General features: G+C 42.8%; 5 protein-coding genes and 2 long non-coding RNA genes across 24 annotated transcripts in view; 5 read left to right on the top strand and 2 right to left on the bottom strand.

The window, feature by feature from the left end:
• Positions 1 to 12,880: 12,880 nt before the first annotated feature.
• Positions 12,881 to 50,688, bottom strand: LOC308192269. The gene is made up of 4 exons (XR_013948684.1): positions 44,269 to 50,688; positions 27,948 to 28,086; positions 25,609 to 25,717; positions 12,881 to 14,719 (listed from the first exon to the last, which is right to left on the bottom strand). It is a non-coding gene; the product is annotated as an uncharacterized lncRNA (long non-coding RNA).
• Positions 50,689 to 50,779: 91 nt separating this feature from the next.
• Positions 50,780 to 101,212, bottom strand: LOC308193621 (uncharacterized protein). 4 transcript variants are annotated; one of them, XM_080588507.1, is made up of 5 exons: positions 85,920 to 101,212; positions 79,860 to 85,788; positions 60,638 to 60,809; positions 58,302 to 58,371; positions 50,780 to 56,213 (listed from the first exon to the last, which is right to left on the bottom strand). In XM_080588507.1, the coding sequence occupies exon 1, from the start codon at positions 100,949 to 100,951 to the stop codon at positions 99,692 to 99,694; it is 1,260 nt and encodes a 419-aa protein (XP_080444633.1). In that variant the 5' UTR covers positions 100,952 to 101,212; the 3' UTR covers positions 50,780 to 56,213; positions 58,302 to 58,371; positions 60,638 to 60,809; positions 79,860 to 85,788; positions 85,920 to 99,691. The 4 variants fall into 4 exon arrangements, with proteins under 4 accessions (XP_080444633.1, XP_080444634.1, XP_080444636.1 ...); XM_080588508.1 differs by having other exon boundaries at positions 50,780 to 54,270; XM_080588510.1 differs by lacking the exon at positions 79,860 to 85,788 and having other exon boundaries at positions 100,110 to 101,212.
• A 1,652-nt stretch (positions 101,213 to 102,864) lies between these two features.
• HEY2 (hes related family bHLH transcription factor with YRPW motif 2) lies at positions 102,865 to 113,459 on the top strand. The gene is made up of 5 exons (XM_080588511.1): positions 102,865 to 102,998; positions 103,876 to 103,954; positions 104,061 to 104,144; positions 106,647 to 106,728; positions 111,254 to 113,459. Exons 1-5 carry the CDS (start codon positions 102,916 to 102,918, stop codon positions 111,931 to 111,933), a joined length of 1,008 nt encoding a protein of 335 aa, XP_080444637.1. The 5' UTR covers positions 102,865 to 102,915; the 3' UTR covers positions 111,934 to 113,459.
• A 13,964-nt stretch (positions 113,460 to 127,423) lies between these two features.
• On the top strand, positions 127,424 to 221,914 carry NCOA7 (nuclear receptor coactivator 7). 9 transcript variants are annotated; one of them, XM_080586787.1, is made up of 16 exons: positions 127,424 to 127,603; positions 149,437 to 149,568; positions 169,717 to 169,970; positions 191,456 to 191,535; positions 192,410 to 192,517; positions 193,855 to 193,956; positions 195,006 to 195,131; positions 197,545 to 197,729; positions 199,168 to 200,234; positions 201,813 to 201,981; positions 212,165 to 212,312; positions 216,602 to 216,727; positions 217,177 to 217,329; positions 217,860 to 217,955; positions 218,614 to 218,687; positions 219,579 to 221,914. In XM_080586787.1, the coding sequence occupies exons 2-16, from the start codon at positions 149,519 to 149,521 to the stop codon at positions 219,712 to 219,714; spliced, it is 2,874 nt and encodes a 957-aa protein (XP_080442913.1). In that variant the 5' UTR covers positions 127,424 to 127,603; positions 149,437 to 149,518; the 3' UTR covers positions 219,715 to 221,914. The 9 variants fall into 9 exon arrangements, with proteins under 9 accessions (XP_080442913.1, XP_080442917.1, XP_080442911.1 ...); XM_080586791.1 differs by lacking the exon at positions 127,424 to 127,603 and adding an exon at positions 131,521 to 131,857 and having other exon boundaries at positions 199,201 to 200,234; XM_080586785.1 differs by lacking the exon at positions 127,424 to 127,603 and adding an exon at positions 131,523 to 131,857.
• Positions 221,915 to 222,163: 249 nt separating this feature from the next.
• HINT3 (histidine triad nucleotide binding protein 3) lies at positions 222,164 to 235,289 on the top strand. 4 transcript variants are annotated; one of them, XM_080586843.1, is made up of 6 exons: positions 222,411 to 222,749; positions 223,229 to 223,346; positions 224,578 to 224,647; positions 225,475 to 225,601; positions 227,611 to 227,676; positions 230,244 to 235,289. In XM_080586843.1, the coding sequence occupies exons 1-5, from the start codon at positions 222,426 to 222,428 to the stop codon at positions 227,656 to 227,658; spliced, it is 687 nt and encodes a 228-aa protein (XP_080442969.1). In that variant the 5' UTR covers positions 222,411 to 222,425; the 3' UTR covers positions 227,659 to 227,676; positions 230,244 to 235,289. The 4 variants fall into 4 exon arrangements, with proteins under 4 accessions (XP_080442971.1, XP_080442969.1, XP_080442970.1 ...); XM_080586844.1 differs by lacking the exon at positions 230,244 to 235,289 and adding an exon at positions 228,828 to 229,397; XM_080586845.1 differs by lacking the exons at positions 227,611 to 227,676; positions 230,244 to 235,289 and adding an exon at positions 226,102 to 227,604 and having other exon boundaries at positions 222,164 to 222,749.
• Positions 235,290 to 235,487: 198 nt separating this feature from the next.
• TRMT11 (tRNA methyltransferase 11 homolog) lies at positions 235,488 to 261,298 on the top strand. 4 transcript variants are annotated; one of them, XR_013949143.1, is made up of 13 exons: positions 235,488 to 235,811; positions 236,708 to 236,773; positions 237,503 to 237,576; positions 239,292 to 239,373; positions 239,463 to 239,555; positions 240,227 to 240,361; positions 242,045 to 242,201; positions 246,106 to 246,186; positions 246,820 to 246,984; positions 248,349 to 248,421; positions 249,114 to 249,265; positions 253,132 to 253,252; positions 260,733 to 261,298. XR_013949143.1 is itself a non-coding variant. In XM_080586827.1 (13 exons), exons 1-13 carry the CDS (start codon positions 235,734 to 235,736, stop codon positions 260,862 to 260,864), a joined length of 1,389 nt encoding a protein of 462 aa, XP_080442953.1. In that variant the 5' UTR covers positions 235,590 to 235,733; the 3' UTR covers positions 260,865 to 261,298. The 4 variants fall into 4 exon arrangements, 3 of the variants coding, with proteins under 3 accessions (XP_080442953.1, XP_080442955.1, XP_080442954.1); XM_080586827.1 differs by having other exon boundaries at positions 235,590 to 235,811; positions 249,114 to 249,245; XM_080586829.1 differs by having other exon boundaries at positions 235,716 to 235,811; positions 237,503 to 237,583; positions 249,114 to 249,245.
• A 21,715-nt stretch (positions 261,299 to 283,013) lies between these two features.
• Positions 283,014 to 287,363, top strand: part of LOC308192851 — a 43,394-nt gene continuing 39,044 nt past the window's right edge. Inside the window, exon 1 of the long non-coding RNA XR_013949161.1 lies at positions 283,014 to 284,910. This is a non-coding gene — a long non-coding RNA (uncharacterized lncRNA). The remainder of the gene's footprint in view (positions 284,911 to 287,363) is intronic.

The raw sequence follows: 287,363 nt of genomic DNA, 5'->3' as shown, positions 1-287,363 counted from the left end.
CTTTGGTGTTAAGGAGCCAGCCACTTTCCACCACTAGCTGGGTTTAGAAATAAGTCTTCTGCTGTGATCATAACATATAAACTGTAACTGCTCTTTAAAATCCTGGAATTTTTTAAAATATCTGCTGTTACTTTAGTCAGCGTTTTTGCTGAGATTTTTCCTATAAAATTTTATATAAAACATATATCGTATATAACTTAAATTTTTATACATTCTTGTATAACAGATACCTTTTTATTTACTGTGGGTGTAAATAAGAGAAATAAGGTTATTGTAAAATTATTGATATTGAGTTCAGTCTACATATTTTAGGAACAATCTTTTGAAAGTTCACTAGATTGGTCAGAGATGAAAGGAACTTTAAAAAATGACCAAAAAAAAAAAAAAAAGAAGAAGAAAGAAAGAAAACAGTGCTTTTTCTTCTCTTTCCCACAGCCTTGTATTTCTGAACTAAGTGCCTGAAGGGCTGAATCCAAAACTCTTTGAAGCTGTGGAGTGTTGTGATGTGGAGCTTTTGTCTGGGTCCTCTGGATGCACCCTGTGCTCCAGGTTTAGATGCCCACCATAGCCACCTACTGCAGAGAGGCTGTATTTGGTGTTTGCAAGAAGCTGATTTGGATCCTGATGGTCCTGTGTCTTTTATGTTAAATTTCTTACGTTGGGACAAAATAAGGTGTCTTTCCCTTGACTTCAATGAATGTGAGTAAAAAGAGTACTTTGGAATAGCCATAGTAACACTCAAGGAAGAAGCAAAATCTAATAATCCTCAGCAGTATTACAGAAAAAAAAATACACAAAGCAGATGAGAGAGACTTGAAGGAAAGCCTGGAATCCACAGTCAAAAAATAAAAGCACAATCCTTGATGCAGACAGAAACAATTATTTGCCTGCAGCTTTCCAACGGAAAGAACCACAAACTTGTGAACAAGGACAGAGCATGATCTATTTAGTTATTAGTGACCACACCCCAACAAGTAATGGGAGAGTTTTATTTATATTGAGCCAGATCCTAGCATCCTAATTCATTTTTAAGTCTGGCAAACTGTCATGAAATTGATCAAAGGTAGCAATTGAAGGACTTGGCCCATTGTAGCTTACAAACAGGCGTCCACCACATAATTCCCTGAGTAAATTTGGCCAAATGGGTTTGGGCAGATGCAAATTAGAATGGAGTTGTGATGGTTTGTTCTCCTTAATGAAAATCTCATTAAAAATCCCAGAGATAAAAATGATTTGCAGCAAACAACATAGTCAAGGCCCCCAGTGTCCACCTGACTCATTACTCACATTTGAGAAGACTTTCTTCCCCATCTAACCAAGCTTTCAGCAAACACTTCTGTACAGAGCAGAGTTTTCCTCTTGCTCCCAGGAGGTCAGTTAAGCTAGACATTGCCCTGAAGGGGTGCGACGTGTTTGTCTTGTGTACCCCAACAAGAAATATAATGGACCTCATCTAGCAGTGTTTGCTCCCACCTTCCAGCATTTTCACAGCTGGTTGCCCGTTCTCCAGCTCATGTACAATATCTTGCACACCACGTATATCACTGCTGGTTGACTAGAAGAGGAAGACAACTCCAAGTGTATTTGTGCACCCAGTCACCCTCCTTAGGGACCTTCTGGAGAGTTCACGGATTGAGGTGTGCTCCTAAAGAAGACTGGCAGGACCCAAAGTCCTTCGGCTACAGATAACACTGATGCTGAGCAGAGTATGATTGGCCTGCTTGCTACTTTTTCCTTGCTGTTTCTTCTGGAAAATATTTGCAGGTAGTTTGCCAGGCCTTGGGCTTCCTCCCATTGAAGGAGAACATGCAGGTGGATTCAACATTTCTGAAATGCACTGTGCAAACGCAGACATCTCCCCATGCAATGGTACGACTAACCTCTGAAAATGGGCATGAAGCAGCTGCCTTCACCTGCCCTCTCTTCCCTCACTGTGAGCCCTTGGGGTTGCTAAAAGATCCAAGACCACAATGCTTAGTTGGTTTCCCTCCTCAGCTGCCAGGGGACTTATCAAACACCCTCTGAAGTTTCTGACAGGCTCACGTTGGCCTCTGTGGGAGCTGGATTGGGCCCACAGGCACGGCTCCAAGTCTATTCCCAGAGAGGCAGTGTTTATGGCCTCTGGTAATTGGGAACTTGGAATCCCCTGCTCATTTCCAAACCTAAGGGCTCCAGCTAGGGCGTACAAAGTGCTTGAGCCATGCCAAGAAGCCAACTGGAATAATTTTCTTCGCGAGAGTTAATTATGTTAAATTGGGTGCCCTGCTCCAAGGGATTCAACCGCAGAGGCGAGTGAGAGAAAAGGAGTCCAGCCAGTTTTACATGAGCGATAGTGAAAACTGTGATTATGTTCGTCTGTGAGAAATGTGGGGCTGGCGAGCAACGCTCGCATGATGTAATCTTTGAGAAAAGGTTGCAAGGACCTGCTGCAACTCTCCCAGAAAGGCTTGGTCTTGTTGCTCCTGGATTTGGAGTGTGTGGCTGCCTGGGCACACAGTTCATTAGGGAGATATGTGTAAGGCAAACAAATCCCACTCCAAGAGCATGTTTATCTCATGGCACAGAATGCCATATGCCCACTGATCAAAGACTGTGGGAACAGATGCTGTTAGCGGAGCAGCAGCTGCACTCAAATCCTGTCCACACCCTTCCTGTTTGCAGTGGCCTACCCGGGGGCTATTATGTTCCCAACAGGGTGATGACTGCCCCGCTCCCACCCCTCCTTCCCCCCGCGGCTGCCGCTCTCCGGGGAGGGTGCACCGGCGCTCGCCTCGCCGTCTGCCTTCGGGTTCTCATTGTTTCATTCGGAGGTGCAGATAGTGGGCTAGACACTCCTTGGCTAGTGCTTTGATAAGGGTCTGGAAATTGTTCTCATGTGTTAGACAGAAGCCTGCCTGAAAGAAGGAACCATACCCAAAATAACAAAACTGACCTCGGAGGTCAGTATTTTCTTTTAAGGAAGGAGCTCGCACCCATCCAGATTGGAAAAGAAAAAGGTCACTGAGGCCAGACTCTGTTTTCTATTGCAGTGGAGTAAGGAGCCAGTAAATTTAGTGATGTTACTGCACATTCCTGTGCTGCAGGTGTTCTGGAGAGTGCATTCCAGCTCTGCACACAAGAAAACCTCTATTTCCTTGTTGTCCTGCAATTCCACTGCAAGTCTGGGTCATTTATGTCAAATTTGGCGTAACTAAATTATCCCTAAATTTAAAGAACAGTAGTGTAGTTTTTCTCGTAACAGTGTAGAAAAATGTGCACTCGTTGTAAAGGGAGATGCCTTGGAAAACAAATGTTGAATAAAAAGATCTGAGTGAGAAGGAAGCATGTTCCTTTTCAGCCTATCTCATAACCTTTGATCAGTCCATTAGTTTGGGTTGATTCAACCTGTAAAGCACAGCAGACATGACTCCAACTTCCACTCGTGAAAATCCAGAATAATTGCCATAGGCACCAATGGTGCTAATCAGTACAATTAAAGTTTTAAAATGCCTTCTGATTTACATCTGTAACAAAGAGAGAAGTCTTTGGTCTGGCATTGTCAAGTGGTAACATCGGCATTCCTACAGGTGAAGCATTTCCCACCCTGCTTTCTGTGTGAAGCCTAATTAGTTTGGAAGAGTCATCATCTTCAAAAGACCATTTTAAATTCAATGCTGGCAGGTAAAGTTTGTGGTTTACTTTTCCATTGTGCTCACAACAGCAGAACCAACACAACTGGATATAATCTAAGATCACATCCCTCACTCAGGACAAATATGAAGTTATATCAGAACTCAAGAAAAAAGTGAAGATCAGGAGGTTGTTCCAGATTTCCCGCTAGCTTAACTTCTCGACAAGTCTTTGGCTGCTGTATTATTTTCTCATACATGTGGGGAAAAAAAAAAAAAAAAAGCAGCAAACAGATTGATGGCAAAAAACAGTCAATTGCATTATATCATATCAAAGAGAATCATAGGATTCTTCAGGTGACCTAGATACGGTTGGCTGATAAATATAAAGCATGCCTTTAGTTTAGGATCTCATTAAGAGAAGAGATGATCTGAACTACTCTTTCAAAAACTGATTTGTTAATTAACTCATTCAGAATTACAGCAGAAAGTGGCAGACTCGCATGTACAACAGGGACTATGTTCTACCACAGGGCACCTATCCTATAATATGCTTGTCCATCTTCCCCCAAAAGATCTAGTCATTGATCACTCTTAGAGACAGGATATAGGATCATATAGAGAGGTTTTTCCATTTCTGATGTCCCCATCATCTTTGCATTACCCTTTTCAGCATTCATCTTCTGTCCTCACATCACACCACCAAGCCCCCTAGATGACTGCTTTTAATGGGAGTGCCAAACACACTGGCATCCATGGCAGTACCAAGAATAATAAGTAGTACTGGGATCTTTTTTTTTTTTTTTTTTTTTAAATCTTAAGGTCCCTGCTGTGGTTTAGCCAGGCAAATTAGTAATTATCCCAAGAAGCTCAGACATGGCCTGTTCCCAGTACGCAGCATACTCATGGCCACTGTAGTTTAGAGGTTAGGAAAGTTCAATAGTCACAGACATGGCCAGACTGCATCTCCACCTTCAGGGACAGAGAATGGACTTGGGCACTGTTTAGTTTACTGATATAGATGTAGCCAATGACTTTAAAAAAACAAACAAACAAAAAAACCCTCCATGTTTTCTTGATTAACCTTTCCTTGAAATACTGCAGAGGGAAGCTCCCTGCCTAAAAATCTTAGATTAGGCTCTTGCTTTCCTGGGTGTTTTCCCTCTATTCATTTGTTATTTTCCCTAAGAGTCTATTTGTTCTCCCAGTTATTCTAGCCTATCTGCCTATTTGTGCAAGTAAAATTGTCGTTTCCCATTTCCTCTGTCTCTGTTATTTCCTCTCCCATCATCTTCTTACGCTGTGACATTTGTGGAAGGTGCTTTCCTTTCTCATCTCAGCCATGCAGATGGGAATGAGGAGGAAGACAGGCTCTGCCCGGTGTTCAATGTTGGATGCTCTCCTGTGCAAGGACTGGCCCATGCTGTAGCCATGTGCTGGAGGTAAGCTATCACAAACAGGGTGGTAAATTGGCAAAGCGTTGAAAAGCAATTCTTTGTAGATATGGAGGGCTGGCAGGCCCATCTGGGTTATGCCGACTTTCTGCACAGCACTGGTCACAGGATTTTAGCCATATCTTGGAGATCAGTTCCAACTTAAAAATCTGAGTTGTTTCTGACAGTTTGAAAATATGTTAGACTTAAAAGGCAGTCAGCATTCAGCCAGGAGGGAACAGGGTTGGGTACTGATTTCTGCTGTTACGATTTGGGCTTTAGTTTTTTCACCCAAAGCCTCTGTAAGGCAAGAAGCCTCTGCCCTGGCCTGTGTGGTTTGCTTTCCTGCATCAGGACACAGCAAAGTATCCCCTAGGCACTAGCATCAGGATGGTGCAAAATATCTCCTAGGGCACCAAAGAGCATACTGTCAGGATGGGATGCCCAAATACAAATGCTTTGAATGCCTTCCCACTGAGGGACAAGGGTACAATCCCCAGGTCTCTTTTCACTGACTGGTAAGACTAAGAGGATCATCTAGGTAAGAAGGCCATTGGATGCAAGGTGACATCTGGTGCAACATACCCCTCTCATTTTGCTCAGAGGAGGAGTGCCACAGGACAGACTGATTCTCTCTGGAGGAAGACCGAAACTTCCCAGAATTAGTCTTGGCCCTGACAGCTGGAATTGGAATAGGATTTCAGATACACTTCCACGTTTTGTGTTTCCCATTAGCTGACCATAGATGGCTTTCTGATCAGAGCACTCAGCACGCATCGCTGAAGGTGTGGAGGAGTGTAACTCCGGCCTTTGGATCACATGCTGTGGGGCAAGAACCTGATTTGTAGGTGTGTGCATCTTTTTCTTGGATATAGCACCAAACAACTCTACTAACTGTGAAATACAATTCAGGGAGCTAAAAGCCACTGAAGTAAAGAAGCAACACAAATATGAATGAAATTGCTGTCCTGAGACTGCCATCCCCCTGCCTAGGCCAGGTCAAGAAAACAACAGGAACGAATATGAATATTTACAATACAACACAATCAAATAATAACACCAAGATATTCTGGAAGACAAGAAGACCATTGTGTGCATGTCTGCATGGGTATGCACATATGGCAAGTAGATGCACATACCCACACAACCCATTGCAGAAGGCATGAGGTGCTAGAATGCTGCAAAGTCTGGTGGCAGGGAGAAGTGACATTTTGGTGTGCTTTCTAGTTAATAAATCAAAAAGGTTTCTCAAACACCCAGCATAAGATAAGAGACATTATATATACACAGCTGTATGTTTCATCCACTGAAAAGCTGTTTCTGGCAGAAAGGCAGAGGACAGCATGGCGTACAAGAGCTCCAGATAGATTTTTTTCCATTTTGAATATTTTGTTGTTGTTTGATTGATTTTTCTTTCATTTTGTTTTATGTGGGGGATTTTTAAAAAATTATTATTTTTAACAGTGAATTAATTTTACTGAATAACATACAAAACTGGAGAAGTTAATAAGTTTCTTTTTGTCTTGATAGCTATTCTGGGACCAATCTCTCTAAAATATTAAGATTTCCTATGAAGTACTGCCAGTTATTGCATAGATTTCACTTAGGATTCACATCCAAAGAATGAAGAGTTTGATACAGAAAATGTCTGTTTGTGCCAGGAATTATAGTACTGTTGTCACAGGAGCTGGTGTTGAGAATCTCCAAGACTGAGCTGACATTTGAAGAAATCTCTGTGTTGATACAAAATGAAGTAGTGAGGATCACAAGCTACAATGCTCTCCCTGGAAGGAGAAAGTGGGACACTCCCAGAACTCGCCTTCTGCTTATCTGGAGCCTTGACCCCAGCCTGAACCATTTGATCTGCATGCCTGCAACCGCTGGAAATTTATCTGTTCCAGCAGGAATTTGCCTGTGCCTCATGCACCCATCTTATAGTCCACTTACAAACTGGATTACGGGACTAACACTTCAACACTCACAAGTGGAAAACCTGAGAGCAGGTCATGGTCTCCATCACAGGCGAGGTGTAACAGAGTCAAGTGGGAGGTCAAGCAGAACTAGCTAGATGAGGTACAGCATATTTCATGACTCTTCCCAGTCATAGAGAAGCTGAGTGTTGTTAGTGTAAAAGGATCACCAGAAGTGTGTTTAGTAGTTTAATAATCAATAATTTAATTAAATATGTCATTTTACCTTCCTTCTATTCTTCTCAAATTTGCTCTTTACAGTACAGTTTTAGACAAGCAAGGAAATACAATTTGATGTTAATTTATCTTGTAGTACCCTGATGGCTGGATAGTATAGGTATTTTTCTGGCACTGACAGCCAGTTGTTTTCTACCTAAGTTTAAAGAAGCAGTCACAGTGTTTCTTTGGCAGAGATGACATACACATACACTGTATGTATGTGTTGTACCAGAAATTACAGAAATGTCCTTTTGCAGAAGGTGAAAATGGAGTTCCGTTTTTGGGTTTGAAGCTTGTTAGTATTCTCTTAAGAAAAGTTGCTGTGTTTACAAGAACCTGTGGCTCCTTGGAGTATATTTCCTCTGTTATACGGGTTCAGATTTAGCATTACCATTTATAGGCTTCATTATCTAGATCCTTCATAACATCTGAACTACCAACTTTCTCATTATTTAATATACTTGCCCTTCCTTTTACATGTTCTCCAGTGAAACATTGCATAGGTTCACTTTAAGAAAGATGTTCCTCAATCTTGTAATTGCTTATCTGAATTGATTTGTTCAGATCATACATTAGAATCAAAAACAGAACAAAGGAGAAGAAATTAGGATAAAGATCAGTCTCCTAAACTGTGCAACAGGAAGCTCAAAATCTGATAACTTCCTTCACAAGGTAATCTGGAGGATCTCCCCTAGCCAAGTGCACCATAACTAGGGCATTAAATTTAATCTCATTTAATCTCATCACAGTTAGAGCACCTGTAGAAATTCTCTAGTATAAAACAGCTTGTTATTGATTGAACTTGAGCACAATGAAGAAGTGTTATCCTACCAAAGGAGACAGACACCCCAGATATTGCTGGGGCTAGGTTCACAAGAAGAATTTCAGCATTGAAACGCATGCAACTGTAGGCACACCATGCCGTGGTGGGTCCCCCAACATCCAGGCTGGGCACTGGGACATTGACAACAGCGTGGGAGAATCAGATAAATAACGAAGATGGGAAGGATGAGCACCATCCAGCCAGAGTGTGGGACTGCCCCTGCTAAGCAGAAGGACCTGCTTAAAACTTAGTAGGAATCTCAGCTGAACCTGCGAATAGTTGTCAACTCAAAGCATTTACATCCATAAACACCACTGAAATTATGAGCTAATCATAAATCCTTGTGTATCTGACCCGTAAGAACTAAGGTACTCACCACTGTGTGGATATCAATGGAGAAGCCAAGGACTTCTGAGGCCACCAGCTGCCCTCGCAATGTCCCAGGATATTTATACCCCCTCAGAGGAAATACACAGCAGCTGGCACTGCCTGAGCTGGCAGAGAGCACTGGGGAAGGAGCTGTCTCCATCCTCACAGAGGTCTGAAGACACGCTCAGTACCCAGTCAAGGTACTTATTCTGCCAGTGAGGGTGCAGGAAGACATCTGGGTCAGATGAGGATTAATAACCCAGAGGTCAGAAGACTCTTCAAAGTCATCACCCAAGCCCACCAGCATTCAGACCCCATGTTCAAATTCTTACAGCATACTGCAGCCTAAAAGACTGCTCAGGCTAGGGAGACTGGGTGGCACAAACTTCTCAAAAAGCAGTGGCAAGCTGCAGAAAAGAAAGAAAGGGACAAGCTATAAAATTATAATAGAGTTCTCTGAGAGGAGACTTGTCTTTCTTCTAAGAGGAAATATGAGCTGGATGACGTGTGTGTATGTGTGTGTGTGTGTCCAGTACATTATATTCTGGTTCACAATTATTTCCCCTCCCTCCTCTGCCATACTGGGATACTAGTAATTTTCCACGTCTACTGTATGTCAGTCGTAAGTCAGTGCTTAGAATACATTTATTTTTCAAAACTCCTGTTGCATCTGAATGTATTGATTCTTCCCACTGCATCACTACCAAGGATGCCATTATTCTAAGCCCAAACTGATGATTTTCTCTTGGTTATGATTCATAAGCTGCTAGGCTTTTTATAGAGCTCAGTGTTTCTTAAGGCTTGTGCCGGGGCATTTTTCTTCCTTTGAATTTACTCTTTTGGCTAGGTGGCAGCCAGCAAATGCCATTTTTTTCAAGAAGTCAGGAGGAGCTTTCGCGAACAACTTCTCTAACAACTTCTTGAGCAGTTATCTACTGTAGAGAAGAGAGGAGTGAAACAGCATTTGGTTTAGTCTGGTGACACATGGCTTTCTAAATGAGAGGGCTCTGAATAAAATACAAATATCAAAGCCATGTGTCTGCTTGTGGGTGCCACATTCTTTAGGATCACAGTGGCCGTCTTTATGCACGAATGTCGCAGAAACTGCTCGGTTTAATTCCGCGTGAATGATGTGGCAAAATTGTGAAATATGGGGTGGAAAAGCGCCCTCAAAACAGTCAAAGAAACCGCCAGAGTGCTGGAAAGCAGCTATAGGGAAGCCAGTGCTGTCACTTTAAAATGGCGATGGGCCCCGGCGCCTTTGAAATCATTTATCACAGAAGCCGTAACATCTGCCACCATCTTGGATTCATTCGAGAAGTGCGTCTCAGTAGCCATTTTAAAAATGTTTGTTTTCAATTCAAAATGCATAATTAAGAGCAGGCCAGGGTAGAATATATGCCTTCAGCTGCTTTCCTTCACCCTGGTTCAGAACAAGGCTTTTTCACAACTATGCGCTTTGAATTGAAAGCTTTCTTTTCTTTCTTTCCTTCTTCTTCTTTATTTTTTTTTTCCCACTGCAGGGCCTGCTCTTTCTCAAGACTAAACTGAAAGTAAGGCTGCCGATTTCAAGGAGCTTCTTTGATAGGAGCCTGGGTGTCCTGGGGCTGGAGTGGGCAGCCGAGCCTCTCCAGGCCATGGCGCCTGGGCTGCTCCGGCCCACAGGCCACAGCCGAAGAGCTGGGCTAGGCCCTGTGTGTGTTAACCCAGCATCCCGTTTCGTAAACAAGAGGCTTTCAGATGTTTTGTGGTTGTGGAATGAATTAACAGCCTTGTCACTAGTCCCTGGAGAGGCTACCAAAAAGGTAGTTGTGTCCCTAATACACTGTCCTTCATAAGCTATTTGCATCTTTTTTTCCAGTCTTTCTAGGAGGCGCTTTAGAGGGACAGCGTGAAGACAGCGCTTGTCTGTTTACATCGCCTTTGGTTCAGCCGCCTTTTATCACCATCACTGACACGTTGCAAACAAGCCTGGGGAAAAGACAAGCAAGCGCTCAGGAATGAACAGCTCCAGGCCGGCTGGGGATGGGCCGGACCCAGGGCTCTGGCGCTATCTCCTCAACAGACAGGAAGAAAAGCCAGCCGCTGATATGAGGACGATTTAGAAGCTAAGGTAGTGTATGTAGATCTTGGTCCACTCCCCTGAAGCACAGGGAAGCAAAAGAGGTTTTTGTTTGTTTGTTTGTTTGTTTGTTTGTTTGTTTTGTTGGGAGAAAGAGAAAATTGGCTACGGACCTTTGAATTCAGTTCCTCTTTGTGAATCTGAACCTGCATTTCCAGATGTCTCAAATTCTCCATCTGAATGTACAGGTCACAGCAGTTGCCTCACCAGCCAGGGTGCTCAGACACCTTTGTGGCTACATATGCACTAGCACACAGCGTGCATATGTACATTGTGTACATTATCACCTTCCCTGAGTTCAAGTGAGTAAGGGGGAGTAGGTGTGTACTCCAGGATGCTTAGCAGATACCTGCCCCACACACCTTGTGCACTGTGGTTCTTATGCTTGAGAAAATCAGGTAAACACATCAGCAAGGAGCTGCAGCATGTTTTAACCACTGATTTTCTGGCTGAGATGATTTCTGAGTGATGGGGGGACTGGGACTTTGTAATGTGTCATGGTGAGCAAGTATGTGCAGCTTACATTAATGAAAACCAGAAATAGATGATCTCAGATTTCAATGACTCTGTGCTTTTAAACATGACATCTCTATTTTAAAACACAATGTGTACAAGGCATTTTTTCTTTCCTGAAGGTGCCTGGCAAAATGTGAATTCAGAGCTAAGCAAAGAAAGGAGACCCCACATCCATCTACAGTGAAATGAAGAAGCAATGAGGTTTTGAAGAACTTATGCTACAAGTTTCTGCAAGAAAGACCTATTTATACACCAACAGATATGTTGGTCCACTAATGATGAAATATATTCACAATTCTGGCAGTGTTTTGATTAAACTGAAAGAAGGAAATAAATTAGAGTACTCTATTACTAATGACAGGGTCGCTGCAAAAGACACCTTTTGTCTGTGGTCACAGTACTGTACAGAGGAGATGGGATGCATCTGTGTTGAAAGTAGAAGTGTCTGCTTAGTGTGTGTGCTCTTGGCATGTGTTTGGGAACAGGCTGCAATTCTGATGTGGGGAAAATGAAAACAGAAAAAGAGGGATACCTGCTGCTACTTGAGCTAGTGCTTCCTAAACACAAAACCAAAGCATGTTTTTAATTTTTTTACTACACCCATCTTTTTGAAGTGTCTTGTAACTGTATGAGGGGGATGTTGCTCTAGATTTCAAGGGGGAGGGTATTTGCTTTCTTTTTCCTTACAAATCTGTTTTTTCACGGGCTTTCTTCTTTGGGCACGCATTCCAGTGTTACAGATGAACGCTGAAATTACAGGGGTGAGAAGGCAGCCAGGAATGAGTAACATGCAGCCATACACACAAAACAGAAAACATCCTCTTTGACTAGGTGATAATTAGAAAGACTGCTGTATTGCCATGTACACAAACAAAGCACATCCCCATTGGGAATGCATTTTGCTTCCTCTGATGTGAAAAGAGTAATTTATTTATTTATTTGTTTGTTTGTTTATTGTGGAGGACAGACTTTTTAACTGCTCACTGACCTATTTTTAAACAAAACTTCTGCCTGCACCAACAGCTGCTTCCAGCTAGAAGCATATGACCACTGTCCAAATGGGTCTTGCTGGGATGTTGGAGGGTTGAACTAGTGTCTGATTAGAAATGGTTGATAACTTATCAGTGCTCTGTGTTACTTGACTAAAGCCAATTAAAAGTTGCTTGGAAATGAGCTGCTATCTCCTCATCTTCAGCAGAAACAGACATACTGATAACCCCGTAGCCACAGCTGGTGACTGACAAACTAAGTCAACTTATAAACCACTGACTTTTTCTTCCATTAGAAGGATCTTCTTCCCCTAATACACTTCTGCTGTGTGAATCCAGAATGCAAGGTTTTGTCTCTGTATCTGACCAAATCTTTGCTTTTTCTTACCACAGACTGACCATAACTCCATCAGTGTAGAACGATCTACCTAGAAAAGACATATGTCACAGCAAAGACGGTAAAAGAATATTTTATGAGCAATTGTGGTTATACAGTTAACAGATATGAATATGAAACTTTCGTATTAAACACATGGCAGGCTGAAAGAGTTTGTGTTGGATGCCTTGCAATAACAAATATGACACATCCATGTATTTTTATATGGGAAAGGAAGGAATACACTCTCTCAGAAAAGCAAAAACGGAAGGAAGGAAGGATGGAAGGAAGGAAGGAAGGAAGGAAGGAAGGAAGGAAGGAAGGAAGGAAGGAAGGAAGGAAGGAAGGAAGGAAGGAAGGAAGGAAGGAAGGAAGGAAGGAAGGAAGGAAGGAAGGAAGGAAGTGCTGAGAAAGGGAAGGGAAGGGAAGGGAAGGGAAGGGAAGGGAAGGGAAGGGAAGGGAAGGGAAGGGAAGGGAAGGGAAGGGAAGGGAAGGGAAGGGAAGGGAAGGGAAGGGAAGGGAAGGGGAAAAGATATATTTGGTGTCTTTTCTGTGTGCCTTCACTGCCTGAAGAGCTATAATCACACTCAGAGCCAACTCCTCTTGCCAGGATGCTGCACAGTACGGCTGATGGAATTGCCCCTCTCCAGCTGACCCTGGTTACTGTTCCGGTATAAATGGTGGCAAAAATACCACAGCAACACTTAATGTGCCAGGGAAATTATATATAAATTAGGCTAAGAACCATGTTAAACAGTTGCCTTTCTTGCTGTTGGATAATTATTTCCAGTTCTGTGTGATGTCCAGGAGAAGGGAACTACGCGAGTTCAAAGTGTTGCTCACTAGGTGATACAAAGGTTAATTTGGTGGGGACAATATAAGGTCAACGCTGAACCTCAGTTTAAATTTTGTGTTTTTAGTTTTGCTTGCTAAACATTCTACCTTGCATTTTACAGAGAAAAGGACAGAGCCTCATAGAAGTCAACATATCTTTTTAAGGTTGCTGTTAACTTGCAGGGGGAAGAAGAGGCCAGATAACATTTGTTTGAAAACACATCAGTTTCAGTATTTGGATGTGATTTTGTATTCAACTAGAACAAAACAAAACAAAACATTATTTTATGAAAAGGTTCAACAGAATTTAAATGCAAATTTTATAAGAGCACAAAATGCTTTCTACCTCCTATATACAATGGTAGCAGTAAGCTAACATTGATTCATTTACGTGTATTCATAACATGTAATTTGCATTTTCCACCAAAAGTTCTATATTATATAAACACAACTCTCAAAAAGGGGCTTTTAAACTATTTATGTAAGATTCACAAAACATGCTTATGCACATGCACAGCTTAAGAACTAAAAATTCCTGCACACAAATTCCCAAATGACTAAAACAGTATTCTGTAAAGCTCTAAATGGCATTACATTTTAACTACATAGCATGTGAAAACACTCAGATAGGAATTCAGTTGGCCTCTTGCAAGGTTTAACAAGAAGAGACGCAATAGTGGTCAGTATAATACAGGTTCTGTATCTTTTAATGCAGATATATTCTGCAGAATTTAGAATTTCTGCAGTGGGCCACATCCAGCCATGATCAGGTCAAGATTCTTCAACAAAACTTTTAATAATCTACCTGAGTGTTATTATTTAGCAGAACTTGTCAGTGCAAGACAGCCTGCAGTGCTGCCAAACTCAGTTCCTACTCCAGTTCCAGGCTGTTTTCAGATTTGTACCATCCTTGGTTGGCATGCAGCTGTGCTGGAGAGGAAGGTGGGTTTTTCCATAAATCAACAGGAACAAAGGAAATAAAGCAGACGGCTTCGTCTTAATTACCCTACACAATATAATAATGATCTTTTTCATTTTCAAGGTGTGTAACAAATTCTTGGCTAAAACATTTGTGTGAAATAGAACTCCTCACAAAATAATGCACCACAGTAGCAATTTTAAGTCATAAAATTCCAAGGTCTTGCTGAAGTTTAAAAAAAAAATGTAGGGGCAAAGCGGTGTCAGTGGGCTGAAATTCCTTTGACAGATGTAAAGGTCTTGATGACAGTTATTTTCCAGGTCTGCAGCTCAGCAATCATGCCTCTGAACGGTTTCCCACGTGAAGTGTTTGAAGAAGCGGTCGACGTGTGACTGATCTCCAAGGCCCACCGCCTGGTCTTCTTTAAGGATGAGGCAGAGGCAGAAGGAAAGGTGATGCTGATAAGGGAATCTGAACCAAATGTTGTCACGTTCTAGAGATGATTAGATGCCCTTGCTGTGACTTATTACACAACCTGAGACTGGAAAGGGAAAACCTGGGATGAAATGTAGCCGCAAGGGGGGGAAGACGCTTTTTCAGCAAAGAGCAAAAGCCAAGAGAGAAACTGTTATTGATGCCTAAGATTGGGTTGGGTGTCAGAGCACTCTCTGTGCTGTGGGATGGATGGGATGCAGCAGTAAATCTCCCCCCTGACTCAGACCTACCATGATCTAAATTTATATCTGCACAAGCTGCTGATAATGTAAAAAAGCTTGGCTTTTATAGAGGACAGGACAATACATTTAAAAGGTAGGTATGGGTTGTTTCAGATTTTACTTTTTCCTTGTGTACATTAACAAATGAAGCTTTGAAGCCAAATATATATAATAGAATGAATAGACTTAAATTTGAAATCCTTTCTAAACTTCATGTAATTTTTTCTATATTTGCTTAAAGCAAAATTATTGCTTCATGTATTTCAGATGTGCAATACACACCTTAAAGAAAGTGCAGCCTTGCTCCTAAATCTGCATTTTCTTTCAAAAAGTCAGTTACCTGTAGCCATATGCCTAATCTTGGGATTAGATACAGTTTCTATATGCTTTGACATCTATAATGGAATATTTAGCTTAACAGAAAAGACAAAGGAGTCTGGGATTTTGGAGGAGCTCTTTGGTCAAAACACTTTAGTTCACTTGAGAGTATTTTCACATCTGTAAAACACCCTTCTCAAAGCTATCAGAAAGAAAAAAATCTGCTGTTGTGGAAAATACTGATTTGTCACATTAAGCACAGGCTCCAGAGTGCAGTTTTTATATGACGTGTTGTGCACAATCATTGCTGCATGGCTTAATTTTCAGTACAGATGCACACGTTACATTAAGTTACATTTCTCAAGACTCTTCCATCTAGTCTCTCATTTTTCTCACTGATTTCAGGAAGGGCAGCATCAACCCTTACATCCACCTCCCTGCAGATCGTAGGAGAGGACAGAGCAGAACCTCTTGTTGTGTTACTTACTCTGTAGCTTTGAATAAATATGAGTCAATTCTGTTTTGGAAAAGGAGTGTCATTCTTAATATTAGTCATGGCTTACACAATAATTAAAGTGTCCGCAAGTTTTTCAAAAAATGTTTTATGAAGTGTGAAGACCCTGAAGCAAAGATTTCAGAATTTAATGTGTTATAATTGTGTTTATTGAAGTATGTATAGTTTATAAATGTGCATTGTTGTATCATTGTTCTATCATTGTTGTATCTATAGGGTACTGAAAGAACTGGCGGAGGAGCTGGCCGAGCCGCTTTCCATCATTTATCGGCAGTCCTGGCTATCGGGGGAGGTCCCAGTTGACTGGCGGCTAGCCAATGTGACGCCCATCTATAAGAAGGGCCGCAGGGCAGACCCGGGGAACTATAGGCCTGTCAGTTTGACCTCAGTGCCAGGAAAGCTCATGGAGCAGATTATCTTGAGGGTCATCACGCGGCACTTGCAGGGCAAGCAGGCGATCAGGCCCAGTCAGCATGGGTTTATGAAAGGCAGGTCCTGCTTGACGAACCTGATCTCCTTCTATGACCAAGTGACGCGCTTGGTGGATGAGGGAAAGGCTGTGGATGTGGTTTACCTTGACCTCAGTAAGGCTTTTGACACAGTTCCCCACAACATTCTCCTCAAGAAACTGGCTGCTCGGGGCTTGGACTGGCGTACGCTTCGCTGGGTTAGAAACTGGCTGGATAGCCGGGCCCAGAGAGTTGTGGTGAATGGAGTCAAATCTGGTTGGAGGCCGGTCACTAGTGGAGTCCCCCAGGGCTCGGTACTGGGGCCGGTCCTCTTTAATATCTTTATCGATGACCTGGATGAGGGGATCGATTGCACCCTCAGTAAGTTTGCAGATGACACCAAGTTAGGTGCGTGTGTCGATCTGCTCGAGGGCAGGAAGGCTCTGCAGGAGGATCTGGATAGGCTGGAGCGATGGGCTGAGGCCAACTGTATGAAGTTCAACAAGGCCAAGTGCCGGGTCCTGCACCTGGGGCGCAACAACCCCAAGCAGAGCTACAGGCTGGGAGATGAGTGGCTGGAAAGCTGCCTGGCAGAGAGGGACCTGGGAGTATTGGTTGATAGTCGGCTGAATATGAGCCAGCAGTGTGCTCAGGTGGCCAAGAAGGCCAACAGCATCCTGGCCTGCATAAGAAGCAGTGTGGCCAGCAGGTCTAGGGAAGTGATTGTGCCCCTGTACTCGGCTCTGGTGAGGCCGCACCTCGCGTACTGTGTTCAGTTTTGGGCCCCTCGCTACAGGAAGGACATGGACGTGCTCGAGCGAGTCCAGAGAAGGGCGACCAAGCTGGTGAGGGGTCTGGAGAACAAGGCTTACGAGGAGCGGCTGAGGGAGCTGGGCTTGTTCAGCCTGGAGAAGAGGAGGCTCAGGGGCGACCTTATCGCTCTCTACAGTTACTTTAAAGGAGGCTGTAAAGAGGTGGGGGTTGGTCTGTTCTCCTACGTGCCTGGTGACAGGACGAGGGGGAATGGGCGAAAGTTGCGACAGGGGAGTTTTAGGTTGGATGTTAGGAAGTACTTCTTTACCGAAAGGGTTATTAAGCATTGGAACGGGCTGCCCAGGGAGGTGGTGGAGTCACCATCCCTGGAGGTCTTTAAAAGACGTTTAGATGTAGCCCTTAGCAATATGGTTTAGTGGAGTACTTAGTGTTAGGTCGGAGGTTGGACTCGATGATCTTGAGGTCTCTTCCAACCTAGAAATCTGTGATACTGTGATACTGTGATCTGTTGATACAGTGGCTCAGTGTGCAAGTGCAAGGGAAATTTGCACACAAAAAATGCAAGTTGTCCTAGTGCAAGGGAAAAGCTGTCAATCTTCTTCTTAACCAAGTACCACACTTCTCTCTAACCTCAGTGTCTACCACACACAGCCTAGATTTGTTCAGCTTCTGAATGCCCAAGGCCTAGAAACTGTTCTCCAGCTTAATATTTAATTGTTGAACTCCTGACTGGGGATGGTAGCTAAGATGCCATGCAGAATGACTGATCACTAATGCTAGCTGGTGGTGACACCCTAGCTGTCGAAGGGATCCTATCGAGCCTTTCAGAGTCTTAAAGGAGGATTTGGTTTAAACCTGATTTTATGTCAGATATCCACTGTGACCCTGGGCAAGTCACTCCACCTGCTTTAGTTCCTCGTGTTCAAGACAGGTCTGGTACTACACACATTTGCAAATATGCGGTGAGACATCTGGCTGCTGCTGAAGTTAGAGAGAAATCTGAGGAGCAGCCTCGGGCCAGGCAGACCTCACGGGTGACCCCAGCCCACCAGAGGCAGCCTTGGCATCTTTTTGCCCTTCTCTGAGGTGGCTGAATAGATAATTGAAAGTCTGGCTTTTTATCAGGCCTGTGATTGCCTGATAAATCCCAGAGTGGTTATAATGAACAGGAGAAGACCCATAGTCTGGGAAAAATCAAAGTGTGGGCTCTACCCGTTGCTTCATTTTTATAGCTGAAGAGGAACCTTGATGAGACTGAGGTTTTACCACAATGTATATTGTTGGTTTGGGTGTCCCAAGAATGCATGTCACAAGGCAGCCAGGTGGTTAACACTGCTTTGCAAACAGCTGAGGCAAGTGCTGTGTGGAGCTGAGATGATTGGGATCATCAGGAATTTGGGTCTGGAGCATGCCTGTGACAGAGAGGATCTATGGCTCAAAGTTTCCCAGCCCTCTGCCTCAGGATCATGACTCACTGTGTCAAGGAAGAGGTCGTAAGACAGAAAAGGGCAATAAACGGACAAAGAGGAAAAAAAAAATCCAAATCCTTTCCCCTTGGTTTCTATCTCTGTCAGTATTTTATCTCAGGACTCTGAAACAAGTATCTTTTTTAAGTTCTTCCTCAAACCTGAGGAATTTTATAAACTATCCACATGTTATCTCTGTACCTTCTTTTGCTCTCATATTGCCTTCCTTTCAAGGGTTTGCCCTCACCTTGCTCCAGGCGTGTTTGTAGCACAGGCACTGAAGACGAAGACAGATGCCTTCAGCACCCCCTTATTTCACCCCTACACTGCCGTTCACCAGGTCCTCAACCCTGCACGACCCTGTCCCTTTGCTGGCAGCCTTGCGGGAGTCTGAGCAGCTCATCCCTGACTTTGAGGCCAAAAGAAGTCAGTGGCACAGTGAGGGAAACCTTAGGGCACTGCCTTTTATTTTATTTCTGTCCCACAAATAAGCAGAAAGCTTTGCAACACAGTGAGGCACCACAGATACTTAGTTTGTAAACTCCTGCCCCATGTTGGTACAGTGCCTGCCCGTCAGGAGGTCCAGCCCATAATAATAACCATACCGAAACCCATATGAATGTTGTAAAACATGTTTGCGTGCAGAATGAGTATACTGGGGTTGTAGAAAATGTTACACTGCTTCAAGAGATGAGTTGGACAGCATGTGTAGCTCCTTGTATCATGAGCAGAGAGGAGCTCCTGCCCAGACATCAGGAAGGTCTGCCTGAAGCCTGAGTTCAGCCAGCAGCAGCCAAGAAGGACACAGCAACATATGACAGCAGGACACTGCAAAAGCATGCTTTAAAAATACACAAAACAAATACTTTTTTCCCTCTTCACTGCTGCCAGCTCTTCTTGGCATATTGTTTCATCCTGCGCTTTTAAATCAAGGCTTCGGCTTTTCTTTTGCAGGAAAGATGAGTTCAGCATTATTTTTTCCCAAACATGCTATCCAGCTGCCTTTTTGTTATCCTTACACAGTCTTATTTTCACAGTCACAGCATTTATACAATTATACAACACCCTGAGTTAGAAAGGACTCAAGAGGACCATCAACTCAAATTGGAGGTGATACCTTACTAAAGGAGGTATCACCCCCATTTTACAGGTGTGTATGTGAGGCACAGAGTACACTGAGACACAGTCATGCAAGGAGTTTTCTTCAGTTTCACCAGCTCTCTTCAATCTGCTGGAATGGTCTTCCTAAAAGGAATTAGGGATGTTAATCTTCAGAGGCAGTGGGCGTTGAGTTTGAGGGGAGAGGGAGGGAAAAGAAATAAGAGGAGAAGAAGGGAAATTGTGGCATAGACTGAATGCTGATTGCTTGTCAGCTTTGCTGAGTGTTAGCTTTTATTTAGAGGAAACTATTGAGGCTGTCAGCCCAGGCTGTCAGAAACTGAAGGAAAAACACAAATGCTTATATACAGGGGGACAAAAACAAACAAACAACAACAACAACAAAAAACACCTAACTCTCTAAATCACTGATGGAATCATCCCACTCTGCATCCTTTATTTTATACCATAAACTGATGCAACACTTATTTTCCCATGAATATCCCTTCAGCAGAGGCCATGGGCAGGGGAAGGGGGAACTTGCTCTCCTCTCTTTGCCTCCTGCAGCATTCCTCTCTTCCTTTCTTCCCCTCCCAGTTTGTGCAACAAGGTCCTGCTGTGTCCTTGCCTTGCTAAATAGTTAGACCCTGCTCTTCCCTTTTGGCTGCTGGTTCAGCCTTCACTTTTGGGGCACACGCTATGCTGCAGCCTGGTTATAAACAGCTAGTTGCAGACTTGTAGAGGAGAGTATTTTAGCTGCTGGGCATGCACGGTGAGACTGTCAGCAGCTCCTCCGACTGCTGCTGAAAGATGAATCTGAGCTGGTTGGCCCCGGTACATCAGATGCCAAGACTGCAGGGAGGAGCTGGGAGAGATGAAAGAAGATCAAAAAGTGGGAGGGAAGACTTGCTGTTTCTGTGGAAACCAGGACTTTAGTCAAACTCAGGTTTTTGCATCGCTGACCCCAAGGCGACCTGCTGACCTCTCCTCCCAGGCTGGCTCCAGCACAGCTGTTTCTCCTGAAGGAAAGGAGCCAGGCTCACCCCCTGCTCCCTGCCTGACAGCGTGTCCAGGCAGACTCCTTCCTGCCAGCGTAAAGACAATTAAAAGAGCATCACGGATTGGATTCAGGCCACCTAATACTGAAGAGGTCAATAGGATAGGTACCCCAGAAAGCCCCGGTGTGACAATGCCATCGCAACAAGTAAATAACTGCACATGTGCTGCTCTTTCAAGTTTGCTGACTGCATAGATAAGAATCTTTGGATGTTGCTTGTTTCCCACACACGTGTAAAAAAACTGTAAAGCAAAGATCTGAAGCAACCCATGAGGTTATGAAACCATATTCCAAAAGATGATCACTGATCATTTTCCTATTCAGAAGGACCCCAATTAAAAAAAAAAAAAAAAAAAAACAAGCTTTGACAGCATGTAGCATGAAGTTTAAACCAGCATGGAATAGCAAAGAAGCAGAAGCTTTATGGCTAGCTCCTGGCAGGAGGAATTTATTTGAGAGGAAGAAACAATATTTAAAAATCAGTAGAGAAATAATCCAGTGCACAGCCAGGACAAAGCAAGTACAATTATGTGTGCTCATATTAGGAAGAAGCAGTGGTTCCATTGCTAAACTCCTTCCTCAGGCAAGAGATCAAAGCAAATTACACCCATAAGAAGAATTTCTACAATGCCTCACTAATTAAATCGCAGTTGGTTCGTATAATATTGAAATCAAAAAACATGTAAACAAACCTTGAGACAAGATTGAATATTTTCCATGCAGACATGAGCCTGAACAAACTCTATCTTGTGCTGTGCCTGAATTTTGGAGAAGTTTGAATCCAGAGATGGGTCCAATTTTTGTGCTCCAGATACATCTCCACTTAATATTAACAAAAGTCAAGTCCTCAGCAAAGAAAGCACAGAAGCTGGAAGTAACACTCAAAACACAACCAATGACAGATGGAAAAAATGTAAAACAAGTCCAACCTCCCTGATTTTTCAAAACTAAAAAGGACTGGTGTCCCATATATAGAAGCAAGTAAGTGTAAGACATTCAGCAAATTTTATGTTCCTGTAGGTAAGGACAGGAATGAGAATTACAATAACAAAACTAATAGCAATATTTTCTGATATGACTGAGGCTAGTGGCAATGCGGCTGCACAGAACAGCAGCATCCTTCTTTCACCCTCCTTTCTGAGTGAATTCACCTCCCAAAAAGTGGATGAGTGCTGCAAGGTATGTGGTGCTGGGCTGGTCAGAAAGCAACAATAGAATAGCTAGTGCTTACCACAGCTTTTTACAGAAACACTGGTGAACGCCTGTGTGGCTGCTTGACTCTGAGGGAGCTGGATCACAAAAATGAGCCCTGAGTCTGTGACACCTACAAATCTCTTCTGTCTGACAGAGGCAGAGACTGTGGTTTGAATGGGTTATCCCTGCAGCTGCATGTGCTCACCCAAATCAGAAAATGATACCTAAAAACAGGCAGCTGGCTATAGCTTGGCTCTTTTCCATTGCAAATCTGCAGTGGGAACTTGCATCATCTCTGCTGTCCATTAACAGTTTCTTCTCATTGATTTAGGAATTGCCTGTAATGCCTCCATCCATCAAAGACACCTTTGGGAACACTGGGAGCGATTCCCCTCTTCTGTGTCAGAGATCTTACTTCTCTCAAACAATCTTCTGCTCTGTGTATGCCGGTGTTATTCTGGCTATGCCTGATGCAGTAAACACAGTGAGGCCAGGGAAGGGGCCTGAGTGCAGCCCCACATCTGCCTCTATCATCTGGCTGTCAGCAGGCTCCCGGGAGCAGCACCGGCGGCTGCCTCCCGGCCTGCTCCCGGGCATTGCTCAGGCACAGTTTGCAAGTGCCAAGAACCATTTTGTCACACCAGAGATAGCCCCCTCACCTCCCAGCCCTCCCACTCCCCGTACCAGAGGACCATCCCACCTCATCCCATCTGCCCCATTCCCCCAGCTCCCTGCCCGCTAACCCAGTTCTGCACACACACACACAGGCACACACACACACTGCATATTACCACATCCCGCTGCTATTCCTGTTTTTCTCTTTGAATCATAACCCTGGAGCCCTGCATCTCTAGAGAGCCAAGTTCCTCTCAGAAAGGAGATTTACAAAATTAAATTTTCTTTCTCAAGAGCTCATCTGCTTAGTCCCCACCTGCATTCCTAATCCCGCTGGTGACATCAGGGGTAATGGGCAGACATTCGGATTTTGAGTAAAAGGCAGAAGTGATTGATCTCATATTCACTTTCCACATCCACTCCCATCTGCTCCCAAAAGAGAAAAATAAAGCAGGTTTTTAGAAGAGACAATAAGCCAGAAAACTCGCACCCCGAGGAATATGATGGAATGGCAGTATTCCTGAAGTGAACACTTCTGAGCTTCCCGTAACGACAAACCATATCCACAGTTCAAGTACCCTTTGGAAGTATTAACAGTGAGCTGGAACAAGCAGCCAAATGTTCAGCGAGGATGTGGCCTCTTGCCAAGGGCAACGTGGGGGATTCACAAGGGCGATGCTTTCTCCTTCCCCAGGCAGAGCGCCAGGAGAGCACAGATCCCTCCCAGGGAGCCGGGGTGGCCGCAGAGCTGGCCCGGCTTCACAGGCAGCCCAAGAAAATACTCCTGTCCATTAGGTTTCCCCCAAAAAGACATTCCTTTCCCAGCTCACCTGTGCCAAGTGCTTCCCTCTCGGGGCAGCTCAAAACCCCGCTACCTACCACAGACATTTGCAGATGGCTCTTCTACAGACAGCCACTTCTAAGGGGCTTAACCTGTGCAGACTTCTGCTTTACTGCGAAAGGACATCACTCATAATTACACTTTTGGAAAGTCCTTGCACACACGCACACATAAATTGCTACATATGGGGAGGGAGGGGACCAGCTGCAGCCCGAGGACAGGTATATTCAGCACCAGCTTAATGCATATCTCTACTGCATCCCTATGTTTTATGAATAAATCTTTGCAGAAAAATGTCTTGGGAGGAGAAGCCACAGGGCTGTTATAACTTTAACAGACCCCGAGTACTTATCTCAAGCTGAGAGAGTGATTTCATGGCAATAATTTGTTTAAAGTGTTGCTGATTGCTTCCTATTTCTTCCTAGCAAATGACTTTTACACCTTTCTACTGTTGCTTTTATATGAGCTGCTATGGTAATTAGTCAGCAGGAGGCTGTGTAAACATCGTACAGACCCTTTTATCTGACTACTAAGGGCCTTAGAAGACACTCCAGAGACCTGATAAAAATGTTTTCATTCGTTTTTCTCCTTCCTTGGAAAAAAAATATTGTTAGTATGTTGCTTTCAGAGTTTTCTCTGTTCTTACAGAGCACATTCAAGTGTACTTCCAACAGAGCCTGTCTGATCCCTGTAAATATCCTGTTTGGAGGGAACTTCGAGAAAGTACTAAATGAAATTACTGAGAGCTTCTGCATGCAAGGAACTGCTAAACGAAGAATTTCAATGATAAAATTATTGCAAACCAAATTGAAATTTTCAGAAGAACCAGGGGTGATCACACAGTGATTAGGGCTATTCGGAGGGACCTATTTATTTCTGGTTCATCTTTTTATTCTCAAGGTATGAGAACTACCTATTCCTCCTGTTAGGAACAGGTTGAGGCAACGATGTTTGGAGTACAACCAAAGCACTTTTGGTGTTTGACTGAGTCTCCAGCCCAAAGATTTGAGTTCAACCCATGAAAGTTTTCTGCTTTAGCCCAGCTTCAAAGTGTCTGCATTCTCCCTTCTTGTGTCTCTCAGAGATCGGAGCCCTCTCAGATCACCCGTGAAGCCAAACATCATCACACATCATCTCTGTCAGATTAACCAGAGCACATACTGTGGAGTTTATGCTGGTTTTGTGCTTTTTTACCAGTCTTATTCTGGCTATAAGAGGACTTAAAATAGCAGAACCATCACAAACTTTGAGCAGCACAGGAAGATAATACAAGCTCTGGCATAAATCCTGCTGGTACAAAGTCGGGTTGTCAGTGTATTTTAGCACATTTAGGCTGATGATATGAGTTTGTTCTCGAGCAGTGTTTTGTGTCATGTGAACACAGTGGGGCTTTTGGTTTGGTTTTGTGTGTGGTTTGTTTTTGTTTTCGTTTTTTATGGAGGACTGTTAACTCTACTTGGTCAAATCATGTCGTTATTCAATGAAGAAAGACACTCTGAGAGCAGAAACAACAGAATAATAATTAAACCTTATAGAGTGATTAACTCAGTGATTAACTATTGTAGTTAGGTTTGTGATGCAGGTTCCATTTTAATCCTTGATTTTCAGGGGTTTGAGGAACTTGGTAGTTTAGCTATAACTTAAATAAAAAGAATGGTTAAACTTTTACATATTCACCAGCAGATTATCTTCCTTTCCAAGATTTAATGCAATATAGTCTAGTATAAGTAACATGACATTTAATTCCCCAGTATTCTGAATGAACAAGACATTTCAACTATCTTATGGATGAAAGCACCAAAATGCAAGAAGGGAATTTGTAAGACTTCTACCTGTAGGCAAAATGGGGAAAACATTCTTCAGTGATGCTATCATAGATTCTTTATCATAATTTTCCATTTTGTGTATAATTTGTATAATTATCCCATTTCATGATCTCTGAATTCATATTTACTTTGGGACAAGGTGAATTTGAAAGTAAGCACATCAGTTTACTTCTGAAAGATGCCGTGTCCAATAACCCTGTCCCAGGGGTAAAAGCAGATATACAATGTCGTGATACATCCAATTGTTTTCTTCTACTTTGATATGTTCACACAAAGTTTTCTGAGTTGAGGGTCGTGTTAGTCTTCTGGAACTTTTACTGCCATGCCAGCCCATCTGCTGCTTACCCACCCCTACTGAAACACCATTACTGATGCACAATGACAACCCTTTATAGGAAACCACCATGATATATTATGGGCATTTGGCTATGTTTTCTTTTTTTTTTTTTTTTTTTCCCTCCAATATTTAAAATGTGTTATCAGTATTAGCAGAGAAAAGGACTCCAGTAGGTACTGAATCAAACTCATACTCAATAAAGGCAATAAAGGATGTTAGGAGTACCTTGAATCACAGAGAGTTCTCTCCTCGTTTCCACTTGCACTTCTGGGCAGTGACGTAGCACCCTGGGTTTAAGAGCAGAGCAGGTACTCATCAATAAACTCTGCTGCATCTGTTGAAAGAAGTGCTGTGTGCAGCATGATGTCAAACAGAGTGAGCATGAGCTTGTTAAGAAGTTATGAAAGGAGCTTCCTTGTTCCTTGGGCTGAAAGCCCGTTTCTGGCTCCAGGTGGTAAAAACATTAAAGAAGAATGGTTGTGAATTATTCTCACTGCTTATTTTACACAAGCACAAACTGGTCTGGTACAAGAACTGTCTGTCAAGTAAGTGAAATGAGATAAGCAGGACTAACACAGCATTATGCACTTAGCATAACAGTTCGCTCCTGTAACTTTATCTAGATGGCTACATAAATTGCTCTTAAGTACTCCAAGTGTTGTTATGTGCATTTTCTTTACAAACAGGCTTGGTAACATTGTTCTTCCCAGCCTTTGCACACCCACATACATGCTCCTTCAGACCTTAGAAAGAGACAACTGTAACTGTAGGAAACAAAATCTGGAAAGATAATTCACAATAGCACTATCTAGCTGTAGTAGAAGTCTTCTGAGATCTATTTGCTTTATGTGCCTACAAAATAAGGTATGGATACATGAAAATGCAATGCAATACCGCCCTCTGCTAAAGGAACATTCATTTGCCCAACATAATCTGCGTAGTGGAAAATCCTGATTCAAGTCCCAGCATTTGTGTAAGAGTACTGCTTAGACCAAACAAAGAGGAAACTGTTGTACAGTATCTGATGTTCATCTGCAAGCCAACACAGAGCTAACAAACCCATCACCGTTCCTTAACATTATCAAACTGAATCCTAAAGCCTCACTTGGTGTGAGTGGTGGCACAATTCCACCACAAAAGCTTGTTTCAGATAATAAAACTGTCAGTGTCTAGTCAAAGCTACTCCCCAAATGCAATCCCCTTTGAACTATTTTAAATAATTAAGACTATTTCTGATTTGTTTAAGTGGAAAATTTCTCATATTCCCAGCTAGCTTTAGCAATTTAACTGTCATTTAGATGGGGTTTACCATTCCTAGAAAGAGACCTGACCTTATCCACAGAAGGTGCCCCTCAGCCTCCCCTTCCTATCAAGGGGCCTTAGAGAGAAGAAGATCCTCATGAGGATTTGCCTGCACACAGACATGGAGCCCTGCTAGAGCCCTACAGGATGCTGAAGACACAGAGGGAGGTTGGCAGGTGGGTCCAGCAGCCAGGTGGCTCTCTGGACCAGCAGGAGGAGCACCCTGGATGGAGCTGGATCCCGATTCCCACAAAGGTGGTCATGGCTCATGGGACCTCCCACCCCTGCACCTACCCTGCCTCAGCTGCTGTCCACCTTGCTGAAGCATGGCCTAAACCAGTGCTGGTTTCAGCCAAGGTTAACAGAGATGGCTGGGAGCAGCTGAAGAGAAGGCATTTCATCTGTTCTGCCATCCTCAAGGGAAGGGAAGTCCCTTCCAGCCTAAGAGTGGCCACAGGGAATTCTCATGGGACTTGGGTTCCTAAATCATCACCATGAAACTTTACCCCAAATCTGAAGCATCCTGTATAGCCACTCAGTGCAATGTCAAGAAACTTCATTTTCTTTATTATTGGTTCCTTGCTAAAACAAACATTTCAACAAATTTGTCTCTAGAAGCATTTGAATTTATTATCTTAGTAATGTTTGTTCCTAAAACGACCTGTTGCAAGAAACACTTAATATTCCACATTCCTTTTGTATCTGGTAACATATAAACTTAACGTCTATAATTCTATTATTTAAAGCAACTGCAAATCATTATATTTTCTTTCTCACTTTCATTTGTCCAGTACTGAGGAGATAGCAATGGCTGTAACCCACGATTTGAAAAAATATGTTGTGAAGTGTAGAAGGCAACCAGTAGAGCTTGCTCCGTGCATCCTTCTAGTCCATTCTCCTCTTCCATCTGAAAATAAGAAGCTGTTCTTTTGTTGATAGATTATTTTGTTAGGTCTGCTCACTTGATGCCGTGATTGCATATAGTCTATCTGCAAACATTTTCCACTGAAACTTCAGGGACTATCTGGTCTCTAAATCAGCCATTCCAGGAGATACTTGTCTTATTTTCCATTTCTACAGCAGAGATACAAACCTTAAAATATAAAAGGCAATAATAAAGAATTTTCTTGTTTCCTGTTATATTCAATGTGAGAAATTCCCCAATCTAAAAGCAGCTTCTTTTATATCACTTTCTACTAGGATCAAATTATTTACTAACTCCAATGTTAGGCATCATTTTCAGTTTAATAACAGAAACTTACCTTGCCATATTTCTATGTTTACTCACATTCTCTTGTCCCAGTTTTCTCAGGGATGTAAAAGCATCATCTCAATCTTCAACTATTAGTATCTGAAGTCATCACGTGCTTTTAAACTGGACCACAGGCAAATGAAAGGTACCTGTTGCACAGAATGACCAAGTTAGTGGCATTTCTTGTGATAATGATATTTCATTTTGCTTTCGGAAGAGAAAATACATCGGTGTTCAATCTATATATCAATTAAAATGACAGCACAATCCTTACCTGTATGTAAATGAAGAAACTCCCTAATTTTATATTCAGTGTTGTTCCTCTACAACTTGGCCGTATGTCTGGCAGCAGACAACATAATACCTATTGTTCTTAAACGTCTTCAAAATATGAATGAAATCCAGTAGAAAATTAGAAACCAGGCTGACTTCACCCATCATTGGTGGTTTCATGTAACCAAACAGTCAAAAGTATGAATCCCAGTCCTGGAAGAAAATACCGATTACAAGTACACTATCTTGAGGCAATTCCACTCCTAGTAAAATACAAAGCTGCCCTGATTGCAATGATTGGGAAGGTCACAGTGAGTGAAATTACAGAGAACAGGTGAAGAAACTGACTCTTAAGGAGATGAGGTGAGAATAAAGAAACAAAGAGCAAGTGAAGATTTCTCTGCTACAAGTAGAAACTATGCAGGTGTCTTACTTGGCTATTTCATTGGAAAGAAGAGGCAGAGGGTGAGCTAGGAGAGTTCAAAATTGTATGTTAACAGTCAGTGAGCTTTTGCCTAGACTGTAGAGAGTTGGCACACAATGAGCTTCATGTTACTGCTCCAGTCGGCTCAGATCAGCTCTTGGGCTGCTCTAAATTATATCAGAAGCTGTAGCCTGTAGTCTTAAGGAATGCTAAGTTTATGCAAAGCCTCCTAACCCCATGTTTACTCTTGACTTCATCAGCAATTCAGCTCAGTCTATATAAGCTTTTTTGTCTGCAGCTACAGTGCCTCTGACATGTTCAAGCAGGAGATGACAGCCATCAGAGCAGCTTGTACCATTTTGTGATGGGATACATGTTCACAGACCTTCGCAATTATATTATAGGCCCTCATCTGTTCAGCGTTTAATTTGTGAAGCATTGTTCAAATGCACAGACATATTACATGACTCGTACCACATGATACAGCAACTTTAGCATCCTGCAGTAAGAGATCCTCTGAGATGGTCCACAACATGTTGCCCAGAACATTTCCAAACCTGTCAATTCACCTGTAATTCACTGGTTCTGTATTCCACCCCTGTCCCAATTTCTTTTGCCACTTTTTCCTTCTGTTTCTTATCTTTTTGGTAACCTAGGCCAGTAACATATAACTGAACCTTATATTCAGAGGAACATTCAGTGACCTGTCCCTAAATCTGGACAGGCCCAGAACTGATTGGCAATACAGTGCCAGTCACCCTGCCCTGCTGTTGTATGACCAGGGAAGAACAGGAAAGTTAACTTCTAACAGGATAACTCTGAGCCTTCTTTGCTGCAGTTTACCAGAAATGTCAGCTTTTGAAGTGTACAGGTCAGCCTTTCAAAGAAATGGGTGCTTTCCAAATTATTTGTATGCTAGGACAGCGTTTTCAAGAGGGGTTAATGATAAGTTACTTCTTGCAGGACCTTCAACATCAGCTTTCCCTATGTTTCTGATCGCACAGCTCTGTTAATGAATTTTATGCAACTAATGTTCCTGATCTGCTACCCAAATGTGCCCTAGAGAGTTCATATGATCTGCTGTGAGTCTGATAGTATATTCCTTAAATTAGTTTGCCTTAGAGGGGAAAAGATTAGGGCCCTGTATACCCTTGAGTACCTACTTTTAGGTCTTTGCCAGAAGACATCCCTCTTTTATCTCTGTTGCAGAGCAAATTCCTCCCAGTTTGTGACACAGGAGGTAATACTTCAAAGCTCTCCACTGTAAAATGAACTACATAAATTTGAATAGTATTTAGTTAACAGCAGCCCTGTTAGTGGCTCCAGGGAGGAGAACAAATTCTGATAATATCATGGTGCAGCTTCTCTTTGCACTAAATTTGGGTCCACCTCAGAGGATGTACTGAATTAGTTATTTCCACTGTTACTACTTTTGGCATGATGTGCAGCAGGTTTTATTTCCCAGAATGCTTAGTGCTTTATCTCTGCAATGAATTTTAAGTTTGCATGGAGATGCAAAATATGAACGGTCACAGATATTTTCTATGGTCAATAAGTTGGAGAGAGCTAACCAGATAATGTGGTTCGTTCTGGAACTGATTGTCTCCTGCAGGATACCCCAAGCACTTAAAAAAAAAAACATTTCTCTAAAGTTACATTAGCAGAAGCAGAAGCAAAAGAGAAATGAACATTTGACTATTTTTGCATAACATTCCTCATTACCTGGTTTATTATCAGCTTAATAGGTAATTCTTCTGCAGAAAAGAAAATATTTGTAATTCAATTTATATATTTCTTTATTTTTTTTCAAGACTTTTTTCTAAAAATCTTTGCAGCTATCTTGTTCATGTAAGCCTCTATACAGGCACTTTGGAGAAAACAATGTCCCAAAAACAAAGCAAAACAAAAAACTCAGACCAAAACCAGTTTTCTCCGTCTGCATGACTTGAAAAGTAGAAGGATTTATTCCAAATATAAAGCAGTCAAAACCACATCTATAGACTTAATTAACTAGCTGTGTTGTGTTGTTTACAAATTAACCAACTGTAGAAGCCATAAATATCTGCTGTAGAAATAAATAAAATGCATTTAAAGCCATATTTATAACTGCCACAAAGTAAGGAAAGAAATTAATTTGTGAAGGTTGATAACAAGTCCTGCTGGGGACTGAAGTCCCGGCTTCTAAGCTCTCCACAAAGGTTGGTGTGAGAGATTTCAGGAGGACACTGAAACCTAAATACTTTTATTCAGTGCTGTTGCAGATTGTAAAATAATAATAATAATAATAATAATAATAATAATAAATGTTGCAATCTACACTAGAATATTTTACCTATTCATCCAATTTCTTCTCAGAGTAGCCAGGCATCGGAACCGGTTGCCCAGAGAATTGATGGACTCACCGTTCCTGGGGGTGTTAAAGGAAAGGCTGGACGTGGTGCTTAGGGACATGGTTCAGTGGGTGACATTGGTGGTAGGGGGATGGTTGGACCAGATGATCTGGGAGGTCTTTTCCAACCCTAATGCTTCTATGATTCTGTGATTTATGTTTATACATTCATTCAAAATGAAATATGTCTTCTAATGCCTATGTTTAGTATCAGGAATTTAACAAAAATCAATATGTTTAAGATTATATGAGATTTGATGAAGCAAAAGAATACTTCCAGGCTTAAAAGTTAAAAGTTATTTCTTCTCAGATAATACTTTGTTTCCATCACAGATTTGCTTTATAGGCATACAAGATGGCTTTACTCTTATGTCCTAAACTTCTGTGTTGGCATTTATTTATTTATTTATTTATTTATTTTATCCAGAATTATATGAAGATTTATGGTATGCAGTTGCAAGGTATGTATCCTCATAGATGCAGTTTTGTACATCTGGACCACAGAACACATGAAAATTAAAGCAGTATTCACAACACGGAGTTTCTCTTAGTCCCAGTCAATAACACATCATGTACTAATAAAATATAAATATAAATAAATACTTATAAAATAACCATTCCCTTTCAAAACCCCAAACAAAGCCATCAACTCAATACAAAGAAAGAATAAAATGAGATAAGAAAAGAAAAGAAAAGAAAAGAAAAGAAAAGAAAAGAAAAGAAAAGAAAAGAAAAGAAAAGAAAAGAAAAGAAAAGAAAAGAAAAGAAAAGAAAAGAAAAGAAAAGAAAAGAAAAGAAAAGAAAAGAAAAGAAAAGAAAAGAAAAGAAAAGAAAAGAAAAGAAAAGAAAAGAAAAGAAAAGAAAAGAAAAGAAAAGAAAAGAAAAGAAAAGAAAAAAGAGAAAGAAAGAGAAAGAGAAAGAGAAAGAGAAAGAGAAAGAGAAAGAGAAAGAGAAAGAGAAAGAGAAAGAGAAAGAGAAAGAAAAAGAAAAAGAAAAAGAAAAAGAAAAAGAAAAAGAAAAAGAAAAAGAAAAAGAAAAAGAAAAAGAAAAAGAAAAAGAAAAAAAGAAAAAGAAAAAGAAAAAGAAAAAGAAAAAGAAAAAGAAAAAGAAAAAGAAAAAGAAAAAGAAAAAGAAAAAGAAAAAGAAAAAGAAAAAGAAAAAGAAAAAGAAAAAGAAAAAGAAAAAGAAAAAGAAAAAGAAAAAGAAAAAGAAAAAGAAAAAGAAAAAGAAAAAGAAAAAGAAAAAGAAAAAGAAAAAGAAAAAGAAAAAGAAAAAGAAAAAGAAAAAGAAAAAGAAAAAGAAAAAGAAAGAAAAAATTACCTGTAACTTCACTTTTTATTCCTTGTCTCCATGGCAAGTCCTCTAACACTGTCAGACCTTGCTTGCATTTCCCCAGTGGAAAGGGCTTTATTGTCTACATCTATAACTACCCAAAATCCTCCATGTTGTCAACTTACACATTTGCTAATTTTTTGGCCCCTTAGTCACAAAAGCTCTTTTACTATGGGTCTTGTTAGACTGACCTCTTAGTTCCTTCAGAGTCAGGGCAACCATCAAATACTGGACATGGGGATGGGGTGGATTCTTCTCTCATCCTGTCCAATGCTGGATGACTTGCTGTTCTTCCTAACTTGGCTTAGTACCATGGCATGTTTGGAAACTCCAGACATTTGTCCTGACTGTTCAGTCCTAATGCTGGATCTGGCATCAAACATCCTATTTTTGGTAATCCAAATACTGAGTTTTCTAGTGTCAATATTGCTTTGAAGACTACGTCTTATGGAAATCTTCACTGATAATCTAACCACTTGCACACATGCTGTCTTGCTACTAACTTTCAGGCTCTTCCCTGATGCATTTAATGCACCTTCCAATAAAGGCCCTTAAGACTTTCCATGCTTCACCTTCATGTTTTCCTAAGGCTCTCTTCAAAAAGAAAAAGGTATAGGAACTTACTTCAGAATTTTAGATGAAAGCCATGTCTCCTCCAGTGTGCCTCAAGCTGGCTCTATTGAGAAGGCACCAGTAGGATATCCTTTCTAGTGCACTGGGAATGTGAAAAATATAATGCTGGAGCATGATGTTTTATTCTGTTGCATATAGGTTCTTATGCCACATTCATTACTTGTTACTGCCATATTTATACCTCAGAACAGTGGATTTAATGTCAGTCATTCTGGATTGTTTATTTTCTTATCTTCTGCCCAAAGAAACAAGAATCTACAAGGAAGTGTCATTTTCAATTAGTTTTGGGAATGTGGGAAAAACCTTTTTTTCCTTAACATACACACCGTGGTGTGTGTAAGAGAAGGCAGAACAGAAATGCATGAGGTAAAAAAAATGGTGCCACATATGATGGCCTATAAATTTGGGGGAAACTTAATACATGCCCTCTGATCTGACCCCAATTAAATTTATTTTTGTCTCACAAACATTATTTTTTTCTCTTTATGCAAACTGTTTTGTTGGGTCAGAGACTTTATCTTACAACATTAATATTTTCCTAGATCAATCTCACCTTAAAACACAAAAAAAATTAGCTCCAACACATCCATTGCTTTTGGAATACTATAGAAAACCAGCACAGAGAGAGGAGGATTCCCACAGGTGCAGTGGCTTCTGAGGACATTCAGCACTGGTTAAAAGATAACACTGGGGCTTCGGCCGTAGCTAAATTGCATTCAGATCACCAAGGACAAGCTCCTCGGAGCACCAGAATAGTCCAAGGCAGTGTGAGGAGAGCTGAGCAGAAGCGTGGCAGAAGGCCAGCATGGATGAGCATGGTGATCCTGACTGAGCTCAGACACAAAAAGCATGTGCACAGAGGCGGGAGCAGGAACAGGCTACTTGGGAGGATACAGAGACATTGCTTGTGTGTGTAAGGATGGAGTCAGGAAAGCCAAAACTCAGCTGGAGTTGAACCTAGCAAGGGAGGTGGAGGAAAACAAGGAAGGTTTCCTCTATGGACAAATTGGCACCAAGGGAAAAGCTAAAGTGTGGGGCCATTGCTTAGGGAGGTTGGGGACATAGTCGCAAGAACAGGTGTCCTCCATCTTTATACCTTTTTTGCCTGTTATCACTTGCCCCCAGCCCTCACGGGTCTCTGAGTCTGCTGGCAGAGTCTGTGGGAATGATCCATCAGGGATAAGTACTGGTACCAATGCAGTTTAATGTCTTCGTTAACAATTGGGATGATGGGACTACGTGCACTTGCAGTAAGGTTGGGTGAGGGAGTCAACATGCTGGAGGGCAGGGCTGCTATTTGAAGTGACATGAAGAGGCTGGAGAAATGGGCTGACAGGAACCTCATGAGGTTCAACCAAAGCAAGTGCAGAGTCTTGAATAGGGGATGGAATAACCACCCACACCAGTATGGGCTTGGGGCTGACTGGGAGGCAGCTCAGTGAAGGCTTAGATGTCAGGTCTCATGTTCAGCAAAGGACTCCAAGAGTTTTCTGAGCTGTAGGTGATGGATCAGTCAGGGTAGGAAAGCTGGTTTGAACATCTGAGATCCACCAGGAGAATCTTTTTGGGTAACGTTCATTATCAGGTATGTATTATTCAAGATTTAGGCTTTCACTGGCTTCCATGAACATAACAGGTACTTAGATTTCTGAGTATGAGGGGTCTACCTTGTGCTTCACAGGGAATATAAACCACAGCCCATCTCTTCTAATTTATATTGCTCTACAGTGTGTTAAAAAAGATAAGGAAATATTTGTTTGCAAATTCCCATTCCCAAGTTCTTTCAGTGATCTCTCCCAAACACGTCCCTTTGTTCCCTTCCAGTCAGCGTTGCTAGAACCAGAACAGGACTTTCCCCTACAGAAAAACATGAAAGCTCTATACTCTGGTCTTAAAGCTCTTCCCACTTACCCAAGCCTACCTAAAATGTTAACAATAATTCCAGAGTTTTCAAAAACAAAAAAAAGTAATTAAAAGGATGCATCTGGGACTGGCTCTGTGCTATGCATGTGTCCCTCCCTCTGCAGGACCAGAATGCATCCTCTGCCAGCTGGCCCTGGAGTTATGAGCACCAAGTCCATATTTCTAGCTAACCTACTCAGTTCCCCTTCTCAATACAAAACAGAGTGGAATGAGAAAAACTGTTTTCTCTACTTTTTCTCTCTTCATTAAAAGGCATGCTTAACAGCTGTAATTCTCTGCATTTGTTGGAGCGTTCCCATAACTTCACAGCTTTTGAGGTGTTTTTAAGGTTATTTTAAAGACTCCTGCTGAGCAGAGGGAAGCTCCTTCTCATTACTGTCCTCTGTGCAGTCTGCCACCTTCCTTTCCAGAAGCTGTGCTCTGGTGGGAGAAACAAGGGAGAGAGGGAGGGAAGTGAAATTGAAAAGAGGAAAAAGAGAAATAAAGAGTGAGAGGAAAAACATGGTGAGGAGAAGAGCCTTGCATAAACTTTAGACTTGTTACAGCCAAAGCATGTTTTTTTATGGTTGCAAGCTTACATGTCTTGCAGGGCCCTTCAGAAAATGCTCCCACAAGAAAGTGGTTTTAGCTGCTAAAAATAAATAAATAAATAAAATAAAATAAAATAAAATAATCTGTTTTTGTTATTGCTATTTATTGTTACATCTTGATTATTTCCAAGATTTCTGACAACATTCCACTTTCCAGGGAACCACAAAAATACATATAAGAAATTAATAAAACACTTGCTGTTATGCCATTTGTTTCCTTTGATAAAAGAACTCATTAGCATCTTTCAGCTAAACAGCTTCCACCCAGTTCCTGCATACGAGAGCACACAGCAGCAGCATGTCCATGCGAGACTGATGCATTCACCAAAACCCCAAGGCAGGCACGGTGCACCACGGGCTGATAGGGCAGACCTCCAACCTACTTAGTAAAAGTTATTTTTCACATCTTGAACAGTAAGCATGCATTACAATACTGTTTATCAGTTAACGGAAAAGACCTGATCCTATACCCGTTCTCTCCCCAGATTAAAAATGAGAGCTTTAAAATATATTTCTCCAGTGTTTGTGATCTGAAGAGCTGTAACCTCCAGAAAGCCACAGCATACACTGATACTTGCACAAGAAGTGGTTATAGTTCAACAATTCTGTGACAGTCTCTCAAAATCAAACTCTTTGCCTCTCCTTTTGTTCTGTCCTTCCTCTATGACATTAAATTATGTTAATTCATTAAATTATGTTAATTTTTGTAGGTAGAAAGAAAAGCTATACTATTTATTCTGTTTTCGCCCGGCACCCTTTTATTTCTTGCTCTAGCCATTTAAGCTTAAGAGTATGAAGCAGAAAGGATCCATAAGCCCTGGTGAGCAGAGATCACCTTATTTAGTCCATGTGTTTGAAGAAGAAAGCCACCACGAAGAAGCTGGAGCGCAAACACAGTATGGCTTGTTCTCCCTGCCTATCCTATAATATCCCAGATTTGCTAACGGCACAAAGACAAAGCATTACCGTATTATTTATAATGTCATTTCTCAAGAATGTAATGTCCCACCCTCTCCCATTCTTAGCTTTAAACTTGTTTGATGAACACCAGTTTTCCAGTAAAGACAACATGATATTTGGCCAGGGTGGTGGAATAAGAAACATGATTCTTTTCATGTTGGACACTTGCATAATATTTTCAACATCCAACATAAGCCAACATAAAGTTGGGTTTATGCAGGATTACAGCAATCCTTATATTATTTATGTAAAATGACAACATGTCATGTGATAATATTTAGGTTAGTCATCATGCAACCTACTACAGCCTATGTGGAGGGAAATATGAAATTTTAGTTAGCAAAGTGAAACCTTTAATTAATTTCATCTGTCCAACAGTTGCTTTTCTTTTTACCCAAGCAGTAAATATCTTCCAAGAGATGCACAGAGCAGAGATTTGTCTTTCAGTGACAGCTTAAAAAAATGCTTATTAATGCTCTGAGCCTGCCATGTATGTCTGACACAGCCAGGTTTGTCACGCTGTTGATCCCAGATCTGCGTGAGAAGAACAGATTGCACACAACCCTTCTTAGCTTCTCCAGGCCTGTGAAGGCTGCGTGGTCTATGCTGGAGAATGACATTCTTTCTTTGAAAATGGGAAAGGAGAAAACTCTCCGCCCATCCCCACCATCTCTTCATACGTTCTTGCTGTCTTCTCTTGGAGGGACATCCAAGGAGAAGGAGGAAACAGCAGGCAAAACCACACATGAGATCTGTTGAAATTAACATTTCCCAAAAGTCCCCAGCTGACCCTCTGGGTGCTAACAACAATGTGAGTTGTAGATGATCTTCTGAAGACAGCAACATGATTCATAGATGGTCCTTATTACAGTACATCCATAAATACTTAAATACAACATAATAAATAAGTCTGTCAAAAACACCTGGCATCAAGTTAGACCTACTAATCTGATCTGACTGCTGAAGTCAGCACACAGAGGCAAATCTCCATCTGTGAGCTTACTGCCCAAGGTGTTCAGGGGGCATGTTGTGCATGCCCATGTCAGCTAACCAGAACAAAGATGCTGATCAGAAGCCCCCAGAGGACAGAGGAATGTGAAAATCAGTATTTAATTGCTACCGCACATGCATATGTGCCATAAGTGTAGTTGAACTGCACGCTTTGTTTTTTACTTTTTTTTTTTTTTATTTTGAGATAGGATAAAATACTTTGGGGAAAGCTGGCTCTCCAGTAAAAGCTTTTTCTTGTACATACGTACACCACTTTGTACTTATGTGAAATTTATTAATAGAATGTCTCCGGTTGTGTAAAAATTTACTCAGAGCCAGGAAGTTAAAACTACAGCCTTAACTCAGAGCCCTGAGCATTTATAAAATGTGACTTTTCCCCTCCTTTCATTGTGCTAAAGAAAAAAAAAAAAAAAAAGGAAATAATCTGTAGCTGACCATAACACACAAAAATGCTTCACAAAAACCTGGCATTTTTAGAAGATGACTATTGGCCACACATTGGTGATGTTATTAGTGTTTTCCTATTAAGCCCAAACATTTAATCCAAGCATTATTAACACTTAAATTATTTGCCAAATTTTCTCCTTACTAAGCCTTTTTTAAGATGAGTATGGGTTTGTTGCCTTCTAAATTGTGTTCCAAGTGTGATTTTTAATGAAATTTCAATAAAAATCCTTCCTTAAAATGTCAGCTATGTCTTCTGAAAAATAGAAAATGGCTATGAACAGAGACCTTACAAACTCAAATCAGCCTCAATGTTTTCTAGGCTGTATTTTCTCATTTTTGGCTGACTCTGTATTTTTATTGAATCTAAAAAAAAAAAAAAAGTGGTTTAGGTGTGTATGCACACATATACACTTCTATAAAAACACATACTAATGCACACACACACATACATTGTCTGATCGTGGCCATTTTGGGAAAAAAAAAAAAAAGTTATGAATGTCTGGAGATGTGGAACTCTAATGGGAATAACTCTGTAGCTATAGTAGGCATCAGTGCTACCTGATTTTCCTCTCTCCATTCATTTGTGTTTAGTGTTCTGGAGGGTCCAGAGCAGTGGTAATCATAAAATGTTAAATTGAGGTGATGACTCCTTGACAGCCTATTTCTGCTGTAAGGGAAAATATTTGCCTTTTTACTATGCAGTTGGATGGATTTTAGAGAGGATCCTCTGTCCTGATACTAGTCCAGAGCTAAAGCAGCTGGCAAGCCTTTCAATGCTAAGATTTTTGTTGATGTTTACACACCCTTGTCTCCCTCTGTCTCTTCTGCATGAGGACAATGAAGAGAAGGGGTTATTATCCTCGCACGTACTGATACAAAATAAATATTTTGAACTTTATCTTGTAGATTAATGATCTGGTTTCCACCCCATTTTTTACATCCAATTTTGTGAAAAGCTGCTTTATTTAGCTATTTTTGGGCACGCTGCTTAAAAAAAAAAGATGTGTTTACCGTGCTGACTGTTTATGCCTGAGTGGCATTAAAGCAAGACCAAAAAAGCACGGAGCTCGGAAAGCCGTGAACCTCCCCACCACATCTTTGCGCTCGTGGTCTTGGCTTCAGGCCCGGCGGCTGTGGGGAGGCCTCCATCCTCGCCTGCCGGGCCGCGGCCAGCGGCCAGCCTCACGGGAGGGCGAGCGGCCTGCAGCAGCTTGGCGGGGACGCCCGGTCGCCACGCAGCGCTGCGCGGAGAATGGCAGGAAGGCCTCTGTTATTGCAGGCCACTCGCTCTGGAGCCCGTCTGCCCCGAGCTCGCTCCCCGGGATTTCCGAGTCACAGCCACAGCTCCTACTAACAGCCAAATATTTCACTCTCGAGACACGCCGCGCTTCCTGATATAGGATGCACTCGCATGTCTCCCGGTGACCTTAAACACTAATAAAGGAGTCATAATATGACCTAGACGGGCCTTGAAAGCCGGTGGCAGCATGAGTGATGGAAGGGGAGGCTGAGCGGGTGGGAGCACTTGTCTGCCCTTTGTTCAGCAGCTATCGCCCCGTGTTCCTTTTCTTGCGATTACGTAGAGGAAGAGAATTTAAAACACTCCTGTTGCCCTTTTGCCAGCAGCAGAAGTTAATCCATTATGCTGGAAGGGAAAACCCAAGTGCGCTCTCAGTCGGGCTGATCGCCTTGCTCTTGGCTTCCTCAGCTGCTCCCACTGAGGGAAACAGCCACCCCATGCAAGTGCACATCCTCCCAGACAGTCCCTAATTCCCACCACCTGCACAGACATGACATTGCTATGTACATATAGCACCAACCCTGTAAAGCCACTCTGCAGCTGTAAACCCAGAGATACCCAGCTCCTGACAAAACCACAGACTGAAGACACGGTTTGGTTCTTGGTGTTGTGGGACCGTATTCTCACCTGCTGACAGCTGACTTATCTGCTCTCAAAACAGCAGAGGACCTGGTCCCATTGGTGTAAGGAAGAACAGAGGCTATCTTCTGTTGCTTCCTGCCCCGTGTTATGTCCTGTGTGGACTTGGCCCTACAAGCAAAGCAAGAGTAAGCAAAAAGAAGCTAATCTGGGATCATGCTGGCAATCCAGCTATCCGCCGTGAAGTGTGCTCAGACTTGCTAAACAATGAGTGAAGGATGACTTTATTACCAGCAAAATGGCCAGCGTTACGGAGATCAAATGCAAGTGGAGGAGAAACAAGAGACCACCGGGAAAAGAGGCAGACTTTCTCATCAGCAGAGGACTGTTTTAACTGCTTTAATAGCTCTAAAAATACTTAATTTGACCACAAATCTATGTTATTTAGTTTTATTTATTTGTAAAAGGAAGGATAACAGTCTGTCTTCAACTCTGTATTACATAAGATCAGCTGACATTTGCTATGATATCACAGACCAACAAAATGAAATAACTTGCAGAGAAAATATTGACTTTCTTTTTCTGAATTGAAGCCAGCAGACTGAAGGAGATGAATAATATGAAATAAGAGAAAATATTCGAGTAGTCATGCCCAGACTAAATTTAGATACAAGTGAGGAACAACCTAATTCAGGAAAGCTCAAGAAAAAGATCTTGGATATTATTATCATTAATATAAAAGCTTCGAGTTGCAGAAATCAATTCTTAGCAAATGAAACCCTGGAACAATGCAGTGAGACAATTCTCACAAATGATGAAAACTAAAGTGCACCATGATCTCATCATCTGCAGATACTTCCACATAATTCCCACTGATTTTGACAGGAGCTATGCACACATTTCAGAGGGAGGCCTTTAGTCACAAGAGAGAAAAGGGGCAGAACCTGTAAGCATGGCAATTCTCAACATTTGTTGCTACTGCACACACCAGCAACTCAAAATGTCATAGATCTGCTCCCAGCTAAGACCCTAATCAAATAACCTTACACCCAACATCCCCTTGGAGTATCAGTTTGCCTTCAAGACTTGTTCCCAGGGTCTGAGTGACAAGGACAATTAATCAGGGCTGCACCCACTGTAGCCCACAATGTGACACCAATACAAAGTTGGTGGGAAGTCAGCATCAGACCTCTTTTTCTGCATCAACTTTATTCTTGACATGATGTTATTGCTCACTTACCACCTCATTTTTTAAAATAAATGTACGTTATTGAGAGTGTTGTTAGGATATGTTTCTCAGATTTATTCAACCCAGTAGACTTTAACAGCAATTTCTACAAAATCCTATTCATTCATTCTGCTTCTTAACAAAGAGAACATAGTAATTATAACTATGAACATTTCTCTCAGTCCCAGAGACGTCTCCAAACTTTCCTCTGTGCATTCAGAATAGCACTTCTAGGGTCTTATGTTCCCCCTTTGTTATACTAATTCAGCGTCATAACTATGGAAAATGGTTGTTCTGACATTTTCCCAAATTCTTAACTTTTAATCAAATATATCTAAATGACAACTCATTACCTCCCTCTGATACTAGAGCTAAAAGTGTTGAAATGCTCTCTCCCATGCAATCTAGGATTCTAGAGGTTTTGAATGTTAATCTTTCTTTAATATTTATAGAAAATGACGAGTTCCAGTTGGCTCTTTGTGGTACCTCTTATGCACACAGCTCACCGCAGCCAGGTCACCTAGAAGGTTGCTGTGGGATCCATGAAGAATTTGAGCAGGGCAAGATTCAGCTGGCCGAAGATGCCATACCAACACTTGGAGTATTTTTGTGCTTAGACATTTCATTTAAATGACTTTGGAGACCTTGCCACTTCTTAGAACACCTTGGATTTATGCATTCTTTCTCCGTTTTAATTTTATGGCATCTTATTAAGCAATATTTCTGTCTCCTGTTACCCCTTACCACACCTATGCAAGTATAATTGTCCAACATCCCACTCCAGCACTCCCAGCCTCTCAATCTCTTTCCTTCTCCCCAATGGCCTTTTGTGTGTTGTTTCTGCCATATATTTCTGCACAGCTGAGTGTACCACTCTTGAAGCCTCAGCTGATCTCAATTTGTATGTCATACAAGCAAAAAAAAAAAAAGTCTGAAATACCATTTGTTTTTTTTTACTGTCTAAGACGCACCATAAGTTCTCCTCACGTCATGTGCGTGCCTCCATACTTTACATCAAATTTTCCATGGAAACTCACACCAGTGTCGTATACAATGTTACCTCCCTGCTCCTAGGCTGTCTGTGCGTGAGACAAGAGGGGGATGGCTGGGAAGGTAAGTGTGACAGACAGACAAACGGCCTGCGGCTCTTCGGCACATGTGTTTCTCAAGCTTCAGCCATGAGCTGACATGTTTACATTTCAAACCACTTGCAGATTGCAGTGGGTGCAAACAGGCATCTTCAATTATTTGTGTGGCCTCCTCCCCATAAATAAAATATTAAGAGAGAAAGAAAGCTGCCTTCCAGCCTGTTTACTGTCAGAATTCATCCCGTGTTGTTGTGCTTGAGTAGAGCAGAGATGAGAAACTCCTCGGCTGCTGTGGAAAAGAAAAGTTACTGTGAATATGTCGGGTCACATCACTCCACTCGGGACCAAGGGAAGGAGCCCATGCAAAGCGATTGCTCTGCAGCAAGGGCAAAGGCAGGCCCTGGCTGACACTCAGGCATGCGTCAGTGCATTGCCATCGATCTGCTGTCACCCAAAAACACAGCCTTACACGCAGCAGGGTGCTGGGGCTGCTCAGCCCTGCCTGCCCTGGCGATGAGGTGAGAACCAGTGTCAAAAGGGGTCCAACACCCCTCAGCCTCCCTGGCTACTGTCGGCACTCCCACCAGGCTAGGCAGATTTACGGTGCTATCTTTTAAAGCGCTTGCTTGAATTATAAGCTAAATGCCATTCTTCAAAGTGACCTTAGGGCCTACCTCCCTTCAGCTCTCAGCCAGATTGATGGGATGTCTCAGCTGGCTACAGCATTTCACGTGAGGTGGGGTTTCAAACTTCTTGATTCATAGATGTCATCCCCCCAAATGGCGTTCCTTGCTGGCATGTGGCAACACAGGCACAAACACGCAGTCAGGGGCTCCAAGCAGGGCAAAACATGACTTTGCCCAGTGCACAAGTGAAAACGAGTTTTGGTTCATTGTAGGCATATTAGCAAAGAGTGCAGGTTTTGCCAGTTTCCTTTAAATGTTGAACTTTTATAAACTACTAAAGAAGAAATTGATAGGAAAATAAACTAATGAAAGCAGAGAAAAGCCATACATTCAGGAAGACCACAGACTCCTGCAATAATCTGTGAACAGAGTAGATCAATGATATTTGGGTAGGTGTGGGTGTTTTTGTGGATACTTGGATAGTTTTTCTTTTCATTCCCTAGGAGCTGTATTCATCCTGCCTCCAGGAACTGGTGCCCCTGTTTAATCAGACTTATAATAAGCCTAATATTTAAGTTCTCAAGAACAATTTGAGATTTCCTTCCACTGAACATTAGAAAATGATACTGTGATTAGCCATATCTCTCTCACTGGGATTGCTAAACAAAACAAGCAGTTGACACAATTATTTGACCAGGGACAAAAGAGAAGCAAGAGTAATGACAGCCAGTTTCCAGGGGTTTGTAAGAGGAAATGTTCTTGATATACAAGTCCCATCCTAGCTGATTTAACTTCACATACTAAATTTAAAAAAAAAAAAATGCTTTTGAAACATGGAGAAGTTCAGAAAAGATTATTAAAATTATTTTTATAGTTCTCTATTCACCTTTTTCTTTATGCGGCCCAAAACAGCTAAAGGAGTTATGCCATAAAAGACAACCAAAGGGCCAGTTCTGCCCAAAGACATAGTAGTCAGTTAAGAGGAGAATTTTGCCCGGCTTTATTTTTTGATCACGAGGACTTTGTTAACACAAAAAGAGACAACCCTATTTTTTCTGAGGGATGAGATGTCAGTAGTGCTCTTGAACAATAAATGAAACCTTTTCCTGCATTGTGCTACATGGCCTTAGAAAAGCAGAGAACTGACATTATTCTCACATTTTTATCACAACTGATGTACAAGGCAGAAAAAAAAAATGCTGAACAGATTTTGACATTTAAACTGAACTGGCAAAAGTTTGGAAAACTTGCAGATTTAACCATTATGACACTAAAACAAGCAACAGAAAAGAGCTATGCAAATTTAAATTTTTGTTTTCTGTGGTTAAGTTCAATCTCTCGAAAACAGAATAGATTTAGCATTGACTAAAGGTTTTTGTTTTTTTTTTTTTTTCTTTTGCTTCAAGACACAGAAATACAAATTTCAAAGTGCTTTTGACTCTGGTCTGAAAGTGGTTTAAAAGTAAACATCTGTCTTTCATCTGCTGGATGGCAATTAAAGAAAATCTATCATTAACCCCCCAAGTACCTCTGCAGATTCTGGGTCACTGGGAGCAAGCGATGTTTGGAAGTCTCTCGGGTCCTTAAGGTGGGGAGGAATCCAGTGTAGCTCTACCTCTCCCTGTGAAGAATGTGATAGGCATTGACTGCCCCTCTGCAGTGAAGTTGTGAGATAGGAAAAAAGGCAGAAGTGGGTCCTAAAACAAAACATCCCCTACAGCATATGACTGTTTCCACATGTGTTCCCAATAGTGTCCTGAAAACAGACATATATATTTGTTTAAATAGAGAGAGAGAGAGAGAGAGAGAGAAAGTGTAGCATCTACTGTAACTGAACAAAAAATGCACTGCAAAAATACATTCAGTCCTTGCCCTCATTCGCCTTGTTTGACACCCTGGGCTATCTACTATTATCTTCGGAAACAGCCTTACAAATCTACCTTCTAGCAAATACCTAAGCACATTCAAAGTACAGGTACCTGGCATTTCAGGACAGGATCCAATCTGTTAAGCAGGAAGAAAATGCATTTCCTCCTTTCTCTGCTGTGCTACCTAATTTATGGGGCATATGAAACACAGAGCAGAGGAGTCAATTTGAAATCTGATGTCTCACTCAGAGGCACATTTCCATGTGCTTGGGATGAGCAAGGACACTGAGTTTTATCCCACCCCAAACTGGTTACCCCAGGCCATGAAACATTTGGACTTGGCAGCCTCAGGAAATGTAGCCTATTACCTGCCGAATGACTGTGGAGACCGTAGGACAGGAGGGTGGTTCGAGTGTTGGTGTCCTTCATCCATTCTCATGCTTTTCAGCCAGGAGACCAAGATCTCTTTGACCAGGGATTAAGCCAAAAAGTTATGGTTGTTAGGATTGTGGAGACCCAGGTACTGCAACCCACTGCTAGGGCATTATGTGTGCTCTATCCTGTATTTAATGTCATGCATAGGCATTCACCATCCAGTGGAGAACTGTCGAAATATCTTTATTCTGTTTTGTTCTACTGGAATTATAGTGCCCTGCATATTTCTGCAGCATCTGAGTGGCTTATTTCTGGTGGTGCACAAAGCAACCTACATCTAGACCTACTTTTAAAAATAAGAATTTCAGTTCCAAGGTCAACTAGTTGCTTTTGAAAATGTTACTCCGTCAGACTAAGCCCTGAGGACTTCCCCAAGAGGAGCAGCTGGGATGCCTGGGACCTACCAGCACAGAAGCAGTTAATTTCTATGAAGACTCTGAGAAAGAAAAACAGTCTAAGAACAGCCTTGTGTTGGGAGGAGGGCTAGAAAACGAGGCTGTTGCTGTTGTTTTCATTGTGTGCACTCTAATCAGAGAGAGTAAGAACAATAATGCATGTAATGCTGATTTTGGACCGTTTCCATGCAGCTTTTCCCAGGCTAGGCAGCCTTGGGAACCACTGATAGTGTGGCACACCAGGGGCACAGCCTCAATCACCAAGCACAGGGCAGGGCAGCCTTTTCTGCGGATAAAATATGTGAGGGATGACAAGAATCTTCCCAGCATGGGAAGTGGCAATAACAAAAAAAAATATACAAGGGGCTGAAACCAAGTGTAACATCCACTGCAGAGTGTGCCTGCAGGCGACACTCAGATTTGAAAGGTAGACTGCTATTTTTCATTTCCTCCCCCATTTTGTGTTTGTTTGTTTGTTTGTTTGTTTGTTTTCCCTTCTTTCATTAGATGCCCCCTCCCCCTCTCAGCACCACTTTGAAGCTAAGATGAAAGAAATGCTGTGGCTGCTGGCACAGAGCACACACAGGGAGACTGACTGAAGTGTGCTTTAGTTTAAGATGCCATGGTGTAGGGTTTTTTTTAGCTTTTTTTTTTTGCTTTTTTTCCCCTTTTTTTTTTTTTTTTGCTATGTAGGGGAGGGACAGTGGGAGAGGAGAAGAGGAGAAGAAAATTATTCAGCTAAACACAATATATTACACTTCATTGAAAAGCATATTGTGCAGCTTGGATTGAAACATGGTCTTAATTTCTCAAAGCTTTCCCCTTCAAGGACAGAGGGTTTGGGGTAGCTAAGATGTGGCATCCTCCCAGACGGCAACTACCCATATTTTATTCATAAAACCTGTCACATCAGTATATGATGAGAATTGACACAAGAAGCTGTAGCTTCGTGACCTGTTTTGAATAAGTCGGTCAAATCAATGATGTTTGTCTCTTAGTAGCTGAAATTTATATAGCCACTGCAGAGTGGAAAAAAGTCACTCGCCACCATTTTTGTTCTGAAAACAAAGAGATGCTTTTGAATAGTGACAATAAAAGGATCAACTTGTTTTCTTTTCTCTAGACAATTGATTTCTTTTGACATCTACTTTTAAAAATATCTATATATGGCAAGGGAAAGGGTAGAATTCACACACCTTTGCCTTGACACTGTAAATACTGGAAGATGCAATTAGCTCTGAGTGGCTGAAGAATTCTGATATTTGGGGAAATCCTGGTGCCAGTGACATCAGAAAGGTGTGTGTCAGTGAGTTCACCAAATCAAGGAATTCCTGTCCCACCAAGTTCACTATGTGCCATCCATGCTTGCACTTCCACTAATCCAGACTTGTCCATGTGCTGGAAAAGTTGTGCAAACAAGCTGCAAAATCCAGGGAAAAGGGAAGGTCGCAATGGATGGTTGCAATACTTTCTCCTGCCTTCAGCTTCCAGCCCTTGCCCCTATAAAAATGTCATTCACCGCTAGAATTTCATGCTTATTTAATATCTGTTAGTCACTGTTAAACTGCCAACAGCTAGCTCAATTCACACTAATGTTCTTTTAAATATGCAGCAGTCCTACCATTTACAACCATTATGGAATTAAACTGTAGAATTAAACTCTCAGGTCAAATACCTTCACATATATCTAAAACAGCATTAATTAGCGTGTCCAAGGATTTTTGGAAGCCCTTGAAGAGAGCAATTACAGCAATTGGCGAACATCCTTTGAAGGGTGGATTGCATACAGCTTAGCAAGTTAGAACTTCTGACTATTAATTTATTTTGAACTAATTCTGACCCTGCTTCTGTCTGCTAACTGCACGCCAGTTTTCAAAGGCCAAGTATACTGGTGCATGAAGTTAGCCAAGTTTTCTGGAGAATAGAATGCAGTAAGCCAGCTCTCAAATGGATGGAGCTGCTTCAGTATCAGAGATGAGTGGAAAAACAAAAGAATCACAGAGTAGGTGTTATTGGGTCCTGTCACACAAGGAATAATTTTATAGCAGCGTGTTTTGTCTGTGGAATGACCCAGGGTCCATGTTAGGAAACAGCACAGACACTGTTAGAGTTTCTTGTCACACAAGTAACAGTGTTTGTTTCAGAATAAGCAGTTTCCAAGCAAGTAACAGGGAGGGGAACAGAACCAACACAGTTAAGGCATCACAGGAGGATCATGAGCAGGCCCTTAAATTATGGAAGGATAACAAGGTTTGAAGAGGTCTGACTTGACCTCAGGGAAGGCGTGGTAGTAACTAAGGTATTCCAAGTACATTTATAGAATCTCCTCTTTAAGATCCCAAAAAATGGAGATTCCTCAGTTCCCCAGGTAACATAGCTAAGCATATAGCTGTCTGTGCATTAAAAAATAATTGTCCTAAAATCTGTCTCAATCTCCTTTATTCCTGTTTGGCATGCATGTATCACATTCTTTAGAGGGCAAAACATGCTATATGTTAGCATTCTCATTTGGGCTGCCTTTGTCCATACTGTTCAGAGGGCTGGTAAGGCCCGATGTCCCTCCTTGTGGCTCTGGGATGGCACAAGGAGGGCTGTGGTGTGTTCCAGCACACAGTTCCCATGTGTTCCTCTGCTTGGTTTTGTCTAGCCAAATTCTAACTGTAAGTCTCCCTCTTGTGAGAACCATGACACATCCTGTCGCTGTTGTTTTAGAAATACAGGCCCTTCCAGAAGCTCAAGTAGGAGGGGATCAGAGGAGGAAAGATCCAACATTTAAATCAATTGCAGTAACTGGGTGCCAAGACATGGGGCAATGAACTTTACATATCAGATGGCCACATGGATCTCCCTCCAAGTCAACAGGTGAATACTATTCCAGAACTGACGTAATTTTAAGTGAAAGACAGAAACAAACAGAACAATCCTGCATAAGATTATTCTCCTGGCACTGCACAAAATCCTGTTACAAATCAAAAACAGCAGAGTAAGAAAAAGCTAGGATTGATAAAGAGTCATTTTTCAATGTGGAGAGATTAGCAAAGGGTTCTCCAAAACTCTCTCTTCTTAAATCAGTGGGCTTGATGGGTTTTTGGGGATAATTGTTAAGTAGTGACAGCGGTAAGGCATTGCAAGCTGTAAGTTTTAGATAACATCCAAGAAATGCTCCATTTATTGTAACCACCAGAAAGAAGCCTGGGGTACCTTCTGGAAGGTCTCAGTAAAGCAAAAAATCTGCTCAGACTACCTCCAAGGCAGAAAACTCAGCAAATCATTAGAGCTTCTGAGAGAGTTAACATTTGAAAAAGAAATTAGACAATTACATGAAGAATAAAGATATATGGAGTTAAAAGATATGGAGTATAAAAGATAATGCTGGGGAAAAAAAAAAAGAGAGAGAGAGAAAGAGAGAAGACACTAAAACCATTGTTTCAAGATCTAGATAACTCTACTTATTATTGGTAAGGAAGAGATGTCCTGGGGGGGAACAGAAATATGCCTGCCCGTGTAATACAACGTTTTCTCACCAACTGCCTTGAGCTGACTGGTTTTTAAGGTACATATTGAACTGTATGAACCACATACTGGTCCAATATGAGAACTACCACATTTCTTACAAAAGAGGTATTTTTAATTGTTATGGAATCAACCTCATGCTTTTTCCATTTTCACCAGCATGCCTGGCACAGAAACATTTATGAGCTCTGGTCAGGATTTGACCTCATTCACTAACAAATCCTTTCCATAGGCTGAGCTTGCTGTGTCAGCTGCACTCTAGTCCTGGCTTTAGGCTTTCAGTGACAGCACCCTACTGCCACACCAGCCGTGGGGGGGCTTTTCCTGACTCTTAGCCTGACCCCGTGAGCTCCTGTGCTCAGAACCCCATAGAGAAAAGCCTGCATCACCTTCAGCACAAGTCCTACAGATACTGCAACCACAATTTCTACGAATCCTTGAGCTTTGCCTAGCTGGTATGGCTTAATACACCAGATAACCAGATTCCATCGATTTCCCCTGTTAGCCCTGTAAGTGGATGCTGGGTTTCATCTGGTGCCCAACAAATGGTTTTGGGAAGCCAGCCCTTGTCTCTGCAACATAACAAGCAGTCTGAGGAGTTACACAGGGCCAGATGCAGTCCGCAAGCATGTTCAGCAGTCCCTTCTGGCTCTGTGAGGATCAGTCTTGCTAACGAATTCATGGTCAAGTGTCTAACAGGAGAGTATCAGAGATTTTTTTTGTATTGAATACTTCAATTCTTTGTTAAGTAACACAGAGATGCTAAAATACTAAGTTGACTTTTCATGCTTTATTGAATGCCTTTGACAGGCAGCAAGTTGTTTTGTCCACATGAGTCACTGATGGCCTGCAATGCAGGGCAGAAGGCTATTTGGAAAGGTTACAGAAGAATTCTACTATTGATTGGCAAATTTGTCCTCTCCTGTGTGTGACTGTTATGATTAAGGGGAGATATGTCATGGATTTCTTGTAAGGAGGGAAGGTGTGTTTCAGAGTACAAATAAATCCCCCCCTTTGCAGTCCCTAAGCAGATCACAGCAGGCAGATATGATGTTTGCCTATCAGCCACTCATGGGCTGCTCATAACAGGCTTGAAAACTTTCCCTTGTGACACTAGTCCAAAGCTAGGCACACTAGCCACAGCAAAAACAGCTGTGTTGCCATGACCCACATCTTTTAAGGGAACAAAACAATTAGTATAGTTGTTTACAACTACTTTTGAAGAATCTAAGTCATACAATGCAATTTTTCCTTTGTGTTCCTTATAAACAAAGTATCCCTTAAAATAATTGTGTTAAGAGTAAAGACAGATGAGATATATGACTGTAACAAATAATGCTGTCTTGAAAAAATATGGGAGTTTGGTGTTTTTTTACATTCCTAGTGTAATAAAGAAGATCATGCCTTTTTTTATGAGTGTAACAACATCTGAGCGGAGGACATGAATTGCCACTGACATTTGAAACTCTCAGTCAATTATGTGTAGGCATAATTCACGTTAACTGCTGCTCTGCCTCCACTGACCCTGCCAAGAGCAAAGAGAAGCTGGGGGAGCTGCAGACCCTAGCTCTGAAGCCAGGGCATGAGGGAAGGGTGGCAGGGGAGTGATGGGGAGCAGGGAGAAGGGTGGTGGTGCTGCTGTGCTCACGAGCTCAGATCCCTGCAGCCCTGCCCAGCTGCTCTCACTCAGTGAAACTTTTCTGCTCTGAGTAGGAGCTCGTGTTTTTCTGGTGTGGGTTAGTGAGACCCACTACACTGGTTGGAGAGCTTATCTAAATGAAGCTATTGTGCTTTCAGTCATGCTGCTCTCCTTTATCTGGAGCTCCCACCAAAATCACCGTGTTACTCTGGAGCAAGTAAGAGGTCTAATAAAGAGAATAAATATCTGAAGGCAACAGTATCATATCCGCATGGATGCTATCATGAAAGGACTGCAGGTTCAAAACTTAGATAAGAACTGTGCGAGCAGAGCTGTGACCCCGTCTCTTGCCCCGAGGGGTAGCACAGACATGGAAGTGTGGTGCAAGAGGCCGGGGCAAGCTCTTTTCCACCAGCACTTAGAGCGAGGAATTACTGAAGCTGGAAGCAGGGCACTGCTGGCATGTACCACAGTGTTCTGAGAAGTGAGCTGAGTAACACCACATCTCTGGCTTGGCGTCATTGAGGGAACAAGAGACTCCTGAGCAGGTACAAAGAGGCGGCTGGAGTACTTTCCACCTTGTCCCTCTAACAAAACCACAGATCTCACCTTGTCTGGAGATGAAGCTGCTCCTGTGGAAAAGCCCCAACCGTATTTGAAGCAAGGGGTTTTGATCACTTTTTCCTTTCTTGACTAGGCAACAGCTACAGATGTCATCATGGTGTGAGCCAGAGGTGCTTTTGTGGGTCCCAAAAGTTGGCAAATCCATCAGGCAAGGGAAAATGTGTAACATTCCTGCTGCTTGGAAGCCACCGAAGCAGAGATGTTCACTTTAAAAATCTGCCACAGATGTTACAGATTGCTAAACTGGGGACTTGGCTATGAAGTCCATTTTTCAGCTCATGGAAATAATTTAACTAAGTCTAGCACTACCCACCCCGCCTCTCCCCTCTTCCGGATAAGGGCATAAGAGGGAAGCAGACTTGAGCTTGAGGGCATCAGGGTTTAATTTTCAGCTCTGTCACAGTCTCCTGGTCTGACTTTGGGGGTACCATTTGAACATGTATCTGAATAGCAAGGTGTACTGCTCTGCTTGGACCGCATCCATGGTCCCTCCCATGCTCTCCTCCAGCCTCTCACGTGGAAGCAGTAGAGACAGCACCGACAGCAGCAGGTCCTGCTCAACTCACTGCTGTTCTGAGAGCAAGCAATGCTCATCTATTTCTGTTACACCCTTTGCCATAGTAGGCCTTGGACCAGAGATGTGGAGTAATTGCCGGAAACCGTGTTCATCTTTAAACTGTAAAGGCTTTGCATAAGGCAGCTCTGTTCTTGCCTTAGCCCTCAGAGTGGACAGTCTCAATTATAGGGGGCATCATCCCGTGCTGGCACGCTGGCGTGTGTTTAACTCCATCTCTTTGGCATTCATTTGGCTTTGCTGCAAGCAAGATGCAGCATAAAGAGAGACCGCGATTGAAAGAAGAGGTTTTCTGATTCGGTGTCTCTGCCTCTGCCTTTGTCCTTGGCTATCACACAAGGATTGAGTTACAGCAGTGCAAAGGGGGCTGTGGGAACGTCTCCGACCATTTGACACAGAAACAGAGAGGCCCTGGCCAGAGCTGCAGCAGTAAAATAGGGCAGTACAGGAGCCCAGATAGGCTCTGCAGCAGCTTTTCTACATGACACATCATTTACTTCCAGCATTCCTGCCTTCATGACTCTACTGCACACATCAAAGTTTCACCTTTTCCTCCAAAATCTGTCTTCCTGAATATTTATTCCATAGGTGGCATGGCTTAAAATGTCCCTCGGTTTGCTGTTGTCTGTGTTAAAACATACTAAAGCAGCCTGATTTTCAAGGAGAAGGTGCTTGAAACTCTCTTTAAATCAGCTTTTTCATTCATCCTTTCATCTTCATACAACAGAAACTAAAAGTCCCTAGCCAATACACGGATCTTCCTCAGAGACAGCCAGGTGTTCCCACAGTCCTTCTACAAAGCTTATAGATACTGTGCAAAAGCCAGTGATATTTTGAAGTTCAAAAGCATGTGCAGTCTTCAATGAAGAAAGAAAAGCAATTCTCATGAACTGTTCTTTAATTTTTCAGGTGTAACTGGCAAGCTACCTAGTGTGACTTTGATGCTACAAGCTAGTGCAGGTAGGGGCTACCACATGATTCATACAGAGCTTCCCAATACTGGGGTAATTAACTGGAGAAAATCTCATTACCTATGGTTCAGACACAACAAAAAGAAGTAGCCGAGTTCTATAATACTTATTTCAGTAAGCCTTGTTTTGCTGTGTTGACTTTCACCACTAACCAACATAAAGTCATGATTTTCAATTAATACTTTGAAAACAGCTGTATACGTGTCATATAATAAGAAAAGGAAGTTGGCTTCATATAGCTTTTCCCTGGTCAACGTTGCTGCAATATTTGAATACCTCAGTGCCTCAATAAATGTATCGTCACAACTAAAAGAAGAAATAGGTGTTCTATCATGTTAGCTGAATGTAGCTCCCTCAAGCCTTGCTTGGCATCCTAATAACCAAAATGATTTTTTTTCTGTAAACTACACGCACATATTCTGAACAAGTGTGCTGTAGGGATGATTATTTCAATGTCTGAGACACAGTATGTTTCAGCGACGAAAAAGCGGCACGCCTTTGTGACTCTGCATACATACATATGTGCGTGCATAGAAATCTGTGCGAAAACAGAAAACTCAGATACACTTTTTCTAATCTATCTCCAAATGATTTTACACTCCTTCCTCCCATCTGCTTTCTTTCTGATTTGCTGTAGCTCTTCAAGCTGGTGGGAACTTCTGACAGTTTCTGCGATCTTGATCCACAGCTGAGCCAGCAGGATGGAGAGGTGCCATAAAGACTTTCAAAGGGCTGGCTGATGAGAACAGATTGGTGACAGACAAAGACATGAAATTTGTGCAGCGGAAAGATCCCAAAGTTTTTCAAAGAGCTTTTACTAAGGGATCTGCAGACTAAATACAGGGATTGCTCTTCTAGTTTCAGTCGCTATGTCAAGAGTGAGTAAAATCAAGAGTGAATGCTAGCCTGGAAAAAGAATGTAGTGTAAACGTCTAGGAGCATTTCGGCAGAGTGTAACCAACCAGATCTTCAATATGGTCACAACACCAGATGCGCATCTTCTGGATCTGCAATGGGCAGGCAGCCAAAATAGAATTTCTGAGAGCAAGGAGTGGCACAATGTCCACCAATGCTGAAGGAAATGGAAATCCTTATATCTGACCCAACCTTGGTGCTTCCTCCTGCTTGGTAAACAGTGCTAGAGTGTTGTCAGTTTATACAGGGAGACAGCTGCAAGAATCCAAAAGACTTTATATCTGAAATTTCTAGGTCTAAAATACCATTCATTCACTTGTTTTATAAAAAAAAAAAAACTTATTGAAGAAAAATGCCAGTATAATAGAAACAAACAGATCTCAGAAACACTGTGATTTTATTAGTTTTCCTGTGATGTAATGTCTGTTGATCTGCACAATGACTGTCATAATTTGCTTCTTTGCAGCACTTATCAACTTCCCTTAAGTGCACCAAATACCTCTTAATTCTCCAATGCACTCTGCATCATCTTCCTCATGGTTTCTTCACCACCCATACCATGTCTGAGACCTAGTCTGAGATCTTCAACTGCAGAACTATGGCCGTACGAACCAGGGGAAAAAAAAAAAAAAAGAAATCTATTAGTTTAAAACTTCCCTTTCCATGCTGACTTCTACCATTACTCCCTTACGAATGGGAAGGGAAGGGAAGGGAAAGGAAGGGAAGGGAAGGGAAGGGAAGGGAAGGGAAGGGAAGGGAAGGGAAGGGAAGGGAAGGGAAGGGAAGGGAAGGGAAGGCAAGGCAAGGCAAGGCAAGGCAAGGCAAGGCAAGGCAAGGCAAGGCAAGGCAAGGCAAGAGCAAAAAGGGAGACAGTCCTTTAGGTACACCCCAGCAAACATTTTCTGGGATGTGCTTAACACTATCTGTATACATGTTATCAAAGGGAATTTCTCACAATGAACTTTGATGTACTAAAAAGAGAAAAAAAATACAATTAAAAAAAAAATGTGGCATAATCCCAATGGGAAGTCCATGTCCAAGAGTGACATTCTTGAGGCTAATCTTCCCATGTGTCCTCCCTAACAAGCACGGTAAGAAATAATTGCAACCATTCCTGCTCCAGTTGTATATGCTGGCAAAAATTATTTCACCAAAAGAGCATTCTTTTGTACAAGTCCCCGAGTGCCTGAGTGAGGCTGTGAGGCAGCACTTACTCGCTCTCCACATTCCTGCTCCTGAGAGCGTGGCATTCAAGTGCAGAGCGGGCTGCGCTTTCTGGTATAGCGAGTAAAGGTGACTCTCACTGTTACTGTAAATTAACCTGTCAACACTAGCCAGAGAGCTGAAGCCAATAAAAATAATGGGCCTGCTAGTGAAGAGCTGTTGACATAGCATTTCAAAAAGACAAGTTCAGCACTTGGGGCTGCAAGGGCACCAAACGTTTTTGTTTTGTTTTGTTTTTTGTCCAAGATTGCCTGGAAAATGCAGAAAAGCAGGGAACATGCAGCATCATTTCCAGGCTGCTAATGTAAGAGGGCATGGATAGCCTGAGGATTTTCAGCCCTGGAGGCCACCTGAGTTTGTGTACTTAGCTTACATATTTATATTGCACATGCAAACCAGAAACCAAGTGGTTATATGTGGTGCTAAATCACCATCATCCATTATGCTACTTAAAGTAGGCAGAGGTCTTTAGATCTGATTATGGAAAATTGAGCCCCCAGAGATCTCAGACACTGCAATGTTGTCGTGTAAATTCATTTGCTCTGCTTTGGGTGCAGAAGGCTCTCACATACTTCCATGTGGAGAGCACTGATATCTTCCTTTTCTCTTAAATGCTCCCCTTGCTTATTTCCTACCCCAAAGATTTCCTCCTGCAGGATCAGAAGTACAGGTGGATGGGGAAGTGAAGAAGCATAAGCACTTCTTCAGAGTGCTTCTTGACTAGCCACTGGTCTCCAAAGCTGTTTGTATTCCAGCCAGTAGCGTTACTGGCTGCTGTGAAGTGATTTTATAAGTATTGTTTCCAGTACTCAGGAACAATTCCCGCTGTGCTCCTCACCATCTCCAATTAAAGCAGTACATGCAGAGCTTGTTCCGCCGTCTGGATCAGGGCAGTCCCCTAACCAAGGGGAGCAAGTACAAAGGGGCCAGTAAGCAAGCTGTGTGGTAGGGTGTGGGAGGGAAAGGAGCAATCCTCTCTGCCCACTGGGTTGGGACAGAGGTTGCCTGTGGAGTGATTGGGATTCGATTCAGTCATTCTGGCTCTTCTGATGCTTCCCTGAGCCTTTCGGACACATGGCCGCATGGTGCATGATGTCCAAGAGTTTTAGGCTCAGTCGCTGCCTTGGCTAGACACTAACTGCAGCATCAGATGAGCCAAGAAGTCTTAATGTGAAGGAGGTGGCAGATCTTCTGTCCTCCGAGCCAGTATCTGCCTTGGCTGTGAGGCCTCAGGCCAGGACTGGCTCTCCCCCACTGTTTATGCAGTGCCTGCCACACCTGGGCACCAGCACCACCGAGATCCTGTGTGGTAGCCCTGAAAGATAAGCAGATAGATGGATGTCCACATACAAGTTCCACTTTTTATCTTGTAACAACAGCTGCTACCGAGCTCAGCTTTATCACTCTACACCACCACCCTCTCCAGATAACTTTGCTTAGTCTAAGATAGCGGTCTCCTGTCTCTTTTTCAGGCCTTCAGTTTCCTCCCCCAGGTTTTGGCAGACTCTCCTTTACAGGCAGAAGCACTGATTGGCCCATAGGCCAGAAAACTCTTTTATAACAAATTAAGAGTAAGATTTTACAACTGTGTGACTGCAAAGGAGTTGTCTAATATCCCTATAGAGCTGTGGATAAGTGAGGTGTCATCTGTCCCAGACAGAAATGCAATAAAGAACCTGCTATCTAAACAGATAATTCTTCCAACAGTACTAGTCCTGACCTATGCTAATTAGCAGTGCAGCTTCCAAAAAAAAATAAATTAAATTCAGTGTTTGACTCAGAATTATTTTTACTGATTTTTTTTTTTTCTGAACAGCAATTTAACTGTGAAGATCTTTAACAAAAAGAAAAATCAAAAATAAAGGCTAAAATTACCAGGTGCCTTTAAAAGCCTTGAGAAGGTGGTGTACCCTGATTCTACATCCTTAGCCAGGAAAGTTCATTTGTTGCAGCGTTTACCCAGAAGGCATAATTCGACCCTCTTTCCATGTTCTCTTCTGCAGAGAACATACTTGAGCTTGGGCCCTTTCCTTCTCAGGAGATTGTCTCAACACTCAGAAAAATTGCCCTGAAGTGGAGATCTCCCAGTATGTCAAACTGAAGCTCCAACCTAATTTATAGAAAGTAATTAAAGTAATTAATTACCCACTCAGACAAGTGCTGTAGCCGCTAAAATATAAGAATGGGATGCAGGGAAGGGACATACAGCCATCTCTTTCATCTCTGCATTGTGAAAGCCAGAGTCGCCTCATGAATCAAACCTTCTAAAATTTGATGTTTCCTCCTGAAAATGTTGAAATGAACCGGTTGGGCACGTCCAGAACTTTATTTATTTGTTAGCTTATGCATCAACCAAAATTAGTCGTCCTGCGTGACCTAGCGTCGCTCACAAACCTGAGCTTTGTTTGGGTGATTACTGGATTTACTGGGGGGAAAAGAGAGAGAGAGAACGATGGTGAAGTCCTGGTCTGTGCCCCGTTCCTGTAAGGCAGGTCCCACAGCTGGGGAGCAGAGCCCTTGCTCTGTCCTGCCTGGCATAAGGGGCAGCCTCTGACCGACAGCAGGAGGTTAGCTACTTGTGTGGCAGCATGTGGCGTTTCTTCTTAATAAAAGAAGAAATCACCAAAGCAGAACCAGATGATAGAGAGTAGCCGTTGCTGAGATACTACAAATAAGTAAACAATCCTTGGGCTTTGTGCTGTTGCTATTTTTCTTTAATGAGGACTGTGGGTGGGAGGCCTTGGCGCCTCTTCAGTGCACCCAGCCTAGAAAAAGAGCTCTTCCCTACCCTGATCAGCTTGACGAAATGACAAGAGTGGTACCTCCTGAGCAACCCAGTTCGCAGCTGGGGACTATTCCCCCGCTTTGAAGGTTTCTGCTGCTGACACCAGAATAAAATCTGAAAACCCTGCCTCTTCTCCTGGATCAAATTGTGCTGTGCAGCTCTGCTCCCACGAGAAGAAGCTGCTGTCAGGGACTTGGCAGGCTTCCCAAAGCTCAGTGGCTGAGTGACAAGGAGCAGGGAAGGGCACTATACCAGCGCTAGCAATGATTTTTAGCCCATTATTAGGTATTAAAACTATAGGGAAGATGTCCTCACAGGCACAAATCATCTCCGTTTTCAGCTGATGGTATAGTGCATAAAAACTCATTTTGAGGGTAGGCCAAAGTGTACCACATCAATCATTGGCTTTTTGGGTACTTTTGCGAAATATTTTCCTGCACTGTTCAAACCTCAAATTTGTCTGCTGTGAGACAGCAATGATTCTATGATAATGATACCAGTAAGAAGGAGGTAGAGAGGTGCCTGCTGAAACACCTTCAGGCTACAACTGCTGTGCACGAGTATTGTCCTACTTCCAGAAGCCTCATTCTGAGTTTTGCCAACTACAACTGCACTTACACATGGGTTTAACAGTTCTGCAGTCTCTGGACCGCCACGTCTACTTCTTTGCAGAAGGCTGTCCTCGTTTCTGGAAAGGAAAAACGAGATGGTTTTTTCAGATTCCAGCTGGACACCAAAAGGGTTGTTCTTCTCTGTGACACAAACCCACCCTCCTGGGAGCCCACAGAAAAGAGGTCAGCATTGCTTTTTCACTCCTGCTACACACAGGGTTACTGCTGCTGCTTGCCTGTCTTTCTGCACATACAATGCTGATCCCTTATGGATTTTTAAAAAACTGTCATTACTGCTGCTTAAGCTCCTGTGGTGGGGGGATGAAGTATTTTGTGCCAAGTTCAGGAGGGGAACTGCACTGGGTAAGGGCTGTTTTCCTTCCTAAAGATCAGTCAAAGCATGAAGCTCTTTAGCTGCTCCTTTGGGGTCCTGCATTGCTTGTGTAGATGACTTCCTGTTCCAGATACTTCTGTAAAACCTGCTATTGCTGCCACTATTCCTTTCCTTACAAGTAAATGTGCAAAAAGCACTAACTGCAAATGCAGAGCTTTAATGAATGTACCTCTATGTTCGAGGGAAAAGCAAGAACAATGCGGGCTGACCAGACCAGCCGGCGGCTCACTGCGAGCTGCTGCCAAACGAGGTGCAAGGGGGGAAAACCGAAGTGCCCGCCAAGTGCGTCACTCTGAGCGCCAGCTCACAGGGCACGTGGTTTCCCACAGACTCGTGTTTCAAAGCTGGTGTCCGGAGGGGAATAAAGTTTCTCCTTTGGAGAGCTCCGTCTCCAGTGGATTCTCAGGTGTCTACTAGGGTTGCGCTCCCTCCATAGTGTTTCTCTCAGCTGGGGTGATACAATAGGCCTGTGTGATTTCACGAACCTTGTGGGAATATCATTAATACCTCGGTGACCCCTACCAACTATAGCTGAAATTGGCTACGCCGTTCAAAAGATATTGAGAGATGTGAATATGAGCACACTCACGGATACCACACTGGGTGGCATGTGGGTGCCATTTTTTCAAGTAAGCCTAGCTACCAAATAAAAGAAAACCACAATTAATGCCATTGGTGGCAGTGTCAGCAGTGCCCTTGCCTGTCATGGCCCTAAGGGCACCCACAGGCCTTACTGTCCCCAACCAGCCTCCACCAGGGCCTAGCATGGCCCAGGAGCTAGCTCAGTACATACTACCTCCTAGAGGTGTAAAACCACATGAAGCCCATTTATACAATCTCTTAGTAGATAATCCAGGGCTTGCAGATGGGGACTAATGTAGCAAGCGTTTGGGGGAGGAGGAAGAGGGCAAAAATGAGCAATGGTGTCTCTGCTGGTTAAGGATTTTTACTTCCATGTGTACAAAAAATACAAATACTTGAGATGACCTTAGACAACAAGCAGATTTTCCTGGGGCATCTTCCTTAAGAAGGAATTACTAGAAAAAAAAATGATTTGTGGGGCAGGGAGGAGCCTTTAACACTAGGAATTATTTCTTATGAAAAAGGCTAAATGGTTCACATGCAAAGTCACAACTCTGTATTTATACAAGTCTTATCAAACTAATTCATGAACAATGGCTTTTTAGCAGAAAAGCTTTAAATAATAAGTAGAGCATTGTGGCATGTGTTAGCAAGGAAAATATAATATTAAATAACCCCTACAAGGCTTAAGGCCATGTAATAATCACTGGAAGCTGAATAAGCTTCTCTGGAATGGAGGCATAAAAAATATGTTCCTCCTGCTACAAACAAGATCACAAATACTGGAGTATTCCCAGGAGCTTGTTTATGGTTAACTATCTACATGTTGCTTTAGCTCGACTATCCAGAGCCATGGAGAAGTGGAAGAAGAGATGAGGTCTACAGCTAGGAGCAAAGAAAACGAGAAGTTAAAATCACAGAACCAGGCTCCAGGGAGCTGAGAATGGGAAGCAAAATGTGCTCAAGGGTAGCACAAGGAAGCATCAAATGCCAGTGGAGGGCTGTTTGTTATCTGAGCCCTGCTATGGGAGAACTCGCAAAGGGCACTCTGGCAGGGATGTGCCTGGAACTGAAGTAGATACTTAAGCTGAGGCTGTTACCACCCTGAGAAACTAGCACGAGGGCCTTCACGAGGATAATGCAGTACTCTTTGGATAACCAGAAGCCAAAATGCATTGGGATCCTGCAGTGCACTCGTACTGCAGCACTGAAAGTGAAGAGTTAGCGTTGGATTTTCTCAATCACTGTACAAACATTTGGCTTAACGTACTTCGTAGCATTCTTGGATGCTTTATAAGCAGATCCTTCAACAGACCCTAGTTTTTGTCCTCTGTGTCCAAATCCTGCATAAGACCTATCAAAGTTACCTGTGGGCCAAGCCCAGAGAATCATGTCTTCCCCTGACAGCTTCATTCCTCACGGCAATGGAGCTGTCGAGATCTGCAAGCCCAACCCTAGCACCTGGCCGGCAGGGGCTCCGCACGCCGTCTGCTGTAGCAAGTGCTCCTCAAAGGCAACGGGAGGATTCGGACCCAGGGCCTTTGAAAAGAAAATGTGGAAACACAGCGTATCATTAGTCTTCTGTTCTCTTAGAGATCAGAATTAAAAACACACAGGAAAATTTCTCTCAAAATAAAGCGATGAAGTAAGATGCAGAAATCTTCTGTGTTTTTTTGATTTTTTTTTCAGAAGTTGTTTATTCAAAAATGACATGATGAGCACAGTAAAAGAAGGCAGCAAATAACTGTCAGCTTATTTTCATAAAATCGCAGCCAGATACTGCTTTACTTTTTGAAAAAGAATTGTTACTCTCATTACCAATAGATTCTGAAGTATACCTGTTCATTTAACTGCAAACCTAGGAAGAAAGACAAAAGCAAGTTGCTTTTTACTTACCTGACATAATGCAGAAAATAATAAAAATTGATTATTTTTTATTATAAAGGCAGAAGGCATGCAGCTTGCATTTACAAACATCTGTATGTAACCAGACAGACACTGTGCAGTATAAGGCCTGATGGATCTAGTCTTTCATTCATTTTTTCTTTCAGTGATTTCAAGCTACAAAAACCCAAACATTTCCTCCATGGACCAGGACTATAACCCAGGGAACAGACAGCCAAAAGCAGTGCCTTACATGTAAACACACCGCTCTGATCCTTTCTAGTGCTGAGTGGGATGGGTTAGCCCAAAGCACCCATGTTTTACACGCTGCAAAACCTTGATTATCATTGTTCTACCCATATCAACCCTTTCTTGTACAATTTTTTCTCTTTTTCCAGCCAGAGCAAACTAGTAATGGCTTAAATCAGGCTCTCTATCTTCATTCTGAAGAGGACCAGAGCCTGGTGTATCCTTCCAAATCAGCCTGCAAGGAAGATTAAATTCATTTGTGTGACTGGAGCTGTGGGCCACCTTCACCTTTAGTGCTTCTTTAAGTTGGTCATGTGTGTGTTTGACCGTTTTCTGTGCAACATATAGATACAGGCACCATGCCTTCCAGCACTGCTTTAAGTGACCTGTAGCCTTGAGGTTGGGATCCTATAGGTACGACTGCAGTTCCCAGCTGAGGCTGGGAACAACACTGAGGAGGGAGGAAATCTGGTGATTGCTTTCAAACGTATGTACTGAGAGAAGCACCCAGAGTAGCCGAAAAAGAATGCTTCAGTTTCTGTGCTTTCGCAGGCTTTAAGACCTCTGATCAGGAAAGCATTTATGGATGTGTTTAATTAGAAGCACATGCTAAAAATATGGACTTCAATTATACTAACTTCAATGCAACTTAATTGAAAATGTGCTTAAATATTTCCTGTTTGAGGCCTAAAAGAACAAGAACATAATCCTTCAAAATATAGGATGTTTCATTGTGTGGAATCTTAAAGTACTTTATGTGCTGCATATGCTGCCATTATTTATCCCTTAAAAGCGGTTGCTTCTAAGGTGGAACATTTTGTGTGTTATGAGAACAAACAGCGACACTGCAACAGTTACAGACAATGAGTATATCATGCCCAAATAAAACCACTGTAGGAAAACAGACAACCAGAACATAATTTCTCAGCTTGAAATTTAGAGGAGAAGCTAACTGTTACAAAGAGCCTTACTGGAGCTTTAACAATGAGCACGGAGGTCTGGAGCCCTTAACTTCATGCCGGGACACTGATTCATTCCTTACTCCCAGGGAAAAATGACCGCGTCCTTAATGAACTTCCAGGACACCATTATTTCTTGTACAACATTTAGCTTTCCTGCAAGGTGTCCCATCCCAAAACCACGCTTAGCTTGCTAAAGCGTCACAGGCTGGTTGTCATGACTGTTGGGAAAAGGCTGCCTAGCAGTCTAGAAAATGTCACACGCAGTTTTTTTGTCATTGCCATTGTTGCCTTACATGTAGGACATTTAATCGTTTGCATTTATTTCTGAAAACCACTCGGTGCCGTCACTTCTTCAACAGCACTTAAAAACTGATAGGGCAATGTGCTCCACAGCTACGTGCTCTGCCTCACACGTAACATCTGTCCTCTCTCAGCAAGCACACAGCAGCTGCGCAGAGCGACAGGTTCACGGGAGCACGAGGGGCACGGAGAGTGCCAGGAGCACGCACTGCCCTTCCCGCACAGGAGCTGCAGTGCTTCAGCTGTTGCAGCACACTAAAGCCTCTAGCACCCAGGTACAGCTCCAGCAGCCAGAGACAGATTTTTGGCAGTACTGCTCTCTCCTGCGTGGCTAGGATATAACACCATCAGACACCTTTGTATAGTTAGTTTAGCTGTATTTATGGCAGATCCTGTACAAGGACATTCATGCTCTTTCTTTAAAATCACTTTGTTAACTACCACCATATTGCAGTCAAAAAAATTACGTGTCTTAAATCTTTGGCTCAAAACAACCCGCTTGCCTGATTACAGCAGAAATTTGTTCTGGAACATATATTCCAAACAGTGTCAATCTAGAAATATGAAAAAAAAAATATATATCAGTTAACACCATTTAAAGTGGAATCTCATTTCTTAGTTTTGCTCAGCTGCTGTTTTTCTTCTCTTAATACTTGATGCCCCCTTTGAGGAGTGATGCAAAAAGACTTTTTAAATGGACATTTGCAGCAGATTAGTCCATGATGTGAATTAATCCCTGTCTGTAATCCTAAAACATTCAGCATGTCAGAATTTAAAAGACAGCCATGCAGTAATCATTCAAGGTAGATTACTGTGTGGCTGAAATTGTAATTCTACAATATACACATTCATACCAATAGACTTAAAGGATAACAAAGAAGCATACTCTGATTACATTAATTATAAGAGGAGGACGAGAGAAGAGCTGGACTACCATGTAATGTAAGAGAAATGACACCACTTGATCGCACAGAGGAAGGCAAATATTAAAACTTTGCATCTGCCTTCACTACAAAGATCACCTGCAGTGAGACAAGAAGAACAGCTTGCCTCGGAACTCAGCTCTCAGGCTAAGAGTGAAATAGAGAACATTTAGAAAAGCTAGCTTCTGGGTTTTATTTTTTTCTGAATCAGCTTCCTGTATTGAGGCAGGAGTGTTTTGAGAACTACCTGACTTCATCTGACTCCCAGCTGAACCCATGGAGGTTTTCAGGACTCAGACAAGCAAACATGTCATGCCACCCAACGTGGATCACCAGAACATCAGGCATCTAGGCTAGTTTAATAACCCACCTTGCACGGTCATTGCAGGAAGACAAGCATCTTCCCCAGCAGATAATTCTCTCATCCTACGGTGGTTCCTAAAATGACTCTCTTGAGGTGCCATCTCTCATAATTACAGAAGGAGCCTTGATAACTCAAATTAGACATCCAGTGTTCACACACCTCATGTCATGTAACCTGAATAGCACTCATATCTTCAGAAAACAGAGAAGCTATGGAGTTGTAAGGCAGACATGTTACCTTTGATGGAGAACAAAGAATCTAATAAACTCTTTATGAGCTGCAACAAGATAGCAAGGAAAGGAATACAGTTAGCACAGGTTTCTCAAAGTCTCTGTATTTCCAGGCTTCCTGGACAGCACCGTGGCTATTGGGTATGGACTGTTGTGGGTTTTCTCAGCCCATCCTGGTCATAGAACCATAGAATCATAGAATATCCCGAGTTGGAAGGGACCCATAAGGATCATCAAGTCCAACTCCTGGCACCACACAGGTCTGCCCAAAGGTTTAGACCAAGTGACTAAGTGCACAGTCCAATCGCTTCTTAAATTCAGACAGGCTTGGTGCAGTGATTACTTCACTGGGGAGCCTGTTCCAGTGTGCAACCACCCTCTCAGTGAAGAACCTCTTCCTGATGTCCAGCCTAAACTGCCCCTGCCTCACGTTAACACCGTTCCAACGGGTCCTATCACTGGTGATTACATCACAGTCATTCATACTGCATAAAGTAAGAAGCTAAAAATTATTCTCCCCACACGCTGTAGCCAGGGAGCAGTTTGTGGAATGACTGCAATGGCAGTGGGGTGCACAGAGAGCTGTTTTGGCACCTGGGGGCTCCCAGGGCCTGGTGGCCGCCCGTGCAGCCTGCCCTGTCACCGCAGTGCCACGCACCAAAGGTGAGGGGCAGTGAAAGCATCGACCAGCTGGAGGCAGGATGGTGCCTGTCCTGCCAACGCTGCTGCAAAGCATCTCTTCTGGAGAGCAGGCGGCTCTCCTTCACTCCTGTCATGGGCTGTGGTCAGAGAAACAACTCGCTGCTCAGCTGCTGTGAGAAACAGCTCTGGCACTGCAGCGGACGGGGCAAGGCCACTGAGGGCTGCAGTGCATTGGGAGATGGAGGCGTCAGAGGGGGAGAGAAAAGAGTGGTGCTCCTGCCAGGGAAGGGTATGAGAGTAGTGTCAGATGGAAAACATTTTATACGGCAAGTACACTGTCTCTTGTTCAGGCCTTCCCTGAGCAAGAGCTCTCAGGGAATGCCCGTAATTTTTCTCTTTTTCTCAGTGCTTTGATGTGGTACCGATCAAAGCCACCTCTTCTCGAGCAGCTGTTCCTTGGGCCCGGCCCATCACCACGTCTTCCGGCAGGTCGGGTGCGTGAGGTTCGGCCCACTGGGTACATCTGCTGGGGAGGCACCACCGGGGCGGCCCGCGGCTGTCCTGGCCAGCAGGGCCACGCACAGCTGGCCGTGCCCAGGGGCTGGGCAGAGCTGCAGGCGTCCGGGGAATGCTGCTGGTGGGAATGCGGATTCCTGGGGAAGGCAGGGTTTTTTTTTGGACTTCAGCAGCCTCTGCATAGGAGTCCTGCGCACCTACGTTGCAAGCAGATGTCTTTACTTAGGTATACCACACACAATAAAAATGGGTAAGAGTACGAGTGTTTCAAAGCCAAGTATAAAATTACCTACAAGCAGATGTGGTTGAAACACAATATGTACCTACAAATACCTATGTTTTAACATACTGTCACACCGCTGCTCATCCCATTTAGCATAATGTATTGCTGAAAAAAATTTAGAGTCAGATCCTCGCCTGTTTGAGATCAGCTGGTTGCCTGATCCCTGATGCATTTTCAGTGCAATTACTGTAATTGACATTTTCTCAGGCTGCCTGACTTTGATTTCTGTGCCTTTGTGTCCCTGTGCCACAACCCTCACTGTGATGACTGAGGGGCATTTCTCAGTTCTGCAGCAGAGCACAGCACACAACACCCAGCACAAGAGTCCACCCAGCATGGTGTGCCCTCAAAACAGTAAGGCAGTCCCATGCAGTCTCCTCTGAATATGTTTGGAAGCAGTAATTTATATAATTACATGGTTACTGGAATTGTGAAAATAATTATTTTCAGATATGTCTTACGGGTACTGAATGACCATATGGGCACGGGTCTGCGCTCTGGGTCTTTGTAACTAAGTTGTTTCAGTCCTGGCACTGGCTCTGCAGACCCAGCCTGGGTGTTTCCATTCCCACAAAGTGGATGATCCCTTAGCCTCTGGCTTTAGAAGAGGTGTTGAGTAAAGAATTGAGAGCAGGAGAATATGCTGGCTAACATACGTGCAGCATTAACACAAATACTAACAGGTAAAGTAGGTGACATCTTAGACATGTCAGGTGGCTGATATGCAGCAGAAGACAATTCAGCTTATGAGAGAAAGCAGCATGTTTTGTGATGGGATGCTGGTCCACATGTGGCTCAGACGTACAAGCGCATTGAGAACACTGGATCAGTTATCTCGGATGGGGGACCATGCTGCCATTTACTGAAGCAAATGTTGTCATCCTCACTTACTCTACCCGTCTTCCAGAAAGGCAAAATGCAGCTGATCAGATACTCTTAGGTTAAGCAAGGGTTTCTAGCTCCACCCTCCCACATGTTCCTCTTCCAGCTCTCTCAGTAACAAACATGAAAGCAAAACCAAATCAGTAACAGCAATGACAACAGAATATGGAACTGTAATTTGTTTTTAACCAGCATCTCAAGAGTGTTGTGCTGGACATAGGACTTGCTCACAGACAAGGTGTGATAGACCAGGAAACCAGGGCTTATAGTGCACAGTCTGCAGAGAACACAAGCTTTCCTTCATAGCTCTCATATTGGGCAGAAAGCTAGAGCATCTCTCTACCTTTAGGTTAGGATTTGCCGAAGTAATAGTGAGGAGGAAACAGAAATTAATAGTTTTACAGAGATATCTAAATACAATATATGCTGAAGTACTGTGTTATATAAGATTCTTGGTGCTTTCCCAGGGGAGGTAAATAAAATGATAACTTACAAGCTCCTGGCCATATTAAAATTACACTGATAGATTAAATCAATGTCTGACTTTGCTTGAAGCTCTTATTTCCAGCACTAAGTTTGGACCTAAACTATCTCTTCATTTGTTTTGCATCTGCTTTCCAGTTTCTTGTATTTTCAGTCATAGGGTTATACTTTGGCCACTCATGCTGCTCTGCAGTTTGCAAAGTACCAGAAGAAAACTCTGAGTGCAGCAGAAGTGACCTGCTTCTGGGATGCTGTGTGGTTTCATTCCATGTTTTCAGTTTTTTTAGTTTTTCTGTAGATCAAGTAATTTTCCCACAAGGTGAAACAGATGTAACAAATTTTCAGCATTTGCCTTTGTGAAGGGATTTCTCTCTCATAAATTCAGTGTAGTGTCAGGTCAAACATTCCCTGGAGAAAACAGGGCATAGATTACAATTAAAGCCATGAACGGCACACGCCGACCTATGGCTATACCTCCAGCATTCATTTTAAATGTGTGACACATTGAACTTCAAAGGACAGATAATTGCAATGGATACAAGAATGAACAGGGGAGGGGGCAGTGAAATACAGCACTAACTTCTGCAGTTGTTAGGTACACAGCCAGCGGAGTTTTCCCACGTGATTAGAGAAACAAAGAAGTTTTTGTGAACTTAAAGGTGGCGGGGAAGCATAGTTGCATCTCATTATACACAGAAGAATGGGAAGGATAATTTTTTCCATTAGCGGTGGGTTTTTCATAGAAGAAACTGAGCTTTCCTTTCCTTTTCTTTCCCAGAATGTGGACAATCTAAAACAAATATAGATGTGTGTATGTATAATTTTATATATATATCTTATTCATAATTTAAGAGAAGCTATACTTTTGCACCTTGCCATCACTGGGAAGCAGTGTAGTTTTACATTCCTGACAAACCCTCCCAACATCCTTTCTTGTGCTTTGACAGAGAAATCCAGTGCTTATATAGGTGATGCACATTTGTATCTTGCTCACTGTGTTTCCTGTCCATCCAAACCTCTGGTGAAATCTGCAATTCTAAAATTATTAGGTCTTCAGAGTTCACTAATATCACCCCTTCCTGAAAGTACTGCAGAAACTCATGGGTATAAACAGAGATTAATAAAAGTCTTTAAATGTATTTTTCCAGCTGTTGCTCAGTCCTCGCAGAGAGGCAGTAGCTCAGCTGGCTCATTGGCAGAAGCCTTCAGAAAGACAATGCTGTAAAGGTAGCTGAAAAGTGACAAGTAAAACTGACATAATGTGACCAGCATCAGAGATACACGACATTGCACCAGCCAGACAAAAGGGTCTTTAGAAGTGTATTTTAAGCCTCTAGGGTTGATTTAGCAGAGACAAAGTTTACTGTGGTGTGGCAAACACTCTCATCCCATGCAGGCACCAGAAAGCAGTCAGCTGGTCCCCTCTCACATGAGCGGGGAGAGGAAAAAGCAGAATCGGTGTATTTTCCAAAATGCTATCTCTTTCCACTTCTGGTCTTAGATGATTTGTGAAGTTTTCCCCCTCCAGAAGACAATGATTCAGAAGGACAAAAGGCTGCCCTGAGGCTGGTGTTGCCAATGCCTGATAAGCTCTGGGAAGCTGTCCTGGACATGCACTGCAGTGACCAGACTGTGAAGGGAAAGGGCTGCCTGAGCATCCCCAAAATGCCCTACCACCAGTCAGGGGCTGGCCATCCTCTGCGTCCCTTTCCACTTTTAGAAGTTAGAATCTGTGTGTTTTGTTGTTGTTGTTGTTTGGTTGGTTTGTTTTTTATGATAAATACCAGAACAGGTTCAAGACTGATATCCTTCCCATTCTTGCTCAGCCTACCATGGCAGCATCACCCCCTTAATCATTGTCCCAGCCTCTGGGGGGGGGGGGAGGGGGGTGCTTCTGCCCTGTGTGCCACCTCCCACTGCAGGGCCACCCTCCCATCACCCACACTCAGTCCCTTGCAACAGAAACCCCAGAAATGGGGATTTCCGCAGCTACCTTGAGCAGAAAGTCTTGACCGCATGGAAAGACTTTTGCTACAAGACAACACTTCTACTGAACTCCCAAAGAGCAAGTGCCACTATGACAAACTAAATCCTGAATTTCTTCAGGGTAACTGCAGGTAAATGACTTTTGCAAATGAAGCTCTACACAATGGCACTTCAACCTTTTATCAATAGATAAAGCTTCTGGCCATGGCATGACAGGTACATTACTGACAAGAACACTACTGCAATCCCTAACACTGTAATCTAAGGAAAAGGGCTGAAGTCCCAGTAAAAACTGTAATCTTTATCTTATGCTGTGCACTGTGGCAATACTCTCATTCCTGACTTCTTGTGAGCCATAACGTTGCAGTGATCACAAAGATCACAAAGCCAGAACTAAAACCTTTATCTTTGTGGAGGGAACTCAGTGTTCATGGAAGCAGTCACATATGCTCAGCCCTTCATAAGCCCTTCATGGAGCATGGCCCAATTTCTCCATCGTGGCAGCAGTGATATTTAAAAGCACCTAGCAGCTACGATGGGAGCATGTAGAAAAAGAATCACTGCAACTTCCAGCAAATTCTTAAAAACAGAAAAAGAGAACTTAAGTCCTGCCTTTACCCATTAGAAATGTGTGCCATCCTGCATTTAGCCCTACTAAGATGAAGCACTGGAAAAGAAGAATGGGGAGAAGGTTGAACTACACATTGCAGTTGTAAAGCCACACTTACGGCAGCACTAGAAGACACTTGGGTAACTCTCACCATGAGTGATATGCAAAAACCTATGTTAAACCAATGAGTGGATCCTGAATCCAGGCATCCAGGGATGTGGGTCACCAGGAGCCTTTTTCACCAATATCCTAATTCAAAACCTTATACTGGTGAGATAGTTCCATAGTGTAGCTCCAGAAGACAGGTAGTCCACACATGGTTTCTAAATAAGTGGAATAAGAAAAATATTAGCTTCCTCAGTATTCACAGCTCTCACATTCTTTGTTTCTCAATCCCAGAAGTTTGAAGACAGAAACTCTGTGGGGCTATCCTCATTAAAAAACAGTACCAGCAGATCTCCCTGTGCAGCCAGAAGAGTGGAATTCAGAAGAGATTCCACCCTTAATTGCAGCTGAATTTTCTGCACACGCTTAGCTGTGAGACAGAGAAACACACCTGCACTTCTGCCAATGAAATGGGTGTTTCATTGCCTTACTGCTCACTTACACACACAACTATAATCTTATGCTTTTATCCTTCTTTTTATCTATGTATCTTCCTTAAATTTCTTAGCTCCGACAAGATAATATTTTGGTCACAATTTGTTGTCTGCATTGTGGCCAGATATCATTTGAAATATGAGAGACCTGAAACCCATCCAAACTTCTTCTGACATTGTTTTTCCAAGCGTGTCCCAAACTTTGCCATGACTCAATTGAAGTTTAAGGCATAGTGGCGCTGAACAAAAATAAAATATCATCCAACAGTTTGCATAATGTAATTATACATGATATCGAGATGAAATAAGATATTGCAGGGATGGGTAAGGAAGATACATCCGTAGCCAAAGCTCCAAACAACTGACAAAGACCATCAGGATTTTGCAACAGAGAATAGCCATGTGTTTTTCAGTGATGTCAAAGATGAAAAAGATTATTATAATTTTCATCTGTTACTAGTGGAAGCCATTTCACAAGCTCATTTCAGCCAAGGAAGGGACCCAAAAATGCACCAAACAAAGCTTTCCATGTCGCCTGTACATTTACACATGTCTATCAGAAGCACGACATCAGATTATCAGACAGACCTTAACTGCATTTGCCACAGGATAGCAGACTGTGCAAATATGCTGTGTGTTTGGCCCAGCTGGCCAAAGATAAGACTTTATTCTGAAGATTTTTCCATCACAGACAATAAGCAAGTCTGATGACCTACTGCTTGGAGATTGGAATGGGAGGGGTAACCTCACACCAAAAGAAAAGACTGACTTAAACTTCAAAGTAAAATCTTTCTTTAACTATAGCAGGGGAAAACACTGAAGTTACAACATGTTAGGTGAACTCCTTGCACACTAATATTGCTGATTCTTTTCAATACTCATTACTAATTTTGTTTTGTTTTGTTTTGTTTTGTCTTCATTACATATGTCCTTGTTTTCTCCCACAAAGTCTCAGTAGCACTATCATATCTTGGTGGCTATTATAAAGTTGTCTTTGTATTGATATTCCCAAGATGACTCCATCTTTGTAGCAAGCTTCTCTCTTGCTTACATTATCTGCTGTTAATAGCTATCCAAACAACTCCTAGACTTCAAATATTTCTGAAAAATTGGAAGAGCATCTATGGCTCCATTCTGCAGTGGGAAGAACCGCGGTACAGAGAGATAAAATCATCTGTCCTTGGCAGGAAGCCACTTACAGAATACTTGCTTTTTGTTTGTTTTTTTCTCCCGCCTTTATATTCCAGATACTTCTTAGATATTTTTTTCTTTCTCATTCTTGCTGGTGTTTGGTTTGATTTTTTTTTTCTCTTTGCCTTGTTTATTGAGGTGCCTGTATTTTTAATTACTCCTCCCTGCAGGCTATTTCATATGAGCAAACCTTCCCCTGCCTGCACAAAGCCCCTCAAGAAACATCCAGCAGGACCAGGATGAAGTGTACCTTGAGGTACTTTTGTTCCACTTTTCTGTGTCTTTTGGATATGTTTATGCCTAGCTCTACCCGTTTTGCGCTCAACTTCCAACCCTTCCCCCATTCCCTGCCGCCGCCTTTCTATTTTCTTTCTGTCTCTCTCTCCTCTTTTCCCACCAGCTGGACATAAAGGGACCAGGATTTGAAATACCAAACAATAGCTTTTCAGATCTTGGTATGTTTCCTAAGGACTTCACAGGACTGGAGTCTATGGGAGGGGGAGTAGCCTTTAAAAAAATAAGTAGATGTTCCTAATCATTGCCAGGAGATGCACTAAGGGGAGCCTAAAAGGACTCAGTCACAAGAAGGGAGTGGTGTTTTCCTTGCCATGAGCCCAGTATTGCACTAGCCAGCACTCTGAGTCACTGGGGGGAGCTTTGCTGCGAGAAGTCATTCCGGATGTTCAGTCCCAGAAATCAATTGCAGAAAAGTCACTACCCTGTTTCGCAGAGTATCAAGTATCAATCCAGAGCTTCAGGAAGGTTGTTCAAGGTAATTTTCTTGTTACAGGGAAAAAGTCTAACCTTTTTCTCAGTGGCACAGTCCTCTTTGACAGTTTCTCTCCAGTATCCCTTATTACCGGTTCTGAATTGACATGGTCACTGTGACGCAGGGTCATCTGCTGAGCAAACACTGGTGGCATATGTTCAAAATGTCCCTATGTTATTTTAAATAGTTCAGGAAATATTTCCCTGGTGTCTATGTATTTTGGAGGTACTAAATGAGAGCTTAAGCCAGTCTCTGTTTATATACTCCTTTCCCAGCTTCCTCCAGTTTTTCTTATTCACGACCCTTCCCATCATCATTGCTTATCAATTTTCACAAAAGATTACTTGAGAAAGATCAGTACAACTGAAACACCCAGAGATGTACCTCTGTGTCCCACAGCCTGTGACATACTTATTTTTTGGGATAAAATGTTATTCTCAAAATGACCCCTTCAATAAGGATCATTAGATACAAGAGAATAGAGATCAATAGATATACAGGAAGAAGAGGGCAGTACAGAAAATGTTAGGAGGGCTCTTAGCAAACTGGCATAGATTAAGAGAGAAATGAAAGATGCACTCTTGTCTCAGATGTCTATGTGGATTTCAAATCAAGCATTAACTGTGATGTATTTTAATTGGAACTGGTGTCTTACAGACATCTGAGACAGGTTCTTCACTGCAAGAAAAGCAGACAAATAAGAGGTAGCTTCCCAAAGACCACTTGGATTTATATTTGTCTATCTTGCGTGGAAAATGGAATGATTTGGTGCAGAGCCACCATTTGTCATTTTGTAATTTAAAGTGCAATGTGTAAAGAAACTCAGAGAAGACTGACAAAACTGTGACATAGACCAGCTTGTTACCCATTGCTTAACATACATGCCCTTCTTCACTCATATCACTGGAACGTCACATTAACTAATCTATGGGACATAACGAGAAGCAGCACTCTAATTCAGGGCGTTTCTTCTTATGTCTCTGTAGTCATGGTAGGCCTGAAATTCACAAGTGGGTTTTCATCTATGTCATACATAATATGTATATATGAAGACTGGAGAGACCGTATGCTTGGTCACATAAAGGGAAAAATATCCTAGTATCAAACATGATGTTGATGATTTTATTGTTTATCTGACTTTATTTCTGGATCTGGTAATAAGGTTTTCTAAACACTGCCACCAGACCTACCACAGCTTTGGGCAAAACAGGTGTTTTCTCTGATGTTGCTCCCTTAAAATGAACTTTGCAAGCCTAAACTACCACAAGATGAATTAACGCTGCTCACAGGTGAGAGCCTAGATAGTGCCGGGCTATGAGTATGCTGTGGGACCAGCTCCCAGGTCCAGGTCCGTGCCTCAGGCATGTCCAAACTCCTCACTCCACCAGTGGAGAAAGACAAAACAAGACCCAGACATGGAGCTGTGCCCCCTCCCGCCCTCCAGCCCAAGGGAAGGAAAGCCAGATGTGTTTGCCGGAGGCAGCCCCAGGGTTTTCCAACAGGTCCCAGGTCTGATGAACTAGCAGACTAGGACAGTGAGGGGAGGGACCTGACTCTGTAGTCAGGCTTCCCTCTCTTCAGCAGTAATGTAAAAGAAACCACAAAAACATCCCTACAGTAACATGCAAAAGAGGCTCTGCGAACCCATGCAATTTAAGCTTACTGGAAGCACTGCTTTCCAAGCAGCTAATACTCATCTTCCCAGGTGTGTTTTATACTACAAGCACGTGAGGTTAACACAGCTTTCTCAGAACTTTAATAGGAGGACCAGAAAACAATGAAGCTGATGTGACAAAATGTAGACTTAACAGATAGTATGGCCCTGGACAGAAAAGAGGAAGGAATTTGAAAACCTTGTGTGTAGAGAATGTTGTGTTCTTTTGAAATATCTCAAAGACAGCCTTGTGTAGGCTTTACAATTACTGAGGAAAAGGGAGGATTGTGAAAAAAAAAAAGAAATGACGGAAATGGAAGTAGAACACGAAGAGCATTTTAAGAGGTTGGAGGCAAAACCCCCACCACAGAGAGTGGGCAAAAAAAGGAGCTAAAAATAGGCAGCATGAGACAGGGCTATCCAAAAGAGAGTGGGAAGGACACTGTGTTCTGGAAACTGGTGCAACCAACAGCAGGCAAATGTGCCAAGGCTCTTGTACATTTTGTTGGCAGTTGCTCAAGGTTGGCACGTAATTTGTACCAGGAAAGGTATCACCAAGTAGGCAGTACCCTTTGTGGGGACTTGCATTGCCAGTACAAGCTCCTGAGGGCCAGAGGCAAGTGGCTCATCAGTCAGTGATAGAAAATGAGAAAATGAATATCTTCCTGGACTCTCCCTTACTGCTAGATGAATTGATGGAATCAAAGTTTTATGAACTGATCTAACGCCATCCAAAATGTTTTCTTCTACCTACTCGCAGTCAGTTTATAGCCATTTGTTCTCATGCTTACATTGGCATTTAGTTTCTTTCTAAATTAGCTTTAGTTAGCTTATCTTCTCTCCACATGTGTTTATAGAGAGTAATCATATCCCCCCCACTAAGCTAACCTGCCAGCCTCTGCTATTTTCCTATTGTAAACTGCATCTTTGATTCCCCAATCACTCTCCTTTCCCACCTCTGCACTACTCCGGTCCAAACTAGTTTCTCTTGAAGTGGGGAAAATGAAATTTCAAATGCAAGCTCACCAGCACCTGGCAAAATAGTACCCCTCTGCTCTGTCTAAGATGCCAGACCTGATAAAACATCTGAGGGTAAATAAGTCTTTTTCACTTCCAAATCATACCGTTTTTTCAAAGTCCCTATTGCCTCTTACAGAGCCCCAGTTTATAACAGATGTTCCAATCACCTCCTAAATGCAATTATTTGTACTATTACATCGCATCCCTTTTCAGTTGCGGTCATGTTCAAACTCATCAACTCTTTATGTGATTGTCTGATCTTCATCTGTATTGACATGTTTTTCTTTCTATTTATCGCTGGTCGTGGTTTTCATCAGCTTATTCCTGCTTTCTATGCCTAGCTCATGAAACAAACACACTAAGTGGCACCAGTGCCAAAACAGAGTCTCAAGGCATGACTCCTTCCAGCCTGAGAGGTTTCTTTTCACCACAGCCTGTTGTTCCTACCCGTTTGAGTGTAACTCATGTATCTGATATTAATCTCCAGTTTCTCCAGCCTGACTGTTTCTCAAGTGGCACAATATCAAATACTTCACTAGAAACCAGGAATATCAGACACACTATGCTTTCTTTAGCTAGCTTTAATTTTCTCAAAGAGATTTCACATCAGTCTGGAATACCTAATGCAACCATGGTAATGTTTTGTCCTATTTTCTATTCTCCCCCATTTCCTTAATTATTTTGTATCTCAGCATTAAGCTGAGTTAAAATGCTTGCTGCTTGAACTACACTTTTCTGACTGGCTTCGCAGAGATTGCCCTGTGGAGTGCATGGAGAGGGCACAGAAAGTACATGTTCCCCGCTGTCTCTTCCACCCTATGAAGCAGGAGACAAGTTAGAAGACAACAAAAGGAGGCGGTTCTTCAACCTAGCTGCAGACAACCTCTGGAATTTATTTTCCTGAGATGTTGTGGATGGTTGAAGTTAGAAACAGATTGGGGACATATGGATTAGTCAACAAAAGAGGAACCAACCAAAGCCTAATAATTACAACATTCTCCATTCTTACTCTGGTTCTTGAAATCCCCAGGCCACCAATTGCTGGAGGCTTGGAGAATACTCCTAACTGGGAAGCACGGTGAGATGAACTTTCAGTCTCACACAGTGAATAGACTTTCATGTATATATATGTTATCTACCATATCTTATTCAAGAAGCTTATCTGAGTCTTATTTCCACTTCACACATGATAATGTACCTACTATCATTTACTTTTCTTCTTTTTACCTCAGGGCCATCACTATGATTTTTATGATCATCACTAGTGAAAGCTGAGACGAAGTGTTTCGCTTTTACACGATACTCAGATTATCTTTAAACCCTGTAATATCATTATGGCACAGCAGATACACTTCTTTTTCTCTTCTCTTGCATTATTTACTTTACCTGCTGACATTTGATATAATCCCTTTTATTTTTAAGTTAAGATCTTGACTTCTGGAAATTCTCACTTTGTCCTTCCTTTTTCTGAGATCCAGGACACAGTCTATTTTTTGATAAACACTTTTTATATTCCTTATAGCCTACAACTTTGATTCATAAACTCTTGTTTGACATAACTATTAGGCTATGCCTGGACCCCTTCTTGCAAGTTCCTCCTTGCCAAAGATGGAATGTCAAGGTAGATATTGCACCTTTGGTTTGAAGAATTCTGTTGTTCTGCTGGCTCTCAGTTCTTGATGATCTCTAAGTAACAGAAGTGAGGTCGAGGGCTCTGAAGTGAATGGAAAGTAGATTTTGTCATCTGAAGCCCCTTCCAAGAGTCTAAGGTACCTACCTTCAACAATTACAGCCCTCTAGTGGGCAAATACCAGAAACAGTCACTAGTCAGCAAAAATGTAGTCTCTTGTTAACTTGCAATTGTTCACTTTCTGAGTGGATTGGTTATTTCATGGCCAAACCAAGCAATATGAAAAACACATTCACAAGATACCTGTACCATAGGCTTGTATTACAGTGCAGCTGCCCTGTTCACGGCCCAGGACCTTAGGAATGAGTACACCTTGCTACCACCAAACATCACGTCACTTGGGCATACAAATTTATTCTCTGCAGTTCCAATACCACAAAAAAAGTAGTGACTTTACTAATGCTGCCATGAATTCAGAGTGATAATAAACACATAACCAGAATAGCTCCTACAGTGGGCCACACAACTGACTCATTTGGATGCTTGACAAATGAGTGTGGAGTCAGATTTGCATACTTCAGGGATTTCACCTAAAACTGTGATTCCCAGCCTGTGTTACACCTAGCTTATTGATGCACTGACCACTCTATGAAGGATAACATCAGCAGCTGTGAATTACCCCTAGTGTAAATGCTTGTCACCATGGTAGGTGACTCCACATAGACAATTACTACTTTCATGCACTCAGTTAACTCAAACAGCCAGGTAATGGCAACACAACAGCAACTACTTGTTGGTGTATGGGAAGTATAGAAGGAAAATAGACCAGCTGATGTGCATTTGCTGGAGCAGAGGGTGCAAAGCCGTAGGAAAAGGAAGAAATGAACACAAATATCTCTTGGCCTGTCAAGAGCCAGTGATGGAACCGGAAATTGTTGGTATGGCTGCTATTGCTGCTGTCAGTGGCATTTACCTCTTTTAGCATCAGCTGTGGTGGTATCCAGACAATCTGTGGTTGCAAAATGCTTTGCTGAAGGTGTTTTTTTATTTGTTTGTTTTTGTTTTTAATGCAGATATATCAGTCATAATTTGTACATGATATAAACTAATGCACTTCCTTTAGAGCGACCTTCATTGTTTTCTTAAGTGGCCATGTTACCAAAGAGTGAACAGCTAGAATTCTCTTATGTCAAAAAAGCACACACTTGGCAGCTTCAGTGTGACAACCTGCTTCTTTCCCTGCCAAAAGTAATCTTTCAAAATGCTTCTACTTGAGTGCAAGGCATGACTTTTCCATTTTGTCAGCTAGGAACTCGCCACAATTTTGTTGCTATACTGCTGAAAAATGTTTCTAAAATAACTGAAGGAATGACTTGTTGGAAACATAGTCAGTTCAGTTTTGTTTTAAGTAATACCACAAAACTTACTTGAACTCTAGTGGTTATTGCAAAGATAAAAGACATACGCCCATAAAACAGTTTGCTAAAAAGTAAGCCCAAAGAAACTAACCAATTTACTAAGCAGATACAATGCAACAGCTTAGCTTTTTCACATTCTGCACCAGCATATTAGATATTACGGGCGCTTTCGGGTGTCTTATCATTGTCAGTGTATGCTTGTATATTTCTGGCCTTTTGTAATAAAACCTTTAAATAGCCATTTTCCAGTGATGTTCTTTCCTTGTGCTTCTGTGAGATCACTGTTATGAAGCCTGTCATGAAAAGAACAGACACGGTAGGAGAGAATCAGCTCGACATATATGAGAAAGAAGGTCAGAAACACTTATCCACTGCAGTTTCCCTTTCTATGCCCACCATGGTTTCCCTCTGTTTCTCTTCATTCAGATCCCATTTTCCCTCGTCCAAGTGCCTGAACTGATACACAGCATTTTGCCCATTTTCTGCTCTTCCATCTCCCATCAAAGTATCACAGCCAGGCACTCACAGGTGCATCTGCTTTTCCTGGAGCAGCAGGTATCTGTCTCCAGATCATGCAGCATGACTACTCACAGGGGTATCTCCAGTGTTTCATACTTCACGGGCAGGGCAGCTTTTATTAGTAAGCAGAAGAGGGTCACTTTAGCTGTGAGCATGCCGCAGCATCTGACAGTGCCCAAAAAAAAAACAGGAAATATGTGCCAGAGGAGACACCAAGCTCTATACAGTAGTCCACTGCATTCAGCACTGCTTCTGCAGCTCCTGGAACTTGTCACCATTTGGATATTAGTATAACTGCCAGGCTGATTCAACAGCAGAGTTAAATAACATGTTCGTAGCCAACAAGATAGAAAATAAAGTCCTTTTTTCCATTCATAAAATATTTTTAAGCAGTTCATTTCATCATTTTGATTCACTTGTAAGAAATTCACTGTAACTGTTTGTTGACCTATATGCTTTTCATGTTATACCTAACTCACATGACATTATTTCTATCGCCAGATCAGCTCACTGGAAAATTTATCAGTAAGCACTGGAAATAAAACTGTCACTTTTAGTTGGATCTTTGAGCAAAGACAGACAGACTTACATATCCACAAAAAGGGATCCAATGTTTGCTTGTGTACATGGCTTGGGTCAGCAGTTTTTAGTATTGAAACCCAGTGGTACACAAGAGACAGGAAAGCAGATGTGCTGTGAAGTTCCCAGCACCAGTAGGGAATCCTCATCTACATGTTCCAGTGATCAGCCCACCCCAAGGGGGCTGACATCAAACTGATATATTTATTTCACATTCCAGAATAGCATCAATAATCCTAAATTATGAAGGTCTATGCTGGACTTTAGTGCCTGACAGTCATCTGTCATCCACAGTCTCTCTCGAAACATACTCAGTCCCTGCAATATTTTCGTATATTGCCTTTTGGCAGGATTAGTGTACTGGACATCCCCTGAGAAAGCCATAGGAAACACATACTGGTCTTGTGGTTAATTTAACAAAGCTCTTGATGTCATTATTATTTAGTGGAAATGCAGTCAAACACTTACTGGGCAGCCAAAATTTAAATAAAATCCCATGTTCTTAAGTGGTCATTTTGAATGTTTGACATAAAATGCACATCTCTGTTTAAGACACATGGCATACACAGATGAACTTACACACCACTGTGGGTTTTAACATGCTGAAACAATTTGCAACCCTTCTTTAAAGTTGCTGGCTTCCAAAACCAATGGTGATAAGTAAAGTGAGATCTGGAACAAATTAATATATTTCCCAATAACCTGCGGGTTTTTTCGGGACTGCTCATAGTACTTAAAGAGCTTCCCATAACAATAACAAAGCGTAAAAGAAGAAAAAACCCTATGAATATTGATACGGTGCAAAGTCAGGCACTTAAAATTTAGGAAGTGTAAAAATCAGGTTCCCCACATGACGTTAATTTGAGACCCTCGTATACATTTGTTACGGCACAAACCTGATATTCAACTTTTTTTCAGCAGGATTCTCCCGTGGCCGGGCAGACGGGGCAGCAGGAGGCAGAAGCGGAGAGCTGCTCTCCAAGTAGGGCACAGCTGGCTGCCAGCAAATGCCACGGCAATGCCAGCCTCTCCGCCTAGGCGCTAGAGAGGAGCTGGAGGAGTTACCAGGGGCGAGACTGACCGAGGTGTTTGTGCGCAGACTCTGGATGTGCCAAAAAAAAAAAAAAAAAAAAATTTAATTTTATGTTTCCCAGCTTTCCCAGGGTGCCCGTAAGAGCATCTGTAATCCAGCTGGGCAGCCCTGGAGGGGCAGCCTGACCTGCTGCAGGGAGACAGGGGGCACGCAGGAACAGGAGCCTGCAGTTGTCCAGGGAGGGCGCAGGTTTCCTTGGCTGGTATTCTTCAGACCTGGGGGTCTGCGGGACGCACTCAGCTGCACACCTGGGATAGAGGAGCTCTACTTCTCCAGGCATAAGGCCACCTTGCCATTCCTTTCCTCTTCTCTGTTATTCTCTACATGGCTGTTATGTACTGGCCCCTTTTATTACAGCAATTTAAAATGAAAAGACTTTACAATTTGCACCCATTTTATTCTTTTTTTTTTTTCTCCTCAAAAAAAAATAAATACAATGACCAGCTCTGCCATTCAGCTTGTCCATTTTTGTGCCCAGGCACTACAATGGTTCGCATTAACAGCTGTAATATTTTTTATAGGAGGTAACTGGAAGTTCAGAGACACTGAGTGACCTCTCCAGGCAGGAAGGAACAAAAGTCTTTATTTCCAGCTTCCTCTTCTAATGGCAAAGCTTCTCTCCCTCCCACAGTTTACTGAAAATTGTTCCTTCTGTGTAAAATGTTTATTCCAAAACACCACAACTGTGTCTCAGGTTCCCGCAAAGCTCAGTGAGTGCAGTAACTGCAGTTACCTGAGGTGAAGCTCCACAGACCCCAAATCTGCCATTTGTTTCACCTCGTGACTTGTTATGGGAAGGCTTCACAACAGGGTAACTCCTGGCAGTCTGTTGCAGAGGCGGAGAGACACAACAGCTAGTCTCCTTTACACAGCCCTTTACCAGTTACCACTTAAAGCAGTAATTTCAGTGATGGCCCCAGGCAAGCTCAGTGGCTTCAGTGGGGACTGGCAATGTCCATGACATCTGCTGAGCACCTACCTGGAGCCCAAGCCCAAATTTCTGAAAGCCCTTCATGTATAACTGTGAGCGCATGGCATTACAGCTAGGAGGGACTCTTAGTGTGGAGGTGTGTGTAACCCCAAACCCAGGAACAACAGCAATGGGAATGCTGCAACATGCATGGTCTGGATATGTTGCACTCTTTCCCTTCCCCCCCAAAAGGCCTCTTAATCTGCCTGTCTGTGGACAAGGTGGCCAAGAGGGTTGTGTTTATGTGTGTTTAGCAAGCCTGGGCAGGTGGAAAGGCATATCTACTTTCCCCCTCTGAGTGTTTATACACAGGGACTGCCTATTTCAAAGACCGTTGGTTACTGGTAAGCAAGCTGCCTGTTTCCTTCTTTCCTTTCTCCATTCTGTATAGTGTTCAGATTAAAAATGTGCTAAGAGCTCTGGGTTGGTTTAGCCACCTCTTTCAGTGAATCTGCAGACGGTATTGTTTCAGCATGTCTTAATTTTCCATAACAGTTTAGGATGAAATGAGGAAACACTTCATGAAAACTGCAAACTCAACCAACTTTTCCTTGTTGTGGATGTCACTTGGCTGTCCATCATCCCTCTACAACACACCATCATGTGGGAAAGCAGGAAGGAACGTACTTTCAGATGTTGACCGCTAGTCCCCTCCTTGACACTGGGAGGGAGAACCTGATTTTCCCCAGGGGAATAACAAGCAAAGTTAGTCCATTTCCTTTGTTAAATGTGTGAGTGCTCCTGCTGCTGCACCAGGAAACTCAGGTTTCCAGGATCACCAGAAATTATTCGATGAATCATCAGATATGTATGGATCCACAGCTGCTTCTGAACAATAGTGCCCTTCATGTACGGTGTACATGGGGAACTTCTCCTTGAGAGCCTTGTGCAAGACTCCCAGTCATAGACTCTTAGAATCACAGAACAGTTTGGGTTGGAAGGGACCTTAAAGCCCATCCAGTTCCAACCCCCTGCCATGGGCGGGGACACCTCCCACCAGACCGGGTTGCCCAAAGCCCCATCCAGCCTGGCCTTGAACACCTCCAGGGATGGGGCACCCACAGCTTCCCTGGGCAATCTGTGTCACTGTCTCACCCCTCTCTGAGTGAAGAATTTCCTCCTAACCTCTAATCTAAATCTCACTTCTTTTAGTTTAAAGCCATTCCCCCTTGTCCTGTCATTGTCTGCCTTAGCAAAAAAATTCTCTCCATCTTTTTTATAAGCATCCTTCGGGTACTGAAAAGCTTCAATAAGACCCCAGAGCCTTTTCTTCTTCAGGCTGAACATCCCCAGCTCTCTCAGCCTTTCTTCATAGGAGAAGTACTCCAGCGCCTTGATCATCTTTGTGGCCCTCCTCTGGACCTGCTCTAACAGCTCCACATCCTTTTTGTGCTGGGGGCCCCAGACCTGCATGCAGTACTCCAAGTGGGACCACACAATGGCAGAGCAGAGAGGCACAATCCCCTCCCTCGACCTGCTGGCCACCCCTCTGTTGATGCAGCCCAGGATGTAGTTGGCCTTCTGGGCTGCGAGCACACACTGCTGGCTCGTGTCTGGCTCATCCACCAGAACCCACAGGTCCTTCTCTGCAGGGCTGCTCTCAATGAGTTTGTCTCCCAGTCTTTACTCATGTCTGGGACTGCCCCAACCCAGGTGCAGCACCTTGCACTTGGACTTGTTGAACCTCATTCCAACCTCAGTCCTTTGCTCCTGTTACAGTTTTCATGAAGTTAAAGATTAAGTTTTGCATAGCACTAATACAAGAAAATATTTATTATTCTGAGCTGAACTAATGTGCAACTGTGCCTACCCCTGTTCAACAACAAATTCGATCTGCTGCCTGCTTAAAGCAAGTCATAGGCTGAAGTAGCTTGCTGAATACAAGCCAAAGGGAAGAGACAATGAGAAAAGGTTTGGCACTTGTAAATAGTTGCCTATAGTTTTCAAACAAACTTTAAAATTATTTTCCCTTTAATTCTGATGCCTTACTGTTCCGTAATTGGTATTGCTTTCCCAGTGCAGCTTATTTCCTATTTAAATAGGAAAGATAACTGAGTAGTGGTTTGCAAGGCAAAATCATAGTTCCTCATTTAAGCGAGAACCAGTTTTTAATGGTTGCAGTGAGGTCCAATGACAGAGTTTCTCAGACAGACAGTTCTTTATCTGCAACTTTAGAAAGCTTTGAGCTGCTCTGCAAACATTTCATCTTATATTAATTAAATGAGAATCAATCATTTCAATATAATTCCAAATGATACACAGAGCACACGGGGGTCTTGTAAACACAGCAAAACATTACAACATCTGTTATTATTAACGCTCTTTACTTTCTGCCAAGTTTATCCATGGTCCTGTCAAGAAAGGAAATCCCTCCTTGCTGGAGCTAGACTCAGATGCTCAGAGCCCAGCTCACCAGGAGACACAGCGATTCTGATGCATTTCGGGGCAGTGTAAAGTACTTGTTCATACTCTTCTCACAGAGGATTGAAGGAGCTTTTGCCTCCAAATATGACTTGAAGGACTGAGTGCCATAAGTATCTCCTTTTTACCAATGCGTTGTGATCTCCAGGGCAGCCTAAATTTTGGTGGAATTAACAAGGTGCAGTGAAGATTCATAATTCACTTCCAATGACTTGTAAAGGGCGACACTCCATTACCCATGTTCTGTGTGTCCAACATGCCATGATATTTAGACCGGAGACAGCAGTGTTCAAGCACCTCAGTAGGTATGTTTCAGGCAAGAAAAGTATTTCTTAATGCCAAAAATTAATAAAGACTGACTAATATTAATAGTGCAAAATAATGTGGATGAGATGCGTTCAGCATGTTATTTACATGTCAATATACAGAAAGCTGAGCCATAGCATGCCATGCTTAAATCTGGAGAAATGAACTGCAAAGTGTGAGCCGCTTGCTTCTGAAGACTCAAAAATGTTTTCTGTGACATTGATACAGATTAGGGAAAAAAAAAATCTCCTCAACTGAAATCTCCAGGAAAAAATACATTCAATATAAAAAATGATTTCCCGCAATCTGAATTAGTTGAGATTTATCCCAGAGGGAGCTGTTCATCCTTTCTGCTTATTTCCACCCCATTTCTTTTATGCCATCTCTTTCTAATACAACTGGGGAAATTGATCAAACACATTCTATACATACCACCCAGCCCACAGTCTCAGCATCCCAGCTGTATTCCTAACCTCACGAATTCACAGTGAAACCATCTCCAAGGTTTCAAAAGCATAACAGCTTTCATGAAGGGGGGCAGTGGGAGCTCTCTTAATTAACCCAGCTTCTTTGTGCATTTCTAGACATGTCTCCCGCTTTGTTCACCTTCAAGAGTTCACCAGGGTAGAAAAAGATTTCTCTTCCATGAAGTAACATCAGAGTATACATTCTCTTAGGTCTTCATTTTTTCCTAGTAAAGTTTTAACCAGTCTGCAGGTTTATTGAACACTAACAGAGGAAAATTTGGAAGCCCAGCCAGTTAGGTGAGCATTTCATCACCAGAAAGTCCTTCACGTGTTGCCCTTGCAACTCTGGCAGGGGAAATTCAGCCACAAAAACATCATTAAAGTAACTCAACCCTTTCTGGAAGTACAACAAAATGAAATTCAATCTTGATAGCTTCAGTCTTTTAATTTTTCCTCTTGAGACATAACTTACTGACCTGATATCATTTTCTGGGAGAGGATGGATGCATGGAAGGCTGTAGGACTGTGGATTTTTTCACCAGTTCTTTAAAGAGCAGGTCTATACGGAGAAGAGTGTTGTGAATAAAATCATGGTAGGGTAGATTCCAGCTGTATTGTGTTCCTGATTTCATTATCAAAAACATGCAGTTTGCAACAGGGAAATCACATGATCCCCCAGCACGTTCAACCTGGCCTCAGAGGTCCCGAGACAACAAACCACTCAAGGATTTGCCTAATCTACACACAGCAAATTTTTCTAAGGAGATCCCATGCGGATCAAGTTAGAGAATAATTGAAAATGTCATTACAATTTCTCTCTGGCTACTAATAATAAGGCTTGTAAACTGAGATTCAGCATTAAAATGTGCACAATTTCCAAAATTGAAGTAGTATGTGCCTGGATAAGAGGCAACAGTCAACTTAAGTTTGTAGCTTTTGAGAGTCAGATTATCTTATAGGCTGCAATATTTCTATTACTGGAGAACTAAAATAAAAAGTTTACATCCTGGGTTTTTGTTTATTTTTAATATTATGCATTTCCATGATGGCTTAAAAGAAAGATGAAAACATGCAAGAAACGGAGAATTTTAAAGACCCACAAAAGCGGACTTTTTCCTGAAGGTAAGGCAGCTACGCACATCAATATCCCTAGATGTTTCTTTATCTCTATGAAGAGGCTGTCTTCCTTATTAAGTAAGCTATATTTAAAGAATTTCTTGCTAAGACTCTGCAATATAAAGGAATGTAAACCCATTGTGTTCTCTACCTCAGCTCTACCTCCCTTTGAACACCCCCCTGGACAGGTACTGGCAGAGTATTCTGTTCTACCTCATCTATGTCCTCACTTCATCAGTTTTCTCTTCAAAACCCTTGCACAACTCTCTTGATGACACACCTCTCCTGCAAGAAGTAAGGTAATGATCTAATTAAAGGTTATTTGCTTTTAAGTACTTGTACATATGTCTTACTGCACTTGTATTCCTGTGTATCCTGTCTCCTTTCTCAGAAAAGGCAAAGTTTAAGGCAGTGGGTGTTACCTAGAAATATATCAGCATTGCTTTACAAACCTATAGTAATATTAGGTAAAATATTTATATATATTATATTTATATTTACTATATATATATATATATAATATATACTATACTATATATATATATATTTACTATATTTATATAGTAAAATATAATTTACAAACCTATAGTAATGAACTAAATCAATGCGTGAAACAATTGTACAACTCCCATTGTAAGACTTGTGTCTTTTACTTTTCCTGTGTAAAATCAGGTCTCATTTTTACATAAAGAGATTGAACAAGACTTATACATGTATTAAATCTGGCATATTGTATACAGTCCTACTGGCTTGTAATGCACTGTTCAAAAAGTGACATTTTGGTCATTTGGGGTTTTAACATCAGTGAACCAGTACAACTACAGATATATATAGCTAATGTACAAAGTGAAACAGATATAGTATAGTCACATTCATGGAGCCCAAGGGGTGCAAATCAGCATCTTTACCCACATTTTAAGTTAACTGTAATTAATATATAGCCATTATGCTGTGTGCTTCAGGGAAGGGGATGAGAAAAAGTCCAAAGGAATATCTGAAGTCAAGATCTGACAACAAATCTTTTCTGTTTCTTCTGGACTCTGCTGTTCATGCTAAGTTAACATAGTCCCAAGCCTCATCTCTCAACCATTTTGTTGAGCTAATGTCATAGATTTTATGTTCACCATGGAAAGAAGAGGCTCAATTGACTATTTTGGCCAGCTATTCATACTCATTTCTTTTCAATGTAAAATCTAACATGTTGATGCTATTAATGAAAATTGAATTCATTAACACATTAGTCAATGTGATACAAATATTGTTCAATGATTAACTCCTCATTCTGTTTCCCAGGCATGAAGTGATCAAACTAAATCTCAGATGTATTTCTTCTTGTCACTTTACTGTCTCAGCTGTGGGATTTGTTGTTCTTGTTTTTAACTATTTTCTGTAGATCATTGTGCAAAAGGAGATATTTCTGCAATTATTGTGTTTTTGGAAGGTCTCTTTTACACATTCTTATAAGAGTGTTTTGTTTCTTTGAAGGGACCACGTCAGTCCCTTCTATTGAAGGGTAATGCTCTAAGAAAACAATGGAAAACATAATTCTACAAACATCATACACAGACTTCTCTTTATTTGTCTGAATAGGGTTTGGGCTGCAGGATCTTGGAGGATAACTTTTTGGCTTTTTGACATAGCCTCAGTGTCCTGCCTAAGCACAGAAGACTGTGCTTAACAGCTCAGTTACATCTGTGCGGACAAAGGCTTTACTCCTGCTTCTGATGTAGTCACTGAGAATTTTACCATGAACTCATATTACTGTAATTCAGATGTGCTACTGAAATAAATGTGATGTATATTTTCCATGATATGATTACTGGATTCAGTTCTGGTCAATTAGAGCAGCCTGCCCAGGGCTATCAACAGGGTAGTGATTAATGTCAATAAGCAACCCTTCCTGGCATCTGCTGGCTGCCTGTAAAAATAAAAATAAAAATGTAGCAGTCTCATCAGTTTGCTGTCTGCGGCCACATGTGGACTAAGAATGCACAACTGCATGGAGCTAAAGCTGTGTATTATGCCCAACAAGAAACTGAAAGAGTGAGCATGTGTTACTAGGAGCATGTGAGACCAGCCTTGAATGTGTTCAAGCTGGAGTTTGGCCGTAGCATTGTGCACATCACCTGTGGAAAACCATCCAGCAGCACTCTGCAAGTGCCTTACAAGACAACTGAATGAGACCCAAGCCCCACAGCACAGCTGGAAAAGGCACAAAACACAAGAGTGTTTGTATGTGTGAACATTTGAACTGTTATAACAAAAGCAGCCCATGTGCCAGGGCTTTGGTGTGCGATGGGCAGCCCATGTGCAAGCCCTGATGAAGGAAGCATGAGAGCAGCCTCCAAGCAGCCACCTGGGCCAGGGTCCTGCCATGGAGCAAGAACTTCAGAAGAGTAAAATTCCTCCTGACTAGTTTCTAGTGCACCCACAATGACCCTCAATGTTTCAGCAAGTGAGACATCTGGTTTTTCCCTCTAGCTGGACCTTCCAAGTCAAGCAAAGGGTTGCATCTTCCAAGCAAAGACACTTCCTTGCACTCCAGTGACCCTATTCTAGCTCATTCTCCCCAGGTTTTGATGCCACCCTAGAGAGACTGTGCTAAACTCATCTCTGCACCGTGGGGAGCAAAGATGGGCATCTCTCATTCTTCATTGTTTTGAAGCAGGAAATGGCTGCAGAAAAGAGTCTTCTCAAAGTGCCCAGGCTGATGACATGGGACTGGTGGGATCCCTTCTGGTCAGAACATAACCCTCACTGGAACAATCAGCAATTTGGACATCCGAAAATTATTTTATTAAACAGCAGTTGTTAATCAGTAGGAGGTCTTTTTCCACAGCCATTCTTTAAAGCCCAAACATTTCCATGTTTCCTGTAATACTTGTGCTTAGTCACACATTGACAAATACAAGGAAAAAAACTCAGATCTGTATGACAGATTTTTGGAACTACCAAAATAATTGCTTTGAATTTTGCAGTCACTCAACAGCAGGAGACCAGGAGGAGAGTGTTGAAAACAACAACATGTAGTTTTTCACTGGAGTTTTTACTCTATCTTTCTCCCAGAAAAGGATACCTATATTATTCTGCTACAAATACTTTATCAAGTAAGACCCCATTACAGTTTAAAAGTAGCCCAGCCCACTTTTGCTACCCAGCCTATAAGTCTGTCAAAGAGAAAGGATGATCCTTTGCAATTCAGCCAAAATTTAACATGCTTCAGGTATGGAGACCAAAGGCTTTGTCAGAGGACGTTGTGTGAAGAGCATCCTGCCATCTCGCAACCCACACACCTGTATGAGCAAAAAGTCTGCAGCTGTCTGGCCTCCCCTGCTGTAATACTTCACAGGAAAAGACATCCCTAGCTCAGAATACCCACATATTTAACTACTTGAGAAGTATTAAATATTGTAAATAAAAACTATTAGTGCCATTCTCTAAATACTTGGAGAAGGCTAGTTGTGCTGGTTAGGTACAAGGCTGTATGTCATTAATCCACAAACCTTTCCTCCTCTATGCCAGGCTGTCAGGAGGCTGGCAGCAGGTCTTGTTCAGGGTACTGTCCATGCAAAAAGCATAATGTTGAGAAACAGCAGGTCCACGCATTTGTTTCTTATGGCCATCCCAAAATGCCATGACTTCAACAGAAGCAGTCCATATCCATCACATCTTTGAGGTACAGAAGAAACAAGCACTGTATCTCTAGGTAGGTTTTGAGAGAAAGAGGTAAGTCTGACTGTTTTTCAAAGGTCTGGCTTAACACAGGGCTGGGACTGGGAACAGGCAGCCAAGGGGGCCACAGCCTGCTGAGGACTGCAGCCCTCTGGTCTATTCCGATGATGGCACAAGCCTGAGAAGCTGGGTTCGCTGCTTGGCCTTGCTTGACCATCTCCTCCTGGTGGGATCTTCCCTCCTTTCACCAGGCATGCACCCTCTAGCATGAGCAGCAGGCAGGGCTCTCCTCCAGCTCTCTGCCACAGATTTACCCTTTCCTTCTCCCCCTTCTCTTTTCAGTGCAACTCCAGTCTCTCCACCCTTCACCTCTGACCGGGCTTAGCCCATCCCATGCCCATCTGAATCATACAAATAATGTTCTTCATCAGATAAAATGTTTCCGCAGCTCAAATGAGTACAGTGAATATAAAACACATTTGAGTCCACAAAGTGCTTAAGGAATTAATTCTTTGTTTCTTTGGGGTCATTTCACTGTGATGGAGCTGTACATGCTGTAAGGAAACGAGTACTCCTGCTCACCCCCTTCACAGCATACTCTGATGTGGCCTTTGTGAATGAAATGAAAAATAAGACTCTCCAACAAATATGGATTGAGGATTGAGACTCTATAACATCACAAATATTCTCTCACAATAAAGACAGCAGTTATACTAGAAACTGTTTCTTAAATTCACTTAACCATATGAATACAGCAATGACCATTATGGGGTAAAGCCAGAGGGAGAAGTCTCCCAGAGAAGCAAACTTGGGCAGCTGGGTGTGCGTGATGGGGGTACCACCAAGCCTTCATAGACCTCAGCTGAAGAAGTAAGTAGACCCAGCATTTCCATGTAGCAGAGAACATTTTTTTTCACTTTGCAGCTTTCTTCTGAGGCTCCCAACAGAGCAATGCTTCTTTTTTCCAGACTCTTTCCAACTGCTGTAGAGCTTCCCCCTGTAACTCCTGCCTTATCAATACAAGAAAGGAAGAAAACATAAAGTATTCAGAGTGACTGGCTCAACTGTTTTTCTTCTTGACTAAAAACATGGGAAACCTGTGGTGGTAGGAGAGAGAGAGTTGAAAACACACCAGCACAGAGACGGGCCATGTCTTTGCAAGCCTTCTGCCTCTCTCTCCCCTTCTACAGACACAACCAGCCATGAACAAGGGTGCAACAGGAGCTGCTGTGGCAGACCCCCGGCTTGCTCCATTATGTCTTCTAGGTTTTAATCAGTGATACAGAGCAGATAACATGTGAGCTGATATGATAGCTCGTTGGGGGATGAGGCCTGTTTGGCTCCTGCCTGCCAGTGCCACATGCCATGTCTGTGGGGCTACTGAAGCTGCATAAGAGCAGCCATGCTGAGCTCTCATGATGCACAACACCCATGTACTGAATTTTCCCTCTTTGCCTCTAGCCATCCCTGTTCTGCTCTTTGCTAAGTCAATTAATATCTACCATACTAGCAGTAAAGGGCCCTTGGGAAAAAGGAAACCAGGGAGTAGGCTGGTTGTTCCCGATCTAGGCTCGTCCTGTGCCAATACAGCATATTTTCTAGAGTGTTTTTTACAATTCAGTTTAAATGACTCAACTGAGGGGTTTTGTATAACTTCTGACCACAGCCTAACAGTTCTCACAGGAGGTAATATTTCCTAGTGTTTGGCATGAGCTTTCCTCCTTTTCATCTTAGCACTTGTGCTCCTTCAGCAATCCTTACCCACTTTTTTCCTTTCTTCATGCTTGCAGCCTACAACTTTGTAAGTGGTTACTGGATCCCCTCAGCTTCCACTGAGTCTTTCACCACGCAGCACAATATATCACATTCATTACTGTTATGCAAGCACCTAGACAGACAGGCTTTATCTAGCTGTTTTAATCTTTCCCATAAACCAGTCCTTAAAGTCCAGCAGCGGTCTGAATTATTTTATGTGAATTGCCTCCAGTTTGTCAACATCAATCTGCTATACTCTGATCTTTGAATAACTGGATCATCACTGTACTGACAAGGTACAACTATTTTCTTTTCAGTAAGTAACCAACTCCTTATTTGTTGCATTTTACTAATTACACTTAATTCTACCTCTGTTTTTTTGCAGTTCTATTATACTCCCCGTGTTATACTTTGTGGTAAGCAGCACCAGACACAACTGGATTCCTTAGTCTATGAGCAACAAAGGTAATCACCATAAATATTTAAAACACAGCAAACTCTGATATATGAAATAACTAAAACCCTTTCAAAAGCATCCTTTCTCTACACCCTCTTCCTGGCAAACTGAATGCAAATGGCAGCAAAGCAATCAAATCAAAACATTGTCTTTCATTTCTACTGATATGAAATATTCCCCCCTCTCTGCTCTACGCTCTCGTTCCTCACAGAGTGAGTAGATGTTTGATTAGGTACAGGTTTAAACACAAAAAGATTTTCCAAGCCTCGGTTCCAAGTTCCAAGCAATTACCCATTTGCTGGGTGTAACTCACTGCAGGGTCACCCAACTGGAGAGCAGAACAGAGGAGGCCCTTTACAAAGGAAAAAATATTCCAAGTGTTTCACCTCACAAGGAATTCTTGAAAAATGTTCTTCCCCCCAGGAGACCTGGGGTTGTTTGTCTCGTTCAAGGGCTGTTTTCCTCTCGCTGGCAGACTGGCAAAGAAGTCGCAAGCTCATGCTGCTGGGTGAGTGAAGAGCTGCCCCGAGCTGACGCTGGATTTGCACAGGAACTCCTGAGGGCTCCTCTTGTGCCACCTATCAGTTCTATCTACCACCTACTGGGCCCTTGCATTTGACCTCAGATAGAGCAGGATATAGACATCCTTTCTGCCCTCCAGCAGTGCTGGCAGCAAAATAACTTTACAATCAGGGCAAAAAGTCTCAAGACTCATGCTTAGGTCTGCCCCAAAGCAGCCATTCTAAGAGAGATTACAGTTGTTAAGCTTGGTGGTCTTCCAATGTCTCTCCAGTGCTGCCTCCGAGGAGCTCACATCGAGAGAACAAGAGCTAATGGTCTCCAAGGTCTCAGTTAATCAAGATTAAATTTGATTTTCCTAGCACTAAAACCAAGTCTAGAACAAGAAGCTAGCTAACTAGCTCTGACTAGATGACACCAAGTGGTCATTGCAAAATTTACATTTATTATTACTGGATCAGTTTGCAAAAGTTTCACCCTTTGAACTGCAGTTTTGCAGCTCTGCCATTTGAACAAATTTATACTTTTTTATGTGGGAGCCACTAAGTCTGAGTATTTGAAGCCTAGGAAGTGTGCTCAAACTGTTAAAAAAAAATACAAGCAAAATATTTCAACATAAATTGCTGCCATACTCAAAAACTGACCTACTGTATATTAAAAAGATGCAGATTTTAAACACTAGATATTAATTTAATTAATTAATGGTTGATGAAGAGATTAATAACTAGGCTATGCAGGTGTACTTATATAGAAGTCAATGAAAAGAATCCTGTTACTAAAACACGGATAAGGCATTGCAGGGACTAATCCGACTTCCTGAAGTATAAAGTAGCATCAGAACAGTTATACCATTTTTTGAGAACAAATGTTTATCACTCCTTGTGCTCTTAGGGTTATAATGTCTCTCACAAGAGATATTTGAACATGTCTTTACTGGACAATATATTTAATGATTTAGGAGAAGAGATGTCAGTGGTGTGTTTTCCGTTATGATTTTGTGTACAATGTAAAGCAATATCCAGAAATATCAAAATGTATTTTTAAAAGTTAGTCATCTGCTGGAATGTGTTCTGTTAGGATGTTTTCTTTTCTCCCTTAGATGACTCTGTGAAATACTTCCCTGGTCATTTTGCCAGTAACCATGAAACCCCAGCAAAACAGAAGTTCAGCCAACCCAAAACTGCAAAACTGACTACACTAACAATTAACTCAACAGGTCCTTCCATTGGTTTTGAAGGGCTTAAATTCTCCACCCAAGAGTTTAAATTCTCCACCCACCAAACAGCCTGAATCTACATGAACACATGTGAAAGCAAATGCTCTCTATGCCCACAGGGAAGCGGAAGCCAAGAAGCAGTTAACAAAACTGTGTGTGGACATGTCCTTTTTGCACTGCCACTGCTCACAACAGTGAAACTCCACTCTCCACACAGAGTTACCCTCTCAAAGTGCTTCCCGTTTTGAATCTGATCCCTGAAACAAGGAATGTTTTGAATCAAAAAACTGTGACTTGAAGGAGGAGAGAACAACATGAAACACACAATAGAAGGCAATCTGCACTGTCCTCTTTCTTTTTGATGTGACAGTGAGTGGATGCACCACGAGGATTTATTCCTCTGGTATCTGCACAGGCCTGCCCCAAGGTGCACAGCCACTTGACCAACTGAGCTGCCTCAGCCACTTTATGTGTTTGCCACGTGAAAAATACTCCTTGGCCCTCTGATTGCCAGAATGTGCCTCCCACTTCTCATGTCTCACCTTTTACTCCGTCTGTTTCACCAAATACTGTTCTGTATTGTCTCACAGTTTAACCTGAGCTTTCCAGGTTCCTTTCTGTCATGTCCATGTCTTCACTGCTACTGCAAGGTCTTATAAATTATAAATAATCTTATATGCTCTCTTTAGCATCTCTACAGTAGTCTGCTTACTTGCCATTTAAGATCAATACAGGAGAAATCAATGGCCCAAACCCCAGTTCAGTCAGGCACTTCTCTTTAGACTGTAACACATTGCTAGCATTTCCTCTTTGCATCCACTCTGTTAGCTGTTTTTCTCTTTATAGCTGTGATTTTATCTGAGATCATTTAAACTAGCAGAAAGTGAAGATTCCTGGAGAGCCCTCATTTGGAAGAGTGGTGCTGAAAATCTAAACACACATTATTTTATGTTATTTTACGTTCTGCTGTATGGAACAATTGAAGTACTGGTCTGGTGATAACAAAAGGGCTTCAGGTGGGCTACTCTAGGTGAGCCCGCGGAGTCACAGAGCATGAGAGCTCTGGCATTTTTGAAACCACAGCAAAAGCAGCACAGTAGATGGACCTGAGTGCTGCTGGGGACCTGGCTTCGGAAGTGTGGCATCCAAGTGGTTTTGTGCCCATTGCATGGGTAATAATTAACTTCAGGTAGGCATGACACAGGCTGCAAGTGACAATCCCAACTCCATAATCTATACCAGCAAGATCTTCCTTTGTCCTCACTGCTGCCGGGCTGCCTCAGAGCAGGAAGGTCGCAGCCCAGTTCCTCAGCACAGAGTCTGTGTAGGAAACATCTTACCTCTGCTTGCCCTCCCCGTCCCCACCAGCGGCAGGGAAGTCTCTGGAGCTCATCCTTCTCACCTCTCTCCTCCCTGACAGATAGGGGGCTGCAGCTGGTTGTTGTAAGCCCCCGATCAGGAGAGAAGTCCCCAGTGATTGTGTCAACCCAAGTCACCCGCAGAGGTGGACGACTGATCGAGTCCAAGCGCTGCTGCTCTGAGGGGTCACCTCACAGGAAAACCACGTGTGATGAAGTATCTCGGTGTGGGGGTCCTGGCCACCAGGATCTCCAAGGCTGAGGGAAAATTTTGGCATCTTATGGACACAGACACCCTATTAGTCATGGGAGCACCCAGGTTTTGCAGCGGCTATGGCTAGGCCTGGAAACAATATGAAGGTAATACAGGAGATAAACTAATGGAGAGGTGGGGAGGGCAGATAGGTCTGGCTTCTGCTGACCAGAGGACTAAGCGAGGCCAGAGTGTGGTAAGGGAAAAGGCAGGGGTGAGGGAGGGCTGGGAAGGGCCGAGGTGGGGAAGGCAGGGTGTTTGGGGGGAGCGGCAGGAGTGATGTGGCTAGAGCTATTAACCAGAAGGGTGGAACTTCAGCTCTCTGACTGTCCAGAGGCAGATATGGGAGACGTGTTTTGGGAGCCAGGCAGAAGCCTCAACATAGTTTTGTCTATTTAGCAGAAAAGCCAGATTATTCTCTGCTCTCAAAGGAAGACCTGATAGCTGTATTTGGACACAGCCTTCCTGTCCAACCAAACACAAGGACAGAGAGGGCACCTGCATTATAAACCATTCTCACCAAGACTGGAAGAACTGATGCTGTCAGCCACGTCTGAGGAAGCTGAGGAGAAAAGAGCTTTAAGGAGGAAGAAAAACTCAACACTGTGTAAAGGCCAAAGATAGGAGAAGGAAAGGGAGAGAGAGGTAGAGAGTGGGAGGGAGAGGGAGAGGCTACCACGTAAAGATGCAATGCAGCATGGCTGGTGAGAAGTTATTACTAGAAAGCAATTTCTCAGGTGCTGTCCCCAGGATATCCTCAGGCCTGACCCAGAGATGGATGTGGGGAGAAGGAAGGGACCAAAGCTGCACGTAGGAGCATGCCCCATGAAGAGCGGTGGAATATTAAGGGACAATCAAAAGCAGAAAAACAAGCTAAGTAGCACGTCCTACAGACACTCAGCTTTCCACATCGGAGTGATGGCCTGAAAGAAGCAGACAGAAGAGAAAATTTCAGAGACCTGACATGTGTTTCAGAGAAGGCAGCTAAAATCTTCAGTAAAAATACATTCCATGGTGAAAAACAAAGCAACAGCAACTAAAGTGGGTGCTGAGTGGAAGAAACATGGAATATGAGCTTCTATTATACCCCCAACACCAGGAGAAAACCAGCTGTGGGCCTCATGGTGTGGTGGAAGTGCTTGTCTGCAGCAATTCCAGCACAGCCATGGGGCTGGGGAGGAGATGTGTCCTGCCACTGAGCCCCAAAACAGGACCAGTCTGGGTCCCAGCACGGAGCCTTGACACTTTTTGAAGGCAGCACCAGCACCCAGGTGAGCACCAAAACCAGCATGTTCTCTCACAGGAATTTTACATGTCCCTCAGTTAACATCTGCCACAAAAATAAAACACATGAGGAAATAACTTGCCAAGCAAAAGAAAGCATTTAGCATTTTGGAAAGCCTTCAGTCTGCACAGATTTTTTCATCTCTTGCACCACAAAGAACAGTGAACAGTTTTAAAGTCACCAACAATTAGTCTGATGTGTCCTCAGAGCTTCAGTGAGAGAGAGAGAGCTTTCCTCTCAGAGAGAAAGTTTTATCTCTTTTCCTTTAATATAAATGACATGTTTATTTTCAACCCTGAATATACAACAGTGGTACACGGAATAAAATTAATCAGAAAGATGTTAAACTAAAATACTACCAAAGCAACATAAGATTTTGAAGGAGACAAAAATGCTTGTCCCCATAAATCAAACATACCTTGACAGTATCCTTTTATTTTAGAAGTGAGAAGAAAATTGGAATTAGGCCCAGCACTTACAGAGGGCTCTTCAATTTCTTTATTCAAGCAAAAGACATATTCGGTCAACACAGGTTTTCCTGATTAAGCTCAGCAGGATCAAACGCAATATTAACTTCAGAATCACAGAAATTCTTGTTTCGGTGCAGGCAGTTGTAAGACACAAGGCTGAGCACAACCGAGGCAGCGGCAATTTCTCTCCCTTGGACAACGTGAGTGATTGACAAGAGGGAACTATCTGCAGCTTAAGATAGCTGTTCTCTTCACAGACACACATTCGTGCCAGCATTTAAAACTTTCAGTTTGTGGAAAAACGGGTTACCTTTTTGGCCTAAGATCCTGATCCAAATTCTTTGGTGGTAGAAGAGTCTGGTTCTTTAAAGGATTTATGCCTGCTTATTTGGGGGACAAATCTGACCAGCTGAGGATTTCTTTTGTCCCTCCACATTTTAGAGCAGAGATTTAGAAAATGTTTTCATTAATAATTTTGTTTTCTCAGACATCATAGCTTCTTCCACTGACAAGCAGAAGTTTAGTGTGTCCTTTTATTTGCCTAGCTTTACAGGGATCTGTATTTTCACAGTCACTTCCAGGTGCCAACAATGACTACTGTTACTGAGGAAGTGAAATAAAATACCGCAGATCTTGCCAGAATATCTAGGGTTGCTTATTTTTATTATATGCATAGTCTATATAAAGGAGTATTTTTAGGACATTAGGTGATGTGCTTTATTATTAACAGCTAGATTTAAAGCCTGAAAATGATATACAATTTTCTCTCCTGAAGAAAAGCTCAGCTAAAGCCACTGTTGTTTCCTTAGCACTTTCTGACAATTGGTTCCTTCCTAACTCTCTGGAAAACATCTTGGTTTTTATTTTAAAAGAACAACCAACAACGAAACTCAAGTAATGACAATTCTTCAGTTTCTGGCAACTGAAGAGCACAAAAGAAGTCCCTTTTGGAGTGAAAACATTCAAGAAAGAAAAGAAAATGGTGAAGAAAGCGGGGGGGGTGGCGGGGTGGAGAGGGGGGGGCGGGTGTTGAATTAAAGAATTTCTGTAGTCCAAAAGCCAACAAGCTTTGATTTAAAAAAATCTAGAAGTTCCCCATTTTTGCGCAGGATGTGTTCTTCTAGTCTTTCCATAGTTGCGTGTCATGGGCTAGTCAAACTATGCCACACCACTGTGAAAATGTATTTAGAGATGAGTTTCAGTAAGAATGCTATGCTTATGTGCTTGTGTTAACAATAAGTATTTTATGTCCATTATGAATATATAATCTTATCCTCGCTACAGCTGTATCAATTTTAGTAGAACGATCTCTAAAATAGAGTAAAGTTCATAATTCAGGTTGTGCAGAAAATAGTGAGACTAGGCTCTGTATATTTTTGTTAGGTAATTAAGTGACCTGATTTCCACTAATAAAGTGCCCCAGTTCCGATTTACACCACTAAGGCCGTTCATTAAGACGACAAAAGTTAGAGAGCTCTCAAATCTTGGCCCATAGTCTCTGAAGAAAACACAGAGCCGAAGCCAAGGAGATGTTCGGTGAGAGTTTAAAACGCACAGAAAGCCCTCACTCCGCACTGCTCTATGTCTTGTGTGGCCATGCACAGCTGTGTACAGAGCCCGTGATACACTGCCAGGCAAGAATTTTGCACATGTGTAGAAAATCAAGACCTGGCTTTTGAGGAACGTATACCCTGAGTATAAGTCAAAATGCAGCAGTTACCCAGAGTTTTTGACACAGCGAGTTTAAAAAGTTAGTACGCGATTACTATTTGCATTTACTGATAGGGGACTAAAATAGAAAGACAAAGCAAGCTAAACAAGATGGAAATGCCCAGGAAAATTAATAGAGTTAATTTTTAAAGTGGATTAGTTAAACCACAAACTATTCTATGTAGACATCCATTCAAAATTAAAACTGCTTTTATTCTATTCAATGTTATTTTATTCCGAAAGTGAATTAATTTAAATCAAATTGCAGCCACTTTTGTTGTGAATAAGACCATGCAAATTGAGGTTCAATGCAGTTCACAGACACTTTTAATTTACATCCTTCGCTAATGGAATTAATTGTTGTGAGTGCCTGAGCTCACATAGGAAGCGTGCAAAGGTGTGAGGAGTAAAGGGTGATGCTCTCATCTGCAGGCTTTGTCCCCGCGAGCAGCCCAGCTTCCTTGGGGTGCTGCTCCACCATCCTCATTACCACCAGATGGCACAGCCCTGGGTGCTCGGTTCTGCCTGAGCTGGAGGAGGTGTTCCTGTCTTTCCCTGTCACCTACGAAGTAGTGACAGCTCAAGCATTTCATGCATTTAACGGGAGGACCGCACAGACATGCAGCACATATCGACGAGGGGCCAGGAGGAAGCACTCGACCCAGGAGAGTGCATTCATTGACCTCTGTAGGCACCGACAGCAGGGAAGTGCACATCACGGGGCACACGGAGCTGTGTTTTCAGTGGACAGCGTAAAACCTGATAGTCTGCTTCACTGCTTCACCAAGATCAGATTGGTGGAGGTGTAACTGAATAATAACCATTGAAAGATGTCACTGCGAAGGAGCTATAAATAACGGCTGTATTTCCCTTCCTTGCTACTTCTTTTTTTTTTTTTTAATGCATAACCTGCTCAAAATCGTAGTTTCTTGTAGCAAATCTCCATGCAATTTTTATACCTCCCAGCACTGAAGTGAAATGAAGGGAAGTATGCGGGGTGGTGCAACAGTACCTGCAGCACCTCCCTAGTGCTCAGTCCCTTCCCTGACCCATCAGCTGGAGGCCTACAGCCTCCAAACACAACATCAAACCCCCTTCCCTGATGCCAAAACACCTGGAATGCTGCCTGTCAGGCACAGACACGTGCCTGATGGTCTCTTCGCCTTTTTTGAGCGTTATTTCCTTTGGATTTATAGCACAGGGTTTCTGCAGTTCTTTGCTCCTTCTTCTGTCGATACTGCCTTGGTATGAATTTGGCTAGAAATCATTTCAAGCTTTTAGTTACATTCAAACTGGGGAGGGGAGAGAAGAGAGCGAGAAATCTTTTTCTCGTTTTTCAGCTTTCCCTGGAAGTCAATGACGAGTCCGTCAAGAAGAAAATACGGCTTTGCTGTCGATAGCAATGCTGTTTGTCTTTCTTTACTACTCTTAAAGCTTCCTAATAAGAGAAAGCAAATTAAAAGCAGCATAGCAGTTACCCGTAAGGGGCTGCTTACTGGGGGAAGGAAATGGGGTGTAAGTCTTTGTTTAAAAGTGAGATGGTGAAGTATAAAAACAGCTCTAGGGCTAAGAGTTTATGTGCCGTCTGTGTCCAGAAAAGCAGCTGAGGAGAGCCTTGGGGCCCCTGGAAGAGAGCAGTCGGGTGAAAGCAGCCGCTCAGTCAGGAGCCCACGCTCATTTTTTGGATGTCCCTTAGAGCTGTTTGTCCTGGTTTCAGTGTCCTGAAACCAGGACACTGCTGCCTACGGCACCTCCAGCGCCCCGCTGCTTCCTGCAAGGGGCATCCCCGACACCTCGGGCGGATCCGACTGCGGGGCTCCGGGGGCCAGAAGAGCGGTCCCCGACGGGGGGGCGGCTCGGGGGAGGCAGGGCGAGGTGCCCCGATTTCCTCCTTTCCCAAACCCCCTCCAGCAGCGCCGCAGCGGCTCCCGGCGGGCAGGATGCGGCCCCGGCTCACCCGCGGCGGTGAGCCCGCAGCCGCCGCAGCACCGCGGTTCTCAAGAGGAAAAACAACATAAAATGGGGAGGGAAAAAAAAAAAAAAAAAGGCAAAGCAAAAACCGGCCGGTCGCAGGGCACCTTCCCCCCGGCGGCGGCGGGGCCGGGGGCCGCTGTCGGTCCTGTGGTCCTGTAGGGCTGCCTGGCCCGCCGGGGGAGATGCCCGGGGCTGGGGGCTGGGGCAGCCCGGCTGTCACCGTCGGGGGAAGAGCGCCGGGGAAGGCCGGGGGATGCTCTCCCCCGGATCTCAGAGCCGCGAGCTGCGGGCGCTGCGTGCTGCTGGCGGGGCGGGCGGCTGCCGGGCAGCAAGCTGCCCCAGGGCCCCGCTGCGGGGGAACCGCGCCGGGAAGGGCAGCGCGGCTCTCAGCCCGCACGGCAGCAGTCCCAGAGCCCCGCCACGGCGGCTCCCTGCGCGCCGAGATCCCGCAGCTCCCGCCCGGCACCGCCGCTGCTGCTGCTGCTGCTGGCCCCGGGGGGAGAGCGGAGCCCCCTTGGGTGCCACGCACCTGCCGCAGGGAGAGCCCCGGGCCGGGCAGGGGGCTGGCAGGGAGCCCGAGGGCCTGCCTTCCCCGCTGCCTCCCGGAAAAGCCCGGGAGTCCTCCCCCGGGGAGAGGGTAGGGAGAAAAAGCAAGAGAGGAAGAAGAAAAAAAGAGAGAGGGAGAAAAAGAAAGAGAAAGAAAAAGGAGAAAGAAAGAGAAGGAGAAAAAGAAATAAGGAGAAAGAGAGGGAAGAAGGGGAAAAGAAAAAAAAAAGAAAAAGAAGAAAAAGAAACAAAAAGAAAAAGAAAAGAAAAAGAAAAAGAAAAAGAAAAAGAAAAAGAAAAAGAAAAAGAAAAAAAGAGAAAAAAGGAGAAAAGGAGAAAAGGAGAAAATAAAAAGAAAGTTAATCTGGCTAAAATGGAAATAGTAGTTGCCTGTGAACATTAGGAGTTTCCCGGAGGAGGGATTTCAGCAAGGTTGTCGGGAGGATTTAGCGGCCGGATCCACGACAACCACCGCTGACATAAGCCCTGCCTGGGGTAGTAAACACAGGAGAGCTCAGGTTTCTGTAAGACACAGGCACGGGAGACTTGTGCCCCGGGGGGAAAGAAAAAAAATAAAAAATCCTTAGGCAGCAGGGAACTACTTCCAGAGTGAGCAGAAATTACAGATCTAGCGGCACGTTCAAGATTTCCGTGCAAAACCCCGGGAGCTCGGGGTGGCCGCACTATTTTGGGGGGATTCAAGATTGTCCCGTCCCCCCCGGCCGCAGCCCCTTTCCCCGGCCGCCGTCCCGGCCCTCGCAGGGCCCCCGAGCCGCTAGGAGCAGAGAGCGCAGGCAATTTTTGGTATTTACGTTTTTATTGATTTGTTTCGTCCTGGAGACCTGCCGGCGGCCGGTACACGCTGGGGCTGCTCCCGGGCTGTGCTGCAAGGCGGAGCCGCCCGCCGCAGGCTGCTCCTGGCGGAGCAGGACTTTGCCTGCCGAAAGGTCCCCATCCTCTGCTGCTTCGGTTTGCCGTTGGGTTTGGGGGTGGGTTATTTTGGCCGGAGACCATCAAAGGGGCCACTGCGGGGATGTGCCCTGAGTCGCCGGGAGCTGCCCCTGCCTGTCCGGCGGGCTGGGTGTAACAGCGGCGGGGCTCCCGGGGACTGCGAGCACGAACAGGATGTCCCGCAGGGCGGCGGGGCACGAAACCCCCAGCTCCTTACAGAGCAGCAACACCCGCACGAACCAGCAAAACACGCGGCGTGCCACCGAAACGCAGCCGCACGCACGGAGGGCAGGAGGGCACGACGGAGCCGGCGCTGCCTCCTCCTTCGGCGTCGCCCCTTGTCGCCCGCAAGCCACCCGAGCCACCCGTACCTCCAGCGGGAGGAGCCCGGCCGGGCAAACGGCCTCGCCGGCCCCAGCGGAGGCCAGGCACAAGCTGCCTGCCAGTTTCCGTCGCCCTCCGGCAGGTGCTCGCCCTCTCCGGGGCCGGGCAGCCTCAGCCTCAGCCTCAAGCCTCGAATCTCAGCCTCAGCCTCAGCCCCAGCCTCAGCCCCAGCCTCAGCCCGGCGCCGCCTCGCCCCCCGTCCCCCCGCTCCCCCCGGGGTCACCGCCGTCCCCCCCCGGTCCGGGACAAGGCTCCCGGGCAGGCGGCGAAGGGCCCCGGGGGGGCCGGGGGGGGCCGGGCGCGGAGGCGGCGGGGTTGAACGCCACCGGCGGCGTTTGTGCGGAGCACAGGGCGCCCCGAGCGGGCTCCGCCAGGGAGCCGGGATTAAGAAAACGGAACGCAAACGAACCGGGGGGGGGGTAAAGAAAATAAATCCCAAAGCGAAGCGGGAGAAAACCCGGCAGCTGCGGATCCTCCGGCGGGCCGAGCATCCTCCGGCCGGCTCCTAGCAGGATTATTCCCAGGCTCGGCTCCCCCCCTCCAGGTGCCCGCCGCCCCCTTCCCTCATTTTACACCCTGCACCCCGGGGGGAGCTTCGCAGGACGGGGCGGGCCGGATCCCCCAAATGCCGGTGGGAAAAAGCCCCCCCAACCCCGTCTCCCCCGCTCCCCATCCCCGCCTTACCTCTCCCCTCGCCCCCCGCCCTCCGGCGCCGGGGTCCGGTCCCCGCCGTGCCCTCGCCCCCCGTCCCCTTGCCCCCCCCGGTGGGCGGCCCCCTCCCTTCCTCCCCGTGCCCCCCGACGGGGCGGGCCTCGCCGGGGGCGGGCCGTCGGGCTTGAGGCTGTGCCGCGGCGTGGGAAAGCGCCTCACAGAGGGTTTGCTCTGCTGGCGGTGCGGAGCCGTGCCGAGCCGTGCCGAGCCGAGCCGGAGCCGTTCGTCCCCCCCCCCCCCCCCCCCCCCCGGCCCACACCTCCCGGATTTATTTATCTCTGCCCCCGCCCCGGCTCCGAGCTGCGTCCCCTGCCCGCCATGAAGCGACCTTGCGAGGAAACTACCTCAGACAGCGACATGGACGAGACTATAGACGTGGGGAGCGAGAACAACTACTCCGGGTGAGTGCCCCCCCGGGGGGCCGCTGCGGCCGGGGGCCAGGGGGCCGAGCCCCCCCGCTGGGCGCAACGCGGGGCCGCCCCGCCGGGGCCGTCCGTGCCCCTCTGCAGGTCGCCCCGCTGCCTGCTGCCCTGCAGCCGGGTGCCTGGGGTCCGAGGCTGGAAATAAGGCGAGCCCCGAGGTGGCCGGGGCCGGGGTGCTTGCTGCCATGGGGCCGGGGGGAGCTGTGCGGGGCTGGGGTTGCTGCGGCCACCTCGGAGGCGCCCCAGCGGTGCCCCCGGCTTGTCCGCATCGGGGCTGAATGACAGCCAGGCTGCCGCCGCGCTTGTTGCTCCCCCGTGGAGAAGGAAAAACCTTTCCACGCTCGTGGGCAGTGCGGTTTTAAAAGCGGGTTTTGCATCCTGCTCCTGGTGCTGGGCCAGCCACGGACGTGGGCAGGGAACCCGGCTTCTTACGCGGGCGCCCATGGACATTGAGGTGATGGACGGGAGCGACAAAACCTGGCTGGCCGGGCAGAGCTGTGACATTGCATGCACCTACTGCTGCCAGCACGGGCAGATAATCCCCGTGTTTTCCTTTGGACTCGGTCCTCCAGACTGTATTTTGTAGCATGGCCATATACAGTGAAGACGAACAGGGCTGAGCTGGACAGCGAGCTGTCTTCAGACAGGGACTTTATTTCCAGCAGAGGTTCTGGCAGTGGAGCCAGCAAAACTGCAATGTCGCTCTCTATAACAGCACCGTGCGGCTCAAAGCCTCTCCTCCCAGCGTTTAAAACAGCAGAGGGGGGACCGGGAATGCTTAATGCGATGACCAAAGGTATCTCCCAAGAGCGGTGGCAAGCCATGCGACACCTGACGTATTTTCGTTGTTTCACAGGCAAAGCAATAGTTCTGTGATCCGATCGAATTCCCCAACAACAACGTCTCAGATTATGGCCCGAAAGAAAAGAAGAGGGGTACGTTTTGCTTCATTCTTTTCCCGTGTGACAATTTGCATGCGTGCTGTGAGATTTTGCCCTTCAACGTATTTATAAACTTAATGTGTTTTGTTTTTGGGACTAGATTATAGAGAAAAGGCGCCGTGATCGTATAAATAACAGTTTATCTGAGCTGAGGCGGCTTGTGCCAACTGCTTTTGAAAAACAAGTAAGCCCTTTTTTTTTTTATATATTCTGTATCTCATCTGGCAATGTTAGTTCTCTTGTAAAGCTCATTAAAATAATATTGTATGTGTCCTGATCTGGCACAAAGCAGGCATTTCAATAAAATGCTTTGTTGTGGCGAAACTATTAGGAACATAATTCATCATAAAGCTGAAAAACATTTCCATTCTTTGGCTTGTTTTTCCCTTAAGGGTAACAGTGTTCGTGTTGCCTCTGTTCTTTCGATGAATTCCAGTAGTGGTTTTGTTAAAAAAGTGCTTTACTTCATAGTAAAAACAACAACAACAACAACAACAAGCAACCCCCCCAAACCTGTATGTTGATTAGCTTTCCTTATAAATCTTTAGTCTCTTTTGTCCCTTCGTTAAGGAACCTTTATTTTTAATCTGCAATTTCAGTGGCAAACTAATGGGTCCGGTTTCCTAAGAAGTGAACAGGCTGCTTGGATGAATCAGGTTTTTGAACGGCTGGTTAGAACCAGTGCCTTAGGACCCGGCCCAGGCCCGTGCAGGGTGAGCTGGGGAAGTCAGCAGTATTTGCAAAGACTTCTGGTGAGAAAGCGTTCAATGGGATGGCTGGAAGGATGCAGCTGACTTCGGTGGACTTGGGTTCAGCTCCTCGGTCGTGAAGTTGGAGGCCGAAAGCTTAGAATATAATCAGTGCTGCAGAAAGTGAACTTTGTTTCTACCATTCAAATTTAATTATTTAGTTACTTTTCCATATCTTGATTTTTTTTTTTTTATTCTGGGGGGGTCTTGGTTCAGTATTTAACATTGTTCCTGTTTTATGGATTTTATCAGATCTGTGGATCTGTGCAACTGACACTGAGCCTCAGCGAGAGGCACCAGCTGAGAATAACGAGGCTGACTTCCTCGTAACCGAAGATAAAAAAACAGAAAGTAAACTTTGAGACCAGGCCCGTGGGGCGCTGAATTTCTGGGGTAGCTAAGGGCGGCTAGCACCCCCCTGTACGAGGCCTGTTACATCTCTTCTTACAAGAACAAAAGCCAGCTAGAAAGAAATTTGAAGTATTGCAATCATAGTGAGAGCATCCCTTGTGTCACCTGCAATATGTTTTTAATAACTTGCGGTGGTAGCCGAGCCCTTCCATAGGCTCTGGCAAAATGGAGCGACAGCGGCATTTCCAGCTAGATAAACAGGGGCAAGAGACAACAGTTGTTTGTCCCGTTTTATTGTTTACTTCTTGAAAACCACAAACATTATAAAACAAGTCCTACAGAGCCTTTGGAAATTACCCAGCAACATGCAGTTTTTAGCTATTAGTCACTCTCACTGAGACGGCTTGTACTGTGTCTATGGAAAAGATGAAGTCTGAGAAAAGCACAGGATGTAGCCGCATGTAAAATGCAGAATTCTGGTCAAAAATTCACCCGTGCACCGAAATTTTTAGAAGGAAACGCTGAAAGCAGGAAGAGAATCTTAAAAAAAAAAAAATGGATGGGGGTAAAAATAAGTGTGTGACGCGTTCTGTTCAGAAACCCCCGCCATTCCTCTGCGATATGCCAAGGACAAAGTCATCGGTCCTTTTTCAGCTCCTTGACATTCAGCTCACTGAAGTGTCCGAGCGGAGGCTGCTTCGCTTCCGCCTGCCCTCTCTGCCTGCCTCCTGCCCGGCTCCGGGCCCGCTGCGAGCCCCGCGGCCGAGCTCCCTGCCCGCGCTGCGTGGCTGGGGAACAGGGCAATGCTCCAGATGTTCAAGGGAAATTTATTCATTTATTTATTTTTGGTAGATTAATGTATTAACACTACCTTTGGGTTTGCATCTTAGACTTTTCCAGCACCCATAGCAGTGTGAGCCGTCCCCAGTAACAGAAAAGTTTCACTGACAGAGGGGCCGAGCTCTTTCTTTTTCATGGCACTCAGCTTCATGTCCCTGCAAACGAGGCCTCTCAATAAGTTTAAAAGCCGTGGGCTGTGTGATTGTTTCTTTTTTTCAGTAGAGAATGAGAATAGAATATTCAGCAGCCAAATGACATGTCAAAAATTAATAGGCTATTAAGGAAGAGGGATACTTTTCGGTGTGTGTCCACAGGGACACCTACTGGTAAAAGCAGAAAAAAAAAATATGTTGCAGCAGGGTCCTCATCACTAACTCTGCAGACCTGTTCTGACGGGTTTCCATTCGGTTTTGGGGGTCGGTTGGTTAAAGAGAACATGCTGGAAGTAGTGTGCTGCTTTCATTTCATGAAGATGTCATCTCTGCTCCAACTTCAAGGCCAGAGTTACACTGAGCTGCAGCCTCAATAAAGCCAAGTTATGCTGCTGATGGTTGTATCGCTAGGCAGGAGACAGCATTAGTCCTCAGACAATGTCTGGGATGCAGATGCTCATGAAAGAATTAAGCTGAGAATGTCCTGATGATAGGGGAAATTGAAACCGTAAGGCTGAGCTCAGTGGAAAGTATATCAAATTCAAGTTTCTAGTACTCGTAAGCCTTTATTTACATGAGTCTCTTATCTCAAAGGGATCTGCCAAATTAGAAAAAGCGGAAATACTGCAAATGACAGTGGATCATCTGAAGATGCTTCAGGCGACCGGAGGTAAAGGTAAGGAGAGGACAGTTTCTTTTCTGATACTTGGGGAAATCTCAGCAAAAAGTGCTTTGACGAGCTGTGATAGGCGTTTCCAGATTAAAGGAGTGGAAATCAATGCTAATGGCAGGATTGAACTCGTGGGAAAGAACTACTGGGACAAAAGAAGCACTTGACCCTGGGCTTGTGTTTGCTTTCATAACACTGTGGGAGTAAAGGCTTCATTCACAGGCAGCCCAGTCAGAGATTTGTTTGGGGTTTCCAAAGAGCACTGAAATCTGCACAGGGAGACAAAACAAATACACAAACACCAAACATAAACAGGAGGTTTGTGGCAACAATTGTGTAGCGCAAAACCAACCTTAAAGCTCATTTACAGCAGCTATACCAAAGGAAGTGGATGGAGAGGAGCTTTCATTATTGGTGGTGCATTTTCTTTGTTCTGGAGAGACTAGTAAATGCAAGGTTAGACGGCCTCATCCCCCAGAACAAAATCCAGCCGCGTTATACGGGGCTCTAGGTATCAGACGAGGCCGGCGGGCAGACTGATAGCAGTGCTATCTGCACTCCTATTTACGTGCTCTATTTGTTTGTCAGAGGTCTGGGTAGTTCCTCCTTAGGCAGGGCAGGCGTGACGCAGGGGCCGCACTGGCTGACCCCTTCCATCAGCCGGCTGCCGTGAGCCGAGCGTGCCTCGCTTGTGCAAGCTGACAGTCCCGAGGCTGGAGGCCAAGCGATTTCAGCCACCCACGAGGTATTCTCCGTAGTCATGATTTTGGAACTTACTTGGAGCAGAAAACTTGCTCGCCTTCTGCAAGCACCGTCTCACGTGCCATTAGCTGTGATTATGGTTCAAACTGCTGTGATGCAAACTAGACGATTTTTCACTGACCCGTTGTGCCGTGTAGGTACCGGCTAGAAAAGAGGCTACTGCTGCTGCTTTCTCCCTTGGTTTTTTTGTTTTTTTTTTTTTTTTAAATTAAACTAAAAATTTTTTAGCATGTGAGTGAGTTACTGCACCTCTTCGTACCTTCTTGCAGTGATTACAGGAGTCAACCTAAAATCAGCACGTGCTTGACAACAAATGGTTTCCTATAGGAAAGCCTGTTGGAGGCTGGTGTTGTGTTGTTAAAAATTAACACCAAGCTGACATGTATGTTTTCTAGGTGTTAAAAGACTTTTGTTAGGAGTCCATCTAAGCCTAAAATTTAAGGGTAGCTCATTCTGTCAGAGGTGAGAGGGATTTTATTGCCCTTCATCTAACAGACACACCCCATGATACCCTAGGCAAATGTGCAAAATAAACCCTAACAAAAATGTTAATTTTATGTCACTGCATGCAGGAAAAAATGTCCTCTAAAGGCCACTATTTAGCTGGCAAAGCGACGCTCTTGAAAGTTACGAAACACCAGAATTTATCGTGCTTATGCAATTTGAATTCAGATCGTCTCGTGTGCCGACGTGGTGGTGCAGCCTTTAATTACATGATTGCACACTGCTGTTCCACGAGGTCTGTCTCGTTTGGTGCCCAGAGCGGGCAAGGCTCAGATGCCGAGGGCAGTGGCTGTTGCTTCCTTGCATCCTCCCCATGCAACGCGGAGCCCGGCTATCGCAGCCTGACCCATGCATCGTGCTGCACCATTCCTCATAAAAGCTGCAGCAGCTCCCACCCCTCCAGCGTCCGTACCGACAGCGGTAGGGCCAGGAGATGAACCCCATGGGATTTGACAGGAGCCCTCCTTCCCTGCCTCCCCACCCAAAACAAGCAGTGTGGGGGGTTGTTTTATAACCGGGCCAGATCAGGTGGCCTGGCTAATGGGGCAGGGGTGGAGGTGCTGGAGATGGGATCTGTCGGGCAGAGAGTGAGGGGTGTCAGGGTGCAGGGAGAGGTGATGCCCGCTTAAGCCCGCTGCCACCCGTGGGCAACCAAAGCTGCCTTTGAGGCTTGCTGGAGCCCTCCTTGCTGCTCCGGGGCCCGTGGTGGGTGGCATGTTGGTCTAACACTTAGCTGTTTCACAAATGCTGCGGCTTTATCTTCCCCTTCTGACCCAGAGATAAGAGTAATCTCACAGCGCAGATTAACAAACTTTAAGAAAAGAGGTCTGCAAGTCAGTACTGGGCAAAGTTTAAGCCTATGTTTCCTGCTCGCTTAATGTTTTACTTTGCAACCTAAGTAACAGCTTTAAATATAATTTCTTAGGGTGTTTTTAAGGCTGACATTTGTTTAACTTGCAAGTGTAGCCATTCCCACTTCATAACTCATCTTCTGAGCCAGAAACTTCCTTGGATCAGAAAAAAATATAAGTTCCATCATTTCATCTATGGACAAAAGCTGTTATCACGGGGAGGGGGGCGAGAGAAATGGGTGCCGGTACCCTTACGCTGCCCTGCGTTGAGAGCTGGGGACAGCCTGTTCTCCTCTTCCTGGCACACAAACTGAGGATGCCCGAGGCTGGGGAAGCCAGGGTGGCGCTGGCGGCTGCTCAGCATGCTAAATCCGAGGTGGGCACGGCAGCAGAAAGGCTGATGTGGCCTCGGCTTTTTGGAGCCGCCGCAGCAGGCAGGCAGGGAGGCGGGGAGGCAGGCAGGGTGCTGCCGCTCCTCCAGCCCTGTGTGGACTCCGTGTGTTTTGACGCAGGTGCAGGCGATGGTCTCGTGGTCGCGTTGTTGTTTGGCCCAGGGCCAGCGCTTTTTGCTGACAGCACAAGCAAGCAAAGGGGAAGAGCAATTAGCCAACAGCAAGTAGCTGGCTGGGACCTTGGTGTCGTTTTATTGCAGCTTCAGTGCAAATTGAGCTCAGGTGACTGACACCTGGGTCGGAGCCGTTGGCGGCCGTGCGGGACGGGTGCGCGGCTCTGCCCCGTCACTCGAGAGCCTGGAGCCCCGTCCCCTTGTGGGCTGGGGGCGCCGAGTCACTTGGCTGGTGTCCTCCCATTTCCATGTCTTAGCCACCTCGTAGGAGACTGACGGGGAGCTGGCACGGCCAGGGCTCGTCGCAGAGACAGCTCAGGCTCGGGGGGAGCTGAGGACAGCCGCGTCCCTCGTGTCTGCAGTCCAGAGGGAGGGAGGGAGGGAGGGAGGCCTTGGGGCCTGTGGTGCAGAGGCAGTCCCCAAGCTAAGCTGCTGGCCACCAGGCAGGCACCCAGCTAGCCCACCCACTGCCTGCCCGCCTGTCTTTTTTGCCAGAAGTTCACTGAAATCGCTGTGTTTTCACAGATTGTTCGGTTGTGACGGACGAGCCTGTGCTTCCTAACAGAAATCCCCAACCAGTTGTACTCACCAGTCTGTCAGCTGGTGAGGTCTCTGGGGTCTTGTTCAGCGTCAGGTGGACAAAGTGGCCTGAGTCAAAAGCACCACCAAAATTTGGTGGTATATAGTAGGCAGGGGATTTGGGCTGACATCTGTAAATGTGCCTGCGTTTGTTCTACAGTGCGGATGTGCAGCAACAGAAAGGCTTTTCTCTAGCCTGAAAGTTGGCAAAAGTGAAAGCAGCCATCTAAGTGGCTTGATTTTTTCAAAAATACATGGATTATTTCATAACAGAATGTGTGAGGCCTAGTGTAGGTATTGCTGCCAGAGTCCTCTGTAAAAAGGGCATTTGATCTTTCTATACTAGCACACATCATAGTCACACATACCTAAAAAGTTTCACCGAAAGCAAGAGGAAAAAACACCGTGGTAGCTTGAGTGTGGATAGGACTTTATTTTCCCAAGGAGAATAACTTTAAACTGAAGCGGAATTGTTTTTTGTAGTTGAAGGGGTGCAACTTAACCACTGGATTTGATACTAAACCCTTTCAGAAAGGGAGTATCTTCTCATGTGCATTTAATAAAACATTTTTTTTTCAAATGCTTTTTGTCCCAAGCTTGTGGAGCTCCAATTGCTGTTTGCTGAAATGCCTCATGGGCCATATGACCGTCAGTCTTCCATCTCCAAATTAGCAATGGCATTACATAAAACGTTTTCTCAGTAAAGCTTTTTGTTGTGTGTGTGCAGAGTCATGACAAGATGTTTTTAGTTTGTAGTTAAATGACACCGTATGCCACATTGTCCTAATGACTCTGTGAAGTAGATGGGACCCCAGCAGCAGATGCAAGTATCTCACAACATCGACAAACAGCTCAAGAGCATTACTGTGAATGTTGGTGTAGGGAAGAAAAGGCAACACAGTGCGCACGAGCTGTCTGATCGTCTGTGTGTGTAGAAATGTCTCCCTCACCCACACGCGGGGTCAGCACCCCACTGCAGAGGCTTCCTGAGGTATTTCAGGAGGGGCATCGTGTATCTTCTCAAGAGCCACGAGTACTTATGGCCTTAATTCTTTCCATTTATACAGCGTGCAAAAAAAAAACCCGTAGCCTATTGCATTACAGGAATGGTCACACAAATCATTTACAGACCAGAGAACACACTTTTCTCGTTGCAAATCTTAACCCGTTAAGTGGAAGACCCAGCGGCTGAGGGAGGTTAGGCGTGTCGCCCGACGTCGGCTGGGAGCTCGGCTTGACACTCAGCGCATCTTTTGCCCTCCCCTTGCAGGTTATTTCGATGCTCACTCCCTGGCCATGGATTTCATGAGCATCGGCTTCCGGGAGTGCTTGACCGAAGTCGCCAGGTACCTGACGTCCGTGGAAGGCCTCGACACCTCCGACCCGCTGCGCGTCAGACTGGTGTCCCACCTCAGCACCTGCGCCTCGCAGAGGGAAGCCGCCGCCATGACCTCCTCCATGGCCCACCACCACCACCCCCTGCACCCCCACCACTGGGCAGCCGCCTTCCACCACCTCCCGGCCGCCCTGCTGCAGCCCAACGGACTCCACGCCCCCGAGGCCGCCCCGTGCAGACTCTCCTCGGACGTGCCTCCCCACGGCTCCGCGCTGCTCACCGCCACCTTCGCCCACGCCGACGCCGCCCTCAGGGTCCCGTCCGCGGGCAGCGTGGCTCCCTGCGTCCCCCCGCTCTCTACCTCTCTCCTCTCCCTCTCAGCCACCGTTCACGCCGCCGCCGCCGCCGCCACCGCCGCCGCCCAGAGCTTCCCCCTCTCCTTCACCGGCGCCTTCCCCATGCTCCCCCCGAGCGCGGCCGCCGCCGCCGTGGCAGCAGCTACGGCCATCACCCCGCCCTTGGCCGTATCGGCCTCCGCCAGCCCCCAGCAGGCCGGCAGCGCGGGGAGCAGCAAGCCCTACCGGCCCTGGGGGACGGAGGTCGGAGCCTTTTAAGTGCCCCCTCTCCCTTCCCCAGCCTGCTCCCTCCTCTCCCTCCGCACACACACACATGCACACGCGTGCGTGCACACGTGCACACTCGCGAGGCTCCTGCGGACCGCCTGCGGCGGCCTGTCCTCGCTGAGGGCCGCGGGGACGCCTTCGCCCCGGGGCATGGCAGCCGGCCCGGGCGCAGCGGCGCTGCCCTCGCCGCAGGTGCCGGAGGGGACGCGGGGCGCCCTGCTCCTCCCGGCGGGTCTTGCCGAGGGCACCTCGAGGCAGCGGCTTTCGGAAACGTCGTGACCGCCTCAGCACGCGGACGTTTCCCAGGAGATGCGTAGGCACTAGGACTAAGAATAATCCTCCAGCTATGCATCCGTGTTTGGCGGAGAGGCGAGGGATCGTACCTATCAGGTCTCCTGGGGCTCGAAAACGAGTTCGACTTTCCTAAGTGCCTGACATTTAAACGATAATAAAAATAAAATTTTATATATATATATATGTGTGTTCTGCTAAAACAAATAACATTGCACAGGTATGGGAATGGTCTGGGAGAGAGGGGGAGTCCTGCGTGCAGCTTCAGGACGTTGATATCTTTCCAGGAAGGAGTGTGCTCTTTTAACGGACAGGTTCGTTTAGCCAAAAGACTGCCGAGAAAGAATGTTCAGTCTGACAGGCCCGGTTTTCGCTTACTTAGTCTCCTTCCTTTGTACAGACTTGCCAAATTGTGACATCTAGCATAGCGTCGGTAAAAGCGATTATCTTATCAGTGCTCGGATTAATGAACGTTTCAGCACTGCCTGTGAGCCTTGAGGCACCCTTTTTTATGGCTTAAATATGGTGCTAGCTCGTATCTGCACAAACAGCGAGTCTGTCATGCACCCAGAAGTAACCACCTACATACAGCGTGCACACTTCCATATGGCCGGCTCATGTCAATACAAGAGACTCGGTGTTGTGAGAGTCGAAATTAACTTATTTAGCTGCAATGGGACGTTTACTTTCAGCCGACTCTGTGCAAGATCTTTTCACTATCAACTTCTGGGATAACGATCGCTCTGGGTATGAATGAAGTTACGGTAGGGACAATTCTTAAATTGGCTATTAACATGCCAACATTGTAATGTGGGTTTGATTCCAAACCAAAATGAATGTATTAAAGGGGATGGCAGTAAATTATTTTGTCAATACCCAGACAACTAGTGCTGCATAAAATGTTTTGCTTTCATTTTTTATTACAGTGACTTAAAATAACCTAAGTATTTTAATACATCGAGTCAAAAAACTAGAGATTTTATGTAAAAAAAAAAAAAGTAAAAATAAAACACAGCATGTATTATTATGCACTTGATTTCTCTGCTGTGTGGAGAAAGCAGTAAGCATTGAGAATGTTAAACATTATGCAAAATATACTTTAAAATATTTGTTTTAAAAATACTGTACCTAGTCGGTCTTTTATGCATTACTTTGTTAACCTTTTTTCTATGCAAAAGTCTTTACATATCACTAATTAAACGAAGTCCTTTTTGACTGCGTTTTATGGATGATTTGTTGCAGATTTTGTTTGCTCTTGAGGAATACTCGCGAACTCTACTGCTCGAAACGTGTCTGTCAGCTGCTTTCCCCTCTCGTGCTCCTCTCTCATTCTGAAAGCCCATCTCTTACAGGATGTTTTGAAATAGGCAGCAAAAAAAAAAAAAAAGAAAAAAAAGGAAAAAAAAGCAGTCAGTAAAACAGCATTGATTTTTAGGCTTGTGAACTGGTTCTGCACTGGTGGGGCACTTAATGAAACGGACACATCTGTCCATCCTGGAGAGCTCCTCAAAGCATTGGGGTTTCTAGGTCCAGCTTTCATTCAAATCCTCACTAAAGGCCTGTGTTTAGAAGGGGAAAATTTTAACACAGTGACATTATTCATCATCTAGATGAGAGAGGGCAGTTTTTACCCCCAGTCCAGGTCTTCTAATTTACCAGTTCTCCCTGAGACAGGAATTTTTGTTTCATTTTAGGTCTGCAAAGAACATCAGTAGAAGGTGTGTAAAGCTCTGGCCATAAGGATAAGCACTGCTAAAAGATGTGTTACACCCACACAACAGGTGACAAGACTGAGGTGCACAAATGGGGTGACAACCCCACAGCCTGCCGGAGACAGCACCTGTTGCCGAAATGCAGCCTCAGCTCAGTGCCTTGCCCCCATCATCCCTGTCTCCCAAATGCTAAAAATGTGGCTGATCCCCGCCTGCATAAACTGGTCGCCAGTGCTTGGGCAAGGAGGAGCTTTGATTTGCCTGCCCCATGGAGAAAACAGACAAAAGATGGGGAGGAAGGGGTCTCTACCCCTGTGCCATAAATCATGCCTGATGAAAACTTACGTGAAGTTTTGTTGTTTCTGGGGGAATTTGACATTTTTTGTTTGGGGACATAAATGCTGTGTGGCTCTACTGGCATGTTGAGCAGCATCCAGTTGAGTTATTCTTTTTCTCTATGAGCAGCTTCAAAAAGAAAGATCACATTAATGAACTGGCAAGTAGATAAAAAGTGGGCTTTATTTACATGAAAAAGAGCAGATTGCAACCCTACTTGACTTTAAGCTGTTAACTATTAACCTGCTCTCTAAGAGCCTGGTAGGAGGTCTCCCCTGCTTCATACCATGGTAAAAACGGGCAGCCACTGACTCGGTTCCAGCTAAGGGCTTCAATCTATTTGGTGTGCCCCAGATCATTACAATTTGTTGCCCCAAATGCAACATCTTGCCTCGTTCTGAAGAAAGGTAGTTTGAAAAATATTTCTGAGGCTGATTAGTTGAAAGTGTGGTTGTTTCAGCATTTTGAAACAAGGAACCACAGGTGGATTTGTGCAGCCTTTGTATCTGGGGTTATCCTGTTCTCATTCCATTTATCCAGGCCAAGTTCATGTACACTGAGTTGCTGATGTCCCCTCTCTTTTCTTTTTCTGCCTTTTTTTTTTTTTTTCCTGAATCATCCAAAGGGACCAGCACTGGGCAAGACAGGAGCTCAGCCTTCACGCCCGTTTAGTTCTGAGCCTCTGTTGGGGATGTCAATCCTATAATGGCGGATGAAGATTTCCCAAGTGAGAAATCAGTGGAGAAGAAGCATATTATACATGTGCTCTTGGAAAGACATCAGAGGGTAATAGCTTCGGATGACTGGGGCTGTAGCTGTTCTAACTGGTCAGAGCTGAAGGACTCCAGGCAAGTGTTAAAACAGAGCAAGGGAAAGCCGGTCACTTGGCATAAGTGAGCTCCAAAAGGTACGACATGTGGCTGTGCACGCAGGCTTACTTCAGCCCTTTTCTATCTTTATTCTGTGTTCAGTTGAAGAATGGACCTGGAGGAGGAAGAAGAGAACTTGTAATTTGTATAATATAAGGTTAGGTCGCAGCACGTGGCACAAGAAAGCCAATCAGACTGCTTACTCACCAGGATATCTGGCTTTGACTAACTTTTCCATGTGTGGGTTTGCAACCTTAAATTTCGGTTATCAAGAGGATCAGAGGAGGTTATGCAATTTCATGGGATGCTTTTCTTAAGAGGAAAAAGCTAAAAAACTATTCTGTCACTCAGCATTAGGAGGCTTGAAACCTTAGCCCTCAGCACCACAAATAAACAGCACTTACGGTGCCGTAGCGGTGGGACTCGCTATGTCACACGGCACCAGCAGAAAATTATTACCCTGGAGGGGAGATGCTGCCTGCCATCCCTCTGCTCTAACTGCAAGTGGAGGAAAACCTGCATTAGGTATTGCCACAGAAGAAAAACTGGCTGCTGTGGCTGAGGGCTGAGCATCTGTCTTCAAAGCAGGATAATCGTATCCTGGCTGTGACTACATCTGCCCGAGCAGCAGCCAGGGGTCATGCTGCTGCCTCCTTGGTGTCACCCTTCAAAATGCTTGTTTGCAGCTGCTCTGAAGGATGGGCCCTCCTTCGGTCAGGCTGTCATGAGATAAGTAAAGGGCATTGACCAAAGCTCAGGACGTGGGTATTGGCGAATTCTCAGAGCTACTGTAAATGAGAAATTTCATCCTAATAACAGAAAAAGGTCACGGGCATCTTCTCATCAGGAGTTACTACATCAGAAATTACTACTGAAGTTTAAAGTGGAATGTTACCAGCCAGCTCTGTAGTCACCGGTGTCCTCAGTCATCCACTGCTGTAGGCACAGACAGCCTGACATTACACAAATGAGGATGTAAGTGATTTAATAGTTACAGGTACTTTGTCCAACTTCAAGAAAGGATGAAGGAATTGGTACTGTTTGTTTTGCAGGCTTCATGTGCACAGTCTCATTTGTGTGAGGCTGATGCCTGAAGCTGTGTCCTCTTACCCAAAGCTGAAATTTTACTTGTGCTCATTCCTTTGCTTCACCATTTCACACCAGCAAAGACTGGTGCTTTGCAAGCTGATGTGTGAGGGTCTCAAAAGCAGAGAGCGCTAGGCAGGTGCCTGAAACATTGGGATCTCAGCTTGATTGTAAACCCAACCTTTCCTGATTTACAAATGAAACAAACTTTTGACAGGTAATTGACTGAAAAGGGGTGGGATTTTTGTTTTTGCTTGTTTTCCTCTGGCAATTGCTACTATTGGAAGTGGTAAAGTGCCATTTCTGTGTAAATGCAATCACCTAGTCTGTATTCATTTGCCTGAGTATTTGTGGGGTCCTAAGCAGGGCTCCATCCTGCACGCTGGAAGCCACGGGTCTCCCTCGTGTCCCATCACCTCCGGCAGCCCCAGGCAGATGCCTGGGAAGCCCCCAGCTGCCTGAGCAGCACTAACTGCGTATGCCCAGGCAACCAAATTTCTCCTTTTGTATCTTGCATCATCTGTGAAGAGATGGGATTTGAATCTTTATATTTTCAAATGCAATCTAATTTTTTTTCTTTCCAAAGAACCAGCTGCCTCCTTGCCTGCTGAAGATACAACAGTTTATCAAAACCATTTGATGATAATGTGAGGTTGCTGATCTTGTAAAAGCAAGACCAGTCAACGCCTGCAATGAGCCCATTCAGCACTAACTTCTGAACTTCTCCTAGTGCTCTGGCTGCAGCAGTGGCGCTGGTTACAAGGTGATCTCAACACAACTTCTTTTAACAGGATTTTTTCCGCATTCGTGGTGGCAGTGCAAAGCTCGGCAACACAAGCTAGTATTGCACCCTAGAAGCTCAAAATTGGAAGGAAAAGGAAATGACTGTGGGAAATAAAAGGAAATGTGCCTGCTTAAATGAGTTTGAAGCTCTGGAGAGGCAGGCTCCTTTTTTTACAGCTACAGCTGCCGATACTGAATTTAAGCAAAGATAAATGCTTTAGACTGTGCCTATCTGAACAGTGCTGTTACCTATTCTAGATGAAAGTCCTTCTGGGCTGTTTCATTCTGCTTTCCACATAGTCCATATTCAGCATTTCTCTCTTCTACAAAGGAAAGTCTTCAGGACAAAAAAAAAAAATACCTTGATGCAACATTGAAATTGTGGTTGCGATCATCAGCAGTTTGGAAATTTCTAACCCTGCCCACGTCTTCATACAAGTTACGCTACAAGACCTCCTTCTATTAAATCAGCACCCTGCTCCAGGAAGCAGTAAGTCACTGGTAAATGTAAAGAAAAGTGTTTTACCTGCAAAGAATACCCATAAATAGTATTCTGTATTACTCTGTGGTATGTGAAAATCTAATAAATGACTACAAGGCAATCCATAAACCTCAGGAGGAGGGTTACAATTACTGAACGGCCTACACTTTTTTCTTTTTTCTCAGTTTTGATTTAACTCTGAATACTGTTTTCTTTTTCTCTCTCTCTCTCTTTTTTTTTTTTTTTTTTAATACTGGAGAGCCAAGTAATTTTATTTTGCTTTAGGAGAAGGACTCTCCCTCGGGGATTTTAAAACAAAGAGTTATGCATCTAAGGTACGCTTTTGCAACTGGCTTAACAAGATGACATCTATTGTGTGCGGATAGTTCAAATAGTTTTTAATGACACTTCCCAGCACAACACTTGGGTTTAATATACAAGCCTTAAAATAAAATAACATTGTTCCTCTCCCCACACCATCTCCCTCTTTTGGAGGTATTTTGGTGAGGGAGAAGGGAGTGTATTTTGTTTGGGTTTTCTTGGCTTTGTTGTTCTGCAGAGGCACCATGCAGAGCAGCAGCAGCCAGGCCAGCGGCTCATCGTCTGTGCTGGGAGCATCGCTTTGAGCTGGGCAAAGCAAAATCGTTTCCTCTCCTCCTCGGCCTCTCCTGACTCCTTTCTGGGCAGCTGTCCCACAGGACAGCCCCCCCCCCTTTCCCTCGCAACTAAAAGGAAAGGCAAATGGGGTGAAACAGCAATAAAATGGCCCTGCCAACCAGCCTTCTAACTAATAGCTGGAGGCAAGCACCAGCAGCACAGCGGCAGCTTCACCGGGCTGCCCCAGGTCTCTACCCACTTCTACTCCACTGACCTCAAAGGCTGGAGTGTGTGCTTTTTATTAAAACCTTGGATATTCAGCCGTGATCTGCCATCCTCAGTGCCTGCCTCCTTCCCTCCCCGTGTTACGATGAGTCTGACACCTGCTCAGCTGCAGTGACTTTTCCCCTTCAGCTCCCTGCCCCGTGCAGTTAGCCGATAAAACTGCTCGAAGCAGGACTCCGAAAATGCTCTAAACGGGAATCTGAATCGGAAATAAATACACACATTTCTGCTGAATGATACAGCTGAAGAATGACCTTTATGTGCTGCCCTGTCCTCCTCCAAGGCCCGCTAAACCCACAAGAAAGATTCCCATTAGTAAATCACTATTGGATCATTAAACCTTTTTAAGGCACTATGTGCTTTACCGAGAGAATGAGGATTACGACACAGCCGTGCCTGCTGCCCACTGACAATCATGGGAACCGACCTCAGTAATAAATCCATGAATTATCTGGCTCACTTTGACCGGTTCTCACGCCAGAGCAGCTCCTTTGATGTGACCGTCAAAATCCAAGATGCCCAATAGCGGTAGCCACCAACGAAACAATAGAGAAGTAATAATTCAATATAAATATGTAAAACCTGTTTCCCCATATGGCCAGCTTTTGCAGTGGGGTATTTCTGTGCCTGTGGTTGCAATTGGAGGGAAAAAAGAAAAAAAAAAAAAAAGCAGAGAGAAATAAATCCCCCCTCCCCTTTTTTCTGCATATAACCCTTTAAAAGAAGAAAAGCTGGGCGTTTCTCAGAGACAACTTCAGCTACCACAGATGTGCATGACTTTTTCAGCTGAGGGGGGCCCCTGTTGCTTTTCAAAAGCGGTCTGATATTCAGAACCAATACGCACTTAAGGACTGATCCTACAGAGGAAATTAGGACGTAAGTAGCCCCACTCAGAGGAACTATTCCACTTCAGTGGGACTATTCATATAAATAAAGTTAGTTGTGCTTTTAAGCCCTTGCAGGACCAAAACTTTAGAGGATGCATTTTCATTTGTCTAATTTGCAAAAATATTTAGGTTCCAAGCTCCTTTTGAATGTTTAAACATGTCAGAAATGCAACTGTTTGTCTGCTTCCTGGCTGCCCTGCGGTACAGTAGGGATAATGTTATTTAGTTTCTTGTCCTTGATCTTGTCAAATTAGATGTCAGACTCCAGGGAAGAGATTTCCTTCAAATCCCTGTTCATAGCGTCAGCACCCCTAACTGGAGTTTCTGGCCCTCACCGTAAGGCTCCAGTTAACTGAAGGCCGTAGCTGTCCTAGAGCCAAGCTGCTTGTGAGGGAGGCAAATTTCTGATGATACAAGGGATGACATGGAGGAAAAATCCCCTTGAAATCACACGGCCAGGAGAGAAGCAGAATTTATTAAAATTTTTTAACCATTGATTTATTATTTTTATTTTTCAGTCTTAAAGCAAGATCAGCAAACTGTGATAGGCTGTAGGTGCTAAAGATGTTAAAATACTTTGTTTTCAGAAGTGCAGACTACCCATACTTGCAAGCAGCCACCAAGAACACACCCAGCGTGCACAGCCGGAGCCACCAGCAGCTCCCTCCATGCTTTGCTCTTCCAAACACGACCTTGGGCAGGTCACGGTGGGATGCCTACACGTGAGCCCTTCCTTCCAAGCTGGGGTTTGCATGCATGCAGGCACTCTCTGCGACCTCGCAGCAGGCGGAGGACTGACGGTGGTAGGAGCTTGTTATCACCGCACGTGCTTCACACTCAGCCTCAGCCCGCTTTCTTACCAGGAGATGCACGCGGTATGGCTGGGGGGACGGAAACCACCTGGCGGGATGCAGCAGGATGCTCCACTTCCATTGACCCAAGACCCTCATCCAAACAAACCGGGAGCTGGGATTTTCTGCCCAGCTTGGGGCAGAGGACGAGCAAACTGACGACTACGTACTGCAAAACTTCGCCCTGCTCTAATTTGCCAGGCAGTCTCTTCTCTGAACAGAGGGAAACCCAACCCATTTCTTTCATTTATTTTGCTGGACCACTTGTGCAGAACCGCAGCTTACGCAGTACAGTTCACACGGTTTCTGCAACGTGGAGTTGTTGTTTGTGAAAAAAATCCCTTGCGCGGGACGCGGGGCCAGCCCGGGCGTTCGGCCTCTCGGCGGCGGAGCTGCAGAAGGCTCCCTGCCGTGGCCACGCTCCGCCAGCCCTGCCGGCCTCGCCTGGGTCACTGCTATCCCCTGTCCCACGCAGCAGGCAGCAGCACAAGGCAGAGCATGTGTTGCAATATCAATTTATAGCCTGTTATTATTTTCCAGCTTTCGGGGGAAGCTGGCACCTCCCAGCTCTTGTTTTCCTGCCAGCTAGACAAAGATTAGGCTCAGCACAATACATTGTCAATATAGTTTACTAAAATGTGATTAATCAAAAGACCACATGGGAAACAAAGCATGGAAAAGCAGAAGGTAATGATTGACTGTAGCCACAAGGCAGTCATAAAACAGATCTAGAAAGCAGATTTTCAGTGAGCAACTGAAAAAGTTCAGGCATTTAAAAGGGTCAGAGCTTTCATAATTTCATGATCAGAGCACTTCTTAATAGGACATGGCAATTGCTCCTGTGAAAACACTTCTTGGAAAATGGCCCTTGGATAGTATTATCTAGAGCTGCCTGCGGTAATTAAATCTGCATTGGACTTTCATTAACATCACCTTAAATAAGATGCCTTCTTTTGAATAAAACCATTTCTTTTAAATTATGATTCAGAGTAGGTTTTCCAACTGTAGTTCTGCAGTGACGATCATAGTAGTATTTAAAATGAGATTGCTATGCTTTTTTAGTTTATCTTACTGGCCAGGAAGTGTTACATATCAAATCTGTATTTAGGAGAAAGATTTACACTTGCAAGCCAGTAGTATATTACAGAAATGATGTTGGGAGGGAAAAAAAAAAAAAAAAGTCTGGAGAAGAGGTTTTGTGCTTGACAACATCTTTTGTGTTTTTCTTTTTTTCTCTTCCTTCCATCTCCAGCAGCTTATCTAATAAGCACTTTGCCTTGTTTGTGTCCGTTGACTGCCATGGTGACAACGGCACTCGTGTCACAGCACAGCCGGCTCCGTGGTCCCCTGGCCCGGTGGATCAGTGCAGAAGGAACCAAACCAGACCCAGACCCTTCTCGCCTCCCCAGGCAGCTGATCACGATGCCCACCTACCCAGGATGCAGAAATGGTGTTTCCCTCCTCTGCCTCGGCGCAGACTTTCTGCACTTCCTTCTGTTCCAAATCTCCAGGTAGAAAGACACGATGGAAAGAAGATGGAAGAGAAGGAAATATGTTGCTTAGGATTTCACTTAATGACAGCTTCATCTGTACATGAAGTTGCTTTATCAGCAAATACAAAGCCTTCATTACCTCACAGCTTATTACAATTGAATGGGTGTATTGTTAACTTATGAAATTGTTTGAAATCTGAACTGCAGCTGGGTTGGGAGGCTGGGTGCAAGACCGTGGAAGACATGCAACTAGGATGCCACCTCGTGGCATATTAAAAGGAGATTTTTATCAACAAGCAGAGGATCGTTTCCCTTAAGAGTGCAGCGTGACGTTTTACTTCATCATTTATTTCCACAAAAAAAAAAAAAAAAAAGATAAGTTGCCACCTGAATGTCATGGGAGCAGAATAAATCCAATAAATACACGACCATGTATGCTTCAAACAAAAGTGCAATATGAATATGAGGACAAGTAGAAAATATGCCTTTAGAAAAACACTGGGAGCTTTCATTTTCTAAATAGTCAGTTGTGCAAAGTTTTATGCTCAACACAGGCAAAATATTTAATGTAAGATTGGAAAAACTTAAGAAACTGAATTAATATAGTGCTATAACTTAAAATAGGTAGCCAAAAAGAAAAGTTAATGTCAGAGATAAAAGATCAAGTTTGGATCTGAAAGCTCCTATTTTCCAAATTTTCTAATAAGATATAAAAACTAAGAGGTAAGAGTCTTAACTAGATACTCAGCTGCTGGTTAAAATGATCTATACTTAAGGTATTGTTCTCTTTACCTTCCGTATTTCTACTGTCGTGTATTCCCACTGATCTTTGCTGTGAGACAGGAGGCAATTGATCAAGCTTTTGAGTAAGAACATAAGTGAAAGTAAAAATATTTGAGAGATCCAGTATCTCAGAATGTATCATAGTTGGGAGCAAATTCAGCTACACTTTGAGAATGTGACATTTCAAACAATAATTAAAAATAAATAAATAAATACATACATACATACATATATTGATCTTGTATTTTGAAACACCAATTTGTTAGCCTGTGCGGATATGAGCCAGATTGCTCCTGTAATGCGTCTTTCGTTGCACTGCCTGTCCTCTGCAAAACAGCCCACCTTGTCTGGGAATTCTGCATTCCAGTGTCATGAGTTACCTATTATTACAAAAAAAAAAAAAAAAAGAATGTAGGAGAGATTCTTCTTCCATCTCTTAAAACGAGTACCCTGCTCCTTCCCTCTACCATGTTAATCTGAAGAACATGAAACAGGGAGACAATCTTAAAACCCCCGTAACTGTGTCAAAGAATATCGGTAATCCAAGTGTGTAATAATGTAAGTGCAAATTAAGACAGATCAGACAGAAGCTTTATGAACTATGACCGTAGTGACAGCACATCCAGGCAGCATCTCCCCCCTCTGCTCCCCTGTTCTCTGCTCAGGGATTGCATAGATCTGATCTACATGCTACTTCGGGGGGGGGGGGGGGGGGGGGGGGGGGAAGAAAAAAAAAAGAAAGAAAAAAAAAAGATGAGGAAAAACAACTGTTCCAATGTTAACAAGGCCAAGCACCCATCCCTAGGAGTAGTTAAGAAGGGATGAAGCAGTGAAGACATGGTGGTGTGGCATATGGCAAGATGGCTCTTGGAGGAAGGAGTCTGTTGGAGTGGCAGAGCCGGTGCTAGCTCAGCTTAGAAGTGGGGCCTGGAAACAATCAGAGGCTTCCAGCCTTCAGCTGAAAGGAATAACCTCTTAGTTAGCGCAAACTTCTTGGCCAGGCCTCTCAAATCTTAAAAATTTATGATTTTACCACCACAACAGTTTGGCCCATGGTGAAGATGAACACTTATCCTGGAGTCTTTTCAGTTCAAACCCGAAGCATTAGTAAACCAGAAAGAGGGCTGTTTTCCACTTGTTGCAAGGTGGATGTTCATCCTCTGACGTTCAGTGGCAAGATTCAGGTCTGGCACTGGACTGAAAAGGCTTTGGAAAAGTTATGTTTCCGTTTATAGTAAAACACTGGAAACTGTACTCTTTCTTTGTCTGCAAGAGCTATTTTGGTGATTTTTTCCAAGTGTTTAAAATCTTGCATATGATTAACCTTTCTCAAATTACTTTAAAGCAGGGCTCATGCTGCTAAGAGCATGCAAACATACCACTACAAAAACTGAGTTAAAAGCAAAGGAAATTTTTTTTGTTATTACTCTGTAAAACCATACCTATACCTTTTCTGGAAGATAGTCATTACCTGAAATTCACTTTGCCTGCTTCTAAAGTGGCCGGTAATTTTCTGAAATAGAAAACAGCAACTTCTTCCACCAACTTCGTAACACATTTCACTGAGACCAAAGATAGAGGGAGAAGTCTAAGAGCTCTCACATGGATATCTCAGAGCAATTCAAGTAAACTGTTAATGATAGAGGAAGGTCCAAGATGAAAAAACAAACTCAGGCCTCAGGAGACCCACTGAGCCTGTGAAAGACCCTTGATGAGCTTCTCACAGAGCCTGCTTTTAACAGCCTCCAGTCACGGGGATGATATAATTCCTTAGCTTATATCCTTCGGTCCCAGTGCTTAACTATTGACAGAATCGCAGAATGGATGAGGTTGGAAGGGCCCTCTGGAGGCCATCTGGTCCAGCACCCTGCCAAGCAGGGACACCCAGAGCAGGGTGCCCAGGACCATGTCCAGGCAGCTTTTGAAGATCTCCAAAGAGGGAGGCTCCACAGCCTCTCTGGGCTACCTGTGCCAGTGCTACGTCACCCGCAAACAGTGCTCCATCACCCACACTATTATTAGACAGCTTTTCTTAATACCAAAAGGGTGAGGACAGCTCTTTTGACTGTTTGTTTTCTTCCTTAAAGCAAAGGAGAGCCCATCCCATTGCGCCCCCTTGGAACTCTTCTGTTGTTAAAAATAGAGTGGAAGAGCTCAAGGTTTCTCATGAGATGCTCCCGTCAGGACTGGAGGGTGGCCCAGCCTGCAGCACTCCTACAGCACACCTGGGCAAAGGCAGCCAAAGCCATTATTTCCAGGGGTGCCTTCACATGACAGCAAAGTCCTCCAGTGTACAGCACGGCCTGCCAACACGAAGGAGTCATCTGGGTGATGCGAGGCCTGAGGCATGCTCCTGGCAGTGGGGAGGATCCTGCCAGGCGTGCTAGCCTCTGCTCCACAGCCCAGGCTAACATTTCTCCTCTTACCTGCGACAGGCATTGCCCCAACACAAACAAAGAGATCCTGCCCCTCTCTTACCCTGCACACCACGGCCTGTTCTTCAGGTGTGGAGGCAGCAGGGAGAGGCACGGCCAACAGAGGGGCAGGGGACAAAGCTCCTCCAAGGCCACAAGCCCTGTGCATGGCGGGGGCAGCCATGGGGTCAGCACCCCGTTTCACCTGGGTCCCCACTGGCACAGCCCATGAGGGCACCAAGTGACCGCTCACCTGTGTGGGTGTGGGAGCACCCTTACCTGCCAGAGCAGGCAAAAAAAGGAAAATACTGTATTTCTACGTGCTGGCTAACAGCACCACCCATTGGGTACTAAAAACTCTGCATGTGGGAATATCGTATAGTATCGCAGAGACATTTTTGTGAAGGCAGGACTGGATGTTCCTTGAACTGTGAAAGCAAAACGGAAGGCACAGAGAGAAGTAATAAAGTGACGGAGAAAAATAACTTCTTCCCTGACCGGGAATCGAACCCGGGCCGCGGCGGTGAGAGCGCCGAATCCTAACCACTAGACCACCAGGGAACGCTGCGAGCAGGCTTCAACTCCTTCCCCAAGACCTTATCCGCAAGGCCACGCCCCTTCGTCCTACCTTCTTGCCGGGATCTCCCCTGCTCCCCCCCTTCCGGACCGTACCAAGGCCCGGCGGCAGCTGTGCGTAAGGCAGGGACGTTCCACTGCACCCCGCGGGAGGGGGTGCGGGGAGGGCAGCGGGGCACGGCGGGCGCCGGGCGGGGCGGGGCGGGATGGCGGCGGGCACGGCGCTCCCCGGGGAGGTGTGGGGGCGCGTCCCGGGGCCAAAGCGCCACCGGGCAGCGTCTGAGGGAGGAGGGAGCGGTGAGTCCTCCTCCTCCTCCTCCTCCTGTGCCTAGGGGAAAGTGTCAGAAGAGTATTTGTTAAAACTATGTTTAAAAATACAAATAAAAAGGCTTCAGCATACCTTGTGCAAAGTGCATCACTGTTTGTTTTCCCTTATTTCATGTTGCCTGTTCGTGCCCTTCCTAAAAAGAGAAGGCCTCGTCAGCAGAGTGCCCTGGGCCACAAATCTAGACCCGAGATGGGGGAGAAAGGAGACGTGCTGTCCTCTGTGCTATTTCAGGACACCCCGGTGTGACAGATAAGAATGGGTGACCCCTCTGGTTTTGCTAATATTTCTATGAGATGAGTGAAAACTCGGCCATAGATGCAGACTGCATCTGCTTCTCCCTCTGGCGTGGTGATTTCATAAGCAACGCAGAGCTGTAAGCTATGCTAACAGAAAGTAGTTTCCTCTGTGTAAGCCATGTCCATAATATGAGAGGGTTTGCTCTGTACGAGCAAATCGCCAGTTCTCAAACCCTCTGGCTCTGAAATTCATTATACAAGAAACCTTTCCCACATTAAGAAAGATAAGCTTCAGACTTTACGCTTGTGGATTCTGCAAATATGCCTTAGCTTATCTTTAACAGCCTTAGAGTCAGAAAGCAAACGTGGAGGACTCCCACGTCCTCGGGTGTGCTCAGGCGCTTGGGGTGTTGGTTTCAGCCTTACCAAGTCCCAGCAGAGTCAATGGTTCGTTTCAGCCCAAACCTCTCTGAGCAGGCTTGAACGCAGTGTGCACTTGGATTGAGGTGGAGCTTGCTGTTGTCCAAGCTGATTGATTTTAGTATGCAGTGATGTAAGTAACTTATAAAACTGTAACGTTAGGATTAGGCCCCCTTGGACAGAGTCTTGCACACTGCAAGAACTGCATTTCACATGCGCATGTTGATAGCAGCTTCTTCGGTAAGACCGAGGCATTTTCATCCGTGAGGGGACAAAGCTGAGGAGTGCTGGAGGCAGACAGCAGCTCAGATTGAGGTGCCACTGTGGCCAGAGACATATAGAAAGACAGGGACGTGGCCAGGTGAGAGAGTCCCTGGTCCCAGCAGGTCACCAGTGCCCCTCGTTGAAGAGAAAGACCACGTGGGACCTGGTTTCACGCCAATGTGAGCCAAGGGTAAATGTACCATTGTAAACACAGTGATTATTTTGGCCCCAGAGCAGGACAGGAACAACAGCTAAATATTAAGGTAGTTCTAAACCACAGGAACCGAGCTGGATTAAATACAGTTGCATGCTTAACCAGCTCCATGACGTCTGTTAGCAGCACAGGCTCCTCCACCCCAAGCACTTACCGTCACCCCAAGAGAGGCTTTTGGAGGGGTACAGAATTCAGAGCTACAGAGTGGCTATGATGCTAACAGCACTCAGGGCAGGTGCTTTAAAACTAGGGTAGGTCCACATGAATGTGCAATAATATGATGAAATTTCTTTTTATCGGTGAAAGAATCCCTGATTGCAGCTGTAAGGGTATTGAAAACTTGAATGTATGTATGTACAAGAGAAGCTTCACCGAAATAAGAAATCTTTTCCAGGGTGTGAACCCAGGCTGTAGTGGTGAGGGGACAGACCCCATGACCACCAGGAAAATAGCACGGAGAGTCACAGGGTATGTGGTAATTTTTAGAAAAGGCTTTCTTTTCCGTGCAGGTCATGTGCGCTGGCAAAAGATTGTGCCTCTTCTCTGGCTTCCTACATGCGATAGAGAAACCCATCAGTGAAGCTGTCAGCGATTCAGCCTCCTGCCCGCGCAGAAGCAGCCGCTGCCTGTGCCTGCGTCCCTGCGATGCCAGCTGGAGAAGAACGATCGTCCTGAGAGCCGCAGGGGAGGGATGTCAGAGAGCGATGCTCCTTGTCACCTAACACGACCGGATGGCAGTGTGTCAGTAACGCCAAGTGAGTAGCACTCAGTGTCAGAGGCTCTGTACCCCAGCCTTCAGAGTCGGGTATTTAAAGATGAAAAATCAGAGCCCTTACTTTAGCTGCCAGCTGTAAACAGCATGCGATTAATTTGTCTGTTCCATATGAATGTATTAGGTATTGTTATTACTCTAATTTGCCTTGTTAATTGATGTGTGACAGCAGGCTTACTAGGTAAAAATGAGTAAGAATGACATCAAAGTAATGTGTTAATTTACTGAAAGTCTTTTATTTGGATATGTTTCTTCTATACAATGGTAAGTACAAATTGTCTTTAGTAGCTGGGGTACCCACTTCAGTAGTAGGGAAAATCCTTGATGTGCACAGGCACTGTAAACATTATTCATAATTATGTGTAATGTGTGCATTTATCACTCTTCTCTTTCCCCAGCTGTTTATTTGATCTGGAAAGTCTTGGCATCAGTTTTTCTTCTTTAAGTTATCCAGGTTTCAAATGTGCATTATCCCAGTTTTGGGGAGATGGAGAGGAGAGTGAAGGAAAAATGCTGTACTGTCTTTTGCTATTTTATGCTTAATTCTATGTATGTTCAGAATGGTTACCTAACCGATAGTTTATACACATATTCTGGGAAAAAAAATGTAGTTTGGATTTCTTGTAGCTGTTTTCATCATAATATTGTTTTTATGAAATGAATTTTAAAGAGAATCTCAAAACAAGTTTTCCAAATTTTACAGCAATTCTGATATTCCTAGCTCAAAGACCATTTAATTTTAGAAGCTCTAAGGTGACTTGCTCTATCTTCTTGCAGTTTATTTTCAACAGAGGTAGGGGGCAGTATGTGAGAATTTGCAGTGTCATGTCTTAATACTGTGTGGACTAGTTATTTACTATTTACAAATAGAAAATATTTTAAAGACTCTCATGAAAAATAGAGGAGTAACTCACCAACAATATTTTTCTGAATATTTTTTCAAGTTCTACTACTGCCTCCCTTGATCTTCCATTCTTCTGACACTGTTCTTGATCCAGGGAGACCTGTGTCAGCTTTTCCTTCTATCCTGTATTATAATGTATGTTATCCCGGGGTCTGGGATCAGGTATGGCAGTGGGGTGCTTCATCAAGTGTTCTCACAGAGCTCAACAAAATACCTTAGCTGAAACAAATAAGACTTTTTATTATCTCCTCATGTATGTGAACAAATCCTTTTTCTTTCACAGTCTCTTCTAGAGAGCATTTTGGAATAATCTACTGTTTTGCTGTACTAGACAGTAGAAACTGGTAAACAATAACGTGGGGAGAACTTCTCACAGATTTTCAAGCTCTGGTCGTTTTCTGTTTCACTTTTGTGAAAGTCGTAGAAATTTTCAATACCCCTGTCTGTTAAATTGTTTTAAATCTAGGCAATTGATTCAAAACTACAGGGCTAGCTGGGGAGACTTGCAAAATTCCTCTTTGCATCAACTGAAACCAAGCTAAAAATAACAATTTGTTGTTACGGAAGTCGGCCCCCAGTGCATGGTAGTATCAAGCAGAACCTCAATTAGGCATAAAAGACTGCCTGTACGAAACCAATTTAGTGACTATTTCATAGTGAAAAATCATAAGAATTCTTGGGAAAGACCAGGATGACTGTTAATGGGAATAGAAAACATCCATCTACATTTATTTTTATACCTTTTCAAAACTGGGCTGTTAACGGTATTCAGGCTCATCAGCGTAATTCTTTACTGCAGGTTATCTTCCTCAAACAAATGAGCAATAAGCTAACAGATGCAGATGTTTAAAAAAAGAGGACATGAACCATGCATGAGCAATTGTTTCTTTTTTCTGATACTGGCTAAGCTGATCTGAGTGCAGGCCATAAACTTACTGTCAGTATCTGTGACAATTTTATTCTGTGCAATGTATGCAGTTCTATCGATATATGCTGCTGTGGGTATTCAGTGGGAGATCGAGACCCATTCAGATATTGTACTGAAATATCCCAAGTCTATTCTGTCTTCCACGTGTTATTATGCATGTGAGTTTGTGTAAGAAATCTTTTCCTGGGGTTAAAATTCTCAATTTGGAAGTGATTAAAAAGCAAACTTGCATTTTCATCGCCTCCAGAGTAGCACAATCAGCGATAAAACAAATTTGTCTGATCCTGAAATGAATGAGCAACCTGAATTTAAGATTTTCTTGGATAAGGATATTCTAAGTTTTAGTATCACAGAGACCATGAATTAAACAGCATTAGATCATTTTTATTCAAAATAATCGCCACAGGGATATATTACCATGGGAAAGAGCAAATCATTCAGACTGTCTTCTATTATCTGTGCTATACAGAGGTAAAAACTAAATTTTGTTTCAAAGGTGATGTGTATTTGTATCTCTACCTATACCTATATATCATGATCATCATTGTAACAGATAGTCAGACAGTACCGCTTACTTCCAGGCTCAGTTAAATGAAATAGTTTGTTAGATCCAGTCACGCAGGTTCTTCCAACGACACTCACTCTCTGCCTTGAACCCCAGGCAATATCCCACAGTGCTGTAACCAGAACTTGTGACATGCTTCTGTTCCAGCCTCAGCATGCTCATTCTGCTGCTGTGACAGGAGCTTGAATGATTTCTTCCGAATACCTGTAGCTGGAATATACATTTAAAATGCTTGGGGCAATGTAAATACTGAAAAGAAATGTGTAGTTACTTTGTCTGCTGTGTGGAATCTAAGCATCACCCTCACAGAGTTTCCTACACAAGACAATACAGCTGATGTGCTTGGAATGACGATGGGGAATGACAGGGACAGAGACAACTTTTCCTGGAGCTAAAATAAGGTGTTAGTCACTGTCATTGTCATTTAAGTTCAGCTAGGAGATTAAGTAGGTTTTCCACAACTTTGATGGATAGGGCTGTGTATCTTCTATAGCAATTCAGCAAACCCAAAAGAAGTCAGGTAAGTGGTACTATTTTAGGCCTGCAGTTTTCTGTCTCTTTCTCTCTCTTTTTTTTTTTTTTTTTCCCCCAAATTTTGTTATCTACACAGTACCTGAGGGGTACCTGGGAGCATAGCCCCATTCTTCTATGTTGTGTTAGAGAGCTCTTTGTGGTTTTAGCTGATGTAACTTTGGGATTGGCCATCTTTTGCCTGGGTAATAATGCAGGTATAAGATGTAGTAAATTCAGTATGCTATGAAAATGTATCCTCTAAGGTGGAGACTGTGTGTTAAAGAAAATCTGTATCTTGCCAAACGTTTCAGGGAAAGAAAGAAAACAAACAAACAAACAAACAAAAAAAAAACAGGTACAAACTTCAATTTTAGCTGAAAATACAGCAGCAAATTTAGTATTTTTGACCCAGTATTGACACTGAGCGGCAGAAAGCCTATGCTATGAGTAGGGTGGTGGTAGTGGGGGGAGATGGCTGCATATCCATATTAGAGTTGCATTCACACCTGGAATCAACATACATGATTTTGAGAGGGGTCTTTAAACAGCAGTTAGGTTAAAAAATATGCCTGTGACAAACACCTCTCTAATACATCCAACAAGTTCTAATATTAACACCATAACTATTAAGAACAATGATTTTTCAGATGCGCGCACAGCACTTGCTGTTTTATTTTTGCACGTCTTTTTATTGTCTGTATGCGTGTTTATACAATTAAATTTTTATGAATGCATGTATCTGCCTGTCTTGTACAACTTGGGATTTAACAGTGCTGTAATACCGAGGGCCCTTCCCTGGGCTTTGCAGTCTTTCAGACTGGTTACGGACTGAAGGAGGGGATGGATACGAAGCGAGATCTTGTTTAGGCCAGCTGTAAGGTCTGGAGGGGTTACCCTGAGTGATCTAAGGTAAGGGAACGGAGCTTCTGATAACTAGGGCGGGTTTTGTTTTGGGCTTTGGGTGTGTTTGCGAAGGAGCCTGCGCGCCAAGAGCGTGGAGACAAGAGATAAAGTTTGCGGGCATCCCCGTTTCCCAAGGGTCGAAAGGCTTCGGTTAACCCCGGTATCCCGAAGCGCTGTTTCCGCATCGTCCTTAAAACCCCTCCTACGGAGGCAAAGGCCGGAGCTCGGCCTTCCTCACGCGACGCCCGGTCCGGTGGCAGCCCCCCGTGCCCAGGCAGGGCCCCGCTCCCCTCCCGCGGCCTCGGCCGGGCCGCGCCCCCTGCTCTGCGCCCTGAGCTGCGGCGGGGCGGAGCCGCGGGCCGGGCCAGGCCGAGCCGAGCCGTGGCCGAGCGGGGAGCGGGGCCGCCATGCCGCCGCCCTGCAGGTGCGGCCGGCCGGGGGTGCCGGGGAGGCGGGGAGGCCGGGGGCGGCCGGAGGAGGAGGAGGAGACACGGGGCGGGCAGGGCCGGCCGCAGGCGTGCGGCGGAGCTGCGGAGCGGGAGCGGGAGGGGAGGTGAGGGGAGCCCCGGGCCGGGAGGGAGGCAGGCAGGGAGGGGCGGGCGTCTCCCCGAGGCGGGCCCGCGGCGGCGCCCCTGCCCGCCGGCACTGGGGCCGGGCTCCTCCGGCTCTCGGGCGCGAGCCCCGCCGGACCTCGCCGCGGATTGCTGGAACGTTCCAGGCTCGCCCTCGGTTCGTTCCCGGTCCCGCCTTGCCGGCGCTGCTCCGGGTGGGGCCGGCCGGGGGCTGGTGGGTGCCGCGCTACCCGGGGATGCGCGGCCGGGCGGCCCCCGGGCGGCGGAGCGAGGGGATGGAGGGGTGCCTGCGCCGGGGGACAGCCTGCCGGCCGGCGTTTGCTTCCCACGCCGCGATTACCGGGAGCCCGCTGGGTCGTCAGGCGTCTCTGGTGGTAGCGGTAACGGGTTAATTGGGTGCGCGTTAATTGGTCACGGCGTGCTGCGAGGGGCCGCCAGCCCGGCGGAGGGCCTGCGCTGGGGTGATGCTTAAAACGCTTGTTGGAGAACCCTTGCAGCCTGTCGTATAAGCAGGTGTTTACACAGGGTGGATGTTATGTTATGCACGTACTGCTTTTTGGATGCGTGTGTATGCATCTTTTTGTGTACCCACTCGGTCTTTGAGAAAGTGATGGAGAACGCAACAGAAAACACCAAGAAAATGCACGCGCTTTTATGGCTTCTGAATGAAAGCTACTTCATCAGGAGTAGATGTCTTTAAGTGTAAGTCATGGTTCAAAATATGTACGTTTAGTGGGCTGTAGGCTGTGCTCTCTTTCACCCTTTTACCTGGATGATGGCCATAAATATAAACAAACAGTTGTAAGGATCTAAACAAACGGTAGTAAGGATCTAAGCCCATAAGTAACTTGGGTCCTGTGAAGAGCTGTAATGAAGTTGATGGGACTGCTTGTAGACACAAAATGCTTTTTAATGGCTTTCCTTTCCTTTTTTTTTTTTTTAAGTGAAGCAAAATCTTGAGTTTGAAGGAAATTCTGTACTTCAATTAAATTCAGTACTGTTGTTGTTATTGTATATTATGATATAAAAAGGCACACTTCCAGAAAACCTAATTTATCTAAGTTGTAAAGTCAGGTCTGTGAGGCTCAGGCCTTGCCTTTGCCCAGTGGGCTGTTCTCTTGTGCTTTCACTGTATCAACGGCCACGTTCTGGTTTTGATTTGCCACATCTACTGCTGAAATGATAAATATTTCCCTTTGGAGCTGAAGTGACTCAGAGTTGATTGGAACGGTCCTTGTCCTGTTGGATAGGAGCACTGCTTTGTTGTTTTATGTATCCAGGATTTTGAAAGGGAAGACTCAGGTTGGCTAGGGATTGCTTCTGTAAATATTTGCCTAGCTTAGGATCCTGACTTCTCTTGAGTGGACAACTTGCAAATGTTTTACAGTATCAGGGAATAAGTCTCTGTCTGTTTAAATAAAGTTGAAATCATTGGAAAGTAATTTGTCTCGGAGAATAACATTTCTTTAAAAAGGTTATGAACAAAGCTGTGAACATCCTATAGATAGGTATGGCAGCTACAGCGGCTCCGTGCAGTCACCAATCCGGGTGAGCGTGCCAAAGGCAGAAATTACTGTAACCCTCTGGAGCATGATCTGATGCAAGAAATTGCTGCTCCAGGCAGCTGGAGGTTTTTACAGAAGACAGTTATGATCTAGATGGAGGATGAAGGGTCTCGTTTGACCTGTGCTTTCTAATAGGCAGTGCAGGAAAGTTAGAGTATAGCCACCACCAGCAACAGAAACGGTAAAACTCCTTATCTTGCACCTGACTTGTGCCCTTCGCATCGAGGGACTGTTCAGCAGTCGGTTGTGTTACCTCAGCTCTGCAGGCTGAGTGAATCTGGTGTGGCCGTCCAAGGAGTGACAGAGTGACAAATCTCTTCCTCCCCACGATCAATAAGCCAAACACGTCTGAGGCTTTACTGGCTCAGCTCTTATTTTGATGAAGCATCTGCCTGCTGGTACAGCGCGGAGGGTGAAGATGCCAGCCGACCTCTGAGCTCATCATTTCTTGCTCCCTGCTGTGTGAGAGCTCAGCCTCAGGGTCAGCTTTGTTGTGGAAGAGGAAAACGCACAAATGGTGCTGCTGCTTCAGGGACTCCATGTGGGTTAGTATCATTCTTCCTAAAAGAGGAAACAACTCCACAACTGAGGAGTGAAGTCAACACTGAGAGAACTCACTGAGGGGCTCCGTTGACAAGGAAGGAAATATGAGGGTAGGAGAAACAAGTTTTCAGATTTCTTTCTTTATTTGAGATCCGACTGGTTTACTTATCCCCAAGTCATTTCTCCCTAGCCTGATTCATGAAATAGTGAGGCAGTGACAAGGTTCACAGCAAACCAGAGGGATTATATTCCCGCTACAAACACATCGTTTCAGATTGACACATTAAACACACATATGGGGGTATTTTTCCCCCTTGTCTTTGCAAACTCTTCTGATTGTGGGTGGAAAGCCATACTTCTTTGTTCTTGATCAAAATATCAAGCAGGTGTAAGCAGCAGAGCTGCAGCCGAAAGATGCTGATGAGGAACTGCTTGTTCTGTTTTGAAGTCGGCAGCACTCTGCAGCGGTCCAGGGGCCCTTAGTTATGAATCTGCAATTTCTGTTGTTGACTGCAGAAGGACGGTGTGCAGGCAGGCTTTGTAGGGTGTGTCAGGGCCTCATGATGGGTCGCAATGCAGAAGCTAGTAAAAAGGTGCTGGGAAGGGTGAGTTACTCGCGGTGCAGTGCTCTGCTCTCACACCAGTGCTGCTCCCAGTCTCTGGCCAAACTTGCAGAGCTCATATCCGTGTTTCAGTTTGGCACCACATTGTGAGCCAGTGATGAGCCTATACTCACTGAAGACATAAGCTGTGATTTCATGACAAGTTCTTGTCTTCTAGGAAGAAGTTTGGCTTAAACTTGGAGCTTTTAATGGATATGGTATACATCATAATCTTAACAAACCTTTCTGATCATCACTTATCTTGCTTTTAAAATGTGTGCTGAGCTTTCAGTTGTATGCCTCGGACTCCATGTCTTGTGTGGTCCTGTGACCTTGTCAGCTGGATGAAGCTGTTCCCAGCTTTCAGTTGTTCTGTTTCCTGTAGCACGTGTTGTGATTGAGCATCAGGCCTCCCGTTTGATAAGCTAAATGTAGTTCCTTCTGAGAACCAGCCAAGTTCACAAGAACAGAAAGCATCAGAATCTCTCTCTATACAGGCAAGATTTGTGTTTACCTTCTTATTTGCAGTGTCAAATTCGGATTGTTTGATTCCCTTTCTATTTAGCAGGTTTTAAAAGCCTTTTATTAATAGGAATTATATATTTCTAGAATGCAAGTTTTCTTACAGTAGTTTCACCTATTAGTGACTGATTTGGGGAATCTCCCTTCAGTGTTTCTGTAGATACCTGAGAGCCATTTCACCAAAATCTAAGACTTAGGGCAGACAAGGAGCTGTCCCAGCGCACCAGTTAGAGGAAATCACAGCTTTGTTTTACAGAAATTCACAGTGACAGCTACTACTACCTTGAACTCACACTTGTCTTAAGAAAAGGTAATTTATTCCCTGAGTCATTTTTCAAGTAATTTAACCTTTCTAACAGTGCTCCTTCTCTGCAGCTACACTTGTCTGTTGTTTTTTTTTCTTTTTTTTTTTCTGCTTTCTGTCCCACATGCCATCTGTCTTATTTTCTGGTTTGTTTTCTTTGTAATGCCACAAATAGAAAAGAAGTATGCATGTTCATGAACCATCACTTCTGAGGGGAAGAGGTGTGGATGGCTTCTTGCCAGCTCAGGTGATTCTGTGATTTCAGAAACTAATTGGGATTGGCCTCGGTTGTGGCTTGTATGGGATGTTACATGGAATGATTCAGTATCAGCAGCTCAGCAGTGCTTGCATGTTGTGTCAGCTGTCAGTGTGCAAAATGTAAGTTAAAGAACATAGTAGGTAGTATTAGTGCATTGTAATTGACAGTCTCTTGGTCAAGTGGTGGCCCCCCAGTATGATGGCAGGGGCTTTATTTTACCATTAGCTTGAGAAGTGACATTTGTATAATGCTTTTCAATAGCTGTAGTGATTCCAAAGAAATCCTGAGTTATTCTGGTAAAGCTGAGTATGATACTGCATGCAGGTTTTGGTAGCTGTACCAAACACGGTAAAGCTTGGTAGGCTGGAGAATGGCTTGAGTTTCTCTTGATAGTTCCTCACAGAGGTTCAGCTAATTCAGAAGAATGATGAAGAGTATAATATTGTTTCACATATTAAGATGGTTTGTATGTCATTTAGAATATATATTATATATATATAACTTTTCCTGTAATCTACAAGCAATGGTTGACTTCTCATACTCCCTTTTTTTCCATCCTGGTTTCTTATCAAGCCTTCTGCGGTGAAGCTGCTGAAGACTGATGGCTAAAGGTAGCAGCTCTGATAACGCATGCCGTAAAATCCAGCCAGTTCCACCTGTCCCAGCTCCTAGGGCTTCCAGCCTGCAGGAGTTGTCCAGTAGGTGCGTGGTGTGAGTGGTGACATCCTGGTGACAATGGGTGGTAAACCAAGTGGACAAATCTTTGACTTCTACTTTGTTATGGAGCAGCGTGTCCTGTGTGCTGAAACATGTCCAGGTGTGTGGTGAGAGATTGACTTTGCCTGATGTAAACCAGTCACTCGGGCAGATATGGGTCAAATGTTTAACAGCTGGGCGACAGCTGATGGGCATGGGAGGCCCTCTTGCTGCCCAAGTATGAGGGGTCAAGTAGCACACAGTCTGAGTAGTCATCGAGCGGCTAAGAGATGAGTTGTGAAGTGCAAAGGAATTACAAGGTTGCCTTTCTCTGTTCTCCGCTTAGGGATCAGCTGAAGAAATTTTGTTTGATTTACTGGTAGGCTTTTTTTTTTTTTTTTTAGGATATGATGCTGAGCTCTGTTGGGTGGGCATGGCTTATTGCTAGGGGTGAATAGATGGTGAGAGGTAGCTGGCTGGCATCATTACATCACCGTACAGAGGCTAGGCAGGAGCCTGCAGTGTCATCTGTGTTTGTGTCCTGCTGCAGGACTGAAAGCGAAATCTCTCATGTGGAGCTAATGTCGATGTGGTTGTTTGCTGGGGCATATTTGTTTCCTTAAACATAAGAATTCTGTATTCCTTCAAATGGAGCCCTGCTGCTAACTGATCAGTCAGTGGATACATTTAAAAGTGGGTTATTTGGTTTAAAAATCGCAGTGTAACGTGTGGTTTCTGTTGGTACAAGTAGCACATTGTCATGAAAAGTGATTAAGGAGCCAGAGATTAGTTTTCTTTTGAGTTTCCCACTCAGATGACACTGTGTCAAGTGGCAAGTTTCAATGTTTTGTCAACTGGCTGTGTCCTTTCCTGAATATGGTTGTGGCAGCTCTCAGTCCCAGGCTGAACCTGGCAGATAACAGGCAGCTTTTACAACTTAGGAGCTCCCAGTGGGTGTTCTCTCCTGGAAATCTACTCGGATAATAAATACAAGAAATCCAGATACTTCTACGAAGGGTAAGAGTGGCAAGGAAACTACCAGACTGATGCAGTGATGGATGTTGGTGAACTGCTTTTAGGCAGTGAATAGTGAGTTATGGAGAAAATATGTTACCCGGGAGAATTGGTCTTAGTCCTTCTTGTCTGTGAAGCACATTTCAGACTATGAGAAAAGAAAGAAAGGTGCATTATGTTCCTTGTTCTCACTTCTGGGAAGGAAATGCCCAAGCTCTGTCGAGCAGGAGTGCTCTGCTCCTTGCAGAATCCAGTCCAGCCCTGCTCCATCAGGAGCGAGGCACAGCAGTGCTGTGGGCAACCTGTGTAAATGCTATCAGAAAGCCAACAAGGATTGCAGGCTGTCAGAGCTGAAGAGGCCACCTATAGCAATAAATGTGATTTTAAGGTGCTTCTGATGGAGTATTTCTCTGTGCTTGTTAGCTGTAACGTGGTCATCTTGTTATGTGGACCAGGATAGGATTTTTGGATGCTATTTTTCATTTTCTTTCTGTGAGGGTTTCAATTTAGAAAATATATTTCTTAGGCAAAATGATTGTCATCCCTTCGTAAATGGTAACTGGCCTTGAAAAGTGTCTCTTTTGCCTGTGAGCATCTTTCTGTCTCTATCCATCCAAATTTCCGTGGATGTCATTGAAATCTGGACTTTACCTTCAGTGCTGAGTACAGTTTTCAACCCTTAACTGCTTTGCAGTCAACATTATATTGCACTTAAAAGTTTTACATGGTACTGTTTTATAACTGATGTTTAAGTTTTGATTTTTTTCTTCATCCCACATGCTGTTTGTTTGGCATTTGGTGATGAAAGAGCTGCAGATGATTATCGTCTCACTGAAAGGCTTTAGGATGACAGCATACTGTGTTATAAATTGAAATTTACTTTATCTGGCCCTGAAATGTATCTTTCTTCCTGTTTCTCTTCACTTTTTATCTTTCTGCTTCACTGAGTTCAGCAAGCAGATAGCTCAGAAAAGCTATGTTGACCCATGGAAAGCTCATGCCACATACCACCTGCTCATTAGGTTAGCCCAGCAGTGCACTCTAGGCTTGAAGTGTACGTTTTAATCCTAAGCCTTGTAATGGTTATTGATAAGAACACAGATCTTGCTCGGGGATAATGGGCTTCCTACGGGTAATGTGTCAGTGCTTTTTAACTACAGATTACTCACGTACCCAGATGGGGTAGGTGTAAGCTGCATTTTCCTTTTTTTTTTTCTTCTTCTTTTTTTTTCTTAAAGGTGTATATTTCTACACAGTTTGGACAGATTTCCAGAGGGCCTGTGAAAATGTCCGCATTGCAGTCTGCCAAAGTTTTTGGTCTGCCAAATCTTAAGTTTTTGACATCAAAACTGGATGGATTATAGATCCTCAAAAAAAAAAAGTCTTTAACATGGACAAAAAAAAATAGTTAACTGTTCTGTCTGACTTCTACTTGAGCTAGGCCAAGCAATTACTTCAATGTAGCTGTAAACAAGTGAAGAAGCAAGTAGCTAATCAGAGAGGCTGTCTAATTAATTGGGTGGGTAAATGTGAGCGTGTTGTTAAATACCAAGGTGTATTTAGTTTCACATAGAAGTTCTTGTCCTGTATATAAGTGCAAGCTGGCTCTCAGTACAAGGCCAGAAGCTAGCTCTGTAGCGTTGTGTAGGAGCTGGAGAAAGGGAAAACGGAAAGATAATAAAGGTTTTGAGGATATTTCAGAAGAGCAAGAGAACTAAATCATTCTTTGTTATGGAATACCTAAAGGAATTCAGCAAGAAAGAAGGACATAATTAGAAACGCTGCTGCGTTTAACACGGGCCGTGTGGCGGTAGGGGTGCGAGTGGCTGTGGGAGCGCTGTGACAGGAATGCGGCCTGCGCGCCGTCCTGCCGGGCCGCGCTCACAGCCCCGTAACGCAGTAAATGCTGGGGGCTGAGCAGCCCAGAAATAACCAGTCAAGGTTTTCAGGGTTAATCCTTGTGTGTTACAAACACACAGGATTTTCTGTTACAATGAAATCCTTCAGTATGTTACTTAATATACAGCGTATGCAATGTGACAGAGTTGGGGTTGCTATGGAGACCTGGCTTTTTGGTTCTGTTAACCGTGTTTCAGATCGGAAAACATTTCCATTGCACTACTCTGAGACTCCCTTTTCCCTCCCGCTCCTCCTCTCAGCCCCTTCTGCTTCTTGGCTGGGAGGTAGGTGAGGGAGGAACGGCCGTGACCTAGGATTTGCATGGGTCCTTGGGGCAGGCTTGATTGGAAAAGGGATGCTGAGGGGGAGCTTGGAAACGAGCCTTTTCCTTTTGGGTACCTCTTCTATCTTGTTTTTTAAGTGTTTGAATATTTAAATGCTAATCTTTAATATTGTAGTGTCAGTAGGCTGTATTTTTTTTTCCTGAAAACTTGAAAATAATAAGGACTTTCTAAATAAAAGTTTATAGTAATTTTCAAAGCACAATTATTAATTTTGTGGGAAATGTACCTGGCTGATTGCAATACTTCCCATTAAACTGATAGATTTCTGCATGTTTTTATACTTCCTTGTTTCTTGACCTTGTTCTGTAGAGCACTGAGAATATGCTAACCAAGTCTCATCTAGTACAGCAGGGCTATTTGTAAATAGAAATTTGTAAATAGAAACCTAACATCATGCTTAAGCATTTTGGGATCTAAAGTAATTAGAAGGGGATTTACAGTACGTGTATTTGTGCCAAGCATTGAGCTGCATCTTTGTTTTTCTTGAAGTGACTCTTCAAAGTAAGAACATCGGTTGCTTTCAAACCTACCTCGACTTGATTTATCTTTGGTATAATCCTTTATTGGGTTGGTGGGGCAGGAACTGAGAAGAGAGAGTAAATTTGTGAAACTGTGAGCATGCATTTATCTTTTCTAGTCTATGCCTCTCACCTCGAGCTTGCTGGCTGTAGGCTTCATCAGCACTCCTCTTCCCAGGTGTCAAACAGTACGTTCACCGTGCTGGGTGACTGCACGAGGAGTTACATCTACAGACATCTGTCCTGGCTTTCTGCTGCAGTTCTGTCTTTTATGGCAGAGTTGGCAGAAAAAAAACACGTGCATGCAGTTTATCAGTGTGGTGCAAAGCCCGGCTCTGCTTTCAGGAGGTCAGCCCAGTGGAAGTGGGAGTGAGCTGGTATGGCAGGAGACAACTGAGCTGCAGATATAGTCTCTTCTGATGACTGTTACACACAGGTAATTTGTCTGGTAACTTTTGGTGGAAGAGTGATAAACAGTTGCAGTAGGTGAAAGGGAGAAAGGCGAAGGGCAGCAGTACTTCAAATCACAGCAACTGCTTGCTGCAGGGGCGTGTTTTAATGGCTTCAGAAAGCCCAGTTTCTTTGGCTCAGCACTTTTGCTGGCTGAGGTCCACTCGATTGGCAAAGGACGTTTGCTGTACCTCTCAGCAGTGGTGCTGCTGTGTCAGGAACTCTGCATTTTTTGCCAATGCAAATCCCACTTGAGTCCTACAGGAGCAGCTCTGAGGTGTGGCCAGGCCTGGGGTATGTGATGCTGCGATCCAATGTCCCTTAACAGCATCCTGCATATGTGATGGTTCTGATGGCTCAGCTGGCTCAGAGGTGGCACCAGGCAGTTGGCTGGTTTTCAGAGAATCACAGAATGGGTTGGGTTAGAAGGGACCTTAAAGATTATCTAGTCCAACCTCCCTCCCAAGCTAGGTTAGATTAGTTGTTCAAAGCCCCTTTGCTACCTCATGCTGTCTTGTAACACTGTGCTGTTTTAGGGGCTGTGAAGATGGAGTGACTTTCTGTTTGCTGCTTCTGTTGCTTTGCTTGGTTCAGCGCAGGGAATTGGGGGAGGACTTGGTCACGTCTGTTAAAAACAGCAGAGAACCTAATAAGTCATCTGCTCTGGGAGTGGCATTGATTTGTGTATGCGTGTGTCAAAACCTTGTCAAAACATACCTGTGCAGGCGTTCTTTGAAATGTTTATAAACAGGTCATAAAGCTAGCAGTTGTTACAAGCAAGGAACGTGCTGGTGTCAACTGTCAAATCAGCAAAGTAGTCCCAAGGGGGTTTTCTAAATGTGAGTTGATGTGTCTAGAGTGTTCATGAATTTTTATTTTTTAGAAAACTAGAAGCACTTAGTGTTTTAGGTGAATGCTGCTGAGTACATACGTATAAGTCCTTTGTGTATGTGCCCTGCATGCTCCAGGGGAAGGTAAGAAACAGGTACATCTGTCTTCTCGTCTCTGGATGTGGTAAACCGCATCCTCCTCTTGTTCAGAAGTGGTGGAACTGTGTTGCCATATGTCAGGCATTTAGGATCTGACTTGGAAATGCCATGTAAACAGAGGTTGAAGTACCTCAGTACGTGGCGTAAACACAGGCTTCATTTCATTCAAAAGGTGTCCTGGGAAAGAAAGGCACAATGGACAAACCATTTTGCTTACAGTTATAGGAGCTGTGGTTTTGTAGTAACTTTGCAGAATGACCACAACATCCTTCTGGATCTCAGCCTCTTGCCTGTGAATTGAAAGCAATGTTTTTGACAAAGAATGTTGAGAGACTTAGTTTATTTCATAAGGTTTCTAAAATTTATTGGAATCTTACAAATAACTGGAACCAGTACCCTGCAAATTCTTGGGTGCTTCAATTGTTTATATGTATGAGGTTGTCTGTACTTTGGTGGCTGTGGAGTTCGTTTTCCTTATCCAAATGCTAATGTTTTTTCTGCTGCCTTTTATATTTTGTTACAGTATTTGGTAGGAAGGCACCGGTGTTTTCTGTCAACAGTCCATAAAGCATGCAGGACTTGTCATGTCGTCTCAGCATACTGTGTGTGCCTGTACAATGTGAGTGTGAAAGGTGGCTGGGTTCAGAGGGCTTGGCCGTGATGTTTATTTGAACAGGGGTGAGTTAGCACAGGGGATACAAGAAAATGAAGGGGTTAATTCTTTTAAAACTCCAATGGGCAGCAAATTCTGTAGGAACTTTATTGGTGATTTTAAAAATGAAATTTTTTTTTGAAGTGGCTTTATTTCAAACAGTGCTGCGCTTTTACGTTCAGTATGGCATAGCAGTCTGCTTGTTACTGGCTTACACTGTGTTTTGTAACCAATTTCACAGCTAAAGTATGTAGCAGAATCCATTGATCCTTATGGAAAACGCATCTGGTGATGTTCAGCTGCCAGTCAGGGAAGATAACATCTGGATGCTCTTCTCTCTTGACTCTCTTCTCACTCATGGGCTGGGCTTCCTGGCAACTCTTTTGCTTCCCTTATTCTGTGTGAAATGTGATAGCCTGAGTTAGTGGTAAAATTCTCCTCCCAAGTAAGCGAGGAATGATTCAGCTGGAAAGTCCATTGGAACTGAATCAAGTCTTTGTTATTGTTCTGTTTCTGAATCAGACGTGTCTGTTGTGTTGACCCCTTGAGTTTATTTTATTTGAGCTCTTTATTTGGACGGGCTCTTGCAGATCCAGTTGGCGAGTTGGTGGTGATCTAAGCATAGCCTGCTTCTATTGCATTAGTACAGAATGAAAACGGTCAGATCATTGGCTTGTTGCACCTCTGCCATGGGGATAACCACCTCCTAAACCACTGCAGCCAGTTTCCTATGAGCAGGTGTGTTTTTCCTTTGTAGATCTCATCTCCAGATCTCATCTTTACTGTCCTGGGCTTCTGAAAATGTTGCTGTGAGTCCACAGGGTACAACGACCACATCAAATCACTGTCAGGCTATCCATTTGGAGAAATGGTGATGCTGGTCTGTGTTCAATCTGAACAGGGACTATAGAAATTGTTTCTGCATACAAATTCATTCTCAGTCTTTTAATTTTTGCATGTCAGGCTTTTAAGAGTGCAGCCTTGTTCCAACAAACATGACAGGCTTAACACTTTTAAAGGTCAGTGGAGTTGCATACATAAATAAGGGTTTTTCTCCTTAGCAAGAGTTGTATGATCAGCCCTAACTTTACTGAAGCGAGGAAGCTCTCCTAGTTTAGTTTAGTACCCTTCAATTAAATATAATGGACTGGTGGTACTTTATAAGGATAGAGTTTATTATTGTTTTAGAAGTAACATTATATTTTACATGGTAATTGTAGTAAAATTTGTATTTATCTTAAGATAGTTTTGAAATGAACTCTCATTTTTTTGTTTGCTCTACTGAATCTTAATTAACATAACTAGTCTCTGCTGTGTTTTGCTGGTGTGTGCTAGCACTTTCCTGAAAACTTCCAGTCTCATTTTAGCTAAGTCATTCTGCCTGAAGCAAAGACTAAAAAAAAAAATTGTGGCTACTTTCATCTTTGTTGGCTGTGCATTTCTGTTATTCTTTCATCTTAAGATGCTGTAGTGTTTATTCTGAAACCTTTATCTTTACGACAACACCAAATGAAATGCCTTAGCAGAATATAAAGGCAGTAAAACTCAACCTGGTTAGTTCAATCAGTGAGATGTTAATGAAATACTGCAAAGTTTAGCACGTCTCCTAAGGTGCTAATGTGCTTTCCCCTTCCTGTTTATAAAAATGTGATGTATGCTGAAATGAATTTTAGAGTTGATATTAGTGCTTTGCCTGGTGAACCTTAATCATGTGCATTATATATGACCTGGTAGCAAATGAGAATGTCGTCTGTCCTGTGATACACAGTTTCCACTGTCTTATACTTCAGTGTGTTGTGTGAGACCCTATGCTGCATCTGCGGAGTGCCCTGGTAGCTGCTTTGGGCTGACCAGAGGTACAGACAGCAACCCCAGGTGTTCAGTTTGAGAGCTAGCACACTGAAAATACTTCCCCTCTACCTGTGGTTTGTTGTACAATATTTTACTCTGTCTGCTTGATGGAGATTTTTAATATCGCACTGCACTTAAAGTACTACATACGTATCTTTCCTTTTTTTGGTCTTAAGACTGACCTGTTGGTGTGATCCTCATCGCCTCTCATGGTGCCCTTTTGTAGGGGTCAGAAGGGCCACCTGTACCCAGAAGTCATAAGAAGACGCTGTGCTGCGGAGCTGGGCAGAGTCATCGGTGATGGTTCATGCCCCAAACCGACGGGGGGCAACGCTGGGATGTTTGTATTGCAGCAGGCGATAGTAAGGAAACGTGTAGTTGCATGAGCAGCTGTGTGCTGTTTGCCTGTAGCCTCAGGGTCAGAGGTAAAATAAAAAAGCAGAAATAAAAAGCTGGTTCTGCGTGGGATGCGGCAGCAGAGAGCAGGTGTGGGCTGCGGTGCGTGCCTGTGGGACACGTGCTGCTCCTCTGCACGGCGGGCTCTCCTCGGTACGTCCTCAGCCTGCGCGTGTCTGCTTGGCTGCCTGACGGGAGCTTTCTCTCATGTCAGCTCGGCTTCTCTGCTGATGGAAATCGTGCGCTTAGGCCTCTCGCCGCCTCTGTCATCTTTTCACAGTGTGATTGCTGCCATCACTCTTGCCGTGTGGAGCCCCTGCTAAGGTACAGGATGCTACCTTTGATTTGGTTTTCATAAGCTTGGTTCAATGCTACCTGAAAGAGTTAAGAGAACCATTTGAACCTAGATCCACAGGGAAACTTAGGCTTTTTACTTCCTCCTGTGGACCTGAGCTTTAGTTACAACAGAGCTAAATAAAGCTGAGACTGTGCTGTGGGTTTCCGTGGTTTGTCAGTTTAAATTTTACAGTGAAAATAATAGCTGGTTCCTTGTCAGGTTAGTCTCCTCCTTTGTTCTCATTGCTGTTTGTTACTGGGGCTGCTCGGATTAGAGGTACTGGGAGGATACTTGTGCACATTGCTCTTCTGGTCTCATTGTGAGTGTGCAGAGGGTACTTCTTGTATCTCTGTTCTCCATTTGCAAAATAGAGAATTATTGCCTTTTGTTACCTGATAAAAGGTTGAGAGAGACTGACACAAGAGTGTCAGAGAGAGAGAAAGAGACTTGTGTGATCTTACATTATAGAATCACAGAATATCCTGAGTTGGAAGGGACCACAGGGATCATTGAGTCCAACTCCTGGGTCCTCACAGGACCACACAAAAATCAGACCCTGTGTCTGAGAGTGTCCAAACACTTGTGAACTCTGTCAGTCTCGGTGCCGTGACCACTGCCCTGGGGAGCCTGTCCCAGTGCCCGACCACCTCTGGGTGCAGAACCTTTCCCTAACCCCCAGCCTGACCCTCCCCTGTCCCAGCCCCATGCCGTTCCCTCGGGTCCTGTCGCTGTCCCCAGAGAGCAGAGCTCAGCGCCTGCCCCTCCGCTCCCCTCGTGAGGGAGCTGCAGGCCGCCATGAGGCCTCCCCTCGGCCTGCTCTGCTCTGGGCCGAACAAACCAAGGGGCCTCAGCTGCTCTTCATACGTCATGCTCTCTTGACCCTTCACCATCTTTGTAGCCCTCCTTTGGGCACTCTCTAATAGTTTTGTGCTTTCCTTTTTTTTCCTCTGTGTCGTTCCAGGACTTGCAGTGGACACAGATGGCCAGCAATGTGCTATCAGGTCCATTGAATGTTCTAAAAATAATCAGATACTTCATTGGCTTCTGCGTTGCTGGTGCTGTGGAATGTGCTGTTGTTCATGTGCGTGGTTTTGGAAAATAATGCTCACAATTGGAGGACTGGTGATTGCTGCTTCAGAGCCAGCAAACAGGAGTTCTGGGTTCTTACCCTTGAGCAGAGCAAGCAGCGTCCTCAGTAGTGCCCTAGCAGCATGCCTGAACAGGCAAAGGAGCAAGTATCCAAAACTATACTAATTTAAACGAAGAAGTCCAGAGCACTAGGACTAACGGCAAAGCATAGTGTATTTTTAAGTGTTTTGTTCTTTTCTTCCTATAATTATTAGGTGAGATGTTACCTGACTCTGCTGAATTTGGAGAGCAGTAGATTTTTAACAGGATGCCTACATAAATACATTGTGCATCAGGAATACCTTTCCTTTTGAATTAATCTAGTAAAAGAATTAGCACTGCTGTAGACACGTAAAATAAGATTGTCACTGTCTATTTCAGCTTCAGTGTAGAAAGGGTTAAAGGGAGCCTGAAATTTCCATGAAATCAGCTTTGTCATCATTTGGGCTTGGACTGTACTCATGATATATGAGTAACATGTCTGTCTCCCAGCATATAAACATTCCCCAAATATATACATTTTTAATAGTCTGCCCAATTCAATCTTCATCTCTAACAAAGAACAGCTACTAGGAAGCCAAGACTCATTTTAATCGTGTATCCGTATAACATTTTAAGCAGTTAATATTAGTGAAGAATACCCGGTATTTTTTTATTGGGAGGCTACGAAGGACAGGTAGGGGTGAAGCGTGGAATTGGTTTGCTTTTTCTGATTAACTTTAAAATACCACTGAAAACCTATAAAGTAGACACTGCTTTTGTCCTCCTACTTAACTAAAAATTGAAAAGGGCATTTCAAAAACACTGTTTTTAGTAGCAATCACTGCATGTTACTCTGTGGTCCTCCTCGCTTTCATTTTTTTTTCCCTTAAAGCTAACTAGTACATGAAAGATTACAAAGAACAAAAATAAACTCAGAGGTCATGAAGGCTGTACAAATCATTTTGCTTTTCCTGGTACTGAAGGAAAACATTTTTGAAGTATAATTTTCAACTTTAAATAGACCTTCCTAGAATAATCCTTTTGTTTCTTTTAAGAAGGTAAGCTAAATAAGTTTTAAGTCACCAGAGATGGACCTCATGTTAAGTTATTTTATTGTGAAAATTTCCAGTGATTGATTACAGGATACAAGATCCCTGTGTATTTTTATTTCCAAAGGAAATAAATAAGCCAAAAAATAAGCCAGTTTCCCCAGAATGCCTTTGTTCCCTCTGGTCTATGGACAACGCTCCTGTCTTCAGAGTGCCCATCTGTTCTGAGTTCAGCAAACCTCATGTTTGGCAGGTTGCTTTGTGCTGACACCTTCTGCAGCACCTGCAGCTCTAGGCAGAAGCCCTCCCACCAGAGTCTGCCCCTCTCCTCGCCTCCCTTTGCAGCAGGGGGTTGCTGCTCCAGCACTGGCAGGACAGGGCTGCGGGCAGGCAGGGTTTTCTCCTGGTTCCCTGGTCAGTGATGCTCCTTTCATCTGGAAGCAACGTGCTGGAGCAGATATTCTGCTGGGTGGGATGAGTAAGTCAGGGGAGATGAAGAGAATGGATGGAAGGAGTGTGCCTCCACCTCTTGCACAGGGTGAGGCCCCAAGGAGAGATCTTACTTCCCTTCATTCATCCCGTGCTTTCTAGCTGTCCTGTTTGAGGGACCCTTGACACTTCCCTGTTCTCATTCCCATGGGTCCCTCTATGCTCCTTCTGTTTGGGGGTTCAATATTGTCTCACTACTCTGGTTATTTGGTAGTTCTTGATATCAACGTGAGACTCGGACGTGACCGGTCAGTGCTCCTATGCACGCACCACAGCGTGTAGTAGAGGGATGGTAGGAGAAAGGGAAAAACTGGCTCTTCTTTCTTTGAGCTTCATGTAGTTCGCTATGGAGGTGGTGATTGTGTGCTTTTGAAAGATTTTTGTAGCTCTAAGTGCAGTGCTAACAGAAACACCATTTTTGATGCTCTGAAGGCCTAAGAGCCTACCTCTCACTCAACAGGGAAGGTGAGGATGTGCTGAAATTCTGGGGAGATGTGCGATGCCCTTATGTAGGCTGGACAGCAGAGCAGGCTGCTGTCATGTAGATGTCTGCATTCTGCTGGAGACCGCAGCATGCATCAACTTGCAGAGATAAAGTAGTCTTCTATTTATAAACCAAAGATGTCATAGGCAAACTTGCCATGTAAAGAGTGCCATCACATACTGACCATTAGAATAAGGCTCTGCCTGATGCATAGAGATCAGAGAAATTAGCTTCTTTATGATGTCCTCGCTGTGTTCAAAATTAATGAGTAAGGGATGTGCATTTTGAAGCAATGGACTTTAATTGCCGTGGTCTGAGGCTCCATAAATGTGGAGAAAATGTTATGGCAAGGATTTCTGAAAGAATGTAGCACAATATGCTCTTTGGCTTTTCAAATAGATTAATCTATTTTTACTACATTATCTCTGACATCTGGTAGCTTGTAGCTTATGGTCTTTTAATGCAGGAAAAAATAATAGGAACTGATTAGGTCTGGAGTAATTGTTCTTCTATGAATCATAAGTTACGTGATTTCCATTTCTTTGTTGTACAGTCCATTAGACTCAAAAGTTCAGTAGTAAATTCTGGTTTAAACTTTAATCTGGGGTACTGATTAAAAAAAAAAAACTTTGAAGTTAACTTAAGGTGTGCATGTGTAGATGCCATCAAGGTGGCCTGAATGTATATTGGAGAGGGGAAGAGGATGAACCTTGTTGGCAGGACTGTCTGAAAGCAGTTGCTGTGGCATATCATTAATTGCAGTCAGTGCCAAGCCGTTCTAAGATTCCCACCTCCTGGTTTACAAGTCTCGCAGCACTTCTGCAGTTTATCTGAGGAGCAGGAGGTCGATCCCATTTCTTCTCCCTGTATGCCTGTTTGAACTTGTGTATTGTTCCCAACAGTAAAACCTGTGTACAGAATGTCGGTTCCTCTTTTCTTTTCTCCTCTCCATTGTTCTTAAACTTTCTGATTTTTCACCGTTTTAAAGAATTATTACAGAGTCTGGTTTTACTGTTTCTATGGGATGTTTTTGACGAGTCTCAGTCTTCCTATCTGTAACACACAGGAAGATGTTTTGGTGTAAAGTTGCTAACGACTTGAATCCTTCCAGGGTTTTACAACTTGCTGCTGCTCTTTGGATTACCTGCTTTGTAGTATGCCTCTTCCTGTGCTGGAGAAACTGGCCTGCGTGCATTTATTGTATTTTGTCTTACCGTATACTAAATTGATACCACATGACAAGCATTGACTAGTTAAAGTTTTACTTTGCTTTGTCATTGTGTCAGTTGCATTTGGTTTTTGTAGGTGTTGTTGACATGGTGATTTATGAACTTCCTGTTTATAAATGTTATATACAGGGAACTCTACCTGGATATGAGGTACTGAGGGGAAGAAGAGCATCACGCCTGGCCGCTCACCTCGCCCATTTGAGTGCACATAATGGAGACCAAGGAAGAGAAGAAGGAACGAAGACAAGGCTATTTTGCTCGGTAAGGTTACGGGTTTTATTTCAGTGCAGATTAAAATATCGAACTCCCCACTCTACCTTTTTCACAAGGCTTTACAATTTTAAAATTATGCATAAAAATAAACCCCGAGCTGCGTTGTGTGTCCAAAGAGTGCTTTTCTTGGGCTGTCCCTAATGCTGGAGTGGTGATTTGTTCTCTTTGGGTAGAGAAGACAAACTTGAATTGTAATTGTTACTTATAACAGAAAACTGTCCCTGGGTACGCAGTTGCACAGTGCACAAAAATTGAGTTTCCAGCATTCCATTCTGGAGAGTGTTTGTAAAAATAAACACATCTAAAACAAAAACGTCTAAACCTAAAGCTTATCTGACTCAAATAAAGCACAGATTAAGTAGTATTATCTTGTAGGATAAGGTGAGCTAAGAAAAGGTAGCTATATGCTGATGGGTTAAGCTGCCTGGACTTTATCATCTATATGAATACAAGCTACATTTTTTCAGTCATTCATTTTTTATCATTTGGAATTAATGATTTTTTTTTAAAGAAATAAGTGACGTTGATTTCCTGATAACTTGTCTTTGATAGTTTAGTATGTCTGTAGTAATCTCTGAGCTCTGATGTACAAGAAGAACCAAAGCTCATTTACTTTTGTAGGGATAGGAGGGGAGGAAAAAATCAGTATAAAAAACAACTTTGATTCGGAAGAACTTCCTGCACCACTGAAATGGAAAAGCCTGCACTCTTTCTACTCTGTACTAAATAACTGTTACTGAAACTGTGCTAAAACACCAGCCTAAGCGCATTACAGACACCTAGAGACATGTCTGTCACACCACCTTGAAGAAGCAGTGTGGGGAAAAGTTGCAGCACTGGTTAAATTGCTCTTCATGTGGCATGTAACGATAACTAAAGACTTGAGAAGGTTTTGCGGTGAAGGATGTCTGTTAAGGTCAGGTAACTTGCTTTTCATTTGGAGAAATGCAATTATGTCGATGTTGTCAGAAAGGAATGTTGTGATTTATGATTCTGAGAAGTGGAAATAAACAGTGGCAGCTGTAGGCAGAAGATGTATCAAATAGGGGAAAACATATCTGAAGAGATTTCATAAAGGAAAAAGTAACTTGTTAAGGAAGACGTGATCTTCAAGAGGTGTCTGAGTAAGGTGTTGTAGCATTGAAGAGAATGTTCTGCGTCCTTTCTGAATGCTATCTGCTAAACAAATTGCAGCTGCCATGAGAAGCTTTCAGCAAAGTCCTCCTTGACATTTTATTTAATTTGTTTTGCAGCTTTTCTGTGTCACCTGTGGCTATTCTCTTCTAAATGTTCACGAGGGCAGCGTTTCCTAAATGGGCACAGGACATTAAGTAAGGGTCAAAAAGACCTGACATCAGTTGCGAGTTCTAGCACTTACCTGCTGTGTAGCACTGCGGAGGTCATCTATCTTTTTCCCTCCTGGCTTGCATCCTTTTCCTCTATGTGGGTCTTAGGCCCTTAAATGAAAGTTCCACTCTAAGCAAACCCATGTATGGTTTCTACACGAATGCTATCACAGACCCTCGAGTCATGTTTAATAGACACTGACATAGGTCAGAAGGTGTTGAGCCCAGCTTACATTCACATGCATCGTCTGGGTGAGCAGTCAGGGACAGAAGCAGAACAGAATTTACATGTCCACAGTTTTAGTCTAGCGTGTTTCCTCTAGCAAGCAGCTGTCACAACATCTTGTAGATAAATGCTTTACACGATGGCCCATAGAAGTGTCACAGGAGTACCTGAACAGTTAGCTGGTTTGTATTGCCCTTAGTGCAAAGGCAGTTCTAACAAGGCCAGTAACTGTTGTTTTGTTTGTTTGGTTGGTTTTGTTTGTTTGATTTTTAAAGCGCTAGTTTTGACTTAAGTTGGAAACTTTTGTCTACATTAGGTGCCCAATATTGGCACACCTAGATAATTTACTCAGGCGTGTACTTTGATGTTGCTGTCAATTTTGGTTTAGTATCATAGACTGCGGACACCTGCTCTGTCCTTGTATTTGAGCACCTAAGTTTAATAGTTTTGGCCCTAGGTTCAGACTGGTTTGTGTTCTGCTTGAAGTATCCTGTTTTTCCTGCTAACTTGAGCTCATGCTTATTAGGCCAAGAGCAACTTCAGCTGATACCCCAACACATGCATCCCTCTGCTTCTATTATTACTACTTCCATTACTGTTTTTTTTTTTCCCCTTGCCTCTTTTGTCTTGTGGGCCTAGGGTAATAATAGTATTTGCAGAAAGTAATATATGTACAGTAAACATTCTTATGGGGCAAGGACTGCCCTCCCCCCATTTATTGTAAACTTGTTATTTCTGCATGAGATCAAATATCCAAGGGAGAAGACTACTACTTGCCAAAGCAGAGAATGGAAAATGCGTTAGACCCTTTGCCATGGAAAAGAAAAACTGTGCTCCATCTCGGGAGGGTGGGGGAAAGGGCTCTGCTCTACCATGGGCTGAGGAGAAGGGTTCTGCTTAGAAAGGAAAAAACTTATATATGCAGTGCTGCTGAAATAAAATGTTTCACAGCAGGCTTGTGGGCTATATGCATGAAAATATATGGATTTAAACAGAAAACTCCCCTCGCTAATATGAGGGGAAAGGTTGTTACGGCATTAACGAGGACAAAAGCATTAGCTAAAAGGGGAAATGTTTGCATCTTATGGAATTTTACTTTAAACCAGTATCAGTCTTAAATGCCTGCTACCTGAAACCTGAATTCTGTGTTGGCAGCGTGTGGGCACGAGCAGCAGAACAAGCACTGGCCTCGCGGTCCTGCCAGCACCCCAAAGGGTCTGATTTCCCGTCAGGAGGCAGCTTCTCATCTACACACTGGTGTAGTCCTGGCCCCTCCTGGAAGGCTTTTGAACAGGGCAGTGCTCAGTATCTTGATGGGTTACACTAATGTTTGCTGGAAGTGTTCAGCTTGAGGACTCCGAAATCCTTGTGCCCAAATCCTTGGTCAGTGTGCTGGCAAACCAGCTCCTGCATTGCCAGGGGGGTGCGAGGTTAACAAGAACTGTCTGCATCTCTCTCTCCGCCAGATCAGTGTTCCAAGTAAGCTGGTTGCAACATAAATCCTTTAAAATATTTAAACTTCCTCTATTGAAGAGATGTACCCAGCCATTGTATCTTTGTTCTGCAGATCTTCATGCTCTTCAGTGCTTCAGGTTTTCCCTGCTGACAAACTGCACTTTTAAGAGGTTCCTAGCCCTTCTCATGGGAAGTGAAGCTAATACAGAGCTCTCCCCATCCATTTCTTCTGCTTACCAAGTGCTCCTTTTACCCAGCTTGTGTTGTGGTAAAGGACTTGGTTGTCAAGAGCTGTAACAAGTAACTTTTCAAGTGAAATAGAAATCGCGAGGAAACTTCTCAAAGATCAATTTGTATTCCTTATGCAGATAAGATGTTACAGCTCGTGGGAGTTTAACAGGCAAGAAGTAGAAGAGTAACATGCAAGCATAGATTTCTCTTAAGCAATAGGTCCTTATTTAACACTGCTACTCCTACTTAAAGACTACCCAGCATAGTTAAGTTTTCTTGCCTTTTTTTTTTAACCTCATTTCCAGGCTTTTCTGTTTACTTCTGTGCCGTTAGCTCCCAAACGGACCAATGTCACTCCAGCTCTTGAACAGAGCTCTGTCTCCTCTTGCCCTGAAGGCTCTCCTGGTATTCAGGCAGTCAGAAAATAAATGATACAGTATAATATAGATGTACAATGGTACATCTGTGTGTATTGGGTCTGTACTCTACTGTTGCTTGCCTGTGACATTTGGTTCTTTTTACTGTGGTTATGTGCTCTTGAGTCCTGATATAATGTGCAGTTTTCCTCTGTGCTGTGCTTCCCTTGCCTTTCCTCTGCTCTTGCAGAATGGAAAACCTCTCAGTTTTCCTCTGCCTGCTGCATATGATCAAGTTCAGAGTTATTTCACTCATCTATGGTATTTGCATGTGATACAAATGCATAAACTTCAGATAATCCAAATTTTGTTGTGCTGAGGTGCAGTCTGAAAGCGGGAAATCAACAAAGTAGCTGTTACAGTAACAGGACTATCCTCTCATGCCCTCTTGAAGGGATTATTTCTATTAGTATGAACAAAGAGCAGATACCCCCCACCCCGGCTAACTTGGTATCCCTTAGTATATTCATTATCATTGTTGCTTATAGAAACCTAGTTCCATTTCTGTCAGGAATAGTTTTTAAGACAATTATATAATGAATAGCTATTACAAATTTCACTAAATTACACAAAGAAATTATTGAAATGAATGACACGTGTCACATGAAGAGAATTGAGTATAAGTTGATAAACTGGAAGACTGAATGCACAGCTCGAAGCTGCTGGAGTTGCTTTGCTTGCAAACTTCTGTGTTACTGGATATATTTGGACAAGAAGTTCTAGGAGATGGCAAATCACAAGGGAAGAGTTTGAGCAGCGCTCTGAACAAGTGACAAAATAGGCTTTTTTCGTTTTAAGTTTTCTGTATTTCTTAGCTCTCTTTGCTGTGAGCTAGCATTTTCCATGCCTTGCATGATCTGTCATTGCTATGTGAAGAAGCTTTCAACTATTTCCTTAGCAGAGAACAACAAATACATCCTTTATTTGAAAACAAAACAAAACAAAAAGTTGGTTTTCAACAAGTAGAACAAGTTGCTTACATTAATCTTATTAATAGTTATGTCTCCAATCTGTAATGACCTTAATCTGAAGAATGCTTTATAGAGATGTACCTTAAGACTGATATTTACTTTGAATGATTTTCTTTTTATATAGTTTCCAAGGGACCTATGAATTTTATTTCCCAATTTCTTGGTCACTAATGAGAGTTTTCTGAAGTCAAAGACGAAGCACTTCTATTGGGGAAAATATTCTCATGGGGAATTGGGTGCCTTTGTGTTTATTGAGTTTACAGTTGTCTTGTTAGCATCATTCTTCTGAAAAAAACCCTCTGCAAATGTCTGGGCCATGCTCCAAAGCCCATCTGAGTAGGCAGAGGCTCCATTTAGCTCCAGATTGCTAATACTCAGTCAGAGTCTGAAGCCAGTTGTACAGCCTGATATTCACCTCATGTTGCCTTATGATGTGAATATTTAAGGAAAGAAATGAAATTCACAACTTGTTTTAATTTTATTTAGATTCTTGGCTTAGATAGCTGAATTTGCCTTCATGCAGATTGAGATTTGCACATTAAAACCAAGGCTTACAAGGATTATATATGTGAGTGTTGAGTACAGTTATTGTTTACTTGTTACTGGGTTCTAATTTGCAGCTTTTCTCTTAATTATTTTTAATAGCTAAAAGGAAATAATACTGGAACACTGTGTATGATTTACTGTAACGTTAGCTGTTTACAGCCTAACTTTAGCTTAACATATAAACATCTGCAGTTGGTTGCAGTAGGAATCAGCAGTACCTAGCTGCTGAGCTCTCAACAGCTGGAGTCTGTGAAGAGGAGTGGGCGAAGGAGCCGCCTGCAGCCGCCTTACTGCTGCACTCCTTCCCCGCCACTGACACGCGGCTGCTGCTGGAGGCAGGGTGCTGGCTCGCACGGACCCTGGCTCTGGGGCAGCACAGTCACTCCTTGGGTCAGTTTGCTGCGTGTTACAAACCAGTAAGGCTATAAGGGGACCCATGTGGAATCTTTCTGGGTTTATTCTCTTTTGCTGCCTTGTTCAGTACTTGTATACTTCACATTTTTCATTCCTGTGGCTATTAAGACATAGGAGAATGGTGAAGTGAGAAGAATGTGATGAGCACAGAGGGAATGTGTGGAATGAGAGGATATCAGTGGTGGTTAGGAAGGAGGGAAACCCAGATAAGTAATAAACACACAAACGTACTTTCCTGAGAGCATCTCCTATATGTGAGACTTGATCATAAATCTTTATTTCAGGTGCTTTTCTTGTTGGCCAGGCTCATTACATCCACACGGCAGTCTTCAGATGTTGAGTGCTCCTCAGATTACAGTTTTGCCAGCAGTCATCTCCTCGCAATTGTTCTTGCTTTGCTGAGCCAAAGTGTTGGTGTTTATTCAGGTTTCCTGTAGCACCCATGATTTATTTTTTGCTTTTAGAAGGAAAAGTTTCCACACATTGTTTTTAAAACAAACCATCGTGGAGGTTTATCTTGGGTGTGAAGAATATTCAAGCCAAGATCCTGGAGATGCATAATTTTTTTTTAAATGACTTGAGGAAATAATACTTCATTTCAGCTCATCTGTGTAATGGAAGTTTCTTAGCTCTCCTTCCAGACGTATAAACATTACCTCATAATGCTGTTATTGAAACTAAAAGTGGTATTGCAGTTTATTCCCATTGTTTTGACCAATAATATATATGCCTGAGGCATTTTATTTTCTAAGAAAAGGCTGAAGATATCAGTCTATCAGATTTATAGGTGCAAGCATATTATTTGCTCTGTTATTTAGGTGTGTATGCTCGGGATTGATTTGATATGTTGGCTGCTGAGAGAAGCCATAAAAATGACTTTCTGAAGCATGCAGTATTCCTATTTGGCTTCCACTTACTTAAAATGGAGGGGTTTCAATGTTTTTAGCAGACTTTCTGCCTGCTGCTGTGTAGGTTAGTATTTCAGCTGTCTTCTGCAACTGCTTAGTTTTCAGACATTAAAGATTATCTAGAATTTCACAGACAGCAGCATGGGAAGATTTTGAATAGGGCTTTTTTGGGAGGTTGGTGAGATCCTTCGACGCTGGAAAGACATTTGCTGTACGTTGCTCATATACTTACTGTTGTGTATATATAAAAATGAAAGCAATAGATGTAAAACCTGAAAAAGGAGGGCTGGGGGAAAATCGAACCTGCTTTTTCTGAAGTGTGTTGTAGATTTGATATTTGCAGAAGAATGTCAGATAGCTGCTTAGCTTGGGAACTGTTTCCTCATCTCACATTGCTGTTTTTTTTTTTTTTTTTATATTAGCAGTCTCGTAATCCTGTGATGCAAGATGAGAGCGGAAGAGCAGCCTGAATTATCACCCTCTACTTAGCCCGTGAATTATTCTCAATTTCAGTGCTCCCTCTGGGAAATACAAACAAGACAGCTGCTTGTGTAGTGCTGGTTCTGGGCAATGCTTTTGTCCTCAAGCGTAGTGGAGTCATCTATGGTCGAAGGAGAATGCTGTTACTGGGTAACAGTTCAGTGAAAGTATCGAATAGGGCCCCGAGACGGGGTTTTTTGAAATTTTCCAATACTAGAAATGCTATTTATGGAGATTCAGAGCTTGCATAAGACTGGTTACATGGTTAATCTCCTCACCCGTTCTTTTCTTTCCCTCTGCATGTGATTTGACTCGGTAACAGTGTGGGTTCTGTGTAAAGGGGTGTGGTAGTGTGTTTTTTTTGTTTGGTTCTTTTTTTTAAGAGAAGAAAGGGAGAGTTCTATTATGCTCTTGATTTCCTTGAGGGCCATATCACAGAATATGCAGAGAAAAGAGATCCAGTTTATTTAATCTTAAAGCATGCTGTCTTGTAGCAGCAATTTCAGAATCTTCACTAATTAACTTGCAAGATCGGTGCCCAGCTGGTTTGTTAGGCAGAAAGTGTACGGTGACCTTGTATTTGCTTTTCCCAAAGGGACCTTTGGGTGTCTCTTATCAGCTTTTAAAAAGAAACTGTAAGAAAAGAAACCGATTTAGCCTCCTCTTTTATAGAACATAAATAGTTACATGATAGACCTTTTGATGTAGGAGTCTGTGCGGTGTCGATAAGACTTGCTGTTCACGTAGTCAAATGTATTTTGTCTTCCTCTCCTCCTCTCCCCACGCTGCCTGCAGCCAGGTCTGCTTCAGGCGCAGCCTGCAACTTGCCTCTTTGCTCTCAGAGAGATTAAAAGACGTTGCATCTTAAAGGCTATAAAAACGTGGGAGCTTCAAAAGACGGCCTTCTGGATAGGTGAGATTTAGTTTTTTTACCATAGTCCGTAGGGAACTGACGCAGTTACCTTTATGGACGGTGCTGTGTTGCTGTAGTGCCCACGAGTCGGCCTCCCAGCAGTATTTTCTCTTCTGCTCTTAGGACCTACTGTGTACAGTTCTCCCTGTTCCCAGCGACTAAGCCTGCTTAAAGCTGGTGGAAATCTAGCCCTAATGCCTGGCAGATCTGTGCCTCATGCTGATGCTGAGCGCAAGCAGCTACCAGAAGAGGCGGTCCCACACAGGCTTCTCTTTTGCCAGGTCTCCTATGGGCAGCAGTGCTGCTGGCTGGGAACTGCTGGGAGCAGGGGCCCCTTCCAGGAGCAGCCACACTGGTGCCCACACCTAAGGAGATGCCTGGCAGGGCTGACTCCTGCGGTGGTGCTGTTGATCATCCCTTGTTTGTGCTCCAGGAAATCCTGGCTGCCCTACCACCTTGTGACAGCAGCCCCGCTGAGCTCTCACGTGCCTTGTGCCTCGTGGCTGGTGGGGCACAGAGTATTTTGAGAAGGAGCAGAGTCAGCGTCTGGAGGTATGTCACAATTTGCTTGGGAGAAACCCTGGTTTGATAAGGCACTAAACATCCACCTTCAGGAAAAGTTGCTGGCGCTTCTGGCCCACAGATGAAGTCTGCTCCTGTGACTGAGGGCTCCTGCCCTTTTGTTTCTGGTGTGTGCCATGTTACATCCAATTGCTGGCTTGGCGGGTGAGAGGGTCCGCTTCTGATAACGATGCTGCATGTCTGAAGTGAAAGATGGTGTACCGAGGGAATGATGCCTGCAGCAGTGTGCTTTTGGAGAGAGGCAGTTGGTTTTTTTTTCCTCTCTGTCCCGGAGTTTGGAAAGGATTATATAACCAGCTAGGGCAAGTCTGTAGGTAAGAGATGGGGACGTGGGATGGCTATATGCTTTCACTTTATTTGCAGAACTCAGTGCGCATCCTGCAGCTTCTGCCGCGTGCCTGTGGGCATCAGGCTCCCCACCCTTGTCTCCCCCAGGAAATTCACCTTTTTTTTTTGCTCTTTTATGGGGCTTTGGAGGAATTGGAGCAGCGTAGGAGCCTGTGCTGCAATTCTTCATGGCGTTAGGCTCTCTGTGGTGCAAGGCTGGTGTGTTCCCATGCCCTCAGCACTAACCCAGCCTCCAGACTGGGTTTGGGAGCAATTCCTCCAAGCCCTGTCTTGCTCCTGCCAATCTGGTTACAAGGAGTGGGTTCTAAGTGTGGGTTTGTGGTTTTTTTTTCTGTCTTACTCTGTAGTCTGGACAGGGACTGTTGCCTAGGATCAGCTGAAATTTGAGGACGTATGTTAACTGTGCTCTGAGTCTCCGATGCTCCACTGTTGAGGCCTGTGGGACTTTTCTTGTTGATTTGTGTGGGAGGAAATCCCAGGGAGAGCAGCAAAATTGGTTAGGAATTTGGGGGGTAGGAAGAGAATTGCCCTTCTGCTGGAAAACCTTTGTAATGCAAATGAGCCATAAATCAGGTAGCTGGCTCTGAGCCTCTTAATACACTGAGCATTTTCCTGTCAGGCAGCAGTCTCTTTGGCATGGAGAATGTGTCTTGTGTAGCACTTCATCTACTGGTAATAAATCCAGGCTTTTAACTCGTTTTTTTCTGGAGTGCCTGTTTTTAATTCAGTAGGCTTAGACTTAGCGTCTAGCCAATCGCATACACACTGAACTTAGCTTATATTTGATGTTTTTGACTTAACGTCGCATTTCTACGTTGTCAGCTGCTGGATGCTTTGCTTTTGGTAATGCTTCTATAAATACATGGCTTCGAGGCGTTCATCACATGTTTAAATCAGATGATCTCTCAAAATCAAATCTTCTGAAGCCGAGGGTTTGTGCGTGTGCCCCATGCCTGTGCTACAAGGACGGGGCTCCTCTTCCTGCCTGGAGCACAGCAGCTGCCCCTGCAGCAGCTCTGCTTGCCCCAGGCCGAGAACGGTCCTTGGTGTTGCAGAAGCCTCTCGTTGCCTTTTGGCGATCCCGAGTATTTCACGCTGCAGAAGACGACTCTGGTCCTGCCAACTGATGCCTTTGAGCCATGCTGTGCGTGTGGGGAGTTGTGCTGCTGGGTTTAACAGGACAGCGGGAGCCGCTTGTGGGAACAGAGCTGTGGCCAGGGCGGTGGATCATGTCCAGCCAGGGAGCTCCTGCTCCCAGCCTCTGAGAAGGGATGGGGCAAAGTGAGAGGGATATTAAGGAGCACCTGCCTTACCTGGTTCCTGCCAGCCCAGCCTGCTGGGAGCACGCTGTCCTTGAAGGCAGTGGGGGGTGAAGACAGCCGGCCTCTCGCTCCTGTGGGGGGGAGGCGGCCCGTGACGCTGTGTCTTACCCACCCTGTGGCCTTGCTGCGGTGTGGGTGTGCGGGGCTGCTGCCGGGAGCTGGCCTTCTGTGCCCACGCAGAGGAGCAGTCAAATTCAGGAGCACTTTAACCTTCCCTTTTCCCCAGGCTGTTACTCTGGTTCGGTGTCTGCCTCAAGTGTGGTGGGTGGCCCTTTGGACTCCTGGAGTCCGGAGAAGATGGAAGTGGAGCAGAACCTCTCGTGTCCCCCTGTCACCCCTCTTTCCTTCATGCTGACAGTGGTCAGGATCTGCTTTTTGCTGTTGTTTTCCCCCTGCGGTAAATCTAAACTATTTTTCATTTAAAAGTGAAAACAAATAATTTATTATTGTGATATAAGAACAGCAGAGAAATTGTAAATGCAATGGAGGACCTACCCCACTAGTATAATGCTTTGGCTACTGAATCGCAGCAGACCATGCCAAATACTCCCTTCAGAGTAAGGGATATCCATACGAAAAGCTGCATTGACACACGTGTGCTGTGTAACTGCCCTGTGTAGGCAAGCCCTACCCTCTCCTGTCATCCTCGTACTTAGGGTTAGCGACCTTTTGATCCAGGTGGTGCCATGCTGTTTGGTATAGAAGCATTGATGCAAACGCTTCCTGGGGGGGATTACTGTTCTCACGTATGAAATACCCATTGTATGAAACAGTATCACGCATTATCCAAACACAAAAGCTGCAGCTTCTTCTTTTTCCCCCACCCATTATCAGCATTGCTGGGTGCTTCTCTGAACTTTAAGCCAAATAACAGAATCTTCCATACACGTGCACGTTTCTTCTCCTGCGCTGAGTGTCACTTAATTGGGACTCCTTTCAGAAGCCAATTAAACTTCTCAACCTGCTAAATAGCTTGTAGGTTGTTTGGGAGCAATGAATGCAAACGTAGAACTGAGACACACAGTGAGCTGGGGAGATGAGATACGTAGTGAGACATGTTTTTAATAACCACTCTGAAATGCTTTAAATAGAAGCTTTTTCCACTTGTGTCACGGTGCTTTGTGCTGTAAATTTGTTCCTGAACAGATGAGTTTGCAACCTGCTTGTAAGCATGTGCACCATATCCCTTACAAGCCCCAGATGTGATTAACAATCCCAAAGAAATGCATGGTGACAGCTGGATAATTCCAATGCCACCTGGTGTCGTGGCGTTCTGGGGTCCTGGCGGTCATGCCATGCGCAGTGGTGCAACAATGCAGGTAGCCTTGACATTTGAACGGAAATTTTCAAAGTAACTTTTTAAATGAAAGCAAAAGCAAAGATAAGTGACTTCAATCTCAGTCCTCTCCCTCCTTAGGACGTCCCTTTTAAGGGTTGTTTAAATGAAGAAATAATGAAAACTTCTGACTACCCTTTGGTTTCTGACTTTTTAGCTGTGGTTACTTTCTAATTCCCCTTACCTTGGTGGCAAAGTCAGCCAGATGACTTCATTTATCAAGTTGAGTCGACTGACTCAACCATAGGATCTACTTTAAGAAGAAAACAGTGTTCTCTTCCCCACCGCTGTTGGGGAAGCAGTGTCACTGTTTCCCTGCTTTCTGCAGCAGGGAAACACTTCTCCCACTTCTCAACACTTCTCCTGGCTCTCACAACTCAAACCCTACTGAAACTTTCCCATCATCAAAGTGCCTTTTCTGGACAAGTGGGAAGAAGCTCCTGCAACTACTTCAGTGTTCCTGTCCAAAGGCTGGGTGGTCATTGCGTAGCCTGTGTGGTTTGGCTTTCTGGCGTCCTCTTTTTGCTGATCTCAGCCTGATACTGCAAAGAACAAGCAGGGCTGTAGTTTGACAGGCCCCGCAGTCTGGGCAGAGCACCTTTGAACTGGCATTGCTGCTTGAAGGAGCAGTCGCAATGAATGTTCATGGTTGCTTTTTGTATCTGTTTATATCTTTAGCAAACACAGCATGCCTAAGCTATTTATTTTTAGCTGCTTTTCACTATGGCAGTATTACATGAAACAATTTATCTTGATGACCCCAATACTCGTTGTAGCTAAAATACTGAAATGTCATTCCCTAGGTTTTTCTTTTGGAGGTGGGTCCCAGCTATGTTATTGCTGCACGACGAGTGTCGCATTAGGACTCTCTTTCCCCTGGATTTTGCTTTGACCATTGAATTTCATTTGCTATTTTATTGCTTCATTGTAAATGTTTATCGCTATTTTAGTCACTGAGCATTACATTTCCTTCTGACTTTTCAGTCAGTTTAATCAAAACTAAAACTAACTGTATTTTCAAGAAAATATGGCACTTATCTGAGAGAGTGGGTGAATAGTGATGACTGCATTGAGCAATACACATTCCTGTAGGTCTCCTAATATCCTGTAGGCTTCTCTCTCTTTTTTGGGAAGTTCTCAATTCTTGCACTTTATTTCCCTATTTAATCAATTAGTAATCTAAAAGATCCTTCCTTTTTGTCTCATGCAAGTTGAGTTTATTGAAGAGCCCCTAACCGAGGCAAAGAGAGAGGAGTTTATGAAACTTCTGGGGAGCAAATGTATTTCAGCGAGCCTGATTACCATGTGCTTGGTTTCTTCATCAAATAATCTTCGTAGTTCTGTACAGCGTGACTGTCCTGTGCAGAAGCCGTGCAGCCTCCCCGTACTGTCCTGCTCAGCCATGTGAGTACAGCGCTGGTTTCTGCGGCTCCAACACGTGGGTGTCAGCGGGAGCAGTGCTTCGGCAAGCGGGGAGTGGATGGAGCTGCGTGCACGAGCCGGAGGGGACCAGTCAAGGCCATCCCTCCCCGGCAAGAGGCTCCAGTGGAGAAAAAGTGTTTCACTGAGCCAGTCTGGGAAGAATTCGTTGCATGTGTAGGAGAGGGTTTGGGATCATTAATGAGCACCATGAGTACATGCAAGAAGTACCTGGCTTTGTTAGCAAAGGAGAAGAGGGGGAGCAGGATGGGATTGTGCTAAAAGTCAAGTTGGTATTTGCAACAAGATAGATTTGTGGCGTGGATTTAATCGAACAAGGCTGTTCAATGAATTTAGGGCAAAGTTAAAGGAGTGACTCTTAAGGGAGAGATTTCTTCATTTTACACTCTGTCTAAAGCTCTTCTTCAAGAGCATGCAGTAACTGAGGCTATAAAAGAAGGAATTAAATAGATGTCTAAATCAGACTAAAACAGCTTTCCAAAATCCTTTCCCTATGGAAAGGTTTTCATTAAATTGTTGTCATGGTAATGGAGTGCTGAATACTGCATAACCTCTTTCGCTAAGTAAACAGAAAAGATGGGGATACTTTATGCCTTGGAAAACAGAGTTTATTAAGCTGTGCGGGAGCACTCTATTCCTAAATTTAAGAAAACAGAACCTTTCGGAGAGCTCAAAACTCCCTTGAGTTTTACCCTGGGAAACTGTGAAAAACCCCTATCTAAAATTAACATGAGAGAGCTTAAGTAGATTATTTAAGATTCAGGAGAAGACTTGGGGAAAAAATAACGTTTTCTCATTTAATCTAAGAACAGTGTTTTATCAGAAGGTACAGCCTTTCTTGAATTCCAGAATAGCGTGGCTATGAATCTTTTCCTCCGCGTTACAGATGATGAAAGAAAGGTAAAGGGACTTGTTAATGTAAGTTAATGGCAATATCAGGAAGAAAATGGACATACCTGAACTGTCAGTACAGCATTTTACTCCTTGAAGCATAGTTCCTTTCTTGAGCCCTGCTGATGGCTGACCATGTGTAAAACCCAGAGCTGGTATTTGTTGTCAATTAGTAACAGGAGTTCCAATAAAGGTAGAATTTTCCAGCTTTGACCTGTGGTACCAATACCAGAGGTTTCTGTAGCTGCCGTGTGCATTGTCATTTGGAAGAACTGGCAGAGCATGACCAGAGCGTGGGCACTTCTCAGGTTATTGCAGCCGTGCATGTTGTCCTTGATAGCTTATTCAGAGTTACTTTTATCATAGGTTTTTCCCCTCCTGTTAATTATTGAAATTAATAAAAATATGTGCCTTCCTTTATTTTTACCCTACTAGTCTGTTTTAGTTGTAAACATGCAGCCTTGTGGCTTACTCATTTCCAAAACAGGATGCATACCAGCCTGAAACGGCGACTGTTTGCTGGAGCGTGCTTTCTTGCAGGGTGGCCGCTATTTACCGAGATTTCTCACTGAGGGTGAACACTTCTCCATGCTGTTGTGAAGTGAAAGTAGCTGCACTGAGGAAGTCGGGAGAAGGCGTTATGGTCTGGCAAGCAGGCTGACTTCCTTTGGCTCTGCAAACAGTAATGATTTGCTTTGCCTGAGATCACTTATTCATCAGGCTACATCAGATTGGATCAGAGCACAGTCATGCTACAAGGTTTCTGTACGTAATTTTTTAACACAATGAATTTGATTTATTCAGCTGTTCTGGATGGGTGGAGAAAGGCATCTGGCATACAAAGAAATTAGCACATATTGAGTGAAGAGTTGTAAAATGTAGATGAAAATGGTTAATTCTGAAGGAAATAATTGTGGTGTATATGATTTTGTACATAGGGCAAATTTACAGGAATCTTGATGGGAACAAAAGGGATTAAGATAGTTGAAGTGCTTCACAATTTCTGTTAACCTTATTGCACGTATGCATAAATAATGAATTAAAAGAAACTCGTTTGTGGAGCATGATCTGTTTGTGCTCTGCAGGATGTTATGCTGACGGTATGCCAGATATCAAGGCATATTTTAGAGGGTGTATATTGGAGAACATTTTCCAAAGGGAAAACTGTGTCAGCTTCAAAATATAATGAAGATTTCTTCTCCCTTCCTCCTCCTCTTTTTTTTTAATACTTCTTGGAGGGCCACTTTGTTAGATGCTTTTGTTTCTAAAAGGAGTTGCCTGTGCCCTGTGATTTTAATTAATCTAACACATCACAAAAAAAACAGCCTTGTCTTATTAACCTGGGAGGTTTTTAGAACAACCAGTGATGTGGACCTAGTGCTCTTTGTCTGTGATTACTTATTGAATATACACAAAATGAGTTCCAATTCAATTATTAGTTGGGCCTTTCAGTTGAATAAGTGTGAATTGAAACCAAATGCATTTTCTAGAAAAAAAAAGTTATTTTTAGATTTCTGTTTCTTTATTTTCTCAGTATCAGGGATGCATTGTTTTCTTGATTGCTTGTAGTCTCGTAGTGAAAGTTTTGCAGATCACATCACCTCTCCCACCTCTCCTTTGTCTGATCAGTTTGCTTTTTACACTAACGACCTATCTTGGTGATATGGGAAATTCCATACGTTTTATTCTAAAAATGCATATTTATTTGCTTTTTGTAGGCAATCAAATAGACTTTGATCTGGAAGATGAACTAGGTAATTTCTTAATGTTTCCTGGCTCTTTTCCCGTAAGTCAGTGCCCAGACTTTTTTTTTTTTAAATCAGTTGCAAATTAATTTAAGCAAGCACTGCTGACATTGTACTTTTACCTGCCTACTCTGAAATTATATGCCTTTCAGCTGGCTAGTCTTTATTAAATCATATGAGAATGGTCTTTGTGTTGCAAAATGCTTTTGTTCCATGTTCAGGCTAAAGAGTAGGTGCCAGAAATCTCTGCAGCCAGCTCCCAGTGTCCATTAAAAACTAGTTCCCCCTGATTTTCATGGGGTTTAGTAGTAAAGCTCCCATGCCATCCATTTTTCACGGTAATAGACTGAAAGCTTTTACTGGAAAACCGTATTTGGACAAATTTAGAAAATGGAGTATCAGTTGTTGCTCAGAAAATGCTTTGAGGAGCAGTAGAATGATGCCTCTGTGTAAATACAGAAGACGTGCTTTGCCTGTCAGAACCAATTAGCTTGAAAAACTCTATCTGTTGTCTAAATGAAATTGCAGATGTGTAAGACTCTTCATAAACAGGAGTGTTTTTGCAGATAAGCTGTCTCCAGCCCTCCCTTTTTCTCTCTCCCTCTTCCTTCCCCTAGCAACTTTCCTGGTGAAACACAGCATATTCCTCGACTGTGATACTGAAAAACAAACGTCATCTGCAGTAATACTTTGTCCGCTTACTGGAAAAGATGCACATAGTTTTATCTGAAAGGCTGTTTTAATTGCAAAGCCTGACATTGTTTTCTGAGGGGCTTTATTTATTTATTTATGTGGCCTTCAGCTCTGTTTTGGCTCTTGTAAGGTAGAAAATAGTTCGGTTGGAAGGGGCCTTCAGAGATCATCCACTCCGACTGCCCGACCTCTTCAGGGCTAGCCCAAAGGCAAAGCATGTTAATGAGGGCAGTATCCAAATCCCTCCTGAACACTGATGTCCAGCCTGACCCTCCCCTGGCACAGCTTTGTGCCGTTCCCTCATGCTCTCTCCATTTCACCACCTCAGGAGGTGCAGAAAGCAATGAGGTCGTCTCTGAGCCTCCGGTTCTCCAAACGAGACAAACCCAGTGTCTTCAGCCTCTCCTCATAAGACACTGAGTTCTGGCTGCATTCAAGGAAATCCCGTTTACAACTGAACCAAAACCACTAGAAATCTTCCAAAGCAGTCAAAAAAGGAAATAGTTTGAAAAATGATGTTCCTAAATAGATTTTCCTTGACGGTTCTTGTCAGGGAGGGTAGGAAACAACAGAGAGCTGGGAGAAGAGCAGGTGAGACCCTCAGCCTCCAATTTGCTCAGAAGAGGAGGAGTTTAAAATCTTAGCATTAGCAGGAGCAGGACAAGCAGCTCGTGTGCCTTGCTGCGATGTGGACCTGGTGCTCCTTGCCTGTGGTCAATTATTGTGCAATACACAGAGTTCCCATTTGATTGTCTGTTGGGTATTTCAGTTGAGTCAGTGTTAAGCAGCCTTGCCGGGGTGTGTGTTTGGTGTGGGAGATGTTGAAGGGGTGCCCAAGGGGACGGAGTTTTGTTCAATATGCAGTAGCTCTCCTGGCATGCTGCTTACAGCCCAATCTCTGCAGCATGCTGCCAGTGCATGTTAATAATGAATTGCCTTGTGCGCATACAGGACTTTGGTTTTGCTATACTAAGAGGGTGTACTTAAAGTCAAAAAATGCAGTGAATATGAGGCTGGTTTTATGGTTTTATTTTTGGTTCCTTGGGATATTATAGCTGAGGTCTTTGAAGAGTGAGTAAAGTGGGGGGTAATTTTGTCAGGCGTTAGAAACCTTTAAAAGCAGCATCTTGTCAGCACGGATCATAACCCCAGGAGAAGCTGCAGTGACTCCAGCTCCTGTGGTGAACATCAAGGATACTCAGTCCTCATCCAGTGTCTTTTCAAGGTCACCACTCTGGGAGTTGGGTGGTCATTGCCTTGAAACAGAGGAGTGGGCAGGAGGAGCAGGCTTGGCATTAGCTGAAAATCTGGTATACGTCTTGAAGACACGATAGGAGTTACGGGGCACCCCCTGCCCATCTGCAGCAGCAGTTGTGTGTGGGAGCTGCTGGAGGGTGCGTGGTATGTGCAGCATGGGGTCGGGCGAGGTGGGGAGCACTCGTCGGCGATGTTACACGGGTCAGTTCAGGCTCGCTTCTGCTTTCCTCTTTTCTGTCACTAATGGACCCGTTCTACTTCAGCTCTTTGTTCTTAAAGTTGCCCAGGGCAACTTTGAAAACTCTGGTTCGTGTAAGTATGTTTTAAGAAAAGTACTGATGGGAGCTGGTAGTATCATCAGGAGGACTATTGACCTCTAGGGAAGGTTTTGTGTCTCTCTTTTTTTTTTTTTTTTTTACTCCAGAAAAGAGTTATACCTTTCTATTGGCTGTTCTGTTTTGTTTGTGAGATACTACCTTCATACTACAAAGAACTCACCTAATGGGGTTTGTGATCAAAACAAATAAATTAGGAATCTGAAACGGAAGGCTCTGGTGCAGTGTAGATAGAAATGGAGCAGCCAGCGGGTGTTTACCAGTCCCAGCCTATTGAAGCAAATGGTTTGGATAGCCTGTGGTGCACGCGTGCAGGAAGGTCACTGTGTCACTGGAGTAAAAAGTCAGGGGCGGGTCTCATTTACAAGTCAGCAACCAAGTGCAGCCACAAGGTAAGGATATGTCATTTTAGTGGAGCAGGCTGCTCTGTAGAGACTTCTTCCAGGGCTAATTATAGACATTGTATATTCAATGTGACTGTAATGTTTTGCAGTTGTTAGAGCAGCCTTTGATCGGGTTTGTGCCTTATTAGTCAAAGATAAGCTTCCTTTGCATACCCAAATTTTGTCTAATCTAAACAAAACATTTCATCTGTTATATAGATGCATTCGCTTTTATCTTTTAGAAGTCTCTGTAGGCTGTTTTCATACGTAGTCAGGACCTGGTCTGTAAAATTTCACACATACACAACCTATTTTGCTGTGCAGAGTGTGAGCTTCTACTACTTGCCTCACAGATCTGTGGTCTGAGCAAATAGGGAACTGCTGCAGAAGTAGGACCCATCCCTGCTGAGTTGGCTGCAGGTTGTGGAAAGCATTTAAGAAATATATATACGGATGTGTGATATAGACACAGCTTTTGTGAGACTGTCTTTTGAAATGCTTCACTGGAAAATGTTGGTTACGTGTGGTCTGTCAAAATGACCCTTCTTAGAAGTCTCAAACTTGGGAACTGGATTTAATGTTTTTAAACAAACAAACAAACAAAAAAAACCACCAAGAAGCAAACAAAATGATGTGTAGCCTGAAATGTCTTCCTACAGTTCTCAAACTGTTCTGTGTATTTACTTTTATATTGTAGCCTGAAAAAAAAAAAAATATATCGTTAAAATATAAATGTAAGAGGTGGAAAGAACCACCTCTCAAATCCCTGCATATCCATTAAGTTTTTCCATACTTCCCTAAACTGCTGCTGGAGGTCATGTAACCTTCCCACATTTGTGGTGAATCCTTGGTTGTCTGTTTTCTGTCTGTATCTCTTACTGTGCATGTAGCTGATTTTTTAGCCTCAACAAGCTTAATATACTACTCCCTCCCTTAGGTACCTTGTAACTAAGAAGTGAATGTGCTAGAGAGAAGTATTAGCTTTTTGTTCCGTGTGGTATGCATCAGTGGTTCTTATACAAGTGGTAACTGAGGGTATTTTAGTGACCCTGACCCCCAGCCCAGAAAGTGAGCTTTGTTCTTGCTGAAAGTCAGTGGCAAAGATGATGAATTAGCAGAAAATGGTTTTAGGATTCCTGAAGCATCTTTCTCGCTTCAGCTTGTGTTTTAAGGCTTCTCCTAAAAAGAAAATATTCTTGTTGGTGGTAATTTGTCAGATTTATTGGCAGGCCATTAACATTTTTCTCAGAAGAGATAAAATGTCTGGAAAATGTTCCTGTGCAAGTAGTTTGTGGCTACGTTGGTCACGCTGCTGAATGAGCTGCTGGTGACACTTGGGACGCAAGGTGACGTGAGCTGTGCAAGAGCAGATGTCGGTTAGCGTGGGTGGCCACTGGTAGATAACCTTGGACAAAATGGAAATAAATAACAAGTTTATATCAAAACAAGCAGCTTTCTATAAAGCAGGAGCAGTTGACTGTGAAATTACTGTTAGCTGTTGTATTATTATACATTAAGATCTTAAGTTTTATTTTAAGTTTCATCTTGAAAACATGGTTCTGTTTTCTAAATGTAGATGTATGGTGGTTTAAAAACAAAACAACTTTTGGCTGTTTTTTGTTTCTTTTACTGGGGAAGAGGAACAGGGGAAACAACAGTAAAAACATTATCTTCCTTTTTTTTAAATTGTTCTTGAGAAGATAACCTAGAGGTGGTGATACGATGACTGAAGAGCATGCCCTAGAATAATACTAGATACTCATGCAAAGTCTGGCTTTTACATAGTCGTAAGGAATTTTGTTGTTCAATTCATTTTAAAAATCAAGCTAGCAAGTGCGTTTACTTGTTTGCAGAGGTTAGCTATGTCTTCATGTTGTTTTTTTTTTTTTAATGCACAGTTTGAAAAAGAAAAGGCAAGCCAAACAAAATGCTGAGACTGTCTCTGCCAGTTCACCTGGATCTCCTGTTTCCAAAACTCCTGCTGAGAAAGATGATGGAAGTAAAGTTATTTTGGATCAAATCAGTTCCTCTGAAGACAAGTGTAAATTTTCTAGGGAAAAAGAAACTGCTCCGGACAAAGAAAAGAAAAAGAAAAAATACAATCAACTGAAAGACATCAGGCGCACAGAACTTAAAAGATACTATAGTACTGGTGAGTTATGTTATCACTAGAGTACTTTTAAATGCACTTGCTTTGATAGCTTGTTAATGTATTTTTCTCCTATTTTATGGGCTTTCCTTGAAAAGTTAGTTGACTCTGGATATCTCTTCTGTAAAAGCAAACAAATTTATGTTCTACATATCCTCTATTTTTAACTTTACCCTTCCGGTTCTTAAAGAAAAAAAAAAAAGCATTTTTTGTTTCTCAGTTCTAAAATACAGTGTTACAAGCAACAGTTATGTTCATTATTACAATTGTTTTTCTAGACTTTTTCTTCAGTATTTTATGAAATTGGAGTTCAGGTTTTTTCGTTGGGTTATTGTTTCTTAAATGATGCACACTATTATAAGACTGCAGTCTTAATTCATCCCAGTTTGTCCGTTGAAGTGTGAACAAGTAAGGAAATTAACTACGTGTTTTTAAACAAAATGTCAAAAGCTTCATGTGCTGGAATACTCATCATGTTCTCTCCCTTCCCTCCCACTGTATCGTCAGTACCTCAGTCAGTCATAAATACCTTTTTTTACATTTATCCTTGCAATTAATTCAGACAAAATTAAATTTGTGCATAAATATATGTGAGATGAACCATTTACAGATGTTTGCAGTTCTGGATTGTAATTTGTTAAATACTTGAAGTATTTCATAAATTGTATCTAAAATTACTTATCGAGAGAGAATTTGAAAGGATAGTTTATAGGAATGAACTCTTAGTTCTTTTTTTAAAGAAGGAAGGCAACAAAATACTGCAGATATCGTGAAAACAGACTTCTTTCCTGCTCACGCAGTGTGCGCAGACAGCTGATTCCTGAGGAGGATTCCTCTCGAGGAGAAGGAAATGAATCAGCAGTAGAAGTGCTGTTGCACATTGACTGGCACATGCAGACTAGGCTGCATCTAAAGATTTTTTTTTTTATGAGGCAATATGGGCCTTCCCAAAAGTAAGGTAAATTGTGGAGTAATGTTTCCTAGCAAGCACAAGAGTTTGCAGTGATGCATTGATCAGACCATAGGTTTTGGCAGGTTTGAATCTAATAAGGTCAATAATGTGGAAACTAAAAGAAAAGTTGCTTCACTGTTGCCTTAAGAAGTTCTTACCGTGCTGTTCTTGAAAGAAAATAAGTAGAAGGAAAACTGAATAATTATTAAGGAATGAGTCTGTGCCCTGTTTCTGTTTTGTTAGTATGTTAGTTTTAAAAACAAAGCCTACAACACATACCCCAAAGCGTAAAGTCCTGTTGTATTGCTAACAAAGCGCTTGTCCTAAGGCATCAATTTATTGTTGGTTTGTACCTAAAGGAATTCAGGGCTGCGTGAGGTAGCTGGGGCTTGTTTCTCTAGTGTGCCAGGAGTTTTGTGAAAAGCTTTGCGACAATTGGTGCTTGCTGTAGGGAGATGGGGGATGGCGTGCCTCTGTCACGGGTCCTTCTGGCTGACACGGGAGAATAGAAAGCTCTCCAGGTCTTCCTTGGCTAATGATCCAGCAGTCAGTACAAAGTCAGGTTTTACTAATGTTTGATAAGCATGCTGGTGTTTTTTATGTGGACGGCTATCGTTGTGGGGGTGATTTGTCGCACTGCTAGCTGTCATGCAGATGTGCGACGTTCTGCAGTGCTTTCAGAAGTACGAGAACTTAATTCTGCCGTTGACCTGAGCACAGACCCTGCTGACAAAACCCATTGAGAAACCCCTTTGTTATATAAACTTACACTTTTGGTCATGAAAAATAAAGTTTTTTACCCAACTGGAGCATCAAAGTTGTAGGAGTGAAAGCTTAGAGAGAGGTGGAAAGTGGTTGATTGTGAAATAAATATAATAGCTCTGTGTTCCTTATGCAAGTCTCAAAATGCAGTAATTTCAGGTGAAACATTAGTTGCCGTGGTATTAGCCTGCCTGTGTTACACCTGCCTTCTTCCCCTGCAGCTGTACCTGTTAAAGCGGTTACTGTGCTCAGCCACTTGTCACCACAGCCCTCCTGAAAGCTGCCGCCTCTGCTGCCCTGCGGACTGAGTGGCTCCTGAGAGCTCTGCCTAAACCCAGAGCAGCCTGTAGGAGCTGGGCTCGTTTAGGAGTTAGCCTTCACCTTCATGTGCAAGACAGACAATTTTTGTCATGTCTCTGAGCTGAGCTCTGCAGAAGTGTAAATTCAGCAGGTCCCCAGTGGAAGACGTGTTAGCTGTATTGGTCAGAATACACTGCCAAATCTGTATCCACACCTCTAAAACACAGTCTTTTCCATGTGAAACTGGCTGAGACCATCAATGCACATGTACCTGTCTTTATTTAATGCTATGGGTACCTATACCTCATATTTTTTTTTCCACATAGTTTCTTGTGAGTTTTCCCTTCACTGATGTTTCTGAGATGCTCAGATTGAAGTGATCTCCCTCTCATTCCTATGGTTAACCATTTTTCTGGGTTTACTTGCCCCAAATTTTTTTTTTTTGGTGTTGTTTTCCAATTATCCAGCTTTAACTTAGTGCTTAGAACTTTAAGGAAATATAATATGCCAATTACTAATATTTTTTCCTAAATTCTTTCTGCATTTTACTAAAATCACTAATTTTGCTAGTCTAAAGAAAAACACATTAGATGCAGCAACAGTCTTGTACTTTGTCTCATCTGCGTGTTGATAGGATGATGCATGCATAATTTATTTTGTGGCTTAATGGAGGTCCTGTCATAAGCTGCTTTGAGCCCAGTGAGGTCGTGTCTCTCCATCTAAACAAATGAAGACCTCAGTCGTCTGAATAATTTCCTTTTCATATTTTGCAGGACCACAAATGCTTCTTTATTGTTGTTAGAAAACTGGGAAGGAACATTACATCTCACTATAATTTGTTCCTCACACACCATGTCCCTTCCTTAGAAACTTGTGAACATGTTTGCCTTTATAAATTTGTAAATGCTGGTGGTGGCAACTTTACTTTTTCCACTTTGAATTTGTTTTCCCTTTGACTGATTTATGCAAGAGCTGTTAATATGTGAGAAGGATTCTGTTGATTAGATAAATCCCTCTCCAGTAGGGTGACTGCAATGCAGCTTCTGAAGGCTGCAGAGAACTGGGGGTGACGGTGCTCCCTGCCACACTTTGTAGAATAGAGAGTGGTTAAAAGGCTTATTCTTTGAAGCAGGCGATGTGCAGCTATGGGGTGAGAAGCTCCTGGCCAAGCGCCGTGATGTGGTGTTGTCTGCAGCCGGTGGGTGGCACCGCAGAGCCGGGGAGAAAGAGTTCAGCATCCTGCAGGAAGGAGTCCTCCAGCGTCCGTCTCCCCAGCCAGGATTGTTCTGCACAGCATGTCTTTTGGCACCGTGGTGGCACCGTTACAAATAACCTAATGGTACTGCAGTATCGATAATTTCTCCTGAGACACTGCTAAATGGCTGAACAGATCCCACCACCAGAAGGTTTCTCCTGTGTAACCTCATACTTTCCTTCTCTATTAGCACTTGTGTTCTTCAGTGGCTTTATATTAGTTCTGCAATGTATTTGTACCATTCAGTCTCCAAATCTCACACTGTAAGACGTTGCTTTGTAGATATAGCCCTTGTTTTCTTGCCTTAAAATGACAGAGGCACCAGTACTACTTCTCTTTCTTTTCTGAGGACCAATAGAAACAACTTTCTCCTTATTTTTTACCTTGTCTCTTAGCTTATGTAGCAATTGGCTTCTTAACTTCATCTTATGTTTTCTGCTATTATTGCTCCAGTATCTTCTTTCAGACTTCTAAGGAAGTATTTGTTCAGCACAGTGCAGTTTCTGCTTCGGCACCCTAGCTGCTATACCAAGTGCCCAGGATGCTCTGCCCTTCTTGGGATAACCTAGGTGACCTGCTTCTGCAACTTGGCTGCTTAGTTCAGATACTTTCTGTGGGAAGCCTGTTTAGTTGGAAGATGTTGATTTCGCGAGCTTCAAGATACATGTGTAATATATATATGTATATATGTGTGTATGTATACATGTATATAAATTATTTTATCCTTTGTTTTGCTTTTTTTTGGTAAGTGTGTTTTGCTTTTTTTTGGTAAGTGTCACAGGCTCTAAAACATTCCCACAAATATGGGGGGTGAGTTGCAGGAACCCAGTGCTGGAGCTGTAACAGCCCGGAGGGACCAATTCACTGTCTCTAGGGCAGAGCCCACATCTCCGGGACAGACTGCACGGGTGGAATGCTGTGAGACTGGGAAACCAGCATTTCTGTCAGGAATTGCTAAAGCAGATGAAGGTGATGGTGCTTTGCCACTGAAGACTGTGAAAACAACAAATGTGACACTGAAAGCAGACAGTGTGACACTAGTGTAAATTAGGGTTGAGAGCAACCTTCTGAATTTCATTCATACCTTTAGTCCAAAACAATATAATGTGTCTGGCTACCAGATGTGCTGCGTATTCCTAGATTCTTCTGATCTTGCTTGAAATCATAATCTATCAGCATACGTGAGGAATTAGTCACCATTAAAGAAAGCATCATAACGAAAAGTTTGGTTAATTGCCCCACATCACATAGTTTTATCAGCAAAACAAAGTCTCGTTTTCTGGCTTATTATCCTGCCCTCTAATCATAAAGCCATCTTTTCTTTTCGTGCAGCCTCCTGTTCTCACTCAATGCACACCATTCAATTTCTGCAGCGAGTGGGAGGTCACACTAATAGATCTTCATCTTCTTGTCTGTCTGATTTCTGTCCAGCGCAAGCAGGAGTCCTCAATACCGTGACAGGAGTCCTGAGAAGGGAAAGTGGTCTGTGCCCACGTAATCAGACAAGATAGCACACATTCAGCAGGGGGTGCCAAAGCAAGTCCCCAGAGTCCAGAGGCGGACAGTGGATTCCTTTATGGTTTGTTCTCCCTGGCATGATTTGGGCAGTGGTGGTATGGGAACAGCACGGCATGCATGCAGTTACAGAACCTCTGAACCTTCTGGGTAGCTGGCCAAGAGCAGCTGTCGGTCAATAAAACGGAGAGGACGTAGCAATTTTGAGCACTTGCAATGTGGTGAGATTTTTCCCTGCTTGGTACCAAATCAGCAGAGGCAGCTCCCCTCATACAGCTAAACTCGCTGCCACTTCCAAAACTGAAGGTTGCTTGCAATGAAGTGACAATTATTGCAGAGTTTAAATTAATTAAAAGGTGGGACACTTACTGAACCCACTTTTCATGGTGATTTCTAATCAACAGGCCATTTATTAAACAGGCTCAAATAAAATTAAAGCAGCAGAGGAATAATTTATTTTTGTTTTGGTATAATTGCCTGGGTAGAATAACAAGGAGTTTGGGGTAATTTATGTGTGAACTGAATGCAGCTGGCAGTGGGCTGGATAGGAAGCTTCACACAGTTGGTATATTATGTTACTTGTTGAAACCATTTAGAAAGAATGAGGTGGACAAATGACTGAAAGACAGCAGGTTTCCAAGCACTTGTTTGGGAATAGAGAACAAATGATCTCGAATCCCAGTGGATTGGCATTAAGACTAACAGGTTATGTTCGAGCTGAGTTGTTAATTGGTGTTTACAAGAAACTGTCACACGCAGAAGGAATGCCTTGTCTGCAGGCAGCAGAATTTGGCTGGAGGAGTAGGTACCTGAAATAATGCTGCTAGCGCTTAATTTCTAAAAAATCAAATGGAAACATCTAAGGTTTCTTGAGTTCTCCATGTATGGAATCCTCTTTTAATCTTCACCTTGATGGGTAAGTTCCTGTTTGTTGTAAAGCTGAGTAAAAGATATACAAGGGAAACTTGGTGTTATGAATGTAATCCTTAGGTATTGCCTGTCAACATGCTACAAGCTGCCTAAAAAGCTGTAGTTCAGGCAGCAGGTTGATCTGTTTGAAAGTCTACTGTTACATGGATGCAAAGCTTTACGAATATATAAAACCGAAGTGTAAAATTGGCTATTGATAGTAATGAAACTATTGTAAATTTTAAGTGATAAGTGAGGGAGTTGAAATAGGAAAAAGGACAGAACATGAAAAATGTGTCCAGTAGCATAAAAATAGAGATTTCTTAACTGTATTAAGAGGAAAATAGAAACTTGTGGCTCATTCTGTGATGCTAGTGGTTGAATTGTCAATAATTTTCTGGTCTGCATCTGGGAAGCAGGGAGGAAAAAAGGGAGTGCAAGGAAAATTGATGTATTTGTATCCTTTGGTGTGATTCTCTCCACTCAGGCAGTTAGAAATGACAGTAAAATGTAACTTAAAGGATGTATTATTTTTTTTTTTAATTGGCAGGGCTCCACATAGGAGTCATAAGAGTCTATTGAAGAACCTTCTTGATCACTGATACCTTTTTTTTTTTTTCCAGTAAGTGTTTAAAAAGGCTCGATGCAACATTTTGATATTCCTTCCTTTAATTTTCAGTCAGTCAGTCAAGGCCAATTGTGTTTATAAGAGTTACGTTGCTGATGTTACATACCAGTGTTTTGTGAGGTCCTTGAGCTTAAATTCTGGAACATCACAAGTTTCCAACTTGGATGATATCTCACTTTGGTAGGAAGACTGAACACGTGAAGGTATCTGTTGCTTGCTGTGTGTGTTTTAACACTTTAATAGATGGAAAAAAATGCAACTGTCAAATTTGTCCAAGGCTGTTTGAGTTGCAAACAAAGCAAGTTACCAGTGCTGAGTTCTGTGAATTGATTTGTAACTTGATAACAAGCAAATTGTGTTTTAAGAGTAGGTTTAGAACAAAGATTCCCAGAAACAGGGGTCTGAAAAATTACTTGGGGCACTTGATGTGCATATGTGAGTGTAAGCTTGCAGAGTCTCACTTGGAAGAAATGAATAGTAACAGTACTTGGAAGTTTTATGCACAGGAGTAACGGGAATTATGGTGTGACTGCTGTTGAACCACAACATCCAAGCTTGGTGTCCGTCCTTCTAGGATGAAGGAGTGCTAGAGGTGAAGGGTGCTCTTTCTAAAATACCTCTCCTCCATCATTTTCTTTCTAGGCTGAAGAATTTGGGCAATCCTTACATGTGAAATCCTTCGTGGCTTTGCTCATCCTCATCATCCTTCTCTGAAGCTCCATGACCAGGATGCTGGGGCAGGGGCTGTTTTGGCTCATAACTCAGATTTGCTGACTTGATTTACTGGGTACTGTTCAGCCCAGCTGGGGGAGGAAGCAAACATTTGGGGGAAAGGAGGGGTTATAAGATAATCCTTAGGTTATAACCCTCCTTGGGGAGGAGGGAAGCAGAGCCGCAACCCAAATCTCCTTTGTATGTAACTGAAATGTCGTAGCAAAGAGCTTTGGCAAGCCAAGCAGGCTAGGAGATGGAGAGAGATGTGCAGATCAGAAATCTGGCATGCCCTTCAAACAGTGGCCGTCATTACTGAGAAAATTCTGAACGGTTACGGTGAAATTTCCATCACTAGGGGGGAAATACCAGGATTTGGTACTTTCTAAAGATTACATTCTCCTACAGCGGTTACTCAAAGCAAGATTTAGCACAGTGAAGTCTTGTGATGTGCTCTACAAAGGTCAGATCACAGTATGACTAGTGTTAAATCAACTAAACCTGGTCTCAGGGCTGAAGGAACCTGGCACGTTTCTAAGGGCTGCCTACTTACCCCGGGCCAGCGTTTTCAGGAGGAGTTAGCACTTGCATTCTGAAGTGCTTCTGCATTTAAAAGTAATTAACTTCGCTGAAAATCGGCCCCTGGAGGATGGGAGGAAAGCTGTGTGGCAACTGGGCACGCAGCGTGCAGTGGGGCTGCGGCAGCTGGACGTGTGCTGGAACGGGAAGCGTGCTGGGAGAACTGTTGAACGGGGCTGCCGTATTTCTGGCGGGGATAATGCAGGGAGAGACACCTGAACAGTTAGCGAGGCCTTTGCTGCTAGGGTGCACGAGGTAGTGGTGTGTGCACAGCCAGCGGGGTGCCTGTGGGGCAGCCGGAGCCCCAGGAGTGCTCCGGGTGCGTGCACCCTGTGCTGCTGCATGAGTGCCTGCTGGGCTGGGCGTCCTTTTTTGTCTTGTCCTGGGGGGAAGAACCGCACTTCCCCATTTTTTTTTTCCATCAGTCCTGGAACAGCAGACATTCCTGGAGGTGCTTTCAGTCTTCGTATTCTGCACGGGTGTTTCTTGCTGCCGGGGAGCCCCCGATGTGTGGTGCCTGGTGAGTGAGCTCCTTTGGGCTGTGCTGTGCCAGCCTCCACTTGCCTTGCAGGGCCATTCTGGGGGGGTGCTCGACCACACTGCAACCACACAGCAGATCTTGTAGCCTTCAGACAGGTGTGAGGGGTCATGCTTGGCAGCTCTACGTAATGTAAGCTTGGTATCCTCAAGGCAGGCTTCTGGTTTCTCCTCGTAAACAACTTCCCATCTTTTGCTTGAAACACACTGTAGGAAGTTAACAGAAGTGCTCCAGAAGTAGAACTCCTTTGACCTGCCTTTAATAACAATGCAGAGTTGAGCCAGATCCTCTTTATTTTGTAATGCTCTTGGTCCCAGTTTTCCATGCTGATGCTTCCTCATGTCCCGTTGGTCACAGCATGTCTGTGATACGGCTCCTCAGGGTGCACTGGGGTTCAGTATTGTATAGAAAAGTGCAGCCCAGTTCACATGGCCCCTGAAGGTCTGTGGAATGAAGTGACAGTGGTCAGCAACACATCGGATGCTGAAATCATCCTTGTACACAAAAATAGGACTTGTGTCCTGCGTCTTTACAGTCTTTGTGATTTTCATCTATATTTCTACCCTGTGGCCTCATTATCACCAACCAGTAAGCCAGGCAGCCCAGTATGTGTTCTGAGGAGATTTTGTCCTTGCACGCTTAAATGGCACAGCCTTCACAGATGGGCTCCTGTGTTCAAGAAGCAAAATGAATGAATGAACACAACGTGTAATCTGAAGTCTTCTAAAATGCACATCTTTTTTTTTGGGGGGGGGGGGGGGGGGGGGGGGATGCCTCTGCGTATGTTCCCTCAGCCCAGATCTGCTAGCAGACTAATTCTCCTCACGTATTTTCTTTAGGCCCCTGATACAACAGTTAGTCAGAAATTTTATGCACGCTTTTGACAACAGCTTCATCATCGATTGCTTTAAACTGCTTGTGGAGCTGTGCCTAAATCCAATAATGCTCCAAAGTGACTAATCTTAGGTCTCTTCTCAGGGAGCAGCTGCGCAGTCATGTGCGTTAAGCCTTTGTCATTGCCAAGGTAAATACATTAAAGAAATTAAAGTCAATTTATGTGAAAGGGTTTGTTCTTAATCATTGCTTAGTCTGAAAAGTGTATTAGGTATTAAAAAAACCCCACCTTATTGACTTGCAGTTTAAATTGTATGTTGGGATTATTTTTTTTAAAAGTAAGGTATGTACGTGGAGAGTGTTTCTTAATGAAAGTCTCTGCCTTTTCTTATCCCTAGCGTTTTGTTTCTTAACTTAACCTGAATGAACTCACCCAGCGGTGGCCAGACATGGCAGTATGAAATCTTTCCTTCCTGTACCAGGGTTTTCTTCAGTAACAGAAAACAGGATGTAGAATTTGCATAAGAATTGGGTTCCTAGCCATGTAGATACCAACTGTCTGTGGAGCTGCTCAGTCAAGTGAGAGAAAGTGAGAACGACCTTACCTGTTTGATCTAAGGATGTGCGTAGCTTTCTTCTTGCGTTCCCAGTAACACAGTGTATGTTTCTCTGTAGTGTGTTCAGAGATTGACACACTTTGTCTGTACCGTGCAGTTTGCTCTGGTTTATGAGTTGATACCACAGAGCTCTGCAGGAAATGTGCATCCGTAGGTGACCAGCTTAGCCAGAAAAGCTTTTTAATGTTCCAGGAATAATGGGGAAAAAAGGTACCTAAGGGTGCCTGCTATCCAGGGTAATGCTCACCGGACACTTTGTTACTGCCTTTATTAAACTGAAAATTTAGAGTTTTTACCCTGATTTTAAAGAAAGTTAGAAAGTGCATGCAGAAAAAGTGTTTTAATCAGGGGAAAGTAGTCTGTTCTTTTTTTTTTTTAATATGATTGACCTGGCTAGTTTTTGGCGTACAGACTTCTCTTTTAAGCCTGGAGTTACTGTTGCAGTACAGTAAGACAGCTAATACCCTTCTGTCTGCTAAATTGTGCAAAGCACAAAATTAAATTTGTCCTGCAGCTCTGCCCAGCTGTATGAGTGCATCCAAGACAGCCTTTTTTCCTACACAAATAGGAGAGCAGGGTGTTTTAAAGGTAGTGTCAAACACAGGGATCTTGTGTTGAATGGTCTTGAACTAGGAGCTGGAAGAAGTGATGGCAGAGGATGTGACCAGGTTGTAGTCTCGAGTCTGAGCATTCCTTTTACGTCGGTAAAGCTGAACTTTGGGTGGGGAGGAGGCTTCTGGATGCTGAGTCTGCGAACATCATGCAAGTCGATATTTCAGTGGAAGGTTGATTTAACGTTGTGTGTAGCATAATGCTGACGTTGCTAGTAGGGAACCTGACCATACTGTTGCCAAACAGTCCTGAGGATACAATAACCTGGTATTGGGGTTTCTGCCACATGCGTGCCCAGCATTGCCAGCAAGCCTGTAGCAGCCCATGCTGAAGTTTTTATTGCTGTATCTTTGCTTTGCTTGTTATTCACACCTCTTAGGCTGAAGATAACATGTGCCTGCACACCGTGTAGTTACTTCCCTGGTGGCTGTAGAGCTGCAGACAGTTGCTGTTTTATCTGCCCTTAGGTGGTGGACATCCACTGCTCACAGGCTGTCTTTTGTGTGGCTTTTATGTGGTTGATAAATGTTTGCTCTGAGCAGGGGATAAAGCGCTTAGCCGAAGATGTGGTGTTTGGCTGCTGCTTACAGTTAGTCTAAGGTAGCGCTGTTGATGTTAAGTTTGGTCGGTCTGGTGCATCGCTCAACGTCATGCTCACAAGTCCATCGTAGGTTGTTGGAGTTTGGTGAAGCAGCAGAGAGGAGAGAGACAGTTCCTACTGGTAAATGGGAAGTAGGTCAGGAAGAGTCCCCAGGTTTTAGTAACACCACAGAGTAGTTATCCTGAGTGCATGGGAACAAGCTCCTGTCACAGAACTTATGACCACATCCTGCTGTTACAGACAGGTCAGTATTTCACTGTGACCATCCAGGGCCAGATTATGTTTGTGGTTACAAGTACTTCCACAGTAAATGTAGTTGCATCATGTATGCAAAATGGGGGCAGGCATGAACAAACATTTTCCTATCTCAAATTTTCTGTGGATTTCCTTTTGAATGGTCACACTTAAAAGATGATCTTTTTACACCTATCTTTATTTCACCACTTCTTCCTCTGTATGCAGGCATGCACAGCAGGACATCTGGCTGTGGAATGGGAGGCTAAAAGTAGCGTGCTTTCATGTATCCAGACAGCATCATTTTGAACTAAAGACGAGCTTCAGGAAAAAAAAATACAATAATATATATCAGATATAGGAGTGATAATGAAGAAAGAAAACTATTAATTGTCATTTTCCAAAGGAAATAACAGGTAGGAACTGGCACTGTCATCCAATAGGAAAGCTGGGGAGGGACTCTTTATCAGGCAGTATAGTGATAATAAAAGGGGGAATGGCTTTAAACTGAAGGAGGGTAGGTATAGATTAGATATTAGGAAGAAATTCTTCCCGCAGAGGGTGGTGAGGCCCTGGCACAGGCTGCCCAGAGAAGCTGTGGATGCCCCATCCTTGGAGGTGTTCAAGGCCAGGCTGGATGGGGCTTTGGGCAGCCTGCTCTGGTGGGAGGTGTCCCTGCCCATGGCAGGGGGTTGGAACTGGGTGGGCTTTAAGGTCCCTTCCAACCCAAACCATTCTGTGGTTCTATGATCCAAGTGCTTCAGCTGTGATAGGGCTGGTGCATTTTCAAACACTCCTGTCTTCCCCATTCCCACGCCTTTGTTCTCTCCCCGCTCTTTCCCTCCGCCATCCTCAGTGGTGACACCACGCTTGTTTAAATGCCACCTTGCCCTGGAAGGATTAGACAGGTTGGGATGCAGTAAGAGCTAATAGGTTGGCGTAGGATGAGCAGAAACTAACACTAGGAAACTATTTACATTTTTAAAGCATAATCCAAAAAATTAAGCTCCCCAAGAGAGGAACTGAAAACTTGTTTTATACAATTGTATGGATATCTCAAATTTGTACAGTGTTGCATTTTGAAATAGTGTTCCTCATACTAAAATCTCACGTAAGAATGTGACTCATGGTTTAGAGCACTCCATAAAATATAAGAAAAGGTAATAAGAGCGAGATTGATTCTGCCATCTTATGTTGATGGATTGACTCTGCATCATATATTAGCAGGATATTAGCAGCATATATTAACTTGTGTTAGCAGTTTGTTCATGGTATTCGAGGAGCTGCTCGTTCTTTGCTATAGTAACTGTCATTTAGTTCCGCAGAGAGAGAAATTCTCATTAATTCCTTATAGACACTGAATGGCGCAAACACAATTTTAAAACTAGCGAGGGCTTCTTTCCCTCATAAAATCTGTTACTCCTTACTGCTCTCCTGTCAGCCGTCTATTTGCTGCTAAAACTTACTGATTTTATGCAATCCGATTCTTTCTGGCTGTTCCTCAGTCTTTAAGAGTAATAAACAAGTTTCATAGGTGCAAATTGGTTTTCTTTTTAAAATTTCTTTTAAAAGTGGTTCAGGATAGATTTAGACAACCTCCACATGCCTGGTGACTATAGTTTACATAGGCAATGGTTTCATAAGTACAGATAAGTGATATGAACAGCCTGATGTTCAGCAACATGAATTAACACCTTGCTGTGGCTGAAAGGGGAGGCCCTCTGCTTCCTGTCCCTGCTCCATCTGATCATAAGGTGAGTCAATTCACTTCACCAACAAAAAAATATTGAGTTAGTTTTTTGTTTTAATCAGTTGAATTGGCTCTTTTTGGGATCAGTTGAGAGCCAGAGTCCAAGGTAAAAGCATACAAGGAGAGAACAGCTCTCCCCTAAGAAGCTATTGTTTTGTCTTATGAGCAAATTCTTCTGGAGAAGAATTGAGCCTCACTGCTAAATAAAGTGAGGCTGAAGGAATCTAGAGCAGAAGTCATATACTTCTCTGTGGTTAAGCTTTATATAAATCCTCTGAAACTTCAGTCCTGTGTAGCTTTGTATAATTGTACTGCGTTGCACACTTTTCTGCCTCATGTTTAAGTAAGCTATTGCAGTAATCATCTAGGCCGCTGTACCCTTGCTGAGATCAGTTTGGTAGCTGTGTGGATTTTGCTTCTGTTGCATTCCCTTAATGCAATTCGAATAGTTCTTGATGTCTCAGTCTTTCCTTTTCTTTATGGTATTTGTCTGTAGGGGAGTGCATATTACAGTTCATCCTGTAAATACTTTTCTCTGTGTAAGCAGTGTTGACTTTGTCTTGGGCTCAGGGTGTTGTATAGTAACTTTTGAAGTTTACATGCTCTAAATGCCATATAATTTAAGAGCTGTTTATGGTGTGTTTTTTTTTTCTGTTCTCCACAGTATTCACCTTTTTTGTAGGAAAAAAATTACTTCACCCAGTTTTGTTTTTTAATCCCTCTACCATTTTTATTTCTGCCCTTCATATGTTTAGCTGCAATATATTATTCACAGATTTTTATTTGTTCATCTCCTCAACATTTAAAAATACTAACTTGATTTATACCGTGAAGACTACCTCTGCAGAGAACTTCTTTGTCCTGTTACCAACCTGCAGTCTTGGACGAGTCATAGAGGCCTACAGATGTACAGCTGGGGTTGAATTTTAGGCATCTGAGAGGTCCCTTTTGCTTCTGACACTGCTCTTTGCCTGTGTGTGGTGTTGTGGCAAACATTTTCCAGTATGATAGTGTGAACTACCACTTCCAAGAAATAGGAAGAAAAAGTTCAAGATGTCCCAGTATAAAATCTTCATGAGGGATGCAGTTACTTCAGAGCCCCAAATTGCTCTTGGAAAACTTAATCGAGACAATTAGGCAAATCCTACCCAAAATGAAGCAGCGACTGGTATCCCAGCATCAGTTACATCTCCAAGAGCAAAGCTGCATATGGCTTAATAGCACAGTTCACAACTGTTAGTTTTTGGCTCAGCCTCAGTATGTATTTCAGCCTTGTATAAGGAGGTACTCATTTACGTCTGCAAGAACTTGGCTAATGGAAGTGTTCCACTTGTGGCATTCGCACTTGGTTTAAAAAAATGGTATGAATTGCTACCCAAAATGTGATGGGCAGAAATGAGATTTTTCTCTTACCTGTCTTCCTTGCCAATCTTCAAACACTAATCACTCTCTCCTTTGGAGAGATGCTCAGGATAATTACATTTGTTTACATCACATTCCCACAAAAACAGTTGTTCAGAAGCAGCCACAGCTTTGCCTCAAACCGCGAAGGGAATGCAAGCTATGCTTTGATCCCCAGGCAGATGAAGTTATGGTTTGCTAGTGCACCCAGCCTCCCTCAGAGAGACTTAGGACACAGAAGGTCTGTAGTACACTAGGACAGTGTTACCTGGCACAACAAAAAAAGCACGTGTAACCAGTTTACTTGGGGGCAAAGAGACTGCTAGGATCCTTGCATCTGGAAGGCTGGGAAAACACTGCTCTCCAGCTGATATATATCTTAGCTCATTCTTGACGTGTACTTAGCAAGAAAGCTGCTTGTCAGACCTGAAAAGTGGGTTCGTAGTCCCAAAGACTCCTCTCACTTTTCATTTTACATTAATTGCTCTGTCAGAAACCCATTACCTTTCACAACAGCCTTCTTTTGCCTATTTTTGACCATTATGGCTACAACAAGAACCCCCCCCCCCTCCCTTTTCTCATGTTCTCTCCCTTCTTCCCTGTGACTCCAAATATTCCCATTGCAAACGGGCTGCTTTGCACCTGGAAGAAGGTGGGGAGCACTCCCTGGTAGTCACCCATCTGCCTTGCTCTTGGAGAAGTTTCACAGGAGCTGCGGGCAGAAGCTGCCCTGCCCACCAGCATCTGCCACGACCTATTTCTCAGTAGTGGTCTCTACCTGCAGAAGTTTTTGTTTTATCTGATACGACATTATCTGACCTGAACCCTTCCTGTATCTTCAGCCCGCACCCAGCACACCAGCAGCCCTCTGCCACCCCTGCCTTTGGTGAACATCCTCTGCACGTCCTTGCTGCTCGTGCCAATGCACATCCTCTCCTTTAAGCTTTCCTTCTGACTATAATGTTCAATATAAAGACTCTTCCAGTCAGCCCTCTGACATGTTTTTCAGGCTAAGGACATTTCAGCTACTGCCCTGCTGTTTTCTAGGTGAGGTTTAAAGCTGAAGCACCGGACTGCTGGCTGCATCTCGATGTTTCTTTACAGCAATGTGCTAAATAATTCTCTTGGCAGTTGCACTACATGAACTGCCTCCCTCTGAAATAGTCTTTTTGTTTTTTTCCCTCTACCTAAAATTCAGTGACCTTTTTAACTAGATCTTTGCTCCTCCTCTCACTTTTCTAACAGATGCTAGTAAAGGAAACTTTGAGTGCTGCAGTGCACATCTTGCCATCTTAACCATCAGAGCCGCGTAGTTGCTGGGTGCTTGGCATGCTGGGGGAGCCTCTTGTCCCCCTCGCTTTCTTTGTAGGGCTTGTGTCTCCTGCTGTGTCCCCATCCATCCTGCCTGATGTGCATGTGCCAGCAAAAGAGCAACAATGACGCTGCCCTGAGCCGTATCTCCTTTTGCTTTGCATTTTAGCACAGCGTGTTTGCCTTGTAATAACCTGTTGAAAATGTAACATGCAGCATTGCTTTGTGCCTCTGCAGATTAAACCAGAGCACCTAAAGACTCAGTTTGTGAAGGAAGGAGTCGATGACTGGATAGAAGAGGAGTTTAAGTTCCTTGAAAATATTTTCAGTTTTCCATGTAGAAGCTGCAGTATATGAATATTGCATGAGTCTCATGTCCAAATTCTTATTTAAATGGGCCTTAAAATACCACCTCCATGTATTGCAGAAGGAGTTACTACCTTTGTTATATCAGCTCTTGGAAGTGTTGTGACTTTGTTTTGGGGCCGTGTATTTTCAGGTGATCTCTTCATTCCTTTAAAAGACATGCCTGGAAAGTAGCTAGTGCACAACCACGATCAATTGTTAATGAAAGCAGAGAAAAATCGTTCAGGCTGTAGATATTTCAGAATTGATGTGGCAGGATTTGTTATTGGTCTGGGAGTTACTATTCCCCTATGGCAGAAGTTTCACTGACTGATAAGCACACATGAGCTCATGGAGGGTGACAGCTGACTTGTTGTTTCAGTGATTTCAGAAGAAAAGGAAGCTAAATGATGAAATGATTCAGTCGAGGAAAAATAGAAGTAAAGGTAAGGGCTTGGCAGGAGGGTGTTGGAGAAGTGGGAAGCAGAACTGAAGAACAGACACCAAAGATGGTGTGTGGGGGGTCATCGGTGTGTCGTCTTTTAAATTCTCCTCACGTAGCATGGTCGCAGTCCACTACCCAAATCCGAGCTGAGAATGTTTCCATCTACCTTGCTGCCTTTGCCTGCCACAAGCCAGAAAAAGTGCTTGTAGAGGCAAAACTAAATCATCTTCTACTCAACTGCTCTGTGTATACAGCATTTCTGAAAGTTATTAAAACGTCAGTCTAGAAAGCAGAGATGGAAAAAATTGTTCAGATAAACTGATTCATCTTTTTCCTTCTTCCTCGCTCAGCTCGAGGAGGGCTTTCGTATTCTCGAAGTCTATCTATAATGACTTAAGTGATACTTATTGTGCTACATCTCTGTCAAGATAGCTGGTATTGGGCCTCGTTCACTGATAAGGGAGCTACCCTCAGGAAGCCTTGTCTGCGTAATTTCTTATCAGCACTCTGATTAGGTTGCTCCAAGTGATAACTGTCCTCCTCTGAATGCATTGCCTTTTAGATTCTTGTGAGCTACCTTCAGATTTTCACTCCTTGATTCTGGTTCTTGGTTAGGCCGTAACTAATACAGTTTTATTTCTTCTAGCAAATCTGTCTTAGAGATGTCAGTCTGGAGTGTCCCGAAACAGCAGCAAAGTACTCAGTGATGTGGAAGAAATACGACTAGTATCTTACAGTTAGTTCTAAGGAAACCCTCATTGTGTTATTGTATCAATTAATAGCTCCTTTGCATCTTGAAAACAGCATGTGGTTTTCCTTGCTCTATCTCAAAAAGACCATATTAGAAAAAGAAGTAGTAAAGAGAAGTGCAGCCTGTGTGATGAGAGAAATAGGAAAGAGCTTGAAATGAGCTAGTATTAGTCGACCTGAAAAAAGATATGACTGAGGGAAGATGTAGAGAAATCTGTGACGACACACATGGTATGCAGAAGGTGAATAAGGATTATTTAGTTGTTTATCCTCAAGATGATATTAAATAGGATGCTCGGTGAACTTAACCAAGTTTTAAACTTTAAGTAGAAGAATGGAGGCACTGGTTTATGTAGTGCATAATGTTTTTGTGGGGTTTGCTGTCATAGGACTAGTGTGGGGGTCTTGGGAGTGCAAAGGGACTGGGCCACTGTCTAGTGGCTTCTGCTCTCTTCTACCTGGGGAAATCCATTATATCTAGGCACTCTGGGGGCTGATCAGGGAGAAGACTGTTCTGTTTGCATGCTGCCTACGTGTTTGTTAAGACACAGATTAATGAGTAAAATGGACTTTTGGTCTAACTATGCTATTGCCTCTGTTCTGTTAGGCTACTGAGTTTATTTACCTGGTGTGGGAAGCGATCAGTCCTTCAATCCCTTGTTTACTTCTGCATTCCTGACAGCATTACTGGTCATCAGCTGAACTGTCAGGCCAGTTCAGCTCTCATTGCTGGTACTAAAAAGCCTCATGCTGATTTCAGCCGGTAGCAGGTTAGTCTGTAACGGTGGTGGTGACGGTATCGTCTTGCACTGGCACGTCATACACCAGTGTGAGCAGCCCAGGATTCTGTTGATGCTGCTTGACCTATTCTATCTATTTGTACAGCTATTTACATAGTTGCAGAGGTGTAATTCTCCTATCATGTGTCAAGGTCTTCTGGATGGTAAACTGACCTCTTTGTCTTACCCCTTCAAGAGTTGCTTTCTGAATTATTGCTTTTTTGCAATGTTTCCCACAGAATTGCAAAATTAAGTATGAACAGTCTGCTAGGAAAACGAACTAGGTATAAATATATCAAGGGCAGAAAATTTCCATTTTAAACCTGTCAGTTTTAATAGTCCTGTATTTTCTTGCTTGTTCTCACTCAGCATTCCTTTTCCCATTGCTCATTAGTTTTACTATTTTTACACAGTTCCTATTTTACAAGTTTCCTGAAATGGCAGAGAGGTACAGTCCACCCACTCCACCCTTTTCCTTCAAGTGCAGTGTGATTCCATTTGCGTTAACACGCAGTCAGCGCTCACATTTGTACGATGCCGCGTTCAGTGTACGTGCAGTGCAGGAAAACTTGGGAGGCAGAACTGAGTCACTTCACCACTAAGCAAACTTCCAAGTTCAAAAAGTAGCCAGTGGCTTTTATTTTAATGCCTGTGAAGAGGTGCATCTCTTCCATCCAGTTCTGGCTGAAAGAAATGTGGTTACTGAGGATCAGCCTGACTAGCTTCTATCGTGCCTTCGTGTGCTGTGGATGCCTGTGGGACTATTGCCTTCAGATAATGTCAGAAAACATTTGGCTTCCTGAAGATGAAATGGGAGAGGATAAGAGCACTGGGAAAATATTGTATTGTTCTGCTTTGTTTGCCAGTCGTGTTCCCCCCTACCACCCTGTTATATTGTTATATAGATTCATTGCAGAGTATAGATTGTCACCTTGGCCCAGTTATGTGTATAATAAGTGGAGTGAGCAGTACCTGTCAGATTTAATGGATTCATTGGAATGATTTCTTCTGAAGGGCTGATACTTATTTATCGCTTCAAAGCTTTAGATGCAAAATCAAAACCACGGACTATTGAAGACTTTTCATTGTTGACAATTATATGATGTGTTTTGGAATCGGCAAAGTCTGTCAAGTGGTTAGGGCTAGTGTAAGAACGATATCTGGAATCCTTGTTGTAGGACATTTTTAAAATAAAAATATAAAATCTGAACAAGAAGTTTCAGATTTTGGTTTTGAAAGGCAGGTGGATACGCAGACTGATGGCTTCTTTTAGCCTGTGCAGGTAGAGTCTGTAGGGAGTATCATGAGAGACCAGCAGCTGCAGGCATCCTGCCTTCAGGCGTTTGAGGTACGTGAGGGATCTTTTCAGGGGAGGGGAAGGGTGGAAAGGAGCAGCTTTACTACTACTTTTGAGACAAAGCATGTCTCTCGGTAGCATGAACCTCGGCATGAAGCTGTAGAGTAGAAAGTTAAGTGTGTTGGCATAGTGTTTTGTGGTCCCCTTGTGCCACAGAGAGGTTGCTGACACAGTCAGTTCTCCGTCACCTCTCTCACCATCCAAAGACAAAGTCTTGGAACTAAAACTGGTTAGCTAATAGCATGTAGCACAAGCTCCACAGGGAAACTGCTGCTACTGTGTATTGTTGTTCTTCTCATTCACATACAAATTTAACTTCATATTCAACAGGTATAAATTCTCCCTCCCTTCCTACATCTATCTGGACTGCTTTATTTTTCCCCCTATGGTCTTACTGATGCATGTCCTGTTATTATGTCATAATTGTTCTTAATAAATGTGTGCTATTTCAAGCTAAGAAAGACTTCATGTATTTGAAAATTTGTCTACTTTTCCAGCTATACCAAATAACAGAAGATCTAGTTTACCTGTAAACCTTTCCTTGCCTGTACTGATAGGTCACAGGCAGCTTATATAGTTTGCCTTCACGTTTGTGTTATGTAATTTTAATTATCCTGAAGTAATTGAAGTGGTGTCTCCTGAGTAACAGAAAAGGGTGTGATCTAACTTACTGTTAGTTGGGGGAATTTCTTCAAACAAGATTGTGCCATATTGGCAGCTGTACTTAATGGCTATGGGAAATATCCACTGTTTGCCACTTCTGTCCATCATTGGCACTGTTTCTGATGGCTTAGTACTGTGCACTGCTAACTGCTGTCACTACCCTCTTTCTTCCATCCATCACCATTGACTTTGATCTGAGTAAGACTGGCAGCAATGAAAAATGCAAATGGACAGAAAAAGGCAGCGAGAGTGCTAATTCTGAAAGTTTCGCTGTGGGTCTCCAGTCTCGGAGATGAAATTGCTGAGATAACGGAGGGATGTTCTGCTCCAAAATGCTCTCTGCCCACGTGTGTCAACTGGGCACGCCGTGAGGTGCTTGAGTTGGCCTCTGGTGGCTGAGGGAGAGGGTCCCGGTGTGTGTGGATTCAGTCCTCGGGAAGCGCTGGGTCAGTCCCCAGCATTAGTGTCACTGTGGAAACCAGCGGGCAGAAGGGCCAGGTGTGACACACTTGTGGGCCCCTCCTTTCTTTTTGTGTACATTACAGTCGGTATACGAGTCCTCGCCCTCCTTTTTACTATCTGCCTCTCGCTCTGTGGAAATAGCAAAGGTTGCGGCGCAGCCTGAACACGAGCCAGGCGCCTCGCCGCTCCCCGGCCTCCCTTCCCTGGCAGCCCCCCCGGGGGGCAGCGTCTCCTCGGCCCCACCGCCGGGGGTGCTGGGCCCGGCCCTGCCTTCTCGCCTCTCCCACCCGTGCTCGGGCCCTGGGGCACAGGGCAGCCATGCACGGCCTCTCCGCATCCCGGCCCCGCTCCTGGAGCTGGGGCTGCCCGCCGCCCTCGCCCCCACCACCAGCAGGTAGGCGGGCATGGGCCTGGGTGCGGGGTGAGCCTGTGGGGCTGGGGGCGGCCGCAGGCAGCGGGATGGGTGAGCAGCGGGCGGCTTCCCTCATCCCCGGCTTTGCTGCCCCTCTGGCTTCCCTCATCCTTGGCTTTGCTGCCCCTCTGCCGGGGTAAGGGTGAAGAGGAGCTGCCCTGCTGGTGCTGCGTGGGCCTCTCTGGTGCTTGGGCAGGTGCAGCCCGTTTGTCATGCTGGTGGAAAATGTCTTCTGAACGAGCTTTGTGCTTATGCTGTTTTGTACTGCTGTGTGCACGCTTGTTGTGCAGGACTGTTGGTGTACTTCAAGCTTCAGAGTCTAAAATAGCATTTAAATATGAAGTACTAGTGATGAAATGGTGTTGAACCAGTATTTGCCATGGTCATAACAATGCAGTACCAGTGCATATATTCGGAGGCTGGTTTCTATCTCAGCCTTGATAGCAGCTTGTCACACAAAGTGCTTATATCCAGCAGCTGAGCTGTGTAGTAATCATGGAGAAAAGCATGGGAGCGGCTCCATATTGATACGGTATCATGTACATTATTCTTCCAGCGTTCCTGAGGGATTACTAAACCTGCTGTACTTGAAGTGGTGCCTGCCTTGCAATGCCTAGTAGTTAATAGCTATTTCGGTGTCTTGTTCCCATTGGTAGCTTCAGTTTACGCTTCTTTTGAGTCTATTCGGAAACACGTTGATAATGAAACATGTTGATAACAAATGATACACAAAAGCCAATGACAGTCTCTGCTTTTTCCTCTTTAGATGACAATCAAAACAAAACCAATGAAAAGAAAGAAAAGAAGATGGTTTCTCAGAAACCCCTTGGTACAGTGGAGTATACTGTAAGTATTACTGTGTGGTTTGTTCACTTCTGCTTTTTAAAAGTGGAGTTGTTGAGGTTGACAGTGAGCCAGTGACACAAAACAGAAAGCAGGGAATGAATGCTAACTGATAATGTTTGCGTGTATGTCAGGAGGATTTGTTCCAATTACTGTTGTGTGTGTGGGGAGAGCCGGGCTCACATCCAGAGCTGCTGTTCAGCCCAGGTGCTCTGCCTCTCCCTCACAGCTGCCAGTCCTGTTTTTTACTTCTGCAATATGACCCTTTAATAGAATAATCAGTTTTGTTATTCTGAAAAATACTTCCACAGTTTTTCTCAGGGATTGCAAGCCTCTGCTTGGTCTTGAGATGACTGTGTGACCTTTCTCTAATCTGGAGCACTGAGAAAACATACTGCTGCCACTACAGCTCAGAGGACTGGCTCTGTACAGAAGGTCCCTGTGTGTCATCCAGGGTCCCTGAACAGAAGTTGCGCCCAACCCTCCCACACCCAATGTGACTGTAGAAGGCCAGTATTCTAGCTGGGAACAGAACAAGTGTCTGACTTAATGGGACTGCTGAAGGGATAATGAATTTTCCAGTGTGTGTCCCTTTTCCCCACTTGCCATACCACATATGAATAAGGTGCTGCTGCTTTAAAGTTTGTGACAAAATGAGAGGGATATCTGTAACACATCTACCATTTTATCTACTGAATAGTGTGAGAGAATATTTTTTTTCTTTGTATTGACATTGGCTTATCGCATAAGCTGTTAAACAGGGGGTGTGTTGGATCATCAAATCTATTCCCTGCAAACAGTCTGCTAGATGGTTATAGTTCAGCTGTTATGCTGTATGTGATCACCACAATATTTTAAGCTTCGAATCTTTCTTCAGGCTGGAAATCAGGACACCATAAACAGCATAGCATTAAAATTTAACATCACCCCAAACAAGCTTGTGGAACTCAATAAGCTTTTCACGCAGACAATTGTTCCAGGCCAGGTAAATCTTTTGTATTCTATTCCTGAAACCTGATTATTTGCTATGTATTTAGAGGCTTTTTACTGCTTTCACATATCTTTTGGGTACGTGGATGCAAGGATAATGGATGGTAATTTAAAACCCCTCAAAGGTCAATTTAAGAGATCATTACATGGAGGTGCGTGGGGGGCAGTTTTGTAATTGCCGTGTCTGACTTCTGTTATTTATTTGCTGTCAATAAAGCTTGAGCTCTGAAGCTCAAGAGGGGAATGGAGCTGATGTAAGAGAGTAAAATTCTTGGAAAACCTACGTGAATTTTATCTATAATATATTAAAGAATTAGAGAGTTAGATACAGTAATTGAAATGGCTCTTTGCCATTATTTTGGAGATGAGTCAGTTTTGGAGAATGTTTTTGGGAGAGTCACATAATGGAGATGGAAATGCGAAGGCTGACACCTGGTTCATGAAGAGCAGATCTCTATTCCTGCTTTACAGACATGAAGAGACTGAAGTGTCCTGCTTTGCACGTAGGAAAACGGAGGCACAGAGATAGCATTACCAAGCAGACAAAAGCTGGGATAAGCTAAATTGCTTTACATTTCTCAGCATGCTTATTTTAAAACTAAACTTAAGGGTTTTTTTATTTTTTTTAGTTATTTCTAAAATATCTTCCTTTGCTCTGACACTTGCAACAAATGAATGTGTTTTTATTTGGGGTGGAGGACAAAAGCCGTACTGCAATTCTCAAACTGTGAGAGAATGTAGAAATTCAAAGGATTACATTTTTACATACACTTGTGCTAGTGTAAAGCTTTTTACCCCTTTTAAATGCAGTGCATGTTGCTAAAATGCTGGGTCATATAAAGGATATGTTCTTAAATTTGGAGGTACAAGTATGTTTTCTGAAACAGGCAACCTAGAGTGAAGTGTTATGAATTTCTAGCACTAAAAATCCCAAATCTTCCACAATAGCGCAAAGAGAAGGTCAGAGTTTGCCATTATAAGTTAATTGTTAATAGTCATTTCACAGTTACTAGTTTTGTAGCTGTGGTAGTTGCAAGAGAAATTGGTATTGCAACTTCGGGGTGGATGGGAGGATGTCTCTTTGTGTGGAAAATGTGTTATTTTCTTGCCTGTTCTGCAAAACAAAACGTAAGACTAGATCCTATAATTAGACCTGCACATACCCCACCATCACCATTAATGAAGAAGGATTCTAGAATAAGTAGTAGTTAAGGACTGCATTGCAATCATAAGCAATCAATATTGGTTTGTCTTCCTAGTAGAAAGTAGTATTTGTAGCAAATAACTTTTAAAAAACTTTTTCCTAATGTTTTTACGTGTTTTTCTATTTAGATTCTCTTTGTGCCAGAAACAAGTGCTGCCAGGCTGTCTTCTTTCAGTCCTGGTGCTCCTGTTTCTCCTTCATCATCGGATGCTGAATACGATAAACTCCCTGTAAGTCAAACATTGTTTCACTGATCTTGTGCTCACAAAACAATTTCTGATGCTGAAGCTGAGATTCAGGCCTGTGTAAATAGCTCGGTTTTGAAGTTACAATTCAAGCCTCATGTATAGTGTTGTTAATGTTGAGTAACATTACTTTTAATTTGCTGTACTACAAATTTTGCCACCACTTAAAATAATCCAAATTAAGGGTTCTGTCTGAGCAGAGAAACCCCATAAAAGATCAGTTGGACCCAGAGTATATCAGAGCAATTGGAAATAGTGTAGTGTATGGTTTCTAAAGAATAGAAAGTTAGAACTGAAGAAGTATTTACTGTTTCACCCTGGAGATTTCTATGCTTTTGTGCAGTCTTTCTCTGCTGCTCTGCAGCCTTGATCCTGTGTGGGGATTCCTTATGGGAATATTAGTTTGTCTGAGCAGCCAGTATTTTTCTAGCAAGTGTACTATGGTTGTACTCAGGACTGCTGGATTTAATCTTTGTGAAGCACAATGGCATAGTTCAACTTTCATTTTACTCAGAAGGGTGGTTGTAGGTAGCATTTTCAGGGAGTTTAGCTGTCCGTCTGCTGGTATCAAAGCAATTAGATGTTTCAAATCCATAACCAATTAAGAGAGAAAATGTAGGGAAGCCTGGAGTGAATTATTGGATTTAACCTTAGTCCTACCCCTCTGGGCCACCTGCATGGGAATCAACACCAGTGCCAGCGAGGCTGCACTGTGTGTGGATGGGACGGCAGGACTGGCCCTCTCTTAATGAGACTACCTCACTGAAATACTGTGAACTGTATTCAGAGCTTGAAGTTTCTGGATTTCTTGCCTGTTATTTGTATGGAGGGATTTTTTGTAATGTTACAAGGTGTTTCTTCCTTAGAGCATACTGCATTAAATGTACATACGTACCTACACATTCATGACCATCATTTTTCTTCCTTAACCAACTACCTTCTCTTTTGCTTAAACTTGCTTTTTTAGTTGCCCAAAATCTAGAAGTAGATTGTTCTGGTCCTGTTGCTTTGCACTGAGCTTTTTCTTTTTTAAGGATGCTGATTTGGCAAGAAAGGCCTTCAAACCAGTTGAGAGGGTCCTGTCTTCCACCTCAGAAGAGGATGAGCCTGTGGTTGTCAAATTTTTAAAAATGAATTGTCGTTACTTCACAGATGGTAAGGTAGGTGGAACTTGGGCTTTTTCGGCATTGTCTAAGATTCTTTAAACGCGAAATCTGTGCAGATAGTGTGAGAAATGAGCACTGTGGGAGCCAGACATACTCCATGTTTGTAAAGAACATAAATGTTGTGGCTTTATCTGTCACTGCTATGTTTATTGCTGCCACAGTGATATGCGGTATGATTTTGTTCTTTAGTATTTTTTTAATATTATAATAACTGCTTTATGGAGGAACAGCTCTTCTAACCGCCTTCATTCCCTTACCATGACTTAACCAGAGATATCTGCTTCAGAGTTTGTTTGACACAGAAAACTGCACTTCAGAGTTCAGACAATTCAGGATTAGTTGTCCAGTTACATCAAGTTGTGCAACAGCTTTATAAGATGAACACATGCCTATCTATTTCATTTATGACTTTAAGCTAAAATTTAACTCATTTAACTCTCCAGATTGTTTCCAAGTATGTTCGTATTAGTTCTGCGTTTGGTAATGAATGTCACACAAACTCTAATAAAAAGATAAATACTGCATGAGAAGACCTTTTCTTTCTTTTCCCTAGAAGCATTCTTGTGACATACATGTTCCCATTAGGAATGCAAACCTAAATTTTACAGCAGCAGTTTTAGAAGTGAAGGCACAACGCTTATGCAGTATCCTGACCCTATTCTCTTCTCAAGGTTGCAATACTTTGTTCTTGAACTGTCTGCTTTCATATATCTGCTCTTTAACACATCTCTTGTTGACTCTGTTCTTAGTTAGATGTCTGCATGTTTGGGCTTTTAAGTTCTCTGGAATTTATAATACTGGTCATACTAACCACTGTGGTTTAAAGATATTTTTTCCACCTTAATCCTGTGAATTCCGTAAGATGGATGTGTTTAGAGTTTTTTGGTTTATTTTTCCATGGAGTGGATGAGGACGGCATTGAACCGCTTTGCAATTTCCATAGACTCTTATTCTGTAGGAAGTAATGGAGGGCTACTTGATGTCTGCATGTAGATTAGGGCAATACTATTGCTTTGTTATATGCTGCTTGCTAGGTGTAGAGGATGCAGATTGCCTTTTTTTCCCTTTTTTTTTTTCTTTTTTGCTCCAGGGCTGAAAAAGTAATTTGTTTGCAGTCAAAGCAGTGGAATGTGGGACACCATCTTTGTCAGTGTAACTAGAATCCCTTGTTGCCTTGCTTCCTGAAGTGAGTGGGGGGAAGTACAGCCTACTGATGTGTTGCTCATCTGGATAGATAGAGTACATAGCTGGGGAAGAAGCTTCTGCACTTGATTTTGATTCTTTCATCCAAAGACAAATGTGTGTACTCTGTGTACTTGTCATACAGGAGAAGCATATGGGAGAGACTTACAGACCTTGCTTTACAAGGGAGCAGGCACACATGCACTCATTTGCCAGTGCCAAGCCATCAGCTTTGTCTCCCCAGTTAAAAACAAAACAAAACAAAAACAAAACACACACACACCAAACAAACAAACACAAATTGTGGTTCTTTACCTGCCTATTTGTTAGTCTTTCCTGGCCTGCTTTGCAGATGACCTTGAATAATTGATATTATCCACAGTGTTGGTCATTCCTGTTAAACTGTGGTTCCTGTTTGTCATATGTGATGATTTGTGCACAGCACAAAAAGAGTTGGTCTGGTGAAGTTTGCAGTTTGTCTGGAAGAGAGGGTGCAGGACCAAGACATTAGAAATCTCCTTTGTAAACCTTGAAATATGGTGAGATGTCACAGGTTGAATGGTGGCTGATGCAGTCTTTTATTGAATAAATGGCTAGATCATGTTTTTGTGAATTAAATGCATCTTCTACAGCTGTGCAAAATATGCTTGAATCAGAGGTACCAGGAAAGAAACTGCTTCATATTAGGTACTGTGTATAGAAGCTTTTTGCATGTACCACTTGGAATTCCAAATCAAGGGGATTTGGAATTTAGCTTAGCATGGTAACCTTGACATTTCCATGACGAAGACTACCTTCAGGTGTGCTAGTTGCCTATAAATTCGTATATTGTGTGAGGGTGGCTGTATCTAGGATAAATTTGCTTGTTTATTTTTTAAATCCACTACCCTGTTTTGTCTGAGGTTGATTATCAGTCTCTAGCTCTAGCTTGTAGCAGCTAACACTGAAAGTTGGGTAGTTCAGATGTTCCTCCTTAGTAGCCAGAAACTTAGATGTCACTAAGAAATCTTTTTTCTTTACTCTCCTTACAATGTCTGACTTGATGCAATTGGAAAAAATGTTTTGTTACCAAATATTGCATGACAGGGATATAAAAAGGCAGGAGAGAGTTTGGTGATTTTTTTTATTTATTATTTTTTTATTTTTAGTCTAGTAGCCTAAATGCTACTGAGTTATGATAAGTTAATTGCATGTGATATGTTAACTCTTCCTTCTTCTGTTGCAGGGTGTAGTTGGAGGAGTCATGATAGTAACTCCAAATAACATCATGTTTGACCCACATAAATCTGATCCTCTGGTAATTGAGAATGGCTGTGAAGAATATGGGCTAATCTGCCCCATGGAGGAGGTTGTCTCTATAGCTCTCTACAACGACATCTCTCACATGAAGATTAAAGATGCATTGCCATCGTAAGGAGTATTCTTTCCTGAACTTACGTTTACATATTTTCCCTAAGGGTCATGGGAATAGAGGGAGGTGGGGGGAAAGGGCTTTAATCACAGAATGCAGCAGAATATAAGAAACCAGGGGATGAAAATGCCAGCTAAGGAGTGATTCAAAGGAGTTATATTGTTCTTTTGCTTAATGCTTAGAGGAATTCAGTGGCAGAGAGAAATGGGTCATGAATATGGGAATTGCAGTGCAAAGGAGACCAGTAAAAAAATATACCAATGACAAGTATTGGATGGCATGCCTTGGTTGGGCTCTTGCACTATCTGTTCTCTAAGGTTATTTCAGTGGAAGTGAAGACCGTTTGTTCTGAACACATTTGTTGTTACGAGGACCGTTCTGAGAGTATTATTTAAAGCCTTTGAAGATAAGACCTTAACTGCTATCTTCAGGACTTACAAAAATACCATTTTGTAGAAATACTTCCAATTCAGAACCAGGGAAGCTTTGGTAGTTAGAATTTGTAATACATAATGGTCTTGGGGAGTGGGGGAGAACTTAGTTTCATTTAAGTGTAGTGTAACCATGTTTAAGTGTAGTGTAAGCTTAATTTGTTCTAAGCAAGATGGAAACTCATCTACTTCCCTCCATTTTCTTATTTCAAGAAAAAATTTCTAGATACTTGTGTTATGCTCGTCACTAGAGTGTCTAGTAACTTGTTAGTAACTCCTAAGTGATGAAAGTCTTGAATTCTTATTCACCTCAGACTTTTTAGCAGTAAGAAAGAGCTTACGCAGTTTGTGTGCTGTTAAGTTTTTAAGAATTTTCCTTTTAAGAGTGTTTTATGATTCTCTTGCATTAAAAATAAATCTTTGTGGAAGTCTGCATTAAGTAGTAGGTTTTAGTGTTGATAAAAGCAAAAGGAAAAAAGATGTGTTGGCAGTTACCACTTTGCAGTAAACATGTTTAAACAGGGTACAGCTTCTCTCTGATTTGCTTTCTTCTCAAAAACGCATTTTTACTGGCTAGGAAAGCATGAAAAACCATTGAACTAGCAATCAGTATAGCCTTGACACATTGTCAGGTGTGGGAAGTAACGATATTAATATGATATGAATTAAATTTCAGCGGCTAAATACATGTCCTGTGTTTTCTTTTGGTCACTGAACTTCTGATGACTTGCACATTCTTATGACATCTGTACCATTTCTTCACCTGTGTCTCATAGTCTGCAACGTGATTTACTCATTTTATTTTGGTATTATCCTTTCCACATTTTTCTCTGTTTTCTTTAAAGTCATTTATTTCCACTGATGTATGTTCATTTTGGAGAAAGTAATTTTGAGTTGAGTTTCAGACTTTAAGTTGATATATTATTCATTTTTCTTTTCCATTTTTTTTTTTCTGTTTCCATTTTGCTTTTAACATCCTATGTACATCCACCATTTCCCCTGGCAGTGACATACCAAAGGATCTTTGTCCTCTGTACAGGCCAGGAGAATGGGAAGACCTTTCCTCTGAGAAAGATATCAATCCTTTCAGCAAATTCAAATCCCTTAGCAAGGAAAAGAGGCAACAGAACGGGGATTCATCCACAGTGCCAGGTGCCAAACAGATAAAACCTTCAGATAAGGAAAAGTCTGCTGATTTTGAAGTTCTTCAGTCATCTGAGAGTACAGGTTCAATCAAATCAAAGTCACTGGAGTTTACCAACAATATCACTGCCACTGAGCATTTGGAAAAGTTTGCTGTGGATCCACGTACCAAGGAGCCTTCTGGAGAAAAAAACGTTTCAGACATCAGAACCAAAGACAACTCCCTTTTGGGAAGAGGAGGGGATGATTTCGTAGAACTGGAAAAGACATCATCTTGTGTGGATAGAGGGCTGGACAGGAAAATCTCAGTAATGGAAGGCTTGCTGGCTGACCCCAAGGAGTTGGGGAGAACTAAGCAGCAGGTAACCAAATCCGCTACAGAAGTCCAGGAGCACTTGACTGTTGATTCCTTGGAAAAAAAGGACAGTGTTGAACCTAAAGCTGACTTAGACTTAGAGCTGTGTGAAAAGCAAGATGTTATTCCAGAAGTAAACAAATGTGTCAGTTCCCCGACAGGTAAGGTGGAGACTGCATTGGACACTAAGAAAGAGCTAGAGAAAGATAAACTTATCGAATTTTACCTCAATAAAGATGGGAATGGGTCTCAGTCATCTGAAGACTTACACAAGGCTGAAATCCAGAAAGGTGAAAACAATAAAGCAATTGGCATAGACCTTACACTTAGCTGTTCAAAGTCCCAAGCTAATGAAGTCCATACAGTTAAAAGTATGGAGCTTGATTCCTGCTGCATTGAGAGGAAAGCACCTTCATTAGAAATCAGCTCAGCAGCAGCAGAGGAAAAGGATCTGAAAGAGTCTGTGGACTCTTCATTAGTACCAGCTGTAGACAAGACCTGTCAAGAAACACAGTTAGACAATCAATCAGAGATCAGACTGTGGCTGCTGCAGAAAATTCAAGTGCCAATTGAAGGTAGGTCTTTGGTTATCCTTGTTTCCTCTGAGACTTGGACAGCATTGTGACGGTAACGTTTGAATTGATATCCTTCTGCTCTGAATTTCCGCTTTCTATGTATAGTACTGGTCTTTTTCGTTGTTTTTAATCTTGTATATTTTAATTTAATATATATTTTTTTATATTTAGAAGAAAAAAACATAACTTTAAACTCCCTAAGCTTCTAGTTTAATAAGTAGCTTGCACGCTCTTTCCGTATTCGGTGATCACTGTTTATATAAACTTCACCTCATATAAACCTCACCGCTGGTTACTGGCTTTAAGAAGGACAATAAAATGTCATCCAGCTGGAATACTGACAGGGATGCATCATGGCATAGGAATTGTCACTCCATATTCATAACTTCTCGTTCTTCAGTGATGTTGGCCAGTGTATTTCTGATAGAATCCATCACAGTGTGTATAGCAGTGCTTTGCTGTAAAGTGGGTCCTTTAGTATTGTCGCTGTCTCTTTCGGGTGTCTTCGATGCTATGGAAATGCCTAAAGAAGTGATAAATAGGAGGATATGTAGAGTCTTTTATTGATACTTTTGTTTTGATTAGTCTTTTTTTTGTAAGTAAAATTCAGGAAGTTACTGGAAAGCATATAAGAAAAAGAAATCTCACTGTAGGTAGCACATTCGCATACTACTGTTTCTACTGTTACTCGGGACGTGTGAGCACTAGTCCATCCCAGAGCGTTAGCCTAGTGAGCTAAGGGGCATCCCCCCGATCCACGTCAAGTGGTGGAGGGCAATTAGAGTGGAAGTCTTCATTTTAAAAACATTTTTTCTTAACATAATTTTACCTTTCTTTTGGAAGGGTTTATGTCTTGCTAGTTGCATTTGATGATTGTTCTCATAGGAAAACAACAGCAAAACCAGAAAACGGCTGTATGTGTACTCCTACAACTTATGCAGCGATTTCAGTGCAATTGAGGTTACGGTTTAGTAAACATTTTTTTCTGTCAAACTGGCAATTTAAGAACTTACACCACTCTTATGTTTTACCCTGTCCCCCCTGTGCAGACAAAAGGTGTTGGTATGGCTGTTTGACCATCACAGTGGAGGAACTGATTGGGCTTGGTGTGCGTGCACGGTTGCTCTTTAGCTGGATCAGTTTCCTGGACCCACTCAAACACTGGAGTAGGAATGAGGGATCTAGCAGGAGGGGAGACAGCAGTGGCATTACCCTTTGCTGTGGTGCGGTGTGTTGAGCTGGCTGTGATGACCGAGGTAGTCAAGGTCTTCTCTTCTGCTGCCCCCTTCCTTGCCTGCTTCATGTTGCTGTTTGCACCCAGCATGATTGTCATACTGATGTGAGCTGCAGTGCTATTCTGTACGTTGCTGTACAACTGAGGGGGATACAGCCCTGATGAAATGGGAATAAATAGCCACAATATAGAATGAGCAAGGATTTGCTAAACCGGTTTCGCTATTTAATGACATTAGGTTTAATTCTGTGTATGATAATTCTGAGTCTTCTGTGCCGATATTTTATCAGTTGCCGTAGTTGTACTGTCCTGTAAACAGTCCATTTCTCCTGTCTCTTGTTCAGATATGCTTCCTTCAAAAGAGGAGAAGAGCAAAACTCCTCCAATGTTTCTGTGCATTAAAGTAGGCAAACCCATGAGAAAGTCCTTTGTGTCTCAGAGCACCACCATGTCTCAACAGTACAGTAAAAAGATAAAGCAACCAGAGTACTGGTTTGCTGTTCCTCGGGAAAGGTAAGCTACAGCACTTAATTTGTAAATGTGTAGTGCTTTCTAGAGTTGAATGTGACTTTCCCCTGTGTGGTCCATGGTGTCAAATGCAGCAAGGATGCTGAGATGAGGAGAGGGGTGCCCCCCTTTTATTGCGTGCCAGAGAGAGAAAGGAATGTTTGTTGCTGGTCCAGTTATACTTTCCAGAGGGAAGGAAGAAGGCAGTAAGTGTCACGTGGAAGATGAAAAGGGTGATACACGTGTTACTAGCTCATGATAAAAGCACTGGGGAATCATCTGGGTTTTGGGCATAGTGTAGGAGGTGAGGGAAAGGTGGAGCGGTTGCAAAAGTGCCAAGGAATCCACGAAGGTGCCAGTGTTAAAAATAGGTACCTCACATGAGCAAAGGACAAGAAGTGGAAAAGGGAGACACTTCTAACTGAATGGGTGTGGCTTTCTGACTTCGTGCCCATGAAAACAAACAAACAAAAAAAACCCCATGCATCCCTTTGTGATAAAATCCACTTAAAAGGTCTGTGCCCTTAGGTATATATGTATAAAGAGTAGTACTATAGAAAAAAAAAAGTAAGGCCTGTGGTTTTTCCACATAAATCACCCAGGAATTTTCCCTGGCTGTGAGGAATCACATCCTTGGTCTTTCTCTTGCTAGAAGGCAGCAAGAGCAACTCTCATGTCTGCTGATGAACCAAAATACGGAAATTAGTGATCACACTTCCTGTGAATAGATACTAGAAAGAAAGAATCTGAATCTGTGATAAATTTCAGTGGTGTGTCTTTAAGATGTAGTTCATTTTTATATTTAAAAAAAAATAATCAGACTATTTATTTTCAAATTTGTAGTATATGTGTTAAGTTAATGTTTATTTCATATATTTTAGAAATGAGTGTTTTAAGCAGACCAGTAGTGTGGAAGCTGCTGACACGGGAGGAGGGGGAGAGGTTTAATCCAGCTGGAATGTGGCCCTCGGGAGTGTAGCTGCAGGTAGCTTTTGGTTTGCTCGTTATCTGCTGAACCCGGTCCTTGGCTTCTCAGGGATTGCAAAAGTATGGGTTCAGAAAATTCTGGTTTGGTGTATGAGTAAAGACTTCAAGGGGTTAGAGTGATGCTGCAACACAACGCAAGGTCAGTTATTGCTTTGGAGATAGCGTGTCTGGTGTTGAATAAAGCTACCGGGATTGAGATTGTCTCTGACCATTGTTCTGTGTAACAGCTAAATCTGTTAAACAAAGTGGGAATGTAGCTTCTGTACTTTTTGTTGTAAAAGCAGAAAATTTATTCTTAGCGGGGGGATCTAACTAATACACAAACTTACGCATTGATAATTGGTTTATGCTTCAGTTTTTAGAACAGTAAAATTAATTTCTGAAGTGAGCTATTGCAGTGTTTGGTCACGCTGGCTGACAAGGCAAATCTTGGCTGTCACATCTGCTGTTTGGATCTTTATCAAAATAGCGGTGCATGTTGCAAGATTGGGTCATTCCGGTGATGTTCACACACGCCTGTTTAAACACCACGGGGGTGTGTAAAAGGTTGCACAGAACCTGGGGCAAAAATTAAACTTGAGACCCACTCCACCATTTTAATGCAAGATATGTATTTGCCTAACAAGTGGGTGTTTTCTTCGAAGTCTCAGACATATCTGAAAGCAAACTGTGTAGTTCCCTGCTCACTGATGGTATTGCTTGGTACTCGTATTACAAGGTATGTGATCACTGGTTTTGCATCTTGAGAGGGTCACGGACAATACGCTATTTGGGATAGCTCTGCAATGTATTTTTGATGCAACATCTCAAAATAAATATAACCTGCATTCAAAATATCTTTAAATTTAGTAAGTTATGTAGGAAAATATCAAAAATACCTCTCGTCTCATTGGCAATAAAGCAGCATAAAGAAAATACTTGCTGTCACTGTAGCTTGTGCAGCATCTTCATGTTTCCATCAATAAACAAAAAAAGTGAGATTGTGAAGAAATTAATGTGCACGTCTATAATCACTGTGTAAGTTAAATCACCAAATCACAGAATGGTTTGGGTTGGAAGGGACCTTAAAGCCCACCCAGTTCCAACCCCCTGCCATGGGCAGGGACGCCTCCCACCAGAGCAGGTTGCCCAAAGCCCCATCCAGCCTGGCCTTGAACACCTCGAGGGATGGGGCATCCACAGCTTCTCTGGGCAACCTGGGCCAGGGCCTCACTACCCTCATGGGCACAATCTAAATCTCCCCTCTTTTAGTTTAAAGCCATTGCTCCTTGTCCTATCCCTACTCTCCCTGACAAAGAGCCCCTCCCCAGCTTTCCTGTAGGCCTCCTTCAGGCACTGGAAGGCTGCTGTAAGGTCATTTAACTGTATTTTTCTGTGACTTATTACTGTTTGCTGTTGAACCAGCTTTGGTAACCAGTTGCCAAAATGACTCTGTTTTCACCCTGAGCCCTGTAATCTGCTGCTCCCAGCAGAGCTGCTGTTCCACGTGCAAACAGCCTGCTGCTTTTGTGCCCTTTGCAGGCTTCGGTAAAGCTGCATGTTGGGGAGTGAGTGGGGGATGAGGGACACCCTCCTTTTAAAAAGTTTTTTTTTTTTCCTCTACACAGGGAAAAGTGCTGGCTGATTTTCTTTATAAAGGGCATTAATAAGTTCTTCTAGTTCTTCTCTCGCTATACGTGACTTCACAGGGTGCTGTGGGTGGCCCAGTGACACTGATGACCCCGAGCAGCGCAGCTGAGTTAATCAGCGACTCTGGGGCTGCTCTGTGTAGCTTTGCTTAATCACAGAGGCATTCATCTTAGCACGTAATGGGGGAGATGGACATCGCTGTTGTCCTATATAAGGATCGCCCAGTCTCAGGCAGCTTCTCATCAGGGTAACTGTTCGTCTGAGCAGAGAGGCACTCAAGGTTTTGGACAGTAATGAAAAGATCGAATCTTTTGCTGAGAAGCCTTGCAATGGGTGTAGCTTACAGTATCAGAGGGTGAGTCTGTGTGCGCTCTGTGGTTTTGTGCTTAAGGATATTGAGAAGGAATGTAGACTTTTTCTAACTTTGTCGATTTTGAGTAGCAGTAGGTGAGTAATTATGTCACTCACAGACTTCCTCAAGCTGTTGCAGAGGAGGATGTCTTGTGCTGGGACAGAGATACTAATGCATAATTTTGCTTTACAAACGTGTATCCTAGCAAATAATTTCCTCATTTGAGTGTTGACAAGTTTCTCAGTCAAGAAGTAAATTTGTTGGTTATCTATAATATAAATTTAGCAGACATATTTGGTTAATCAATATATTTATTTTGTGTTGATTTAAAATGCATCGCATTAAAATCATGCTGCTGAGAGGGCATCCACTTTCTTGGAGGTTACTTTTTGTGAGAGCAGGTAGGATTCTCAAAGAGGAAAACAGCAGAGTTTGAGCCTTGCTTCCTTTTTTCAGTCTTAGCCTCGTCCCCATTGATTTTTGGTTTGGTTTTGGGGAGTCGGGTAAGGTTGTTTTTTGTTGGTGGTGTTTGTTTGTTTTGTGTTTGTTTTTTTAAGTTTGTTTCTTTTGGTAGAGCATGATTTTGCTTTGTTGTGACTCTTCTTCATATCTAGTGCATAAAACATTCAATTTAATGGGGTTGAAGTTGAGATCTTGAAGAACTTACAGCATAACTACCTACAGTCAATACTTGCATGCTTTCCATGCATTTACACAGCGATTTGCATAAAGAGGTGATGATTAAAAAGATCCCTATGGTGAAGTAACTCTTCTGTGCCCTTGTTAATGGAGAGGAATAGGTAACATAAAGCTTAGATTTAGACTCCTTTTGAATTATCCTTGTATGAGTATAGTAGTACTCTTAGATATCTTGTAGTCTACTACAAAGTAGTACTTTGATATCTTATTTATCAGGAGTCTAACAGATGGCCTCCAGGGGTCCCTTCCAACCTCAGCCATTCTGTGTTTTGAGGCCAGGAGCTGCAAGTGGACTTGGAGCCCTTGCACATGTATCATCAGGATACACAACCCTTCTCACCCGTTAATTACCTGAAATCATTCATTTATGGAAAACTTCTTTGCCTCTACCCCAGAGAAGTCAGATGTAGTCGTATTATGGTGGTGATGATGTCACTTTGGAAAGTCCTGAATTGAAGTACATCTTTTAGAAGAAAAACCATTTTCAGTTCCCTCTCAGGAATCAACAGTAGCTTGACAAGTTGATTAATACGTTTTATTGATAATTGCCTTCGCCATTTAAAAAATGTTCTTTTTCAGCGCTCTGCGTACCTACTTTTTCTGGCTTCTGGTTCCTGGATGTGGTTGTATCTATTACCAGGATTCAGTTCCTGTATTGCTCCTGTAAACTATGTAATTCTTTTTGCTGTTGGTTTTGCGGCTCTTTGTCTAGGCTAGGACACCTGCAGGACTCCTGAATCGAGTACTGTGAGCAGAGTATTCCAGCAGTTCTCACCCAAGTGTCGGATACCAAACCAACACAATCTCATTCTTTTCCACAGAACCTTGCTTTGTTTGTTCATTCAAGGACTGCACAAAGTATTGCCATCAGCGTGTTAATGCAGAGCTCCTGCTCCAAAATTCAGAACCATTATCCCAGGGTCATTCTGCCAAAGACAAAGCAGCCATCCTGCAAGCATGCCCTCCGCTTTTGGTTATTAAATATATCCTCCTGTGCTAGGCTGCACTGACATACATACCTGATTGTGCCCAGTTTACTAAACAGTGCAGTGGCATAAATATTCCACCAAGCTTTTGTCTTATACTGATTTTATCAGCAATAATTGTATTGTTTCTGCCAGACTTTTTTCAGGGAGAATATTTTTCTGATTGAAGAATATTGAGCTGTTTACACTTTCTTTTGGTAAGAAACAAATTGAATTTCGTTTTGTTTTGGACTGCAATTCCAGCAGCAGGAAAAACAATCTGTTCTGATGTGAAAAGTCTCTTTGAGTAGAAATTTTCTTGATTTATTTAGAATGGCTAAAATGCCATTTCTGAGCTACCTGTTATATGAAAATAATATAAAATCAGATTAATAAAAATGCTGGTCCTGATTTTTATTATTTTTTTTGGTCCTTCTAATAGTGAGGCTACTGAAGCACTGAAGTAGATCACATTAGGGGTCCCTCCCTGGGAGCTCCCCACGGCTCAAGCATGTTACACTGCTGGCTCTGGTGCTCTATGGCATTGCCTGATCAGCACAGGAGAGAAATAAAGCAGAGGAAGAGTTTGCTGAGTGTTACAAAGTTCTGGTAGAGGTGTGCCTCTTTGTCCCCAAGGGAAAAGCCCTTCCTATAACAGAGGTCGTCAGTCTCCACATCTGGAGATTTTTTAAAACAATTTAGGCACTGACCTATAATGATTTCAGATGTTCATCTGGGGATGAAGATGTGATCTTAACACACATCCACTGCTGGAAATCTTTGTCTGTCAGCAGCACTTGTGATTTACTTGAAGTCACTAACTTATATTTCCTGTGTTGTTCTACTTTTATGGATTAAATCATCATTTGATGTCATATCAGATATTTTATGGAAGCCTAAGCACATGGTATTGCTACATGTCAAATCTCTGTCAGCAAAACATTTAAACAAAAAAACTCATTTAAACAATTAGTTTTTGAATTAGTTTTGAGATTCCTGTTCTGTTTAATCAAGGGATATTTCAGCTGTTCCATTATAATTAGGACACTATGGTTGCAATAGTTCTCTCTTTCATTACTGTTGTTCTTGCACAGTGTTTACCCAACGCTAGTTTTCTCCCAAACTATTAGAGCTGCCCCAGTATTTGAAGTTTTATCAAAAATCAGCATCACCTACCCAGACTTGATTCCCATCTCTCTTAAAACTTAAACTTAAAACATAGACTGCATGCATAGGGAAAATTCTTCTTTTAAAAAAAAAAAAGCGATATCTTCTCTTTACTCTTTAATATAGTTCATAGCTACTATAGGAACATAAAGTATTTCATCATCACTGTTATTGAGAAATTTCACTTGGTGGTTGCTCAAATATAAAATCAAAATATGTATTGAGTAATTTGTCTCTTTCAGATGACTGTTGGTAACGTGCTCTTTCATTAATGAGCACGGCAAATACAATTTTTAGGATTCAGGTTGCTCACAAAGTGCTTAAAAATAATAACTCTGACATTACTGTCGTGGTTTTTAAGTTATGTTCTTTACAGGATGAGTTTTCTACTGAATTTATAACCTTCACTGTAAACTTGTTTTATGTTTTTGTTCCCCCTGTGCGTACATTACTATGGGTATATTTGTAAGCACCTTCACTTTGCTACTAAACTGTCTGCAGCAAGGGTGTTTTCCCCCCCCTTTTTTTTCTTTCTTTAAACAGTATTCCATCTTTCATTTTTGATTTGCATCTCCTAGGTATTTTTTTGAATGATTCTCATTATCATCTTTTGCTTTTGAATAATTTCTTTCTGGAGTGATTAACTTCAAGTTTCTGATCTTGGGCCTTTCCCAGCACTTTGTTTTATTGGTTTTTCTTGTTAGTACATGACACGCTCGTAAGCTTGTGATCACCAGAACAGCTACTGAGATCTAGGATACATTTCTTTGCAGGTCTCAGGTTGGCTGTAAGAGAGTTTCCCAAGCAGTGGCTTTTTTTTTCTTTTCCCCATTTGGTAGCTTGGGAATACCAGCCTAACATAATGTTACAGTTTTATTAACACAGAAGGGATGCTCTGCATCCCATTTCAGAACAACCTCCCTTCTCCAATTAGCTATTTCTCATTTCGTGTTGCTGCTTTTTAAATCTAGAGAGTCTGGATTTATTTAGCATCTGCCCATGGTAGAGGAAAACTGAGTTATAGACTACTTAGAGAAACTGAGCACGTACAGGTCCATGGGCCCTGACAGGAAATCTGCTGAGTGTACCGAGGCAGCTGGCTGATGTTATTACAGGGCTGCTTTCTGTCTTCCTCTGAAAGGTAATGATAATTGGGAGAGGACCTTAATAACTAGGAAGACAAATGCCGCAACCATCTTCTGAAAAATCAAGAACCTTTGGGAACACAGGCCAGTCATCTTTACCTCAGTCTCTGGGAAGATTATGGAGCAAGTCCTTGTGGAAGCCATTTCCAGGCACGTGGAGGGCAAGAGACAGCTGTTGTAGATTTACCAAAGGCAAATTGTGCTTTCCCAACCAGATAGCTTTTCTGTCATGAGATGGGGAGCTCTGTGAACAAGGAAAGAGCAAAAGGTGGTGTTAGTGAACTTAATCTCCTAGAGTATTCTCACAGTCAAGTTTGAAAAAATGTTGTCTGGACAGGTAAGTGACAAGGTAGATGAAAAACTGGACTGCGGGGCTCAAAGTCAATAGGTAGTCAAAGTGGACGCCAGGTGCAAGTGGTATTCCTCGGGGATTGATACTGTTCAATGTCTTCATCTAGGGTGTGGACAATGGGATAGAACACATCCTTGTCATTTGGGGGGGATGACACTAAATCTGGGATGTGTTCATACACTGGAGAGCAGGGCTGCCAGTCAGAGGGACCTCAACGAGGAGGCAGAACGTGCTGACAGAAGTGTCAGGAAATTCAGAGAAGGCAAATGCAAAGCTATACACCTGCGGTGGGGCAGCCCCTGCAGTGATGCAGTCTGGGGACGGGTGGCCTGGGAGCAGCTCTGCAGAAAAGGAGCTGGGGAAGTTGAGAGCAAGCTCAGCATAAGTCAGCGTGGCTCTTTGCATTAATGAAGGCTGGCTCATATAAGGAAGGGCACAGTAAGCAGCTTGGGGGAAGTGGCTATGCCCCTCTTCTTTTGGGTACCTGGTTTAAAATTTAAAATAAAAATGAAGAAGGCCTTTTGCAGGTGCTGCATGCATCAGGGGAAATTAGACGTAAAAGGAAAAAAAAACAACATGGCATTGGTTATGCATGGAGCAGGTTGCGTGGAGAGGCTGTGCAAACTCTGTTGGAGATTTTCAAAAATGCAGATGGACAAGACCGAGCAAGCTGCTCTAACTTGGAAATTGGCTCTACTTCAAACAGAAATTGGACTAGGTGCTCTCCAGAGGTGCCTTACTGTCTAAATTTGTTCTGTGATTCCGTGATGGGAGAATGAATGCTGCTCTCCTACGTCCCCCTGCATGAGCATGCTTTCCAGTCTTAGCAAGGCAACAGCAGCCACCAGTTTTATTGCTCTCCTGTTAGTGTTTGTAGGAATTAAGTAGCTAACTTTCCAGAGTAGGATTAGTGCATGTGAAATACACAGTGCTCAAGTTAAATGCCTTTTTCAGTTAAAACTCAAATTAGTTAGTGAGAAGATTGCCATCCTGCTCTTTCTGAAGCACCTGCGGAGAAAGCAAAGAGGAATGGGGCATGCTGTGTCAGCTATGGATGTGGGAAAACTGCAATTAGAGGAAAAGATCCTAACTAAAATTAGATCATACAGCTTTCAGAAATGTTCCATATTTCACTAGTGTTAGATCTATGCAAGTTAGTAAGCAGTCATACGGCTTCTTAGAAAGTGGGGGAACCCCTGACAGTGGGGAGCGAGACCCTCCTTTAGCCTCTTCCAGGCAGGTACCGGCCGGAGCGATCCAGAAGGCTGATTGCTTGTGCGTTGCTACCTTGAGCTCTCTCATTTGTGCGTGTTGTGCAGAGTTATGAACGACAGCTGAAATTTTGGCGTTGTATACCAGCGTTAGCCATGTTGCTTGTTCTTGGTGAAGGGAGGCTCTTGATGCCTGAGGAACTAGTACTAGGTGTTCACATACTGCAGCTGTGTGTGCTTGGGTGTCTTACAAATGTTTCGTGGGTACAGTTCTTATTTGATAACAAAAATTTAAATTCAGATAGGACATCTAGTAGCCAGGCACCACAGAAATGTTTCTGAATATTTAAAGGGGAAGGGAAAAAGTTGATGGCAATGCTGATTTGTTCCTTTTTTTTTTTTTGTGGTTAGGAGGACATGAGGCAGCAAAGTTGATCCTTTATTCTTTGAGGGCAGTGGAATTGGGCATAAAATCTCTTGAAGCCAAAGTGAGTCAAGCCCCCAGATATCACTTTTACAAGGAATTAATGTAGCCATTGTGAGCAGGCAACCATTTTAGGACTATCGGTTCTGCAGTTAGAACTGCTGTCAGACTCTAGCCCTTACTGGTAGGAGTGTAGAACAAAAAATATAGACTTAATTGTAAAAACACCTGAAATTATATTTGTAAACAGCATCCAACAGTTTTGAAATGGTGTGTTAAGATTACTCATATTGTTTGTGCATATCCTATAAATCCAAGTAACATGAAATGTGATAGGAAAGTGTCTGGGATTCTCTAAGATTTTACTTGTTCTGTTATTGACCAGGGAATTGCCAGGAGAATCTTTCTGGTGAATAAGTGAAGAAAAATCCAGTGTCAAAAGTACTTGCTGTCTTTATGTCTGCCCTCTTTAATTAGCATTTGATTTTGCTGCATTCAACTTCTTGTACAGTGGATCCACTAACATATTCCCGTTTGGACTTGCTTATGTTCATTTTAATTTTGATCTTCAGTACTATTTGTTGGAATAAAGGAATATGATAAATAAATGGTTTCTTTATAATTTGTTCACTATTCATTATGGATGTTGTCAGAGAACATCTCTTTGAAGAAAGTAACTGAGACCTGACTACATTTATGAAAACGCATACCCTGCTGGCATTATATCATTAACCAAGCTGTCAGTAACGGCTCGTTTTCCTTATGGTAACAGAATGATTAATTGTGGTGCAGTTAGCGTCTGTAAGTTTTAGAGGACAGCTAGAAATGTGGTGTAGACTTTATTGATGATACTTTATGGCTTGTTTTATGTGGAAGGTCAAACTATTGAAGTGATTTTTTTTTCTGGATTTAACTTTTGTGAGCATGATCTAGTACTAAACCAGCGGACTTCTTAATATGAGTTGTAGGGGACTGACTTAGTCTTAGCTACTTAGTCTTTCAATGATGCTTTGGTTGTGTTTATAGGAAAGGAAAGAAAAATATATTGCAGGGAGAGAAAGCAGAGAAACCTTGAAGTGCTTCAGGCTGTTAGGTAGAAGGAGCTATTGCTTTGTGTGGTTTGCGAGGGTGGAAGTATGTGGGTATCCTGTGTGTCTGGCTGTCCCCTTTTGTCCTTGGGCGACATCTCTGTACTATGTGACAGTACATGGTTCATGGATCACTGAAAAGTGGTTGTTTTCTCCTTTTCTGTTTACAGGGTGGATCACCTGTACACATTTTTTGTTCAGTGGTCACCAGAAATATATGGGAAGGATGCCAAAGAGCAAGGTTTTGTTGTGGTAGAAAAGGAAGAGCTTGATATGATAGACAACTTCTTCAGTGAGCCAACTACTAAAAGCTGGGAGGTGAGTGCTTTCCGTGAAGCATGTTTGTATCAAGTGTGCATCCTGTTACAAATCTCAGCACTTGCTCTCTTAATGATTTTATGATGTTTCTTTATAACGTTTGTTGCTTCTGGTAGAAGCCTTCTCAAGGCAGCTGTCTCACAAATGTACTCATATTCCTTCAGTACTCCTTTCTTCTCTCCCCAGAAATGGCAGGCAAACAGCTAACAGTTTTCTGGCTTGCAACTAGTAGAAGTTATGTAAATATTTTGGTTATGTTATGTTAGCCATTTGCAAAGCTATACAGGCACATGTTGTATGTGTTGCTAAATTCATACTGTATTTATATGCTACTAATAAATTGTCCAAAAAGCATACATGCATGTGAACACCAGCACAGTTTGAACACCAACTTGGTGCTCCTTGAAATGGATTGGTGTGTGATGTTGTTGTTATACCAGACCCTTGCTTCTTAGGTGCACACGGTAGTTTAAATGTTAGTTGTAAGATGGATAGGTTTTATACTCAGACTTTGGCTTTTTCATCTGGGAGCTTTTGCTGTCGGTTTTAACTACTTGGTGTGCATGTGTTTGCTACCTGTCTGTTTCTCATGCATATAAAATCTAGTTTCTAGGGAAAATAAGCTTGTGTATGTTTTTCTAATGATATTTATGAACCCTGAAGCACTTGCTGTGCTACAGATGTGTGATAAGTTTAAAAAAAAACAAACAAAAAAAACCATAATTTCCTAAATGGGAAGTAGCTTGATGGTGATTTTTAAAGTGATCTGATTATTTGTCTTAAACTTGTTCAAAAAATTCTACTGCCCTGTTTTTTAAGCATTTCTGTTTTCAAAGTATGCTAAAAAAACAGAACTCAGGAATGGAGCTTGTCATTCGAAATGTAGCAGCAGCATCTCTGATCCTAAATAGCTTTTATTTTTACAGTTTTGTGGTTTCTTGATGGTGCTTTGTGAACTGCAGGATGGAAAAAAAAAAGTCTTCAGTCCTTGTTTTGTTCAGAGCTGAGTGCAGTCATATATTACATTTGATTTCACTCATCGGTTGCTATTTGTATGTCCTTTAAATTCAAAATGAAGGGGAAGGACTAATGATCCAAAGAACAAATGTGGGAGGGATCCAGCTGCACCGGGAGCCTGTCTCTCATTGTTTTATTTAAATATGTATTGGGGGAAGAATTGGCTGGAAATCGTTTTAAGGTGTGTCTCTTTTGTTTGTAACATATTCAGGCTTTACAAAATCATCGTAGGACTGCCAGGAAATCCCTGGTGAAAGCCCAAATTTGGGCATGATTACTGTGATACTTTCACTCTCCCTTTTGGGGAAACAGAAAGTGTGATTGTAGAGAAGCATATAAGCAATTTTATCAAAGTGTGTCATGGGCAGTGGCTGTCTGTCATACTCGTGGGCAGGAGCTCTTGCCGCTGGAGCACAGAAGTACAGTAGATACTGCAAAATAAACTGGTAGATGATGAAAAGGCAACAAATGTCATTGAATATTCAAATTCTTTACTGTGCTAGACCTGACCAGGAGGAACCTTCAGTGAAGGTATGTTGAACTATGTCCCTATTTAAACAGCATGGATCTGCTCCAGCACTTCTATCTTAGTAAAAAAACGTACGCTGTTCTCAGATGAACTTTACACAGACTATTTCTGCCTCAGGTAGCTTGCTTTCTCCTTCCCATAAAATCTTTACAAGATGCTGTCGATCCAGTTCCTGTAGTTGTTGATTCTTTTCATTTGCTTTTGCGTGGTCTGTAAATATCTGATTTTGCATCTCACTCTTTTTGCAATTCTTGAGTGTGAAGTTGCTGCAAATGTGTGCTTCAGTTACAGCGAAAAGAGCTGCATTTAGAGACTAAACAGGCATCTGCAGGGAAGAGGGAGCTTTGTGTGTGTTTGGAGTTGGATTGCAGTTTACAACTGAGTTAATAGTTCTGTGGTTGCCAGTATCTGTAAGTTTGGTTGCGTTTTCCCACAGGTACCTGTTGCTGTTGATTTACTGTGATGCTCCACCCCCCAGCCACCAGGAAGCCTAGAGAACAGTCTTTGTAAGAGGAGTTTAGGTACTTCTGATTTAAAATGAAAAAAATATATATATATTCAATTTAAAACTAGTAATGGCCCAGGAGATTAGGAGGGAAGAAGAAACATTCATGAGGTGGAGAAAGAACAGGGCTACAAGCAGAAAGACCCATTTTCCTTTAATAGTTTGAGGAGGGGGGGTTGTTTTGTGGTGGTTTGTTTCTGTGCTTGTTTGTTTTAAGTTGGCCTAATTTTGCAGTGCAAGCCTTCGGTGAAATTGGCCATGTGAGAAATGCTCTAACAGAGGGTTCCCTCCCATCTCTGAAGGGCCCAGGACTGGCTGAGCCTGGGCTGGAGGGTCAGGATGCGGCTGCACGGCTCTTCCAGCACCACGGGCAGAAATACCAGCGCTGCCTGGCTTCACGGGGGCACCTAACTTTAATCGTGCAGGCTGGGTTTTGTCCTCTTTTCCGAACCCCTGACGTGGATGTTGAGGCACCGGTGGATGAACGTGGGCTGGACGGAGCGAGCTCAGCGGAGGTGTCGCTCTTGTCCCCCTGGAGCTGCTCGGCATGGCTGGCAAACCAGGGCTTCATCCTCCTCACAGCAAGCTCCTCACAAGTCCTGGTCCTACTGGAAAGCCCCCTCTGTGCTTTGTGGTGTGGCTAAACCTGCGCCTGGGGTTTGTCCGCTACATTTCCTTCTCCCCCCCCCCCACGGGGCAGGTGTGCGTAGGGCCTCCGGGCGTTTTTGGCAGTTGGCAGCTCCTGCAAGTTCCAGCAGCGGTGGCGAAGGCGTGGGGGGGGTTGTGCAAGTTTAATCCTTGGGTGCAGTGAAAGATGTTTAGAAGCAGCGTTAGTAGGAAGGTATGTGGAAGCCCCACAGAGTGCTCCTCAGCCACATTTTGAGGTTCCTATTCCAAGATAACTGCTGTGGTAACAAGATCGTGGAAGGAAGGTGATTTAAGGGTTCCCGGTTGTTTTCTAGCTAAGGCTCCTTCCTTCCTCTTTTTTTCTCGTCAGCCCCATCTCTGAGCCCTTGCTGCTGCTTCCTGTTTGCCATGGTGGCACCGGGCCCTAAACCCAGCCAAAACCCCACGGCTGTGTGCAGCGTGCCTCGTCTCACCTCGCCTGCAGCCCCGTGAGGTGCACTGGAGGATCAGCAGCTTTCCCTCTTGCCCAGGCCCCGTTTTGGCACCTGTGGCCTGCCCAGGCTGCACGTGGCTCAGAGCGTGTCCCCGTCTCTCTAAGCACGTTGTAGGCTGCTGTGTACTTCTACAAACCGGGGGGTTAAACGTATGGACTTGCCTTCTCGTTTTGTTTTCAGCTTTACAGGAAAAGGTCACGTGTGGCCTACCTCTAGTTGTGGGAGAGAAGCCTGTGCTTCTGTTTCACAAGTATTCGGATTCACACCTGAGAAGTGTAAATATTGACTGACCTTTTAAAATATTATCATGTGTTCTCCACACGATTTCTTAAGAAAATGGGTAAATAAAAGTTTTCTAAGAGTTGTTTGATTATTTTCAACAAAGAATGTTATAAAGACCTTGACTATTCCGAAAATGAGTATTTTAAAAAACTTGGAAAAACTGGATGCTCAGATTTTTACTCAGTACATTTCTGGCATGATATAACCGCAAAATATCTGTTAAAGTTGATTTATGTTTGTAGCTCTTTGCAATATTGCATCTGTTTGAGCTTGTATATACAAATGGAGAAGAAAAAAAAAAAAAAACAACCACAGGAAAAAGCTGGTGGTTTGGAAAAAAAGGGAAGTGAAATTTTAAACTTTTTCATATTCTCATGCATTAGCACCTGAGAAAATAATATTTTCAAGTAGCTGCATGAGAGAAAACAAAGAAGTTTGCGTCCTCATTTAGATTCCCACAAGGAGAAGATGTGTGCAGCGTGCCTTGGAAGTCGGTGCGCTTTAGCCTTCAAACTTGGGACAAAGTATATCTGAGACTGACCACGTGCTGTCACCTGCTCACCTCCGTGTTTATTAATCCCAAAGGACCCCACAGTAGTGGGTGGTCCCTGGGGTGTGCAGACGTTCTGACCGTGCTAGCCATGCTGTCTCGTACCTTGCCATTTGAGAATTTCCTTACTAAGGTTGCCTGTGCTGGATGTAACCATTCTATACAGTGGTTTTGTTTCATGCAGTATGACAGAAAATGAGTATGTTGCTTAATTAATTTGCTTCAGTGAAGGACTGACAGAATAAGAGCTGTTTTTCAGTTTGGACCCTTGTTCTCTCGCCTCAGATCATTACTGTAGAAGAAGCAAAACGGCGCAAGAGTGTTTGCAGTTACTATGAAGAAGAAGAAGATGATACTTTACCTGTCTTAAAGCATCACAGCGCACTCCTGGAGAATATGCACATAGAGCAGGTATGGCTGGAAGAAATGCAAGTTACCTTATTAGGTCTGGTGCTGTCTTTGCTGAGTGTGGGTCATTCTACTTTCTGGAGGTGATATTGATGCTTTTTAAGAGTTTGGAAGATTCGTGCAATGTCCTGCTTGCTGCAGCACTGGCTCACCTAAAAAAAACTTATGTGGAGTTTGAGTTGTGATACTGAGGACTGGTAGCTTTTTCAGTGCTTGGAGAGGGGGGTGCCAGTTTTGAAAACTCTTTTACAAGTGATGTGAGTGCAGTCAGCTGAGCTTGGAGTACAAGGCCATGTGCATGTGGTTGAGGTGTTAACCTGATGGCATCAGCTGCTACCTCAGCAGCATTTTTTTGGATTCAGAAGCCACAGCAGAGAGGGAATTGTCTGTAAGACACTACCCCTGATCTAACCTGTTGAATATGTAACTGTTTCTCCTTGTTCACTGCCCAGCTTGCCCAGCGCTTGCCTGCAAGAGTGCAGGGATATCCCTGGCGGCTTGCATATAGCACACTGGAGCACGGGACTAGCCTGAAGACTCTGTACCGTAAATCAGCATCTCTTGACAGTCCGGTTCTCCTTGTCATCAAGGATATGGACAACCAGGTAAGGAGTGCTTGTGGTGCAGGGGTTGGACTGAAAGGGCAACATTGTTTAAAACAAAACATGATGAAGTGCTAACCATGCTGTGTTACTGAAGTAACATCACACTGCAAGAAGGCCTTGGTGTTTTATTTATTCTATTTATATTTTCTACTGCTTATACTAAGCTTACAGGCAGGAAACTTACATCAGCACTAATAGAAACAAAACCCCATAGTTCCATAAATACAAGTGCTCCTTTTAATAGTGCCCATGGAAGTATCTTCCGTAGGTAACTCAGTTAACGAGCTCTCACAAATAATGGAGGTCTAGTATTTCACTAGCTCCTAGAGTCGTCATTCCTGTTGCCATGTGTCTTTTAAATTGAAGGATACAGAAGATTTGCAGGACTACTTGCTCAATTGGTATATTGCACTAGTTGCTTCTTTCAACATGAAACACCAGCTCAGAATGAAATACCAGAAAGTATTTTGAATTTATTTTTCTTGAATTTTGCAGTTCTCGAAAACAGATTAATCCTTTTATTCTGACAGATTTTTGGAGCATATGCTACACATCCCTTCAGGTTTAGTGACCACTACTATGGCACTGGTGAAACATTCCTCTACACATTCAGTCCAAATTTCAAGGTAAGTGCTGTTCGATTTCTCAGATTATTTTGTTGGATACCACATCTGAAATATTTATGAGAAAATTTTACGAAGGCAGCATATTTGAGTTTAGAAGATGTGCCAGCTGTTGATGAACGCAGTTAATCATTCATTGTCTCAGTGCAATCCTTTAAACAAAAATGGCTGTAATTTTCTGAAGTGCTGAGAGGACAGTCTCTGAGGGTAAGCAGAGGGCTTCAAGTTGATTGAGGGGCTGAAGTAGGGAGAAGTAAGGAGTCAAAGACTCACCTTGGAAGGCAGTGATATCAGGAGTAGCATATAATTTCATGCATGCTTAGGATCACAGTGATGACAAGCTAGAGATGAGAGTGCCACTGAAATACCCCTTCATGTCCATAGCTTGTATTTTTCAGTATTGAATACATTGGCCATTTTTAACAGAATGCCTGTTGATTTAAAGATGCAAGTAGAATTTTAAAAATTACTAGGGTGTCTTGTTCCTAGTTTAAATACCTGTTGTTCCTTTTCTTCCTACCTCTTCTTTCTCCCCCTTCAAAAAGAAAATAAAAATTAAAAATGACCGCACCAAAAATACCTTCTAGGAAGTCAGTCCCCAGTAGTCTTAGAGTGCCAGTATCCTCACAATCCAAGTGTATTTGTTTCCTCCCGCCCCCAGGTATTCAAATGGAGCGGGGAGAATACCTACTTCATCAATGGAGACATGACCTCCCTGGAACTTGGAGGTGGAGGGTGAGCAAATGTTTGGTTTTCAAATTGCATGGCTAGCTTTATTTTATCTTTTAATGAGAATAGAGGCAATGGTAGTTGCAGGAAAAAACTAATCAGCAAAATGGCTGAACTTAATTCTAGTAAACTGTTTAGGACAGATACCTCAGCAATCTGATTTCTGTTACAGACATACAGCAATCTCCATTGCTTAGAGAGCAACTGATGTTGGGCAAGTAATCTTTTTTGGGGGGAGGGAGGTTGACAAAACCAGATGTTTTGGATAGATACGCTGCTCATTGCTGAAGAGGTTTGCCGCTGGAAGATAACCTGTAATGGCAGTTTTGCCATAAACTTCCAGGGTTTCTCACATGGTCCTTGTTAAATGGTTGTTATTCTGTTGCTCCGTAGAACAAGGATGCAGACAGTGCTTAATCAGATCCTGAATTTCAGAAGTCAGTGGGTATGAAATCAAGGACTAAGCCCATGCAACTAACTGAAGCTGACAGCAGGCTGCACCATGTGACATCTGGCCATGGTTTGCATTGGGGGTGCATAAACACCTCTCCTCCTAAACTAGGAAGGAGCCACATCCACAGCCAAAGTGCTGGGGAGGTGTTCCTGATGCCTGTGCCCTGGGGCAGTTGGGCCTCGGCCATGCCCGAGAGGCTGCTCGCCAGCAGCAGCCAGAGCCGGTGGCGCTGAAGGTGTGCGCTCAAGGCTCTGTTCTGCTGCGATAGCTGGTATGAACAAAGCCAAGCTTACTTGGAAGTGCTTTGCCAGGGTTAAGCCCTTCATGCTCAGTCCCAGCGGTTTTCAGAATTGCCTTGGTTCTTCCGTATCGCTCCTCTGTAGCTTCCAGTTTTATGTAACTGTGACGTATGACCTGAAACCTGATGTGTGTTTCCTTTATAGTGGCCGGTTTGGCTTATGGTTAGATGCAGATTTGTATCACGGGCGAAGCAACTCCTGCAGCACCTTCAATAATGACATCTTATCTAAGAAAGAAGATTTCATAATACAGGATGTAGAAGTATGGACATTTGAATGAAGTGCTTACTGACTGCCTTAAGGACTGGATCCATTAGGCACTTAAAAAATAGAAGGTGCGGGCTGCCTCACGTTACACGCTTTTTTCTCAAGTTGTACCAGAGCATGACTACGCAAAAAATAACCAAGGAAAAACAGAGCTGGTTCTGAGAGGCAGTAGGAGACAGAACAATAAAAGACCAGAGGCGTTTTTTACTCCCTCCTCCAACATTCCTCCATCAGCGATATGATGCTTATGATAACGTTCATGGTGTATAAATTGAAAACTTCTGTAACTGTGAAAAAGATACTGTGGGGAAACTATAATTGTCTAGTACATTCCATGTGTATTTATGTTCAGTGTACAAATGCTAACCAAAAATAAAAGGTTACTTCACCAAAATCTACAGCATACTGTTTGCCATGGAAAAGAATCAGAAGTAGGTGTACACAGCACTTAAGGGAACATGTTTTTAAAGTCTTTTTATTTATTGTTCTTGTATAGTAGATTTTTTTTGTGAATGTATTAGGTATGATTTTTTCTTTTTTTTTTTTTAATGTTTCAGACCTCAATTTGATAAATAATTTCTATTCAGGTAGGTTTCTTAGGCATTGGCATTTATTCTGAATCAATTTCTTTGATTTCTGGAGTTAATTTTTATATTTTTATTTTGTACATGAGATTTGGTTTTCATTTTACCCTAATAAGAGGGTTTGTTTTCTGGCAGAAACACTTGAGTGCATAATTCTGGTTTTCTCGGAGATGAGGGAGAAGGTGGTTAGTGCTTCTCATTAACTCTGCTGCCACGTTCCTGTTAACAGATTACTGTTTTGGCAGCATATGGAGACACCGGGCAAACTGCCACCTAGTATAGACTGTATCAGCTCTGGTGCAGTCAACAGAATTGGGACAGCATGCTCTGAGCATCTGTCCTAGTGCTATGTAACTGTTTATGAAGGACGTTTCTAAGAGAGGATTGTTTTTCTGTATCACCACCAAATGATTCAAAATAAACCACCCACTGTGCTTTTTTTTGAGCATTTCTTTACAAATTGAATAACTGCTTTGTTAAGGAGAAAATGCAATCTTAAGGTTTAGAGAAGAATGGTATTTCCCTAACAGGCCAGGTCATGTTAGTGTAACAGTTGTTTTCTTAGTAATTAATATATGACTTCCTTCCTGAAAAAGATTTGAAGCAACGGGTTGGCTTAGGATTTGACATGCAAAGAAATTGTCGTCTTTGTTTTCATGAAATAATTGGATAATTTTCTTCTTTCCCCCCTCAACACCAACAAGAGTCAGTGTTACAAAATTAGGCTAAACTCTAAAAAGGTCAGTACTACTAAAATTTTGGCAAGTAGGGAAAGGGTGACAGAGGACTGGCAATCTTCACTGGTTTCTAAAGAATTCTGCTTTCCAGTTAAGCTATGCTTTTATTTACACAATCCAAAGCTGACCGAAACAGACTTTGTGGCTACACTAGAACACTCTCCTGCCGTTAGTCTCGAATGCGGGGTTGTCCTGAGAAAGGCAGGTTTTAGAAATGGTAGTGTGCTTCCATGCATTAAACAGTACAACCTAATTCTAGAATATCATTAATGAAGTAATACAAGTCAATTTAGTTACTGCTCTTCCCTTTTTTTTTAATGTATTTAAAGAAAAAGAAGACAGTGGTTTTCTTTCAAGAGCATTAACAAATCTTAATTCTGCACAGAAATTTCACAGCCTACAACCCATGCTAGATACAGCAAGTCTGTACCATGCTGCACGTAAGCTTTTCACGTTCCCGTCCACGTGGTCTACTACAGCCGTAAATGAATTTACTGGTGATGCTGTAAAATATTTTCCCAGTTGCTAGTAGCGTAATGCTTTGAAGATACCAGAAATATCTACTAGTTTGCTCTTTTTATGGTGGCAGACCACTTACTAGTTTAAAAAAAAACAAAAACAAAAACAAACAGAAAACAAAACAAAACAGAAAAAACAAATAAAACCCCAACAACCCCATGCCCAAGTTCAGCATTTTCCATACATTTCACTGTTGCTTCTCCAACGTACTCCATTATATTATACTTGTCAGAGCATATCTAAATGCTGTGTTCTATATTCAAAGCAGTGTTGTTCAATCGGAATTCTGTGACCCTTGAAGCTATGAATATTGAATATATGTAATGCAGTGCTATCACAATATTTTCAATAAAGGAATTTATGCATTCAGAAACGTGTGGCAGATCCTTTCCTTTATTGATCCTTTCCTTTATTCACAGCCCTGAGTACGTTTTTAAAGATGAAAGGATCTAGCTTAAGTAACAGGTTATGCTGACGAATATCGAAGCCTCTCCCCTTGAGAAGAGCATTCCAGCAATATCGTATTTCAGAAACGTGGTAAGAAGCTTTTGTTTTGTTTTGTTTTGTTTTTTTGTTGGGTGGCATCTCCTCAGATGGGGCCCTGTCGTGCGTTCGTTCCCTCAGGGGCAGGCTGTAGGGAGAGGTGCGGGTGCCCAGCGGTTCTGGTGGCTCTCAGCTGGGGCGATTGACGCCTTTCCTGTTCCTCCTGACCACCCTGTGAGCAGATAACAGAGGTCTGCACACATTTTTGTACATTTCTGTACACACCATTGTTGTATGTGCCCTTTTTATGCTGCCCAAGTGTTTGTGTATTTTTCCTTCCAAGCCAGACAAAGGCATAAAGCTACCTAAGGGCACCGTGTTCCTGGCTTTATTAGCGATTTATGGCGTGGGGAGAGGCGGCGTTAAGGAACCGCACACGTGAAGCCGACATTTGGGGGCCGGCGGTGGCTGAGGGGAGGCCGGGCGGGGCCGGCTGCGGCCGCCAGGGGGAGGCCGCGGGCCCGGCGGGGAGGCCCCGCCCCGGCCCTTGGGAGGCGCCCGGCGGAGGCCGAGGAGCCATGGCCGGGGAGGAGGCCGCGGCCGGGGCCGGGCAGCTCGGGGCCGAGGGGAAGGAGCCCGGCAGCGGCGGCCCCGAGGGGCAGCAGTGCGTCTTCTGCAGGATCGCCCGCCGGGAGGAGCCGGGCACCGCGCTGCTGCCCTGCCAGGTGGGCCGACGGGGGGACGGGGGGGGCTGCCCCTTGGGTCCGTGCCCGCCGAGGGCCCGGCACGGAGCGCTGGGGAGAGCGGGCGTGTGAGGGGAGGGTCTCGCTTGGGCACGGGGGGCTGGGGTTCTCTGTGCTGCCGTGCGGGCAGCCGTGAAACGCGCGTCAAAGGAGCGAGCCCGTCGTTTGTACGCGGTGGCGGCATAGGTAGTCACCGGGCAGCACCTTTCGCTGCCAGGTATTGGGAAATCCTGACCGCAGAAAGTCAACCGAGAGCGCAAAGCGTGCTTGTGAGCCTCCTGGGAGGAAGGCTCCCAAGGTACTTTGATGTAGCTGTGGAAAAAATAAATAAATGTATCCTTCAGATTTCTGCCAGGTGTTTCAAACATAATGCTGAGTATCACAGCGACACCGGGGAAGATCACCGTTGTTGCCCAGTGTCCTCATCCCGATCGGCCTAACCTGTGTGTATGCTTTTTCAGTACGAAGACCTTGTCTGCTTCAGAGACATCAGGCCCGGTGCCCCCCACCACTACCTGGTGGTGCAGGTGGAGCACATGGGGAACTGCAAAACGCTCAAGTCCGAGCACATACCCATCGGTAAGGCTGCTGCGTTTAACTTGGAGGAGCATCATTTTCCACAGTCTTAGGCAGTGTGCTGTCGGGTAAATCACAGCCTTGAGCACTGGCTGTGGCTGTGAAACACCAAAAAAACAGGTGGTGTGAGTGAGTGTGGGTAAGGACATGCCCTTGCTGGCACCTGGTCTGACGCTGGTGCTGTTCCAGAGTAACGCCGCGCCAGTGCACGAAGCCTCTTCTGCGTGCATGGAGAGCAGGTGTCTCTGCGCTTTGTGGGAAAGGCCACTCTGTTTTTTACATTATTAACGTGCTGCTCCGTTGCACTTTCCTAGGTATATATGTGGTTTTAAATTATATGGAGAAAAAATGAGATTTCTGTGAAATATGTATTTTATAATGCGCTACGTCATTTTTCAGGAAAAGGGGTAGGGAAGAAAGAAACGGTGTTACAATAAACTTAAATCACTTTTTAAAAGACAAGATTCTAAAATATTCAAACTTTGTGTTGAGAGGCTTTTTTTTTTTTTAAATGAAAACATTTTATTACAGGTGATGCAAAAAAATCATTATAGTTGCATGCTGCACGTTTTGAATCATTGTATTTGTCTTCTGAATGTAGGCTAGTTTTCTCCAGAAACAGCTTCTGTATGTGTTTGGCTTCAAGGAAATTCTTTAGACTTTTGCCTTTGAAGTTTCTGTATTAGGATTTTTTTTTATTTTTTTTTTCCAGCGATAAAAGTTTTGTCCCAGTAATAAGTAGGACTGAGTGTTTTATATTTAATTCTTGTTTTATCTCTGAAAGTTTTGCTGTGTAGAGACATAACATGGGAATTAGTCTGCATCATTCTAACAAGTCAGTGTTTGGTGGTAGTGGTTTGCTTTTGGTGGTGGTGGTTTCTTTTTTTTTTATAATAAGGATATGGTGATACCATGGCTTTGGCCAAAGCTGTTAGAATAGTTCCACACTTAAAATTGTCGTTAGTTTGGAAATCAGTACAGTAGTGATTTTTCATACCAAACTTTGCACAACACTGTCTTTGACAATCTTTGTTTGCGTATGAGTTGAGTTCTAGTATTTATTCTTTGGGAGAAAAATAAACAAACAAACAAAAATGAGTTTGTGATCTGTGTAATCATTGTTGAAGTTAGTTTTTGTTCGTGAAAAATACCTGCTTCAAATTACTTGACTCAAAGACATATAATGTGTAAAATATTACTTAAACGTTAAATGAAATGTATTTGTATTTCATAGTGAAGAGAATGATGGAAGTTGGAAAATCTGTCCTCCAGAGAAATAATTTTAATGACTTAAATGATATAAGGTATGTAATGGAAGCCTTCTGTGTTTGTTGAATATGTTCTTGACTCTTCAAAATGCTGGTTTTGAGATAGTGTTAATGACTGTAGTATAATTTATTGAAGAAATTGGGGTTGCACTGACTTACCACATGACTTGTCAAATCACATGTGCTGGCACTGAATATCGACTTTTTTCTGATCAATGTCTAGCGCAGACTGCATTCCAACTCCAATTCTCTCTTCCTTGTGGGATAGGGAAGCCACTTTATACCGCTTATCTAAAGGTCTGCTCCTCCATTACGTGCTGAACATATTCTCTAATTTCAGCTTCCAGGAGAGGTAAACTTTGTCCTTTTAATCGGGGCACTGCAGCACTGTGTTTCAATCATAACCTGCGTTCACTTAATTTCAGTGCTGCTACCTTTACTATAAGCCATTGTGTTTGGTTGCCAAACTGAAGTGAAATGTAACATAGTTTAAATAGTGTGGAGTAGAGGGAGATGGGTCTTCCTGTTTAAAATGGGTAGAAACTACATTAATCTAGTGGCAGTTGACTTTCCAGCTGAAAACTAGATTTGACATATCTAAGGAATATCCTGTTTTCTACTCCTCTTTTTAACACAGTGCATCTTAAATAGAGAGATGTGAAAGAAGAGGTTAATGGTCTTCTGAAAAAAATTATTGAGAGCATAATGAAAGGAAAGGATGTATTTTTTGTTCATGCTTTTATGTAAAAGGAACACATTTTGAGTTAATTTCTTAATTCAGTTGATCTTGTTAAAAACCTTAATATGTTCCACTTTCTGACTTAACATCACCAATGTTTTTAACCTGTTTTCCTTTTCTGAAGAATGGGTTTTCACTGGCCTCCGTTCTGCTCAATATCCCACTTGCATCTGCATGTCCTGGCCCCAGCCAGTCAGCTAGGATTCTTATCCAGACTGATTTACAGAATCAACTCCTACTGGTTTATCACGGTAAGTGTAATGCATGTGAACTTTCCGTCAGGTTTTCAATTGCAAGCTGAAAATGTCATGTCTTTCCAACACTTTAACTGTGTCTAAAAATAACACTTTAACTATGTCCAAAAATTCTTGGAGTAATAGTTGTAGTAATGACAGAAATAACTGATTAACTTTTGCATTCATTTTTTGAGAGAATACAGTAGTAAAATTTAATATTAATGTTTACGATTAATAGGGGAAATAGAGCGACAATAACATTAACAGCAAATCATACAGTAGTTCTGGATTTAATGCATCGCTTAGGGTGATGTGATGTGCTTCTGACTACACTTTGTAAGTATTTATTCTTTTATGTGAAAGGGTTATATTAGAGTGTGAGGGGCTGTGTATCGTACACGCCTTGGTTTATCCAGCGTAGGTGCAAAACATGGCCACCTAATGGCTGCTTTTGTCAGTTCATATGTTTTTCTTATCTTGCCATCCTTAGACTGAAACAAGTGTCTGCTTTACAGAACTAGTCTTTGTACTGATCTCTGTCGGTAGAGATCAGGAATGAGGTGGAACTGGTGCTGACTAAATCACTGCTTGAAAATCTCTCTGGAGGACTAATACGAACTCTCTCAGCTTTGACTCGTCAGGAACCTGTGCTTGCAGCGTAGCTCCAGCATCCTGGTATCATTGGACAACCCCAAAACAAAGTTGCTGAAAAAAAGTCTCTCTTCTAAAGAAGAATATAAAAAGCCTCTTAAAGAGGAAAAACTCGGCTAGGAGGGGGTACCTTGCTGGGGCTCTCAGCTATCTCAAAACAAGCAGATTGCTCTGCTGTGTAGCAGAGCATCACAGAGAGATTTGGGCCTCCAGAAAACTGTAGCTGTGTAGTTATACTGCTTACTGGTTTGGATTAACGCAGAGGGATCCATACCAAATTTGGCTATCCAATATGGATGCAATTCAGAAGGTATTTTGCCCTGTTGTCAGGTTGGAAAATGTTCTTGGTTTTTGTTTGTTTTTTTTTTTTTTAGTTATAAGGACTTGAACGTGATACATATTTAAGAATGTAAAACAAGATTCAGATAACTTCATTTTCAGTCGCTCTGTGCTTATCTAGCTTTATTTGCAAAGGAAAACGTAGTAGCTACTTAACACCTATTAAGTCATTGCCATCTGAAGTAGCTGATTGCATATTTATTGTGTGTATTAAAACATACTGGCTTTTCACCTTTTAACTTGGTTCCTTTGGAGATCTTAGTAGGACCTCAAGCACACGTTCAAATTAAAAGATTAATCCAGTGGAGACTGGTGTTTAAATAAATAAAAAACACCAACAAAAAAAACTGACAGTAATGTAAACTGATTTCAGAAGTGCCCAGGTGAGTCTCCATATCCTTAATTTGGCCTGCTAGAACAACGGTGGCAGACCTCCTTCTACCCCATTCCTTTCTGAGGGTGGGTGCTGTCACACACAGAAAATATCACTGTCCCAGCTGTGTGGTAGATGCGTAAATATGGCCATATGGAGAGAAAAGTATGTGTGAGCACAGTGACCTAACCAAAGAATGAATACTTGCCTGATGACATGAGCAGCATGTGAGTGCTCTCCATCTCTCAGTCGTGTACAACTGGTGTGCGGTTTGTTGGTGGTGAGAGGCCACAAGATGCTGCTCTGGAGTGTCTCCCAGAGAATTCCCTTCCTCAGAGCCTGGTTGTTCTGAGCACGGCTGTCTTCCAAGGTCCTTAAAACATGCTGCTTTCAATACTGTTTCTTTGCTCAAGCATCCTCTGACTGGCAGAGTTTCTTTTTCCTTTTCTGATCACTTAATGGGTGATGCAAATGGGGAAAAGTCTGCTGTTAAAACAATCCTTGTATTTTACTTCTGCTGTTGTATGCTGTATCTGTAGAAGTGAAAAGTATATGCTCTGTTCCTCAGCATCACGCTGTTACTGTTTTTAAAATGTGTTTTGTTTTTCAGTAAACTGAAGGTTCACTGCATAGTTAATACATGGCTTTCTCTCTTTCATAGGCTGAACAACTGATTGAACGACTGCAAACTGAAAACGCTGCCAGTTGAAAGCACTCCTAGCCTTGGGTGACTAGCCAGTTTGTTCCTTGGTTTTGAACTCTGATTTAAGGTTGCGCAGTTTGTTGCCAATTTGTTACCGGGGTAAAAAGGCTTAGTTCCTTACGAGGAAATACAGAATTTATAGCTGTCAACCTAATCCTCGCACTTGGGTACTCCAGAAGTCTGTGTACTTCTCTGCCAATAAGGCAGTGTATTTTAATGCTTATTTTAGGTATGTGTATGCATATATAATGGACACGTGTTATACATAGACACATACACATATGCAAACAACTTCTCCCAGTAAAATGCAGGGTATAGCAGCAGAATGTATCCTAACTACATCCTGTCCTAAGGAAATAAGTTAGTAGTAACAGCATGCACATGGTACCAAAGGTAATATTTGTTGTGGAATCTAGCTTTTGTTTTAAAGATCCATTGTTCTGCAATTGCAAGGAACATCCAAAATATTTCAGTTTCCATCTGTACGTGTATGATACGTTACCTATGCCTAGTTAGTAGTAGGTACCTTGCAGAAAGTACACTACTAACTTCTGGTGCTAAACCACTAATATATTACCTGTCTTACTTGCATGACAGTGACATTGTAAATGTTAAATACAGTATGTGCCCAAGACGTGATAATGCTATAAAACATAGAATATAGTTTAATTGTATGTGTAAGTGATTGTATGTTGGACTGGAAGATTGTTTCCTTCTTATGTGCACAATATTTTTAATTAGTTACTGTATGTTTACCAAAACGTGAAGAGTTCAGAAGAATTGACTTAGTACACTGCTGTTCTGCATCATGGTAGAAAAGACATTTTGAGATTATTCTGATACTGTTCTCACATGAAGTCATTTAGAGATTACTAATGCCTTGGCTAAATTTGATTTCTAAATGAGGTCACGAGAGAAATGGGTCTTTAGTGCAATATGTGGCAGGCTTGCATAACAACAGCCTGATTTGGATTTGGAAGAGCAGGGACTCAGCCCAAAATTGGAACATGCAGGGAGTGCGTTCGGAATTGGTTATGGACCCTGCTGAACGCTTGCCTTCACTGTAGGACTCTAATCAGTAATCTTAGAGCTCTGTTTTTCAATACCATGTTAAGGCAGACTGTTTGGAAAGTTCACACTCCCGAAAACACGGAGTGGATTTTCTTTGTTCCCAGACTTGGTGCTCAACTAATCAAGTGTCCTTGGCTGATGCACCCGGATGCAGCTGAGGTGGTGATGGTCTGTCGCGCCTGCAAGATTCCCCGAGCATAATCTTCTCAGTGTTTTCCACTGATCCAGCACCTCTTGCCTTAGCGGGACAATGCGTTGTAATATTCTTACAGCAGGCTATACATCGTACTTGAGAAGATTCACACCCTTCTAAACAAGTGTTTTCTACCCAGAAGAGGTAACATCAGTCTCTTCTGTAAGAGCTTGTTCCTAATGTCATGTTATTCTTACTACTGGGCTCTCACGTACTTCGCGGTTCTAATTTGTAGTGTTAGCTAGGAGGAGTATGAATTAAAGGCACTGAACTTCGATTAATTCTGTGCAATAGATTAGGAGGCTTGAGTTGTTTCCTAACCATATGAAATATTTGAATGTTAAGATTTTTCAAGAGCTAATACTCTGCGTGTTCTGATTTGTAATTAATCTATGTAACTACATTTAACTGTGATATGTAATATTTAAAGTACCAACATATGAACTGTTGTCAAAAGGGATTAATAAATGGAACAAATGCTCGTCTCGGAGTGATCTAATCGTGCAGCCAAGGAGGTGTGCTGACCACGGTCAGTAGCTGGGTGCTCGCTCCTCACCCTTGCTCCAGCAGGATGGGGCAGAGAATGGGTCAAGATAAACACATTTTAGTACGTGAAGGAAAGAGGAGGAAAAACCAAGACAAGTAATGTAAAGACAATCACTCACCACCTCCCACAAGCAGCCTAGTTGCAATGGCTGCCCCAGCCCCCAGAAGTCCTCCCTGTGGTTCTTACTGCTGAGCACGATGTCAGGCAGGGAATAGCCCTGCAGGTCAGTTTGTGTCAGGTCTGCCTGCTGTGTCCCCGCAGCTGCTTGGTTTTGTGCACTGGCCAGAAGAACGGTGTGTTAACAGTGCTGCTTTAGTCACAGATCCCAGACAGCACCGTATGAGCTACTGTGAAGAAAATTAACGCCATCCCAGCAAGACCCAATGCACCGTCAAATGTATGCAGCAGGAAACATGAAGCTCTGCTTTTACATGTTACACTTGAGGAGGGTCACAGTGATGGCAATTCCTCAAACAAGCTCCAACATGAAGGTGTATAAATGGAGCCCCATTTGTTACCGAGAGGAACGCTCAGTATCCCCGTAGTGTTTTTCAGCACGGACCTGTGGTCCATTTTCCTTCTCTATTGACGAGCGTTGTTCTCAGACTTGGCAGATGTTTTTTAATCAGGTTGAGAAATATTTTCTTAAGAAGTGTGTCCCAGCCCACAGCAGGGGAGCTGGACTTAGATGGTCTGTCTTTACCGTCCCTCCAACCCAAACCATTCTGTGATTCTGCGATTTTCTGAAAGGTCTGTTTTAATGCTTTGGCTGTGTTTCAGGAGCGCTGGCTACCCTCTGGAAAGACAGCAGGCAGGCCCCGTTCGTTGTGTCACCCTCTTCAGCAGCAGCATTGTAACACCATTTTCCAGCTTACCCAGTCGTCTGACTCCAGTGAGCAAAGACAGCTACAAAGCTCTTGGAGAGAGAACTTGGCAGCTTTTACTCTGCAGTGTACAAGACCCAAAGGAAAGTTGTTTACCTGCTGCCCCTGGCTCTGTTGTTCTTTGATCCAGTATTAGCAGTCCTGAGAAAAGCTGCTTTTTGACTACTTGTTTAGGAATGAGAAAGCTTTATTTGTACTTTTTTGCTCAATTGATTTACATAAACTCCCAACCTAATGCGAGCCCAGAGAATAATACTTCTATGCTGAAGTACTAATTGCCCCCTTCAGAAGGGATGAAACATGCACATACAATGCTGTTCAACGTGGAATAAGGAGAAAAAAAAAAAAGGTTTCAAGTGTTTTGACTAAGGACAGCATTTTCAATGTGATTAAACTGGTAACAGCTCCTCAAGGTATGCTGAGGTCTTCTTAAGCATGAGTTGTAATTAAATATATAAAAATGGGAGCAAGTTGGTAAAAATCATACCTGAAATTTGACAAACTTGGAAACAGTAAAAAATCTACACAAAAACTCGCTGTCATTTCAACTGTTGTGCAATATTTATTGAAGTGCTGAAAGTGCTTTCTGTGTTTGACAAGAGAAAATACAGATATTTCCTGCAGAATGAACACTCTCGAACAGGTGCAGAATCCACATGCTTCAACCGGAAGAAAAGAAAGGACTACAGAGGGAGCTGAGAGGCTTGCTACAACAAATGTGAAGTTCTAGGAGAGATTAGAAGAGCTGAAATTTGCTTGGCAGGACAAGAGCACCTTTTAGTAGGTCGGAGTGTACTTAAGTACTACAAATAACTTGCAATACTTGAAACTCACATCCTACATTTTTTGTGACAATAATACTAAATTCTGTTCCATTTACACTAATGGGAGCCTGCTGCATAGAAAAAAGGTTTTAAAAACTTTATTCTGCAGAATCAAATTGAAACTCTACGTTGCAGATGAGGAAACAAAATTTTATAACGTGTAAACTAGTAGCTACATTCAGTCATGTCCATGAGATAGCGTGCATTCCTGTCTGTACAGAGTTCAGGGCTAATTTTTTATTCTTGAGTGTATCAGTGGACATACTGACCAACTGTATTGTCTCTTAGACTTCTTTTGAAATACTGGCTATTGCTGAAAACAGGAAATTAGTTTTGACAACCTGTGTGCTGGCCCAGTTTGGCAGCTTTTTGGTGTTGGTAACCATTGCATGGGCACGTAAAACAGAAATATTTGTCACTCTTGAATGTTCATCTAAACATGGCAGACAGGAAATTTGGCCCTATAAATGGTTAATTAAAAAAAATCCATCCCTCTATAAGTTACGTTTTAAATAACAATCCTTGATGTTCAAACTATGCCAGGGCAAGTTTTCGTAGTCACTTACAAAGTTGGGAGGCCCATTTCATTAGGGCTTACTCCGCTTCTGTCTGACTTGGTCAGAAGTACGCTTAAAGCTTTTGCAGATGTACTCCAGTGACATTTAAACCAGCCAGCAGCAGCAGGAGTGCAGCTGAGGCCGTGTTACTATCTGACACTAACTACATACATGGCAGTGGAAGCCTCTGTTCTCGTTTAACTACCTGCCCCGGTCTTAATTAAGAGTCTGTGAGTCTCCATGAGCTGGACTTGCACCGTAGGGTGCTCAGGTTACTCACTGCCTCAGCTCTGTGTCTTTGGAGAGTACTGTGTTATTTTTCCTGATACCCCATTAGTCAGCTGGCGATACCTGAACTGCCTGGTCCTGCTGCCTACAAGTTATGAACTATTGCTACCGCTGAATCAATTGGATACACAAATTGTTGGAATTAAGCAGACCACATGCCATGGCTGTATTACAAGAAGTCTGATTCATTTTGAAATCAAAATGTATCCCCAGGCTTTACCTAATGGCAGCTGAATCCTTAATGTGTACTCATGTCAAGGAATGCTTTTCCAAAAAGCAAAGCATTTTAAGCGTGTTATAACGACAAGTTATGTGTCTCGTTTTAAAGTGCAAGCTGTAAATAATTTTACAGAGGAGTGGTTTTGAGAGCTATGTGAACACCAACCAGCAGTGTGTGGCGCAGCACATATTCCCCAGCTTCCAACATGGTAAAATTAAGTGGTGATTAAAACTCATCCTTTGTTTTCCCTTCCATGCTGCACCTGCATCTGGCTGTCCCGTTCTCCAAATATACTTATTTCACCACATTCATTTCATCCTTTTCTCTCCTATTTTCATTGTCTTTTCACTAGGAGGTTAATGAAAAGTGCATTTTTGTATGCTCAGTCCGAAGAGTTATTTTGTTACAAATCCCCATTAGATTAAAGTGTCAAACAAAAATCATTATTTTCTTATGCCCTCTGAAAAAAACAAAACAAAAAACTTTTATAAATAGCATAAAGTAATTATCATTTAAATCAAGTTAATAATTTATAATATGCCTCAATTTCCTTTTGAGACGAGAATATTCTTATATTAAAGACTCATCAAGTAATGTAGTTAACAGCACATAAAAGCTTTTATATGCCCTGGTAAAAAAAAAAAAAAAGAATTTTGTGTTCCCAATGTATTGTTTTCTTGGTGGGAACTATCGTAAGCACAGTTATAACAACTATTGTATATAACCAACTCAGCACTGAAAAAGTTCCTCCAGAAGAACCATGAAGAAAATTCTTACCACTCATCTCTCAGTCCCTAGTTTTAACTAGCAGATCATTTTTGCTCCCAGTTTGGAGAACTCACAACCGTGCTCTGAAAGCACAGCTCAGTGAGGCACGTGACTGCACCACTACACTTGTACTTAAGCATTTGGCACTGCAGGATCTCTACTCTCCTGTTGTAAACAGCATTGCTACACTCTGCTGAAAGAAGTAAAAGAGACTTTTTTTTTCTTCTTTTCATATGTGCACAGTGCCTCAGCGTACAGTTCCTGCTGTCTTTCACGTCTTCGTGCTGTAGCACCATGCTCGCTATGAAGGGGTATGGCTAAGTTCACCAAAAAGGCTGCAGAACTTTGTGATGTGGAGTACGACATAGCATCAGAAGAAAGAACAGGTAAAAATGGTGTGAGATACAGAGAGGAAAAGGACAAGACACAGAGATGGTTTGGAGAATAGACTTAAACACCAGGACTAGTGCAGCTCTCCAAAATACATGCAACGTGCAACGTATTTAGGAATCATGAAACATCCTTGCTGTATGTACCGTAGACCATTAAGCAAGTGGTATTTCTGTATACTTGGGAATTTGCTTATGCTTCATGGAAGTCAGCATAACTTCCATCTATTTAGTGTGAAAATAACCTAAACTTTTGCTACATATCAAGCTCCCGTTTGAAGAAGTATATGAATTCCCCAAAGAGTTTTCAATTCCATATTTTGTACACCAAAATCCGCCCATGGTGAGTCTTTTATAACCTGTAAGAATCACTGTTGTATAGCAGCAAGTTAGCAATTTGCTTTCAGCAGCCTAAAGCCCTAAGTCAGCAGGGATGCTCGGAGAGCCACAGTACATCGTAGTGGATGATGACAATGAAAGGACAATCCAATGGCAACGTGATGGATTAGCTGATTATTTGTGATTTCTGTCCAGAACAGCTATTGTTTTTATGAAAGCTTTGTTTTTTTTTATCCTTCTCACCTGTTTTCTCTCCTGCGAGCGTCCCGTTAACTTGCCGAGTTGAAGTTCCACAACAAAAACCTCTTCCAAGGCGGTGTCCAGGCGCTTTTCCACGCGGAAGCGAGCAGCACAGCCCGTCGGACGGCCGGGTCTCATTCCAGCAGCGTGATGACCACGTCGTCGTCTTTTCCTTGCCAGAGCATCTCGCCTTCGAAGCGGACCAGGCCGTGCTTCCTGGCCCTCAGCAGGATGCCCACCACCTTGTTGGAGATGGTCACGTAGGTCTCGAAGAGCTGCCCGAAGGTCACGCTCACGCGCCCGTCGTCCCCGGTGCGCCCCGTGTTCCTGATGACCAGGCACAGCTCCTCCACCTCCCGCCCCACGTGCGAGTGGGCGTCCTTCCCCCGCTGCTCCGTCCGGGAGCCCTCAGGGGGCCTCCCGTAGGCGGGATCCCCTCTGGGAGCCAGCGCAGGCTTGCAGGGCAGCCCGCCCTCGCTGCTGAAGGGGTTCCTCCTCTGGTACTCGCTGCGGCCCTCCGCCCAGCTCTGCCAGCTCCTCCGCAGGTCGCCCACCGCCCCGGCGCTCTCCTCGCCCTGCCCCTCGCACCCACCGCGCTCCATGCCCCAGCGCGGGCCAGGCGCACGGCCCGGCCGCGGCGTGCCCCGCCAGCCCTGCGGGCCTCGGGCACGCGGCTTCTGCCGGGGGCCGGGGGCGAGGCTGCCGAGGACGAGCCGCTGAAGCACCCCGGGGAACGCAGCGCCGGGACGCGGCCCAGCCCCGCGGCCCCTCACCGAGCGGCGCCGCCCCCGCAGCGCCCGCCCCCCCCAGCGGTTCCTCCCACCCGCTGCGGCGCTGAGCCTGGGCTGGCCCTGGGTCCTCCCCGGGCTCTGGGAAACCAGCAGGCGCCCGGCCCAACGCCTGGAGCAATTCTCCCCAGGGGCTGCCCAGCGAAGCGCTCCTTCAGGCGCCCGGCTGCATCAGGATCCTCTTCTCGTCTTCACGCCGACTCCAGTCTGAGTGCTGCGGGATGAGAAGCTCTCCTCAGCAGGAGGCTACGCAGACACCGCAAGACCGCAGCCCGTGCCTGTAAGCAGCAGGTCACGAGCAAAGCCTGACCCGTGCTGAGAACCACAAATCCCCAAATCCGCACGGCACATGCAGGGGGTCCGGGACACGGGGCGGCTGCTGGGCAGGGCTGCTCCCGTGAGAGGCTTACTGAAGGCTGGGTAAGCCGGGCCTTCCAGCTCAGCGTAACGGGGTCAGGGAGCACGGGACTGAGTTTTGATATATCCTAACATCAAGTTTGGATATTAAAATATAATAAAAGGATAACTGGCAACACAAAAATCATTGTTCCTCTCTCCGGGTAGCTGTATCTCTGCCCCTTTCCTGGCAGTCTGTTAGGAACGCTCCGCTTCTACGCCCATGTCACAGCCGCCACCCTGCTTCACACACACACACACACACACACACAAAAAAAAAAAAACAAGCACGCAATTAGACGTACGTTTAATTAGTCACAAATTACACACGCGTACCGACACACACGGAAACCGCAGAAGGCTGAGGCGAAGCCGAGACAAACGCCGCTCACCCGTCACCTAGCGGGGCAGCTCCGGCGGGTGGGGGCCGGGCACAGCCACCGCTGCCTCAGGCCCCCTGCGGGGTGCCGAGGGGCAGCTCCTTTCCCTTCTCTTCCCGTGCCGAGCCGAGCCGAGCCGTGCCGGCCAGGCCCGCCCGGCGGCGCATGCGGGGCGGGGAGGCGGGAGCCGTCCCGAGATGGCGGCGCGGCCGCCGGTGCCGCTGGGTCGGTTCCTGCTGCTGCTGGCGCAGGAGCACCTGGAGTTCCGCCTGCCGGTGAGCGCCCCGCGGGCGGGCGGGGGGGGCGCTGCCCTCGGGGGCATCCCCCCGGCTGCAGCCGGGGACGGCCCGGGGGCGGGCGGCGTGCCCAGGACGCGGCCGCCTTCCTCGGGGCCGCCGCTTGGGGCCGGGGCGCGGGGCCGGGCGCAGCCTGGAGTGGGAGGCTGGGACGCTGCGTGGGGGGGGAAGCTGTGGAGGCAAACCCCTTCCAGCACCTCGCTGTCTTTCCTCTCGCAGGGATCTTCCCAGTGCCTGACCCAGGCTGCTGCTCGTCGTCCCCGTAGTAAACAAACCCAGTCATTGCCTTCCTTCAGCACGGCAAGCTTTAGCACGCGGAGAGATCCTTATCGCCCCGCTCTCCGTCTCTCTAAGTCTTTCCTCGCAGGCCCTGTTTTCTGCGCTTCTGCTTCTTGTCGCTTTCCTTTAGGCAGTATTAACAGCAGCGAAAGATGAATGCGGGAATGGAAAACACTGGGATTTCCATACTGAAATCTTGCGTTTGATCTTGCTGTACGTTGTACAGCTTTGCATAACCTGTCAGTAACTTGTTCATTTGCAGCTGAGTTCTGAGAAATACAATCAGCTATTTTTACAGCAGAAGAGTCTATTTTTTTTCATCTCATAAGTACTACATACGAGCTGAATTTAATTGTAAACCTCTGCCCTAGCCACACAATTACGCTAAGATTTTTTCATTGTTGGTTTTCACAATAAATCCGTAGTAAATGCCATTCTTTCTTCTATTGCTAAGTTTTTGTTTATAATCCCTGCAGAGGTCACGTCTGCATTAAAACTTATAATATGCTGTTCTTTCTCTGATACGTACTTATATATATAAAGTTTAAAATGTTGGTGAATACTCCTAAAGCCTGACCTTTTTATTTTCACTTTAGGAAATAACATCTTTGCTCTCGCTCTATGGTGGACAATTTAGCGATCAGCAGGAAATTTGTGTAAATGTAAGTGGGGACCAAATATTTTACTTGAGTGCATGTATGATATGCAAATATGCCCTTTATGATATTTTTATTTAAAGTGTGTAACTGAATATATTTTGAAGTTTCTTAGGAAAATAAGCTGTCTTCCAAAAATGAGCAATTCTGAATTTCAGCTCAGATTTTGAGTTTAGGAAAAGATGCACAAAAAGCACATCGGGATGTCTTCACTTAGCTATATAGAAAGAAATTGTGCCATCTACTGGGAGGCTCGTTTCTTTTCAGAATAGCTGAACCATGAACGCATTTTAGTAGGCCGTGTGAATTTAGTGTTTACCTCTAATTTGATGAGACAGTATATCCAAAAAAGTGAAGCTGGCAAGCTATATGATTCTGGTCTCAATGCTTAGTCAGAAAACATTACTAGCTTTTTGTTGTTAGTTTTGTTTAAGTAGGTGTTATGATTCCTTAGAGGATGAATAATCGAGAAAATTGTAAACAAACATAATATTTTTACCAAATCTAAGATATGCTGGGGAAATTGAATTTGTAATAAAGGTTCTTGGCTATTCAACCAAGATTTAATTTTACCTTAAATTAAATGTTTTATCCTCACATTCCTTGTACTGTTAACGTGGTTTTTTTTCTTCAGCATGTATGTTCTGTTTTGATACAACAGAATTGTGTAATTGTGTAATACATGTAACATCCTCCAGGTAGGCATTTGCATCCCTCATCTTCTTTTTATTTCAGTCTCCGTTTTGGATTCTCAATATTCCTTCAGAAGAGATGGCAAGGAGAATAATGAAACGGACAGTATGTGCAAAGTAAGAGGTGAAAAATCTTGAAAATGATAAAGTAGGCTGTAAAAAACTTTCGCTATATGAGGGAAAATATTAATTTTGTATGGAGTCTTAAGACTTACGGGGTCCTAAGTCTTAAGTCACTGCTTACCTCTAGAAATAAGGAAGTATTGTCGGACCCTATAGGACCGATTACATAGTATGCCTGTCCTTTTTACTTAATTTACAGTCAGCACCAGGTCTTGAAGCACTGTTTTTCACTGCAGAGCCAGTACTCGTCTTGTAGTGTCAGTGACTTCCCAGTTGACTTGAGTACTGTTTAGTTAGTGGCTCATTTTAAAACACATATGGAATTAAAAGATAAGAACAGTGATAGGTAAAAACTGAAAATCAAGTTTAGAAGGGAATGGTATGAGAAGATATATATTCCTTGTCATATGTGCCTGAGGAATTAAAGCACCACAGAACAGCTTACAGGCGTTCTATATGGCATGCTCTTTCAAACAATACATACAACTGTCGTATGCTTATTTTATGTAGAAAGCACGACTTGCCCACTATTTTTTTCTGCCCTTTTACCTCCTATGGGGAGTTACGTTAGCATAAGATTGCTGGAGCATCTCAATTGCACTGCTAATGAAAATTAAAAGCTCTGAAGCATATACTTATCTAAATAAACTCTCAGCAGCATGTTGTGGGCTTTTATTTTTTTATTTTTTAGATAATTAAGTGTAAAGGTAAGAAGTGAGCCTGAATTGCTTCTCCAACAGCAAAATAAAACTCAAAGATGAATATGTGGTTGTCCCTAGTATAGCCTATGTTGTTAGCTTTTCCATAGCTCCATCTATAAATATAGTTTAAATTCTTAAAGTAAATAGAAACAGATGCTTTAAGAAGAAGTTACACACTGTTAAAATTTACTCTCTTTTCAGGGTAAATGCAGGTTAGAAATGTAGCCCTAAATATTTGTCAGGAAATGAATACTGTAACTAAATGGCCTACCACTGACCCTTGTCACTTAGTAAAGTGTAGTTCTCTTTTACATTTCTGTGAGTGAGCTAAACCTTTGAATGTTGGGAAGTTTTTCCCTTAGGGAGTCAACCACCATCCTTGTAAAAGTACTGCATGCCACCGCTGATCCTTAAAGGTTGTCTTTGTGTATGGTGTGTGTTACAAATACACATAGGAATGTCTAACAATATGCAGTGCCACGAGGGTTCCGGTTGTAGGATTTTTTTCTTTGATATGGATAGGGCACTTGGGATATCTGAATGCTGGAGGGAAGGTCTGTGATGTGGTGTGTGGTGGTGTGCCTTCACTGCAGTAGCATCAGTTCTATCATCTTCCAAGGCAATGCTTTCAATGAAGCCAGCAATATGGAAACAACAACAAAAGTGTAAGAAACATCATAGTGCTAAAAAATCTTAAAATGTCAAACATCTTAGCCAAATCTTCAAATGGGATAGAACCACTGATTATAACTCTGGCTACATAAGACAGACCAAACAAAAAAGCATCTTTGATGCATCAGCTTAGGATAAAAGAAAAAGTATTTCCCTGTTCAGAACAAAACTTAAATGTGTGCTAAGACATAAATAACATCCTCCTTTACCCCCATGAAGCCTAAGCATGTTGACCAAGAAGGATTGGTGAGAAGGAGTGTCTGTAAGGCATTTCCCTCTTCCCTTCCCCTTCGCCACTTCTGTCTTACTGCACTCTAAAAATATTGGTATTTTCAGGTCTATATTTGAACTGTGGGGTCATGGCAGGTCTGCAGGGGAGCTGTATGCATCTTTGAAGAACTACCCAATGGACAAGATGGTATGCATGTGAAGAATTTAAAACTGTTTTCTTCTTCACAGTAGTTAACACTGCAACTGTATTAATGAGAATCTTTGCCATTTTTTCAGCTTCCATATCTACAGCCCGACTCTACATACAAAATACGTATTCATACTTTTAACAAAACACTGACCCAAGCACAGAAAATAAAGAAGATAGATGTAAGTAGATGTTTAAGGTACCATCAACATTTATTTTTATCTATTTATGTTGTTCTTATTCAATGCTATCAGTATTCTCTAAGATGTATTGAATTTGGGGTTTCCTGAATATCTTAAAGCAGTTTGCAGCTTATGTCTTGTCACCTGTAAATGAGATCTTTCTGTCTGACTTAACATGTCCGTGAATTCCTGCCTTTGTGTTTGGTTTTTTTTTCCTAGGCAGATCACATAAGGCATATATAAAGACAAACAACTGTCACATTGCTGATTTATAGATGCAGAAATTTAGGCTTATGGCCTAGAACTATAAGTTTCATAGAGAGTTAGATGCCAGTTTTAAGAAAATCTCTTATCTCCGTATTAGACATTAATTGTTGGATTATGTGGAACAGCCGGTCCGCTGACTTTAGTTGCAAGCTGTGGATTGTTTGCCAATTTTCTGTTCTGTCCTTATGTTTCTGTCTGTACTTGTGTTCTCCTCCTAATTACATTGCTATTTTAATTAGGATTTTTTTCTAAGTTACTGTTTTTGCTTTTCCACACTCTGTTTTTAGTCACTGTTGATTCTGTAGAATTTTAGGGGGGTTAGGTTTTCTTTTTTGGGGGGACACGTATTTTAAAAACTTGACCTAGAATGTGTAGACTTTTTTTTTTTTTTTTTTTTTGCATAGGCTCTTGAATTTCTGCCATTCAACGGAAAAGTAAATTTAAAGAATCCAGAACACGTCTTCTGGATTTTGGAAGATTATGGAATGGACCCTAATAATGTTCCAGAAGAGCCCTTTGATCTGTATTTTGGTAGATGGGTGCGTAAGTACAGTTGCTTCAGTTTTTGAGCTTGTGTATTCAGAAGAGTGTTCTTCAATTTAAAATGTAAAAGTTGCCTTGAGCTTTAATGGAAGCATAAAGTATAACTATGACTGAATATATCACTGCATAAAACAGTGATACAAGTCTTGAAAATCCTTACTGTGACTAACCAAAAGCAGTTTCATTTAGCAATGTAAAAACACGTGGAAAAAATGGTTGTAAACAGCACCAATGTCTCCACACAGCTATGGTATTGTAAATCCAGGTGAAGCTAAAAGCACCAGCAACCTGTTTCAAAATGTGAAGAAATGTTAACAGGAACAGTAGATGGTTTGCCACCATGCTGACTTGCATCAGCCCTGCTGGAGCATTCTGCAAGTGCTTCAGGTGGTCCTGATGAGTGCCTCAAGAGAAAGGTATGGACTGAGCTTTTGGACTCAGCAGTTACCATGTAGTTGTGAGTTATCACGGGCTGAGACTTTGGACCACAGTGGGTCCAGCCCACAAGTCAGTGCACGTGTGAGAGGACACTGACAGTGCTGTGCTGCTCACACACAGTAAGGGTCATTTTCAAAAGCTGTCTAGAGTTTGTCATCTGAGGTACTTACTGCAAATGTTCTCGTCTGTTGGCTGGTAAACGCTCCAAACCTTCTGTATAATTAGGATATTCTGAGGAAATCGAATCTGGTCTTTTATATCTTGTGAGGGAAATGTGGGTCCCCAGAGGACGTCTTACAGAATGACACCAGTGACTGATTGAAAACTGTGTTCTGGAATGCCCTGGGTCAAGAGCAGTTAGAAGGGAGGAGAATCTCTGCTGAGGATGCACAGCTGTGGTCGGGGGTTGTATAACGATAGCTGCGTGAGAAGTTAGAAGCCTGCATTACCTGTTAGTGCCTCTGAAAACTCTCCATGCCTGTGATTAACTTGATAACACCCTGTGTTGTGGCAATACTGCAAAATGGTGCAGCTGTTGTCCCACCTGTGCTGGATTCCTGAAATGTTCAAAGACAGGTAAACCAACCTGGAAAACTTAGACAAATGTGTTTTATTTACCCAGTAAAACTGATGGTGGCCTGAGTCAGAGAATTGTGTTGGCAGAGCTTTTGAACGTGTTCAGTTCCGGACTGTTTTGGTCATTGTCAATGTATTTTGGAAGTCTTATGGAAAAAATGCTAGCATTTGAGCCTTCTCTGTTTTTCCAGTAAATCCCGATCTGTCAATGCTATCTTAAATTTCCTAAATTTAGATTTTGAGCATGACAGAAAAGGTGGTGAAGATCAAACTTCTGTGTGACCTTAACCTGTGTGCATGCACTTGTTTACATGTACTTTATTTGTTAACATTTTGAAGTTCTTTTAACTCTGAATTGCCAGGAATTGTTATTCTGATACTAGGATAATAGCAAAGTTGCTCTAATACTTATTTATTTAGAATAATTTTCACTACAAATTGTTTGCATGTTTTTGATCTCTATCTTGAAGTATTTATCTAGATACTGCATCAAGATACCTGTTGCTTGGAAAGAAGTCTGTCATACTTGCAGAAGGCATAAAGCAAAATGATGTATTATGAAATGACGAGTTTGCTGTTTGTTGGATAGTGTCATTTAAGCAAGTCTGTCAGTCTGCTTATCTCTTGTATCTAAGACGTGATGGTGATTTCAAATCTTTCAACAGATTGCAGATGGCCAAAGAGAACTCATTGAGTCCTACAGTGTAAAAAAGAGACACTTTATTGGAAATACTAGCATGGATGCCTGCCTGTCTTTCATTATGGCAAATCATGGAAGAGTGAAACCCAACGACATTGTATATGACCCCTTTGTTGGAACAGGTATATTCTTTTCTACTGGAGGGAAAATCTGGGAGATTGTGTTACTGTGGTGTTACAACACCCTCCTACCTGATGCAGCAGCTTCAGACGCTCAACTGACATTAGAGATTGTACCAAAATCAAAATGGGGGTCATAAAGTGAATCTTGAAAGAGATTTTAGGGGAAGGAGACCAATTTCAGATGCAAACAGACTTCTCAGATATGTGAAATAATCTTAACTTTTTTAATGTAACATGGTTTAAACACCAGTTCATGTGTATTGTGGACCACTTAGAAGTGGTGTGACTAAGGTCTAAGTGACTAAGAACTGAAATTTGGCTCCAACATTCCCTGCAGCAACTTTCAGAACGTTGTGTGGAGTAGCATCTCTGGAGGTGGCTCTTCTGAGAAGTGCTGAGGGCACTTCTGAGCCTGCAACACAATGTAGCAGTTGTTAGGTCATAGCATTCAACAGTGATGGGCTCCTTGTGCTGTTGCATCTTTCCTTTAGGACAATGCTGTTCACAACATTTATTCACTCCAGTTGAGATTTTTCCTAGTTAAACCAGGAGGGGGAGCTTTTATTCCACATATTAGTCCGCATGCCATAGACGTACCTTTTACCTAAGGGAAACTCAACTTTTTTGTAGTTGAAAAAGATCCATGGTGTCAGATTGTGGCATTTAATCACACAAGAGAATATCATGTTAAGCTATCTTGAGTAGTTTATTGAAAAGAAAAACAAAGGCTGTGTTGCTGACCTGGATTTTGCTAAAGTTTGACCATTAAGACCACGTGAGCCACATACAATTAAAAATCCTTAGTAGGAGGATGAAGAAAATTCACTGCAGAAATTATTACAAAGGTGCTAGGGAGAGCGAAGGCAACACTACAGCATCACTAGCAGGACGAATTTTTATTAGCATGTGGATTCTTTGTAACACAGAAAACACAATAGGAATATTGTGTTTTCAGAAACACAGGACTTCAGTAAACTGTATGTGTTTGTCTTCAATATTTGTATTCATATACAACCTGATTTTTTGCATGCATAATAATTTCTTACGACATTTACTCATCCTCCTTGTTCTTGGGTTTGGGTAGTACTCTTTGAAAGGGTGACAAAATTCCTCTAGTTCATCTGTAAGCAGTTTGTTTCACTTTGGTGTTAGTAGTTTTGCTTTATCTGCTAAACCTACAGCACAAAAAGTTCTCTGAAAGAAATTATTTTCTTGGGAGTGAAAATGAAGAAAAAAATGAAGGGGTAAAGATAGAAAAATTGCATAGAAATGGTGAAGCTATAGAAATTAATGTTGAATGTTAAGACTCAAGTGATTCAGTTCAAAAGTACAGCATACACAAAATTCTCCCCAAACTGCCCAGTGATTTGAATTAAAAATTTTGTAGTTTTACTGCAGTAAACATCTGCAATGTACAGATTTGAGATTAACAGTACACAGGGACACTAGAGATGCTGGGTAAGGCAGTCAGAAAACTGCATTTATAATTAAACAGTCTCTCTTCTTTTGCACCTGCTCTTGGTGAATAGGATCCAGGAATTTCAATAGTTTAATGAGGTCCTTTATAGGATTTTCAAGGTTGTCAGGTGCAGTAATGAGCTATCACAGGAATTTTGGAAGGTAGTTTAGAGTTGAGAATAAAGCAGTGAATTTGAGCTTATGAGTTTGGAAGGAATGTACCTTTGGTACTTGAGGAGTACTTTGAAGAAACTGTAGTTCAAATTTCTTCACTGATGCAGCTTGAATACCTGGATGGATTTCTTCACTTTTTTTTTTTTTTAATGCTCTAAAAATAAATATTACTAGGTTAGAACAGCCTTGCAAAATGGTGCTTGCTTGTTGGAAGCAAACTGGTTTTGCTACATGAGACAAACAAGTCGTCTAGATTAGTGTAATAATGGACAAGTGGAATTTGTCCTTGGAATGAAAAGTGCGTTTGACTAGGCTGATTTAAGAGACTTAATTCCCCCCTGGAGGTTTCTGGAGGAAGAAATCAAGTCTTTTATCTGAATATTTTGTATTGTCCTGTTTGACAATTTGTTCTTGTTACCCCAGTAAGCCTATTGCTCGTACCTCGGGAAGATGTTTGTCCCTAATTTCCCTTTGCCAATTCATGATGCTGTATAATTGCAAATAACACAATTTTATTCTTCGACATCGTGGAGGAAAGTGATGTGACCAGACCCTCATCTATGCTCAAGAGATAGGAAAAACAGACACTATCCAATAGAAAGGCATGAAGTTCTGTGCCATTGTCATTAGGTTAATAGCCCTCAGTGGACGCAATGGTCATCTGATTAACCCTTAACATACTCTGTTTAATATAGGATAGGTCAAAGCGCTGGCCCAGTTAGAATATTTAAGTTTCTATGTAAGTTTCTGTGGACAAAATTGAACTAGTATCAGCTGAGATATAAAAGCTATAAGTTCATGCTTTCCTATCTCATTTTTTTATGTGATTAAAAATATTCTTAGATGGGCAAAGTACTTTCTTCTTACTTTTTTTATAGGACTGGGTGGTATGCCATACTTGTTGGGGTCAGGGATAGCTAAATTTGTCTTGACCCTCTGGAGGTACTGCCCATCTGTTCTGAGGGATTACAGCCGAGAAGGGAAATGGGTGACTCCTATGGGGTGAGTAACCTTGCTTTTCCCTGATCCATTTCACAAGAAAACCAGATTTTTTTTTCTCCCTCACCTTCAGTTTTGGTAGTTTATTAGCATACAATGCAGGAATTTTCTAGTGCCCCATGTAGGACCTTTAGCCTGTACATGCAGAATGTGTTGTAGACTTGCTGGTGCGGAGTGGTTGGTGTGGGGCAATGCAGCTGCCTGAGACGCTCATTTTCAGGCCGCCAGTGAACGCAAGAATTCGTGTCATCCATGCAGGCAGCTTGCGTGCTCCTAGTGCTGGTGAGCTCTCTTCTTGCAGCAATTGTGCCCCTCGTTTTAGTGGGACTGCTTCTACCCATAAACATATGGCATCAGTAATGTGGGGTTCACAGCCAAGTTCTTGGTTACAGTACAGTTGTAAACTGTTCTGTTAGCTGTGTACTTTCTGATTAACAGCACAATTCTTTGATAATCTTCTGCCATCCATCCTTTTTTTTTGTTTGGAAGTTGTTAAAGACTTAGTGGAGGTGCTCTTTTCTGGGGGCTATTCCGCAGTTGCCCAGTTTCAAGGGGAAACCACACGTGCTTTTAGCAGTTTTTTTAATTAGAAATGCAGATCACAGTAGTAAATAACAAAAATAGTAAACAAACTTAGTTTTATTGCTAGATTAGTAAACTAATAAATGTGTTGACAAAATAGCAGCATACACAAAAAAAAAGGCATCTCTATATAGCTCTCAACTAGCAAAACAAGGAAACTTTTTTGATACTGACATTTACAGTGGGGATATTTATATTTTTGAGGTTCTTTACCATTGCTTCCTAATAAGGGACTGACTGCCCACGTACAAAACAAGCTTAATTTTTGACATAATTAAGGAGACTAACTTTGAGAATAGGTGCTGTAATATTGCCTTTTTTGGCGGTAATTTCTCAGATTGTTTGCTAGAAGTGCTTATAAAATAGAATTAACAGTTTTGATTCTTGTAATGCTCAGAAGGTCTAATTGCTTTAAATACAGAAAGCTACAAACAAACTCCTCAGAAAGTCTCCAGAGATGAGTGGCATAGGAAGATCATGTATAACAGAGAAGGGATTTAGTATTAGCATCTCTGATTTTAATTGTGTAGAGATTTTCACTGTTTTATAGTTGTATTTTTTTTTTCTTGGGCTTAGCTTTGAGTCTAGTGCTCTACTTCTGTAAACTCCTGACGCTCCTGAGGAAAAAATCCTAACACAGATGACATTCATAACAACAATTTACACCTTTCCCCTTTTTTGCCCTTTATAGGTGGCCTCCTTATCTCCTCGGCACACTTTGGAGCATATGTATGTGGTACTGATATAGATTACAACACAATCCATGGATTAGGTATGTTACACATTTCTAAGCCATTGAGATCTTACTCTTTGGAATTTAAGAATTCTGATGATAGCAGGTAGTGCATTTTAAAGCAACGTTAATTTTCCCAGGATTAATTTGTTCATGTGTAATTTTATTGATCAATTTACGTGTGTCTTAGCTGAGCTATTCTGTTAATTTTTAAGCACTAAATATTTGAGAAAAGGAATAATGAAAACCAAAACAAAATTCAAAATAGTAATGACAATAGCTATGTGCTTTCTTATTCTGTGAAGTAGGAACACTTTTACATAACCAAACCCAGCAAGCCTAGTCCCATTCTTACTTCTCTGAAAAACTGTTGTGCAAATTAGAATGATTTCCTGCATAGGATTATGACTGATGGATAGTGCTTCTCCAAAGTTGACATTTAATAAACCAACATTTTAAAAAATGTGTTCTTTGACACCCTATACAGATGGTACAGTGGAATTATTTTTCATCTGTTTTCATTATGTCTTGTTTTTGTGTACAAAGTTTATTTTATCACAAATACTTGTGTTGGTGAGTAGAATAAGGCAGGAGATAAACGCTTGTTTTGTGTGACATTTATATGAAAGGTTTTGTTGTTGAGGATGATTTTTTTTTTCCTTTCTCTCTCAGGCAAGGCAAGCAGAAAGAACCAGAAATGGAGAGGGCCAGATGAAAATATCAGAGCTAATCTCCGACAGTACGGTTTAGAGAAGTATTACCTTGATGCCCTAGTTTCTGATTCTTCACGACCAGTATGGCGAAAAGGGATGCTGTTTGATGCAATCATTACAGATCGTAAGTTTGTTAATGCTTTTTGTTGCCTAATTACAATGACTCAAATATTATTGCCTAGGTATATGCATATGTGTATTGATTTAATGTCTCGATGAGTGCTCAGATCTGCAGTTTCCATATTACAAAAATGACCTTTGAATTCAGCACTGTGGAAACTGGATCTGCATTTTGACATCTCTGCATTTATTTTAAGGATAGTTATAAATGTGTAACAAAGCTGGAGATAATGCTGTCTTCCATGGAGACAATATTATGACTGACAGTGAAAATCGATATGGCTGAAAATCATCCTTTGAATGTGTCTCATTCAGTAAAGGCATAACGTTACTGATGCGTGGAGCCTTCTTACCAGAATGGTCTGTGTTGCTTTTAGGACTTGATCTGCAGCACACTGGAGTCTGATGGACTCTGAAGACTTATCTTAAGTACTTATTGGAGTGCTTCCAAAGAGAGAGTTTAATGCATTTACGATACACTTAACAGCTGGAAGCACTAGGAGTTTGAAAGGATCCTCTGCTCTTCTAGAAACCTGTGTGCTTAACACCATTTGTCTTGCCTGAGAGGAGTAGAAGCTAAGGGAATAAATGGAAGACTTTGATAGAGTAATTTCTGATGTCTAGTACTGGCTCATACTATGATAAATTCATATTAGTTAGGAATAGGGAGGGTGACTTTTCTCTGTGGGTTGCTCCTTGATTTGTATTTGGCCTGTTTGAAAATAAGACAATGCAGAATATTAACGTTACTTAGAACTGAATTTGTGAATTGTGTCGAAACTTCTGTATTTACAACATGGTGACATTAGTGCTTCCATGCTGAAATACTGAAATGAGTCTTACAAAAACAAATGTGTTGAACGTGAAATAAGCATGTTATGCTATCAGAAATTTGCAGAAACATGTAAGAAAAGCCACCTCTGGCTGCTCTTATCTGTATGAGAATTGCCATTTGCTGAATGTGCTGGCAAGAAATTCCAATTATACAATGTCGTTTTGAAAAAGATCAGCCAAGTGCTATAGCAGAGATGTTTGCTTATGTCGAACAAGAGGATGGGATTATTTGTCACATGTTGAAAACGTAAGGATTATTTTTAATGAACAAAACTGTTAACAGAAAAGCATTTTCTGTATTGTAGCTAACATCTAGTATGCTAGAAGCCTCTTACAGCTGAAAGGCTTTCTTTGAAACAGTGTTTAAGCAATTCTTTGGATCTTACCCTTACCAACTTTCTTTGTAATTTTTTTTTTTCCTAAACGTATAAGCCATAGATTATGCGTTGTTTTATATGTATAGCATAATTGTATAATGTTATTTGGGCAAAGACAGAACTTCTCATCTCTGCACTATGCTTTCACTTTGTATAGCACCATATGGTATCAGAGAAGCTACTCGCAGAACAGGTTCACAGAAGGAATCGGTTAAGTCAGCTGAAAGAAGGTAAGTAAGTTACTCAGTCTGACGTACAATATAAATGTCTTAATGGTAAGCCAGTCACAGTTTTAGAATCTTTATTTTTTTTCTTGGTTGACTGTCAGACCTTTAAAAATGTTAATAATTAAAGAAGAAAGGCCCCTTTTGTTCTGTTTGCAAAACCAATGTGTCACTTCCTGAAATCCTTTTGGTTTTGTTTTACCTGCTTATAACTTGTATGTGTCCGGATTTCAAATCCTGCATCTCACCTCTGTGAACCAGCAATACCTTGTTTCCTATTCTCAGTGTTCTCTTCAAGCCCTGCAAGTTGCAGAATCAGTTTAAAATGGAGTACCTCTATTTCAGCTTAACCTTCCCTCTTGGTTTTCCACTGCTCCTTTCTCTTCACAGGTAACACATGGCTTCTCCACTTACATGGCTTTTCTTGTCTTCTTTTACTCTAAATTGCCCTTAGGGAAGATGCTATGCAAAATAACTATTTCCAACGTGCTTGTGTTTCAGTGACTTTCAGAAGTACTGAAAATGAGAGTAAATAGCCAGTAGGGGAATTTGGGAAGTCTTATTCCTCAAAGTAGAAGTTACACGTTTCAATTTACCCAGGTCGTTTTGCTAATCTCAGGTAGTGCTACTCTTTTATAATTTAAAAATGCAGGATTTACATGTGCTTTTATGTTTACACTTGTGATTTTTTTGTTTAGCACAGAAAATCACATCTTCATTTCATCGAACTATCATCTGAGCGATATCTTTTTTGACCTATTGAAGTTTGCGGCAGAATATCTGGTGATGGGAGGAAGATTAGTTTACTGGCTGCCGATATACAGGCCTGAGTATGTATCCTTGATTTCTGGTATGTAGCATGTCAGAATGGATGCTAAATTCTAACTGTGATTATTTGGGCATAATACAGCTGGAACTTCCATAGTGCTACACTGAAAAGTAATGCTCAGGCATCGTATTGTTAGAACTTTATATGAGGGGAAGTAGATTTTGAAATAAGGTCTTTGAATGGCGATAATTCCTGTTTACCAAAAAGAAAAAGCTGTCACATCTCCTTTTAAATGCATGTCCAATGGCTTGAGATTTAAGCTTAGAAAATTAGGCTTCTAAGGTGCAGATGGATTCCTAAGGTAGTTGTAGAAAGGCTCTTACTAATACGTGTTTGTATTAGAGTAGTTAGTAGGTGTGCATGACAAGGTCTTGTAAGAGAACATTCCTGGCTGTTTGGGGTTTGGCACCACTAATTTTAGCTTTCTTCTGAGAAATCGAAAGTCAAGTGACCGAGAGATGGCAGTGAGAGGCAAGAAGTACACTTCTCGCAGTACAGGGAAGCAGCCCTGTTAAGGACGAGAGAGGCCAGCAGAGACTGCAGGATGCAGTCTGCTCAGGAGTGCAGCTTTGGATTGAGTTTAAGAGAAGAGACATCTGTTTGCATACCTGAGTTTAGCATCTTTTAGATAAGTTTTGGGTTTTTTCTTGCTGTTATTGTTTTTCCTGAAAAACGTTTTATAGTAAAGTGGGGAGATGATGTACAGTAACTGTTTCTGAGTATCTCCCAGATGTAGGTGTGTACTGAGTGTAGCTTCTACACTGTCTTGTGTTCCTATGTATGGCCAAGCTATACTGATAAACGAAGTGGGTGTTGTCCCTAACTTCACCGTGCAAAAAAGTCTTGTGACAGTCTTCTGTATAATTATCACATGCTGTTTTGAAAATTTGGAAAATGAAAGAAGCCAATTCTATTACATCAAATTTCTGTGTGCTCTTCAGTAACAGAAGAGTGTGCTTAATAGCTTGTGGTTTTTGTTTGTTTGTTTTTTAATGCTATAATTGATATTTTAGGCTTTTTTATATAATACTGTTCACAGGCAAAGCAGAGAGTGCCATTAACAGTGTTACGCACATTGTTCAAAATGTCTTTCTATACATACTTTTAACCCTGATAGGATTTACAAGTACACAGGGTCTTAGATTTCCATGTCAATGAACTCTATTTGTAGTTATGTTTCTTCTGTTTGTCTAGATAACAGAGCTTTTTATCTAGTCTTTGAACATTGGTAAGAGCATGCATCCTCTGTACAGCAGAATACAGCGTTTATCTTTAGATAACTATGAGCTACCCATTCTCGTTCTACTTTAGCTTCTGTTTTGGGACATCAGCTCTCTCAAACTCTAGTTGAATTGCCTCTTAAACAGTACATTTGTACACGTAAGTATGAATTGACTTTATGCAATGAAGTTTGTAATATGGAAGTCACTGTATCAGCGCAGTATCATCGTTTTATCGTAATTTCAGTTGTAAAGATGAACACGAGAAGCTGTTAAAACAAGAGTGTAGAGGAAAGATAAGCCGCTGGCTACTAATTTATTGTGCTCTCAAATACGCTTAGGCAACACCTGCCATCAGGTTCATGTGGTATTTGAGATCCTGGTGTATTACCTTAAATTAAAAACAGAGCTAAATTAAAATGGGTTTCTGTTAAAAGCACTGCTACTGTATTACTCTTTTGATAATGTTCTGAGTTTCAGCTGGGAGTGCAGAAAGATATATATGCATTAATGCTAACAGACAAGGTTTTTTAACAAGCCGATAATGATCTCTCACTCTGCAAGATAGCATCTCACTCCAAAGTTTACTCTTTCAATCTGACATTGAAATCATTATTGTCTGAATTCTTTTAATTCCTCTGCAGCCAGGCTTTATTACGGTTATGAAGAGAAACTTTTAGGATACTGTGGTGGAGTGCCTACCTTTGTAAGAGTGACAGGCAGTTTGGTGGTAGTGGGTGCATCAAAAGTTTTGTGTAGTAGAAAGAAGAATTGAGAATTCATTTGATTCTCCCTTGTCAAAAGCATGTTCTGACTTGACCTAGCAGAAGTTATGCCTTGATTTTGGACACAAGAAGGGACTGAAAGCTTGTTTGGTTATCTGGAAATTTTGGAATGATGCAGAGATGCAGTACTTTTAGTTTTTTATTTATGTACAAGTCCGTATTTGGATTGTTTTATTAATTTAACAGCTCACTATTGTCTTTAAATTAAGAAATGTCAAGATTTCCCTCAGCTCCTCGAGGGATCCTTTTATCGACTTGTGCTTTGTGAATTTGCAAGGCTGCTAAAGCTTCAGAACTAACGTTTTTATTCTCTTAAGTGAAAAGTTTGTGGCAGGATTTTGTGAAGAATGACTTTTTTTTCTTCTTTTCTACAAATACTTTGTCAACAACTGAGCATATGAAATTATTGTTAAATAATTGTAATACTGGAGCTTGCATGAAACTTATTTTACCAAATCCTGGGTTAGCATGGTTGTCCAATGAGTTCTTCGTTTTCCACCAGCTACTGTTAGCAAACTTAAAACTATGGTCCAGAGAAGTTCATATCACGGCCCTGTCTTGTCAGTAGGGCTAGATAAGTGGAATTTGATTTTTGTACTGCTTTTTTGGTTCTTTGGCATGGTCTTTTCAATGCATCTCTGGTTTGTGTGTCTAAATAGTCTTGCAGGTCTGCCGATTTGTGGCTTGCCTGCTGTGATGCACAAGCCTATGCCATACATACAGGACAATCCATTTTCAGTTATGTTGGATTTTACTTCTCTTTCACCTGTAACAACACATCTGCTTGTTAAAGTGCAGAAAATCCACTTCTTTACAAGAAAAAAGGCAAACTCCTCTGTTGTATCTTTTAAGTTCCAGTGACTGGTTCCAAAATTTAGTTCTGATTTTTTAATGTCTTACTTCTGTTGACCCCCCAACCACGGGGGAATCATGTGAGCAAGCATTTTATATAAAATCCTAGTCACTGACAATACCCCATATACCATTTTCTGTATCATGTTACAGTAACTATTATAGGAGAGCTTATTAGAAAAATGAGGACTACATGGCTGACTTATACTCCAGTATATCATGTCACATCTCATTTTATATTATTAAGCTAGGTTAATAATCCAGTCTCATGCAAAGCTCTTAAATTTTAGATTACTCCTTTCAGCATTTGGAGAAATAGAAGGAGGGAAATTCCCTTTTTCCACAGGGAAATAGTATGAGATGGAAGTCATTTAAAACACTGTAACTGCTTGGCTCTATAGACGAGGCTTAAATGCAAGCCATGTTGCTACCATCTGATGGTAAAAGCTAATTGATTTTTCTCCATTTAGAAAAAGTCTTCCATCATTTGACAAGACAATTACAATGTGATATATTTGCAGCATCATCTTCTGAACTCCAGGAATGTCATTGCTATAGGAGCTGGTTTAGTATCATTTGGAATTCAAGTGTAATGTTCTCCTTTTAGGGAGGTGGAGTTAAGTCTCTTGTTGCTGCATTTTTATTTATGTTGACCGTGGAATCCTTTTTTTGTTTTAATCACAGCTCCTGATTGGATGGGTTATTATTTCTGATTGGGCGAGATGTTTTCCCCTCGAAATGATACAGGCATGCATACATTAACATAATGTAAATACGTGTATAAAATATGGGTGGGGGACTCTTTACAGTAACATTTCCATTTCTTCTACACATTTAATGTCACAAGATGATTGGAATGTATGATTGGAAGAACTCTGAGCACCAATACCTGAGCTTCTGGTAACTTAATTTAAAATGCACAGCAACTTTCTAGTGTAAGCCATTTTGTGAAAATCTGTGTGAATTTTGTTTCAGATGCAAGTGTTGCAGTTCATGAGCTTACAACTCTCTGAATGTTTATTTCTTCCAGATATACAGAAGAGATCATTCCCCGCCACCCATGCCTGAAACTTATTAGCAACTGCGAGCAGATGCTTTCCAGCCATACGTCAAGGCGCCTGATAACCATGGAAAAGGTGAAAGAATACAAGGTAAGCTTGAATTCTTGATTATATTATGTAAAGTGGTAGCTGTTGCATTCATGAAACATTTGTGCTATTCAGCATTTGATCTTCATTTCTCTCACACTTGAGTTTTTTATGACAGCTTTTGTAAAATTGTCACACATTTCTTCAAAGTAAATTGAGTAGTGATTTAAGGGACTCTACTGGTTTTGTTGTTTTCCTTTTTCTCCTCAGCTTCTGATAAACTTTTCGTCCTGAGCAAGCCCCTTAATAGCATGAAACTATGCTTGCTTATGGAAATTGCATACTCTTTTCTTGGAAAACTGAACTCTGTGAATCAGATCTATAGAGAAGTTTAGATGCCTAAATTCCCATTGATTCCAAAGTGTGATTTGGTGCCCAAGTAAGTACTAAATGCCAGATACTTTGTGGATCTGCCAGTACTGGTAAACCATATTCAAATGTTACTTCATTTTTAGAGTGATCTTTAAATCCACAAGGGACTAAACAATATAGCTTTTGGAAATAATATTGTATCTGTGACATAATTACAATGAAGCAAGGATTTTTTTGTTTAAATTTGTCCTTGAGAGGGGACGCGCTAAGCTCTTTTCTGGAGTCCCTGAGTGTGGCAAATACTGCATTTAGGTCTCCTTTCTGCTCTTGCTGCTTCTCTTACCTGCTAAGACTGTTTAAAAAGATGCTAAACCAGTGTGAAGCAAAATCTTAATGAAAACACAAGCAAGAGGTGAGCAAATGTCTTAGGTATATTCCTTTTCAGTTGGAAGAGCTATTTGAAATGACAGGAGATGCTGTCAGACTGCTGTGTCTGCATGGTGCTTGCAGAAATAACAAAGCAGGATTTCAGCACTACATTCATAATGCTAATGATGACTGAAATTGTCAAGCAACACCTGAATTTTTGTAAAACACTGTATGTGGAGTTCAGAGCCAGAGCTGCCAACTTTGTCAGTAGCAAACCACAAGGGTAAATTTTGACGCTTTTTGGCATGCATGTCTCAGGGTGTCCATGGAGGTTTTCTGCCGGGATTTTTTTATATGCCAGCTGGTATGCGGCTGCCGGTGCTGTAGGATAGGATGTCCTAATTTTAAAAATATGTTCACCCTTCTGCGAATAGACTTTCATCATTTGTTATTCTTGTTTTGTGCATCACGTATTCTTCAGGACGTGCTTTGACAGGTTTGCGTCTGGAAGCACTTAGCTTTGAGCACCTGATGCTACTTGGCAGGCTTACTGCCTAGATAAAACTGTGCAGGTGCTTCTGCTGTGGACTCCAGATGTCTTTTTAGATAACTTAAAGATGCTAATCACTGTGTATCGTTTCTAATAGCACAAAACTTGTACAAATAACAGTATACAGATTGACGCCTTAACTACTGCCTGCTTGGTTTGGGGTCTTGTTGTTTGGCATCTAACTACTTGAAGATCTTCCCACCCCAGCTTCCCTTACCTGACATGCTTCATATTCTCTTGGTTCTCTAGGACATATTTTTTCCTGTCTTAACGTCTCAAAAATCCTTTTGAGTTGGATGCTTATGACTCATGAGATATGATCATAAAATTAAGTATTTGGAGCTTTGGCAGTTTTTACTATGAAAGAGTGGGTTATTCTGAATATACAGACATTTGTATCTCAGACAGTTCCCATTTTCTTTAATAAACTGGTTTGTAACGAGAACTTACATATTTCTTTTAGTTCAGCTTAGTGGAGTATTCACAAGTGACTAAGAAATTTTACAAATTATGTAATGCCATTATGCAGTCCTTCGGTTTCCCACTGTTTGCCACCAATAGTGAATTGCAAATTTCACAGCAAATTCAGTTCCCTTATTAACACTAACTTCTTAACTGAAGACAAATTTGATAAGTTACAGAAGGTGAGATTGGTGGTGTAATTTGATTGTGCTTGTGATATAAAGGAATCCAAAGTGCCTGTAAAAAGTGAATACAAGTCTAGTTGAAATATTGATCTGTAATTAATCATAAGCATGAAGATCATAAATATTAGATTAAAACCATCACAGAAGTAGGTAATATGAAGTTGGTATACAGCTGAGTGACTTGTAAGCATCCAGTGTGTTCTCTTGAAGTTTATAATGCAATCATGCTGACTGGAAAATATTTCTTACTGAACACAACGTTGATATGAATAGATTTTTCCATGTGTACACAAGATGAGCAGAAGAGTTGCTTTTTCTTTTAACACTTTTGGACACCAGTGGTGATCATTAGTAACTCCCCCTCACACTCCATTCTTAAATTATAGCAATGATGATAATAAAGTACGTGAAGGCAATTGTTGTAGAGGGCAGCTAGCAGTAGGCAGATGGTGACTTCTATTCTTCTAAAACTCAGAAGAGCTAGAGAAACAAAGAACGAGTGGAATGGGAGAGGAGCAAAATGGAAATGGTATGAGATAAGAAGTCACTAGCCTGATGTGTTACTTCTTGTATAGGTATCAGTGGCCTTTCTGCTGGTATTAAATGGACGTGGATCTCCTAAATATCTTTCTAAACCTGAAACAAAGCTTTCTAATTTATATTACAGTGGGCAGGACTGTGTGAGTCTAGCCTCATTGAACTATGGAGAGAGGTTTTTCGGAGCAGTAAAAACACAAGTTCCACTCTCCAGAGACTAAACCATTCACATATAAGAACTGAAATACAGTGGTAGTGGAAGAATGAGGAGCTGTTGTGTTGGCTGAGTAGATTTGTGTTGTAATGTCTGTCGCCTGTAATCTTCTAGGAGTCCAGTCTTCTGCTTTAGGTCAGAGGGTGTTTGAACTAATTCTTCCACACTGAGTCAAGTGAAAATATATCTTCCACTGTCCTGGTTTATTTTTCAAAAGCCTTTAAAAATATATGCATATAAGACTGAAAGATCTTCATCTCTACTATCTATATTCGAATTGTTACTTTTTAAAAAAAAATTAAATGTCAAATAACTGGTAAATAGTTAATCAGCAGGAAAATTGGAGTATAACAACTTACAACTTAACAAGCGTTATTATCACAAGGGTTCTTGGGAGTCCGTATCTGGTGATCAACCAACTGTCTCAGAAGGGATGGACTTACTAACGGTGTTTAACTGTAGGGTGACTTGGTGTTCCCTTTCTTTACTACAGTGTGTCTAGCTTTTTGTCTTCAGAGGCTGTGGATTTCCTCATAATGTTTGTTTCAGCCATTGTAGAATTGCTTGTGTTTGTTTTGTTCCTTGGCTGGCTGTCTTAAAGAAATAGACCACATCTATTTGGCTAGTAAATGCTACCTAGTTTTAATGTTTCTCATTAGTACTTAAAAAAAAAAAAATTTATTTATATATAAAAGGAGAGGTCTGTAGTTGACAAGGGTTAAGAGAGACACCTAGAAATTACAGGGAGAGATGAAACACAAAATTTGACTGAAAAATGAAGTCTGTATGACTGCCCATGAAAAGGCCCTGGAGCGTTGGGCATGCAAATCCACAACACTGGATGTGTCCAGCATTTCCATGTCATGGGGTCGCTCCAGAGTCTTTACTAGCGTAGAAATTTTCCTACTGAATTTAAGTGTCTGTTCCTGGATGTGACCCTGCATCTGTGATTTGGGAACTGCTCGGTGCTGTTTATAGCTGTATAACATTAGTACAAGTGGTTTCTGTAGCTACTGTTCAGCACCAGATGTAGAGTGGTAGGAAGCTGTGATAAGGCTAGGAAGATCTTTTAAACAAAAAATGAATGCGGGTTATTGCCCAAAGGCTGAAACAAGGTGTGCCAGATTCATAAAAATCTGTAAACTTGCACATAGTATCTGCAAAAACTTAAAGTTTTCTTGTTATCTTCAAGCCCCCTTCTCTTTCTTCCACCTCTCGTTATTTATCAGGGACACGATACCTTTATTTTTTTTAGTGTTGTCTTTAGAACAACTCAGTGTTAAGTTGAAAACACAAATTAACAAAAGCAGTTTGGTAACATCTAGTTTGCAAGAGCTTTGTTGGTTTTCAGTTGTCACAGAAGTCATCGTAAAACATTTCAGAGCAGAAGTTTTATGTGATAACTGCTGTTTGCAATTAGTCTGCTGTTTTGAGAACTTGAATAATTCAAAGTGAGAACCAAGGATGATTTAAAAGGAATGACCAGTGGCTAATCAACATCTTCGGTCCTACAAATAAAGGAGGAAGGCTTTGTCTTGGTGGTAGGACCAGTAGGCTGGGGAAGGAGCTGGCTTACTGCCAAGTAGGCTGATCATTGCTGATCAATCTTGGCACGTGGCCTAAGGAAATGCTTTCTTGGGAGGTCTCAGTATGTTGTGCCAAATAACCAATTACAAACTTTATGCCTTGAAAACTATGCATACTTTTTTTTTTTCCAAAACAAATGTGGCAAAAGCTAGTCATCCCTAGATGCAGTGTTGTATCACAAGTAGTACTCCTGATTCTTCCAGTGTATCATGTTAAGAGGAGGAAAGGGGCTACATGTGTTAAAACAGAATTGTTCAACTCCATTCCCCAAATTTAAACTTTAACACAAAAGGGGGGAGTGGAGAAGGGGCAAGTGAAAGGAGAAACAAGTATGCTAACTGGGCTGGACTGTTAATGCACTCCAGGGAGTTGACCATGGTATGATCAATGGCTGAAACCATTCCCAGGATTTGGTCCAATGCTTTGTTCATTACTGTGTCCCGTCCACCCTCTGTAAGAGATCTTCTCTAACTACAAAGCATTCCTGCCAGAAATTCAGAGTGCATGTTCTACCAGTTCATACCACTCAAATTAGAGCTCACGTGAGGATGTTTGTCTGGTTTCCTTGCTGAAATGAACTGGTGCTCGATGCCTAGGCAAATTCCAATCCAAATAGTCAGAGTGCTTTTCTGAAGATGATTTTGATGTGTTTTTATCTTTGTGGAGCTGAATGCAGACTTTCCCTATTGCTTAGATTATACCTGTTTGGCTCCCTGTGTAGATAGAAAATACCCTAACTTAGAATTTATTCAGAAATCATTAATCTTTGAAATCCAAGACTTCCTTTTACTTTGTTCAGTTCTCATATTCCCTGTAAAACTGTTTTGATTAGTAAATGTCAACAGTGAGTGGCATCTGCAGATAATTTAGGGTTTCTTATTTTCTTTTCCTATTTAAGAAGTCATTCCCAATCCGTTCTTTTTCTTTAAAGCCATTAACATCTTTATTGGGCAGTCATGTCTGTGTAAGGAAGAGATAGGGAATGGAAGCTCTTAAGCTGGGATTATGATGTGGGCCAGGAGCTTTCTTTGTAAACTATTCCAAGAAACCAGTGCCTGACTGCAGATCTCCTCTCATCTAGCAAGCAAAGATTTGCATAGCTTTTGATGAAGCCTGGATTTACAAAACTGATTGTGCTGTGGTGTGAAGCACCAAGCGTGTTTCCATCTGATGAATGCAGATGCTCCTCTTGAAGTTTCTTCTCTTACATATATCCTCTCTTTGTCCTCACCAGCTTGGGGGTAGAGGGAGTTAGTTCATTTCTTCCTTCTTCCCTTCACCCTGAATCAGCAGTTTGTTACTTAAGAAATCAAGATGAATGGAGTACAGATGTGTGACCTCTTAGAGGTTATAAGGATTAACTTTTATGTTAAAAGTACTGTTGACCTGTATATCGTTACCTTTCAGGGTCAAATATCCCATCCATTTCTTAAAATAATTTCTTAAAATAACTGAATTAAGTAAAATCATCATGAAAACACTTCCCAGAGGTATGAAAATCCATCACACACTTTGGTCAAAGAGGGTTTACTGGCCTGTAAATTCAGGTGAAAAACAAGTGCTCTTTTCCTCAGCGTGGTACTGTATAGGAGACCTGGACAAGTGGCTACAGGCTGACTGTAAGAGGAAAGTGTCTTAAGTCCTCCTTGTTTCCTGTCTCCCAGTAGTAATTTTTTTTTTCATGGACATGTTAAAAGGCATTGATTATGACTCTGAGAATGGTCTTAGAGATGCCTGTCTCTCACAGGTGACCAGAAGACAATAGTACAGTGTCTGGAGTGGCTTTTCTGAGGTCATTTTCTCCTGCTATTTTTCAACATCACAATATTTAAAAAGAACTAACTGGATGCTGATGGTAGATGTGCTTTACATGTTAGATATGCACATGGCACTTAACATTTAAGAAGTTCATTTAAACCAGTGGCATTCCACTGGTATCTGAGCTAGGATAGCAGATGGGAACTGCTTCATAAGAGTAGCTCATTGTGTCCAGAAGAGGGCACTTGTACATGCACACAAATGTCTTGTAGTGTTGAAAAATCTTTGTCTCACAGCTTTAGGATGCATTTTAAAATACCCAAAGCAAGACGTGGTGTTGATCCTGCTAGGTGAAAGCCCGGAAGGGCTGCAAAAAAAATAGCTGAAGAGGGGAATGTCCACTAGAATTTAGTTCATTTAGTGTTGGTAGCATTTGGTAATGTATGAAAATACTGACTTAAATCTACTTCCATGTTACTGCTGCTACTTGTGCTAAGGCATTCTAGAGTAACTTCTTTTTTTTTAATATGAATGAATAACCCTGAACTGCATACTGAAGTAATGAACCAATCTGCATGCTGAAGCATTGCTTAAAAAATTTACAGTAAACCATGAGGATGCATTAAGAAGAAACATTTAGTAGAAAAGAAGTTTAGTTCTGTTGTGTGCTTGTTTTTTTCTCTTTGCACACTTCAGTTGTGCTTGTGAGGCTGTTTATCTCTGTTTTATCTTGGCATTGTGATAAACTGCCATCAACCATAAGTGTTAAACTGTTTCAAAAGTTGCCGTCAGTTTTTAGCGCTCAGAAAAAAAGTTGGTGTATTGTTTATTTTAGAGTATTGATAAACATCAGTTGACAAGTATCTTAATTGTGTAAAGCCACAGTACGTGATGAACTAAACATTTATATGTAGTGGCCCATACAATGGGCCAATTTTCTAAACTGTTTTCTTGGCTAACATCAAGTGTAGGGATTTACTATGTCAATTTTAATTTTCAGAACTACGTGCATTCTGTACAAGAAAAAATTCTCTGATAGCACTTCAGTTTCTGTATGAACTCTCTTTAATCATTCGTATTCCCCTTCCGTTTCTATCTGCTTTCCACAAAATGAGTGATTGAATTCTCCAGGTGGTATTTTTTCTGGAAACTAATCTTTATATTTCTGTTTATAAAAGTTTGTGTGGCATAGTACTCTGCTTTCATTCATTCATGCAAGGGTTGAGTGTTTTTTTTTTTTGCTTTGTTTGCTTACAGCTTGTTTTTGATCAATGCCAAAGTTAAATGTTAAGAGTTTTCCGTAGGATGTATGTGTTCTTGTTAATCTGAATGAAAAGTTCAGCGTTGTATTTTTTGCATTGTTGAATGATTTAAATGTTTGCCATTACATTTTAAATAATACTTTACTTTTGCTTGTAATCATCTGAAAAAGTCTGAAGGAAAAACAATGGCAATGCACGCTGAACACACTGCCATAAAAACTAACACTTGCATTTTGATGCCATGCAGGATCAAGATCAGAATTCTTACTTGCTGGATGATCAATACATGCCGTACAGGGGACACAATTCTTTTCGTGAGAAGTATTTCAGTGGTGTGACAAAGAGAATTGCCAAGGAAGAAAAAGACAACCAGAAGTAAAATACAATATAAACAGATTAAAAAATGAGGAAAGAATGAAGATTGTGTTTCTTTGTAAGGACATCTGGATATGAACATTCATTTGGATGCTTCAGAAAAATAAATACTGCTTTTAATTTTAAAGCAAGATGAAGCCCACAACACAGGTTGAGAGCAGTTCTTTTTAATTAGCTTTGTTTATAGCAGATTTTATTGTACAAGTTTTTTTGAGTCTTATTTAATTTATATTTGTACTTTCAAGTTATAATGATGATTGACTAAAACCATTATTATTGTTCTTTCACCATTAACGTTTACAAAAAGTAGTAGTATTATTTGGCTTCTTAAACTGTGAACATCTGGCTGTTTTAGAAACACGTGGTGGTGATCAAGGATTGCTTATTGTGAAGATCATTTTCTTTTTTTTTCTAAATGATATACAGTAAAACAGAAAAGTTTGTGAGTTTTTATTTTTAATTGTTGTATGCAGTAACTGTTCATATGTATTCTGATTTGCTCTGGCTGAGTCCAGCAGTGTTTTAAAAAAAAAAACAACAAAAAAAAAACACAACAAAAAACACAAAGAAACAGATGTGTGTGCACACACGTGTGCACACAGGCACACACGCCTCTGTGACCTGACAAACTCTGGAGAGCCTATTAAACCCTATGAAGCCTGTCCACATCTGAAGCTCATCTGTACCTTGGATTTGCTCTTGCATTCCTAAACCTTGACTCTTGGTCAAGCCAACTGTCTGCAATTTTTGGTTCAGAAACTGATAGTTAAAGCAGTAACAACAGCATAAAATCAGTAATGGTTCCCTAATGGTATTAAGCCTAATCAAATCTTTGAAATTGAAGATGTAGTTGTTAAAGGGAAAACTTTGCTGAATCTGTACCATGTCCATCATGAAAATACCTCATTTGAAAACCACTAAGCCCATTAATTCAGGATGTTAATGGTTCTTCTCGTTTTGGTGGTCAAATATGGCCAAATACTCTTCAGCAGGGCCTTGGTGAATGTATCTGCTAGCTCCAGCCAGGGAAAGCCTCACTTCTTAATTTGCTGTAAGCTACTGACTGTGGCCACGTTATGATCTTTGTAGATTATGATCTTTAAGAGTCTCTCCAAAAACCCGGTCATATCAAAGAAGTATGAGTCGTCGTGTATCTGGTTGAGTTCATTAATTCAATTTGCTCTTCTCTGTGTTGTGGTCCTCAGCTGCAACAGGGAGAGCTCAAATATTCGATGACAACTTTGTCTGACCTTCTGGATCTAATCTGTGGTGTCTTAGGTAGTTCTGAAATAGTGATTTATTTTCTCTGTTTCCATTATAAATCACTTTGTTTTGAGACTCTTAACGTCAGTCATCTAAGAGTTGTTCTGGGCTAAACTTGGAGCAAGATCAAAGCTCAGAAAATTTTTCAAACGCAGAATTTGAATTGATCACTTTCAAATATTACATCAAAAAATAACTGCTTCTGAAAACCTGTCTTCATGTAACTTCTGACTTCAATTTTAGCATTACAATTTGGCATTCAGTCTTTATTACTTTACAAATTAAAATTACTTTCTGTTTTTCAGAGGCAAGGAATTTTTGTAGATGGATTTATTATGCATTTATAACTTCACTTTTGTAAAAGTTACTCTACATAGACATGATCTAAATGGTTATACAAGATGTAAGGTAGTGGCAAATCTGGCCCTGTCTATTAAAAGAGAATGATTTAGTTTATTTCTCCTCTTCTTGGTCCAATTTTTAGACCATTCAGCAGTGGTGGTGCGGCCTCTGTTTAGCAGTTCATACATAACGGCTCTATCGTTACTGAAGAATACCTTTTTGAACAGAAGCTGGGAGTGTGTTTGGGGTACTACATAAACACCCACTAATCAAAAAGAGCTTAGAATTGAAATCAGATGTTCAAGCTCTGCTGATCCCCAACATTAAAGCCATCACTTGGAAATATTTCTGATCCCTAAACTTCTCCTCATTTAATGTGCGTGCTCCAGACAATTGTGTGCGCAGGCTTGCCGAGCAGAGGCGTTTTGTAGCTGCAGAGCCGTGACACAGCCCTCGCGCTGCCTCTAGCAGAGGATTGACAAGCGGGTGAGTTATCCTTTCGACAGGACTTGGCCACCGGTGGCCGCGGTTCCTGGCGTGTTCCCTCGATCCGGTTCCATTCAGTCTCTTTCCGTGAAGTTCCAGCTTCCCGTCCCTGGCAGGGAGGGTCAGTTCGGGAGCCCGCGCTGAACTCATTCCGTTGTCATTCTCTCCTTTGGGGTGGTTTGGTGCCATTTTCCAGTTTTGAAAAATAAACGTTATTTTTGGAGCGCCTTGTTGTGCTGCAGCAAATTGAAGGGAGGGAGGAGCTGAAAGCGGCTGCAAGGTCATGCGGGGAGAGGCCCTCTCTTCCTGTAGGGAGCGTTTCATTGAGTCAACAAAGGGAAAGGGTCCCTGTCTCTTCGCAGAATCCCATTGCTTGGAGGTGGTGTTTCTGGCTGCAAAGCCTCCCATATATCTAGGGAAAAGTAGCGGAAAACCAGTGGAAGTAGATTTCTTCGTTAATTGTGTGCCCTGCCTGCTTATCTCTTGCTAATATTTTTTTTGTCAATTACTAGCCAATTTGAACAGGTTTGACAGAAGATCAAGGTTTAATGGGGTCTTGCAGATAATAAGAATCTTTTTTTTTTTTTTTAATGAGCAGAAGTGTTGAAGAAAAAGACCTAGTTAATTATCTCTTCCAAGAAGAAAGGCTGAAATAAGAGTTCAGCTCTTGTTCAACATGAGAGAACTTGCATGGTAACAAGACCTTGAGACAAGAATGCCAACAACCATTTTTGTTCCTGCTGCCACGAACAGTGCTGGTCCTGCTGCTACTTGAACGTCTCTTTAAAACTAAAAGACCCAAATAAAAGCATGCAAAGAACTTTTTTTGGAGGAACGTGAAGGCCTACTCGCGCTATGACATGACACCACCTCGCAAAGGCTGAGACTCGGTGGTTTCCTATCATCGCTCTGATGGAAGGAGTCAAGCAGATGTACCAGCTTGCTGAACATCTCAGGGAAAGAGCAGTCCTCCCTTTAAACCAGCCTAAGAAACCCGTGTCTGTTGTTGGGACATCTAGAGCTCGGTCTCCGCTAGCAGAGCAAGCCTCTTGTTTCCACAGGACGTGTGCTGGACGTTGTGCTGGTACCACGCACTACAGCAACTTCCACTCGCTGGGTAGGGGCACTTGAGCTCTTGAAGGCAGCTTTTGGTGGAGCCTTCCTTCCTCTTCACTTTTTCAACAGGGCAGGTAGGCTGTGGTGGAAGTCCTTAATTGTTTGGCCTCTCTTCTCCTTTTTCCACTAGCCTTATGTGCAGTATTTTAGCTCAGAGCTGTGACTTACAAGAGGGTCATTTGTACCCGTACACGTGGAAGTTGGCAGAAGGCAGCCAAATTTTTCTGAGTTCTCAGTCAAGACTCACCTGTCCAAAAATACTGAAAAACACTGCTAAGAAGATAGGCTTTCTCTTAGGCTGTTCTGATACACCAGTTACCTGCAGAGCTGTTAACAGGCTGAAGCACCTTAATCATTCTGAATCTTCTCTTCCATCAGTACTTTTTAAGGTCTCTTTGTTAATGGTTACTTCCACCATCCCCAGAAGAGCTTCACAACCTCTGGGCCACCATCCAGAGAAGGTGACCCTGTGACTTTGCACTGTCCTCTGGCCACCAGTCTTCCAGAGACGAAGATGTCCTCTGGGAGAGGGCAAGACTGGAGCAGATGGCCCGCAGGGGTTACCAGTTTCCCTGTCAGAGCGCAAGCAGCTCTGGGGTTAGCTGCCGGGAGACTGATAAAGGCTCCAAAAAGCAAAGGCTGGCTCAGCTCCCGTCACCACCACGTTTCTCTTTTCTGATTCTTCTTTCCACCCCTTCACCGAAGCTGAGAAGAAAATTTAAAAACATTCTTTCTTTGCTGTTTAGTTTGGTCTGCAGTCTAAACTGAGGTCCAGAGCTGAACAAGGCTGTCTTTTCAGTTTGGAAATTCCTTCCTCGCTCCTAAAAAGAACAGAGTTTTGGGTAATCAGGAGAAGGAAGGGGCCAGTATCCCTTTCTCTTTTGTCTGCTATTTGGAAAAAATATTTTTTTAACCGCGTTTGCATATGCTGCTGATTTTGGTCATCGCATCATTTAAAACAACTCAATGTATATCACCTGCCTGTATGCTGCCCTTTTAAATATATTTCTCTGGTGTTCTTTTATTGGCTTCTTGGATTGTAAAAATCTCTGTTTATATATGTATGCTCACAACCGTTTTCATTATGGGTTTCTATCATTGCTGCTGCTATTCTGTACAGTGTCTCTAATCAGTTACAGCTTTCCTGAGCCTACGGATGTGGAGGATACCTCTCAAAAGAGACGTCAGCTCTCTTTCAGCTAAAAAGTCTAATCAAACTCAAGGTCCTGGAGAAATGACAAGCTGCCTGGCTAGACTAAAGGTATTGGACCTCAAGACAAGTTTGCCAAGTTAGATCTTTTTAAATGCTTGTATGTCAATTAAAATGAGGTAAGCAGCCAAAAACTAAGATCTATTGATGGTAGATCTTATTGTCTTCATTGCCACTGTTGTGATTTTAGGTATGTCTCAGTAAGATGCCTGGGAGATACATTACAGATTTCTGACAAACCGCAGCAGACCTAGGCACAGGAGGCTTCCTGCATGTCAGGTTTGACAAGGAGTATTTTCAGTACAAACGGTTAGGAACAGGACATTTTGTTTTATTTAAAATTCCACAAAAGTTGTTTTTTTAATTCAGTTTTGGGGTACGGGATGAAGAGATTATTTTGTACAAGGAAACAATGATTGCCAATAATCATCTAGGAATCTAACTGAAAATGTCTGTTGCATTAAATAAAATGGTTAAAATAAACAATCTTGCCTTCTAATGATATCAAAGCAGTGTTATATTTTTAATTCTTTCTTTTCTGGTTTAATTCTTTCCAAAACTTTTATTTAAAATATTTTTTCAAGCTTTTATTTCAATGCAAATGTCATTTACTGTATAAAATTTGAATTTAAAATTTGTTGTTCATGGATTCATTCTAATAAATTTTACACTAATACAGTGCAAAATAACCGGTCATGTTACTGTATGTTATGGGATTATTAATAAATTCTAAATAAACACATAACTCTTAACAATCTCATTTGCACAAGGAGATACCATTTGCAAAATTGTTATATAGCAATTAATCATAATGCGTCCTTCTATAAAGAGTCTGCCCCAAAAGATGTGATGTCTCTGAGTGATGACTGAGGATGGATATTTAATGCCAGGACTGGACATCTGACAAGTCTGCTTCCTTTATCCTGGGACTGATAACAGAGATTTCCACCATAGACTGGGAGTTATGCTGATGACTGCATTTTGGAGCAAGACTAATCCTTGGTCTTTTTTCTGTTGTGTGCAGCACAAGGAGAAACACAAGGGCATAACTTCAGTACAGGATAAATTTAGGTGTGAAAGTTCTTAACAACTGATAGGGAAGGTTCATTTAAATAATGTGTTTTGGTTTTTTTTCAGCTAGAGGTGAAACATAGCTTTTGTTTATGTGGACAAAATCTGGTGAGCAGTTGGATCTATTCAATTGGAAAGACAGCTCCTTCTGCCCAGGCAGTCTTCTCCACAGAGCTGTGGTCCTGCTCTCTGGGCGGCTGTGTGTGATGGGGCAGGCTGATGCCTCTTTGGCTGCAGTTTGTGCTTTATAAATTGCTCTTGCAGAGGTGTATGTGCACCTGTGGGCTGGTGGTGGTTGCTGGAAAGCAGCTTATTCAGCAACAAGATGAATGTCCTCAGCCCCGTAACCTCAAGGGGCTGGTGCAGACAGTGTTTGGTGCCTGGGTTTTGCTTGCCTGAATGATGGCACCGTACAGCAGTGGGCAAATATCCACAAGCTCCCAAATACTGCATACATTTGCTCTGCCTTGTATTTCTGGTGCTCTCTGGGGCAATGTGACCAGCTGCAGCTTGAACTTGATAAACTAGTGCTGTTTGCTGCAGGGACTGACCTGCCAAAAACCCGCAGAGGCTCCGTGCCCACGGGGCGAGGGAGGTGGGACCTCCCGGCTGACCTTCCTCCTTGTAAAACAAGGCAAATGTCCACCTCTGAAAAATAAATTATATAATAATAACAGAATAGCATTTCTAGCCTTATGTAAAGATGGCAAAGACAACAAAGGTATGGCATTTTTTTTAATTAAATATGGATTTCCTTTTTTTTTCAATGTTTTTACTCTAAAGGCAAACCAAAGCATGTTTGTGCCAAGAACTGTTACACCCCTCCCCCCTTTTTCTCTCTCTCTCTCTCTTTTTTTTTTTTTAATTGTATTTTTATATGCTTGGCAGAATTAATGATGAAAATCTTTCCAGCTGTGACTTTGCCAGAATCCTTTTCTGAAGCTCCTACTAATTTGGATTAAAACTGGATGGATGAAAGCCTCAAACAGCAAATCCTGGCAGTAGATCTGCTGAGGCCCCACAGCATAGACTTCTCCAACTGTTCTTATCTTCTGAGGCAAAAAAAAAAAAAAAAGGGAAAAACAAGCAAACATAATTTTGCAATTACACAGTTGTTAGCGCTCCCTGCGCCTTCCCCCTTCGGGGGCCGCAGTGTACTCGCACGGGGCTCTGCGGTGAGGCCCTCCGCAAGGCCGGGCTCTGAGGTTGTGAGGGCAGGGTAGCGGTGGAGGCTATCGGGTGGAGGTGGAGGCCATCAAGGCTCTCCTGTGCCAGCTGCACCAGGACGCAATGCCGGGCCTGCGTTTCAGGAGGCTCGCCGCGCTGAGGGCTGCCTGTCTGACATGGCGAAGGCACCAAGTGCCCCACTGGAGCTGGCATCGTTTTTTTGCTCCGTCCAGGCCTTCTGCCCGTGCAGGCAGCAGCTGCAAGCTCTCCTCCTGCAACGAACGATTAAATTAATTTCTTCAAATTGGACAGATCAATCTCTGGCACACGGCCCGTGCTCTTTCCCCTCCTGCCTCTCTCCAGGAGAGCTTTCTGGAACCTTGTGCGCTTACCAAGACCTTGCTCGCTGTGTTTCTCTCTCCACAGCCACGCAAGAGACAAGGCAGTGCCCTAAATCCAGTGACAATGGCAGCCTGTTCTGGTGGCCTTGTAAGAGGGTGCCCACTCCACCTTTCTGCTGTTATGAGCAGAGAACGTAATTCAGGATAACTTCTCCTCCTAACAAAATCTGTAGGAAGCTGCTACCTTCAGACCGTGTCCCTGAAAACTTCTGCCACAGTTCCCATTTATAGTCTTAGTGCATAAACAGGGCATGAATTTGGGCACCCTTCATTTTAAAGATACTTTATTTAATCATCTTCTAATTATCAACAATCAGCAGGTGTGGAATCCCAGTTTTGAAATAAAAATGCGTATTTTAACAAGTTGCTTTGTTTTTCCATTGGATTCTAACTCTTAGGCTGGTGCATTAGAATCTAAGCGCACACAACGTAAGCTACAAGGAGCACACATTTTTGTGTGAACAGTTCTTACCGTATTCAGTGGTAATAATGCTTACCTATCAGAGAAGAGACTTTAGGTAAAAGATAGTATAGAAGTTCCTTGGTGACATTAAGGTCTATGTGAACCTTACAGTGAGAATAGATTGAAATGAAATACCTGAAAAACCTTTGAACAAAATAACCTAAAAATTTAAGAATTTTATACAACTCTAGTTGAATTTGATTAAAGTTTTTAATTCATTCAACCCTTCAAGAACAACAAGAGATGGAAGATTTTTGAATCCTACCTCTGAATTTTCATCTCACTAAATCATTTGGATTGATTAGGCATGATTTGGATCACACCTTAGGAATGTATACCTAATTAAAAGAGCAAGCCATTTAATTCACTACCAATGAACTGGACAAAATGATTCACTGTTTCCCGTGATACTTCATTCTATCTTGATTTATGGAAACCATGTTTTGGGAATGAAACTTCCAAAATTTTCATTGTTTAAACCAACCATAGAGTGCTGTGATTTTTTAGAATTTCCAATAGCAGGCTTTCAGGAATTGCTATGTGCCAAAAAAAGCAACTAGCAAGCTTCTCGGAAGTGCAAACGTTAATCACAAAAGACTTAACTAGATTTAGGGTCCTAGCTCTCGAAAGACATTTGGAAAATCTTATTAGGAACTTCTCTATGCCTTCAAGTAACTGCTAATAGTTTTCTCAAAAATTTAAACATGGTTTTTGCATCTAGTTTCAGCAGGACAATTTGTTATCTAAGGCGTTAATCTGTAGATGTTAGATATGGAGTGGACTTCTGTGTTTGTCTGGTTTGCCCTTGTACACGGTACTTGCCACAGGATTTCCCTGCTTTAATTCCTGCTTTAAGTCCAACAACTCTGGCTGTGCTAAGGAGGTTGTTTTTGTATTTCTACCACCGGCACTTGCTGTCTCCAGTGGAATGCTTCTTTTCTGGTTGTGTGAACCATGTGCTGCTCGGTAAAAGGTCGAGTAGCAGAGGAACAAGAGCTGATGCCTGTGGCATTACATACATAGAAGCATACCACTGGTGATTTCTTATTCATGATTGTGCTTTATGCCTTCTCTTTAAGGCTTTTTTTTTTTTTTTGCTTGTTTTTCCATTGCTCTTAATATGGATTATGCAATATCTCACGTCAAGTGCTTTCCTGAGAAATCTTTTATCACCAGTATGGAATTGCAGTGCTAGTTTGTTAAAGCTTGCTTTCCAGATACTGATTTTGACTGGTGTTAATTGTTTTAATATTCTTGTTTTCTTGTCGTTAATTGGGTCTTATGCCAAGGTTGGTACCACCAGGTTGGCACGCCAATATTTTGTCTTTTACTAAATGAACTCAACATGAGCTTTATTCCAAACATCTCAAGTTTCGGCATCTGACTGACAATCAGTGTTTAGACTGAGCTTTGACTCAAGTCCACAGATGCTGAGTCAGCGTCTATATCTAAAACAGTTTTGTTAGCCTCCTTCTAGTCAATGGAGAGGAATAAGTCCAGAGCACTTGTCAGTCTGCTCTTCTAGAGCTCTTGGATATGCATGACTTCTTTAAGAACATCTCTAGTCGGTAATGTCAATCTTTTACTGAGACTCTTTCTTTATAGTGAGGCCAGTTAATTCACCTTCATTCTGTAGATTCATATCAGCTGCTTCTTCTATAACGATGGATAAGAATATTTATGAAATAGTTCTGCCTCTTCATTTTCACCTACTTGTCCATCCAAAAGTGAACCAGTGTTTTTCCTGATATACAGCAAGAAAACAAGAATTCAGCCAACCAACCAGCTAACCAAACAACCAAAGAAAGAAAGGAAGAAAGAAAAAAAACAACAAACCACCAGAGAACAAACACCCAAACATCAAAATCTCTCCTTTCTTAGTCACATCACAGAATTTATTTTCCTTTATCCATTTATCTGCCTTATCAGTTTTCTGGATTATCATTTCTAGGAGTTGTTACATACTTTTCCTTTTTTCACGAGTAATCTAAATATTTATTTCTAACAGCAGATTTTACTTCCCCTTCACTAGCCTGTTACTTAATACATACGATGCTTTTGGGAGATGGTGGGTGAGATATGAATTCTGCTTGGGAGTACCAGATTACATTTCATGAAGGGTTCTGCAGATGAGTTATTACTCCATAACAAGTCCTCAGCCTGCGGTTACACAAGCAGGGGAGCTAATGTGACAGTTCAGTGTTGCTGAAAGGATTTTTGTGCCTTTCCCCTGTTCCCCATTCCTGGCTTTTCTCACACTGTGCTCAGGAGAGTTGCCCACTTGTGCACCAGCTGTTTTTTATTGGACAGAGTCTTGGGTCATTTTGACTTACAAAGCCAGCAGAAAACTGCTTTTGCTGAAAAAAGATGATGACCAGGAAGCGACTTTTCTTCCATCAGAGGTAAGCTGTTGGATCAGCAGGCTGTGATCATGAAGCTGTGGTCTCTGCCACATCACTCTTACTTAGGCCAGAGGCTGACTGCAGAGACTGTGCAGCTCCTTGCTCAATCATTCAAAGACGTCCTGCCAGGAAAAGGAAAGCAACTGATGAGTTTTGGTGTCACAGCTGGCTTTGTTGAAATGTAAAATAATAGAAAGTAGAAAAAGTCATTAGCGGCCTTTCTAAACATAGATTGACCATGTCTTTGAGGAAAGGAAAGAGAAGGAGAATCCTTTGAGAAGGATTGCATCTGGTGGTTATTTACTCACTTGTGACTTACGCTTTATTGTGTTTTTCTTCTCAATGAAGAGCTATGTTGTGGCTGTGGACAGCTTTATTTTCTGTTGTGGTCTGGGGACAGGGTGTGCTGAAGTTAACCAAGAGGAACCATGAGCATGAGCAGTGGAGCCATAGCCGAGTTTTTGGTCCATGCGATTTAGCACCTCGGAGGGGCGTGAAGAGATCTGCAGCACAGGGACACTGGCAGCCTCTCTTCAGATTCTGGAGGCTTTTAAGGTGTAGAAAAGTGTAGCCATAGTGTGTGTCACAGCAGCAAATTCTTCCTTTTTTGAGGGTGACTTTGGCTCCAGTGCTCTCTTTTTGAATACTTCATAACTATTACTTCTCTTTTCTTTTCAAAAAATACCTCTCCAAGCTGATTTGGCTCAAAATTGTTTCCAACCCTATCAAATGGGCCCTTTTGGAACATAATGTGTTTGTGATTTGGTCTGTGTCCTCTTTGGATTCATATCTCAGTGGCTACTTATTTTTACTGACAAATCAGTTCTTTCCTCTTGGTCTATCAAATGTGCTGTGGCCCGGCATTCCTTTAACTTGTTTGCAGCAAATTTTTGAGCCATGTGTTTCAAAGAGCATGCCCAGGTAGCTGGTGTGGTACATGGGTGCATTGTTGTGATGGATGTGCTAGGTTTTTGTTCTCTGCGAGTTCTCTGGTGGGACAGTCCTGGTCTGTGCTGGTCTGAGGAGCAGAATATAAAGCAGACTTGGTGTAGGAAAGCATTGACTCGTTAATCCCACCATGAAAAGTACAGGGGAACAGCAGTGTTGTGTAGTTTGTTAAGTCAGTTACCAGGCAAACAGCAGTGCCCAGAAGAGTTTTGGGTGCCGTTTGGAATGAGACATTATGTGAGTACTTTTGGGGACGTTTGTACCCCACACGCTGAGATGATGAAGTGGAGGAAGAGTAACAGAGCAGCAGTTGTGACGGCAGTGTGTACCCCAGATTTTATATCCTGCCTGAAGCCTGAAGGGATTTTCTCTGTGAAATGCAAGTGGACGCTCATTGCTGAGGCTGAGAACATCTTTCCCCGTGGAACATCTGCCTTCGGGAATTCAGGCTGAAGACTCTACCCAGCACTGAAACATTCCCTCTACAAATGTATGGGAACCTAGGACTCCTTGCACTGCAAAGCTTCCAGCCACGGATCTTGCACAATTATTCTATGTATATATATGTAAACCATACAACTATAATGTTTGACCGTCTCTCATTCTTGAATGCATTTGTCTGCACAAGATCCTTACGAAAGAGGTATTATTCCCATCTTTTCCCAAGGTCACATATGACGCCTGTGGTAGAGCAGGAAAACGAAGATCTTCCAAGTCTCAGGCTAGCTCCCAAACCACTCCACCATCTTTTCTGCTAAGGATGACCACAACCAGCTCACAATGCGGTACGTTGATTGAGTTATTTTTCCATGCTGGGAGATAGAGGAAGCAAAACGTTCTGGATCTGTAGATCTAAATCTGGATCCAGCTGTGAAGCTAGTCATTTTGTAGGGTTCTGTTGTAGCATTTAATATTTTAATGCTTGTGGGCAATGTTGACATTCATTTTCTTTTTAACTGGAGGGAACCAACGATCCTTAAGGGTGTACTGAAAATACATAAATGTTTTTTAAATTAGAGGGGAAATTCATGATGAATTATAAAATAATTACTCACAATGTACTGCACATTCTGTTCAACAAAATATGTTGGACAGGTTATGGAAACTGTTTGGTACCATGAACAACAAGGCAAGCAGATTTGTAAATGTTTGGTTGTTAATTTTTTTCTGTCAGTTAGTGTACTCTTCAAGAAAAACTTCAAAGGTTGTAATCTGCACAGTTGGTATTGTTCACTTTAACCTGTCATTTGCAAGGAGGGTACTCTTTATTTTATTCTCAATTACAGCAAACAGATTGAGACCTAGGAAACTAAGAGAGACTTCATTGTAGTGGTTACTTTCAAAGCCTACCTGCAAGACTTTTTCCAAAAGTGACCCCCATGTGCTAGGTTTTCCAAAAGATGGGCAGGAAGAAACCAAATGAGGTTTAATAAGAGCAAGTGTAGAGTCCTGCACCTGGGAAGGAACAACTGGACGTATCAGTGCAGACTGGGGGACGACCTGATGGAGAGGAGCTCTGAGGAGAAGGACCTGGGGGTCCTGGTGGACGACGGGTTGACCATGAGCCAGCAGTGTGCCCTGGTGGCCAAGAGAACCAATGGGATCCTGGCATGCATTAAAAGTAGCGTGGCCAGCAGGTCAAGGGAGGTGATCCTCCCCCTCTACTCTGCCCTGGTCAGGCCTCACCTGGAGTACTGTGTCCAGTTCTGGGCTCCCCGGTACAAAAAAAAGACAGGGATCTCCTGGAAAGAGTCCAGCGGAGGGCCACAAAGATGATACGGGGCCTGGAGCATCTTCCCTGTGAAGAAAGGCTGAGAGACCTGGGTCTGTTCAGCCTGGAGAAAAGAAGACTGAGAGGGGATCTCATCAATGTGTATAAATACCTGAGGTGTGGGAGACAGAGGCGTCTGGCCAACCTCTTTTCAGTGGTTTGTGGGGACAGGGCAAGGGGTAATGACCACAAAATGGAGCACAGGAAGTTCCACACCAACATGAGAAAGAACTTCATGGTGAGGGTGACGGAGCACTGGAACAGGCTGTCCAGGGAGGTTGTGGAGTCTCCTTCTCTGGAGATATTCAAGGCCCATCTGGACGCCTACCTGGGCAGCCTGCTGTAAGGAACCTGCTTTGGCAGGGAGGTTGGACCCGATGATCTTTCGAGGTCCCTTCCAACCCCTTCAATTCTGTGATTCTGTGATTCTGTGAAAAACTCTTTGTGACTGCTAATGTCAAGAAAGAGTAACTCATCTATGGAGCACTGCTGGTCTGTGAGCTCCCGTGGTGGTGAGACTAAAATTTACTCATGGAATTTCATTAAAACTGGTAAGTCATTGGTTCTTATCACTCCACATCTGAAATAAAATAGTGACTGCTTTATTTAACTCAGCATCGTGCTGAAATACTCAGTATGATAGACACAAGAATAACATTTAATTTTTAAGAAAGCTTTGTCTTATTAATGGCAGATCTTCACAGGGGTCATATGAGAATGGAGATGTCATTTAAAACTTACTGTTCTTCCAAGTCACCTTCAGGCACATTTTGCCAGATCTGAAATCTAGAGCAGTGTTGACACTATTCTCTCACTCCAGAGACAATAGACCCTTCAAATCCTCTTCCATCACTCAGCAGAGCTGTGACAAGGCGAAGAGAAAAACATCACAACATTTCAGAGAGTCTGGCTTAGCCTTCTTCACAGGATGCTACACATCAGCACAAAAAGAGAGGAGAGGGTGGTGAGGTATCTCCAGCATATGCCTAGAAGATTATTTTCAAAGTTTTTTTGTTCGTTCTTCTATAAATGAATCCCCACTCTATGATGACGGATAGTTTCAGTCTTAAAGGTAAAAGGCTGAACTATCAGATTACTGGCTACCAGATATGGACAGCTGATTGCGTTGGCTGTTCCAGCAGCCTGTGTTTTTATGTCCGTGCTTAGCTCTACCTTTCTAGCTGCACTGCTACAGATGGATACTGCATTGCTATTCCTAGATGAATTTACAATAATAGACATCAGAGATGGAAAAATACCTAATGGCCCATTCCCCTATAGCTGCCAAATAGACTTCATTAAAAAAAAAGTGCAGGCTAATATCCTCCATGGCAATCTTTTACCATGAAATATTACATCCTCTTTATAGTCTGGGCAGAGAGCAGAGAAAGCAGGAAACCTAACTGCTTCTTGGCTTAAGATTTTGCCAGTCTGTAAGCCTGGTACCCAAAGACTTTATTTTGGTACCAGTTGCCTTTTTCTTTGTAGGGTTGGAGTGTCTGGAAAGTTGGACAGGGCTCTTTTTACAGTGCCCAACACGTCTGTAGTGTCAGTACCCACAGTTCTGAAAAGGAGGTAAAGAAGATTTGTTGAATTACAAACACTAAGCACCTGGTTGCTTTATTTTTAGCTCAAAGCCCAAGTGCTGTAATTTTGTAGTAATCTCTGCTGTAACTCTAGGATGCCTTTGTAGTTACAATGGCTGCGTGTACTTCACTTCGACTCACCACCAGAAATATAACTGTTCTGAGTGGGACAAAAGGGTGTCTTTCTTCCAAGTGATCACTATCTGCTGGCTGTCTGATCAGGTACATAACTGGACTCTTGCTCATAATTGTACTCTGAGTTCTTTCAGAACTAATCATATTGTGATTTTATAAACCAGCTTTTTCTGCATTCTAAGGCTTTTGTGTGTGTGCGATTTTATTTCCTTTTTCTCCTTCTTTCTTTTCTTTTCTTTTCTTTTCTTTTCTTTTCTTTTCTTTTCTTTTCTTTTCTTTTCTTTTCTTTTCTTTTCTTTTCTTTTCTTTTCTTTTCTTTTCTTTTCTTTTCTTTTCTTTTCTTTTCTTTTCTTTTCTTTTCTTTTCTTTTCTTTTCTTTTCTTTTCTTTTCTTTTCTTTTCTTTTCTTTTCTTTTCTTTTCTTTTCTTTTCTTTTCTAATCTGGATTCTGTAGAAGTAACTAAAATGCCTCATTTAGGTTATTGAACCTGCAATGGAAAAAAAAAAAAGGCTGCAGACACTGTAATGGTTTAATTGGTATTCAATTGCTTGTGCTTTTTCAGTCTTTTAAATAAAAATATCAAAGAATGAACTATAAAACCAGATGTATATCTCCAGAGATTTAAATTGTCCGTTTTCCAGGGACATGCTTTAATTCTCCTCCCACTTAGTAATTTTACATTGGCGCAAGTCCTTTGGATAAGAAAGGGCAACTGACCCCTCCAAAATTACTGTTCTTGCATTGAGCTGGAAACTACGGGATCTCACAAAATCTATAATCTCATTAATTATAATCATATATATATATATATATATTTTAGTTCTGGATACTCTAATTAGTGTCTTGGAAGTGATTCAGAGGAAGGCTTCAGTGTATGCAGTTTTGCACATGCTTATGTGCTTAGCTAGGTTCAGAAATTATTATAGGTAAGGAACTATTGATGACCAAGCTTTTCCACTCCTTTCCCCATTCCTCCCCCTCTACCTCACACCCATCATTATTTAGTTCAGGTGCTCTTTATTGCATAAATGTCTGCCAGGAAAAAAAAAAATTGAAACCCTGGCTTTGTGTTCTGAATGTCCCAAGACTTTGGTTCTGCTGGTCCTTCTGAGAAATGGGGTTCTGATGTGGCCAGCCCCTGCTAAGGTGAAGAATCAGCAGCCTGGAAGGGGTGATGGGCATAGCACTGCCTAGACAGGCTGATAAAGAGGAAAGGAGTCTTTGCCTGGGTGTTGCAGGCCAAAAAATACACCTACTCTCTGACCAGGACAGCCAGAGTTGGTGTGTTGATTGGCTTTGTTTTGTGCTGTTGGTACCCTTTCTGTTGAAGCATTGCTTTGTGCCCAGGGGCACAGGGATTAGAAGGACCAAATGTACCATGCATTTGGCTCCAACGTGGCTGCTACGCCCTGGTGAAAGAGCCCACCTGTTTGCAGGTGGCACACCAGCCAATCTCATGGGATTGCAGTTCTTCTTCGTGGATCGTATTGTGGTAACTCAGTCAGTTCAATGGCTGGGACCTCTATTTGTAATGTTCAATGGAGTGGGGTGGGGATCTAAATAACAAAGGAAATACCCTGTTTATACAAATTGGAAAAGAGTTTGAAATCCCAAGGTAACATCTTGTTCTGGTTCTTTTGTAGGTTCACCTACCTCTTATGCATTAGTTGTGACAGAACGAAGTTTTTGAAGACCTTTCATTTTCCTGACTCCTGTCCCAGAAGCAGAAACTCAGGATGAGGTAGGATCTACACCAGCCTCAGTTTCTTGTCAATTCTCCATCAGTTGCCATCTGAACATTAACTATATTAATATGTATGCAATAACATATATACAGACACAAAGTATGGTTTCTACTAAAAATTATCACTTTATTTATTATGGAAACCATGGTCTTGACTGTTATCATTGGTTTAAAATATGACTAATTGTTTGGACAGGGCAACACTATAGTTGGATGGCTGGCTAAAGAGTGTAAGTTGTTTAAGAGTGAAGTAGTTGATTTTGATGATAAAATATGCTCAAATATTATTACAGTTGTGTGTTTGCCTGAAAATTGAGGGGAAAAAGGATTTTTTTTTGTCTTTTTTTTGGCTGAATTCTTGGTTTTCTTGGCCAAGGAAATTGTTCTGTGTCAATCTGATTTGCAAAGAAATTGTTCAGTGGCAACCTGTAACTGTTTATTAGAGCTGTTGAGCTAATGCTGAGATTGGGGACCTTTTGTTAGAGTTGGAGAACAGCAATTGGTTCCCTGAGAGAGTCTGAGGTATAGAATGAACCTAAACTTATTATTAATTGTGCTTGCAGTAGAAGAAAATGGAAAAAACAATAAAGGGTTGCTCATATGGAAATTTCCAACTCCATTTCTATTGCAACTCAGAATTTGGGAGAGGTTGATCTGCCTATTCTAAAGTTATATTTTTCCCTTCTTAATCTAGCTTTGAAAAGCATGGCAAAGAGCAGAGGGATTCGTAGCCTCTTTGACTATTCTGAATAAGGCTAGTATTTCTCAACCTTTCTTATTTGAAGAAGGATGTAGCCTTATAAAAACCTATGAACCTTTTTGTGTCCCACTATTCATGGAATAAAAGGGTCAGTAGTAAGTAAGAAAATTCATAGGATCATAGAATTTATGGCATCCGGGCTAAAAATTTGGCATATTTGTAACTTGATCTTGTAGTCAAACAATTTGATTAGAAATGTTGAAAATCTCTTTACGTCTGCCAGTAGGGGTTGCCAGCCCACAGGACCTGATGGCTGGGTGACTGGCTCCCAGTATTTTCTTCAGCAGGCAGTGACACTTCTCTGCCAACCACCTTGGAGACTGTGGGTGTGTTTAAAGCAAGGTGCAGTCATTTTAACAGCCACATCCTCCTTGTGGTCCGTGGACCTCAAGCTGAGCAGCAAAGATGAGAAAGTAGAGCTGTGGCTCCTAGCAGGCACTTTTACTTCATTCCTCTGTTTTATAAAATTTCTGTTTTTGAGCTCCAGATGGACAATGGGGGGATGCATTAGAATTGCTTCTTCAACAATAACTATGAAGCAAATATAGCATTTCTCACAGGAAAGAAGGATACCAGCTCTAGAGCAGAAAAAGTCTCTTCTCCTGTATTTTGTCTGGTGGGGTGATGGACCTAAGCCTACATAAGAGGATAGAGAATCCTTTCGTGTTACATCTTGAAGCAGAGAGAAGGTGTTGAGAGGCACTTAACATGCTGTTGTCCTTTGGCAGGGGCTAGCTTAATGGGGCTGGTTGCAATATGTGCACAAAGTGATAACAAATCCGCAGACACGGAAACAATGCAGATTGACATATTCTACAAACCAAAGATTTTCAGGCTGATTATAGTAGAAATCCAAGGCTTTTTTCAGCTAATTGCAGCCGTACAGTTGGCATAAACTCTAGGAAATCAGAGTTTATAGAACTGTACTCAGAGGTGATGTGTCAATTGCATCACCTTCCACAGACCCTTTTTTTCCAGCCTTGGGCTACATCAGATCAGATGAGCTACTTTCCGTGACTCTTCTAGGTGTAGAATGAAGTCTAGGTTGTTGCCTCTACCGTGCCATAGACCTAGAAATAGAACTGGAACTTTGAATGTGCATTCCTACCCACTTCCTGAACATGCAGAGATGCAAGTCCTGCAAAGGAAGCTCACTGCTGGCTTAGTGACTGAGTGAGGTTAAAAAGGAGACATTACAATAACCTACTATTTAGAGTCTGGCACTCAGTGTATACTCATCATTTCTTAATCTGTCCCTGGGTCTGGTTATAATTTGCATCTTGAGCAATCCTATTGCATTCTGCATTTGCAGTTGTGTTTTCTTTTTCTATTGTTAAACCTGTTTTCATCTCACACATTTTTCATTCTTCTGCAACCCGTAGCCAGTGATAGATGAGAAGGTTCAAATGCAGAAGGTCAGTTAGATCATCCACTGTCCATCGCTGCCAGCACAGGATTATTGCTTGCATGGTCTATTTGCTATTGTTTTGTCCAGTCGATTGCTAAATAGGCTCCGTTTATTGGACAAAGCTCTGCCACCAATAATACCCCACATAACCTTAATTATAACAATGGAGTAGTCTGGGCTATTGTTGAGAGGTGGGAGATGGCCTTGTATGGTCAGAAAAATTATCTGTTTTTTGACTCTTGTTACTCAGACTAGACTCAGACTATATTTCTGTAGCACAATTCATTAACTGGTCAAATCAAACATCTACATCCAGAGCACTGTTCAAGTCCTGCTGATCTCTATCCTTTTAGTCTAGAATATTCTCTTAGCAGAAAACAGGTTGGATATTGGCACGCATCGACATTAACCCAAGGGCTCTTTGATATATTCAAGAGTATGTTTACTTGTACATTTACATTTGTTCTGGGCAAAAGGGTTTTCAGTTGGCTTTACCGTGGTTTCATATTGCTGTGGTTTATCTAGCAGGGAAGCCTATCTTAAAGAGCTCAAAAATACACTATTGATTTTATTTTTATTTTTTGCCTATAGAAGGAAATAAGAGTTTCATTGGCAGCCATAGAGACAGAAATCCATGGAATCGAAGACTGGGAATGGTGCCATAGTGCAAACATCATTGTGAAAATTACTTAGTGCACATTTCAGTAAGCTTAAATTTCATAAAATCCACGATACAAGTTTGAAACGTATATAACTCACACCGATTTCAAAATGATGTTCCTAGACTAGACTTTCAAGAATATTATTATATATTCAAGAATATATGACAATGAGAAATATAGAGTTAATCATTTTAAAGCAGGTTTCATCATTGCCTTAAGGTACGCTAACCTACTGAAATCAATGGAGAGGTTCCCAGCAAGCAATATGCAGCTGTGCATGTTATAGTATTGCGTAAATATATTCTGTGAAGGTAAATCTGTAGCATTTTACTGTTAGCTGGATAAAATCACATAAATATTCTTTGGATAGTTGTCTTTTGGATGTATAGTTCTCAGTTGATTTCACATAAATATTACTGTTATACACTTAACAAGGAAGCCTACGGAGGAGTGAAAATTTTGGCAGGATTCAACAGATTCTGCATCCAATATAAAAGAAATACACAGCTGCGAAATACACAGCTGCACTCCTCTTCCTCAGGGAGAGCAGAACCTTCTTTCACAAGGTAGCATGAAGGAGGGAAGATAACAATTTTTTCAATCAGGAGTGAGAAAATGCTGACGAAGAGCTGGCTGTGAAATCCTTCTACATTAAGCTTTTACAAAGTTCATCTGCATCTTCACATTGAGTAATATAGGCAGATATGGGTGTGTGAGTATCAGATGGGTATCACCTCAGGGCGCCTACAGCCTGATTTCTTGGCACAATTGAAAGCCCTTGCTGTCTACTCAAACCTCTGCCTCTTGTCAAGCCTGCCACAGCTTCAGCTTTGGTATGGCTGATAATTTGTGATCCCCACTTGCCCCTGGGTCCTTGTGTAGATTCTCAAGTGCAGCAAGTCTTCTCTCACCGTACCTCTGGGATGGTCTTCATGATTCTCCTCAAACAGTATCCTGCTTTTGCAAGCAGCCGTCAATCAGGCTTTTAAGGATGTGGCAGACAGATGTTACCCAGTAGACAACAGGCTGGCCTGGGAAGCGGGGTATTTTTGCAAACTCCCACTCTCTAGTTCATCTGGAACAAATATTTGAATGCCGTACCCTTGTATCCTCTGTCAGCATGCTGCTTACCTCTTCACCTGGTGTTTTATGGTAAGCCTCTCCCAGTTTCTCTTTCTGAAGACATTTTACCCCACATAGTTGCTGGGGGGACAGTGGGTGAGCAGGACTGATGTGCGTGCTCACGAGCGGTGTGCTGGAGTCGAGCACATCCTCGCCACAGGTCAGGCAGCATGGAGGTTTGAAGCAGGTTTCCCTCCTCTGTAGGGAGCGATGTAGCTGCTGCACTAGTGCAGTGGGAGGAAAAAAAGAGTGAAGTGTCTTTTTGTGACAAAGGGTTAACGGGGCTTGAACACCTACCTCCAGGAGCAGACTCAAGACTGAGCACAGAGGGTCCTGCTGTCTCTGACTGTGGTCCTGCTCTTTCCTTCTGTGGTTTCTCCAGGCCAATGTGAATAACTTCATGCTCAATGTGCTGGTTTCTAGGAATACTATTCAAAACTACCTAATTCTCCCTGGGAATTGTATCCTGACTGTCTAATTCCTGGCCAAGGAGTCTGCTAGGCAACAGGAAATCTACAAATTAAAACATTGCAACATCTAAGTCCCTGGCTGTACCCCAGCTTTGCTGGAGGACCAGTTTTCATCTGTTTGCCTATGAAAAATAGACTCAGATGTATATCCTTTCTCTTGCATCACTCAAATGATTCCTCATGCTTCCCACCGGCTATTACTTTTATTGCCCATGTGCAGTCACTTTGCTTCTCATTTAGTTCACTGTAACTCAGCCAGTAGCACTCTTGTTTCTTGATCCCCCAAAATGTGTGGTTTAAGGTCCCACATTAGCAAAAGTTGGTGAAAGTTAAGAGGGCTTAGACCTCCAGCTCCATTGATACATTGTGGTAGGAACTGGACCAGAGCATTTACCCATTGCAGAGATGGACTCTCCATCCCGATTCACTGGGCTGGACAGCTTCTTCTCTTCCTCAGCCCTGTTCTCCTTCCAAACAAAGAGGGTGGAAGGGACTGTGCTCAGAGTTGCTTGCTGATAGCAGTCAGTACAGCTCTACTTGTCCTCACTTCTGCCTGCCATTTACTGACCTCTCCAGTGTCATCTCGATGATCTCCGGAGTTATTCTCTGGAGAGCCAGCCCACAGCTCATCAGCAGCAATACCAACCGGGAGGCAGCTCCCCTGCTAGCAGACTTGTTTTTGAGGTGACAGTTTGTCTCTACAGAAAAAGAGGTCTGAATGTTCAAGGAAATTTGTGGGCATTGATACTTGGGAGATTTTGAACTCCTTGAGGACTTCCAAATTGCAATTGCCAGGTAGACTACATCTACTCCCCTCCAGGCCCTCTTTGGTAGGGAGGTTTTTTCTTTCCTTGGCCAGCAGGAGAGGAAGGTGCCTTGCCTCTGACTGATGATCAAAGGCAGCCTTTGGAAGAAAGCATAAAACAGCAGAAATGTCTAATGAATTGCAGTATTCATTCCTAGGGTTATATTTTAGTGTGGCCAGAAGTGTGTGTGCCCTCTCCTATTTGATTTCTGTGTCCTTCTGTAATAGTATTATACTCAGCATTTAATAAGCTTCTCTTTAAGATGACCTGCCTGCAGAAATATGAATTGGTGATGTTCTCTCTGGATTAGTGACGTTAACACCATAACACACATTGTTCTGGGGACCTTTCGTCAGCCTTCTACACTTGCATTCTAAAAAATAATGAAAATCTTACTGGAAAATCAATGCTGATATTCAGGATCTCTTAGCAATGGCCTACTGACATCCTGCAGGTGGGAGAAGGCGTGAAGGCATACAGTCATCAGCTGCTGGTATTCAAAGAATGGCTGGCTCATTGCTTAGCTCTAATGGAAACACAAGACAGACCCCAAAACCACTTCCAGAATAGTTTTGGCACTTCCAGCTTTAGCTGCTCATCTGGTTTGTGGGACTCCCAGTGTTAGACCCTGCCTTTGCTATGAGGATCCAGGGCTGTTTGTCCCACCTTGTAGGAGAAAAGGGTTAAAAGGATTTGTGGTGAGGCACCCAGTCTCCCTGTCCAAGCTGTCATGTTTGCATGGAAGGATTTAATTATCACATTCACAGGAAACACCAGAAGAAGCCGGGATCACTCAGCAGGCTGTTAGACCTCTCTGGAGACTGTAGAGAACTGGTTCCCACTCTCCCACTGCACCAAGTCTTTCAGGTACAGCCAGGAACCCACTTCTATGACTGCTCCTCAGCAAATACTTTAGTTCCCATGAAGCAAAAGAGATTTCTTAAGGAAACAGGAAGGCCCCCTTTCTGAAGGGTAGGATGTGTGATGGGGAAAAGCAAGTGAACGAGGGGCTCAGCATCTTGCAAGAAGATTAATCACACCTTTTAATAGTAAAAAATACGTGCAACTAGTGCAATGCTCAGTTTCAGTTGTGCCTGTGAAGACGGACCTCTGGTCTGTGTAGCGGGGAGACAAATAAATTCTGGACTTGGAAAGACTCTTCCTGAGCTGCAGGAATAAAAACTTGTTTACAGTGCACAAGGTAAGATTTACTGAGCACTGTCATTATTAATTGCATGAGCCTATGTAACGACTCACTCCTTTCTAGCTGACATTTCCCTGGCCCAAGCTCAGACTCCTGGACTGTCATCAAGGACATTGTTATGCATAACATATTAACAGGATTGCTTCAGATTATATTATTTCTGATTATATCTCTCTCTTTTTTCCTTCCCAGTTTCTTTTTTTTCCCATGTCTGCTCATGTCCACGCTGCTTCTTCCCCCTCTCTTCTGGCTGTTCAGCTGCCAAATCTTCACTCGTATTTCCGTGCTGAGCTCCTTGCCTCCGATCCACGAGCACCACAAGCAAGCTGACTTCTAGTGCTTCCTCTCCAAGTGTCCCACAGAAGCCGGTGCTGCCTTCTGGCTTCGAGCAGCACCTCGTCACCACAGCAGAGAGCCTGGACCTCCCCAGGGAAAAGGGACCGTGGTCATGCTCTGCAGGCTTCGTGTGCCAGAGCTCAGGCTCCTGGTGGAGGTGGCATTGCATTGCCAGCTAGTGGGAGCTGGTCCCCAAACTGGGGGACCTGTGTATAGGACAGACACCAGCTGAGCATCAGCTACAGAAAATAGGCCAGATTTAAGGGTATGGAAATTCTTTGGTTATTGGGATTCCCCAAACTTTAGCAGTTGGCAGGTTTCATGTGCAAATAATATTTGTGACAACAGGAAGCCTGCGTGGGGATTAATATAAGGTTGGAGGTGGAATTAACTCTAATTCCTGGCTCTCGCTAGTTACAGATAGAGGTGTGCTATTACGGATTTCGCCTTGTGTATTTAAGAATCGTTACACTAGAGCTAGAAGCAATGGGAACAGTCCTGCAACTAACGTTGCTCCATAAATTCAGCTGCATAACCCAAGAGTTCAAGCTGCATAATTAGATTTAATCTAACCTATAATTTACAAAGTGGTGTGTAAAGCGCATTAGAAGAAATTGATTTATTTATAATAATGTGATCTAAAGCATCTGATTTTAATAATTGGACAAGTGCTGAGCCAAAGGCCTAGATTTTCTGTCTATCAGCAAATTTTGCTGCTTCATATGCAAATGTGATAATATAATGAGTGTTGGAGCCTGGCTTGTCCTTGAGCGTACGTGCAGTTGTGGCGGGCCCCAAGGGCAGGAACAGGATATATGTCTCCAAAGGCATACGGGGGCCTCTTCATTTGCTCGACATAAATCTCAGTCTTTAATGACTTAAGGGAGAATGTTCAAATACTTAAATGAACATTATTCTTGAACGTGAAGTTTTAATAGTGCACATTTTAAGTTTATCATCAACCTGTATAAATTTATAGCAGATGAGAGACTGCGCATAGTGCGTTTCTGCTTCGAAACGATCGCCTCTTCCACGGTTGTGGAGTCAACCCTCTTGCCCAAAGGAGTGAACTCCTCGGCTTATAGCGTGCTGGGAGGAACGAACGGTGAGCAGTACGGGTGAAATGATTTCCACCACACCTACGTGCGGTTTGGGAGCAGCAGCTGCAGCTGCCACGGTAATTCTGCTTTTAGCTTTCAGTCAGTATAACGAGGAGAGAAAAGCTGGAGTGCCGTCTTTTAACTTTTTAGGCTGCATGCTAGTTGCGTGTCAAGGCTGAAATCTTTGTAGGTGGAAGTGATATATTTACTGGACACGTCTGAAAGCCTTTAAATTGAAAGCAACACCAAAATGGTTTAAACATGTATTTAGTCAAATACACTTTCAATAGCGTGAAATATGTAGCATAGCCCTTTTGTTTTGATTACAAAATAGCCAGCCTGTGTTTTCTGTCTGAAACCATACACCGGTAGAGCTGGATAACTTTCTCATGGGGCAGGATGGAAAGGAGCCACCGAAGTGCAAAAGCTCCTCGCAGTCTCCTATGAAATAACTGACAGAGAAAACCCAAGCCCAGATGACTGTAGGTGATTCTGCAGGCGGTGCTGGCACGAGTGGCACCTGCGGGGCCAGCCGAGCCCAGGAGCCAGGGACACGTCCCTGGCAGTGCCTGTCTCTGAGTCGCTGCAGCAGCTGGACTCGGGCTAAATTGGAAACAGAAATACCAATTGTCATGTCACCCGGATGCTCTGCTTTCAGCCAAATGGTAGATGGAAAAAAAAGTTACCAGATGTTCTTGTGTTATTAATATTGTTATTATTATTATTGTAAATAATATTTCTTGCTGGCTGGGTTTCACTCCAGGTACATCTGGAGCACACATGCTTGGGATGGGAGCACCGGCCACACATTGCTCCCCTGTTTTCCTCCACACCTGTAAAAGGGGGACCGTGCTCCCTGCGCTCAGGGGCAGGGGTGCTGACCTGACAAGGGGTCCCCACCACCCTGCTTCCTCTTTGGGATGGCTCCCTTCACCCACAGCCCTGTTTTTAGAGCTTTGTGGCCCTGTGCAGCCCTGCTTTGGGCACGCGGGGTGCGTACGATGGGGGCAAGCTCTGCTGATGCTGCTCTCACTGGCTGTATCTCTGCTGCTGGAGATGCTGGCATGGTCTGCTCATGGTCTGAAGCATCTCCAGGATCTCCAAGAAAGCAGGACCCTACGTGCCACTTCAGTGGAAATTTGCTGCCTAAACCTCTCTATCTAATGTTAGAGTAGAAACTCTCCAAAAATGTGTCTGTGCGGTTGTTCCCATTCCATTTCACTAAGAAATGGACTGGTTTGGGAGGTGAAAATGGAGAGTATGGCATGTGGCCAGCATGACTCTCACCATAGACAGCAAACTCTGTGTCCTAACGATGCGCCAGCTACCAGATACTGATATTAGCGCCAAACCATTGCTGGAGTGGAAATTATCCCATTATTCCCATTTAGGCGAACTGTCTAGGAATACAGGAACAAGAATAAAAAAATACTAGAGGAGGTGATGACAGTGGTTCATTAAAAAAGAATAAAATGCTAGGATGCTATTAACCGTGGCATACCAGTATTTGTATATCTGTGAGCTGTGCAAACACAGCTCCAGTACAAATAGGCAGAGCTTTATGAATGGACTTCTGTGGCCACACTAACAGTGTAATAAGGTGGTGTATTTTTAATTATTACACTGTGGTGGCATGCAGAACAGGTAAAGCACTTTCCATGGAGGTGGGAAGATGCTGTGCCTGCCACTAGAAGTTTACAACTGTGGAAAAAAATCAAAGAACATACCTCTGAGGTCAGCCCTGGGGTGACTGCTCCTTCCTCTTCCTCATGATGGAGCCGAGCTCATCCATACCAGGAGAGCTCCTGCCCATGCAGCTGAGGGCCCCATGAGTCCCAGGAACAGGGGGCCCTGGTTGCAGACTGAGGAGTTTGTTCCTGTAGGGAATACTAGCCTTGAATTTCTTCTTATTTTCTCCTTTCTCTTCTGCACCTCTGGGGAACAGAATCAACCAAGTATATGTTGGTGGGAGGGGTTTTGTGGACATCTCACATTGCCCCAAAACGCTGCTGGCAAACAAAACCTGTGTTGGTCTGAAACTGTACAGAAACACCAGATATTTTTTTTCTGTATTAAATCAATGAGGGATCGCCATCGATGTGAATAAGACAGAGGCTTCACACTTGCTACCTGAGAGGCATTCACTCAATCTATGGAAAAGAAAGGGACAATTAGGCTAAAAAGAGAAGAGATAGGAGTGTGTGTTCCTCTCCCCCTTTTTCCTTCTGATTTAGAACCCAGTAGTTTACTGCTCCAAGTGGAAAATAAGGATCATTTCTGTGTTCAGCCTTGTTTTTTTGGTAGATGCTTATAAATCTTGCTAATTAGCTGTAGAAATCATAAAAGCTCAGCATCATGTTTTAATCATAAACTCCTCAGGCCACTGATGTTCATGACGTCCCCTGGATCCTCATTTCCATGTACAAATTACTGAGCCCATAACGCTTTGGCAGCTCATCTCTCATGCCAATGCTATTTCCAGCAGAATTATTATTTCAGTAACTAAGCCACAAACATACACCTGCAAAAA

Source organism: Anser brachyrhynchus (assembly GCF_964034855.1).
Source record: "Anser brachyrhynchus genome assembly, chromosome: 3".
Lineage (NCBI taxonomy): Eukaryota > Metazoa > Chordata > Aves > Anseriformes > Anatidae > Anser > Anser brachyrhynchus.
This window is presented reverse-complemented; position numbering and strand designations above follow the sequence as displayed.

Coding starts and splice junctions, on each gene's coding strand:
- LOC308193621 (XM_080588507.1), bottom strand. CDS start 100,951: ATGTTCACAGGCAACTACTATTTCCATTTTAGCCAGATTAACTTTCTT.
- HEY2 (XM_080588511.1), top strand. CDS start 102,916: ATGAAGCGACCTTGCGAGGAAACTACCTCAGACAGCGACATGGACGAG. Junction 103,955..104,060: donor CCCGAAAGAAAAGAAGAGGG/GTACGTTTTGCT, acceptor TTTTGGGACTAG/ATTATAGAGAAAAGGCGCCG. Junction 104,145..106,646: donor CAACTGCTTTTGAAAAACAA/GTAAGCCCTTTT, acceptor CTTATCTCAAAG/GGATCTGCCAAATTAGAAAA.
- NCOA7 (XM_080586787.1), top strand. CDS start 149,519: ATGGAGACCAAGGAAGAGAAGAAGGAACGAAGACAAGGCTATTTTGCT. Junction 193,957..195,005: donor CTGAATACGATAAACTCCCT/GTAAGTCAAACA, acceptor TTCTTTTTTAAG/GATGCTGATTTGGCAAGAAA. Junction 216,728..217,176: donor AGAATATGCACATAGAGCAG/GTATGGCTGGAA, acceptor TTCACTGCCCAG/CTTGCCCAGCGCTTGCCTGC.
- HINT3 (XM_080586843.1), top strand. CDS start 222,426: ATGGCGTGGGGAGAGGCGGCGTTAAGGAACCGCACACGTGAAGCCGAC. Junction 222,750..223,228: donor CCGCGCTGCTGCCCTGCCAG/GTGGGCCGACGG, acceptor ATGCTTTTTCAG/TACGAAGACCTTGTCTGCTT. Junction 224,648..225,474: donor AATGACTTAAATGATATAAG/GTATGTAATGGA, acceptor CCTTTTCTGAAG/AATGGGTTTTCACTGGCCTC.
- TRMT11 (XM_080586827.1), top strand. CDS start 235,734: ATGGCGGCGCGGCCGCCGGTGCCGCTGGGTCGGTTCCTGCTGCTGCTG. Junction 248,422..249,113: donor GTTAAGTCAGCTGAAAGAAG/GTAAGTAAGTTA, acceptor TTTTTTGTTTAG/CACAGAAAATCACATCTTCA. Junction 253,253..260,732: donor AAAAGGTGAAAGAATACAAG/GTAAGCTTGAAT, acceptor GATGCCATGCAG/GATCAAGATCAGAATTCTTA.